The 288358-nt window shown below is 44.8% G+C and overlaps 1 protein-coding gene across 25 annotated transcripts; it reads left to right on the top strand.

The window, feature by feature from the left end:
- The first annotated feature begins 76278 nt into the window (after nucleotides 1-76278).
- On the top strand, nucleotides 76279-288086 carry CADPS (calcium dependent secretion activator). 25 transcript variants are annotated; one of them, XM_027722960.2, is made up of 33 exons: nucleotides 76279-76748; nucleotides 117393-117506; nucleotides 121983-122315; nucleotides 151549-151629; nucleotides 155868-156104; nucleotides 158372-158493; nucleotides 174370-174481; nucleotides 178561-178700; nucleotides 180705-180771; nucleotides 188778-188886; nucleotides 189979-190191; nucleotides 194309-194320; nucleotides 201398-201534; nucleotides 206726-206913; nucleotides 216980-217081; nucleotides 217917-217980; nucleotides 218748-218871; nucleotides 221263-221331; nucleotides 222196-222213; nucleotides 231270-231376; nucleotides 232610-232618; nucleotides 236777-236933; nucleotides 237927-238068; nucleotides 244698-244844; nucleotides 247946-248101; nucleotides 250975-251122; nucleotides 255481-255495; nucleotides 256827-256901; nucleotides 257975-258058; nucleotides 263096-263128; nucleotides 266192-266299; nucleotides 284923-285027; nucleotides 286764-288086. In XM_027722960.2, exons 1-33 carry the CDS (start codon nucleotides 76365-76367, stop codon nucleotides 286941-286943), a joined length of 4092 nt encoding a protein of 1363 aa, XP_027578761.1. In that variant the 5' UTR covers nucleotides 76279-76364; the 3' UTR covers nucleotides 286944-288086. The 25 variants fall into 25 exon arrangements, with proteins under 25 accessions (XP_027578761.1, XP_027578783.1, XP_027578767.1 ...); XM_027722982.2 differs by lacking the exon at nucleotides 255481-255495 and adding an exon at nucleotides 207963-208127; XM_027722966.2 differs by lacking the exon at nucleotides 221263-221331.
- The last annotated feature ends 272 nt before the right edge of the window (nucleotides 288087-288358 follow it).

Below are 288358 nucleotides of genomic sequence, written 5' to 3'. Positions count from 1 at the left end.
TGTCCTTGCCCTGAGCCTGGCAGGCAGCCTGTCTCCCAGACGAGATGCCCATCTGATGAACCACACGTCTCTCTGTCTATTCAAGGCAAAACAGTGAGTCTCACAACGGGCAAAGCTGAGCAGATGGGGAATCTTACATCATTTGAATTCCAGGAGAAATATAAGGTTAGCTCTGCCTTATAACATGCAAACTTCATTCTCTTTAATGTCCTAGACAGTACTTGTGAGCAAGGGATGCTTTGGCAGCACCCTGGATTCAAAATCTCTTTGTTCGCACAGTTAGCTTTGTTAAACAGTTGGCCCTAGTTTCTGATCAGATGTACAGTTTGCAAACTATTTTATCAGTAGTTGCATTTATTTTGCCAGAACTCCTGTTGCAATTTTCAAACCACTTGTAAAAATTGTGAACCAGAGCTCTGCACTCCAAAGATGTGACCCACCCTTTTATTAGGTGCTTCTTCTTCTGAATCATCAAGTCTGCCAGCTTTTGGAAGTCTCTTTGTATTTTACTTTATGGATTCCAGGACTTCCTAGTTACAGTATCTGATCTCATATTTCAAGCTCTACTACACACACAGCTCTTAATGCAACAGTTGACATCTGGACCCACCTTAATGCTGCTCTGATGGTTTCCTGTCTCTTCCTGCCCTGCTTTGAAAACAGCAAGACTACAGATAACAAGGGTACTTTCCTAATTGACAGTTGACATCTCCCTTCTCTGTTTCTTTGCCTTGGATCAATTTGTTTGCTGGTCTTATCTGTACTGCTAATTGTCTAATGGGCTCTTATGACAATCAAGATCCCCATTTTGATGGTACTTTTTGGCGATTCTTAGGATTAGGACACAAGTGCAAGTGCTGATTGTGGGTGAAGCCCATCCTCTTGTATCTTTGCCACTTCTGTCCCCACTGCAGCTGCCAACGCTGGCCTTGGTTCAGCAGGAGCTGGTACACACAGGTTGGATAGGGCTTTGAGCAACTCAGTCTAGTCGAAGGTGTCCCAGCCCATGCCAGAGGGGTTGGAATAGATGGTCTGAAAGGTCCCTTCCAACACAAGCCATTCTATGATTCTGTGATCCACCTAAAGCAGAATCAAGTGTGCCATATCTAAACATGCTTCATGTCATTTTCTTGGGATAGAAAATATAAAAGGTCTTCAGGACAGATGGATTTTAAAGAGAAAGAAAAAGCCACCATTGCAGAAGATGCTAATATAGCTGAAGAGTATAACCTCCTTCAAAAATTACAGGGTTTTTTGATTGATCTTTAGTTTTAAAATATATTTGAGGAGGAGGGACCATCTATTTTGGAAAGGGCCAGAACTTCCATCCCAAAAAACCATGTACATCAAAGAATATCCAGAAGGCATGGGAAGATAAATAATGCACCAAAACACCTCATATTTTTTTAAATATCTGCATTTAGACACTACACTTCTGTAAATGACTTGCCTTTCAATTTTCATTTCCATAACCTATGCACAACACATATTACAAAAAAAGGGAAATATTAGAGACTTTAGATAAAGGATCTTTGCACTTTTTTTCCACACAGATGAAAACACTCTGACCTGGACCTGCTCATTCAATATAACAAGTCCACAAGGGAGGAGACTCCTGCCCCTGTAGGGATGAGCAGCTGCTTGGAGGCAGAGCCAGGCAGCTCCACAGTGGTGCTGGTGGGCTGAGGTGTGTAGGCAGCAGTGCTCAGCCCTGCCTGAAGTGCAGATCACACCTCTCTTCTCCCACCACATGTCAGAGCCAGGGCTTTGCAGATATTTCAGTGTTTCTGAGGACCGTACAAAATATTTCCAGGCCTTGTCCAGCCCTTAGTCCAGATCATAAAATTACAAGCACTTGTTTCACAAACTTTTTAAAGAAGTTTCTTAAAATCTGTCTGCAGCATCCCGTCATTAGATATAATTAATGAGAATGCTGGGCACAGGGGTAACTGCTCAGATCAAAGCTGCAGCAATTTATTTTTTCTGTTGCAAACAGCAGCCATCTCCAGAGCTCCCTCGAGTCGCTTCATCTTTATTAAATAGGCAGAGCCTTGGTTGCTGAGATTTGATAAATCGAGGGCCAAGTTGTGGGCCGAGGTGTAAGCGTGTATCTCCAAACATGCAGTCAACCACTAATATAATGAAAGGAGGGTTGATAATTATAGAAACCCAGTACATTAACTGGCAGAACATTAATGGCCAAGAACAACACACAAGCTTATATTCCCTCTGGCTGAGAAGGTAAATTGCATTTTCAAGTTATGACAAACTTGACATTTGTTATTATCTATTATTATATTATTTATCTCCTTTAAAGTATCATTTAGAGATCTCAGCTGTGGCCAGAGTCTAACCATGCTCTGAAAAGGTTATATTTTAAGACCCTGACATTAAGGATAATATTTCCTGCAATCTTGGTTCTGTCAAGACAGAAGTTAAGCTAAGTGGGAAAACGTCCATCTGAGTGTATGGAGGAGTGTGAAATGCAAATGTGAAGATTCCAGGTATATGTTAGGCAGCATCCTTCCTAATATGCATCTCAAGTACTTGCAGAAGGCCTCCCTGTGAGGTCTCCAGGGTGTGCTGGGCAGCAGGGTTCTCCCCACACCATGGTGAGCAGTAGGGGCACAGCTGGGTGCTGGATGTGTGTCTGCTCTGACCACCTGTGTACAGCCTGGCACATGGAACAGCCTGGCCAAGGACTGGAGCAAAACTGGGTCCCACCTGTACATTGTGTACCACTCTTGTACCCTCAAAGCCAGGTAGGTGGAGACAAAGCAGCCCCCCCACACTGACTGTGAGTTGGGGCTGCACATCCCTGCTTTGTCTGTGCACCAGACCCTGGAGGAAAGGCGACCCTTCCCCTGCCTCTGCCAGGCCTTCCCTCTGTGTTTCAGCATCTCTCTGCCTGCAAGTGCCTTTCTGCATGCTGGACCAGCCATCTCCAACCCATTAGTCCTCATCAGCATGTGCCACCATAATTAACAAATGTGATTAAGAAGTGCAGATGTGCTGGTGTTGCACCTTGTCACTATGGCAGCACTTTCTTTTCTCACTTGGTATTATGAGTTAATAATTAAAGCTTTATATTTTTAGCAGCTTCATGTAATTTAGATCCAATTTGTCATGGCATTCCCTGATGTTCTCTTCGTCCTCATGGTACCAAACACAGGCTGCTGCCACACCAATCAGTAGTGATTTTGTTCTTAATTACTGCGTCTTAAAATAACAATTAGGTTTTAAATTATATTGTATAAAAACAAACTTACGTTGAATATACTTTCCTGGCTAATAGGAGTGAATGAACAAGAAATTTATCCCCCTGATTTCTGGTTTTACAAGGGTTTTGTAAGTTCTTTTCATAGAACCACAGAACAACCCAGGTGAGGGCATCTTTATAGATCATCTGGTTCAACCATTATAAAAATAAATTGCTTCCAACCTGTTACAATATTTTGCTTTGCAGACAGTACACGGATATAGGGAAAAAATTATTTAAGTAAATAAGCTGAGGTCCTACTTGGCTGGATAACTGTACATTAGAACAGGAAATTATGAGAGTTTCGGGGTTCTAATTTAAGACACGTCTTTAGGGACAGTGAACTGAAGTGAATAAAACAAACTGGGTAGCAAGGAGCTCTAGAATGCTGCTTCACCTGAACTTAAAAATACAGCGATTATTGCACTGGCCAGGAAACACTGGGCTGCAGAAAATGCGTAGCTCACTGCCAGCAGAAAAGTCAGGTGCAGTATAATATTTCAGCCTAATTTATTTACGGGTAGGTACATTCATGAACAAGTATTAGTGTATTAGAAGGCCAAAGTGAATTAGGTAAGGAAGCCTTCCAAGCTTCAGAAATCAACTTTTGCTGCAGCAATAACCATTTCTGAGGAAAAAAGCCAGCAGCCCTGATGGCACAAGGGGCTGCTGCGGATCAGTCACTTAGCACAAGCCTGCACTCTGTCTTTTTGTCAGATATGAGTCCCCTCTCCCCTCAGGTTGCACTCCAGACAAAGCGGTTTATTATCTCCTGCAGACTGATTAAAACAGATGACAGAGCACTGCACAGGACCTTGTGGTCCTTAACCTGAACTTAATTATGGATGGCCCCAGAGTACAGCTCAGCCTCTCTTGTGGCAAATATTTGCAATCAAATACCAAAATCAGCCCCTTTCCAGCCAGGTCTGCACATTGCAGCCATATTTTTATACTATCTATCAGCTCAACCAGCACCAGCCTTCATCTCCAGCTCCCCTGGTCTAGTACAATTTAATTACAGCCTAAGCCCAGGTTGCCCATGAGGTATCAGGTAGCTTCATGAATGAAGAATTAGGGGAAAAGGTCCCTTCTCCTGCAAGTGTATCCTTTTGAAAACCCAGGATGAACCGAAATGCTTGTACTTTTACCAGTTTTAAATCATACCATCAACATCTGGCTTGTTTTGTGGAAGTGCAGTGTCTCGTTTCACCATGTGGATTAGTGAAAGACTCCATTTATTATCATTACATCAGTAATGTACCTCATCCATGCTCTCTGCTAATAGCTCCAGCAATTATCCCAGGATGAGCTGCTTGCTCGGGACAGAAGGAGTTTTGTGGGTGTACAAACCATTTGGGACCTTGAGACACCTCGGGGACCCACAGCATGTGGGGTGGGGATTGAAGCTTCATCAGCAAAGGTAATTGTGGCTCTTTGACATAAAAAATAACTTCTGTATTAGCACATACCCTGCAATCTCATGTAAAATCCAGTATAAGCTCATGGATAAGCATAGTTGCAATTTAGTGTAAACTTATCTAGTAAAGTGTACCAGGGTCATTTTGCTGTGGTTGTTTTTTAACCCTGGGTGCACATTTCTGGCTTATTTTGTCATCAAGGGGAGTTTAGTTTATGAGCTGGTTTTGTCATTCCTCATGGCCATGATGATTCTGGACTCACATCAAGAGTCTGTACCTCACTGCTGCTCACCCTCCACCGCTGACCAAGTCTCCCCCATTCAAGAAAGACATGTAGACAAAAGGAGAACATCCTGTGTGGCTTAGCTCTGTACCCACACAGTGCTTTTAATGCACTGGATTTTAGAAACAACCAAGCTGGCTTAACCTTCATCCCCATTTGTCAGGATTCCAAATCTTCAATATGTAAAAGTGATGATACAGGGGTCAGGTGAGGTGCCTGGGCTATGTGGCTCCGGGGCCAGGAGCTGGTGCCTGAAAACCCATGGAGTCACTAGGCTTGGGACACCTACACTCCTAATTCCAGAGATCAGTAACAGCAGTCTTTAGGAAGCATCTGAGCAGCTGCCCAATCCACCTTGCACAGGGGAAGGGAGAAAATCCAGGCTCTATCTGGCTCTGGTGGTACTGCCCTCTGTGACAGCACCATGACTAAGGATTCAATCTTACATAAAATTTTTGAAGTGCAACTAAACGCCTTTCCCCACTCCTTTTTGTATAGAAACCACACAGTGCATCAGCTTGGGCTTCACAGCTTTTGTCCCCTCCCCAGAAGAGCACAGAGCGAAAAAGGCAGTGAGATCCACCATGGCCTTTGGGACGTGCTCAATTATGGTGAGTTTTGGAGGGGCAATTGGGACTGGGAGGGGAGATAAGACAGGGCAGGGCTCTGATGGGTGCAGGACTGGGCTCATGACTGCACTGGGTTGTGGTAGCTGCTGCAAAGGCTCCATTAAAAGGCACTGCCTAGTTCTTGGTCTACCCCTTTCATTTGAGGCTGTTATTCCTTTGTTCTCAGCTAACATTGTTCTAAATACTGTGTTTTGCAGGGGCTTTTTATGAAACTCCTTCAGAACCTACTTTGAGTTTTAAATAACCTTATTAGTAACACATTAATGATAGTTAGCCTTCCTACATATGATTTGTCTTCAAGGCCTTGCTCCAACTTTAGGTAATCTTCACAGTGGTTGTGAGAGGCGGATGCTCAGTGCAGTATTTTGAGAAAATTCTGTTAAAGATGGAGATGATGCAACAAAAATTGGTTGATTCTTAGGCCTGGCATTTGCTCAGTCTTTACTTGCACCAGCACTATTCTCTTCATTTCAGCCTATCAGAAGGTCTTTCGAGTAATATGACATAATGAAGCAGGCAAGAACAAGATAAAAGTTCAGGAGAGCATTTCCAAGATCCCACAGGCTCCAAAATATTTGAGAATGTGACTAAGCCCTGAACAGGTGAAAAAACTGAGCATTTCCTTTGGCTATTTGTTCTTTCAAAGGTCCCTTGCTAAGTCCTAGACTAAAGCACATTCCTTGTTTGTGGGATGTACTCAGACGTATTGCACATAAATCTTCCCTGGCCACCTCTGAGCTGAACACCAGGTCTTGCCAGACTCTGTGCTCTTTTGGAAAGATGTTAGAAAACATCCAGAGGAAAAGAACTGCTATATTTTGCTCTTGTGCCATCACTGCAGTTAGGTCTGAGTAATTCCCTGAGCAGTCAAAAATCCCTTTGCTGTTGGGTTTTTGGAAAGTGGTAAAGCATTTGATATGTTACTGTAAGTTTTAGCCTAGAGACAAGATTGAATGACAAGCCGAAAAGGATTCTATATGTAATTAATTATTGATATAACTAGACATCATATCAGCACATTTTACACAGCTGTAGGACCTGAGCCTCACAAAGGAGTACTTGAATGGGAAAGAAGTGAGAGGAAGAGCTCCCCTGAGCTTGGTGCTGGTTGATTGGGCTCTCCAGTTTGAAACATCAGGTTATCTATTAACCAAAAAAAGGACTTTTTTATGTTTCTATTGCAAAGAAAGAAACCTCAGGTTTGTGTATTTTCTGTATACCCTGCCTCAGGGCATGGGCTGAGCTTAGGAAAGATTTAAATCTGGGGGAGCTCATCTTTCCAAATTGGTGTTAAGGTATTGACATCCACCCACAGCAGTGAGCCGGCTTTCCTCCGCGCCTGTATTTCATTTGAATTCCCTCGAGGTGAAACTTAGATAAGAAATAATAAGCTTCATGATTCATTGCTGCTTGTGTGTGGAGGAGAAAATACCAATGCAATGGCACCATGTAGCCTACCAAAAGCAGTGAAGACCTGGGGCTCCTGGGAGCATCTGCCTGAACCAGCTGCAATGGGAAGGACAGACCAACCTTCCTGTTGCTCATCCAAGACTTTGTGATGACTCTTACTAACAAAAAATCCTTACTGCATCTTTAAATGCTTCTCTCAGGGAGGTGGGCACAACACAGGAGCAGCCAGTACTTGCTACAAATGCAGAAGCATTTGGGATTTTCCTACCTTTTACTTGATCAATTCACATCCATTTTAATTCTTCTAATCTCCTCCTGGTACTTTGCCACCCTCTGCTGTGGGAGTTGGACCTCAGTATGACTCAGCCTGTACTTTCAGGGCAGGAAATCAGGGGACGAAGTGATTCCCATTGTGAAGAGCCAGGAAGTTGTTCTCCATCCCCTGCATTTTCCAAGTTTTTATCCAAATGAAAATGTTTTTGGCTTGTCAAGCTGAAAGCAGAAGTCAGCTCAGGGCAAGAGAGTTAATACATTTTCACTAAAAATAAATCCTTCTGAAAAGATCTTTTCATGGAGAAGACTGAGGTGATATATTACATGGACTTGAAGGATGAAAGTTGTTTCAAAATGAAAATCAAGGTTGCACTTTGTTCAAACACAGTATTGCAGCATCTACAAACCTATCTTGCCATTATTTTTGCTGGATAAGCTTTTTACTGCGGGTTTCAATTTGGCTGAATCAGTTGAAGAAAATCCTAAGATGATTTAGGCAGTCTTTGTCTCCGTAAGTTTAACAAGAGATTGAGTTAGTGGACAAATTGGGAGGGGACATATGTGAGGGTGCCTTGTCTGGGCCTCTGGGAGCTTGGCCCACTCACACTTCTAAAGCTGACCGTTCCACTCTGTGGCATTTGCCATGAATTGAAGAGTTAATTCAAAAGAAGGGAACCTGATGCTTTGCAATTCAGCTACTTGAAGACATTTGTGCCTGCAGGATTCACACTCATGTCCATCGAGGCTAGCATTGCCCCTAACATGGACATGGGATGTACCCCATCCCTTGGCATGGCAGTTGCTCTCCCAGACTGCTCAGTGCCTGGAAGGCAGGAGGCTGTGCAAGCCAAAGGTGACCACCCTGCTAATTTATGGGTTGATTTCTGCAGGCAGGTCTGTGATATACCTTCAGAAAGGCTTATGCTCGATGCGTCACTGTGCTTAAAAGCAGAATATGGCACCATGACTCATTCCATAAAAACCCGTCAGTCCTAAACACAAAGACGTGCTTAAAATTGTTTGCTGGAAAGTTTATTTCCCTGCTCACAGAGCTGAGCAAATGTCACTGCACTGCATAACCCTTCCACTGTTTTGTGCATTCAGTTTTTCCTCACTTTGGTCTGCTGGTAAATTCAAATGGAAAATACCTGCAGGAGATGCAGCAATTTTAGTTGTGCCATGGAGTGTCGAGTGCATTGGAAGGCTGACCTCTGAGACTTCCAGTAATATCAATGAATTGGCCCTCTTTGAAAGCCCTATTAGCTCTGCATTCTCACCCTTGAGGAGCCGTTTGAGTGGTTTCTGCAAAATGACAATTACAGCCCCCCATAGGGCTTGATGCAAACAGGCAGATACCTTGTGAGACTGCTTTTGTTGTAGTCAAACAACTCAATGTCTGTTTACAAAGATGGGTTAACACCGAGGATTTCTAGGAATTGGAAAAAAGTGGCATTTGTTTGTTTAACAAAGGAGAGCAAAGATACAACCATTCACCTTGAGGTATTAACTCACAGCTTCTACCCAAATGAGTCAGGACCTGTCTGTCCCACCACCACTCTGGGGGGCACCTGAGAACCTTTGGGAAACAAGAAGAGTTGCCGTCCTCTCAGAGCATGACATGGACATGCTGGGAAGGAGTGTGTACCTCTCTGGTGCTCAGCAGAGTTAAGTGTGTCCAAGATCCATGTCAAAACCTCCCTCTCTGTGCACAGTGAAAGCCAAGCACCTGATGTTCTGACTCTCCAGAATCAGCAAGGAGAGGGATGGAGGTAGATGTCCATCACCTCTGCACACTTCTGCTGAAAGCATCGCCCAAGGACCTCATGTCCCACCAGAAGCTGCAGAGCCACTGTCAGCCTGCTCGAGGCAGAAAACCCAGGGAGACTCTGTGGGAGAGAGATTGCTTTGAGACAGGCATAGAGGAAACAACATTAATTCAAACAGAAAATGAAATTAAACAGAAAATTTGAAATGCGGGAGATTGTTGGCTGTCTCACCAGGAAATTACTGTCCCTTAATGCAGTTAAGTAGCCAGACCCCAGGGCAGCTGGGCAGATCGCCCAGAGCACAGCACAGTTTGCAAAGAGGGATGCTCTGGATGAGTCCAAGCACTGAAAGGGGCAACATGGGTGAGCACAGTTGGACAGTGACTTGTTGAATGCTTAGAGGTGGCAGACACCTCCACAGCATCAGATCTGTCTCCTTCCATTCATTTGGTGTGAGGGGGCTAATGGTCAGCACAGCAGGTGACAGTCTCTGCACAGCCCCGGGAGGGCCTGACACATGTGGTCCATTCTATCCTGAGGCATCTCCCTGCAATCCTCCTTGAGCCTGGATGCAGTCAGGGTTGTCTCTGAACAAGCTTCAGACACAAAATCAGGATGGCTCCCCCTCTGCACACACATCTCAGCAGTGCCCATCCTCACCTTCTTTGCTATCAGATGCCTTCCCTGTTTCTTGCTCCAACTGGCACTTTCAGGACCATTGACTGGTGATCATCATGTGTTTTCTCCTGTGCCATCTTTCCAGGGAAGGGGCTGCAAATGAGCTTTTCTTAACCCAAGGAGCTGTCACAAGGCAGCACTCTTCACTAAGCCTTGCCAGTTCATCCTCCTCCATCTCCCCACAGGCAGAAGGCACCATCTAACCCAAACCTTGTCCTGACCCTCTTGAAGGTCTGTCAGTCCAACCCTTCGGCACTCCACCAGTTTTAGCTTTGAAATCACGCAATGAGGAACAGCTGCTGAAAGAGAAGGGCTTTCCTTATTCTTCCCTTGTAAGGTCGAAAATGTTGCAGGCAATGGAAAGAGGGCATGAAAAGGCCTCTGAGTGAAAGTAAACAATAAAGAGAAATAAATGGATATAAAAAAGAGTTAACTTTGTTCATTCCAATTTACAGCAGAGTCCAAGCTCAGAAAATCCCCGAGAACAGAGTGGATTAGTGATAGCCCTCAGGAACACAGAATAAAGCATATAATTGAGAAAGGTGTCATCTTCTTCACAGTTAGAGAACAGAATAGAGTTAACTCAGCTGGTAAAAAATGTCAGCTGAAATATCTCCTCCTTTTCATCTGTTGGTTGTTTTTGATGCATATTTCCTATTAGAAACAGCAGGTAAAGTTGGTAAAGGTCTTCCGGCAGGTTCCAAGCTTTCTGTAATGCTTGAACATATCTCGCCAGTTTAGAGCTATGTTCATATTTCTGCTAATAATCCCTCTTCAATACTAATTTAAACACAAATTCCAGAAACTGAAACTGATTCAATATTTCTGTAGATGAGTGCTGAAGACCTGAGAACTTGCATAGCGTATATTGTAGTATGAGAAATAGCAGCAACCTGGTAATACTAACTGCTTACTAAACATAATGGAAATGAGCAGAGAGCACTGAATACTTAACACAGCTCCTCTGGAAGAGTTAAAGACTGTCTTAAAACTGTGGGTAAGGATGTAAGGGCTTGGCAGCTTCTTTTAAATGAGGTAAAGCAAAAGATGTTAAATTTTGCATTTCAAGACCCAGAGAAGTCAGATGAAAACATCATCAAAAGAAAGCCCTAAGTGTCAAGATTCCCTGTTTTCTGTCTTTTGCCTGTTCACAGGCAAAATATATCTTCCTCCCAGCCTTATGTTTGGTGGAAATTTGGATTTATCATACCTTTTGCTGAGTTCATGTTGAAAGGCAATTAGTGAAAGAGCTTGAGCAGAGGCCATCAATATTGCGATGCTTGATTAAAAAAACCATATGGAGCTGGCAGTGAACTAGTCTGCTATTGGCAGGGGTTATTTAGTGCATCCCTGTTTCTCTGTGAAACTCTCCATTTCCTCCATTATCACAGGGTGAGATCTCCCTGAGCAGAAACTTGGGAGATGATTTAAAAAGTGAATATGAAATTATGTGAGACCGTGACACTGGTCAAACAAATCAGTCCTAGAGGCTGCTGGCTCCCTGGACTTTTGCACAACAGATCCAACTGAGGGCCTCCAGGATCCACTGAGGTATAGCTGCTTATCATGAGAGTCCCTTGATTCCTGTGTTGTAACCCCAGAAGTGTAATTATGTAAACAGGACAAGACCTCTAAGGAGAGGTAACATCTTGGTCAACATCATTTCTAAGAGCTGGGAAAAGAGACAACACGAGCTCTTTTTCAGCTCTGAAATCTTACCACTGTAGGGCTGTGTGGGCTGAGCACTGCAAAGAGAATAAAAGTAGAAACAAAATCTATCTTAAATGAGCCTTTATTCCCACATTATTCTTCTACTGAGTCCAGTTTTACTTTGGAGCTATATCTTGAGCTCAGAAAGGGTTGCAGCTCTGAAAGCATGGCTCCTTGTTCCAGCTGGACCACCTGCTCCTGTTAAGAGACTGCCTCTGCTTACTGCCTTCCTCCTTATCACAGTTTTGCATGTATGGAGAAATCTAAAATCCCTTGCCCCATTCCTCTTGATGGGAATTTCGTACCTGGTGAAAGGGAAGTTAAGTCATGCATTAGGCACATGAGAACACACCACTTGTGGTTAGAGAATAGAGGCACAGGCTGGCCAGGAGTTCTGCCCAGCGTTATTCACAACGGCCAAGGGCAAAGATGGGAATTTAGTGTATTTTTCCAAAGTCTGCCATTTGGATTTTTGTATGCCATCCTCACATGGATTGTAGCTCTCACTAGTAATTCAGGATGTTGCATGCTCATTCTCTCTGGTCCTTCTTTTTCCTGTTGTAGGTGTGGGAGAAAAGCCACGGTGAAACTTCCCTGACTGCAACTTGAAGCACCAGTTTAATAACATTACATAGGGCTAGGAGATCACTTGATCTCTATGTTTCCCAGCCAAAACAATAGTGTAGGGGGGTGTTGGTCAGCAATTTAAAAGGTCAGACAAGAGCAAAAGCTCTGTTTGCCCTGGCAGGGAGTTATTAGTGACTGAGTAGTTCTACGACTGAGGAGGAAGAGGAGAAAAGGGGGAAAATAAGGTGAATAAAATAAGTTAGACACAGCGGGTGCAGTCTCATTGGTACTGGTTTTAGATGCGTTTCCCATTTTCATTCAAAACAATGGATTCCAAAGAAAGCTACTCCCAAGAGTGAAGCCCTTCAAAGCTGAAATGTGCTATCTTGGGTGAATCACTGAGTCATTAACAAAGGAAACCAGCTTGATTGCTTATTTTTAAACCTGCTTTTCTCAGACTCCTCTGGAAGTGGAATTTCACAGCTCCCACAGCCTAGGCTTTGCTTGCTGTCCATAACTGCCTGCCTAGCAGAGTTGTGGGGCATCACCTGGATCACCTTCCTGTGCTCAGGCACTCAGAAGGGGCCACATTACCATTCAGAGCTGTATATGGGCTATTTTGTATCAGTGCTAGGGCATTATTATGTCCTTTCCAGCTCAAGCTGGTACACTTCCTTTCAAGGTTCAGAACAAGAAGATAGAGGACTGTGGAAAAAAACCCCCTCCTTCAATCATTGCTGGGACAAAACACTTGGATTTGTTCCAATACTTGGACACAGATTTAGCTCCAGCATAACAGGGCATGGCTACAGTTCAAGTCACTCAGCTTGGATGCAGGATGCCATCATTCCTAGAGACTTCAGGATTGACTCTGCTTCTTTGGCCTTTGGGCTGGGACTGAAAGGCCAGGTGCGTGTCCTGTGTGTTATTAGTTGCTGTAGTGCTTCCCTATATTGGATATAAATGTCATTTTAATGAGCAGAATTTTACTATGTGTAATATGTTACTGTAGAGTTTAGACTGTCCTGTAAACCTGTCTGAAACTGCAAGAGCTAAGGGAGTGTGCTGGAAATTAAAAAGACATTATTTTCTTCCCAGGGCATCTAACTGACCGTGAGCTAGTTCCTGCTCACTTTCAATGTCCCTTGGCCATTTTAAGCCCAAATATCTTCATAAAGACTTGGGATTTCAGGGGATTCCAGTGCAGAGCAGAAGTGAGAGTCCTGGCACAAATGATGGCCCCCATGCCCAGTGCCAGGATAATTTTTCTTTCCAGCTATTGCTGGCTTGTGATATTGTGTTGTGCCATTACAGGAATGCTCTTTTCAAATGCAGGATTTTAGTTGGTTTTGTCTCTCAATCAATAGCACATGGAGCCATAAGGGGTCATGCTGTATCTTGGAGCTTGTGCCCAGAGGAAGAGTATCACTGTCATCATTCTGTTATCACCCTTCTCCTTCACGTTAGCTTTCACTAAATGCAGATAAAGAGAAGAGAATCCCAGTGTCACAGAACAACCAACTTTACAGAGCACCTTGATCTCATAAAGAAGAAGGAGGAGCAGATGTAGAGCCTGATATACGGTGACTGCACCTCCATGCTCCTGCATTTCTGTGCTGGTTTGGATTGGACCTTTAGCTGTGCTGGGAGAAAAATCAAATGTTTCCACCTTGGGAACCCATCAGAGGTGAGATGGTTCAGCCAGACACACCAGCATGGGAATCAAATCCTGATCCCATGAGACCATCTCCCGAGGAAGGGACTGGAGCACACACACTACAAGGGCTGTTTAATAATAGATCTGAGACGACAGCACAGGACGTCATGTGGGGGGAACTTCTGCACTGAAAAATGATGGAAAGAGAACTGGCTAAACCTATTCCTCACCATCTGTTATTAAAGCATCTCTGTTTTGCCAAGATCCTTCAGTTATCTGCAGAAGACTCCCCACAATGCTGTTTTTCTCTCCTTGAGAGTTCTGAAGATCCTGTAGGGCTTAAAATCTGTCTGGACCGCTTCTGCTTTTGCTCAAGTAATTAAAAAAACATTGTAGTAGGAGCTCTGTACCAAGCCAGGGAGTTGGTCCTGATGCCCAAGGATGCTGAAATGTGGCATTTTTTGTGCCACAGGTGAGGGCACTAATATGTTGAAGGAATGCAAAATGTGATTTAAAATAAATAGATTTAACATTTTAACTGGAAAATGAATATTTGTTTTCACCTTTAATCAATTTTAAAATCACTCTTAGGCCATTGGGTCCTGTACATCCCATATTGGTTTCTGAACTCAGGTGTCAAAACATTTCCTATGCTCCCTTCAGCTTCTACTTTCAGTTTTCTTTAGTTTTCATTTGCTGTCCTCATGTTTTTCATTAGTAACAGGTGGCCCTGTTTGCAACCTTCAGAGATCCCATGAGAGTTTGTTAACAGAGGCTGAGGTACAAACAAGCAGAAATTCAGTACATGGAAGGTGCATCATGAAACCTCTCTGAATCAGACTCTCCCCAGCAGTTTGGGTGAGTGATGCCACCCCCCATCAGACACACCAATGACCCTGCATAACTTTTTTTCCTCATAAGAAAATACATATAAATAACACTGCAATAGGGTGAAGTTGAACAGGACAATAGACAAAAAAGCAGAAATTATTGAAATGCAACTGGACAGGTTGCCAGGATGATATTACAGAGCTGGCAATGGAAACATCTTATGATCGAAATCAGTTGCAAAGTATTGGTCACACTGGATTTTCATTAGTCTAATGGCCATGACTAAAATGCAGTCAGATTTATCAATCAGAAATCCCTTTAGCTGCCCTTATTTTGTGAAGCACTAATGCTAAAGACTATTTCAAAACAAAAAAGACATTACTCATAAAGTGTATATCATTTAAATATAGAAATTCCTTCAGATCTTTACACAGAAATTAGCTAGTTAATTTCAGAAGTATTATTTGAACAATTTATTTTAATTAAAATATTTTTTTAAAGATCAACAAGCTACTTCAGCCATATTGCATTTGCAGCAATGAGGGCATAATTTTGAAAACCCCTGGGATTACTCCTAGTACTATTTGAGAGAGCATGGATCTGCCGTTTCCTTTTTGGGGTCAATGACTGTCTAAATTTCTTGATTTGCTTATTTTATAAGGCACATTTCCTCCCTCTACCTCTGCCAATGTTTATTATTTTAAAATTATTGGGGTATCTATCCATACTACCCATACTGGTAACACAATTTTTTCTTCCCTATTGCAAAAAGGTTTCTCTCTACCAGCTTACCTTTTTGCTCGTATTGCATGTCAATCACACAGTCAGGGAGCTGTGAGTATCACAAATTAACAAAGAGCCCTGGGTGAAAGCCCCCAAAAGCCACCTTAAGAGTCGAGTCTTGCTCTGAGTCTTGGCAAGATGCTCTGGGTTTGAAAACTTGATCTAACAGCTTCGCAGCTGAACCACTGAATGTGGCAATCACTAGGGATACTGATGAGGTTTTCAGCTCTGAAGAAAATCCTGAGGCTTGTTTTCATTCTAAATGGGAAAAAAAAAAAAACACAAAACCACAACCAGCAATTTTCCTGTAAACATGGGTTTTGGTTTTATTTGGTTTGGGAACAAGGGACCATTTCTTTTCATTAATACTGGATCATGTAGTTCTGATACAGCACTGATTTCTGTTCCAATAACATGAAAACAGCTGTAGTCTAGTACTTATCCTATTATCACAGCTAATATTCTACTATATCAAAGTCCAGGTGAAACAGCTCCGAGCCATTATGAAATAAAATATTTTGACACAATAGAGAAATGTCTAAGTCAAAATTATTCACTTCAGACTTCGAAACTTCATCCAAAGCCACTCTCCTTTGAAAGAGCATTTCTAATCAGAAACCAGCTACTTTGGAATCGCGTTTGCTTGTTATTTATTACTATAAAATCCCAGCCTTTTTGGCAACCGCAGCCCAGAGGAAGGAAGCCGCATTCCCAAACTCTTTCTTCTCCCACATCTGCTGTGGAGAAAACAAGCCCTGAGCTGAGGAAGTGGATAAATCGTGGTTAGTGGTTCAGTAGCTGCAGCTCCTGCACAGTGATGGGGCTGCTGGCCCAAGGGCCTGAGCCAGCGCCAGGTCTGCTTCAGGACTACAGACACCATCCCACAGAATTCAGCTGTGTAATGGAGGTGAGAGAGCTTGGAAAATAATAATGAGGTTCAATCTAATTGAAAAGATTTTCTTTACCTTTGGAAAGGTTCGCGTCCCAGCTCAGCCCATGACCTTCAAGATCTGCGGTGGAAAGTCCAACGGCTCTGACGATCATTACATAAATTATCCTCCCTGAATGCAGAATAATCACCACAGTTAATACAGTTCACTAGTTAAATTTACCTTATTGTATTTTACACAGCCCTATTTACACTTTAAGACCCAATTTGTTCCTGTCTATTAGAATACATATTGATTTTTTCAGTTTTAGCACTCTGCAGAGCCTCTTGCAGGACTATTTACAACGAAGAGAAAGCCCAGCTGTCCTGGAATATGCTCTGTGAAGTTGAACCTGAAGTACTGAATTTTATAATAGTTATTAAAAGCCAGAATAACATAGAAAATGGCATGCAAAGAGCCAGCAGCCAGTCTATACGCTGATGGTTCATTTTCTAAGAATTCATGTAAGGGATTTATTAAATATTTCAATGTCCTGCACAAGGATAAGGGGTGATTCCCTGTCTTTGAACCCCCAAAAGTGATGCAGCAGTGTGACCAGGGGTGCATTGAAAGAAAGTGACTTTCAAGCTGTAATTTGAGGCAGTGCTTTCACATGCTGTGCTTGCTCACTGCCATTAATTATTAATTTGCCTTCAAACGGGAGATTTGGAACTGAAACATGCTAAAAAATTCAAGGTTTTTTAACCCAAACATCAGTTTAAAACAGAATTAATGTTTTTAGAAATTAATAAGCAAACTTCACCACAGTCTTACCCAAATTCTTGAAGCAAAGACTACACTTTCTCCAACAAACAACATCTAACTTGCTTTTATCCTCATTTTGTTCCCAGTCAAACTGATAATTAAATGCTTGGAAATAACAGTGTGATTATTAAGGAGAAGTATCCACCTATTGTCATGCTTCCTTCTGGGATTTTCTAGTGTTTTAGTCTTTTGCATGCAGCAAAAATTACCTTTTGGATAGTAACCTTACTCATAATTAAAATCTCAGCACAAGGTGTATGTCAAAGGGGAAATTCCAGCTGAAAAGAACAGGGAGGGGGAGAAGAATAAAATAGGGGAAAATATGACATTTTGTCAATTTTAAAAATACAAAGTTTTTGGACGCTTAGAGCATTTTGTCTTAACACTTTCAAACCTCTATCAGGTGCTTCATTTGAAAGAATAGCTTTTATTTTCTTCTAAAATCTGACCTATGCCCCCTTCCTTGAAGGTCCTTTAGTCTGGATCCTGGTGTCCAGCCAGCCCATGCCATGGGTACTCACTGAGTCATGTTGTGTAGACTTTGTCAGGCACCATTCAAAGCCAGAAATAGCAGTTAAAATGCAGATATTGGGATATATGTTACTGACTGAGATTTCTGTATCAGCATATGGCACCAAATTCTTCTTTAGAATACAGTAACAGCCCCATTTGACTATATTAGAAGATATATTTGCATACTTAAGGGCAGTATTCAGCACACATTATGGTTTCTATGGAAATACATGTTTTTATTTGCTTAGTATGTGAAATATAATGGCAGACATTGCAAAATCCACACCACAGCCTTGTACTATACATGGCACAGTGACTGTGTAATCCCATGCCCCATGGAAAGCTTTGTTATGTGATATAAGGACTCCATGGTGTTCACCATTTAATTTGACTCCAAGGAAGCACAGAGGCCTAATGAGCCCCTGGACAGCTGAATGCTTAGAGTTTCTATTACGCAGCTATTCCTTTCCCTAAATAGTAAAGATTTGCATATGTACATTCTATTCAGAAATGGCTTGCAATTTTCCTAATAAAACATGATGATCCTTGCCTCAACCTGTTTACAGTTTTAACATAACATCAGATATGGAAAATAAACATAAAAACAAGAAAGATGACCAGAAGGAAAAGATGATGTTTTATCTGACAAATGAATTTCATAGGCCAGCAATCCATGGATATTACACCTCAGAAAAAAACACACATTGTTGCATGCAATTCAAATCTCTCTGTAGGCTGACATTGGCAATGACCAAGGCAAAATTCCTATTGAAATTCACAATATTGATACAGATTTAAAATAATTCTGTTGCAAACTACAGAAGATGATGGCGATTCATGTCCATAATCAGTACGGAAACTCAGCTTTCTAGAGGGTATAAAAATGCCTGAGTAGGGACAACCCACAGAACCTACTTTGCTAAATGAAAGTGGAATTGGGAAAAAAGAGAAATATTCTGAAGGATCCTGCCTGTAAAAATAAATCCCATGTAGGAAGCTGCACTGACAGAAAAAACAAAATTGTCACAGATGACTCTTCCACACTGTCAACACTAAAAAGTACTTGGAAAAAGGAAACCTCAGTTCAGCTCCTAACCCTTCTCTGGAAATAGCAGTCACAGTAAATTTTAATCTCTGTGCCGATTGCATGGGAGAAAGCAAAAGCAAGAACCTTTTCCAAAGCTGTTACAAAGCTTGAAAAAGCAACAAGGTTTCCTCATCAGTTTTAAACTTTCTGTTTCTGTCATCATGCAGGTCAAACCCTTGCAGGTGCTGCTTCTGCTGAGCTGCCTGTTCCTAGGGATAAACCAATAAACAGTGGCAAGGACAACACCGTGGTGTGCCTCAAGCAGGACTGAGCCCTGCATGTCCCGTCTGAGCCGGAGGAGTGAACTTTACATTGCAAAATCGTCCAGTTTTTATTCATAGACATTGTGAGCAAAAATAATAGGAGATTTAGGTCCTCAAAATTATCAGTCCATTTTTTTTTTACTGTTTTTTGGGGAGGGGATTGATCATTTTGCACAAATTCCCTGATGCTACCAGCAGACTCAGTGCCTTCTTCAAAACACCATTGGTTATGGGGTGGCAAGTTGTCCCAGGGGCTTGCCATGGCCTCCTTCACAAAGAAGGAAGTATCACAAATATGATGCCAAAAAATTTTTAGACTTTCCCTTGCTATCACCCGCAGTCACATCAGACCATGGGGTGTTACATGCCCAAGCAGGAGTGGCCCATGAGTCCCCTTCTGTCCCACCCACAGTGCCCTGCAGCACTGCCTTAAATATAGCAATGAGCTGCAAAAAACATTCTGAAGATCAAGTAACTATGACAAAAATCCCTTCCCAGACCATTTCAGATGAAAAAGAAAAAAGAGGGGAGTTTTGGATAACCTCAGAGTGTGGGGTGCTGGCTTTCTCACACCCATCACTGTGATGGAAACTGTTCCTATATCGGTTTTTATCATGCAAATTTCTGCTAGTTCTGGGGATGAACTAATCACATGATTGAGAACTTGAGAAAGACTTAAAAATAAATCCCTGTGTACATTTGCTGATAAGACTTTAAAATGTCCCCGAAGTTTTATCTGGAGAAAGTCCGAGCAAGCCATCATGTGGAGACAAGGTAATGACCGCTCCGGTCTTCATTCCTGCATCCTTAGTCTGCGTGCCCAGCCGTGTCCAGAATACAGCAGCACACATCAAGCCTCAGCACAACAAAGCTTCTGAGAACATTTCACTCTAAGTAGGCATTTAAATCTTACATTAGTATCAGTGGGACATAGGCAGCTGCTTAAACACTTCATTGAATGGGAACAGACTTAAGCAGGCACTTACACGCTTTGCTCCATCAAGACATAAACTAGTTGTGAAGCAAATCAATGAATTTTTCCTTTCTATATGCACATGCATAAAACATAGACCCGGGCTGAGCACTAAATCAGAGCGTACTTTCTTCCCCAGTCTAAGTAAATTCTTGTTTGCTCCGCACTCGGTTCCTGCCAGATATTTTTCATTTCTGCTCTACTAACAGGCACATCAGGCTCAGTTTTGGTATTTTTAATCGAGTTACTCTGAGGGGTATGATGGAGCACATTCTGCATGTGGCGCATAGAGAAATAGGTGCACGGGGCCCATTAACAACAACACCAGTTTGCCATAGCAGGTCTAATGAAATAACACAGGTGGAGAAATTAGAATCATTAATCTATCTCTAGATCCAAACTTTTATCAGTCTGAAAAGGAAGGTCGCTGAATTACGAAGCTTTCAGAAGTGCATCCAGCTAATAACAATAAATTAGCTCTCCCTCATCTGTTTCCCAGCCTGCCTGTTTGGTGGGTACACACAGAAGCACCTACTAGCTTTGCTGTGGCTGAGGCTTTGTCAGCATTACCATTATTAAATCCTGTTTTCAGAGTTTTTATAACTTGCCTGTGAAAATTTACTCTAGGTTCAGAGTTGACATTTAAAGTGTCAGCTAAGAAGAGATTAATTCTTGAAGTGTATTTTTGAATGTGTAGAGCTAGGGTTTTTTAAAGTTGCACGAAAATAAAAGGAATTGGAAGTTGACACATTGCAATGCTTTTCGTAGTAACAAATATTTTCAACCCTCCAGGGAACCTTCTAGTTTTGTTCTTATTTAAGGCATAGACTTTGATCTTGCTCCTCAAGGGCTTGGCCAAAACCAGCTCATTCACTTCAGATGAGCCATTCTTGGGAGGCAGAAACTGGTCTGACATGACAGATTTCAAGAGGGAACACTCCACGTGGACTGTAGCTCAATCTTCTTATGCAGCAAAACCCACGCAGAAGATGCTCCATGCAACTAGCAGGGTTCAGAAGGCTCCAGTACACACTGCCCAGCTCTGTCCATGGCAGGAGGGAGATGGGAGCCCTGTGGGCATCAGACTGCAGGTAAAAGCCTTCAAGAGGTTGATGTCAGGGATCTGTGCTTTCACAAGGATCCAGGAGCAAAGAGCAGCTACAAACCAGTCTCCTTGTGCTAGCAGTATGTGTTGTCTCTGCTCTTAAGCTGAGATCTAACCCTATGAAGCATCTGTGTTAACATTTCTTACTATGGATCTCTGGTCCCCACACGCACTTTTACTCAGTATAAAATCAGGGATCTCAAATAAAATTTCTTCTGAGACACCAGCAGTTAATATTTCTGACTAAGGCAGGCAGGTCCTTCAAGCATTCAGTTGATACTATATGCTCTAAGTATTCCTTTTCCTGTACATCATTACCAAAGCCTGGGTGGTCAGACACTGCTCCTGCTCCCACAAATGGTTTGTACACTGGTGGCCTTAAATCAAGGAGAAGGTTCCTCTGCAAACTGTGCAGCTTCATAAGACCCTTCTGCTCACGCAGCACCTCAGAGAGACACTGTGACCCTGCTCCTGGTGCCTGCAGGAAGACCCTTGTTCACTGACACCATCCCCTGTCTTTCACTGTCCTTGTGATGCATCCTGGACTCTCATGACATGCTTGCTGGGTATGTATCTGCTTTCCAACATTATCTTCCTGCCCCAAATTCTTCTCTAATGGTTCTCCCTGATGTGAATGTAAATCCACCCTGTACCTGCTCTTTATGAGAAGCCCCCATGCCTCCCACACTAGTGTACTCATTTTGTGTCATACAGTTGCTCAGGAATGAACTAATTTAGCCAAGGCCAATTTGAATGACAAACTAAGTTTTTCTCTAGTGGGCATTTAAACTTTAAAAAAAAGCAGAGTGATTGTAAAGACAGTTTAGAGCCAAGTGTCTGGCAGGCATTGCATTTGTCACTAGGGAGACAAGGGCCATCAATCTAACCAAATTGCTGTGTCTATATGAAATTCTTGGCAATAATCAGGCAGTGGAAAAAAACAGAAAACAAGCACAAATTGTAGGCTTTGCACCCTTAGCCTTGCAGGAGGGAAAATGGGAAATTTCTTGTTGTGCCTTTCCCTCTGCCATTTTGGGCTGCGCGCTGCTGGCACTGATGGACATGTGCCACCCACCCAGGCAGCACAGAGGCAGGAACATTGTTTCTGGCCAACTGGCTGCAAGAGAGCCAGGAGGAACCTTTCCAGAAGCCGTCAGGGATGGTATTGCTTGGTAGCAGGGCAGCAGCCACAAGGGCCAGGAGTCCATTTGCAAAACTGTGACGCACTCCCCCAGAAAGGTATAGTCCCACTCCAGAGAGCTTCCTGCCCTAACAGAGTGGGAAGGCAAGGCAGGAGGCAGGACAGAGGAGCTGATCCAGGTTTCTTGAGCTGCAGCTACGAATAACTGCGTGTCTTACAGGTCCTAGGAAATGTGCAGCTCTCTGCCTTCCTCTTCCAAGTGATCTTTCTTGGTAAGGCATTGTGGTCCCAACTGCCAGCTGTTTCCAGCCAAAACAACTCCAGTGATTCTTCCCCACTGCCTGCCCGGGCAGAGGCTCAGGAAAGCTTGTCCATGATGGTGAGCATAGCGTGCTCACCTCAGTGCACCAGAACTAGTGTGTGCAAGTTGCACAATGATTATGAGGGTTAGGTGTTTATATCCCTCTGCCTGATAACAAAAACATCCCTCTTCCCCAAACAGTGCTATCAGGACCCTGACTAAATCCCATGGTCTTACATTTGCCCAATACTTCCCTCTGCTGTGATGGACTTTGTCAGTGGACCAGCTCATGGCAGAGGTTTTTTTGCAAAATGCCCCTGTCACTGGGAATATGCAACCAGGTCACCCAGGCACTCTCCACACCAGAGACAGTCAGATACTTTGGCAAAGCCTGTTTGTAACAAGGTTTCCATACATACTTTTCAGTAACCCAGTGCTAGATTACTTTGCAATAGCAATGTACTGACTCTGTCCATATTTACTGGGCAGGCTGCTCCCAGAGGGGTCAGAGCAGTCCTGTCGCTGATGCAGAGTGGCTGCAGAGTCCTGTGGGAGTGTGCAATGCTGAGTTGCTCTCCAAATTAGATTTTATGGATGGCTCGTGGAGTATGGTTCCTGACTGCTTCTGCCTCCTATTCCCTTGCCTTGTTGAATATTGGAATGCAATTTCATTTTAGTCAGGCCCGTTCAGCTTCTACGCATTTTCTTTCTCTTTTCTCCTTGTCCCAAGTCCTCAAGGAGATTAGATCAGGGTTACTTTGAACATTATTCGGAGAGATCCAGCCTTTGTCCAGCCTTCTGCTTCTGCTTTGTGTCCCATCCCCATCCTCTCCCTCAAACTGCCAATCTGATTTGTAAGTGATATCAATAGTTTCCCTATACTTACTTTGTAAATCATACTCCCTTTGTGGCACACTGTCAAACGCTTCCCTGAAATCATGATAGATGATGTCCTCTATTACATACTTATCTAGTAATGCACCAATGTACTCAGAGAATTCAAACACATTTGTCAGGCAGATGCCTTCCTGCATGAATGCAGCAGTCACTCAGAAAGTCCTGGTGATATCTTCTCCAAGCTTGGAGGGCATCAATCCTGCTGCAGATTTACTCTGATTCTGGTGTCTGTTACGCATAATTTCATGAGGCTCCACTTTTTAGATGATGAGAAAACAAACAAGGAGAGGTACTTGGAAGGACAGAATTCTTTAAAAAGAAAACAAGGACAAATGCCCAGGTGCCAAATGCTGATTTTCCTATTCCCAGCAGAGATGAATTACCACTCCTGTCACCGAAACTGGCCTTTTCATCCAGAAAATCTGTACATGATCATCTTCCCAGCACTAGTGACAATGTGTTTCCCAAAAAGTGTGCAACACCTGCAAGCATGAAATGTCAGCAATGTGGTGTTAAAAGCCCCTGCAGTGCTCTGGGCTGGACCTCAGGCCCCCAGGAGATCCTGGTGCCAAGGAGCCCCATCAGCCACCAGCAGGCAAGTGGTTAAGAAAAGCATCTCCAAGATGACAAATAGCAGAGCTGGAAAACCTCAAAAGCCCTGCAATATGTAGGCTGGCATATGCTGGCTTCTCATATGGTTGGTTGGGTTACACTGTGAGTGATGATGCATTCACATGTAGAAGTCACTGTAGACATTAGAAGTGCCATCTGCATCCTTGTGTGACAACTGTCCCTTGTCAGAGCCTATCCCACATGTACTTCCTGAAACTACCCATGTCACTTACGTAGTCATTGCTCCCTGGAAACACTTGCCCTAACTGTTTTGGAAATTTAAGCAGAAATTTAGTCCTGCCATGTTTTTCTTCTTTTCCCTAGTAGTGGAAGCAGACTTGACCCACTTGCGGATATCATAATTTGGATCCAATATTTTGCAAATCCTGAAGTATATTAAAAAACAACTTCCAGTGTCCCATTTCTCATCTGCCAGGCCCACTTTCATTTAATCAGCTGGTTGGCTTAGCTGATTAGGTAGAAAGAGGTCAAAGAAAATCAAAGCAGTGTATTCAGTGTAGCTTCCTTGGAGACCTTCGTTGATGCTTAGCAGGAGGAAGGATTGCATCTTGTCTTCCAGAGAGGGGAATTGCAGCCACCTCCCTCCCAGCTGCGGGAGAAGGGCACAGTGGAGATGTCTCAACACAGGGATGTGTCCTCCAGGATGGCTTTTGGTGGTGAACAGCAGCACCTCTCAGTGCATGTTGTGCCTGCAGATACATTGAGCTCCTGGATATGCCAAATGATGGAGGGATTTGTGCTTCACCTGCCTGATGAGTCTTGCTGCCTACTGAAAGCACAAGGCAGAAGAGACATATGGTAGTGCAGACCACACCAACTGCCTGTCACACCCTGCATTACTTTTATTTGAAGCAAATAGACACATACCAGGGCTCTCCAACCTGCTGGGAAAGGTGTGCTGCTTACATTCACGGTGCTTACAGAAACTTTCTGAAACAACTCTTAGCATGCAGCTCAGCATGCTTGAAAGAGTATCAGCCAAATCAACCAGGTACATGTGGGACATGCCCAGCCTGCAAGCAAAAAAGGAAAATGCTCTCTCAGAATGCTCCTCTGTGAACCCCTAAGGCTCCTGTGGGGTCCAGCCCAAGGACAGCATCCCACTGGTGGGAGGTGGATGGATGCTCTGGCTGTCCCAGGAAAGCAGCTGAACTCCCACAGCTCAGACACTGCTGCTTGCTGGCTGCCCCCAATGTTCTGCCTTCTCCATATGCTTTGCAGACACCAAAGGTGGGAGCAAATTAATGTATGGAAAGGGTAGTTTCACATAGCTTCTGGGAGCAGTTGGTTTGGGAACAAAAGAGTATTTTAATGACAGATTACAAATTGAATTTTAATGGCAAGCAAATGGTAAGCATTGTCTCTGCATCAGCAGTCTCACAAACAGGCTTTTGACCCTGTAGATAAATGGGGGTTGATTCTCTGCATTAAACCAGCTAATCACCAGGGACCAACTCTGTGTTTTATACCTCCTCCCCACAGGGGAGTACCATCTCCATTGTCCAGATGGATGTCACACTCCTCTGATGGGCAGGGTATCCTTAGATAAGTGTACATATTATATTAACTCTCATCAAGTGACAGAAACAATAAGAGCAATTAAACAAAGAGGTCTAACGGGAATTTTCATTTTCTCTCTTCTAAATGATGATGGATGTCAGTGAAGGATATGTGGAAGAGAATACTTGAGTGAGCTCCCTATGCTGTGTCTATTGTTATGAACAGCCTTGAGTTCACAGAAAGTTTATCTGATATAAAGCACAGAACTTAGTGGGACCAACCAACGAGACCAAACATGTCTTCAACTTTTCACTACTTGCAGTGAGAACATTCCGTCTTCCCATCTTTCTGCATCCGATTGATTTCCTGTCCTCAGGCATCTGTCTCTATTATTTACAACCCAAGGGGAAGCAATATTAAGAAGCAGTTTCATTACCTGTGTCCAGTGCAATACTGAGCCTGGATTTTCAGAAGCAGGGCTTTTGGCTCAGGAGTGTGTGGGGGTGTTTACTGAAATAATTTCACTGTAGGGTTTTAAAACTGAGTGTTGAACTTTCTTTGCAAAAAGTTGTCTCCTCCTTGCCAAAAGAAATTCACTTCCACAAATTCGTTAAAGCTTACAACATATCTATTTATTTTAACTTGGTAATTTTTAGCATACAAATGTATATTATCTCACCGGTGGATCAAGGGCCTGAATAGATATTTTGGTGACATCTCAGTTATTGTCATCTCATTCTAGTGACCTTGCAAAAATCAAATGCAATACTCCATTTCCTCCAAGAAAAATCCAAGCTGGTGATTCTCTGATGGCCGAGTAACAACTGAGGAGAGCTGTGACAAGGAGGGCACTGAAGATATTGTTGTGGCAGAAGGACTGAGCTAAGCAAGGCATTGGAGTAAAGATAACAGTCAGGTACAAAATTGATGGCAAAGTTAATTAGTTACAGAGGAGATGTGTGCAGGAACTTATAAGCAATGAAAATGAATTCAGAATGTGAAATGTAGACAGTCTATTTCCAAACTGGCATGAAAAGATTACCTTCACTATGAGTAAAAGCAACACATTCCTACATCCAGGCAGAAACCTCAATGGTAGAAATGGCTCAAGTTCAGAGAAAAGCAAAGATGAGAACAGAAAACATGGACTCTAAAAGAAGACAACAATGTGAAGTGCCAGATGAAGTGTTCAACAGAACTGCAATACATACCAGAAAGCTTGTTACATGAGGGATTAGCCCACTTAAAGTCAATCAGATTGAAGAATTCCAAATTGCTAGGGCTGAGTGTGGGGTAGAGTAGTTAAATGAGCCTGTGAGGCTGAATATCACCATAACAATTGTATATGTTTCACAGAAATCTCAGAGAATTGGTGAGGAGAGCTAAGATGTGCATAACTTAGCAATGCCCTGATCTTACCCACAGAAGATCTTCACTTCAATGATTCATCAAAACCCCTCTAGACAGCTACAAAATATGAAACTTTAAACAATTTTCACCATCACTGCTGCCATTAGCATAGAAAATTTAAAGCAAAGGTTAGTCATTCGTTCAGACGTGGGCAAGAGCCTGCCTGGTACGTGGTGCAGTGCAGGGACCACCATATGCTGAGGTTCCTTGAGACAAGGTATTTCCACTGAGATCTTTTCATTTTCAGAAGAACCCAACAAAACCTGACATGCACAGGATTTGGGAGAGCAAGGATAAGTCTGTCTATCCAAGCTTAGGTGCTTAAAATACCTTTCACGTGGTGGGTTGTGGCCTGGGATGCTGGAGTGGGATTTAGCATGCATGAAAGAGCCATCTATTCCAAGTGAAAAACATGAGGCAATAATGCTAAAAAATCTCATAAATCCTAGATGAAGTGAACATTTTGGAAATAGGAGATTTTACTCAGTAATGGCAATCTCCTCTTTCATTCTTCTTCTGCTTGGAACAATTGCCATTCAACACTGAGCAAAGCCATTGCCCTTATCTCCCAGGCAAAGGCTTCCAGATGTTAATCTCAGCACACTGCTCTGTCCCTCTTGTCACGTGGCTCCAAGCCATCAACAAGCTTTCAAACAACTTCAGTAGTTTTCCATCACTTTTTTTCAATGCTTGTTTAACTGCAAAACCTTCCTTCCCTACACCTTTCTAAGTTTTTGTTCTGGGAAGCAAGTACTTCTGGTGTGACTCACTCTGCAAATAACTTACCTGCTTTCTGCTGTCCTGACTCAGCCAGGCCACTGCAGCATGGCAATCACCAGGCAGTGATGGAGGGGCTCATCCACCATCCCTGGCTCTTCACTTGCAACATGCAGGGTCCTGCAGAGAGCCCAGGGAGCTCATCCCTCTTGCACATCACCAGGCTCTATTCTTCCTCAAGTACTCTCTCCCTGTGACATATTATGACAATTCTGTGCTGAATAGTAAGTGCACCAAGTTTAATAACCATTGAACAGCTCATAAAATTTTAAACAAAGTCATGAGCTGGCAGCGGGGCAGCTTTGGCTGGATTTAATACCTCAACCCAAGAAAGCTAATTTGCAATTATCTGTCTAAAACACCCCTATGGCTGGGTTTGCTACAGCCACTGAGCGTGCTGCTACTTCTGATGACTGTTCAGAGCACCTCTGCACTCTGGTTTTGGGCTGACATACCTTTTTTATTCAAGCTTCTCCCAGTCCAGCCTGCTGATGTCAAGAAAACCTCCTTGAGCCAATTCAAATCACTGACTGAGACTAATGGGAAGCCAGTGCTGCCAGCAGAGAGCTGCAGGGATATGCTGCCTGGTGGCAGTGCCGTTTCTGTACCTCACTGTGCTCAGGAGCAGGAAGCTGGGACATATCCGGGATGGCAGGCAACAGCAGCCAAGGGGGTAGCTGGGGCTGTGGCATGTGCAGAGATTGCCCCCAAGCCACAGCCCTTCTGCAGGTCCCTGAGGCCAATGAATATCTTGTCACTCATCCACTCTCCAACAGAGACCAGTTCCAGTCCCTTAGGAAAGGGGACTCACACCCAGTCAAGGCTCTCGCTGCTGTTATGGAAGTGACACCCAGCCTCAGAGGCTGCAGGGCAGAAAAACATCCCCTAAATCCATTCAGCAAGTAATACTGTTTGTATAAAAGGGTATATTTTTAAACTTTCTTGGATTTTCACGCTGTAGATATGTGCTTGATGTGCTATAGGTATGTGCATTGTGTGCTACAGGTGTGTGCATTTTCATCTTCTTTCAGACCATCTCCTCATAATCCCCTGGTAACTCTTGGTGGCAAGAGAAGCCTGCTCTCAAGAAAGGTTTTCCTTGAGGTGCAGACCTGTAGAACAGGCAGTGTTGATTTTGCTGGCTCTGCAAATGTTTGTGTTAATTGGGCACTGCGCCCAGGGGATTGGAAAGGTAGAGAGGCACACAGATCAGCTAAAAACATCTCTCATCTGACAAGTCTGAGATGTACTATTAATGCGATATAACAAGAGGAGGAAGGTGTTGAGGGCTGAAGGGGAAGGCGAGTTGGCCAGAGAAAATATCATCTCCTTCCCTTCCTTCTTGAGCTCGAGCAGCTCCCCCGCCCTTTTGGCCCCCTCGTTTGTACTGTGGGGATGACAATTATTCATTACTGTTACCTTTAGCACAAGGGGGAAGGTGAATGGAAGATGTCCTAAAAGCCCTATCTGGATTCTTGCAACTGGAAGGAAATGGTGGGGTTCTTGCAGAGATTTAAGAAGGAAGAAGTTGAGAGTCTGAAGAGGAACTCTACTCAGCTTCCAGGGCTTCATCTGCAAACTATGAGGAGGTGAGCCTTGGAGGACTCTAATGCAGTGCTCTTTCTTTCTTTTTCATCTCTCAGTTGCCCATGAGAAACACTCCAAGGTCATACCTAAAATCTCAAGCAATACAGCCAAAAAATAGGTTTTGTGGCAGAGTTATGGACTGATCTTTAAGGTCTTAGTGACAGTAATGGTTTCAACAGTAATATTTATAAAAACCTTTAATTCCCCCTTTATCTTGTGACATAAATCATAAGCACCTTTATGGTAGGTCCTATTTCTTTTGTGTTTGGAAAGCACTGAAGAAATTTTAATAGGGACATGACTAATCATTTGCTAATCACTTATCTCTTGACAAATTCCTAGTGACACAGCAAGAGTTATAAACATCTGTGCCCCATGAATACCCTTACTAAATAAGTTTTATAAAAGATTATATTCAATTTTTCTCAATACATTATATAAGATTTCCATAGGGAAATAAAACCATATTCCGAACAGTCCATGAAGCAAGGCAGCTCACTTGCAAATGTGCTGCATGAAAGATGATGCAGGAGGATGAGCAAAAGAAGAAAGGAATTGCTTGAGGAGTGTGTTTTGCCTACTTACATCTTCACAAGCCTCAGAGTAGTGTAATAGCCTGACCCAGACAGCAATATATCTAAAGGAATTTGTGTGCTTAAACAGCATGGATTTCAGGGGGATTTGAGCAGCTAAAGGCACAGGAGCCCATGTTCCAAAGTGCACAAAGACCCCCTTGTACATCTGCATGCCCATGTGGTGCCCCAGCCCTGTGCTGGGTGTGCTCAGTGCCTGGACCAGGTCTGGCAGTGCCCCCCAAGCCCCCAGGCAGATGTCCCTCGTTACTTGTGGGGCTCATGGGCTGCACAGCCACAAAAGCAATGTGTGGGTGCCACGGGGAGATGCACAAGGAGCCATCACAGACTGTCCACTTCTTCACATGTAAAAGTTGCAATCATAAAAGGTCATTTGTCTCATTTACCGAATAAAGTTCATAGAAAATCATCTTTGCCTGAGGAGGGCAAGGATGGATAACAATGATTCTTTTCATTTTGATGTTGGGAGACCACTGGTTCTCTTAGGGTAACTCACAGCAGGAACCCAGACCAAAAAGGAGAGAGGTCCAGTTGTTGATTCAGTAGTTTTTGTGTTATTTTTTTTCTATGTTAAACAGAATGTTTTCTTTGGAAGCTCTACTCTTTTTATACTGAATAACAGCTTAGCAGCACTGCACTCCTCCAAGAAAAGCAATATTGACAGCTCTATTTTTAAGTCTCAGACCAACAGGCTGGTAGGAGCCTATGAGCAAGGTAAACCTTTGTGGGGAAGTCAAACCACTGAAATTTACATCACACTACTTGAACATGTCATCTGTGAGCAGAAAAGCCCAAGATTTTGGGAGGATATTAGCTAGATAGTTTACAAAATTATTTACCTTTCACAAAAAGTACTATTTCACTCTAACTTTGCAAGTGTGATGTCATATGCACGATATTATGACAGGAAAAATGGAAGAGGGAAAAAAAATTATTTTTTATTTCTAACTACTCAAAACTAGATGAGAAACTCTGAGAATCCTGTATGCAGATGGCACGAGCTGCCCTGTTTACAAGCTGACGGGACACACCTGGGGCCTTGGGACAAAAGGGGGTTGCCCATGGGAGAAGGACCCTTCCATACAGTTTCTGGACAATTCCACGTGTATTTACAAAGATTCTATAAATGCTCAGTTTTATTTCTAAAGGCAGTGTTTGCATCTTGTATTCCAAGCTCCTTTAAAACTGACTGCAGAAATGAATACTTGCTGTGTGTAATGACTTCGACTGTTTCCCCCATCAAGCAAGGGTATCAGGAGCACTATTAAACAAAACTGTTTCCAGAATTGCTTGTTTAAATTTGTGATAAACTATCAGAGCTGAAAAGATGTAGAAGAAAAGCACACACCTGGACTTTGCCAAGTCAGGTAATGAAATGAAAATTTTAAGAAAGGCCATATTCCCAAAGAGGGGTAGAAAACAGTTCAGGCCTTGAATATAGCTTAGGAAAACAGGAAGGATGGAGGTGATGTTTCTCTACCGTTACACTGGAGAATACACCACTGGGGTATAAAAACCCTTTCAATGGAGCACTAAAAAGATGGTCTGTAAAGCTTCACGAAGAGCAGGGTGATGGCAGTGGCAGAGGCTGGAGGTAGTGTTGGAAGAAGTCGGAAATCCCTCAAGCCCTGAGGTTTGCAGCTGCCCTCGCTCTGCATTGCTGGGATTTAATCTCCTACAGTCCCCACCTCTGCACCACCCACCGACCAAACAGCCCATCGTGGCCATCAACCATCTCGTCTCATGGTGTTTATGCCTTTTCCAAATGAAACTGCAGTAGACATTTTGTCCCTGGGAATATTATGTCAGCTGAGTCATTCCCCAAGTAACTGCAGGAAAGGTCAGCCATGCACCAGCTCTCCCCTGGCACGATCACAGGAGCTCTTGATCAAGTGCAGTGTACTGCACACCATATACAGTGGCCAGTCACTTTGGGGATATTTGCTGCCAAATGACCATGGTCTTGCAACTCAATTTAAAATAAGTTAAAAATTAATGTGTCCACAGATGCTAAGTGAGACAAACTGTACAGACTTGACATGCCTGCAGTTCCTGGCAGGGGCCTTGTGCTGTCAGATAGTGCCTGTGGTGTCTCTGGTCAAAAACCTTTTCACGCTTGCAAAAATCTGGGCAACAAACTCCCTGCCTCCAACTAGCTAAAGTCCAGAGACCTGATGTTTAAACAGCAAGGATAAATGGGAGGTAAGCACATTTTGTTAATTTTTAGTATATCCAAATTTTTATTTATCTTGCTTCTGGTGTTATCTTTCGTTAGCCAGCATGTCACAAGTGAAGAAATGGTACAGAACAAAGCAGCTTTAATGGGATGTGTGTGCTGCTGGCTGAAATACTGCTGTTCATATGGGCAGTCTGGACTTGTACTGCTCTTAAAACCAGCCACACTTGAACACCCTTGGAACTGGGGAGAGAACAGGCAGAGATGGGGGTGGCTCTGATTTCTCCAATGTTTGGGTTTGGTTCAATTCAATTTCTCTGATGTCCGGTTTCAAACTTTTTCCAACAAGCATTTAATTTCCCTATCAGTTTCTCCAATGAGCCCTTTGGTCCTCTCCTCCCATTTTTCCAAAAATTTCACCCTCCCATTTTTGTGTGGAAGTGGATATTCTGTACATTGGTGCATTACTATTAACAGGCAGCACTTGAACCTCACAGGTCCCATTCATGCCACACCCAAGGATCGGGCCAGTGCAAGCTCAGGCCCTCTCCCACTTCAGGGACCCCTCCTGCAGCTTGGCTTGAGGTCCAGAATATCCAGTTGGTTTGGCAAAGAAATTCTCTCCATTTCCAACCTAACTCTGATTGATTTTGAGTTTCTTTTGTCTCTGGTGGATAATATGAATCCAAAAATGCCTGGTCTTGGAAAGTAGTAAGACAAGTTTGTAATGCCTAGAGAAATGAGCATCTGTTTAAGTAACTACAGACAAATTTCTCCTAAAACTAAGTCTTATAAGTCCTTGTTGGAGCTCACCACAGCCATTCCTGGTCATGACAACTCCCTCTGCTGTTGGGGAAGTTCTCTTTGTTGGTTTGAACAGATTCTGGATGAGCACCAGACACTAACATTGCCACTGTTTCCATACTCACACACAGTGATACAAGTATTGTCCAAGGAACAGAAAGGACAAGACCACTCTGAGCAACACAGCAAAGGTGAGTGGGGTTTCCACTTTTCCATTTTCTGTTCTGGGGGAGGCAGTGCCACGGCCAGGCTGACAAGTTGCTTAGAGTAATTTGATTAAAAAAAAACCAGTTTCAAGCAAGTCCTCTGTAGCTTTGCATCCCAAGTTAGTAAGAAGGGACACTGGCAAACCATTCACTTACTCTCCTTTTGGTTATAAAAAAGTAGGGACAGAGAATTTGATCTTGGGAACGGTAAGTATTGCCAAGTCACATTTTCAGGCTTGTCCTGTGCAGAGCCAGGAGCTGAACTCAATGCTCCTTGTGGAGCATTTATGAAACATATTATGATTCTGCTGTCTCTAGATCTCTCCTCCCCTTGCACACAGTACTTTACTGAGGGGGAATCATAGGGTAAATCTATGAGATAATTCAAATTGTTATTGAAGGGCATATCAAGAGCAGTTGATGGCCAAAGTGAAACAAGTGCTGTCATACAAAGGAGCATCTAAAGGCATTATGATAAGGGCAGTTATCCCTGACCTATTTAAATGTTTCTGGCCTCAGGCAGCAAAGCTTCAGAAGAAATGAAATGCATAACAATACCCGAATGAGATTCACCTCTGCAATGTGCTTCAGAGTGGGAATTATATGTAATTCTAGTATAATCACATTATCTCAAGCATATGGTATATTGAAAAGAAATCCAACAACTTTATTATGCACACCAGCAATCAATGCTAGGATAAAAAACTACGTATATGTAGATAGAGTTATTCCTGATATTTCTCTCAATTTTATCTTTTCTATCTTATTCTTGAGACACAGCAGCTTGTGAATATGTTGTTTTTCATGGATAAACCCTGATGTTTAACATCCCACTTCAGATGAAAGGGAAAAATAAATAAAAGGATAGTCTGAAATTAAACCCAACAGTGTGAATGCTCTAGGTCTGAAAGACCACAAGTGGGGCTTCTGCCTCTCCCAGCAGCTGTGGCATCTTCAGAACTGGTGATACAGTGAGCAGCAGAGGGACCCTTCCATGCAAAGAGTCAGAGGGATATTTTTGAAAATTGGTATCTAAATTTTAGATCCTAAACTGATGTCAAGGCTTCTGAATATTAAAATACCATAAGGGATGCAAGTAGCAACAAGAAGAGCAGATTTTTGCCAGCTGACTGATCACTGCCCCAAGGATCTGTGCATGTAGATACCATATATTCACTGCTGCAGGTATTTCAGTGTGTGGCTATGTGATTATTGGTGGTTTGTGGGTCCAGACTAAATGTGAAACAGTTATGGAGCGTTCCCATGTCATCCACAATCCATGAGTCCAGGCCTTTAACGTGAAGATGCTTAAAATATACATTCAATATATATTAAAGGGTGAGTTTGTGTGCATCTTAGGTTGTATTATTCCCCCTGACACCTCACCCCTTGTCCCTCAGCTCCTGAGGTGCAGTAACTGCCAGTGTGCTCTTAGCTCAAAGAAAATATGAGATGAAAAGACATTATTGTAACCTCGGTGCAAGAGGTCTAACACTGACTCACCAAAATTGTATTTTAAACTGCACAGTTTTGGAAGTCTTGTCATGCTTCAGTCAAGTGGCCCAAAACAGAGCAGGCACTTACTCAGAACTGGATAAACCTCAATATTGAATAATGGCTGAGATTTAGGGAAAACATCTCCCCAAGGGAATACTGTACTCATCCCCTGGATGAAGAAGAGCTTACAGCTACAGAAATGACTTCTGCTCCCAGCACTGGATCTCCAATCTGGCCGTGTGCCTCTGTAGGGCAGGGGTGAGTCACCCCCTGTGCCACTAAAGGAACAGGCATTTCTGTACACACAGATGATGTTTACTCATTTCTTCATTCCTGGCTTAGGATGGGGCTTGAGAAACACAGTGAGAAAAGTTTTTCTTTTGTAGATGTCCTGCTGGCAAGGAGAAATCTTGTATGAGCTTTTGTACCTGATTTTTCACATTTCAGATTAAAGTTAGAGCTGAGCACGAAGTATGTGTTTTGATTATACATAATCATAATTATACATATATTTCCTGGAGTAAATATGCATAAATTCCCTGGAAATAAGTCTTCCCAAATGAAACTGTTCCTGGGAATGGACCAGTTTTGCTGGATTCCTTAGCTCAAAATAGAGGAAAAAGTCTCTGAAACAATCCAAATGTTCGGGTGCTGATGTTTATCATGCAGTACAAAATCCTGCACTTCAACTTTCAAGCTTCAACTGTAAAGTTGGTTATAGAAATAAAAATTTGAATAATGGTTGATACTGAAATGGAGTGCTTTCAATAATCTAAATTAATAACCCAAACAGTTTGCCTAGTTTCACCAATAATTATGTCCAGGTTTTGGCATTTAGTCCCAAGGTTTGCAATTACATTTATTTAATGTATATATATATAAAAAATTACAGATACATAAATATATGTATAAATATACATAAATATATATGTATATATATTTATATGTATATATATGTGTGTTTGTGTGCATGCATCTGTGTGTAAATATGCATCTACATATACATATAAAAGTGCTCCTTGAGCAGATGCAGTCTCCTGAAGAAACACTTGGATGCAAATCTGGATCCTGATGCCATGCCCACATCTCACAGGGTGCAGCTGTGAAGACAAGGTGACAATTCCACTGCTGATCCCCACGGAGATGCTCCTGTTCCGAGTAAGGGAACACGGGCTCCAGGCTGGGATTGATATACAAGAGCTCCCAGACATTTAACTCTGAGCCCACAGTGACTGGGGTATGTTCAGGAAATGAAATGGTACAGAAACAATGCATCTGGGTTAAATAAAAATGCTTACACTTAATGAGCCTCATCTTTTTCTGTGAGATAGGAGAGGAGGAACACAAGCAGTGTGTTTATCATGCTGAAGGCATTGCAGGCTTTGACAGGAATGGAAATGAGAGGAAGAGAGGAAAAAAGGATGGAGGTAGGGAAACAATACCCAGAATAGGGAACAGCTTGCCAGTTTCCTCTGAGGGTAACAGGAGAAGAGAGAGATTTTCATTAATGAATAACTGGCATTCCTCTACTTTTCAATTTTAACAAACCTTCTAATGATAATTGCAGACTTTCTGTATTTATAGAGACCCAGTGTGTCTGTAGACAATAGCCTCATCTACCCAGTCCTTTCTTCTGCCGCTACACAAATTCAGCCATTATCTTTCCTGACCTTCATTAAAATATGAAAGGAGATAAGCAATATATAGTGATGTTGTTTCCCAGTAGTAGGAGGGGGGGATCAGAATTAACTCAGACTAAGGAGAGCCAAAAGAAAGTCTGAAGAAAGCATTAGAAAGCAAGGTAGGCAGAGCTCTGCTCACACAAATTCCTGCTGTCAGCACTGGCTTATGCTTACAGGAATGATCAAAGCTGGAAAAAAATGAGAAAGGACTATAACCCACAAGGTTAATGCTCCAGGAAAGGAGACACACCACCCTCAGGGATCCCGTCTGCAATGGTCATGCCCAGCCAGGCAGGATTCCCGTATAATCCTTTTCTTCGGTCTTCAACAAACACCTTGGTAAGATAAAAGGTTGAACATTCTAAACCTCCTGTGCTCAGCAGAATTAAAGTGCCTCCTGCTTAGATTTATGGAGTAAGAAAGGGTACAAATTCCAGATTTCAGCCCAGAGGACCATAGCAGATGCCCATCACAGCACACGCAGCTGATGCACGAGCCAAATCATGCTTTGGAGAAGGTGCACATTCCTGGTTGTATTAAACTCTTTCCGAAATTTCATTAAAAGAGATTTAAAAAACCCACGTTTTCCCTCCATTCTTAGGTAATTTCCTTTAGTGTCTTGAAATTGGTGAGTTCAAAAAAAGGTTAAGAAAATTTATTTTAAGGAATTTCTCACAACAACTGGTATCCTCACGTGCTTTCAGATGCCACAGACTCACAAAATTATTAGGATCCATAGAGCAAAAAGTCTTATACCCAAATTGTCTGTCAGTCTTGTATGTCCACTGGCACACCATAAAATTTTCCGTGGATCCTGGATATACTCTCCAAAGCTCAGGCTCCTGGCTGTCTCAAGATTGTAAACCAGAGCAGCCATCATTAAAAGGCACTTTAATCTTGGTTGCAATTTTTATACTGCAAAAAGCATTTAGACAGTCAATTTGCATTAAAATAACTCATCCAAAATATGGCACTTACAGCCTTGGAGCCGTAAGGGAAATTTACTGCAGCTGATGAGCACTGGGAGAAACATATCTAGGGACATCATCTCTATATACAGCTACCTTAAGGATCCACTGCTTTTTTTTTTGTTTGGTTGTTGTTGTTGTTGTGATTTTATTTTTTTACTGTTCTGTGATAAAGCCAAAACCACGTCCTGGCTCCAGCCAGACATCTCCAAATCTTCCCCTTTCTGTTTACCTAAAGCAGCCTCCCTGCCTTCTAAAGCATAAATCATGGTTCTGGAGAGAAGGCACCCAAAAACATCACCGTAACATTTGAAACATCAAATACTTCGCTTACGTTGTAAAATCTGTGAAAATAAAGGGAAAGAGTTTACCATCAACTTTCTATGTGCTTACAGAATAACTATAGTATTTTTCAGTAGCAGGGAAGGCTCAGAGGCAGTTTCTCTCTCTATGAAGCAGTAACATGAATAATTTCCTACAGGTCATGTCCTATAGCATAGAAACTGCTTTTCTAGCTCAGACGTGTAAATATTTTCATGTTCCCTGGGTGATCCTACCCATATATCGCTGTTCCTTTTGGAGTGCTGAGTATTTACTGCTGATACCTTGGGAAAAATGTGCAGTGAATGATGAGGAGAACCCGTTTGGTGGAGGGGAATGGGAGGCAGGGGGGAAAACTGCCCTGTTTTGCTGAAGAGCCTCTGGATTCTGACAGCGTCACATGCACTGCAGCAGAGATGAGGCAGAGCCTCACATCCTCCAAAAGAGCTGTAGAGTTTGCTTTGCAGTCAGTCATCGTGTGCCACGCTCCAGTGACGTCGTCCATCACCTGCCCTTCAACAAGGTTATCTAATGATAGTGCTTTTATTGATATCCCTAATGGTCACGGGAGAGGATGTTTGGTGGCAATTCTTCAAGAATTGGTTAAAAATAGCAACGGAGCTACAAGCTAGGCAGGAAGGCTGTAAGAGATCTTACAGGGAATTGCTAATCCACATCTGCAGTTTCATTTCTCAGCCTTTGGTGTCTGAAGTGTTGTTCCTTTCCCATGAGTTTATAAACAACTGCACAGTGAAAGATTTGATGTTCAAGCTAAGGAAGTCATGGGACAAGGAGAAAACTAAACTGCAAAAATTACCATGTATTTTCAACTTTCTGCAAATCACAAGAATTTCCAGAATTATTTTTTGTGTTCAATTTTGCCTTTTCAGAAGTTGTGAGTGCTTCCAAGCTAGTTGGCATTTCCATTTTTATTTAGCATTTGTCCACTTCGCCATTTTTCATGTCTTCTTTGCATTTTAATAATGTTACCAGAGGAAGCTCTTTAAAATGAAAAGTAACGCATGTTCTTTCTTCATTAAGACAAAAGGAACCCAAGCACAGAAACTGAATGCGTTATTAAGGGATGACATTTCTGAGCAGAGAATAATGATCCTTGTGGCTGTGGCTTGCTCTCATCAGAGGAAAGCTGTTCACTGTTGCCAGTTCACTACAGCTATAATCCAAAAATTTCTGACCCCATGGATCTCTCAGCAAGCACATATTGCTGTTCACTGTCTTGTCCTTAGGGGGAAGGGGTTCCTTTTCTTCCTCCTTGGCTTCCTACACCCCTCCAAAGGTACCCGTGGTGGGTACAGAGAGAGCACTGGGGGAGGGTGGACACCAGATATGAAAGCAGGTACACCTGTTTGAATGCTCAGTTCATATTACAGTTGTTGGTTGGTGACTTTGTTTTATATGAATTTAAATGTGTGAAAAGCTGTTTTTCTTGCAGTGGTTTTGTACAGTGATGTGCTGAGGTACCCTGGGCTGAGAGCAAATGTCCAGATAACAGGGCGAATGCAAGTGCTTATGTCATCTGAAAAGAGCAGAATGTTTTCAAAGAGTATGAGTGTGCCACAGTGCAGCACTGCTCTTTAGCCTGCCAGGGGCAAGGTGGAGGCAACAGCAGTTGTTTCCCTGCCTGTACTGCTGGTCTGAATCCAAAAAACCTCAGGCAGAAGATTTCAGCCTTTGCTTTCTGCTTCCTCCACGCTGCCCACAAGTGCCCGTGGGCATTAGGCTGGGTGCTGTGGCTCTGAGCAAGCCCTGCCAGCTTGCCAGCAGCACTGTGTCTCTCATCCGGTGGGGCTGGGAGGCTCAAGCCCCCCCACATTATCCCCTGTTTGGCTGCCTGAGCCCTGCTAAAAATAACATTTTGGCTCAGAAAAGCAGCAACGAGCAACTTCCCGCTGCAAGATGAAAAACACCCTTCCATCCTCTCTATCTGCTGCACCATTATTTTTTAATTGCTAAGTGATTTTCTTTCTGTATATTTTCCTTCCTTTGCTGCTTCGTGCCAGGCTTCTGGATTGTAATGTTACACAACCACCGCCAGCCGTCTGCCTCAGGGCGGCTCACCGCAACCCAGATGTGTCACATGAAAGGAGAAGTTGGGCTTATGACACTCGGAAATGCTTTTGCCTACTTCTTAAAAAAAAAAAAAAAAGCCTTCCCAGCTTCATCCTAAGAGTAGAGCTCAGAGTAATCCCTGCACAGGGCTCTGAGCTGCTGAATGAAAATTATTCTTGTTGCTGTTTCATGTTGCTTTTCTAAGATTTAAGTAATTGGGGAGTAAGTTGAAAACTACAGCACTCGTAAGACTGAGGCATCACTGCAGCCCACCCCAACCCCAGTGCCAGTCACCAGGACTTGATCAGTTATAAATTGCTTGGAGTCATTGATCTAAACAGATCTCTGTCAAAGTCCCTATCAAAACATTTGCAGGGCTTGATCCATCTTTTCTCATACAAGACAGAGCTCTAATTATGGCACTGAGTATGGCAACCCATTCCCGTGCCCAAAGGAAACTAGAATTAATACTGAGAAAATACCAGTCGTTCTGGCATGTGTATCCCAAGGCATTCGGCAATTCAGGCACTAGATATATAGTGCAATGAATAATCCAGGAAAAAATAACCCCTGATGTTAATGCAAGAGCAAAAGAAATGTCAGCATACACTGCTACAAGAGCCAATAAAATGATGTCAGGCCCAAACTTATTTGAAATCAATGAGTCTTTCCATAGATACAGTGAATAGTCTTTGAATCAGACCACAAATGAATCTCTGTGGTAATCCTGAGAGATGTCAGAAATATCTTTGCTAAGGAGAACATTAGAAGAAAAATACATCCAGTTTCAAAATACCTTCCCATGATTAGCTCTTCATGTCACTTTACAATGCAAACAAGTAGTTTTTCTCTTCAGTAAGTATTCGGCCTAGTTAAAGTTACAAATTACTTTAAAGGAAATTATGTCATCACAAGCTCCAGCTCTGCATCTCACTGTAAGTGATTTCTCATCCTAAATAATGACTTCTGATCCTGTTAGCCCGTGAGTGTAACAGGCAGACCATACCCTTAGGGCAGACCTCCTTAAAACATAAATAAAATCCGAAGAAGGTCCATCTTTATTATGTGGTAGGGGAATCTCTGCATGCACAGCAAAAATTACTGGTTTAAATGACTATGGATGGTACTACAATTCAGGTCATATTCAGATCTGTTCACTGGTGACATTTGCAGTGCAGATAAGAATGACTGGCAATTATTTCTTTCATGTAATTGGATTATCAGCAAATATATTCTTTCAGCTTCTTATTTTCTGATATATTAATCAGTGGTGTCATCGCGAATTTGCGTGCACAGAAACACTTTTCTATTCTGTTCAGTTTCTTGAAGAGAAAAAAACTCCTTGAGCCTCTCAAGCTGCCAGTAAGCAGAAGATCTCTAATCATGGCCTCTGATTTATTGCCCTGCAAAATGTAACTCCCAGTCTTATTGCTCCATCCATTTCCTGAGGATCAAGGCAAGGCGACTACAGTGACAGGCAGAGAGAAAAGCTCTGAAGCCACCAGGCACAAAGGTGACACACAGATTGTGCCTGTGGTCTGACATCCATCTTTCAGTCCATTATGAAATTCTTCTGCTTCACTTTGCTCTCAGGACCAGGGGACACAGAGCACATGACAAAAATGGAACAGAACTTAATTTCTACCAGGGTATGGGATACCAGGGCAACCCTACAGGCTTGTGATTTTAAAAAATACTTTGGACAGAAGAAATAACCCTCCTTCGAGCACTTTTAGCCTCTGACTTAGTGCTTGGCTACTCCAACAACAGAATGGAAAAATAACCAGTGTATGAAATGTGTCTATCAGTATCATTTATGTTTCTGGAAAAATTTGTGAATAAATTGGCTTGAATAATCTTAAATTCTGTAGTCCTGGCACACATTATGACATGTCATGGCTGACCTTACCCAGAAGTATGCAAGCCTCTTCAGAGCTCTGCCATTAATTTCAGGATGAGAATGATAAGAAGAGTAGGATGAGTCCCACTCCCTCCCCACAGCCCTGACTCATGCACTTGGTTCCCTCAGCCAGAATGGAGAGGTGCTACCCAAAGAGCATGGCTTTTTAAGTGGAGCTTAGTCCTTTATTTAGCTACAGGCAAGAGATGCTTTGACCTTCCTGGCTCTTTCAGTGGAACATGGTGGGGGGTGTTCAGCGTGAGGCTCTGGTGCGTGGTCAGGTCAGCTGTGCTCCGCAAGGTACAGCACATCAGCCTTCCCCACACATAGGTTTCACTGGAGGTAATTTACTTCCCATTTTCAGAGAGCTGAGGGGGTCTGTGTGAACAGTGATGGGGACCCAGCCAATCTGCCTCTGGCAGCAGAAGGCTGGTGCTGGCAATCCCAGCGGGACCAAAACTGGGAGAGATAACGCATGGGCATGGCAGGATGCCTGTCAGCACTGCCATGGCAAGGGGCTCTCCAGCCACTGCACTACGTCTAGGACTCAGTCCAAGAGCTCCAGGAATCAGAAAATCAGCCAGACGTGATTGTGAAACGTTTTCTGACACTCCCTGGCAATAATTCAGTGGTGTCCCCTTCACTCTGCACCATCGGCTCTCAAGGGCTCTCTTCTTACTCCTTGAAGAGCTAGAAAAATGTGTTGCATCATGTCACTGGGGAGTTCAGGGAAAGATGGAGTATTAATTAGACTGCCCTGCAGTTTAACCAATCACTACTCCAGGCTTGGGATGGAAATACAGCAATTAATCTTTTCTCCCTTGTTTTTTTTTCTTCCCATCCAAAGATAACCATTTGAGTATCCCTTGTTAGCAGAAGAATAATCTTGCAATTACCACCTTACCATTATCTGCAGGTTTACAATGTACCTACCCATCAGTGACTGTAGAGTCTGTATTACAAAACCAGCCCTGTGATTAGGCCAGCTAAGGAAGGGCTGGGATTAAAAAACTGTGTGAGAGAAGGGAGAAGACAGTGCCATTCGACTTTAAACCTGAGACAATTCATGACTCAGTGAAATCTCATTGACTTTACTTATTGGTGTTTAAATCAGAGCAGTGTTAAAGAAAATCTTAGTCCCAAGATTCATCCAAAATGAGAGAAGAGCCCAAGCCATACAGTGACATACTGGCTAACACATCTACTTAATCACCATTCCTGCAGCTTTAGTCCTTCAGGAAGCCCTTTACATCTGTGTGGATTTCATGGGAGTTTTTGCATTCTTCATTCCCATTTTCTCTGGGGAGCCGTGGTTAGACAATCTTCTCCACATCAGCCATAAGGACTGCTGGCACTGAAGGGCTCTGGGAAGAACTCATGACTATGCCAGAGGCTTACAAGTGTCCTTAATTTATGGAGAAGACAGGTGCTCAGCTGGCCCCACGCCAGCACTGCTGTACTCCAGGGCCATGATGGATCTGCAGTCACATACAAAGTTCAGTAGCCAGTTTATTTGTGCTGCCATGCTAATGTGTTGTCTTGACACCACCACAATATGTTTATGATTACTTCTATGGAAAAAGCAGAGTGACTGATAATTCAAAGGAAGAATTATTTTAGGTTTGGCACCTTCCGCCCATGCAATTTCCAGCTGCTCAGCAGATTAATATTTTGCATTTTATCCTTTACATCCATCTACAGATACCATTGTATCCAGGGGTAAATGCTTTGAAAGTCCTTGCAGACCTAAGCTGACTGAAAGACTTTAAATAATGTAAAACCCTTAAAGAACAAAGAGTTCATTATGTAGTTTCAAAACTGTTCATTTATTTGTAACCAGGCCCTTAAAGAAAAATCTGTCACAGTACACTCAAATATATCACTGCCTGAGCAGCCCTTACAGGGGAGGGATTTTGTTTCCCTTTCAATATCGCATCAGGAAAACAATCCTGAGCAACCCATAAATGCAACAAGATTCCTAAGTGCTCTCAACAGATTGAAATTCAGAAATGGAAACCGATGCTGAAAAAATGAGAAATATAATTATTGTAATGCATAATTCACATTTGATTTTACTTTTTGAGGCATTGTTTGTGTCTGGGATAAACAGCATACTTCAGCTATTTATTTACAATGTAAACATTTACAAACTCAAAACACACAAATCAGGCTGTTGTTATTGCCTTGTCTTTAACATCTGATTACTTCAGGGGGTGTTTTGCTCCATGTATGAAGCAAAGCTGATGTCTATTCTAGCTTGCCTGTTCACCTTCCTAGTCCCAGCTTTTGCTGTAACACCCATTCCTTTAACAGAAAAAGACCCAACTCACCCTACAGCTCTGAAAAATTGCTATGATGTATTTCCCTGGGTCCTGTGTGCCTTTGTCCACATCAGCCTTGTGAGTTAGAGGTGTGCAGGGATTACCTTCTAACACATTTATTCAGTTTAATACAATTTTGTGTCAAACACACAAAAAAAATGGGTCAGAATCTGCTTACTGCCATGAATTTCTGAAAGCATCTGGTACGGTAAAATGTCAGAACTTGGATACAGGCAACAGATGCTGAGCTGAGAATGGTCAATAAACATGGAGATCCTGCCACAGCGTTCAGGATTTGGGACACACCTGCGGCTGAGGTAGCTCAGGCAGTTGCCTTGATGGCCCCACACTCCCCAAGGAGCACAAGTCCAAAAGTTCCCAGCTCTAGAGAAGCACAGATTGGGCTCTAATAGTTTATAATTTATTTGTAATTTTCTTACTCCAAGAAGCCATTAGTAGTTCATTAGGTTACCCAATTTCTTTGGAATTCTGTCATCTATTAGGCACTTCTCTGGATTAATATTTATCATTATTGTTGTGTTTATTATCCTTCTAATGGTTATTGATATTGTTGTGCTTATTTTCTGTGTGATGAACTTCAGTTTATTAGCTTTTTGGGTAGGACTAGGCAAGATCTAGAAAGAAATGACTGTGAGCTGCAGATTATTCAAATGTTGTCCACCTTATGCTGTGCCTTTGAGGGTCTCAGTGTGGGGCTGAGAAAGTCATGCCCTAAGATCAGGGGTGACATAAACTCTGCCCATGGTGTAGAGGGCAAAGTATCCCACTTTGCACAGACGATGAGAACCAAGGTCACTAAAGGGCATTCTCAGATCATCCCTGGGACCAGGCTCCTTTGAAAGATTTCACCAGCATTTAGCCAGTTCAGCAGCTGAAATGCAGCATGGAGATGCCCATCCACACCTGCCTTTTGACAGCTATTCCCACCTGCTCTTTAACAGCTGAACTACAGCACATCGCACCCAGGCTGCTGATCAATTAACTCTCCATAACTGATTCTTGGCTCTTCCCCTCAATGCTGTTTCAGCCAAACCTGCCACAGAGCCCAGGATGCTGAACTAAATGAAGTCTGGCTGCTGACATGGCACCGTGTAGCAGCTTGGCCAGCACAGCTGGGAACTGACACCACTGAATGGGACTTCTACATCTTTTTATTTTTACTTACTCAGCAAGAGGAATGGTTATCAGTCTCACCTCATCTGTGCATTCCTCTACGTCTGCAGCCACAGCTCAGAGCAGTTTCCAAGCATCCCAGCTGATGGCAACTTCCAGCTCAAGCAGGTTCTGTGCCTGAGACAGAACCAGGGACCAGGGACCACCTTATGATGGGGGTGAGCAGTCATGGGTGCCTCACCCAGGGTGCACCCTGTGTCTGGACCCAACTCACAGGATGACCAACAAGGGTGTTGGAGATCAGGTTTAGGAAACAGAGCATGATGGTTTATGTCTCAGCCTACAAGGTCCCTCACTTGCAAGTGTTTTTTTCTATAGCTAGAGTTAGTTTCAATTATGGGATCTTGTTCTGAGCTCAACATTTGCCTGGTTTTCCCTATGAAAAGAAACATTACCTAGGAATCCTCCACTGTGGATCCCAGATTAATTGCAATGGCTAGTGGTATGAGCTAACTAATAGCATATTAAACTGGGAGCCCATCAGGCCACTATCTCACTTTTTTTTAGTCTTGTCTAAGGCTTACCTTCACTGGTTTGGAGCATTTTTTGGAATACAAAACATATCAACAATAGGAAAGACATGGGGGAAAAAAAGAGAGGAAGACAATTCATCCAGGAGATAGTAAGTTCATAACAGCAACTTTCCTTCTTAACTGTTCCCTATTGTGAAAGACTTGTATCTTTTGATATATCCTGATGTCAAATATCAAGGCAACACGCTAAAGACTATTCATTATTACCTCATGTATCTGTGTCTTATGAAAATTTAGAAATATCTGTATTCTTAATTGGTCTACAGGAAGATATTTTCTTAAATGCTGAGTCCTCATTACAACCCATTGATACCAAGGGAAGTCCTCCTTGCAAGAGGGGAGGATAAAATCACCCCGTGGTCTCAAATTACAAAAAATGCCTTTGATTTTCTGGTCTTCACTGCCATAAATCATCTTGACAGTGTCACTCAAACTCATTGAAAGATAGGTCAAGCAAAACATATTAACCAGCAAATTAAATTTCATTATGAGGTGATTGACAGAACTGAGCTCTGCCATTTGTCCTCCTTTTGCCCTCTTTACCATCTTTACCAGATGGCCAGAGCTTGTTTTTGTGCTCTTTGCTGGATTATTTGAATGGCCATGGTATATCACACAAGGGAAGAATTCACTGAACATTTTGGTGGGCTTTTCTTTTTTATTTTTTCCTACCATGATGTGTAAGGAAAAGGGATGCTTAAAAAATTTCAGGTCAGAACATGAGGTGTGAGTCCTCAACTTTCTAGAACAGTCAAAATGTTCTGTTTTTCCTGGCTTTCTGCTCTGGGCTGCTGCTTTCAGCCCACTGCAGACTCAGGTGCTAGCCAGGTTGGTTATCCATAGCTTGTGCTCAGACACGTGTGTGCCATTTGTACTCTATTTGTATCTTCTCCATCATCAATACATGGAAGAATAAATAGATCTGTCAGTTAATTTCAGAGTAGAAAACATTTTGTTCTAGCACCTCTCCTTCCTTAAGGCAATTAGAACAGGTATATTATTTTTATTCAGTGCTCGAGGTTACAAGACAAATTAAAATAACAGCACGTTCCAAATGAGATTGCAATATGTGAACTGGGTTTGTTTAATTTTATTTCTGTGACTGGGATATTAAATTGAATTGACTAGTCACATATTTCACAGGGCAGTGAATTATTCACAGGAAAGTTTGAATTGCAATTAATTTAGCCTTCTGCAAACCCCCAAACTGTTGTTTTCATGGATCATGATTCAGAGTCTGGAGAGCTGCCCAGAGAACCAGCTTTGGGTCTCCTGGGCTGGATGTCTGCAACGTTCAGCGCTTGAGGGTCCAGGGCTCATGTAAGTATGACCACCTGATGCAAAGCTGAGGTGGGGTATTCCCAAAGGTATTCCCAAAGCCTGTGTCACGCAGTTACTGGGGCTGGTTAGAGTTTGGCTGAATAAAAACTCCCAAATAGTATCCTGTGTACCAACATGTTCTCAGTGCTTTCAGCAGTAATGAGAACTGGAGTTAAAAGTAGCAGATGCTCAGCTCTGCTGAAAATTAAAGAGATTTTATCCTCCACCCAGACAGTCCAGTACAAAACAACTCCTTGCTGTAACAGAGACAGATTTCAGTCTTTTTAGAGAAGGCCAAACCCCTCCTGCTCCGTGCTTGTTACATCCCACTCCAGCTTTCCCCTGCACCGTCAGCGTTGCTAGACCCTCCGGTTCTGGTGTGTACATAGGAAAGCAAAAAATAAAGCAGTCAATTTCTGCAGCTCCAATTTTAGCAGTATTTTCACAGTTACTATTGTGCCAGAGCTCCACATGACACAAAGAAATCTAGTAGGTCAGCAGCTTGAAAATAAAGTCTAATTTTATATTTAGGCAAGTTATATAAGCATTTGCTAATTAAGAAAAGTGTTTGCCTATCTTTCTCCCAGAAGAGAAAAACACACACAGTACTTGAAAGGTCCCTTAAAGTTAAAACCAGAATTGCTCAGAATTGCCCTTTCTATAGAAGATCTCTAAGAAATTTTCACAGGCCACATCAATATTTAAAAATAAAATCAAGTGTTATGTTTGAAAACATAGTGAGAAATGTGTTGGGTTTTAAGTAGCACAAGATGATAATGTTAGCACCTCCGCTAACAAAATCTCTGAAGCACTTGAAAGGACCCAATTAAATTAACAGGGACTTTTTGTTTTCTGCATTTCGTGCTGTAAAAGCAATTTGACTGTCCTTGGCTGGTGATTTCAATGAAGCCGAACCAGTAACCAATTTGCCAGCTAGAAAGGGGCAGTAAACACTTTAAAAGGCCTGCGGTTTTAACTCTACATGAATAATTAGTGGAATTGCTTTTGGAAAATATGCTAAATTCTGTGATGCATCTTCAGTCAATGGGGGAAAATACTGCTCATGACAGCGAGATATCTGCTCCCCAGCTGGAGGCTGGAGTGCCAGACTTCACATTACTCAGCATGGCAGGATTGGAAAGGTGCAAGACAGAAATCTCCTTTTTGTTTGTGAGGGATCAACCCAGGCAGAGAGAGGGGGACGATCATGGGGTGGCTGAGCAGAGTAAGCAGGGGGCTGCATTTTTGTACTCAGTGGTTGTGCGGATGCCGTGTCATTGCATTTAATAGTAAAGCTGAATTTATAGATTATAAAGAACCAACTGTTAGTTTATGAGTGATTAACCTATCAATTTTACATCAGAGTTTAACAACTCAAAACCTTTTTTAAAATCCTAGTTAACAGTTACCTATATTGCAGACTATTGATGGGCTTTAATAACCATCAATACCACGCGCTTGCTGCCTGGCTGTGCTTTCAGCTACAGGATTTAGCTTCGAGCTACAGGGTGAGTAACATGCCCAGTGAGCCCGCTTTCATCTGATATCAGTATCTCCCTTAACTGGAGATCTTCATTAGCTGTCTGCTCATTGCAAAACATTGGCAGAGGTTGCTGAAAGTTTCCTTCTGCAAAGGCCCTGTGAAGCAGGACAGGCTGTCTTTCTAGTTCAGTAGTTTTGTTGCTTGCAGGCTTGGCTGAGTGAAAACATCACTCTCCTCCTCCCTTTGTACCCCTGCTATCATTAGGGACTTTCAAACACTTGCACCACTCCTGACAAATCTGTCTGCCTTCACTAGTGTTACAGATTTCTGTCTTTCCTCGAGGTTTCTGGGTTCATTTAATTAATCGTCTTTGTTCCAGTTTTGTTCTGCTTGATAATTAAGTCAGTTTATTCTAACCAGCTTTCTTCAAACACGGAGAATTCATGTGTATGGAGAGCTCTCAGTAGTGAGGAAAGGAAGTTGCTGAGTGCTTTGGCCATGTTGCCAGCAGTGAAAAATGTAGTTTCTGACTGACTTGCAGGTACCCTTTAGGAGTGATCAGCTAAGGAAAAACTGTTAAAACAGTTCTTCCCAGACCTTTATTTCGACTAACTCAGATTTTCTATTTACGTGACTTTACTGGAAGTAACTGACATTATTATTATACCTTCACCTTCTTCAGAAAGAAAAACTACTTTTTCCAGAAAATCTGGAATTTTCTCATCCCTCCAGTCTGCTTGGCCTTTTCTTCTCCAAGAGATCCTCAGTCTCTGCCACCTTATATCTGTGGAGCTGATTTCCCCTCCCAGAGCTCAGCAATCGTGAACTTATCTTCCTTCATCTGAAAATGAAATTTTCACAACAAACAACTCACAATAAACAGACCTCAGTATCTGAAAGAATATTACTGATAACTCTCTCCTGTTGCTGTGTTACCGCTATCAGAGTCCAACAACAATTTTATGGGGATCCTTCATTAATGCAAACCTTTTCTATATTTTGCTGGCTGAAGTGAGGTTTAAAATGAGTCTGAACTATAGCTAATCTTTTCCTGAGGTCCCCAGACCTACTGCAGCACTCCTCATTGGAATGCACTCTGCGTCCATCACTTAATTTCCTAACCAGATGAAGCACGATGGTTTCTGGCCTGCCTGGCTCTGGAGCTCTCATTGCAATAGCAGCCTGGGTATTAAAAAAAGACAAATACCTCTGAGATCCTTGTCAGTCTAATACATTCTTACTAGAACTAATAAAACATACATAGTTTAATAGATGAAGACTTACTCATTCTCTGAAAAATATCTTGGTGGGAGTGATGATAAAACCATTCATATTCTCCTGTTTTGTGCTTAGCATTATTTGTGTAGCTGTGAATCACCTCCAGTGCCAAATAGGGGACAGGAAAAAGCTGGTATGGCTCTTGCAGGCAAAAGCTTTAGCTGAATTTGTAAAGGTTCTCTGTGGTTTATGGTTTTCTGGGAAGTATTGTATCACTGTCGTTTTTACCGATGCTGAGTACATGGAAAACATGAGCAATAACAGGCATCACATCGGGTCTGTTAAAATGAATTTCAATCCATGGTTCCCACAGATGACAAAGAGAATTTGTGATGAAGACCTCTGATTTATAGTGAGAAATTCTGTCCTTAGGAAAGTGGAGAATTAATAATATTCAGAGAAACTCCACAGATTTAAACCCATGGTGATATAAATCACTGGACAGGGTTGCAGATCCTGAAGATGCCATGTCTGTTCTGACTGCTGCAGCTGGGAGGGGGAGACCTGAAGGGAAGAAGCAGGTCAGAGAGCTTCAAGCTAGCAGGCACAGCTAAATCTATCAGGGTTTGTGAATCAGAGCAGGGTTCATGACCTAAACCCTAAAGGAATATCACCAACAGCTGGGATGTGGCAAGTGAGTCTGCATTCCTTTTCCTTGCCATGGGCAGCCTGGCAGATTAGTCTACAATTAGAACTGAAGATGTGACACCAGCCCATGATGAGGAAATGAAGCAGCCTAGGAAGTAACTTGAATATTCTCTTGTGCAAATCATATTTTTTAAAAAAAGTTTTATATTTAATTATTTACATTATACCTTCTTTCTCCCTCCCCTTCTTACTTTTTCTATTCTTAAAGTTGTTCTTCATTAAATAGACATAAAATCCTGCTCTTCATAAAAACCTTAACACCTGTTCATACAAATTGTAATGTTTTTCAACCCTGAAGATGGAAAGTTCATATTCCATGCTTTGTAGTGCTTTATAATGCCAAGGTGGCTTGATGAATCTCTGTGCCATGGAGTAAAACTGAAGTCAAACCAGACTGCAGTCAGGAAATTACACCCAGCGAAAAGGTAGTTGTTCGGCAGGAGTTAAGTAAATTACCACCACAGTTTGTGTTTCTTTCTGTAAAGGAGGTAAGCTACCAGGATCCCCATGCACAGACACACCAGCAGCGTGGCACCAGCCTAACGACACAGCAGGGATGTGTTTGTACTGGGTGTTAATTAGGGAGAAGAGTCCAGTCCTGCTGTGCTGAGTGGGTGGGGACACAGGACACACTGCGCTGGATGCTGCTGTGCTGGTGCTCATTACAGAGATGATGTGGGTAGAGGAACAAGTGCTTTCCTCCCACCCAGCTGTGCACAGCTGGAGGAAGGTGGTCTGTACTCCCAGCTGGGCTCAGCCCAGCTCGCAGCACTCCATGAACCTCGTGGATGATCCATCACCCACTCAGGTTTGACCCTTCAGACTTTAGGAGCATGGTTCTCAGGTCATTACTGGCAGTAAGATGCAGAGTGTGTTCAGACACAGTGAGGATGGCTGTCCCATGTTGGGCATCAGGCACCTGCCCAGTGGGAGCATGTGGGAAGTGGGATGGAACAGGGAAAATGACATCTGCAGCCCCTTTACTCTTCCTGGTAAATTCTGGGATCCATCACTGCCATCCTCACTCCATTGGAGCTCCTCCACCCGAGCAAGGCTGGGAAAACCCCAAAAAGCTACAGTCACTGGAGATTGGAAAATAATTATTTTTTTTTTAAGAAGATTCATTGCCATAGTCCAGATTGTGGTAGAAGATGGTGGCAGCATTTCTGGATGATTAACATGACTTCTTGCATGTTTCTGACGAGCAGAAAGCCCAAGTCTGTCATGCAAGAACTGCTTTAAATCCACAAAGTCAAAAAATTGTTTGATGTTTGTATTTGGAGAGGCAGAGTACTAAGTACTTTATTTCAATGGGGAAACTAAGTTTACATTCAGGTATTTCAATGATAAAAATATTTTATTATACAATATGATTAAATTTTTATTTATGAAGCTCTTGCTTCACCATTTCATCACTTCTTTTACCTCTTTCATAATTCAAGCTCTCTTCTCAGAGTCCTCTGGGAAATTTGGGGGTTTTAAAAAAAAAAAGCAAACAGGGAAAACTCTTTAAAAAGCATTCTGCCTCCACTTCTTTGACTCTTCCCTGTAACTGATATAAACAGAGATATAATTAGACATTAAAAAGTCAACACATTAAGCTTCTTAATTACTTATGATTTGCCTATTGAGTTAATGTCCTCGTAAGTTATTCTGCAGGAGACGTGATTGCTTTTTCCAGACATAATTGCATTGTCTATCCTATGGAGGCTTTCCATAGAGTTCTGTAAAGCTGAAGGTACTTGTTAATCTTGTTAATTGCAATAACAACCCATGCACAAAGTAGGCATTTGCATTGTCCTTTCTTGCTCGCAACTTCTGTATTTGTAGGCAACTTACAAAATCTCACAAACTGCCCATTTGCATCTCAGGCACTTTTTTTTTTCTAAAAAAACCATTGGCTCTAAATGTCTTAAAATCAGGTACGTAGACTTATGTATCATACTCCATAACAGATACCATTTGTATCTCACATTTTTAGGTGCAGTATCTTGGCTCTGACGTTTTCATAAATCAGGGCATAAGTTAGAGAAGTTATATCACAGTTACCTGTAGCTGTCTGAAAGCAGCACTACTGGATTTTAAGCTATTTCCCAATGCCACAGGAAATAACTGGGCTTTATTATCATCTTTTAGAGGACAGCAATATTCCCTGGGAGCATACACACAGCATCCATCAATGAAGACTACAAATTAACAGGGTACATATTGCTGCTACCTGATATTGCACAGGGTTTTGCAATGAGTGATTAACTTTAAATAGCTTGATAATCAAGAGCAAATGATGAGGGAGTGGGGTTGTGATGTTGGATCAGGTAACCTTCCTTTTCAGGGCACTAGAGGTAAGTGCCCCAACAGTCTTCTCTTGACCATGCTGTGCTCACAGAAGGCTGGGCGAAGGAGCAGAGTAAGGAGACAGCACTCAGTTAGGCGTGGGGGAACCGTCCCTTAAGGCTCCTCTTTTGGTGTTCTCCATCTCCTCGTGCTGGGCTGCAGAAGCTGCACCTCAATCATGGCTCATATAAAAGGAGGCTCCTTTGCCAAGTTTCCAAGATACTCATCCTTTCAACTTTTGAGCAGTGGATTTATGTTGTTCCTGAAAACCAGCAACTGTCAGGTATGTGCCCCACCAGGGTCTGGAACCATGCAGGGCCTGATGGCAGGGCTCCTGCCATCAGGCAGTTCAGCGGGAAGATCTGCTCCAACCCAGCTGCTATTTCCACATGGGAGTTCACATACAGTCCGATTGTACTTGCTACTTAACAGGGAATTCATTGGCTTAATCCAGCTGTCTGGATGTCTTTGTACGGTGGGTCTTTGAATACCTCACAGGGAAGGAAATTCCCACTTGTGCCTTGCTGAATTGGGTGGTGCAGGCAAATTCAAGTGACTGCTTTCCCATAATCAAGGCTTCATCTCCCAGACAAAGCACAACTGTAGCCCATGGCATTGTTATATAGGAATATCTGTTACCATTTGAAGTTCCCTCTGTGTTCTCTACTATGCTTTTTGTTTCTCTTTCCTTCTTTTCAGAATACATAGTTTAGAGATGAGAAACTTTAGAAAATTTCTCATTGAAATTCTCTTTATTTCACCTTTCCCCCTCCTCACTTCCAAGATCGTGTAGGTTTGCTGAACCCTTTGCTTCTTCCAGCTGATCCCTTCTACCTCCAACAGTGCTATCTTAGCAGGAAAATCCTCCTCCTCACATCCTCCTCCTCTTTCCTTGCAATGTTCAGAAACCACAGTCGTGGGCAGGACTCATTGTGCTGAGGTTTGTGGGCACTTTCTGTGGTCTGAGTTATTTCTGAAACTAATTAACTTGTCAGCTCTTTTTGACAGGATTTGTTAGTTGCCTGCTTACAGAAAACAAACAGAAAAAGCTTTGAACCTCTAAAGAGAACTTGAACTGGGGCTCAAGCCCAGGTAACTCCCCTACTGCAGTTTGGAACCTCCCCACCTTCCCCCCACACTGTGGATCATCAGCTGTTCTTTGGCACCTGCTTTCTCTCAAATTGCTGTGCAAGACGTGCAAATGTTATTTTCCTTTCTACTGCCAGTTCTTTTCTCCACATCATTTACTACTTCAAATAGCGCTTTGAAAAAGGAACTCTGATGTCTGCTTTCAGATGAGAAATGACAATCCCTGGGTAACCTGTTCAAGCACATTGATGGGGAAGCTGTAATTTCAGGATGGCATCTTTCCCTCTACAGTCATGAGATTTATTGCAGATGAATGGAACAACTGAGAAGTAATTTCTTAGACACAAGTTTCAATAGATACGCAAGGAAATGCCCTTCTAGTCCATTGAGGAGGCATATTAGATGTAATTTGTGCAAGTGCTGCCATAGCAGTGTATCTGCCTTCATCCTAGCATGAAAAGATACCTTCACAAGTGTATTTTTCCAGGAAATCTCAAAGGGTTATTTTATTTGGTTTTGGTTTTGTAAGATCTTGTATTTCACTTCTTTAAGTTAAACTAGTATGTTCAAAATCACTCTTTTTTAGGCTATGTGTATCTACATGCCTTTAGATATGATTATAGACACCCCTCTGCAAAGGAAGGAATGCCATTCCTGCTGTCTTCCTGCAGCAAGGTATTCAGGGGAAACCAGACAACTGGAAACAAAGCCTAAAGGAGTAATTATGCCAGAAGAGGTGGAAAGCTGTTGTGAGCGTGTGGGCACCCACGAGGGCTGTTGTGCAGCACGTCCAACCAGCAGCATATGCGGCGCCAGCTTTCAATTCAACCTTTCCCTAACTTTTCACCTGGGTCTAAGTCCTTTCAAATATGCCAAAAGAAGCTCTCAACAAAGAAATTGTGCCCAAAGAGCATGCAGGTTACTTTGCTGTTTAAAAATACAGATTGTCTCTTAAGAGGCCATGATCAGCCAGTTGATTTTGTTGAAGAGCTGATTGTCACGGAGATAAAGCTCTGTGGCACACAGGATGCAATGGAAGTGCTGGCAGCCCGTGAACATAGTGCCATTTATGCCAGAGTTACGATAAACACTGAAAAACACTTCCAGTTATTTTAATTTACTTTTTCTCTGCATCCCTGAACTCTGATCACTTGCAAATTGAAGTGCTCTTAAAAACTTTAAGTACTCCATTAATTTTAAATTGCTCTAAACTCTGCAAGCCCAGAAACCCAAAAAGCACTCTTGAAAATCTGAAGTGCTACAATTACTTTGAATCACTCCAAATATGTGGGTTCAAAATCCATTTTATGTGTTTATTTTTTTCACGTTTATATTTTCCCTTGCAGTGCAACAAACAGAGCAGAGATGTAACATCTTCAGCCCACTAGGAAAAAATCACATCCCTCTAAGAACAAGTCTTGGTCCATGTTGTTAAAATAAAAGAAGGAGCAACTTTGAGAAAAGCCTCCACACACTCCTATCCACTTCAAATCTTAGATGCATGCAGACATACACCGTGTTCTCTGTTACTGATGACTGTAGTGAATTCTGAAAGAGGTCAGTGCTGCTTCCTTGTGCCAGACAGTTGGCACCCTGGGCTGTTCCACTGCTGCAGTATCCTACAGCAGCTCCCCAGTCCCAACCAGATCCATGCTCCAGCACTCCAGTGTCTTTCTTGTAATGAGGGGCCCAAAACTGAACCCAGGATTCAAGGTGTGGCCTCACCAGGGGGGTGAGTGTCCTCTGAGTACAGGGGACAGTCATTGACCTGGTCTTGGTGGCCACACTATTTCTGATACAAGCTGGGATGCCCTTGCCCTTCTTGGCCACCTGGGCACACACTGGCTCATGTTCAGTCACTGTCAAACCAGAACCCCCAGGTCCTTCACCCCAGGGCAGCTTTCCAGCCACTTTGCCCCAAGCCTGTAGTGTTGCCCAGGGTGGTTGTTCTGCACAGATATGCATTTTTCCACACCTTCTGCTCAGGACAAAGACAGAGTGTGTGGTACTGATGATCTCTGAGTGTCTTCAGTGGCCACTAGGCATGACAGGTAGATTTCAGACTCAGTGAGGATAATGTCACCCCATTTAATTGCAAGGTTGCTATGAACGAGACACTTAACTGTAAATGAGCTCCAAAGAACATTTGTGACAGGTTCCTGGCATATGCTGGAAGTGTCTTCCTTGAAGTAGGAGAGTAGGAGAGGAAATGTACTGGCTGGATGAGGAGATGGCTGCAGCACCATTCCACTTGGCTTCGTGTCCATGTCTGCACTGCATAAAAGTTGGGGCAGGGACTTGCTTTTTCCAAGGCCACAAAATGAAAAGGAAGGGCAGAACACAAAACCAGGCTTTCACCCCCCAGCAAACCCAGTGCTGCCTCTGAACCTTGGTACCAGATATTTGAGAGGAGTTTCTCCTGCAAAGTATATTCCCCATCTCCATGTCCAGGACACTTGGGCATGGGGTAGAAAAGAGTAGAGATGTCTCTAGACCTGCTTAGGGGTATAATGGCTTTGGTTTGTTTCTTTTGGGCAGGAGGAGGAGTGGAAGGTGCTCAGCGGAGGAGCTGAGCTCAAAGTGACACCTTGCATTCCTGCATGTCCAGCTCATGCTGTCTTCACCACCTGCTCAGCAGCAGAAAGCAGCAACACTGCCCTGCCTATGGGACATGGCATCTCAGGAGGACACTGGGTCCTGCTCTCCTCTTAGGCCTGGAGCTGAGACTCCTCGCCTCACTTGGCTTCCAGATTATGGAAGCTGAAGTGACTCTTGTTCATGTACAAGCAGCAGAAAGCTTTCCATGAGAAAGAGCAGCACTGAAAGCAGAAGTTAGTTTGAGATGAGCACCTCAAGTGATTGCCCAGAGCATTGGGCTGGCTGCTGGGCTGGCTGGGAACTATATGTATTCCTTACCACTTATGTATCAGACCACCCCTTCTTTAGAGCTGGGACTCCACCCAAGACTCTCTGCCGTGCACGTCAGGCCCCTGGGCTGGTCTGGCAGAGCACAGCCCTGTGCTCTCCTCCACCCCCGGGGAGCTGTGTGCTCCCCGGCAAACTCCTGCTCCCTTAGCACAGCAAGGGCGGCGGTCGGGAGGATCCTGCAGATAAGCTGCTTTCAGCTAATGCCTAATCAAAAGGAAATACCCTTTTGGCAAGGCGTGGGAGGAGCAGCACGGCGCTGCCTTCGCTGGGGACAAGTCACACTGTGATCTTCAGCTGCTGGAGGAGACTTAGGGATGACTAATATGTAATAAAGCAGCACAACAGGTTTGGCCCCCTGGTAAAGCCTTTGATTTCACTGGCAGATGCTGACAGATGAAACTAAGAAATGCTTCACATGCTCAGGTATAGCTGTCTGAAAACCATCACAAATAGAAACTTTAAACAGACTTTTCCTTGGAAATAGGATGTGAAACAATAGCTATGGTAGAAAGCTTTTGGGGATCTCTGTTAAATCGTTTGTTTCACATTTGTTTTCCCAGAGTTTTTTAAAGTAATGTTTATCACCAAATAAATAATTCAGCATATTTAAAAAATATAAATAAAATATCTGATCATTACTTCCACAAAACAGTATCAAATATTTAGGTTTTTCTGCTTTCTGAAGTCGGTATTTCTATCACAGGATTGTGGCCTCCCATGTGGCTGAACAATGCAACACTTTCATCTTCAGTCAAAATAACCATCATACTTCTGCAACCTTCCCTGTCATGGGTAAATCTGCTGATTAAAGGCTCTCTACTTTTAGGCTCTGATCTCTCTGTTATGTTCAGCTGAGGGGGAAAAGAAATTAAAAATAATCGAAAGATAATTTTTCATCTCTCTGGAAAGATTTTCACTTTGGGAGCTCAACATCCTTGGTTGCCTTTGGCATAGACCTAATTCCATGAATACATGACTTTGAGCCTGCGTGGGCTGCAGTGTCCCCATGACTGTGACCAGGAAGGATGTGCTATCAGAGGACTCTCTGGGGCACCCTGCATGGAATGGCAGGAACCTACCGAAATGCCTTGTAAACAGCGGGTTTGTTTGCCAGGACTAGTGGCAGTCCCAGCTGGCTCTGGGGTATGGAGGCTCACTGTATTCCATGGGGACACTGTCCTGGCTCCCCATCCCCACCAGTGCCTTGCTGTGCAGGTAGCACAGCACATCCCCAGCGAGGTAAGAGCATAGGCAGCTGGGTCAGTGCAATGTTTTTCATCACTGCTCCCTCCATATTAATTCTGTATTATCAGAAAGCCCACAAGTGATTAATAATGGCTCTAATTGCCTTTATTCTCCTCCACCCTCCCCCTGACAGATGCACCTGCTGAGATCTGCCTCTGCTGATAACCACGTGTTTGTTCCAAGACAGTGAACATGTCACCTCTGCACGGATCTCGTCCCCTCACTGCCCAGCTCTGTGCTGGCACCTGGCATGAGACCTGCTTGGAGGAAAATATATCCTAAAGATCTTCAGCCGTCGTCACCTACTAGAAAGAAAAATAATTGAATATCCATCATTACTGTATGGAAGCCAAATGACTGAAAATTTTTTACATGTGCCAGCTATTAAGTGATGTGTGATGAGGTGTTTCAGCAGTTCATGGAGGAGATGAAACTACTCTATGAAACAGGGGGGGAAGGGGAAAGAGAGAAGAATCTGCGTACACCAAACTGAGCCCTCTCCATGAGATGAGACACTGGTTTTGTTGCACTGAAGTAACTGCTAAAAAAGAAAACCATTGGACTTAATGTTGGAATAAAATAGAGGCCTTGGTTCAATAGATAGAACCCTGATAGTAGTGGCTGCAGTCTCCAGCTGTGCCATTGCTCTAACAAAAGATCCTGTTTTCCGGTGCAAAGCCTGATGAAAACATTTCCACCACGAGCGGATCCACCTCAGCACTCAGGAGCATGCTGCTGTGGCCAGCAGGCTCCCACTGCGCAGTGTTTCAGAAATAATTGTCTCAGGCTTCCCTGTATTAGCCCTTTAGACATTTCATACCTAATTACCCATCCTCAGACCCAGACCTCTCTCTCAGAAGCTGATCTCCTGGGTACAGCTCCACCACATCCTCATTCTTGCCAAGCACAAGTGCCACAATCTCTTTCAGCACTGACCTTACCTATAACTAAAAGAAAATGTGTGCGGTTTCATCATGTTCTTCTAAGCAGGACACCTGCCCTTGCATCAGGGACCTTTACTTTCCACTGCTCACTGCTTGCCCCAGCACTGGTCAGTGGTCAGCCAGATCTGATGCGATTTTATGTAGTTTTTCCCAGGTAATCAGTAGAACATTGCCTGCCTAGAGATCAAGGAGTGATTTCTGCGGAGATTCCACTTGAAACATACTCACATTGACTGGTCTGGGAGAGGTAATTCTTGAGCTCATATTTCATTCACTTTGTGTGCTGTGTTGATTTTGTACTGAACTGGGTTCTTGAACGTTACATTGTGGAATATCAAGTCAAATATTTTACAGAAGCTTAAATCAACACTATTTCCTTTATTAAGCAAAATTTTAATCTCATTATAAAAAAAAAAATCCAGTTAGTTTTAGAAGATCTATTCCTGTTGATGGGCATTAATGATATTATTCCTTCTTATTTTTTAATTTCTGTAGTTTTTTCTCATTTTATGGGATCCATTATCTCTCCAGGATCAAAGATCAGCAGGATCAATATTCAAACATTCAACTGTCCCTTAAATAGCAGCTTTTCTTCTCCTGTTGTAATTTTGCCGGTACTACATGATCTCTGCAAAACCAGCATTAGCCAGAAAAAACAGTAAGTTCTCTTCAAAACACCTCTGTGCAAATTATTTACACTGCTGATTCAAGGATGCTGAGCTGTTGTAACTATTGCTTGCTACCCCCTGAACTTCTGCTGTTATGCAAATTGTTGTATCATCATCATCTGGCGGGAATGCATCATTTGTGGTGGTTTTTCTCCCTAGGTTCAGAATAGAGATATTTATTCATTAAAAACATTTGCCTTTCTGCATAATTATTGTTATTTCTATAATTTCAATTTGGAAATAGTCCAAAGACACTGTTTGATTTCTCTTCATCCCTAATATATTTCAAAGACTTTTCCTTACTGCTTTTTTTCTCTGTAGCTGCAGCCTGTCTCTTGTATTCTTTTCCTTCCCTCATCTAATTTACCCAATTTCTAATTTCCAAATTACACTAATTGCAACATTCCCTTTTTCTGTTTGTTTTCCATTTGGATGCAAACATTGCTCCTTTCATTGTTTCTCTGAGACACGTTCAATTTCTGTAACCATCTCAGAGATCCTTTGTCAGCAGAGAGATTGGGGCTTTCAGAGGCTTTCTCCGCAGTAGCCTACAAAGGTATTTGTGTATTTTCTGAGTTCTGTTTCACAGTTTGCCCTGGTGCACAATTGTTTTGCATTGAGAAACTGATTTTTCCAACATACCAAGTGAATGTGTGACTAACAGGGTTTTTTCTACCTTTCCATGAGTTATGATCAGTAGTTGATCTTTGGCCAATGGAGGAATGGCTACATTTCTGCCCTGGAGTTAATTCCTCTTTACTGAGAGCAAATAATGTCTCATTGGATCCCACTTGTTTTTGTATTAGAAATAAACTCTACAGCTCCACAGGTGCTGACAAGTGAACAGAAAGGCCTGAGCTCGGCCAGCCCTCCCTAGGCACTTTCTCACTTCCACCCCATCAGAGGAGCACCCTGAGCTACACGTTTGCTGGGCTGGGTGGATAAGTGCATTCACATGAGCAGCAGCTTATTACTCAAAAGGAGATGCCTCAAAATTGCAAGCAGTTTCTCATTACTGGGGTAATCAGGTCAGGGTTTTCTGATTTTGCTTTTTCTGCATGGGGTTAATTGTTAATTGATGAGCATTTTCTGTTGGACAGGCAGCACGTTTTCTCAATTATTTCTGTTTCAGTCTTTAGGTAACAGAACTAGATTATCAGTGGCCGTCCTAGAGCCATTTTTAAGGATATGAGTCTGGTCAAGCTGCTACTGTCACAGCAATGCAATGTCCTCAGTTGCAGGATTTTGAAAGAGGAAAAAATGTTGACATGAAACTCTTGATGCAAGTGATGATGTGGTGGTGTGTTGTTTTCCTTCAAGAAGTGTTCACCTCCTTGGTGGCTCTACCAAAAAATTACTGAGTTGATTAAGGAAAGCTGGCAGCCCATATGGTGCTTGGATGGGTGTCCTGGAGCTGCTGCCTTCCCTGGGTTATCTAGGGTTGCAGATCTGTGCTAGGAATTTGCATTTCAAATGAGATAGAAAGTAGTGCCACACAAACAAACACAGGATCATGGTTGGCCTAATCTATCCACTTATCCATCAGATCAGGTTGATATCAGACAAAATACAATTACTGCACGAGTGTCAACTCTGCTCACATCAAAATTATTATAGAAAGTCACTTATTTACCTAAGAAAAAAAACCACAACAGAATCTGTTTCAAGTTCACTTTAATGTTAAACACACACAAAAAAATTCTGTTAGGGCAAAACCTTGCTACCATCTTCCTTATTTTGTACACCAGTCCATGCATTTCCCAACCACTGAGCTTCTTGGGAATGCTGCTTTTCTCTACTTACTCCAAGCTGACCACAGCTTGCTCTAAGTCAGCAGTGTTGAGTGAGCTGAGCTCTCTGCAGTGACCCACTGCCAGGTGACAGGATGCTCATGGTACCCCGGGGCACCGAAGAAGCCACATTTCCAAAGCACATGGCACTGCAGTATCAAGGTTCCTTCCCAACAGGCTCTTATAGGAAGACATTTGCTGGACATTTGCATTGTCAAGATGATATCAGGATCTAAAATTTTCTTCTCTACTGAGAAGAAGTAATTGAACAGCATCTCCAGGAGCCCACTCACAAGGATGACCTCTATATACACAGCAAAATTGATCAAATGCACACTGACTTCCCTGCAGTTTCAGCAAGGCCAGTAGGTCAATCACATTAATATCAGATACTCTGTTTTATTGGAGATTTCTTGCAGAAATAAATGTCAGCATGGATGCAGTCCAGAAATGTAAAGATTCACTGGAGAAGTCAAACATAAGTGGTCTTACCTTGAATTTGACAAATTTTATTCCAGTGATATCTCTCCCTAGGTACCTCCAGCTATGGATACAGTATAGGACATGCTCTATGGTTAGGAGAAATGTTAGGATAGAGTGTCTTATCATGACAGAGAAGCACTGAAATTCAGTCCTTTTTGGGTGCAATACATCTCTCCTGACATTGGAGATTTTATTATGAACATCTCCATCTCCATTAGTGGCATGGGCTCCTTTCAGAGCTAAAGAGACAAATCAAGACTGCTAAGGCAGGAACTATCCCTCACATTGAAGGTACCTATCATAAAAGGAGATTGACCGTAGCCTGAAAAAACTTGTTGTGCTGCCATCTCTGCAGAAGATGGTCCTTGTTTGTAAGGAACATCACCTTGGTTTTGGTGATAGATGGCTTGAAGAATACTTGAAGCAGAGCTCACAGAAAGGACATGGCCTTCCACTCCTTTTCCTTTTGCAGTCTCCTGTCTGCAGCTCAGTTCTCCTACTTCCTCCATCACTTCCCTGCCCTGAAACAGTACCTGTGCCATGACTGGTTTCACTACAGCTTTACCATTGTGGCCACATGGGCTGGAGCCCTGGAAGAAGAAGAGCTTGGGGGTTTCTTCTGCTCTGTTTTATTGCCCCAAAACAGCCCATAGCCTTGCCTTCCATACTGCCTGCAAATCCCAAAACCTCCAGATTTTTAAGTTTGCGGTGCAGTATATTAACAACACATAACACATTCAAATGCATAACCTCAAATATCAGAGTGGTGGAAATATCAGAATAAGGTGGAAATCGAAGGGAAAGAAAAGGTGAGTGCTTCAGTGGTTCTGTCTTCTTCTGCCCCAGCACTGCACAGGCAGTGGGACACCGAGTCTGTGCAACCCATCAAAAAGCTCAAGGACCTGTTGAAGCTGGTGAAACAACCAAGACACCAATCTACGAGCACAGGGATGTTTGTATGACTGGCAACTGCTTGCTAAATTTCATGTTTTGTTTACTCATATTCACCCTTGTTAGATTAAATTAGGTCTCAAAACATTTTGAAAATGTTGGACAAATGCCATATATGATTAAGGAAAGATTCATTATCTGTGTAGCATTATTAAACTTGTATCTTATGCCCTTTTTAGTACCATTTTTTCCTAAGTTAATTACCCAAAGCTTTTCGGCACCAAGAACACTAATAGAACCTCTAATGGGCTGCAATCAAGGAATCCGTTGTTAAAATAGAAAAGGGCTTGGATTTATGTTTAAAGGCAAAAAATTGAAGAGTAATGCCAGATCTTTGAAGAGTATATATTGTATTTGCATTTTCAGAGGCTGGCTCATTCCCTGATTGTGGTGTCTCCTGCTTACTCTTACAGAAGGGGCAAACGTCTGTCCAAAGAGAGAGGTTTGCCCAAGTCCCTGCGGTACCTGTAAATCGCAGGCTACAGCAATTGCTTTTTTTTCCTGCCTGTGAGTCTCAGAAAGGTTTGTGGTCTCAGCTGTTTCCATGTCTGTTCAAGTGCCAAGTTGCCATTTCGAACATCGTCCTGTGTCCAGCCCTGGGCAGCTGAGCCACCTGGCGAGGCACGGCCAGGCGAGGCATGGCCGGCTGTGTACGAGGGATTTGCGGGCACGAAGAGAACATATAAAAAGCACATTTCCTCAAAAAACATTCTCCCTATGGCAGTGATTTTGGGAAGGATTTTCCAGGAAGTCTGCTACTACCTGCCCTCCTTGGTGCAGGGACAATGCTCTGTTGATGGGAACAGGAGCAGCAGCTCCTCAGCCATGAATTACCATGGGAAATTAGGCAGCAAGAGGCAATCCAGTAATGGATGCTGTGACATATGCCCTCAGGAGGGTTTGATCAACTGCAGCAATATTTACCTAGTCATCCACTTTCTGTTTCAGAGGAAAAAAAGGGCAGCAAACATTAGGGAAAGTGGCCCTGTGAGAGCTTTCTCTCTCTCCCATCTACAACTGTAAGATTTTTAACAGATGAAGGACAGTAAGAAGGCTAGAAATAAACATGACACCTTTATTGGTTTGGATATTTTTAGATAGAGAAACACACTATCTCATATGTAGGAAATATTAAAGAAAGGTGGTTTTGCACTGCTGTAGAGCTTTCCATAAAACAGTGCAAGGAAGCCAGGAAAGCGTTTGATGAACAACCCTGAGCTTAGCATCTCTGGTACTCTGGTCTAATTTATTGCCACTTAAGAAGTGTCTTGACCAGATTCCACACAAGCTGATGCAGGGGAAGTATATGATGCTGTCACCTAGCAGAAAATGGCACAATGAAATGGGAGCCAAACCCAGACAAAAGGCTAAAAAGATGGCACAAAATGTTTAATAAAGACAATACTTAGTCAGCTGTGTAGATACACCAGCTTTTCCCTCACTGCAGCTTTGCAAAGGGACTGGGGATCCTGAAGTAAGGTACTGCTGAAGTACAGGCATGTTCAATCAGGAATCACTGGATGAGATTCAGGTTTGGAGGCTGCAGTCAGCCTCAAAAATCTATTCTCATCACTTGTGGCTAAAAAACATTAGTTGTGTCCTTTGATTTCAGCTTGGGCAGTGTCATTGCAGGGCAGGGCAGGTTGGGCATCTTCCTCCCTGTCTGCAGGGAGGTGTTCCTGCCTACCTGCCCCTGGTGGAGCAGCCCTCTGGGGTTTGTCCTTATTGTCTGTGGCAACAGACACCTCCATGCAGTCACAGGACTGCACAGAATCCTGGGATCCTGCAGGGAAAGGCACAGCACAAAGCCTGCCCAGAGACAGCTTGCCCGGGTGACACAAGTGCTGGTTCCTGCGATGACTGGGGAATCAGCAGGCAGTTTTTTGTAGTCATAGCTATTCCCAGTGAAGAGTTCCTTACCTCCCACTGTGCTCCAAGCTACAGGATTTAATGGATATTAGCCTTTTTCCAGCTGTTTGAAATCTAGTGAGCAATGTTGCTTTGCTTCTCCCCTCTGCCACTGCTTGCCTCCCTAGGGGGAATATTTTGGCTGTTTTCCCATCTGAAGATGTGTTTGGAGGTTTGGATTAGTCCAGGGACCAAATTGTCTCTTTCATTCTCATTGCAAACAGCACTAGAGTTATTTGGCTTCATAGTTATTTCCATTTCCACATATTTGTTGCAAAACACCACCTTGCCCTTTGCAGTGGTTCTAACCCTCCTGTGGCCGATCCTCCTCAGCATGAGCTGTTGCTTGTGGTTTTCACATTGTGTTTTTGCCAGCCATGCTTCCACAAGTAATCACAGATGCTAGCTGGCCCTCCGTGTGCTGGCTGGGCACCGAACAGAGGCTGGAGCTGTTTTATGTTATCCAAAAACCTGCCAGGGAGGCACACAGACTTTGTCCCTCTGCCCTACACACAGTAAAACGGCTGCAGTAAATCAGCTTGCCAGAGATTATGCCAGCGAGGCCAATAAACCAACAAGTGTTCAAACAGAGTTTCAGCCCTGCACTTCAAAACCTGCTGTTTAGAAGAAATAGGGTCTGTCTTGATCAGCACAATCCTGTCAGAGAAATAAAGCCTGGATCTACAAAACTGCTGAAGTTTAGGACTTGTCCTAAAGGCGTGTGATTGATTGATACGCAGAGGGTAAAGAGGCTCCAGGGCAGAGGAGCTCCCACCAAGGCTGACAGGGAGCTGGTGGGTGTTCTGGAAACCCAGCAACTCTGTGGCTGCAAGCTGGGATGCCCTTGTACGCAGAGCATGTGCAGCCCTTGAGGCAGTGCCAGGTGGGGAGAGATGCATTAGCCCTATTTGATACCAGGGCTTTGCAGGTATCACAGACCAGCTGCTGCAAAACACCTGCTGAAACAGAATTTTTCTGCAGGACAAGCCATGCCTTAGCTGAGGGTGGTGGTAGAAGCAGCTCAGCAAGTCCACAGTCTGAAAAATTACATCCTGTGACACTGACTACCTGATATGCTGATAAACAGGACCTTTTCTGTTCTGTGTAATATCTCTGCAAATGATGTTCAGTTCAGAGCATCACCCAAGACCAAGGCAGTAAGATGTTCCTGTGAATCACAGAAACCATGATACAGAAGAAATATATTTATTAAGTGATCTGACCATTTTTATAATTTATTTAAAAGTAATAGTGTCCTAGGATCATTACAAAAAGCATAATCTTTTTTAGTAATGGGCGCTAAGGCAGTTCTATAGCAATTTCACTGTTATTATTATCATCTTAACCAACACATATGTGTAGAAATATTCATTTGTGTGTGAATATATATATACAGTGCTTTATATCATTCCAGAATCAAGTTTCTTAGTGAAGGAGAACGTTTTGAATCTAACCTGAAAGATACTGATTGCCACAAAAATACTTGTGGAGTAATGGGAAATGCAAATGCTGCACAAATGCTTGGAAGAGATCCAAACTGACGCTTTTAAAACCTACATCAAACCTTCCTGTTCTGTGGTTGCTGCTGTGTGATATCATGTACAGAGATGTCAAATTACTTGGAGGACTGAAATCTGTGCAACTCAGCACCTTTCCTATCAGTAAATTAGAGAATCAAAGTGCAATCAAACTTTAGAGGAGGTTCCCATGGTGTAAAGAGGCATATTTCCACTGCATTAATATGCTTCTAAGGGACAAATTCACCCAGCAGTTGCTTTACCAGCTTGTAAAATATGCAGCACAAGCAGAGCCCCAGACTTCTCACTCCTGAGGAAAATCGCTTTCTTGGTGCAAACTTTGGGAGCTTTATCAGTCTGCAATTTTAGGGCTGTATTTCTCCATGAGACTGGGTCAGCTGTGTCTCATTTGGGTGAGAATACCCCCTACCAGAGCAGGTGGTTGCAAAGGGGTGTTTAAAAGACAGAGCTTTCTGGTTTGTCTTGCCTGAGAAGACAGAGCCTGTAGTGGGAAGGGTGAGGTAGCAGCAGGACTGTGCCATCAGTCAGACTCCTGTCTCAGCCCCTCGTCCAAGCTGGCTGCCTGCAGCAAATGAAGAGGAAAAAGTCAAGCACTGCTCTTCATTGACTTTCCAAAGCCATCCCAGGTGTCCTGAACGCAGCAGCCCCCACAGTGAAACTGCAGCCACAGGCTTCTCCAGGTTTATGTTGCAGTGCTCTGGTGCTGCACCTCTAATTCATCCATTACAATGTGTGTGCAGCTGAAAAATTGAAATATTGGGGATTCCAAGCAAAAGGCATAAAGCTTTTCTTTTTTTTTTTAATTTGTTTTGTCCAGATTAAGCCTTTTTGTCTTTTCAACAAACTTGGCAAGGGATTGGTTAAAAGCAACTTTCAACCCTTCTGGATTTGTGGGAGCCTAAAACTTTCCCAGGGGATCTCTTCAGGAATTTCATGGTGAACCTGACAGTGATATTGTCCATCTGAGGAATTAAAACATATTCCTTTGGAGTGACCAGAGAAAAGTCAACCAAAAATAAAAGTCAACTTTTTTTGAGAAAAGTCAACCAAATCCATCAGTTCCTGAGGAGCTCAGCAGAGGATCCAAGAGACCTTTTCCCAGTGAGTCTCAGAGCATCAAGATGATCACCAACATTTCCAAAATAACCATAGGAGAAACAGCCCCTTTCTAGGTGTGTGGGTTTTCAGTTTGAGTAAATCCCCCAATCCTTACCTCTGCGAACTCTTTTGCTCCTGCCAGCCCTGGCCAAGCTTCTGTATGGGAATGTTATTTCATCCTATCTGATGGCAACAGCAAACTCCTTATAAGCAGCATCAAGTCAGCTTTCCAAGAGTGGGCCAGTCCTTTGCTGAACTAATAGCAGAAGAGTTTCAAAGTGTGAGCCATGACCATGCCACCAGTAAGGACGCTCTGCTACCCCTGAGCAGGATCACTGGGAAGCGCACAAACAACCGGCTGGTATTTGTTTCAAATTGTTGATATGTAAGCAGGGAGCATGCTGTGCTTTTAAATCACTTTCACACTAAATTTGGAACAGAAATCATTAAATATTTATTCTGTGCCTAAAATACTGCTCAAGCGTCCTACTTACTGATATTACATATTAATTCACATAGATTTTGCAGTACTGATAATGCATTTATTTTAAAATGGTGACTCTGAGGCTTTCATCATGATTGGGTTGTTTAATAAAAAGAGAGATTCATGGCCCCAGAGGAATCCCATCTAGACACTTCTGTAAACCTGGGGAAATGGCTCGTGCAAAGGGAAACTCAAGGGTTCATAATTACCAGGAAAAAAGCACTAGCTGGAAGTTTTTAGTGATGTGTTGAAGACCAGTAACATCAGCTCTTCCAGAATAAAAACACTTCAAAGCCTAGAAGAAATTAGGAGTTATTTCCTTAGCAGTGGGAGTACTGTACATTCAGAGAAGCAATCACACAGCTAGAGCATAATTGCTACAAATCGATTGCTACCTTCTCCAGGTGCTTCCCTGAAATATGAGGACCAGTTTAAAACCAACCACAAGAAACTTAAAAATAGGCAAATAGATGCACCTTGGCTTGCAGTGACCCCAGGGATGGCAGTCAGGCACTGAATGGCAGGAGCAATCCAGCCCAGGTTTTGTAGGAGCCCTGTGTGCGCTGGAATAGATCAGCTGCAATTATTTCCAGGCTCTGAGTGAGCAGAGTAGGGTGCATTTGATAAATTGCTCGTGGTCCTCCTATCTGCAATAAGCTTCAGTCATTTTTAATTATAGACACCTCAAATCTGGGAGCCAGTGCTGATTAGGCAGCAAAATATTGCTACAATCCTCTCAGTAGTGTTTGGAAAAGGATTTATGTGCTGAACCTGACATGGATGTGATGCTGACAGTCTGGCCAGAAAGTGGAGATAAACAGCTTGCTTCTGGATTTTGCTGAGTAGCTGCAGACATCGAGTCTAGTGTCTTTCAGGGCCTGCTGGGTCAGGATAATTTGGTGTTATTTATTTTCACACCTGGGTGTAATAAACCCAAGGAAGAGGCTGGAAAGACCAGAACCAGCGTCAGGACCAAGTGAATCCTCAGTGGTGAGCAGGCTCTGCCCAAGCCCATGGAGGAGAGCAGGGGGCACGTATCATGTTTCCCACCACTCCTGCCTTGTGTCACCAAAGAAGGCCATTCAACCACTCCCCCTCTTCCTCTACCCTGATGTGCCTCTCACAGTGTAGCCCCACTTCTTTCCCTGCAGCGTTTGCTCTCCCAGTGCCTCGGAGCAGCAGGCGCACATCATGAGCATCAGCCTCAAGGCACAGGAGGCACCAAAGCCTATGTGCTGGCTGTCTTCTTCCCAAAGAAGGACTGCGGGAGGCAGAGGGTTGGAAAGCAGCAGCATTGCCTGGGCTGCTTCAAACCCAGCCACCAGCACCCCACACACAGCCGCAGCACGTCTAAATGCAGTTACAGGGTGGAATAAGCACTCCTACCTCAGCACACAGGGCTATTTCTGTCTCCAGAACCTGGATGCTGTGGGAGCTCTCATTTCCCTGCAGATGCTAATCAGGTCTGGAGAGCGGCACCCAGCACCTGCAAACAAGGGAGAGGGAAAACGATGGCTCAACTGACTTTTTCAAGGGACTGAAAAGCCTTCCCAAAGCACTTTCAAATACAGTATCCAGAAATAGATTAGGAGGTGACCTCATTGCGAGCCCCAGTTTCCCAGTGGTGCAGGTGGAGTAGGGAACTCCATCTCTGCTGCCAGGAAGGCTCTGCCAGCAGGCATCTACGACTGAACAGGACACAGATAACCAGTCCCATCGTGGAGGAAAGTGACTCTCAACTGGCTGAAGCTGCCCTTTGAGGTGGCCGTTTGGTGATGGAAGGAAATTTGGTTGCCCAGGTGGTATTTCAGAGAGCCCCGTGCTGTAAATATTAGGTGTCCAGGGCAGGGAGGAGGCTGAGCACTGGTAAGAGTGCTCAGCACTCTGGCAGTGAGGAGCAAACCAATGCATCCGTGTGGAGATTGACACTTGATCATTTGCTTCCAGCCAATTACTATTTAATGAAACACACATGGGTGATTGCAGAGTACGTTTTCAATATCATTATTGAATAGTTAACGTTAAGATGACTCACAGAACAATCTCAGCATGGGGAAACAAAGGTAACGAGGACTTTCAATAACACAATGCCTGCTTGGGGCATAATGACAATGGACTGGTTTTGCTCCCGTGATCAGCACTTAACCAGTACTCCTCATCCACCAGGAACTCTCAAACACGCTTCCCTGGGAAATTCTGATTGTCAAGGGGTTCACTGACATGTATGCTGACATTATTTAGCACTTCATAGTTAGGAAATTAAAACCATACTAACAGCCCAATTAACAGTAGGGAGTTCAAAGTCCTGTTGGAGAAATAGATTTACAGAATTGTTAATCCAAGAAAAAATGCAGTGCATGCTTAACCTTGTTGCCAGATATTAATTGCGATCTCAGTTTTCCCTTTAATTTCCATCTCTTTTTAGGTTGCCAAGATATTTACCTTTATGGCAAGAAAGTAGCTCCCATGAAGTCCACCCACTGTCCTTCACAACTACGTCCTTTTCATTCCATTAGCCAAACTTCTGACAGCATCCACATACAGAGTTCAAAAAGTGAACCCAAAAAGTGAATATAATGTCAGGTTTGATATATTTAAAAAGAAAAGCTGCATCTCTTTTTAAGCCAGTTGACAGTAAACACCCACAATATAAACCCAGAAGCACAGCTAAATGCATGAAACTGATACAGTAACATAGCTGCTTCACACCCATCTGAGATGGACACCGGTGTCTGATGCATGCTGCTATACTGCATTTACTCCTCGTATGCTTGTACAGTTACGAGGGTTATGGCTGATTTTTTGGAAGAAATCCTGATCCTTCGTGTTTGTTACAATAAATAAAACACTGTTCTGGTGTCACCTTGGGGGGTTCACACCCTGCGGTGCCTCTGTCGGGGTGTCCCAGGGCCGCTTTGGGGGGTGGGGGAAAACCCGCACTGGATTTCTGCCAGACTACGGAATGGAGGAAAACCGGGACTGGATTTTTCTGTTGGAGTACAGAATGGGAGAAAACCTGGACTGGATTTTTCTGGAGTACGGAATGGGGGAAAACCCAGACTGGATTTTTCCAGAGTACGGAATGGGGGAAAACCCAGACTGCATTTCGGCTGGAGTACGGAATGGGGAAAACCCGGACTGGATTTAAAAAAAAAAATTAAAAAAAATGAAGGATTGGACTCAATGATCTCAGAGGTCCTTTCCAACCCGGCTGATTCTATGATAAGAGAAATGCTGAGCTACAGCAGTGGCACCCCGGCTCTTGCACCATCCACAGCCACAGTGGCTGGGTGTCCTGTGGTGCTTCCCTTCCCCATCCCACACTTCCCTGATGTCGAGGGGTTAAGTGAGGCCAGCAGTTCTGGCTGGCCCCTGCTTTGCTCCTGGCACAGCCCTGATGCAGCCAGGATCCCAATGTAAATATTAGCTGAGTGTGCGTGAACAGGTGAAAGGAGCACCAGTTTAAGCCACTCCACTTGGGAGACACAGCAATCTATATAATGCTGTTACCAAGAAACAAGGATTGTTTTCTGTGCTATTTAAGAAACAGGGAAACAAATGGAGCCTAGGACACACCAGGTTTTCTATTTCCAATCTGTAATTGAGTGTTATTACCAAGTTGTAGTGTTTTCCAGTGTCACTCTGCAGCCGGACTCTATTCATGGCTGAATCAAAGGACGTGTCACTCAAACCTGCCCACTCACACACTCTCGTTATCCAGTTCTTTAATCTGCCCTGCTGCAAACTGCAAACTGTCCAGCCCCTCACAGCATGTACCCAAGGACATGGCAGCAAGTCCTCAGGAGAAGGTACCATTTACTTGGCACTACCTGTTGCACAGCCTAAGCCAGGCTGGCCCTCAGCAGCTTCCCTGCTTCCTCTTTCAGTTGCTGCTGAAATTTCTCATCTGCATGAACTGTAATACATTTTTAAGTAGACTCTTTGCGTCTTACTTAGCCTCTTTTTCCCCTTCCATTGTCACCTGATGCTGCACAAAATTGAGACTTGTATTGCAAATCTGCTTTTCCAAAACAAGAGGTACAGCCGAGCAAACACTTATTTCCCATTTTGATGGCACACTGCCAAAGGGCGGGGTTTGTGGTAGGCAACGGCCAGAAGAACAAATGATCACAGATGCTGGACTCTTACACACACTAAGATCAGGAGACAGCAGTGTGATTTCTGGGTGACTGGCACTGGGTGACACCATGCCCATCTCTACATCACCTGAAATCAGGAGCTGCTCTGCAGTCAGTCTCAAATTGAGGGTCAATCCTAGCTGGGATCTCTCCACACCCCTCCAGTGTTTTCTGCCATTGGTGCACATAGATTTTATAAAGGCGCTAATTGCTTCCAGCTTTCATAAATATTCTATTTTAGGCCTTTAACCAGGACTTATAAAATAGAGGGAAGGTTTGTTTTTCATGCAAATGTGACCCTCCCTGAAGGAGATATTCAGTTCAACTCTCCTAAATGGCTGCTTTAAGTGGAATTTACTCTTTCTGAGGGTTTCTTCCAAACCTTGGGTCCTGCCTGCACAGACAGTGCCACAGCACCCTGTGCCACATACACAGGCACTCCTTCCCCAAAGCCAGGGCCTCTGCTTCAGCTCTGCTTTTCTTTACAGTCATTTCCACAAATCATTATCTACGCTGATTTTCCCTGCCTAATGGGAATAAATGGAGAGGGATACAAATGCTACAGCAGTGATTTTTTCTAATATTGACAGGTTCTTCCCTCTGACACTGTGCAAAATGGAAACAAATTTGAAACATTTCACAAAATACTTTTACTATTCTTCAGCCGACTCTGCTTCCAATACCTGAGGCCACCTGGTATCTCCTTTACGCAGCTGCAGTGGCTCCAGGCAGGAGAGGTGAGAAGTGTTTCGCCCTCTGCAGGGATGGGTGTGTGTGTGTTTGCTCCTTCTTGTTTGTTGTGAACAGGAGCAGGCACGGAGGTGGAGTATTCCCATATGGTGTGTATTGCCTCTTATTGGAACCTGCAAGAGAGCTGGCAATGCAGGTACTTCGGATCTCATATAGTAATTATTCTTGGAAGTGTTCTAGGAGATGCAATTAATTCGCAATGCTGGGAACAAATATGTAGGGGCAGATTTTTAAAACCTCCCGGAGCCTGTTCCAAAGTGATAAGCTAGAAAGGACCATGGATTTTGCAGCTATGTTGCATCTTGAAAATGAACTACCCAACATTAGGCATCCTTTTGACCCAAAGAGCCTTTGTTTTAATATCCTGAGCAAACAGCAATATACACCGATACAACATCAAAAATTACTTAGCTAATACTCTTATTTGTCTACATTTACCCACTCATGATGGGTAATTACACAATTACGCACCATGAAATATTACCACTGGAAGTTAGGCACACATAATTTTCATGATCGCTCCACTAGCGCTGCTTCCCTTCCTGCAGGATGCTGGACAGGCTGCTTTGCAAAAAGATGCAAACAACTGTAAGTGAGAGATGTTTTAGAGGGATCTGGATACATCTCTCAGGACAGAAATGGCATTTGGAAACAGAAAGCAAGAGGCCTGAGAACTTTTTACCTTATTCTTTCTTTTACTCAGCAAAAAGCATGAATGTTTCAACTGTACATTCAGATGTAACCACTGGGAACACATGGCTGTGTGAATTAAGGAAGGAAAATGTTGATCACATTGAGGGCAATGTGTCCCTGCTTCTCTGGACCAGCAGAACTTCCAGATGAACCTTGACTAATCCTTGCCAGGATATTCAGTCAGGCCCTTTCAAACATAACCAAGTTCAAAGTTCTCCAGTGAGCCAAATCTCACCCACTAAAGGATAAATATAATTCTGAAAGCTCCTAAAGAAGAACATGTGGAGTTTTGGTGGTTGTATTTATTTCGCATCAATTAATTTAAGGAATCTTTTCTGACAATCTGTCAGAAAACTCAATCTGTCTCTATAGATAGATACACGATGTCTGTGATGTTCCTACCAGCAAAAGCTGCTTCTGTCATCCCCAGTAGCTTTCCTCTAGCAAATCCACTTCTGCAGAGTTACCTAAACAGCTCAGAGCAATCACCACAGAAAGAAAACCTCTCATAAAAAATGGTCCAATTTTCCTCTGATCATCTTAGAAAGTTTTGTTGCTGCATTGTCTGGGAGAGGGAAGACAGAGAACTGCAGCTTCTGAACATCTGCCTCCTCAACTGTGAGGGAGAGCATCTGCAGCCTCATGTCACAGAAAGAATTTTTTCCATTCTTCAGTACAATAAATGGCATTTCTTTCTTGAAACCCCAAAGACCTTTGTCTTCTCTGTTGTGTGATCACCTATAGGTAATATCATTCTAGACACTGATGTAATTGATTCACATTTTTTCTGCCTTAACAGGTGGCACAACCGGACTCAGGACAATGAGTTTTTCTGATGTATAAAATGAAAATGGCATCAATTAAAAAAAATTCCTGAAAAAAAATAAGAGAACTTTGCTGAGAAAGAGACCTTTGAGATATCCCATCACCCCTGTGGTAGTCATCCTTGTATTAGCCATCTTAGGGGCCATGTCTCAGGCAAAATGGAACTAGCAGGTGCTGTACAACCCGTCCCCATAGCAAGGTACTGGCACCACAACTACACAACTTGGGTGAGGAGGGTTATTTGCCTCACAGCAATGGTATCATGGTGCTTCTATTTGTTGGTCTGGGGAGACAATAAATAAGGAGGCATGAAGTGAAATCATACTAAGTAAGGATGAGAGGGGCCAAAAACCCTTTTCCTAACCTCAGTTTGGACTAGCTTCTGTATCTCAGCACCCCACCCTGTGTCCTTTCCTTTCCCTGGCTCATGGGAAGATGCAGATGTAGGAAAACGCCCTGTGCTGCCAGCTGTCCTCACATCCTGCCCTGTAGCCAGCACTGCCACTCGCACAGCAAGCTGCCTGCCAGCACCAGCACCATGTGCTCAGTTCATGCTGGAGTGGTTTCTGCCGGCTTCCATCAGCCCCTGAGTTGGATTGTCCATTCTGGCAGCAGCACTTGAGAAACTGGGCAATAAAGCACTGCCTCTGGAAGTGGTCTCAGAGGAAAGCAGTTGCTGGGCAGAGCAAGCTGTGGCTGTTCCAGCTTTAGACCCGAGTGTTCCCCTGCGGTGCTAAGGGGTGCAAGGTTCCAAAGCCCAGCCTTGACAAGGAGGCTTCCCTATGGGAAGCACATGGAAAACTTTGTTTGCAGGAACTTGACAATTTTGCTCTTCCACACAGAGAGTTCAGCATCCTCAGAACTTCCCACATTGCTGGAAGGACACACCGTGACATAGTGATGTGCAGAAGGGCAGAGCTCTAGCAGGTAAGACTAATGGAATTGGAGAAAGCCATTTTTCCCTCTTTACACAATTTTTTTAGCCACTTCTCATGGCTTTCAGAAATGCAGGCCCCTGAAGTTTTTCCAGACTCATCTGCTACACTGAGCTTTTAATTAGAAGTAGGAAAGGAGCTCAGAAAGCCCAGTTGATGTGAAAATGCTGGAACACATCGTCTGAAGCAGCACCCATCTCCTCTCCTGCAAGCTATTCTCACAGCCCCATTACCAGGCATTGATGTTTACTTATCTTCCCCAAACATTTATTAACATGAATTAACAGGTGACAGGTATTTTGACATTTACAAAAGAAGCACTGCTAATTGAGTAGAAAAAACCCAAACCTTGAAAACACCCACCCACCACAAATACACACATACACACAAATGAAGCCTCATTCAGATCTGAAAATCACCAAAAACTAAACCATTGAGCACACACGATATCTTCACTGATTCATCCCTCAGGGTGGCTCCTGAAGTCCTCAGTTTGCTCCAGGTAATCTTCAAAGCAGAACACCACGATATCATTACATGTGTAATAGTGACTTGGTGAAATATTTATCAGCAGTATTGCTTTTTGATTAAGAGTTTCAGCTACACTGAGGTGCAAGAAGAGCTGCTGAGAAAATGCTGAGAGTGTCAGGTCTGCAGGATATGTGTGGCTCAGGCAGCTGTGGGGACACAGCAATATCTGTGTGGGGCCGTGGGGACACCACGGGCATAGCAGTGCCTGTGTGGGGACATTGAGAGCACAGCAGTGTCTGTGCGGGGCTGTGGAGACGCTCAGGGACAGCGGTGTCCGTGGGGACATTGAGGACACAGTGGTGCCTGTGTGGGGTTGCGGGGACATCATGAGCACAGCAGTGCCTATGTGGGACTGTGCGGACACCACGGGCACAGCAGTATCTCTGCGGGGCTCTGGGGACACTGAGGGGCACTGGTGTCCGTGGGGACACTGAGGACACGGCGGTGCCCGTGTGTGGCTGTGGGGACGCCACGGGAGCAGCAGTGTCTGTACGGGGCTCTGGGGACACTGAGAGCACAGCAGTGTGTCTGCGGGGCTGTGGAGACACAGAGGGACATTGGTATCTGTGGGTACACCGAGGGACAGTGGTGTCAGCAGGACACCGAGGGCACGGTGGTGCCCGTGCGCGGCCGCGGGGACACCGCGCTCACGCCATGCCGGGGGCGCGGCCCCCACCGGGCATGCGCGGGGGCCGCCCGGCGCTCGCTCCCCTCGCCCCGCGCGTGCAGCACCGCGGTCAGCGCCCGCGCGCACGGGGCGGGGCGGCGCGGGGGCGCGCGCGGGCGCGGCGGCGCGCGCGGAGCCGGAGCCGGGCGCGGGCAGAGCCGCGGCGAGCGGAGCCAGCGCAGCCCAGAGCCCGCCCGGCCCCGGCCGAGCCCAGCCGCCGCCGCGATGCTGGACCCGTCGTCCAGCGAGGAGGAGTCGGAGGAGCTGGTGGAGGAGGAGAGCGGCAAGGAGCCGCTGGCGCCCGCCGCGGCGCGGCTCTCGCCCAGCCGCCCCGGCGAGGGCCCGGGTGGCGGCGGCGGTGGCGGCGGTGCCGGCGGCGGTGGGAGCGCCGGGGGGCTGCAGCCCGGCGGGCGCGGCAGCGGCGCGGCGCGGCCCGCCAGCCCCAGCCCCTCGGTGGCCAGCGAGAAGGAGAAGGACGAGCTGGAGCGGCTGCAGCGGGAGGAGGAGGAGAGGAAAAAGAAGCTGCAGCTCTACGTCTTCGTCATGCGCTGCATCGCCTACCCCTTCAACGCCAAGCAGCCCACCGACATGGCCCGCCGGCAGCAGAAGGTACCAGCCCTGCCCTGCCCTTCCCTGCCCGGCGCTGACCTCCCGGCCAGGCCGGGCCTCCTGTCCCCATCACCCACCCCTGGCTGCTGCCTGCCTGCCCCTGCCTGCCTACCCTCGCCACCCACCCACCTACTTGCATGCCCACAACTTACCTATTGCGCTGCCCGCTCCCCTAAATACCCCTGCCTGCATTCTCTGCCTGTCCTCCTGCTCCCCAGGCCTGCAGCCGCCCGGGCACCCCAAGGGCACTCCCGGCACAGGGCACCTTGGGCCCGCGTGTTGGGGTTTGCTGGCAGCAGCCCTGTCCCGGGGCTCAGGGGAGCCCCACGACCCTTTGCCACCCTCCGTGCTGCTCCCTGACGTGGCCTCCAGCACGGAGCCTGCACGGTGACATAGGGCATTGCTCTTAGTTACGCAACGTTGGGATTTGGGAAGTTTGAGATGTTGGTCGTCTAAAGGTTGTTGAAAGGAGAGAGGTGTGTTAGATTGCTGGAAAACACCAGGTGCGTGTCATTGCCTCCTGCAAAGGGACTCCACAACTCCATGCTTACTGCAAAGTTTGCTTAACTGGGAGTGCCGGCACTGACTTGGGGAGTTGCCGAGTCTCATTTAAACTTCTTGCAAGTGTTTGTGTGCAGCGAGCTCCCTGACACCGGCCTGTCAGCAAAATGGGGCAGCAGAGGTTTGCCATGAAGTCTCTGCCACAATCCTGACTCTTCCTCCCCAAGTGCGTCACCGCGGCAGGGCCGTGTGCTGCTCCAGGCGAGGCTGGGTAGGAACACTTCACCTGGGCTCCCCATCCCAAGGAGCTGCCTCGGAGCTTGTTTCTCCTCTAAGGCACAAACTCATGGGCCAGGACAGAAATTTAAGTTTCTCTGAGATGTGAACACGGGCGTCTTCCAGTCAAATGCAGCCAACTTTTTCCCTGTGGCAGCCAGAGCTGGGTCTGTGATGGGATGTAGCAATCTGGAACAGCTGGCTGGTTTTTTTTCACCATTTTCAGTTGAGTTTCTTAGACTGCAGTTTTAGCCTTGATACTGTTCTGTGTTCACAAATGACCTTTACAATTCAGGCAGACTCCTGGTTGTATTGATGCAAACGACATTCAGTTCTGCTACACCACAGGACTATTATTAGTCATTGCAACATACGGAGGTAGGAAAGTGTATCCGTACTGTCTCATGTAGTTTAAAGGCAATATAGGACAATCTGGTGTTGCTGGAAGGCTGAATGATCTTCTTTTGTTTGCTGAGCAAAGGGCATAGCTGAAATTATAGCTAGGTTTCGAGATGCTTTTATTTATTTATCTTTGCCTTTTCAATATTGTGAATTTCCAAAGTCGTTTTGGCTTTTGTTTCCTGTGTAACTTCTTTGTGTTAGAGAAAGACACTGAAATGTAAGTAATTGTTAGTTTTGCAGAAATAAAAACAAACAAACAAGCCCTGCAACTCACATGAAATTGAACCAAAATTGACAAGTAGTTTATCCAAAGGAGCAGGCAGATCTTGTGGTCCAGAGAAGAGTGGCTGGGAAGGACAGTTCATAGTCCCTGAAATCAAAAAAGTGCATTGTGAAGGGACAGAAAGAGGGGAGGAAAAGGGCGTGAATAAAGTGCAAGTGAAACAAAAAAATGAGGAGTAATGACAACTGGCAGCAATACTCAAGGACACGGAGAAGTTATGCACGATCTCCGGAGGAAATAATCCATCCTCTGTGAAATGAAGAATGTAGGGAAACATGTCTGGCTTATTTATACAGATAGCTGAAATAGGTGTGTCTTGGGGGCTGACCGTCTCCCCTCAAACTTAGCAGTGAGATGGAACTGGGAAAGTTAAATTTGACGTGACAACACATGTCAAATTGAATTCACCCTTTTAAAGGTGAAATCATTCTGGTTTTTTGTCTTCTGTATATCCTTATATTCAGTTGTCACGCTGGGAATAAATCCTTGCCCTTATTCCTTAGCCAAGGCTCCTACTGAAGTCAATTAAAGGACTGCCAGAGCCCGCAGTTTGTTGCTGGACTTATGTCCTCTGTTTTCTGTACGCATCCCTCTGGGAAAGACCATCCTTCCTTCTCTGGCTGCAGGGTGACCAGAGAGTGAACGTATGGGACTCCTTCTCTCTTGGCTACTGAACTTCAGCTTCAGTGTTTTGGTTGGGCTTTTAGTAATGATGGAAATACCAGGCGCTCAAGACTCATCAGAGTCATGCAAATGCATTTTGCTCCTTAGGGAAAAGGTGAGAGAAAACTGGGTTTTGGTCCTGCCCTAATGGGAGCTGCTGTCTCAGTTTTTGCTCATCAGCAGAGGAGGAATAAACTGCTTCCTTTTCCATTTGTCTCTCCATCCTCACAGTCTGCTGTTTGCCAGGGAAGTGTTTCATCCTGGGAGAAATGGGGAGCAGAAGACCCCCAGTCCCCAGGCTGGTGTGCCAGGACCGTGCTCCCTCCTCTCTTGATGGTGCTGGATGGAGAGGCTGTGGAGGGAGCTGCTGGATCCACGTGTGGGCACTCTGGAGATGCGAGGGCCTGACCCTGCAGATCTGCCCACTGGAGTCGCTGCAGGACATCTGGGAAGCCCCACTGAGGCTCTGACAAGGCAAGGGGACCAGCCAGGCTTCACAGTGGGCTGCTCAGACCCCACACCCGCGTCAGGGAGGTGCCACACAGCCACCTCAGAGGTGTTTGGGCAGATCTGTGTGGTGGTGAGGGCTGGTGACCTGTCCCCAGCCATGCTCAGCAGGTCCTGACCAGTGCTGGAAGGAGGAGGATGAGGTCTGGCTTCACCTGGCTCACAGCTCTTCCCTGTAGCACGGGAGATGCTGCCACCCCCAAGCACAGCTCAGACAGGGGACTGTGGCCTTGCAGGTGAGGCAGTGAGGCTGTTGCCCCGCAGAGTGGTTTCCTGGCTGGCTTACCTGATAAGAGCCAGCCCATACCTGCAGGAGGACCACAGCTGAGATGGGCTGTGTTGCAGGCAGCCCCTGCCCAGGCTCCCAGAGCCCAGGGCTGCTTCTGTAGCTTCATCTTCTTTGCAATTTTCTCAGATAAGAAAACAATTGATTTTATTGCGGTCACAGCACTGAAGTTCTTGCCTGGGCTGAGGATCCCTGCGGTGCCTCCCCTGAGGTGTGTAATCCTCCCTCCTTGATCCTGCAGCACTGCTGTCTCAGAACTGGCTGGTACCTGGAGCCCCAGGGAGCTGCATGTTACCGTGGTGCAAATGCACCGGCACCGCGGGTACTGGTTATGTGTCTGCACGCCTGTGTGCAGTGCTGGGGAGCTGGAAAATGCAGCCTGGTGTTCTGCAGCACTCAGAAACCACCTTGGAATAAGGGGAAGTGTGTAGTTAAGGTAGTGTTGCAACAGAAAGGTTTGACATGCCATTTGATAAATGATAATGTATGAGGGTGAAGCGAACAGTGGAAAAGTTTGAATGGATGGCGTAGCTGCGTATATACAGCACGTGGGCATGACAGCATTGTTTGTTTACACCAGCAACAAACTCAGTTTTGGATTTCCAGATAAATTTAGCAGCCACTCAGAGCTGGTATTTTTCCAATCTTGACACCCCAGAAATTTCAGCAACAGAGTAAAAATTGTTTTCTAGATCAGTGTGTTCAATTCTACACCTCTGCTTCAGGTTTATCTTCACTTGAGTAACTACACATCTGTGATGTCTACCTGTAAGTTCTTTTATTTGCATCTCACTACCACTGTTTCCCAAGGGAAAAGAAAAAAGGCTTATTAGATACCTTCCTGTGCTGTCTTACTTACTTAGGGTCCTTTTTTAAGCCACCGCTGAATTCCAGGCACATTTGACAGGTGGATAGTGGTCTGCAAGACACTTGTCCCTGAAAAGCTAGGTGAGAATAGGGAGATCCATTTTTATCTCCTACCCCAGGTGGGAGGAAGGTAGCAGTGTGTGGGCAGCCCTTACTAGACACTGGGGAATCTGAACAAGAGACTTAATGAATGTGGAAAAAATGTGGAAAAATGTGGAAAAAAACTTCCCATAAGACCTTACAGTATTGCTGGACATGGAAGGCTCCAGCCTTGCAATGCAGCTCAGGAAGAAAGTGGCTTTGCCAGCTCTGTTGCTCTCAGAACAAAGTGTTTTATTACCGCAGATGGCACTTAGCTTGGTAATTGCTTGCCCAGGATGTATTTAGTCTTTTCTCTAGCTCATGCTGACTTGTTGGAAGTAGAGTTGAGACAACCAGCCGTGCTCGGTGCCTCTTCCCACTTGATCCCAACTGTCTGAAGCCTTTGGGAGGAGAGCTCAGCCGGCAGCCTGGGGATGTCAGATGAGATGTGTGTCTGTAGTGGTGCAGACCAAGCATCCTTGGATGTGGGTTGTACCTCTTGCTAAATACCTCCAAAGCACAGCAGCCAAAAGGCACAGCGCAACCTAGGAATAGCGTAAATGGAGAGATCGTCTCCAGATTATTGCCAGCCCCATGGAAACACTCGTTGGGAAAGGGGCAGCAGGAAGAACTTCTTAGGAGATAAAATGTGGAGAGCACATTAGGTTAGACATCACTGCAGTCGTGATTGCCATTGCCTGTTTTCCTCCCTCCTTGCAGAACAAGGGTGCAGGCAGGCGGGAGAGTAAATCAGTTCCCAGTGGGATAAATGTGGGATGAAAAAAGTTCCAGCTTAGTTGCAGATTACCAGAGCTACTCCTGGGAGAAGTGGCTTGTGATTTGGGTCCCTGTGTAAGCCTGTGGGATGACGTCTGGTGCATTAGTAAAATTCTCAGTCAAATTCAGCGAAGTGCTTAAGCTTGTGCTTTGCTGAATGGTGATTGATTTAAGCACAGTGCTTAATGCAGAACAGGTGTGAGGGGTCAGACTGTTAAATTGGTTACAATGCACCTTAAATTATCAAATTTCTGCCATTTCAGCATGCACACAGATGCTACAACAGTTAGGAACGTAGTAAAGCTAGTGCAGCCTTCCAAATAATTGCATACTTCTTCCCTGTCACAGGCTGGGTTGTTAGTTTCATGCCATATTTACACAAGTTCTCTCTTAAAATCACCAACACATTGCTCTTCTGGGACAGACATTGACTCAGGTGGTGTTGGGACGTGTTTTAGCAGCTTTCTGCTGGAGGAACTTGATTTTATGGTCAGATTCTGCTCTGCTGGCCTCGAGAAATGCTTGGAGGTGTGGTTTTCTCAGCTCTGCAGGGGAGGAGAGGTAAAAACAGTCCTCTGCGTGTTTTCTCTCTGTTCCTCTGTTGCTCTCTAGTGCTGTTTAAGGGGGAGATGCAGGTCTCAAGCGTGAGCTGGACCTCATGGACAGCTCTGTAGTTGCAGCGAAGCTTGCAAGATAATTACTAGTGTTATGCCTATAAAAACCTGAAAGAGTAGTTAGGGGATGACTTTGCCATGTAGGTGGCTCAGTGTGGGCATAGGCCACTGTGACTATCAAATGAGAGCTGTGTGTGTGGCTGGGCTCTCAGCTGGGGCTGTCCTTGGGTCAACTTTGTGCCAGCCCCAAAGCGAAGACAAGCCTGTTTTCAGAGCATCATTGTGGGGAGGAAGGTCTGGCACATCTGAGATGCTGTGCTCCTTAGCAGTGTGGAGTGCAGAATGTGATTATTGTGCTCAAATCGCCTGGATTCTGCAGAAAATGGTTATTTTCAGTCAAAACACTTATAATTTATTTTGCCAGTGCCTTATCTTAATTTAATTCTGGAGATATTAAATATTTGTCATACTTTGGCTATTTATATACTTGCAGCTTATTGGATTGTGAAGCAGGTAATTAAATAGGCTGTGAGCTTGGTCTTTGGCTGTTGTGAAACTTTGCAGTTCTTGATCCATAGCCTGACATTTCAGTTATTCTGGGTGGCACCTCTTGGGCTAGAGATATTGTGAACTAAGAGTGGAGAAGACTTATCTGATTGTGCAGCTCCAACCCCTACTAAAGCCCGTCATTTCCAAAAGGTATTATTTATGGCCTTGCTTTGCATAGTCTAGACACTCTCCCCGAAGCACTTTGCCTTTTGCACAACTTGTAATTCCTTCTGCTGAGTGGTGAGTCACTTGTTCTCGTTCACCTAAGTGGGAATTGGTCGACAAGTCATTTCCCTATGCAATTTTTTGTTAGCTGGAGAAGTATTTACTTAGTTTGTAGTGTGGTTTAGCAGTAGGAGCCCAGCCATCACAACTCTGCTAGGAGCACTGTGTGCATACAAACCCCTTAGAGCTACTGCCAGTGCTTTAGTCCAGGGTGGTACAAAGTAAACATCCTATTTCTATTTAAGTATGTCAACTTGATCAGTATGTTAAGACCAGTCAATATAGTATGATCAGTAAAGCTGCTGCTTGGATGGTGTTGATGTGAATCCAGCTAAAGACTTCAGCAGTGCCAGGGTTTCACCCACGGAGTGATCTCTAGGAATCACATATATTTTAGTGTGTCTTTGAAAGTTAAGACTAGTTAAAACAGTAGAGTTCCCTTAAAACAGCAGACAAGAGGCCATTCCCTGGTGGTGAGCAGCTCATCCAGGAGAACAGCCGGCTCCTCAGAGGAGGGGTTTGATAGGTGGCCCCTCAAAGGTTTTCTCTTTCTGGAAATAGAGCAGGGTGAGGTCCAAGGGAAGGTGGCACCTTGCTCCCTAGCTCTTTTGGAGCGTGGTGCAGCCATAGCAGAACAGGCAGAGTTGTCTCCTTACCTTTGGCTGCTCCTCACGCAGGTGGTACCACCAGCTCCCAGTGGGTCAGAATTGGGTTACCCTTCTCATAGGGTGATCCTTGTGGTTCAGCGGCAGGTCCAGCTGCATCTTCGTGAGGTGGGAGAGGGGAAATGCAAGAGATGGCAGGTTCCTGGGGAGTTCTCCTGTGTCATTACCTTGTAGGTACTGACAAAAGTACACAGAGCGTCTTAACCTGGTGCCTGCTTAGGAAGGAGTTATTTGTGGGTACAGGATATTTGGGATATTTCACCTGGGTTTTCCTCTGAATCGGGTGGGCTTCATTCTTAAAACCAGACATAAGAACAGTTGCTGAGTGTTGGATGTTAACCTTTCGAAATTGTTGTTTGAAAAGGTGCTTTTAGTGATAATATTTGGTATTGTTTGTCTGTGATTCAGGCTGATAAAGTCAGACGTTTTCTAGAATTTAAACACCTGAGTCAAAATGTCATGCAAATATTTATTCAGCTTGAGGGAAGCAATGCCGTGTTTGTAGTTGTCATAGTTCAAAACCTGCCTGTCTACTTCACAGCAAGGCTGAGAGCTTGGACTTTTATTGGTGTCAGGTATATAGTGACCCTTGTCGGTGTCTCCCCGTACCCAAATGTTAATATTTGATGAAGAAATTAATGAAATCTAGATTTAATAATGGTTTTTCCTAGCCCAAAGAATGGGGATTTTTTTGATGATGGTGCTGCAGTGTTTATCCTTGGGGACTGGAGATGCAATGTACAGATCTCAAAGGAACCCCACTGACTTTGGTAGGACTTTGGGCTGATGCCACAATGAATTTGTACAAATACCCTGGCAAACAGGGCTGGCCACTGATGGTCCCACAGTGGCCTTTTGTGATCTTATGTGCTAAATTAGGGTAACATTCACACAAGGGAAGAGTGCTCTTTGACTTCCTAAAATTATGAGTCTTCAAGTCTGGCTTTGTCTGTAAACCTCCTGCAGACTACCTCCTTGGGGTGGGATTTAGATCCACACTTGATTTAGTATGAGCACCACATATGAACTCGATCTGATCCTGCAGAAGCATGGAGCAGAGTGACCCTGTCCCTGCAAATCCATCACTCACTGTCTTCAGATAGGGGAAGAATCTTGGGGGGAAAAAATTCAATAAAGGTTTTGGCAGTGGAAAAGAAGTACTTGTTTTGGATGTTGTTGTTGCCTAATGTACTTCTGCAGGAGAAAGGAGCCCTGTATCCAGAGCAGCTGCAGCACCGTGGTGTGTGCAGACACAGTTCAGTCCCTTGGAACAAGGCTAAAAGGGGGTGGTTTGGCTCCCAGTCGCCTGTCTGGTACAGGGGAGGAAGGTAGTAGGGAGGAAAGGCTGTTTTCCAGGCTCACACCATGAGGAAGTACTGATAGAAGAAGCTATTTGTTAGGAAATGTCTTATTGAAACCATCTCACACGTTGGCTTGTGAAGAGCATCAGTGATGTCTGCACTAGCTTTTGAGTTTGATCCCGAGCACCCACTGAGCTGGAGAGGATGGCACAGGGAGTTTGCAGATTCTGTAAGTTTGTAGCAACCACTGGTGTCTGTTAGTTGCAAGGTGTGTTTGCAATCCATAAGGTGTGCGGGGCGTGCTGACTCTTGCAGGATGTGATTCTCCCTTTCCTAGGGAATTAATTTTGTTATCAGGCCAGATGATGCTACGTTGGCATTGCCCTGAGGTACAGAAGCCTGTGTGGTGGAGTGCAGGATTTTACCATCTTAGGCACCCCAACATGTAGCCACAGCCCACGGTGCTTCCCCACCTCCATAGCACAGGGGAGTAGCCCCTTGCTTTCCTTGGAGCCTTTCAAAGAGAGGTGGCAATTTCCTTTGTTGGCAGGGATGCAGGTGTGTGTGCACGAGGGTTGTTTTGAAGCCTGGGTATCGCAGCTGACGTACAGACTCCAGCTGGGACAGGAGGGTACAAGCTGCCTGGCTGGTGGCACCCCGGTGAGATAAAGAGACTTGGGTTTGATATTTGGCTATCAGAGAGAAGATAAACTGATGCTTCTAAACACAGCACCATGCTCATAGGACTGAGATGAGGTGGGTGCCTTCTCGTTGAAGTAACATCACATTTCCAGCTGGTGCTTTGCTTGGAAACAGACTCTTATCCCCAAGAAGAGATTTGGGGGACCCCTGTCCAGTCCGTTGGCCAAGTAAACTTAAATACTGCAAAGACACTTTGGGAAGAGGTTTCTGAGCACACAGGCCAGCCTTGACATGTGGCTGGTGCAGGTGGCTGTGCAAGGGAGAAGCTCCTCCAGGAGCAGCCAACCAGATGCAGCCTGTCTCCCCTCAGGTGTCCCTGTTTGATGGGTGAGGGCTGGGAAGGAAGGGGCATTCAGGAGTTATACTGAGTGATTTGGGAGCAATTAGGTGAAGCCATGCAGAAGTTTCTGTTGGACTGCTGCTGATGCTGTCAGGGGCTGTAGCTTTTGCAAGGAGGGGGTTTCACTTTGCCTAGTGTGCTGTTGAGGTCAGCTGGTCCCACACCTCAGCAGCAGAGGATTTATGCAGCTGGAAGGTGATACGGGTGTCCCACAAGCAGAACATCAAACGAAGGCAGTTTTCCTCTAAGATGCCAAACACCCTTTCCTAATTCAGGAAGAGGGCACAAATGCTTTGCATATTTCACGTGCCCAAGTTTGCTTTTCTTGCCTCCACCCCTAGATTTCCCTCCCTCCCAGCAAACTGCTCCCATTCTTCTTGCAACCAGAGATGACAGACTCATTGCTGCCTCAGAAGGAAGCTAATGGGGTGACGCAGCAGGAGCCAGCTGCTTTGCTACCTGCATGGTGACAGTGCAAGGATGAAGGAAGGACACAGCCAGCCCTTCTTCAGCCATGGGTGACACTGTGTGACCTGACAGCGGTGCCTGCTGCAAAAATCAGCTCCGTGCCTCCCACCCGTGGCTCTGCAGACCACCCTCTGCCAGCGAGACCTCCAGGCAGGAGCCATCTGCTGCTGTTATCTGGGGACGTGCAGCTGTCTGAGCTGCACGGGGTTGGGTTTTGGTGCATAGCCAAGAGCTAGTTGGAGTTAGAACTGCAGAGACTTTGTGTGTGCTCAGTCATTCGCGAGGGCAGAGCAGCTCTTGAGCGTGAATCGATGCCGATGCTCTGCGACGGGAAGGAACAGGGATTTGGGAAGGGCACCAGGCCTGTCTGAGGGAGTTTGGAGTTGGGAACTGGCAGCTTTGCTCCCTCCCTTTATCAGCTCCCTTTATCAGTTTGGTGCTTCAGTCTGCAAACTTTCCTCCTCTGGAAAGGTATCTGTGAAGGAGCTGGGGCAGTGAGGAGGGATTGCTGACAGATTCCAGGTGTGGCTGTGTTTTCCTCTTCCATCTCCCACTTGCTCTGTGGCAGGTATGACCCACAGCCATGCAGGGATGGTGGAGAATAATACTTTCCTAGCCTCTAGCTATCTCAGGAGAGAACTGGTGTCCTCAAAAGACTCAAGTTGATCATGCAATGGTGGTTTACTTTGGCCAAGGCTCTGCCTGCTTGTTGGTGGGCTCCTGGATTTCAGTAGTACCTTCTGCTCTTAAAGATGTTGGCCAGAATGCTGCAAAGACCCTTCCCCTGCCTTCAGCTGGGGTCTTGTGATGTTTTTCTGCTCTGAGGGCTATTTCTTCCCCAGAATCTCTCAGAAAACATTCCCCCACAGCCGTGTGCCCAGCAGGAAGAGCGGCAGCCGGTGCACTTGTTCTAGCCTAACTGGCAAAGGGAGGGAAGGAAGGGCAGGGAATGGCATCAGAGAGCCTGTTCTTTAAACAGGGAGCTGGCTGCTTGCACCAGCTACCATGAGCCTACATGGCTGAGACAGGGGCATCCCCTCAAGGGTTCCACCAGCCTGGGGAGGAGGGAAAGTGTCTGCAGAGCAGAGCAAGCACGTCTGAGGCACAGGTAGGGAACAGAAGGAGCATGCTGGTGGCATGATGGAGGATGGGAGAAGTGAGTTTGGCATTTGAATTCCACTTTTAAACCTCTGATTTTGCTTGTCGTTAAGTACTGTTACAAGTGCATGTGCTTGTACAAGGGTCATGAGCTAAGCAGGATGTGATCTTCGTGGGTGTTGTTAGAAGGTTTCTCCATCAATAGTGGCAGCCACTGAAGTGCCCAGATTCCAGTGCCATATAAATTGCTGGCTGGTATAAAATGGATGTTTCTTCCTAAGGCTGTGTTGCATCTCTGCTGCTTAACTTTTATTTGGAGTTCCTCAAACACCAGCCTCTAAAGCCTCTGTGACAAAGCTCCTGCTTGGTGCATATCTCATGCAGCAGGATGTGAGTGATAGAAATGCTTCCTGTAATTTCATCTCTCTGTAAACTCCCTTCTCTCAGCTTCTGTCACACACCAGAATATTCCTTTCTATGCAGAAGTCACCCCAGAAGTGAATCAGATCCTGCTGAGCAGGACAGTCTTCCCACCACCTATTTATAGTGCGTGCAATTACCCTCCATGCATCTTGGAACTCTAATTGCCTTTTTATTGCTGTTTAGCAGTGTGTTAAAGGTTTTTGAATGCTCATGCCTTGTTTTCTCATTAGCTCTATTTATTCCTCCTTTGGCTCCCTTTCTCAACCTCATCAAATTTAGCATCTTCTTGCCTTCAGGGCCTTGGGCAGCTCTACTACTTCTGACTTCTCCCATGTCCTGTCTTGCGTTGCTGCTCCAGGTGCTTCGTGTTCCCCAGTCTCGCTCTGACGTGCTATTGGGGCCCATCTCCTGGAAGGGGCTCTGTGCCTGCTGTGATGCCCTGCCAGTGATCCCTTTGCTGGGCAGGGTGGCTCAGAGAAGGTGCCTCGGTGTCTCTAAGGCAACTGCCTTGCATCAGGCAGGGCTGGTTAGCATAGTGATGCTGCCCAGGCAATTAGGGGCAAGTACATGATTTCAAAATGGGAAGCAATGGTCAGGAGTCTGGGAAGCAGCTGGTAATAGGGACTGGGAGTTGATAAGCCAGGTAGGAGGCAGGTGTTGTGTCTTGGGATCCCCTGCATGGGTTTGTTTTGCCAGGGTGGTCCAGGAGCTGCTGTATCACCAGTGGTACCCGTGTGATATGGCCCCTCTCTAAAGCCACAGTCTGTTGGGCTGGGGGCATGTACAACTGGTATCACTGGGATGGCTTTTTTTAGTGTTTTATGTGTATCCTGTACCTATTTTCACCTGATGGCCATGACAGCATGGGGTTGGACAGCACCTGGTACTCTGGGTGGGTCACTGGGAGCAAGCAATAGCCTGAATTTGCCTCATATAGTCTCTGAGTGCAAAGTCCTGTTCAGTGTTATTTTCTTTATGTTTTCACCTTGTTGTGTGGCATTTCCATAGCTCAAATTAATTTAATTATCCCTCGAGGTGTTTGCTTGCTCACAGTTGTCCTAGACTTTATTGCCCTCCTCTTGTGTATTGAGGAGCCCACACAAATCTTAATCATCAGTAAATGTAATCACAGTGCTTGATGTTTGTTCTTCCAAGTCCATGCTGTATACAATGAATGAAACTGGTCTTAATACCCATCTGTGCCTCCCTTTCAGCACCTGTTATGTTCCAACATGCTTCCTTGCTGCGTATGGCCCTGCCATTCAGTCCTAACAGCATTTGTATTGACCAGAGAAATTAATGTTTTATGTAAAATTCTATCAAAAGCTTTCTCACCTTATAGGTAATTTATGGCCAGAGCAACCTCAGTTGCAACCTCAGCACATCTGCTAAATGTGCTATCTGCTCAGGGAGGACTTTGGGACCAGGCTGAGTTCAGTAGCCTGCGGCGTCTGCAGGTTGTGGGCTGAGGACAGGCGAGTGCTTTGTGCTGCCAGCCAGCATCCCTGCCTGCAGCCCGTGTCTGCCTGTGACACGGTGGCACTTGTGACACATGGGCTGTGCAGTGCTGCTCTAGGCTGGCATCCTCACCAACCTCACTCTGCCTGAGTGTGGGGGTTCATTAGTCAACAAGAAAATTACTGAAGTGAAACAGGACCTGGAGCTCTCTGGTCTCAGAGGGAGTTTGCTGTTTCAGATTCCTTGTGAAAGGTGAAAGCAGAGGCAGAGCTTGGCAGTTTGGGCACTGGCTGGAGGCTTGGGTCTGCGCCAGGTTACAGGCTCCCTGTTTGCTCCTTCACAAGCTCTCACAATTATCCAGATCTTTCTCAAGCTACCATCAATGAGAAGGTGATGAAAATACTTCTCCTTCCTCTGTGGAGCACTGGAGGACGGTGAGAGCTTCTGAGATGCTGAGTTAATTGCTTAGTGCAGGATGCAGGTCCCTGGGACTGCTGAGGCTGGACCTGGTGAGAGTATCCGTGCTGTAGCTCAGACACACACAGACACTGAGCGCCCAGGGGCTGTCCCTTCCGTGACTTGCTGAGTCCTCCAAGCAGCTTCTACAGCTGCTCCCTCTTAAAATAAGACAGTTAATAGTCTTGCATAATTCATGCTTATGAGTTGTACACATTTGATGTTTAATTTACACACATGGGGCTTCTTATAGTTCTTACCAACTTTGTGCACAATAGCCATGCACCCTTTCCTCCTGTTTGCATTTGGGCAGGTGGACAGCAGGCTGCCTGGTGTTTCCACAGGCAGGGCAGTGCATGGCTTGTTGGCAGCTCTCTCCTCTGTCATCTCCTGAGCTTGTCACGGGTGCTGCCATCCTTCAGGACAGCACAGCAGGGAGAATTGCTCTGTAATGCAGAAGCAGGGCAGGAAAATCTCCATCCTTATTGCACCACTTTTCTCTTTCCTTTGAATGCTCTCAAAACCCAACTGCTGTATGAAAGGAAGGCAGCCTGGAGTGCTGAGCCTGGCTTTGCATTGCTGGGAGTCTGCAAAGCAAGGCTCTGCTCCAGACGGGCTCTCTCAGGATGCATATGCATGTGCTCCATATGCATGTGCTCCATATGCATGTGCTCCATATGCATGTGCTCCATATGCATGTGCTCCATATGCATGTGCTCCGGCTGCCCTTGCTTAGGGCGCTCTTGATGCAAACCGTGGCCTCCAGATATTTGTGCTGTGGTGATGCTTAAGGCTCGCAGGGACAATCAAAATGAGACTAACAGGAGATGGGCATTTAAACTAGTGTAGCAGTTCAGCTGCCCCCTGTTAAAGCCCACGTGAGCAGGAATAGAGTAAGGCCTCTGATTCTTTCGTATCAGCCAAAGGCATAAGATCCGATGGCCAGCCAGAAGCATCTGGCTTGCTGTTTAGTTGCTGCAGGTCTGGGAGGGAGTTACAGATGCTCCAGTAGTGTGGCAAATCATCTCCATTTATCTTGTGCTGTTATGCCTTGATGATGTCAGGTGGTCTCTTTACATATATTCAGGCTAAGCAAATCACAGTAGTTTTCCTATTAAAATTTAATGATGAAAGATCACACTTATAAGCTATTTCTTTTTTTCTCTAACCAGTTGTTTCATTTGCTGTATAACCCTCATGCTAATGGTAATAATCTTTCCTTGCTGTGACTCAGGAGAACAGATGTGCCTTTTGAACTCATTTTTTTTACCTAGACAGAATCTTTGTGGTTTGGGTTTTTTTACAGCTCTGATTACTTGCTTTGCAATGCTGTGACCTATATTCAAGGTGAAACTTGTGATAAATACTTGCTTTGGGAGAGGAACAACTATGTTTTTGAGAAGATTAAGGCCTGTCAGGCAGCAAGCCTCATTTCAATTAGACGTCAAAATGCAAATCCTCCAGACTTCAGAGTATGTCAAGGTGAGAGTAGAAAGGACTTTAATCCATTCTGAGATTGAGTTGAAGTCCTCAAGCACTTTAATTGTTCTTGGTTAGTTACACTGGCTAGGAATGCTGTGGGAGTAAGTCACAATTGTGTAAGGAAACCCTTCAATAATATTTTTTTGTCAAATGTTAAAAGGCTTGCTGGCTATGTGTAGCTCATAGGACTATCATCCTTCAAATCATAGAAATATGACTGAAAGTTGCAGCTGTAATGACAACTCCCCTGATTTTAATGTCCCAATTATTATTGGGCTTTGGGGTAAATCTGCTTTTTCTGTGGGAGAATCTTATAAACCAGATACATTCTCAAAGTAAATAAAAATAATCCAGCAAAGGCAGGTGCACTATGGGTGCTATGGCTGGACCTCCCCAGATGACCTGTGGGACCAGCCAACCCTGTGTCACCGACCCCGGTTTCTGTCCTGGCCAAGAGCCAGGATTGCTGTGGGACCTCATAGCAGGATGGGAGGGGACGGGAGCAGCACCCAGGGCTGGTGGCAGCTCCACTGGATGTCTGGTGGCTCAGATGGGGCACTAATGCTGAGCAGAGCCACAGCCCTGAGCTGAGCTTTAGCATCACTAGATAGGAGGGCTGGGGGTTTTCCCCATGACAGTGGTGCTTTTGGAAGAGATGGCACCTGGAGCTGAGAGCACAGCTTGCCAAAGCAGAAAGGAGCATGCCAGCCCCAGGACTTCAGGGACTGGAGGAGGGAATTGCTCACATGGATGCTTAGTATAGAGTGGGTAAGTGCTTGGGAGGCTTTTCTTCCTGTTGCTGGCTTTGAAAGGGTGAATGAGAGATCTTGGGTATTGGAAGGACTGAAATATTTTTTTACTTTCTGCTTGAAGAGATAGACTCTGTTCTACAAAATGTAAATGAAGTTTCTACTCTTAATTCTCATTTACTTGTATCTGCTTCTCCTTCTGGCTTCTTAGCAAACAGTAACAAAAAAATTGGGGGTGAGAACCAGCAAAAAAACAACTTGTCCCTGTTGAAACCATGTGTACAAGGTCATAGCTGTTTATGTAGCAAATCTCACAGGACTCAAAAAATGTCCTTGATGTCGTCTTGTGCGATTTATCAGAGGTGTTTATGGAGTCACAGCACTACTTTGCACCAGAGATTGCAGCCATACATTGTGGTTGTACATTGTGCATCTCTTTGTACCCAGCTTGGATGACTACAATTTGTAGATATAAGGTACAGAAGCTTAATAAAAAAATTACAAAAATGCAAATGATACAGCTATTTTGTTTAGAAAACATTTAATTATGGTAATGTGTAGACTTTGCAGTAGAAAAACTTCTGTAGACAGAGAAATTCTATAAAATGTCCATGTTCTTGGGAGCTGGAGAGCGTTCACAGCCACCTCACATCACCCCATTCCCGAGGGAGCCAAGCAGCCAGTGAGTCCCCCATGGCTGGCAGATCTCCCTGTGGGGCTGGGGCTGTTTTTGCAAGGCCGATCTGGGCATTGCTCTTGGGAGTTGCTGGGTGTTGGTGACCCAGCTGAGGTGGGAAGGGCTACAGGGCGGCAGAGGCAAGGAAACAATCTCAGCATCATGCGGGCTGCTGCTGAATCACTGTTTACGCTGTTTCTGTACCTGCTGACTCGATGCATGGAAATAGGCTATCTCTATTTTTAGTTCTTACCTTGTGCATTCATGCACATGCACGCTGAAATTAGACTTTTTGTGATGGGAACAGTTTCTTGCCTAGACAGGGAAGTATTTCAGAGTTGTGGCACAGTAACGATTCCTGATTTCTTTCCTCTCTAAAATCATCTGCACAAGGAGAGTGTGGGGAAGAGCTGCTTGCTTTGTATGGTAGTAAAGTAGCAGTAGAGAGCTGCCTCTCCAATCGATGGCATCCAGCCGTGGTCCTGTCCTGCTGCCTTTCTGGCACCAGAGTTGCAGCTGCCAAATTTTATTCCATATCCTGCTGCCTTCCTTTATCCTGTCCTTTAGAGCTCATTTGCTACCTAAATATGATTTATCAACTGTTGCAGCAGGACCAGGGTGTTTTGGTTTGTCACTGTCAGCTTTTACTCATCTGTGATTTATTTTGCCCATGTTGATGCTAATGGAGCAATATTGAGCTCTATCAGCAGAGTAGGTCCCAAGATGAACCCAGCACATTTGTGTTGGCAGGAGTTGTGTGTTGGCTGTTACCTGCTGCTGCATTAATTGTGCTGTGAAAACAGGCACCACTTTTGCATACGAGCTGGGACGTTGAGGTGAGATATAGCAGTGACTCGTCGGCACCAAAAAATCATGTTGTTCTCATTGGGGCCAAGATCTGGTTTATTTTGTTAACACTGCACGGAGCCAGAGTGCAAAGGTGGTTGCTGGTGGAACATTCCAGTGAAAACAAGGCTTTCTCATCCTAGTGTGTTAGGATTGACAATGGCATTTTGGGAAGAGAAGTGCTCTGCTTTTACATGGCTCTGTCATCCATGTGGCAGCAACTTTGTGATGCTGTTTGTCCTCACCTGCTGCAACTTCAGAACCTGGCTGGGATTCCCCATAGCTGATGAGATTATTTGACTCAGTGATAGTATTCAGAAGATGTGTTTCCTCCCCAGTGCCCTCCTGGTGCACAGGGCACTGATCCCTGCCACCAGAAAGCCTGGGATTGGGTGCTGCTGCTCAAATGAATGAAATGGCATGTACGGTGACAGCAAACTGGTCTGAATCCCCTTCATGTACAGGGAGCGTGACAAAAGGCTCATTCAGGATTCCTGCCTCACAGTCACGTGTCCTAAACCTTAATGCCATACTTGCACCCATGGGGTTCTTCCAATTGCTCTCTTGGGTTCGCTGTCAGGAGAAGGTGGCAGGGGAGATGCTGCTGCTCCTGAATGCTGGGTGAGGTTTGGCATTGGCTGGTGGGAATTGTGGCTTTGACCCCAAGGTCTCTGTATCTTCGGTTTCTGCAAAGTCTGGTTGCTAAACTGCCTTCTCCCAGCAGGTCTCATGTCCTACACCACTTGCAGCAGACCCTACGGCAGCCTTGCTTTCCTTACCCAGCTTGTTCAGAGTCTCAACAAGTGTTGAGACTAGCATTGCCTCCAAATCCAGATCCATTTCTTAAATAACCACTAAATGTGCTGTGAGAGTTAGATCTGGCCAGTGAGAATGACTTAGGCATTCTCATATTCACTCTGGTCCAGTGATGCCTGATGTCTTTTGGCTCCTTTCATGCCCTTCATCATTACAGGGCCTTGGCACCTGCACCCAGGGGAGTGTGGTGTCCTTGAGAAACCCTCGCTGGGCCAGTTTCTCTCTTTGTTTCGGGTATATCAGGAATGAAGCAGTCACCTTCTTCGCTGCAGAATAACTTTCTGACTCTGGAGCCACACGTGGAGCTGCTGCACATTCACACACATTCACGGTGTGAAAAACCTGCTGAATTGTTTTGAAGCGTCACAGCAGGAAAGAGCTTTATTTCTCATGCTCCATCATTTATGTCAGCCCAACTTGTGAGCTGTTTGCCAGACATACCTATGCAGGTGTAAATACATTGGCTTCCCACGGGTGTGTTTTCTGCCTGTTTGTGGCTGCCCTGTGGAGGGGCATCACCAGTCCGTGCTGGAAAACTCCTGTGGCAAAAGAGGGGAGAAAGGGTGGAGAAGAGCCGAGCAGAGGTGGGAGGAAGGTGCTTGTCTTGAAGTACAGTGTTTGCTTCTGCCTCAGCTCCCTACGGAGGGCCTTTGGACTGTACCTGGACACTTCCCCCAGGAGGTGGGAATAAGGTAGAGCAAGGGCTACTGAAGAGTAGCTGTTTAGAACAGATCCACAGTACCTCTGTGTTTTGGGGGAGAAACACTGAAGGTGTCAGCACTTAATGTCCTTTTTTTCTGGACCTCAAATTGAAATGCAAATCTTTTCTCTGCAAAGATGTTTAAAGCTAAGCCTTATGAGGCTGAAACAGTGTGCAAGGAGCTCCAGCTGTCCCCACGGCTTCAATTTTCAGGATTATTCAGAGAATTGCAAATTAGAAGGGTGCTGAAACCAGTTGCCTTGAGCTTTGGTGGAAACGTATTTGATGATATGTGGTATCTTGCAGATAAATTCCCAGGCCTTATCCCTCATCGGTGGTACTTTTCCATCACTGATGCTATCAGTTGCCAGAGCTCTCTGCTTGGCTTATAGCCACTCCTGCTTAAGGCTCAAGGGGTAGAGAGGCTGAGCACAACCTGTGCAGAGAAGGTACTCCCAAATCAGTGCTGGGCTCTGGCTCTTTCCCCACCGTGCCCAATGGCAGTGACTGTGCTGGGGATGCTCTGGTGCTCGGCACAGCGTACGTGATGCCTCCTCAGACAACTGTGCAGAGGGCTCGAGGGTCAGTACCTCGTTATAGCAAAGCCATGTGTCTGCCTTGCCTTTTTGCTCTCTAATTGCCACCTCTCTGCTTCCTATCTGCATCCAGTAAGCAAGCTGCTGGGATAGTTAATTACTCTTCTGGGCTGAGTGCTGTATTATAGTCCGTTCTGTCAATACTAATTGTTTTATAGAAATATGAAGTATCTCTTTCCCTTCCCTCCAAGGACTTTGAGGTGCAGTGTGGGCTTTAATGATATCATTTGCTCTTCTGTCCAGTGTGAGCGGGAAAATATCATCTCCCATTTGCAATGGGCGCTTAGGGTTATCTGTTGGAGAGCTGCAAGGACTCTGCTTTTGGGGTCTGTTCCTGTGCCTTTCCAAAAAAGATTTTTCCATGCCCTGATACCTTTGCTGCTGTGTATTTATAGCTAATCAATTGCAGCCCAAGAGCAGAGCAATGATTATCATTTGTCCTGGTGAATCCAGGCAATCCTTCCTTGCACTGTTCCCTTCCTGGGTAGGAGTTCCTTGTTTTTGCTTTTCAACTTTTAGTTTAATAAATAGGTTGTGCAAAAGAATAAGTAACTAAGCAGAGGTTGTAGGTGGGCATCTCCTGAGAGTGCACACAGTAGCATGTAAGGATAGCACATAAGGAAAATGCCCCTTTTCTGGCATGAAAATTGTCAGACCTTGCTGTTCAGTTGTATCTCCACTTGCTTGCACTGGCTCAGGTGGTCAAGGTGTGCATCCACTGGTGATGGCTCTTTGCAAGGGGATTTATCATTTTGTATGTGTTTTTATTGCTCTGGAGTAAACACCAGATAAACCCACATTCATTCATAATTAAAGAAAAGTATATTTAAATGTGCCCCATGTGTGCTGAGCTTCAGGTGATGCAGTGTTTGTAGTGACTAATGTTTTGGGGCTGTACTTTGGTTCTCTTTGCCTCACTGGAGGTTTCACTGTTAGCTTTTGTCGTCAGCAGTATTGCACAGAGCAGGATGAACTCCCAGGTGAGCACCTGGGATCTGTTCTAGCTGTCACACAGAGATGAAATACAGAGCAAGCAAGAGCTCAGTCCCTGGCTGTGGGAAAGGCCCAGCCACCGGGATGCTCCAGACCTCATCCCAATTGCTTTGTGTATGTACAACTTCCTGCAGAAGCCTCAAAAATGAGAAACGGATGTGCCTGAGGTGCTGGTGTGATTTTAACAGAGATGGGGAGGGTTTGTTGGCAGAAGAATGGTTGTCAAACTCACATTCCCAGGTGGGGCGGGGAGGATGAGAAGTGTTTTAGCCCTTTCGTGTGTGGCACCTTCTGCTTGGCCCGTTGCTCAGCACAGCTGCAGGTGCACACCTTGGCACTTAGATCAGGGCTTCATCTGCTCTCAGCTGGTTACACTGGGCAAAAGGCAGATAGCTGGATGCAAGGGTTAATAGTATTCTGCTGTCTTCCCAGGGGATTCATGGAGCAGAACCATACTTAATTAGACTTGCTTTCATACTTAATTAGAGTTGCTTTCAGAAAACACTGCAACTTCTGGTGCTATGAATGCTTTTCAATGGCAAACATAGGAGGGCAAGCAGCATAGAGGTATTGCAGACCCACAGGGCCAGAAATACTCAGTCTGAGAACTGGGAGGCAGGAGTGCTGACCCGTGAGTTGAGTGGTGCAGAACGACTGCTGGTTTGTCCCACAGGCATGGCACAGTGCTGGGCTGCTGGACATCCTCAGTGCATCCCTGTCAGGCTGAGGAATCCGTGTTGAAAGTCTGAAACTGCTGTACACAGGGTGAGATTACATGGCTGTCAGTGCAAGCTGTGAACTGGGACATGACACAGCTTTGTCTCTGGAGGAGCATTTTTTTGCATATCATGTGGGATTTATAAACAAAACTTACTCCAATTTTGGCTGAGCATTTCCTTTATTCTATTAAAATATGGTGGGGGTGGGCAGAAATGAGCTTTTCAGACTTGGCCTCTGTCTTCTTTATCTTTGTTGAGCTCTGGGTGTTTTTGTAACCAGTTCTGTGACTTTAAAATGTATCTGAGCTTCAAACCTGCTTCATCAGGGTCTCGAGAAAGCCTGTGCTGGTGTGGTGTCCTTGCTGTTGTATCACCCAGGCTTGTGGAAGGCTGCATGTAAGTCTTCTGAAGGCAGTTTTCTGATTCTCAGCCACAAATGTGATTCTGGTTACATTAGGGAATGGAAGCATGAGAAGCCGGGTTGTTGCATTAAAGGTCAAGATCAGTTGATTTTTAATCCTTTGACAGCAGCAGCCTCCTGTCTGGTACACCTGCAACTTCATGTGTGTCTGCCAAGGCATAGGCAGTAGCTTAGAGATCAGGCACCATGCTTTGCTTCTGGGACTTCTCTGGGGATAAAAGGCAGGAATGTCTTGGCTCTCAGTTTAAGACAAGAGCCTGGAGCTGCTGTTGCTCAGTGGGACCCAACTCTGCTGCTTTGTGTCTGCTGTCAGTGGGAACTGGGGAGCCCCAGCACTCCCCAGTTCCCCAGTGTGTGCAGCTGGATTCTGGGTGGGAGCGGTGGCACCTCACTGTTTGGACCACAGGCTTCAGCAGGAGGGGGCTAGTTTTCAGGCCTGGTTGGGCCCTGTGGCATGAGGACATGTGTGTGGGGAGGGTGTGGATCCTGGGTTCAAAGGTGAGTGAGCTCCCATGCACATACTCAGGGATGTGCAGCGACTCAGGATGCCACCAACGATGCCATTGGCTTAATATTCATCTCCTGTGTTTACAAGTCTTGGCATGAGCTGCAGATTCTTCTGTTAGTATTTTGGGACGATTTCCTTCAATTCCTGATTAAAATGCATGTGTTTTTCCTCGTTTAAAAATATCATCTGTATCAAAAAGCTAATGATCACAATACCTGGCTTCCTTTTCCCCAACAAAGATGACAGCAGTGATATAAATCATTATGTTGCTGATTGTAAAATTGCTACCTTCAGGCACATCTTTATTTTAGGGTTGGATTTTTTGGCTGCCACAATCTACAAGAGAAAGACAGTTGGAGATTTTCTCCTTTAATATGTAGTTTTCACAACTCTCGAGTCTTTTTTATCAAGTCAAGCTACTTTGGCTGCCAGGCTGGAAAGAGCAGAAGATTAAAGTGCCTTTTTTGGGTTTTTTTCAGGCGTGCAGCTGTGCATATAAGTATATTGTGGTTTTCCTGACGTAAGATAATGTCATAAAGATTTCCTGGTGGGCTTTTGCATTGCTCTGCTATTGTGGTCCTTGCTGCAGTAGACAGTGAATATCCTTTCCTTGGGACTTTTTGCTTGTCTGTTTTAAGCCTCAGTTACCTTCCTCCAGTTCCTGGTGTGGTTGTTGTAGGACCACAGACCTTCCCAGCACTGAAATGCAGCAGCTCCAACAGGGCTGGCATGTGCAGGGTCCTGCTGAGAATTTGGATTTTAGTTGTTAGTTTTTGAAGTGAAATCTCCATGGGATTTTAATGCAGCATGATATGAAAACGCTAAGGATTGTTTGTTTTGTTGAGGTTTTTTCCCCCCTTTTTTTTTTTCCCTTCCACCTGTGTGGGGAGACATAAATGCCTGTCTAAGAGAATCAGGAGCTGCAGAGAGTATCAGAAATGCCACCACCATCTGACCACCTCCCAAACGGCCGAGCTTTGTGCTCAGTGAATGACGACAGCAAGCCCTATCAAGGGTACAGCTTGTATTTAATTCTGCATTACAATCCCTTTAATCTAGGATTATATCCAGTTGTTTTCTTCATGCAGGGTGTATGCTGTCAGATAAAAGCAATAGCAGCTGGGAGAAGAAAAATTGCTTCAAACAGGGGCAGAAAACCTTGAGTATCTGCAGATGCTTTTATCAGAGGCATGAACCTGTCTCACAAAAACTGTCCAGGCAGGTGCAAGGGCTGACAGGACCCTCCAGCTCTGATAGATGAAGACCCTGGGAAGACAACTGGTTGCAAATGAAACAGTAATTGCTTTCCCCTCACTGAATGAAATCTTCTCTGAGGCGATTACACAGATTAAAGCTTCCCACTGCAATGTACCAGAATAAATATAGCCTGTGCCTCTTGCGGGGGCTGCTGCAGAGCAGCACCGGCAGCGGGATGCCTCCTGCGAGGGATGGCAGGGCAGCTGGAGTCAAGAGTAGAAATCCTGTAAAAATAGGGCTGGAAGGACCTCAGGCTGTCTGAACGTCTTCCTCCCTTGAAGCTGGATTGAGCATGCCCAGGTCATCCTTGGTGGCATTTATCCAGCTGGTCCCAGTGGGGATGTGGGGATATGAGTTCCTGGGCCACCTCCTCCTGTGCATCTGCATCCCTACTGGGACAGGACTTTTTCTCCAGTATCCCTGGCTTCTTTGCTGTAAAGCATACCTTTAATTTCTTGTCATGGACACAAGGAACAAATTATTTTCTTTTTTTCAGTAGATTTTTCCATACTTTGAGGAGTCTTGTCCTCAAGGCCTCTTCCACCCCAAAGAAGCTCTGCGGTTTCCACAGCCCTGCCCCAGGCTCACATTTCTTCTCAGGGGCTTCCTGGGTGGTCAGTGCCACCAGGGTGCCCCTTCCCTGCACTGGGCAAGTGCCTTAGTGCAGTCCCAGCCATTCACTTTACGTGTTAAGTCATTACCCAAAACAACAGGTGCGTTTTACCAACTTGATAATTGGTAGTAGATGCTACTTTGACCAAGGGGCCGTGCCTACGCAAAATTGTTTTCCTTGCTTATCACAGCGTGATTTAACTACCTGGCACTGTTAGTGTTGTTTGATTAGGTTGTGTGCTATATAATTTCAAGTACAGTGTGTGTATGGTAGTTGCATAACACAAATTAAAAGTCTCTGAAATACAGGAGCCATACATGTGAGAGTCATAGAGATCCTTTTCCACTCTAATTAGCTCCTTTCTAGAAGAAAAGAAAAAAGCATCAAAAAATGCAGCTCACTTCAGTGTGTAGTAGAAGGTAATGCCTTGTGTGGGCTTGGGCAGTGCCACATGGCAGAATATCATGCTGAGTGGTACAAAGCTGTGTCTTTTCCCTGCAGCAGTGTGCTCATGTGAAGAATCTGGCTTTTCCTAAGGTGTTTGGCAAACCTGACATGGGCAAGCACAAGCACAGTGGGAGGGGGGTGCCATCTCCTTCCCCTGCACCCAACTTGTCCAGATCCTATTGGCATGAGCTTGGGCTCCCCTTCCAGAGCTCAGCATCAGTCCCTGCCCAAGGGAAACAGACTTGTGTCCTTGGCACAGCCCTGTGAAGGGGACTGCTCCTGGCTCTCATGGCTTATCATGTGAAATTATTCGAGTTACGAGTACCTTGGGGCTAGGGCTGCTGGGGTTTTTTCCTATTTTCATTCTGCACCAAATGGTACAGAGAAGCTACGAAATTCTGGTTATCAGCAGCAAAAATAAACCCTGGAGCTGACCTGGGTGCAAATAGGATAAGGCAGGTGCCTGGGAAGCACAGGCTGCTGCAGAGGCATTTGTAACCAAAGGGATTTGAGTGAGCTGTGGGCGAGTACTCAGTAGTGCTTTGAATTGTGACAGTGATCTCAGCACCATCACCTCCTATCAAATGAATCAGCAGGAAAAAAGTCTTTCTCTGGCCCAGGGCTAGTTAGTTTAATTAAAGGTCTGTTGCTCTTGCCAGCAGTTCAGGCAGAATTTGATGTAGTCAGCGAAGTTGGTTGTTTAAATGATGTAATGTTGTTATGCCTATTTTTCCTCGAGTCTAAATTTCTGTGGCGTAAGTAACAGGATGAAATGATCTGTTGTCTGCAGAGAGCTGATGAGAAATGAGTGGTGGAGGTGGTGGGTAGGCACTTCAAACTGCAGGGGATCTGCTGTGAGACCTGATGGTTTTGCTGCAAATTGCAAGGACCAGGGCTGTGCCAGTGACTTGCCTCATGTGGCATGTTCGATGAACAGCCACCACCAGCTCAGCATTGAAGAAAATAACCTTGACATCTAGTTTATCCACTCTCAAAGGACCGTGATTTGTATCTGTCTTTTTCTCTAAAGAATAAAAGTCTATATTTATGTCTTGGGGATGAATTTTCTCTAGGCTTTTGCTTATCCAAAAAAGTCTCAATGACTTGAAGAGATGGTTGTAATGATGGACTTTTGCCTCTGAACTGCTGGACTCTAATGGGGAATGCAAATTAGTACATTTAAAGTGGGATTTGTTTCTGTAAAGGTGCAATGATTGTATAACTGCTATCTGCTAAAAAGCAGTGAAAATAAAACCAACTATCTTTCCCTTGGTGTAATTTGCAAGGAAAAACAATACCGAATTATCACTCTGAATCAGAGATAGGCATAGCTGAACCCTAGGCTTTTCATGTGGTGCTGTGCTTGAGCAAGCTTTTTTAACTTTTTTGATTAAAATCTTTGCTTTGGAGATCCTGAGATTCAAGGGGTCTGAAAACCACAGGGATGGCTGTGGGAAGCAGGAACCTGAGTGAGTAGATTGCATACAAAGGAGTTTTCAGGCTACTCCCAAGAAGATGTTTGCATACATTTAGCTAGGAAGCACTAATACTTCTTTCTGGTTGCTTGTTTCAGAGTCGTGCAAGTGAAGCTATAGCTATAGCCAAAAAAAAACCCAAAACAACAGCTCCTGGTTTTAAGCCTCTTCCATACATGTAGTTTCATCTTTTGTTTCTTCTTATATCATCTTCTGATCCCAAGCCCTTCTTTTTCCAAGCCTATACTTTCTCATGAACTGTCTTGTTACCACTGGGGTTAGAAATGGTGCTCTGTGCCCCATCCCAAGGGCCTTGTTGGTTGTTGGCAGTAGCTGCTCCTGGAGTAGCTGCAAGAAGTGCTGCAGTGGCCACCTGGTTCCTTCAAGTTCGCTCCCGAGGGTTGTAACCAAGTGCCACATGGACAATGGACTGGGGGTTGGCTTGTGCCATTGCTGGCCCTTGGCACTGCTCTGGCTCAAGTGCCCCAGGCCTTCTTGGGAGCCTGTTGAGCCTGAGCCCTAGATGTTTTCTCATGCTTACAGCCATGATCATTTGCCTGGTACAGCTGCTGGGACTGACTTAATGCAGTTCTGTACTCATCAAAGGCGGTCATCGAGATTAGAGGCTTTTTGGCTTCTTGGCTGCTGCTTCTGTCAGTAGTTCCTATTAACACTAATGGAAATCACACTCTAGCATCAGCAGCACAGCACTCTCTACGCTGTGCTCTGACAGGAACGGGATTGTGGAGGTAATTCCTTCTGCATCACACAGAGATTTTGCTGCAAGGGGTCTTGCTGTCACTTCATACATACTGTGCCAGCTTAATGTTCTGTTATTCTCTTCCTTGGGAAGAGGCCGTAAAGCTGAAGAGTGCGGTGGGGGTTAATGCTGGTTCTGCAGGCACCAAGAATAAGGGAATAAAAGTCTTCTTTTGAATTCTGGCCTTTGACACAGTGCTTCAGAGGGTTTCCCTGTGGCCCTCCGTAGCTACAGAGAATGTTGCTCTCTCTTCAGCAGCAGCCCCCGAGCAGAGAATGCAGCATGTGTCACCCACCCAAATGTCAGCCTGTAGGCAAAGAGGATTTGTACACAGCTTAGCAGAGAGCTCAGCTGCCAGACCCATTCAGAAGTCTCCCTGGTCTCCCAAACAGGCTGGTGGGTGCCTTGCTCTTACTGACTCATGTTGGGCAGGCACTGGGTTGCTCAAGATAAGCATCTTTATTCTATCATGCTCTTGCTGCATAAGTCTGTTTGCTGTTAGCCTGCAATGTAGCAAAGGCATCTGTCTTTCTGTGTTGTTTTTTTTCTGATGCTATCTTCAGTTTCTTTTCTTCTCTATTGTATCTGGATGAATTGGGATTTGTTTTGCTTGTTTAAATTGCATTTCTGTAAAAAATATCTAAGGAATTAATCACAACACTCAAAAACAGAATGTGGTTTGAAAAGAAGTGGTCACAGTTTGAAAGATTAAAGGAAATAAAACATTTTATTTGCCCCCTGAATTTAAGGGGACCTTTAGTGTAACCTGGAGACAGCATGGAGAGAGAAATGAGATTGCAAAGACAGACATGCATCAGCCAGCAAGAGTGACTTGTGCCCAGCAGTTCTGCATTTGGGCTTGGGGAGCTTTGCTCCTACCAAAGACTTGGACTTTCATGTCAGTGACAGGGAGAGTATCTTCTCCAGGACTGGAACTGTCCCTTTGGTTCCCGATGGGCAGGGATGCTAAAGTTCTCGAGTGACTTCTGTTGCCAGCTTCTCTGTTATTTCTTTCCAAGATTTCCTCTGGGGGGGAATTTGGTGCTGATTTTGTTTGCCACAGCATGCATAATCTCCGGCTTTCCGAACCCTCAGTCGGGATTTCAGCTGGAACCTGGCAGCTCTCTCTGCTGCGTGGGTCAAGCCAAGTGCTGAAGCCTGGCTGAGAATGAGTTGGAGGTGGAACAAAGTTTCCCACCAGTTTGTCCTTCTCCTGTCAGTGTGGGCAGGATACTTGAACACTCAAGAAACCATTGTGAGTAGGTCCCTGAAGTTTGGAAACTGCAGACGAGGAGAGGCTGAATGGCAAAGTAACGTTGGCATCCCTGGAGAAAGCCCTGCCAGTGGAACCAAGGGGGACGGGCTTGTTTGTGCTGCTTTCTGGCACTTCCACTTCATGCGCGCCCCAGCGTGCATGAAGCTTTTGGGACAAAACCTGCTTGGTGACAGTTCAGCCTGGTCCCCTCTTCTTCCTTTTGAGGCCAGAGGAGTTGCACGAGCACGCGAAGCTGGTGCTGTGGGTTCTGGCATCGCCTTCCTTCACCAGCGTGCCCCAAGGGCTCCCTGCCCATGTCACAGCGTGCCTTCTTCCTTGTCCAACGAAGCTCACTGCTCACTTGTCCAGGGAAGCTCACTGCCGATATATGGGATGGGAAGGCATTTGTCTCCGAGACAACCATCAATCAGGGCCACCCCCTCCCAAGCAGGCTGTGTGGGTCCCTTCTGCAATGTGTGTTGGTGCCATGTGCTCAGGGAGAGACCATCGCTGACTGGGCTGGTTCTAGCCCAGCAATCAGCACCAGGAGCAAAATTCCAAGCTCTTCTTACTCAAATATCTTGGGGCATTTTCAGGTGAAAGATTGGATTCCCACGACCCCAGTTCTGCAGCTTTTATTTAAGCAATATTTAAGATTAGTGTTTTTCTTTCCAATTTCTGCAGGTACCAGTTATCTCTGTACTTCAGCGTAGGCTGAGGCTTCTAATAGGAATGTTTGAGTTTAAAAAAAAAGAAAAAAAGGCAATCCATGCTGTAGGCTGAGGTGAGCTGGAGTCGCTGGGACTGTCTGTGCATATACAGCATAGCATGGGATCTGTTTTGTGGGATCAGAGGACACAGAGCTCGTGGTCCAGCTGCCACCGAGCTCCTGGATCTGCCACCTGCACAGACCTGCTCTCAGGACATAGCCTGTTCCTCGTGCTTGTTTGTAGGAGGAAAATGAGAGTAATGATTCAATGCATTGTGCTCATTTTGGGAGACTATGTTCCCCCTTTTTGCAATTTTTCACTCTTAGGGTTTCAGTGAGTTCTTCCAGGGCTCCTAGGAGCAGAAGGGACGTGCCAGGATAGAGGACTCTGTGGGCAAATGCTAGCTCAGCTGCCTTTTATGAAGAATAATTTGATTTTGTCTTTTCCTCTTTCTGTATGCCCACATGTTTTTCTGCTCCTTCAAACACTCCTCTGAAATTACATGCTTCAGTTCTGCAGTAGCTGTGCTGCTTTTTGTGGGGGTTTCAATTTGTACTCTCACTCTGCAGACAAACTCATTACCAGATGTAGCAACAGACAGTTCTTCCCTCCTGCCCTTTAGGACTATGTTCTGCCATCTCTGTGCACAACCTCATCTCCCTCCTCCTGGGCTTTTTCAGCCAGAGTAAGGTAGCATAAGAGACATAGGAAATCTGGATTTTGGGCTTGAACAACATATTCTGGGGGTGTGTTGAAAAGGATATGTGCTCCATGTGTTACATCCCCTTCTACTGCAGGTCACTTTTCTTGTAGCATCAGCTTGCATTTCTTCTGCACAACCCACAGCAAGTGAGGAATAGAGATGTCTCATCTGATGGGAAGGGGATTAGCAGCAGGCTCTGACCCTCCCAGCAGAAATGCACAGAACTCATAACTCACTCAAAGCCTTTAAAATTATCCTGCCTCAAGCCCAAAGAAGAAAAATTACTCTTTCTTCTTTTTGAGACAGCCTGCCATATACTTCATTTCACAGGAATCCTTAAAACAGCTTTCCTAGCCTTAAATGAGAGTTTTTACTGTGTAGGCATGTGTTTTGGGAAAGGATCTTTATGTAGGGCCATATACAACTGCTGTGCTGAACACTGCCAACATGTAACTTTAGATAGTTAATGTATAATATTGGCACCAAACTTGCTCTTTCTGGGTTTGTTAGAAAAGCTGGATGTTTTGAACCTTGGACCAAGAAAGGCACCACAAACCATCAGAGGCACAAAAAAGTGCTTTATTTAGCTGTTTGTTTGGGGTTTTTTTCCATCCAGGTTAACAGTACTGTCTGTACCTCCAGGCTGATGGGGAGGCGAGTTGGACCACACCAGATGTGGCTGCATTTGCACCCTGTGCCAGGGAGCCAGCAGGAGAGATTTGTGCAGTTGGGTGGGGCTGAGTGGCTAGTGCTGGGTCACAGAAAGCAGCTTTGGGGGATATTATTTAGCGCTAATTAAACTTGGCAGGAGGTGAAAGGCAAAAGACAGCCAGCATGCCAGCTGGGAGCACCAAAAGCAGCGGGCTGGTCCCTCAGGGAGCTGGGATGTCCCTCTTGCCCCTGCCAGATGCCCCCTGGGATGATTCAAGCACACACTGGTTATGGCATTGCTTCCTCCACTCCACTGTGGGGTTTGCTGTGGGGAAGGTCCCAGTGCCAAACTCTGCACAGCCTGGACACCTCACCCTGGAGATCCCTGTCCTTCCACTGGTTCCCCAGTAGATCTCGCTGGGCTGCAAGGCTTGGACTGATTAGTGGAGACTCCAGAGCCCAGGAAGATGGCCTTTCCCTTATCCTGAAAACCATTATTGAACTTCACGCCTAATTTCATGCAAGCAGCTAATTGTCCTCTTTGCTTATGCCAGTGTGGGACCTGCCCACACTGCACACAGGCTGCGTGTGCACCGTGATTTCCCTAGCTGGGTTTCATTTATGTTTACAGCCCAAAGCTGAGAAAAGGTCACTGCTTCCTCCAGCCTGCCCTGCCAAGTGAATGTGCTCCAAGCCTGGAAATCTGTGGACTTGCTTGAGCAAATATACTCCTGAGGGAATGTCCCCATCGGAGTCTCGTCCACTCTGGGTGATGCCTCAGGTCATTTGCAAGTTTTGCCCCTCTTTTTCAGCCTCCTGACATAAACTATGTCTGAAGACTAGGGCTGTGGGAAAAAAATTGGATAGTTTTAACAGTGCCTTTCCTTAAAATAAGTAATAGTAAATCCCCCCCAATGGAATGATGTTATTGCAGGTGATGTTCCCTGATGTCTTTGAAGGAGCAGGCAGATGTTCTCGGCTGTTCCAGGTACATACCAGCCACCCTGCGAATGTGTATTCCCGTGTTGCTGCCTGGCAGTCGGCATGGAAAGTTGAAATGCTCTGTTTTCTTGCAGTAGTTTGTTGCCTCAGAACAAACTACCTTTTACCAAACTTTTTCTTCCAGCTCCAAACAACATGCCCTTGTAAAATCTGAGATTACTCACTTTAGCAGGAAATGTGAGGAGGAGGAGGAGGTGCACTACACTTTCACACCTTTTCTCATTTTTCTATCTAGAAACAAACTCTGTTCTGGCTTGACTGATTGATTGAACCTTTTTCAAGTGCTATCTGAAAGAGACAGCTTCTCTTTTACTGGATCAGAGATGCGTTTGGCTCTTAAACAGATTTTCTTAAAATTTGGAGTGTTTTCTTTCTTTTTGTTTGTTTCCTGGAAATCATGGCGTATGCACAGAATAAGGGAAAATTTCAAACACGACAGGTTGTACTTAGTCAGAGCCCTGGTGTGTAATAGGTCATGTCTCTTGACGGGCTACTTTGAAAGTGTGCTTTCTTTGGAAAAGAAATACTGCTCAGACCTGTATCTGCTTCCCCTTCCGCTCCACCAACCCAGTTTCACGTTGATTTAGACAGCAGCCCTCTGGTTTGGGGGCTGGTGGTGTCCCCAGCTCTTGGGGAGTGGCAGCGGATGTGTGCGGGGTGCCCATGGCAGGGCTCACCGTTTCAACCTGGTCTGCCTGGAAGCTTCCCTCCACTTCTTGCTATCTTGTTCGTTTCCATCAAAGATATTCCCTCCCCTGCTGGCTTTGCCAGGCTGAAACTAGTGCTTTCACAGAGGCTGGGACACACCAGGAGTCCTTGAGCCTCCATTCGTCTGCCACTTTAGCTCAGTAAGAACTGTTTTTAAAATAGCTTGTGACATGGAGGAGAGGCAGAGTTTGATAATGAAAATGGTGCAAAAATAACTCCAGTGATGGTGCATGTGCTGCTTTAAAAAAAAAAAAAAAAAGTAGAGACAAGACTGGGTTTCTTGTTTGGACATCTGAAGTGTTGGTAGGAGATCTTTAGCTCTCGTCGTTCAATGTTTTCAAGTCAGCATGAGCCGCTGTATGCATTAACCAGGAAGGATGGTTAGCTTCTGTACTATGTAATGTCTGCCTGGAGTAGGAACACAGAAATGGAAATAGTTCAAATAGTTATTTAAAAGTGCCTCTCTAAAAGTAACTTGCTTTTCTTCTTGAATACCCACCATCTGAGTCTGTGAGGTGCTCTCAGTCCTCTCAATCTTTTCATCTGTGTAGCCACTTCTGGAGAGAAGTGAAGTGCTGTTATTGTCCCTCACAAGCAGGAGATGCAGCACAAAGGAATCAGATGACTGGGCTGTTGGAGAGCGAGGACTTGCCTGGGTCCTGGGACACTGCCTCCTCTGTGGGGGACCCACCAGCATAGACCACTTTGTGTTCCCACCCTGTCCCTCACTCACATTTGTGGATCAGTTAGTTTATGGATATTTAGCTGACTTTAGGCTGTGCCTGGGATCTCCAAACATAGGATATATCAGGCCTTTCCCAGCCTCTAAATTAGTCCAAGAATGGAGACTCTCGGGTAGTATCAGCAGCAATATGGGTTACTTATCTTCAGAGTGCTAAACTGTCCAAATAACACTGGCCTGGATGGTGGGAAGAGGTCCTATGCTGTTAATTGCTCCTCAGGAGGGGCTGGCAGGGTGTCCCTCATCAAGGGGACTCTCACTATATTGATGAGCAGTGTAAAACCATTGACTTATATACAGTTCTTTCTTTTGGGTACCTGGGCATTGTTTGGGAATGCTCCTTTGTAGCACTTGTAGGAAACTTTGCACAAAATGTTTTTATTATTAAATAAATACAGTATCAACTATCTATTGCAGATGATTGAATGAGAGATTTTACATGCCTGTCTTGGTGACAGAGCAGAAGACTTTGGGCTTTGCAGCCACTAGGCAATAAATGTGCAGCATCCATACTCCAAACTGACTTTTTTACTTTCCTTGTCCATAAGGCTGTGAACATCCAAGTTCTGGAAGTTGTCCTCAGAATATTCTGAAATAAATATGAATTCTAGTAGGTTCGTAGCCCAGCCTGTTCCTAACTTTTCCAAAGGATACCACATGGGTGTGTCAAGGAAAAGGACCTGTGATGTTCTCCAGCTCCCCACCATTCCCTTCCACTGCAGCACACTGTGGTCTTGCGGCATGACAGCGTGCAAGGTAGTGTCTCAGTAGCTGCGTCACATCAACACTCACAGGCTTGAACAGACCACGTGTTGTTTTCCATCCAAGAGAAAAAGAGAAGGAGTGAAAATGTTATTTTCCAAGACTGCCTGTATGGCCCCAGAGGAAAAGGAGAATCTTCCTTTGATCCTCTTTCCTGGGTTAAGTGTTTTCTGAGGTCTCAGAGCAGCAATGGACTGTACGTACCACAGGTACTGCACTGTTGGAATAAAAGGGCAAGCCAAGCAATTTCTGTTGCATTTACAAAAGAGTTCCTATGCCAGTCATAGCAAACGTGTCTCAACCTGCCCTTCTGGCCAGGCCCTTGCTAGCAGGGTTTGCTGGAGGATGCTGTGTAAGGGATTGTGCTAGTGGCCCTCAAGACTTGAGGTTAATTAGACAAGGGCTGGCACTGGGAGGGAGAAAGGAAGGGCTGGAGAGAGGAGGAGGAGAGAATCCAGCTGCAGAGTCCAGCCTGGAGGAGACCTCAGGGGAGTAAAGAGATTTGTTTCCTGCCTTTAGGGCACCCAGAGGGGCACCCAGTGTTGGAAAGCTTTACTTGTCACTCCTGCCCATCCTAGACAGCCTACATTCTATCTGTCTCCTGGTTTTATTTCCTAGTTGTATTTCTGCTGGTATTTTTATGGGTTTGTTTTTTCTGTTTTATTAACAGAGCAGCTGCACTTTTACCACAGGCAGAATGACACTGGGCTTTCTGCTAAAGCTGCCACATCACAATGATTACCCAGTGTTTTACCCAGCAGAGCTCACCAGGTGAGGTTTCTTAGAGCAGGAATCACCCCTCAGCCCATCCTCAGTCACTGGCCTAGTATTTCATCATTGCTATTTCTTGCTTCTGTTTTGTGCTGGCTTCTCTATTCTTCTGAGACCAAAGTCATATTTTTATTAATCAGGGAAAAAAATAGGGGTCTGTATCTGTTTGGTCATACACAGAAAGATACCCAGCAGGGCTGGCTTAGTCTGTTGGATCTGTTGAAAAACTCACTTTGCTAATGGCTTGCTTAGGTAAAATAAGATCAAAGTTGGGAGAAGTTCCAGGTTTTCTGTGCTCTTGTCAGGTGGCTCCATCTTGGGGTTACTCACTTGCACATCAGCTGCAGAGGAGGGATCAGCCGGGAGGAGAGACACACACAGCACAAGGAAACTTGTAGACAGAAACAGAAGTTCCTGATTGGAACCACAGCAGAGCAACCTGGTCTACTGGAAGGTATCCCTGCCCATAGCAGAGGGGTTGGAACTAGATGATCTTTAAGGTCCCTTCCAATCCAAACCATTCTGTGATTTTATGATACTAATGGAAAAGAGGACCCTTTGCAGCAGGGAGAAGCCGGGTTGGCATGTGAGCGTTAGATGGACACACCTGGTACAAACAGAGGTATCAAGTGAAGCAGGCAATGGCAAGGTGTCTTTTGATATGTCTACATCTAGGCTTGCCCTGTGGTGGCAGGTTGCAAGAGGAATGTGTAGCTTGGAAAGCACAAGGGGAAAGTCGTCATGGCAAGGCCCAGTCCCAAATCCTGGCTTTGCTTTCCTTTTTTAGCATGGTGCATCACAGCATTTCAGAAAGTAGGAGCAGCCTTAATAATGTTTTAGGTCTTTCATGTAGGTCAAAGAAGTGTGCCTAGCTGGCAGAGTGAATCATAGAAAAGAAATATACTCAGCGTTTCAGAGGATAAAAAAGCACATTCACGTATTTCAGAGAGAGCGACTTGGAGCCTGTGCTTTGTCTCTTCGATAAATCTGCTACTGGATGTAGTCTGGGACAGTGGGAAGAGCAGATCTGCTCTGCTTGATCTAGAGCCTCTGTGCTTGCCGCTGGCTTAACCAAAGGGATTGATGTTTTACCTTCCCATTACTTACCCAGCAATACTTGAGCCTCTTTAAAGAAGAAATGTTCCAGCAAGTGCCAAAATCATTTAACACTCACTGGTCATGCTGAAAGCTGCTGGAATTTGCTTATAATAACAGAAGTAGTGAGAGGTCCTGGCAGAGATTGGAGCTGGTGCTGGGGTGGAGCACAGCTGGGTGGTAGCTCTGTGGCTGGGCTGAGGAAGGGCCTGCCTTCCTCTGCAGGCAGCTCTGGTGGTTTTTCTCACCCCTTTGATCATGTTGCTGATGCAAATGTTTGCCCTTAGGTCAGGAAACATTATTCTTGTATTCTCGGGCTGCCTGAGTGAAAGGTCGGTTCAGTCTCTGACCTCCAAATCAGTGCTAGGCTGGTGAGTAGGGACCCAGGAACTGTCTGCATTATTTGTGCCCAAATCCAGCCTTATCTCTGAGCACAGGGCAGGTGGCTCTGTAGGAGTGTTGCTCCTGAAGGATCCTCATTGCTCTGACCCATCCCCAACACTGCAGTTGGGCTGAGCAGGCAGGACATGAGCTGCTGCAGACAGAAGGGGTTGTGTGTGCCCTTGGCTGCCTCGTGAGTGTAAACCCAGGCACGATGATGGCACAGTCATTTTCTCTGCAACAAATCAACTAGGCATCTCTTCTGAGAGAGGAGAGAGTGTTACTGGGCTGGTGGCCGGAGCTGTGACTTTTTCTTTGGTGTCTGGGGAGAGTTGCCCAGGACTGGCAGTTAATGCTGGTTGGGGATGTGAGCACTGAAAAGCCGGCAGCGTTCAGCTGTTTGCAGAGCAGCCACGTCTGCCCAGGAGAGTTTGTAGTTAAAAGCTGGGGGGGTGAGTCACCCCTGCTGTGGTCCTCTCTGTTGCAGGGGGGAAAGCAACATCGTCACAGGGAAAACCTGATGCATTTTCCCAGTGCAAAATAACCTGACTGGGATTTTTCTAGCCTCATGCCTGTTGCTGGGGTCTCTGGCCTCTCTCCCAAGGCCAGTGCTCAGCTGCTCTGGCCCCTCCACACCTCCACATCGTTCCTTCCACATCGTCCCTGTCGTGTGTGGCTTTCTGACTGTGCAAGCAGCGATGATGAGGGATGCTCATTCGGTTGGTTTAGCTTTTTCCTAAATCACCTGATGCTGAGGAGTAATAAAATATTTATTAGATGTTACGAAACCAAACCCAGAGCAACAGCACAGTGACTAGTTAAATATTCCTTCTTTCCTTCCTGCAGTGGTCCCTGAGCAGCAGGTGCCCCAAAGAGAAAGCTCAGTGCTGCTCTTGGTTGTCTGCTCCTGGGCTCTCTGGATGAAAGGCAGAGGTGCTTCCCCTGGGAAGTAGGTGACCTATAGTCACCTGCTGAAGTGATTCCTTCAAGACATGGGTGATGCTGATGGGCTGAGCCATCAGGGACCAGCGTGTAGTGTTGCAGTAGATCCTCACAGGACAGACCCTTCTGTGGGATGCACAGGGTGCAAGGGCACCGAGAGGCATCAGTGCATTGAAACTCACAGTCCTCGATCAGAGGTGTTCAAGTGTGGCTGTACAGGGGGTCACCTCTCTACTGCAGGGGTGCCTTTCACTTGACCTCCTTCTATAGCATCCGGATCTGCAATTCCAGCAGTTGTCACAATGATGGGCATGCCTTTATTAGCTGATCTGAGTACCCGTACAGCTGTGGATGGGTTATTCTACAGCCTACCACTGACAAATTCAGCAATCTACAATCTAGGATGGTTTCTCCTTCCAAATCTGTTGGATATGGTACTGCTGTAGCATAATGCAAGGGACTTCTGGAGGTCTCTGGCTCAATTTCCTTGCTCAAATCAGGGCTCCCTCCCAAACCAGATAATTTTCATGCAGTCAGGTTGTGGAAATTTGCAAGACTGGAGATGCCACAGCCTCTGGGGCCCATCTCAGTGCTGTATTTATTCCTACATGTTCAGACTCAGCAAAGCATTCTGGAGAGAGGGTGGATTAGTAAGTGTATAACTTCTTTCAGGGAGCTTTTCTGTGGCAAACATCTCCTCTTTGCAATGCTTGTGCTTCTCCCAGTATAGGTGAAGGAGGCTGGAGACAATGCGTAGAGATGTGCCAGCTGTTCACTGGCTGGGACAACTCTGGAGAAGGTGGCGTGTTTCCATGCATTCAGATTTGGGTTTGGCTCCGAGTCAGGTTGAGTGTGTGTAAAAATAACATGGAGTAAGAAAGCTGCTGGCTCATTTGTGCTGAGGAGGCTGGTGTGCCGTTTGCTGAGATCTGCATCAAGCAAATTCAGTCAGTTGCCTCTGTGACTTGGTTGTGACCAGTGGTTCTCCAGTCAGTTTCTGAGTCACTAGATTGTGCTGGGCATACGTTTTCTCTTAAAAAAAAGTTAGAGCAAGAAGGCAGGAATCATTTGAGTGCACAGACCTAGTCACTGGTGAGCTCTTCCCTGCACTTTAGTCCGTAATGAAGAAGACATCTGCCAAACTTCTTATAAAAAGCCATGCAGTCCACTGGGGATGCCAGCCCAAAGCTCCATGCCTGATGTGTGCCAGGAGTTCATCAGTACTGCCTCAATTGATTACATTTGTTAATATACACGTGTATATCTGACAACTAAATACTGCCATGCTTTAGACAGGTAAAGGCTGGGAAACACTTTGCTGCATAAGCACACCGCAGCATTACCTTGGGAGTTCACTTGGGTCCAGAGTCACTGTGTTCTGTGGTCCCTATTGAATGCAGAAATGACTGTTAGTTCTTTAATGGCTGTCACACGTGGAAAGTAGTTGTGGGGAAGTCAGAGAGGTTTGGAAAAGTGACGGAAGGTGAATTGAATAAACCTCTTCCATCCACCACAGTGTTCCGGCTTACTCCCAGCTCTCCTCTCCTGTGCGGTGGCATCTGGATTTGTGTTTGCATGAGGGGCAGCGAGGCTCTGCCCCCACCATCCTCACACCTGCTGGGCTTGCAGCCTAACAAGGTTTCACCTCCTGCCACAGCTGGTGCAGTGGCTGTGATGTTGTACTGATGTGCTCCCAAGGGGAAGTAATTCTGTTGTTTTCTGCTATTTGTGAGCACACTACAGCAGGTAACTGAGAAGTGGTTTGTATTGACCCCTTGTATTGGCCTTACTGTATCTGCAGAAGCTGTTGGCTTGCTTTATATGGATTTCTAGCTGATCATTGCTGCCTCTAATAGCGAGAGATAAAATAACACCCCTGCGTTTAAAGCACTTAAGCTTCCAGTTGAGTGTTCAGGGCACGTGGTTTTTTTAAGCCTGTGGCTGGATCAGTGGCATCGCTTGGCCCTCCCTCAAGGCTCTGGAGTGTGATGCTGGGGCTGAGGCTGCTCCCCTGTCCTGCTTCAGCCTCTGCTGGGAGATGCTATCTCCTGGCTGCCCCAGGAGTGTTGCTGGGATTCGGCAGCAATGCCTGTGGTGCCTGACAGGGAAGGGAGGAGGCATAAAATGGGAGGTGGAGCACGTTGGGGCACATTTCACTGATCTGCAGATCTGGTCTCCTCCCTTCTGGTGCTGCCTTTCTGCACCTGGCATGTGCTGCTGTGCTGCAGAAGCTAAATTTGATATGAATGCAGTTTGATTTTGGCTCAGATTGATTGACTGCCTCCCTGGTAATATCCATATCAATGACACAGACACAGATCAATACACCAGTGCTGTTTCATGGTCCGATGGGATGGGAGACTGAAGGTCCCATTAGCTGAGGACTGGACTGTGCTGCAGCCTGATGTGATCAGAGAGGATCTCCTTTTCCCTGGATAGGGAAAATACTGGCATAGAGCTTGGCTGAGGAGGAGGCAACTGCCACTCCAGTAGAGACAAATCTGATGATTCATTTCCACAACCCCCAGGGGCTTGCGTGTGAGCTGCGTATTGGGAATTTCTAGGAATTTCAAGGAGCATCATTTGTTTTGAAGGTAGCCCATTCAGTACTGAGGAAGGAGCATAAAATACTGCTGCTAGATAGCACTATAATAATTGAACAAGCAAGGACTTCTGGAGGTTGTCCTAAGAAAAAACCTGGGCACAAAAAAAAAAAGTAAATATGCCATGCACGTTGTTAAAATCCCAAATGAAAAGCCTCTTGGCTGAGAGTATCTGTGCTCTTAGTATGTCTTTCCTTGCGCCTCAGCACCCTGATTTCAAGGTCACCTGTAGTTTTCCTCTTTCTTTCCTTGGTTTCTTATGGCCTCTGTTGCCCTGTCATTTCTGCCTGACATTCACGATGTTTGCTAATACAAAATCATCAATACATTTAATTAACATCTTGCTTTTCTCTTCTTCCAGATAATTAAATGCTTAATAAAAACAGACCTAGCGCCTTCCCACAGGTGTCTCCCACTTGATCACTGCATTGTCTCTGGCTCCTCTTATTGCTGACCCAGTTTTCTTTTCAATTCCATCAGCTCAGATAGGTTTGGAGCCTGCTTTATGTCTCATATTGTGCCTGTTGCCGAAGGGCTCGGGATATCTAGGGTGCTGTTGGCAAACACCACAAAGGGGCTTAGGTGCCTGACATGGCAGATAGACTCTTAGGGCCAAACATTAGATCCCGCCAGCCTAAAAACCATGAGCTTTTGGCAGTGCTTTTCCACTGGGCATATTGCCAAAGGCTTAGCTGGATCAGGTTAGGGGACAGTCCTTACTCCAGCCCTGTGATGCTGAGCCTTGTTGCAGACCTTGTCAGACCCTCTGAAGTCTGGGCTGTGGTTTTGGGGGTGGGAATGACTCGTCTTTCCGGCACCCACAGGGGTGGTGAAGGCTGTTCCATGTTTTCTGAAGCAGAGCATATTGAGTCTCACTTTATGTCACTTTGATGAACACCTCTCCATAAGCACCAGGATAAACTAATCCCAGATTATCACATCAAATTGCTATTGCTCACTAACCCCTCTCAGCATGGTGTTCCAGAATTAATTACCAGTATTCATGATGTTCGTTACCACAGTCCCGCATAGCACATTGTGTAGATGTAGTGATATTTATCATTGCATTTTCCAAGTGGTCCCGCTCCTGCTTTTTATCACTAGCTGTGTTTACCAGGCTTCATTATGCCCTAGTTGTTTGAATCTCTGCAGTTTTTAATACTTTATTCAAAGCCATTTAGACACTTAGAGCCATTAATTTTATCTTTCTCTTCCATTCTAATGGGCTGGTTTCTTCTGCTTGCATACGAGTGAGGAAAAGGCACTCTTCTCTAGACCTTTTGGTCTCTAGTCCTAATTCTTACTGCCCTCTTTTTCCTTTAAGTTTGTAGTTGCCGTATATACATCTTGTTTGCTTCCTTCTGCCTAATCCTCAAACTTGAAGTAGCCCCATGGTAAACCAGGCACAGCTACATTTAAATCCCTGCAGCTCTTCAGCATGAGTGTTATCTGCATTTTAAGATGTTAGGCTGGCATTTTTGGTACATGACTTATGCACCTGCTGTGACTTTGCTCTGTAAGCTGCAGAGGTGGGGGTTTAGCTATGCCTGTTTTTAAACTGACAGATAAATTGGGAAAGTAATGGCATGTTTTCTTATAAGGCTGGAATAAACCCATGTAAACTTCCTATTGATGTCATTGTGACAAAACTAGAACTGTCTTGTAAGTTATACCAGCTGTATGATGGACAGAAACTGTTTTGAGCAGCAAAGAGACAGCAAAGTCCTTGCTAGGATAAGGACAACAGGTTTACCCTCCTCACATGATTTTTTTTACATTAAATTCTTTCACCACTGCTCCTGACTGGTGTTTTATATGTGACAAGCCAAAAGAAATAAATAAGCAAGGACAAAAAAAAAACAAGCAAGGAAGAACCAAGGCCCCAGGGTGCTGATGAGTGCCACCTTCAGCAGCCAGCTCACAAGGCTTCCTGTTCTGAATGAAACCTCAGCTTCTGAAGGGCAGGGGAAGCTGAGTAGGGAAGGGGCTGCCCGAAACAGGCTCTTCCAAGCACACACACAGCAGTTTGCTTGTGAATTGGGTATGCCTGAAGTTGTGAAAGTCTTGTGTGCATTTTGTGGTGGCAGAGTCGTTTAGAAATGATGTTCAGGGTGACTTCAGGTGCTCGTGATGCCTAAATGAACTTACCAGGGTGCAAAATGCATGTGTGTTTGTATCCGCGTGTGGCTGCTGTCCTCAAAGGAGAGCGGAAATATTCATCATAAGCACCCCAATAAGATCCTGCAGAACAATTAGTGGTTTTTTTCCTCATACATAAACCTTTTTTGACTAATTTTATCCTTTTGGCATGTTTTACAGATAAGCAAGCAGCAGCTCCAGACGATCAAAGATCGTTTCCAGGCCTTTCTCAATGGAGAAACCCAGATTGTGGCAGATGAAGCATTTATAAATGCTGTCCAGAGCTACTATGAGGTAAGGAGAGACAACATAATATTCGTACAGAACCCTGTTCTTATCCCTATTCACAGATGTGGTTGAATTCTGATTTAATAGATTGTCCATTTTCAAGCAGCACAAAGCTAAGACAAGTGCAAGGTATCTTCTGTCTGATGTCTGGTACATCACAAGATTTGGGAGGTTCAGAGTTTGAGCATAAACCACAGAGCAACCGTGGCAAACCCTACATCATGGTGTATCCTGTAGCTTTGATTATAGGGAAGACCACCCTTCCTTTAAGCTGAAAAATATCCTCCTGATACTTTTAAACAGTGTACTCTAAAGCAGTGAATATGGCACAATATAAAATCGATGTCACATGCTCCCTATGAAAAATACCAGGAGAAATCTGGGCAGCACATTCAGTTCTTGCGGAAGCTCTTGCAATTGTGTTCCAGTTGACTTTGGGATTTTCAGCAAGAGTCGTGTCTTTTCTCTTTGGCATGACAAGTGCTGTAAAGCAAAGGGGGAGGGAGGAGGATGTGCATCTACAAAACTAGATGATACCAAAGAACGTGAAGCATCATTCATAATTGTGCAAAAGAATAATTATGCATGTCTGTCTTTTTACACCTCTTTGTATGCAGCCCATAATGCTGCCTTTTATATCTCTTCTCAGAAGGAAAGAGCTTCTGTTTTTGAAGGAAATCGGTGCTTGTGATTTGTATGAGGAGTGTCGCTTGTGTTTTTTTTTTTGCTAGCCTTTCTGCAAACCATTTCTCTTTCTCCCTAGAGCTGTTCTGTCATAACAGGTGAAGATTTTGAATTGCCTACATAAAATATTTCTTGGGAAGTGGGATCTAAGAGGGGACCAAAATCTGATACTAGAACTGAAGAGAATTTTTACTCTATAAGAAATGACAGCAACTGCTTCTGTGTAAGGAAAGCAAAAATTACTGTGGATTAACTCTGTTAAACCAACCTAATAGTTACTGCTCCATCGTTTTCAGTACAGGAAGGAAGCTGAGAGTCATTTACATCTTTTATCAGAAAAGAAATTGCCAAGGGATCGTCACAGCTTCAGTGAACAGATGCTCTCAAAAAAAGTTTTCAAGATGGCGTGGGCTGTGTTTTAGGATGCAAGAGCAGCATAATCTGTTCAGATAAGACTATTGGGCAGGAAAGGGAAACTGCTTAAAAACAGGCAAAGTCCGTCTCTGTTTCATTGGTGTGTCTGGCTGAAAGTGTGTCCTGATGAGCTCCAGAAGTTCTGTGCTATATAATTGCCCCAAGTGATCAAACTTTAAAAGAGCAGTTGACCAGCACTAGATGTGTGCAAACCCGTGTATGCAATTTAACCGAACCCTGCACTGGCTGTCTTGCGTAAAACAGGCCACATGAAGTGTAATGCATCCCTCTGTGTTCTTTAGCACAACTACTTTTTTCTTCTTTTTAGCTGTTGGTCTCCTTTAACTTTCGGCCGTGTGCTTTCAGCTTGTATGCAGCTGGAGCTTGGCTGTGTGGCTGTTCCTCAGCAGCAGCTGCAGTGGTACAAGGCAAAGTCTCACTGCTGAAAACCTCTGCCCCTCTCAGTGCCTGAGCAGTGTTCCCTGCTGAGTGTTCTCCCTCCCTTCTCTGCAGAGAGGTGCTCCCCTTGGTTGATCCAAGGCACAATCGCAGCAGATCCTGCTGATCTCAGCTCCTGCAGATCTCAGTTTTGTGCAATTAACTGTCTCTTGCATAGGCACTATCTCAAAATCAGCCTTTAGGTTCTGACTTATAAAGCTGCATGATGGCTTGGAAAATATTTACACTTCTTTGTTCTTTCTCGGCTGAAACTGGCCATCTCTGTGCAGGACATGGATGGTGTTTCTAAGGGGTCCACTTACCAACAGTGCAGAATAAGTTCATTACCTAGGAAATGATTGGAGTTTTTTTCTGGAGAAAGACATAAAGGTGACATTGCAAGTCAGAAATTCATTTCCTGTTGGCCTGAGTATATTTGCATGACCTCATTCTGCTGTTAATTCTGCTGTCAGGGCTTAAGTGTGTGCTGCCAGTCTTAGACTAGTTCACAGGCTACTATCAAATTAAAAAATTGAGTGATCTGCTGCTTCTCTGCAAAGCACCGCTGTGCCTGCAGGAATGCTGCAGATTGTGTGTGTGTGTGAGACAGGCCCAGCACACTCCAACACACTCCAGGGGAGCTTTTCTCAGGTCCTTTTACTTCTAACGAGTAAAGCTTTGTCTATCAACCAGCACGTTCTGGAGCAGTTGCTTCTGTGGGTATTATGGAAATGCTTCATTAGACCGATTTCCACTCTGCTGTGGGCAGACAGAGACAGAGCCACACATGACGTGGGGGGCTATTCTATGGACATGGCAGGAATTGCCTGACCCAGCTCCCAGAGGTCAGTTCTCTTCTGCACGTGTTGGTGTGTGCACCCACACTAGGATTTTGTTCCAGCTATTCTTGACTCCTGGAAGCCCTACTGGGTAGTCCTACAGCCAGGCGATTCACCTGGTATTTTCTAAAGAGAGCAGCTTGCTCTGCAGGATGAAACACATTTTTTATCTTTTTTTATCTTCCTATTTCATGGTCTTTTTCTTCTGCTTTGTATCTGACTGGCGCTCCCCCCGTGCCTGTCTCCTCTGTGCCAGCTGCAGCCATCCTTTCATCTGCTGGCTGCTGCTCCACACCCAGGGAGGATAAATCAGGGCTGAGGGGATACAGGGAGCCAGATCCTACTGCTTGCAGTGCCATCGTCCCTCTGGTATGGGTGAGGACCATGGGATAACAACAGCCACTGGTGCTGGCAGGTGTGGGAAGTCATTAGCACTGTCACACAGGGTGAGGCCCAGGCTCCTGGAGCGGATGAGGGGACATGGGAGCCCAGGATACTGCAGTGGGGCTGTTCACTGTGACCTCCCACCATTTTCTCCAGTCAGTGTGCTGCTGATTTCCTCAGCTGCAACAGGAGCTTGGCTCTTGATAGATCTCACCTATTACTTGAAAGCACCTGCACACACACCTGGGATGTCATCACTCCTATTTAAGCTCTGCAAGGAAACAAAGTGCATGCTGGGTGTCATTTCAGCATGCACTGAAGAGTCTGTTGGTGGCATCCTGCCTGTCTGGTCTGCAGGGAGTGCTCCCCAGCATGGTGATATTGGAAGGAAACAGCCTGGCTCTTCCTCATCAGCATTTTTGGGCTGGTCCTTGAGCAAAACCCACTACTACTGCTGACAGATGCCTGTGCTATAAAGCATCTGGGAACTTGGAGTGCCATGTTGCTGAGTGGTATAAAAAAAATAAATCTATTGTGTCCTTAGGTCATCCACAAGCTCTTTAATTATTTAGAGCTGACAGATACACCCCTGTGCTGGTACAGTTTCTTTGCCGGCTGCTGCATTCATCAGTTCTCAGCATTATTAATAAAACAAAAGTTTTCTTACTGGCCATCGATTGCTTTCCTGTGTTCAGGCCTTGGGAGAGAAGAACCAACACAATTTCTCCTACCCCTCTCACCCTTCAGCTCTGCGTTGCTCCCAGGACATCTCCTGGTCTGTGGGAGTCTGTTACATTTTGACCCTTCTGCTGCTTTTTCAATGGGAAGAACATTTTTATCAAATGCCTTCTCCCTCTCTCCCTCCCTCCTGCTTTCAGTGCCCTCCACCTCTGCAAAGCCTTCCCAGGCAGCCTCAAGCTGTGCTGAACTGTCCTGTGCTTCCACAGAGGTGGAGCAGGAAAAGATTTGGGCTTGTCCACTATGGCCATGACACCTTTTAGTGATCTGAGCTGCCTTGGTGTTTTCCCCTTGGTTTGTAAAGATCAGTGCATTTGTCCTTGTCCTTTTCTGGGGTGTTTTAACTCTTGCTATACTGGTTGCCCAGGTTGGAAAAGGGAGAAGTGAGGGGACACGTTATTTACCTGAAGGCAACATTAAATTAGTTATTACAGTGCCATTCCTGTGACAGCAGGACAGTCTGCAAAGATCTCCTCTGGTGTAGCAGAATTAAGATGTAAGCCTGGTCCTTACACGGTCAGAGGTTTCCCAGGGACCTGGCTACCAGGGTAAATGCAGTGCAGGGCTGTTGGCTTGAGTAGGATGACTCTGTTCCCTCTAACAGGGCAGAACTTGTTTAGGTAAATGTAGTTGTGCAAGAACTTCTTTATTAAAACATTTAAGAGAAAAAATATAATCCTGCTTTCCCAAAGGGCATTTATGTATCTGGCGAGTTGCGACCACAACATCACATCAAGTCCTAATTGCATCAAAATGTTTCATTTTAGTGGATGCAAAGCAGAAGCTTTACCTGATTTCATTACTCTTCCCAAAGTGCAGCTGAAACCTCGGTTGATCTGGCAACATGTGGTGGTTGAGTGAGGAGTTGGAAAGTACCCTGGCAGCCAATAAGCAGCTTCTCAGCAGTGAAACCACATTTTATGGTACTTAAAGGGGATTTTTTTTTTTTTTTAACTGACGCAATCTGGTCACCCTTTTTTTGCAGGTATTCCTGAAAAGTGACCGCGTTGCCAGGATGGTGCAGAGTGGAGGGTGCTCAGCAAATGACTCCCGGGAGGTCTTCAAGAAGCACATCGAGAAGAGAGTGCGCAGCCTGCCAGAAATTGATGGCCTGAGCAAGGAGACGGTCCTGAGCTCTTGGATGGCAAAGTTTGATGCTATTTACCGTGGGGAAGAGGATCCTCGGAAGCAGCAGGCCAGGATGACGGCGAGCGCTGCCTCGGAGCTCATCCTCAGCAAGGAGCAGCTCTACGAGATGTTCCAGAACATTCTGGGGATCAAGAAATTTGAGCATCAGCTCCTGTATAATGCATGTCAGGTAAGGTGGGAATGGAAAGGAGTTTCTTGGGGGAAGGCTTACCAATGGGAAATACTGGCGTTATCGAACTGGAAACTTTGGGGCTGACCAGACTGATTTTGAGAGAACTTCCACCAGGGAAAGGGGTTTTGGTTCATGGTGGGATTTCTGCACTGCTAATTTTGTTCTGGGTGTCCAAGTGGGCCTCTCTCTCTTGCTTGTTTTCCCATGAAATTCCATGGGATTGCTGAGATGGGAAAATTTTATTCCTCAGCTCTGTGTCTGGGTGGGCAGGTCTTTGATGGTGCCTAAGTGGCCCGTTTGGCTGTGACTTGTTTGCCTTTCCTCTGTCATATCACCAGTCTGAATGACAGAGGTACTTTCTTGCAGCCTGCAATAATTTATCAGTACTTAGAGCCAGGAGCCCCTGGGGTGGGTGGCTTATGCAAACTTGCTCATTGAGGTTGTACGTGAAATAGAGGGAGCTCCGTGATCCCTGTAGTCCTGTGCTGGAAGGAAAGAGCATCCCAAACACCCATGGCCTCACAGTGGCTCTGCTTGCACTTGAAAACCTTTCCCATTCCTCTCTTTCTCCCCCAGTAAGAGCCAGTTCTCCAGAGTTGCAGAGCTGAGACTCTGCAGTGCTTGCTTGTGTTTCCAGCAGCTTTTGCTGAGGCTGTTGGTGTCTGTCCAGGCTGTTGGTGACCCAGATTACAGTCCCCTGCTATGGGATATAAATATCACAGGCGGGATAGAGGATGTCAGAGTCACAGAGAGAGAGTAAGGTAATGCTGTGGAAAGTTTTCGGAGGAGGAGCAGACCTCAGTCTCTTCCCTGTAATACGGGGCTTCAACTTCTTATTGAAATTAATACATTTGAGACCAATTCTGTCTGTCTTCTGTCTAGACATTTCCAATTCTTTTTAAGACACAGAGAATTATGTTTGATCTGTTTTTTCTCCTGTAAAGAGCTTAGTTATCTTGCATTTTGTTCTTCTTCATCTCAGAACCTTAATGGCAGAATAGGGAGAGGATAATAAATGTCGCTGAGTAATGTGTCTTCATAGCAAAAAGCCAACAGCAATAACTGCATTGGACCTCATAAATTGTGTTTACAAACCAGATTTCGTGCCTCTGTCCTCTGTTGGAGGGCTTCTTTAAAATCAAAACCATGTTTTCAGTGATATATTGAGAGCTGAGTCAGTTCTGCAGTGTTTTGGGTTTTTCTAACTTAAACCAGGTCCAGCCCTGTGTCTCTCATCCTCCCTTGACCTGTGCTCAGCTAAGGACTAGGGTGGCTTTGCGTGAGCATGTGTGTGATCCTAACCTCTTGCTTTGTGGTTTCCACTGATGCAGAAAACACTATTTGAACATAGCTGCCCTGCTTTGTGGATGATCTCTGCTTGTGAGAGCCTTTCTGGCTGACACTGTGAACCCAGAGGCTGCTTCCTACGAATTGCCCTGTTGCATCAAGCAACCTTTTTTCCTGCAGTAGGTCCTAGTTTTACTCTGAAAGTGAAGGATTTAATTCTGGGTCTCTTCTAATACTTGGAGGCAGTAAACCTGTAATTTAAGCTTTTACAGAAAGACATAATTTCTATTGAAAGCGAGTATTAGCATGGGAGTTACTCTGTTTTTAATACCTGGATAGCGAGGATTAGCTATGCAGAAAGGAAAGCCCTTTGTAAAAGAAAGCTCAGAAAGCTGCAAGGCCAGCAGTCATCCAGATGTTTGGTGTTTTCCTGGGATACAGTGTGAGTGATTACAGTGCTGTGGTGCCAGCACAGTGGGGTGGGACCCTGCCCCACATGGAACAGGTCACTGCTGCTCCTTCTCCCTTTCCCATTACGTGCTGCAGGGAAGGCAGCAGAGAGCACATGGGAAAGCTGCAGGCTTTGCTGTGAGGACCCTTAATTTGGTGCTACCTGTGGTCATGTGATCTGGGCTATACCAGAGGGGTCTCTGGACCTCTCTGACCACCAACAGCCCTTGGGGGAGCAGCAGCAGCCACTTCGTACTTCTGTCTTGCCATGAAGCACCGAAATTGCAGTTGACCTCTCCTCCTTCCTGCATGGTCTCAGTCATTGCTTGCAGCCAGTCTGTTGTAGGGTATAAGGAAAACCTATCAACCTGTAAATGTTTGTGTTTGCTTAGCTTGTATGGGGAGTTCCTGGCAGAAGCCAAAGGTGCATGCCACTTGGCCAGCATGTTTTCTGCAGCAGAGCTGCAGGGGAGAGCAGAGAATCATGAGCAGTGAGCAATGATTCGAGTGTTAGCTCCTTTTCCCTTTGCATCTTTCCATGAAAGCTTTCTCCTGTCTCTCATGATGAAGTATTGGCAACTGGGTGGGAGAGGACCTAGGCCACATGGAGGGGAGGAATGGCTCCCAGCTTTGCATGTACAGGTGTACTGTGGCCGTGGCAGGACTGGGATGTGCTTCTGCAGGACTTCTTCCAGCTGCTCGCTCCCCTCCACCTCACTTTGCATTTTCGTAAGTTTTCACTTGCCACATCTGTCTCCCTGTGTTTGACAAGCTGTCCTCTTCTGTACCACCTCTGTCCTGACATCAGCAGTGAGCTCCCTCCCCAGCAGGGCTCTGCAGACACCTCCCAGCCTGCGCCTGCAGCTGTACTTGCATCACAGAGCACACCCACTGGGCTCTGGGGCACTGGTCCCATAACCCCTAAAAATGGTCAGTTATTTCCAACGTGCTGTTGTGTTTCAGACTGGATTGTGTCTGGGTCAGAGTCAGCCTAAGCAGGGCTCGTTTGCCTCCCCATGAAGACATACTGACTGTTGGTCAGAGTTAATTCGAACTTCAATTTAAACCTTTTTCTTAATAATTCAATTAAAGCTTCTGTCACCTGTTTTGTAATAACAAAAATATTTTACATATTCTGTTTGTGAATAAGGAAAACTATCTGGATTTTCCTGGGTGAGCTGAAATTGTAGTATTCCCAGAAATGCCATGCAGGCACAAGTTGTGCACACGCGGGTGATTGATGCATTTGCTTTCCTCTCTCGGGCAGCTCCTGCCAGAGCCCACCACGGACCCTGGCTCGGCAGCCTGTCATGGTGCTGGCCACAGGCTGTACACTGGCACTGAGCAAACCTCCCAAACAAACCTGGGGGCAAGCATGAGCTTCCCAGCAGTGGTTTGGCATGGTAAAAACTACACTTATTTTTGACCCATGGCTTGTCTACCATGCATGGAATTGGGAAGCAAAGCCTTTTCCCTGGCAGGCTGTCTGAATGCCATCACTCCTTCCAGAGTGGCAGCGCTGTGCTGTTCATGCAGTTTATCAATCAGTCACCTGTGCTTAGAAAAGCAAAATGTCCATTGTCTCCTCTGGTTGCTCCTGCAGAGCAGAGGGGCTGGCTGGCCTGATATGCTCTTCCTTGCCTTGGTGTGCAGGGTGAAACTGCCCTGTAGGCTGTGCTAGGAGGGAGGGGGTGAGAAGGCTTTGCCTGGTTATTTTCCTCCGAAAGCATGACCAGGAATGGTGCTGAAAGCCCCAAACACTCCTTGAATTTCTCCTGTGTTCTGGAAGCAGATGCTTTTCTCTATTTGACCTTCTGTTACATCACACTAATTGCATAATGGTTGCATCACTGGGACGGCATTTCCATTCACCTCTGAGATAATATTTTGTTTGTGCAGAAGGAGGATGATTTCTAAAGAGATTTTTATTTTTAATACAATATCCCCAGGTGGTGTGAGATAAGTGTATTCTTAATGCAATAGCAGTGATATAGCAGGAGCTGAGATTGCAACAGAGCAAAAGGGATTGATGCAGTTGGAAATGCTTTTAGGAAACAAAGATGGGAAGTGGTGTTGTAGCAGAATGGTTGTGAAGATAACAGTGTTGTTAAGCACAGTCTCTGACTAGAACATTTTAAATAATACACAGAGTCTTGTGCTTTTTGCATAACACACGCCACGTGGCTTGGTGTTTCTGCTCCACTGGAGTCAGCGTGGGAATTGAGTATCTCTGGCTCCAGCATGGAGCTCTTCTGATGTGCGAGAGGTGTTGTGGAGGGACAAATATGTTCCAGTCTTGACTTCCTGGTCCCAAACCTGTTGGCAAGGCTTGAGTTTAGCTCTTCTGCTTGGTAATTAGCTTGTGGTTGGGGAAGTCATAGAGGAACTACTTTTTGTAAGTGATGTACAATTCCAAACTTGGGTCTTTGCTGCAGTTGGCTTTTCCTTGGGCACAAGCCCTGTATTTCCCACTGACCTTCGTGACAGCTGAATTGCTGCAGCATCTCTGAAAATCAGGCTGTGGTGTTCTCCCTGTCTTGTTCTTTCCCAGCCGTAGGGCAGTGATTTACTTTTCTATCTCAAGCTGTGTTTGAAAGTCATTTTTAGCTACAGTGAGAAGAGCAGGAGCCAGTACAGTGCTGTTCAGTTAATCCAACAGCAGGAGCAGATGTCCAGACCATGTCTGTGATGAGCTGCACACTTCCATCCTCCCCCTCTGGAGGAAGCGCGGAATTCTGGGCTCTCCCTGCAGAACTGTCTGATCTCTCAGGCTTCACAATCAGACTTTCTCTTCTTTCCTGAGCCTGAAGTGCCTCATACACTGTAGAATGCCTGTTAAATGTGCAAAATACCTGTGCTAAGCATAATTCCCTTAGATTTTAGATTTGAAAGCAAGTAACTAAATATATGCATCTCAAACCTGCTGAGTGATACTAATAAATGCTCATGGTTTTTCAGCATCTATTCCTGTCCCTCCATATAGAAAGGAAAACATCAGAGAAGTGGCATGTGTGAGTGGGCTGCAACCCACACCAGGTCCTATCGCTGTCTGGCGGCTATTTCATGTTAAGGCATAAAAGCCACTCACCAGTGTAGTTGGAATTGTTTTGCAAGTATTGGGGGCCTGTGATTTTAGCTAGGAAACATTTCAACCCAAATTTTGTCAACCAGAGCTGGCTTAAAACTAGAATTCACTGTTTTGACATTTATTTTTGCAGCTGAATTAGGACACTGCGTCCAAAGGCTGACACTTCTCACAAAGCAGAAAGTTCCCCTGCCAAAAAAAATTCGGTTTCAGAAGTGTTAGCAGAAAAGATATTTAGGATTTCTGTCCTGACTCGACTGCTTGATTTTAGCTCCAGTCAGTATTGGGGATGATTTGCTGAGGTGATGTCTCGCCTTCTGCCCCTCTCTCATCTCTGCAGTTCACGTGGTTCTACCAAACTTCATTTCTCCACTCGCTGTGTTCTGTTGAGCCCCCTCAAACGCCTGACATGCGACAGTCATGTGCCTGCCCCACGTTGATCTCACACCCTACATGTGCCAATCACATGGCATGAGCTGACTTTGCTGACTTAGCTGAAAGTTGCAGTCATCTCCACAAATACCCCTCATAAACCCTCTCCCACTGCAGAGTTGCTGCGGTGGTACTTGGAAGCTGCAGCCCAGGTTTGGGGCAGGAAGTCCTGTGAGGCACTGTGACAGTTCTAATGGTGAGATGAAGGTTAAGGTCACCTCAGGATAAATGTTTGGTAAAAAAGTGTGTATCCTCCCCAAATCAAGTATTTCATTTAGTTTGTTGTGATGAAGAATTCGCAGCCATGCCTTGCAATGAGCATTAAGCCCAGGATCGTGCACAGCGTGGAGTTACCTGTGCACATCTCTGTCCCTTCAATTCAGAGACTCAGGGGTTTGGTATCAGATCCCTCCCATCTGCTCCCTTTTCATCATCTTTAAAGAACACAAAGCAATTCCTTTTTATTCTAGCTGCTTCTTGAAGCTCAGTGCCTGTGAAACGTTCATCTGCGGTTCTGGGCACTTGAGCACTAATGCTGGTTGTAGTGACCCCTCTGCAAGGGCAGGAGGTTTGCTTAGATCCTGGAGCCCCTGCAAATGGCCCATCACAGGGACTGTGGTGTTGATCTGGGGCTGCTGCGAGGCAGCAGACAAGGACCAAGAAGCCTCCACAAGCTCCTCTCTCCAGGGCTGGATACCTGTGGTAAGGACAACCAGCAGCTTTGGCCAGCACTGCTGTCCCCCTTGCAAATCCCCAGGGCATCAGCCAGACCCCTTAGCTTTTTTTCCCCTCTTTCACTATTTTAGTTGCTCCACCTATTTCCACACTCTGAGCGTCATCCTCCCCCACCCCCTTAAAACAAAACCACCACCAATAAAAATGGGTGAAAGTGGTTTCAAGATGATCAAAAGCCTCAAAAGCCATAAAGCATCATGCTCTGTTTTCAGTAATTCAGTGTTTATTTCCATGGAAACAGCAATGGCAGCCCGGAGCCTTCTGCAGGGTTGTAATTACTCCTGTAGCAGCCAGCGGCAGCCACAGAATCTCCCAGAGACAGCCGTGATGTAGCGCCCGATGGGAAACTGAGAAAGGAAAAAACGTTGGGAAGTGAATGAAATTTTCCCTCTCATAATAACACAACATAGATACACATGTTCCTTTGGGGAGGAGGAGGAATTGCTCAGGGTGCAATGTTTGAACAAAGATGTTGGCACGGGAGGGAGGTGAAACTGAGGGGGTGGCACAGTGTCAGGGATGGGGCGAATGTGATGTCTGGCTCTGGTGGACCCTCCACTGCCAGCCACGTCCTTTGGGAGAGGTTTGCTGATGGAGGTCACTCAGGAGGTACAGAGTGGTCCCCCAATTGTCCCCATTGGTCCTGTGTGGTGCAGAAATGCTGACCCTGCATTGTTTAGTGTCTCTATAATTAGGAGCAGGAGAGGTGGTTGAGATGGGACATATGTCAGCTCCAGCATCCAGTGAGAGCTGCAGGGAAGAGCTCAACCAACTGGGGGGACACAAGGCGCTGAGCAGGGTGGCCCTGCCAGCAGTGTACCACAGTGCTGCTGCCTTCTGGGGAGGACAGTGCAGTGATCACTCTCTGCCAGGGCGGGACCTTCGTCCCCGAGCCATCATCACCCAGTGTCTGATTTGCACAGATACGTATGGACCTATGTGTGCATCCATTAGCTGTAGGATCAGCTTATGTTCTGTGCTGTTATGGACTTAGAGAGCAATCCTGGCCCCTGTAATTAAATTTAAAGCAAATTAGCTCTTCTATTAAACAAAATAAATCTGATGTAGCCTAATGCTGTATTCTCTAGCTATGGCTGATCAATCGCTCCTGCAAAGAGCAGGCAAATGCTGCTGAGCAGATGGTCTTGGCTGAGGCATGGTCAATTAAACTAATTAAAGATGCTTTCATTTAATCAGAGGGTGTTTTAACCCTGTTAGCTGCCAGTTGGGGATGTATGTTTTCGTGCACTAGGAACTTACAGTTCTGGCCCTACTGTGGACTTCTTCTGGTTTTTAGTCCCTTTACAGAAACCAGGCCAGAGTGTACATCCAAAGAGTAGAGAAATTATAATGTCATGCAACAACAGTGAAGAATTGCAGAGGAAAAGTCAGTTGTTTTCTTCTAACACTAACCAGAGATGTTTATTAGCCTGAAGAACTCTTCTGCACTGAATCCTTCCCACGCTACCTCCTGCCAGACTTCCCTCTGGGATTAGGGGTGTGGATGCCTCTCTGCAGCCTAGCCAAATGTCACTTGTTCCACCAAAACAAGCAGTGGCTTGTCATGGTATATTATTCAAGGGATAGAAAATGGTTTCAGCATCCAGACAGGTTCTCTAGTGGAGGAACAGCCTCTTATTTCAGCACTCTGCTGCCATGCAAAACGTTTTGGCTGATGGGAGCCCCTCTTCCTAGGGGTTCTGGAGATGAATTTAATTCATTATTTGCTGCAGGAATACATGGGGACTCCTCGGAGCTGAAGCCCTATTTTAGCATTCTGTGCTTTGTCACAACTGGGCACCCATCCCTTGCTTCCAATCTGCTGTGCTGCTCCCCTGCCCCCACTGTAAGGGGTGACACCACTTGCCAGCGAGGTAGGAGTGACCAAGAGAGCTCATTAATTAGTCTCATGGAAGAGCATGTCAAATGATCTCAAGAAGCAGCAGTAGAGCAAACCAGAGCATCCAGACCATTATTTACCCCCTGGCTTGCCTGCACCGAGGGACTGCAGCACACCAGGACCCCTGTCCTCTGCGTTTTCAGCAGCTTAAACAAATTAAAGTAGAAACAGTTGTGCTTTATCCAGAGGCCACAGCACAACATCATGCCTGAGGCCAGATCTATCCTGCTCCAGCAATATGGATCACTGCAGATACATTAGGCCTAAAGTCAGGATGATTTTCAAGATGTTCATCCTTTGTGAAATGTAAAAACCAGTTTTTACCCTTGTCTAATTACCAAGGGGGTTTTGTGGTGCAGTATCAGCTGAACGCTACTTGTTGTCTGTATGGACTGAATAATTTCTGCAGTCTAAGGTTTAAATTACCATCAGGATGTCTCCTCAGCTTTATTTTTGTTTCAATTGGCCCATGAATACTTTTCATCATCTGCGTTCATGCTGCAAAGGAATGCATAAAAAATAACCATGGTTACCTTATAAAATATAATATCAGTGACTTGACATTTCCAATCTACCTTAACCCCTTTATTTAAGGACTGGTAATTCTCTTCTTTCATGGAAAATATAGTTGTAGGCATGACTTTTCCACTGCTTAGCCAGATGTTTGGGTTTTTTTCCACTGAATCAGAAGCCACTGTATGTAAAAATCAGTTTCTCAGCATGGACTGTGTCTTATTAGGAAAGGAAAATGTCACTCCTCCTGTTTGTCTTTCCCTCAACCAGAGATGATGAGCAGAAGACATGACAAAGAAATGACCCCACTGGCCCCCTTTGGAGAAAGTAGTCTTGTTTTTTCTCTGAGCAGCATTTGTTCCCTTCAGTACATGTTCCTGTCAATCAGCCCAGGAGGCCTTGGGAGACAGAAGGGGTGTTATCCAGACCTCTCTCTCTCTTTAAGCAAGGAACTGCTAGCTGCAAAAGAACCCATATGTGATGCTTATCTTAAGGAAGGCTGGAATACTTAATAAGACATAACTGGTGCATGACCCTGCACTATGTTAATGCCTCTCTTTCTCTTCCTTTTAACTGGAAACACAATGCAGCCGCTAGAATTTGATTTTATGTGTAGGTCTTTAAATCTAATTTGAATTCCACACGAAAATCTCAATGCTTTGCAGCACTTCAACCCTCACTCTTGTATTTTATCACTGAAATCCTGTTGCTTTCCTGGGGAACTTTTTGAGCAATATGGAAAGATACAGTTGTAGTTGCACACAGTAGGGGTTATACATGGTCATGCTGGATTGTGCCAGAGCTCCAGGGTCTTCATTTCAACACACAGTGTCTTGTCAGAGAAGTTGGACTGGTTTCCACTGAGCTTTGCTAGCCTAAGGTTACACACCATTCTTTCAGTTTTCTTTTTATCATGTTAAATAGAGAGATCATTCTTCAGACATACATCATCCACTAAGGGAATATTTTGGAAGTTCTATATTAATATTTTACTAGGTTTTCTCTAATCTTATTTCTGAAAGATGTGGTTTCCTCAAGGCTGCTTCTACCCCTTTGCAATCCATACTGTGTTCAGATTTCCAGAGAAGAGAATTATTTTAAAAAAAAAAAAGTTATTTACCAGTCTTTTCCTCCATTCCTTACATTTTTTTCAGACTACCAGTGTTCTATGTAACTTGACAAATGCTTTATGCCACAGTTTGGGATGCAATAGACAGTGTCATTTTAATTCAGAAGAAACTTCATGAGTCGGATCGATCAGGCCATAGAAAGTACTTCGTGAATATAAAATACAGCTGGGTTAATCTTCCAAATTTTATCCAGAAAGTACTGGATTAATAAGAGAATAGGTATATTTCTTGAAAGAAATGAGGTGACAAGAATTGTCTTCAAAAGGATATCAAAGTAGGCACATACTTGTTGCTACTGAGCTGACTATAAATTGGCAAATGATCAACAAAGTAGATTTCATGCATTTCAAAGGCTCAACCTCAATATCCCTAACTTATGTAAGCTGCTCCTTACCTCTATTTCAGTGCTGAGTTTTCATATTCAATATACTACATTTTTTCTGGAACATCTGATTCTACTCATGTTTTGTGAGAAATTAGAGTGCAAGTTCAATAGGGAATTGGATGCAAGATAACTTCAAATACAGCCTCTCATGTATTTAAAAGGCAGCTATAGTAGCTTAAATTTATGTAAAAACCATGCTGGTCTCCACAGCACAGACTTTGTTGTATAATGCAGGGCACAGTGATGTTTCCTAACAAGAGTGATCTGTGCACATCTGTGCATGTGTTTTTCAAGTGCTGTATCCAGCCTTTGGTCCAGTTCTTTTGTCTCTAACATAGAGAACAGTAAGATGGGGAGGTGATGGCACAATATTATTTGTCATGACTTTGCCATGAAGCCTTTGTAGAAACGTCATTGTAATGAAAGCGAGAAAACGATTGCAGCCCCTGTTTAATGAAGTGTAACAGCCAGAGTGCCTTGAGATTAAGGGCAGTACTGAGATGAAATTCCCCACTGAATATGGAAAGACTTAGAAGGTATGGGAGAGAGGCATAAACCTCTTCATCAGCCAGCTCATGTCAGATGTGAGGGACATGGGTGTTTTCCTGTAGATTTGGAGACCACAGATGTTAAACATTGATAGCTATGACAGGGCAGTGAGCAGAATTTCCCAACAGGTCTGGATGTGAGCCCTGAGTGCTGGTGGCCCAGGATAGCATGGTGTGAGATGGAGGTTGGAATCTGAACCTTGTTGTGCCCCAACCACAGCCAGGTTCCAGCGCCTTGTAGGCTCCTGGGCATTGGTGGAACCAGGCTGCCTGCTTGTGTGTTCATGCTTGAGCCTTAAGCATTCCTTAGATGTGCAGAGGAGGGGACAGCTAAAATTATAGGCATTTACCACAATAAATGAGAACAAAGAGCAGATGCATAATTTTGCTGTCCTCTTCTAAATGTGCTGCCCGGGGAATGATGTTTGCAGTGAAAGAAAAGTGCTGGGAGGAAGCAGGCACAGTGACAGACAGTGACCACAGGGAAGCCTCCCAGACTTCACCCAGCACCCTGCTGAGTTTTGGTTAAAATACCTACTCATTCTTGCAGGTTCTGGGATGTGTCCTAAGCTTGTTTCTGCATCTTGACTGATTGCTCTTTCTGTGTCTTGACTGATTGCTGCCTGTGCTTACAGCACCAATATCACAGATGTCCAGTCGTCATTAGTCCACAGGAAGGGAAACTGGGCAAAGTCTATATTGAAGGTATTTTGCTCCAGGTATCAACATAAAAATGTAAAACGTAGGACACAGCAAAATATTGGGTCACCAACAAAGCTGGGAGATCTTGGAAACTAATACAGATTGCAGTACAATGCTGGAGGGAGGCATCGAGTGCAAGGCTTTACTCCTTGGCTGTTCTTCAGCAGAAGGAGCATCAGTTGAGAGTTCCCTTGTTCCCAGGCTGAGGACCATGAGCTGTTGGCTTTTGTGGAGGGGTTTCCTAAACGTAGCTATCTTCTTTTGTGACCTAGTTAAGCCTAGAGTTGACTGGGAGAAAGTCTTTTGGGTAGTTTAAATTATAAAATTCTAATAGTCGAGTAATTAAAAGGTCTCTTATTTCTTCTCGACACCAGTCATTTATCCTGCTGATATTTCTGCCAGTTTGTTGGAGAGCTCATGTTGTGCAACACTGGTGAAATGAGCTGCAGGCATGTGTTTGGCTGCTATTACCAGGAGTCTTGTTGTGTGCCCTTGTGTGGAACTGTGACCAGGACTGACAAAATAGCTGCGAAACAGGGATGTGGTTTCATAGAGAAATAATTGACACAATAATTTTATCAAATCATGTGATGCCTGTTAGGTTATGATAAGGATGTCATTTGCCAAGCACAGCACTTTATTTTGTATTTTAAAAGCACATTAAAAAACAGTGCTCTCTATTTCTGATACAGAACAGTCTATCAGCAACAGTTCCTCATCACTGTACCCACAATCTCCTTGTGGCTTGAAGTCATTCCCTACCCATGAATATCTAAACTCTCACTATTTACACAGGCAGACAGTCATAAGACAAGGGGGGGGCAATTTTAAACTAAAAGAGAAGGGATTCAGATTAGATACTAGAAAGAAATTCTTCATAGTGAGGGTGGTGAACCACTGGCACAGAGAAGCTATGGATGACAGGTTGGATGTTCAAGGTCAGATTGGATGGCACCTAGAGCAACCTGGTCTAGTGGAAGGTGTCCCTGCCCATGGCAGGGGGGCTGGAATGAGATGATCTTTAAGGTCCCTTCCAACTGACACCATTCTATGATTCTGTCTTTCTATGAAAAATGTAAAATATCAAGCAGCCTGTTCATCCACCTTCTAACTTGACTATTCATTGACCTTTCTGCTTGTGGATTTTCTCTTTATTTACTCTTTTTTTCCCTAATAGTGGATTTGGGGTCAGAACAGTTGTGTTCAGATGGTTAAGTATCCACTGAATGTAAGTAAGCTGAAGGAGCTGTGGCTGCCACTGTCAAAATGATTCCAAAATAACTCTGTGGAGGAGAGCGACTGTCAGGTCAGACGAGAGCAGTGTGGTTTGGGTCTGCTTGCTTGGGGTAAACAGAGTTAGAGAGGATAATACCAGTTAGATTAATAGAAGAGCAATGCACGCTTAAGAACTGTCTTATATGCTGTCAGAGATCCATCATAAAAGTTACAGTGACCCCTCATGAGTGCGCAGCAGCAGTACTTGGGAAAGGGTCTGTTCCCGACTGTGTTTCTTGTGAACATCTGCAGTATTTGGGATGAGGAACGCGTGGTTTCTTTGTGGCTGGTACAACAGCTTTCTTCTGGGAAGTCCCTGCTGAGAGCACAGTCCTTAGCAAAGTGAGAGGAGAGAACTGGACATGGGTTTTGCTGCTGGTTTGGCTAATTGATGAGGTGCTCTTCTCCCCAGGGGCACCATCTGCAGCCCTGCTGCTCCCGCAGCACTCCCTGGTCAGTGCCAGGAGGTGACTCTGTGCCTTTCACGTGCAGTTTTTTGCCCAGCTGTGTAACTCCTGATCTCCTTTATTACCACTTAACATAGGCAAACATTCGGGGTCACTACTTGGCCAATTTGTTCCGCCTTTATGTATAGAGATTACAAAACAGCTGAGGATGTCTGGCAGCCAGTAGAAGTTTTATTTCTGTGCATGAAAATAGCCAAAGATACATTCAATGAGATAATTGGGATCATTAAACTTTCCTATAGTAATGCCAGTTGCAATTTCATCCCTGTATGGCTAAAAACATAAGCACCATTAATGAACAAAAAAATAATAATATCTATTTCTATCCTAAATATAGCAGAAGGAGCACTGGCATTGTAACATCAAAATATGAGCCTGATCTGGGCTTTGTCATTAGTGATCTTATGAAGACCTGGTGTGCTTCAAAATAAGAGTGATTTTTCTGGATGACAACAATCAGAATAAGTTTTGTTTAGGCCAGATCAGTGGTTATCACCATCACATGAAGCACCATGTGAAGCACTGCAAGTCAGGAACTCCCCCTGGTATCTCTTACATTTTGTCTGATCTGCAGTCAGGGTAGCAACAGAGCATGGGATGATGGAGGGAAGGGCAGTGCAGTGTGCAAGGACAGGAGAGCAGGCACATCTGTCTCCCTAAGGCTTCATGCCATACCAGCAGGCCACAGCAGAAGGGAATCTCTCTCTCTCTCTCTCCACTGTTGCGTGAAATTACTCGATGCCAGATATCAGTCAAAAGTACATCTCTCCTGTTCAAAGACAGAGAGTTTGTAGGAATCATTAATAACAAAACTCCCTCTGTGCAGAGGCTGCTGGGGAAGGGTGTGCCAGAGCGCTGGGGAGCAGAGGAAAAGAAAAATAGGTCAAATAAAGTCCTGCTGAAAAAGGAGTAAATGCTCATTGATAGCATGAAATCGGATGTAACTGAAATCAACAGGGACGAACTCTGTTGGACATGAATTGGCCTGTGCCATGCGATCCTCACAGAAGGGAAGAGCAGGGCTGGTACAGCAACTGACAGAGAGTAACAGCAAGGGATGGGCTCAGAAAAATTCACTAAGCAAAACAGAGTTCAGCATGGAATGGGAATGTCATTAGCTGTCTGCTGCAAGGCTGTCTACAGGCTGCAATGATTCCTGCCTTAATGTTGAGCAAACCCCATCTCTCTGGTCTGACGGTAGTGATTTGTGTGGAGAGCTTTTCCAATTGCCTTGGGATGTGCTGGAAAACCCTCCTGGCTGCCTCTCCTGAGGAGGACTTGTGGACAGGGCTGAAATGGATATGGGGCCACTTTGCTACAGTGGTTTGCCTGCTCTGTTTTCCAGCATCTGAAATAACTGTGCTACCCCTGCTTTTCTCAGGATGCAAGCCTGTAACCTCCAAGAGAACCTCTAGCAAACTTGAGAGGAAGATCAGCTCCTTTTTTTATCCTTGCCCCCCTTTTCTTCTTCCTTTTTTTCTGCTTCAGAAGAGGCTCTGGAGAGGATTTACAGGGAAAACAAGCAAGGAGGAAGTATGAGCTGTCATAAATAATGTTAAAACAAGAGTTAGACTTGGCAGTAAAGTAACAAGGCACCTGGGAAAGTGGTGACAGAGTTGTGAAAGTTTTCAAAGTGCTTGTGTCTGATTGATGCCTTGAGGGCATCAGCTGAGGGTTCTCAGGGCATGTGTATAAGCAAGGAGAACAGGATACAGCCACAGCCTCAGTGGGCGTGCTGAGGTCTCCAGCCCTGGTGCCAAGACATGTGAAGGTTTGGCTCTTGTAGGAAATCATGAAAGAAGAGCTGAACTTTGGGCTTTGTTTGCATGGAACTTAGGGCCACAGATAGAATGAAGACTGAAAGACTGAGCAATGCAGTGGAAGCACATGTATCTCTAAAGACAGAGTGAAGGGGAAGAGTGGTGAAGAAGGGGTAGAGATGAAGAGGACGTTTTGGGATCTGATGAGAGTAAATTAGGGACTTGTGATGCTGAGCAGACCAGAGAGGATGTGACATTTAGAGAAGCCTCTGAAAAGACAATGAGGACAGTTGTGCATAAGTCTGGACTCAGGGACAGAACTGTAGCTGCAACATCTACTCAGGTCTTGGCTAAATAAGCAGAGGAACCCCAGGAAACACTGTGGGAAACCGTTGTCCTTCTATAGGGCAGCAAAAAACCTCTCCCTGTTATCCAGATCTGGGATCTGCACTATAAAAATGCGTTGGAAAGGTCTTGGGAGTCATGTGGCAGGATTAGGAAGGTCTAACAGTTTGGTTTACCTGGGAACACGGCCCAAGTAATTTGTCTGTTTGCAGATGTACTGGAGTGATGTTTAACCGTGCATGTACAGGAGCAGTAAAACTGGGATCAAAGCAGTTGCTGTTGGCTGCTTCTGACAGTCAGGGCTGGGAGAGCTGGGCAAAGGTCGTGGCAGCTTTTCTGTTTCCTGAAGGATACACTGGATGGTTTTCTATCAGATAATCTTTAGTTTGAATGGAGGGTCTGGCCTTAACATAAAAACTGTAGGCTGAATTTTACTAGGGGTGTACAGGACATTGCACAGGAAGGGGCTAATGGTTCATTTGGGGCTGGGAGCCCATCAGCCTCCCATGGCTGGGCAGATTTTGGACACCGTGAAAGTGTTATTGCTGAATATAGAATCAAAATAGATCAATTATTTAACTGAACTTTGTCTAGGCTGGTTATTTCATTTTAGTCTGCAGTGGAAGTTGTGATGGGTTCTAAAAAGAGCCCTGGAGCCAGACGGATTGGAACTGTTTCCTGGCCACCTGCAGCCAGAAGCCTTTGCTATGGAAATGCCTGGGTTAGGAAGCAGGGCTGGGATGCACAGAGCGCTCGGTGCTGCTCGGCAGTGAGGATGAGGTGATGGCAGATGAGGGGACACTGCTTTGCCAGATGAAGTTTGTTACAAATTTCCATCTGCTCAGAAACAGAAGCTATAAGGTTTGTGTTGAACAAGTAATTATTTGTTATACATTTTAAAATATGAAATCTAGTCCAAACGGCAAATATTTTTAGCGTGTGTCATTGTGCAGTTAAGAAAGCTGCCAGCAGCATAAACCAGAATAATGTTGTGTGGTGATTGAGCTGGGATGGGATTTTCTGCTTTGCCCATTTTCCCCTCCCCACACCTGGGTGCTCGTTCTTTCAGCTGGGCTCCTGCTCACAGGAGGCAGCATCTTGCAGAGCCGGCTGCTTTGCCACCCCCTCCATTCATCTTACCTGTAATGGAAAGCACACATCTGGCACAGGTGGGAGGTGTTTGGCTGGGTGTGAAAATGGCCCTGGAAAAATGGAACAGGATTGCCGGTTTTTCTCCCAATGATATATGGAAGAGGCAATCTCACATCTCTTGGCTTTCAGCAAATGCATCCTGCGGGATGAACGTGCATGTGGTTTATAATGTAGGAAGATTTGGGATGAATGAAGCATTTTTCAGATTTTTGAGGAACTGATTGAATTGTTTCAGCAATGTTTTATCCTCTACTCTAAATCTCCCTAAAAAGTAGTGAAAGAATGGATTTAAGGTGCATCTGAGCATTTTAGAAACAGAACAGCTTATGTTTTTAAGATTGTGGAAAATGTAGTTAGGAAACCTGTATGAAAATGAGTGCTTTTTGAGGGGTAGGATCTGTTGTGGATTTTACTCAGTCTGTAAGCCAAATGATTCAGTTATTCCCTGAGCTTTCATGTAAGGTGACAGTGTGATCCTCAGTCAATTCCCTTGCACCTGCAAAGCAGCACAGGCAGATATCCAGAGTGTTTCCCAGCTGTTCCAATTCCCAGCAAGAGTTTCCTCAGTTTCCTCCACCTTTCTTAAGACCTCTCACAGCATTTGAGCCATCAGTCCTGTCAGAGTCTGCTTTACCCTCTTGTCTTTCCCTATAACTCCAGCCGGAGGGGGAGAGGGATGCACAGGGTCGCAGCTGGGGCAACAATCCAACCCCATGGGTGGTGGTACACATACATGATTTTTTTCCAGTGCCCTGAGCACTACTCTCCTTCCCTTAATTTCCATAGATCTGTTCAATTAATCGTAAGTAACAGAGGGGAAGGGTTTCAGCTGTAGGTTCCATAGGTGTATATTCCCGTGGGATTATAGCTGGTAGCATCTGGTGGTACCTTCATTTGCAGTAAGAGGGTGACTCTAACAGCACCATTTTGACCCGATTACAGAGCAGAATGCAAAAAAAAAAAAAGCTAAATTCTGTGTGAGTGCTTCTAGAGTGGCTTTTCTCTTTAATCTCTTCGTTGGTGTTCTTCCCTAATTTCTGAAAAGAACCGCAGTAGTTGTCTGAGAGGAGCAGGTACTGATGCTGCAGACCCACAGTCATGGTTGCACTCTGGCTCACATCTGGATTCCAGATGTATATTCTGCACTACTCTCTTGCAGGTCTTTTGTACATATGAAGTGTATTGCCATCAATGAAAGCTCAAAGGAGGGGCTGAGGGCAGATGCAGATGAAATGGGATCAGAGAGCAGGTTATCACCTTATTTTTGCAGCACATTCTGCCATTCCAAAAGCACCAAGGGACCTCAACAATAGCAGTGAATGCAAAACCATACTCTCTGAGTGTCCAGTATATTTTCCCTAACTCTGTAAGCGAAAGCCTCCTGCCCTGGTAACAATTTCAAAGGAAAGAGGTCATGCCTTGATGAATGTAGTTTGAAATACCACATTTCCTCAAAAAGCGGGAGATGACGGTGCTTCTTGCAGAGGAGCTGTCTGGCAGATACACTGTGAAGCCTGACCCACCACCCAGTCCATGTCCCATCCTTAAATACATCATCTTTTGTTCATGGGACTCTGCTGCAGAGGACTGGGCCATCTCTCCTGGCATCCCAACCCTCTCCTTCAGGCTGCCCTTCCAGGGTTCATGGGTGGTGGGTGCTGCTCCCTTTTCTCCAGCTGTGTTGCATCCTGGCACATGCCAAAGCTGAGGTAGTCCAGGATTGGGATGAAGGTGTTGGGAAACTAGTGTTGTATTTTGATTTAAATACAAAGAATGATTAGTAAAACAGTGTGAAAAAGAGCTCTCCACCCTGTGAAGATGGAAGAGCTCTGGCTGGAGGCTCCATCCCTGCTGAGCTCTAGGAAGAGATAAATAAGAGGCAGTGGGCGAAGCTTGGAGGGGGACTGGGGGAAAGCTGGTGTTCATGCTGTCATGAGCACAGTGCGAGACCCTCAGAGTGACAGTGATCTCTTTCTGCCCTGGTGCCCCCATACACAGGATGCTGGGGTCCATGTCACACACAGCCTCTGCAGAGAGCCTGGGAGGGAGCTGCGTGGGGCTGCAGGCAGTGCAAAATGCTCCACAGTGAGCTGACTCCATTCGCCATCTCGTGGTGAGGGCTGGCTGGGGCTGAGGTGTGCTGGGACAGCCTCAGCCGGGGGTGGGGGGCAGGTGGACACCTGGGGGGTGGGGGACAGACAGTCACCTCATCCTTCCTCTCTGGCTGGAACAGGCTGTGGGCAAAGAGCTCTCCTGCACCTACTGGGACGGACAACAGAGCAGGTTGAAAGACTCACACGATAATATTCCACACGGAGAAGGCTGTTAATGACAGGGGATGTGATTGACTGCCTTTTTCTGTTGCTGCTGTATTAGCTCTATTTAAATCAGCTCACATTAACTGCAGTTATATTTAACATTGTCTGTCTACATGGCTGAATTTTTAGATTGTTAATTTTCAATTGCAAATCGCTTAATTATGTCTGAACTTTTTATAAATATTTGTAACATGAGTTAATATTTTCTATTACATGCAATACACGGCCTGGAAAAAACTAATTGCTCTTAGTGCTGCACACTGGGTCTGGCAGGAGCCCCCGAAGCCTTGATGCTCTCTTATCAGAAGGCTGTTGCCTTCACAGCTGATGTGTCAGAAACTGAGGTCTGTAGCCGGTGCTGTATGTGTGTTATGGTCAGGAAAGCCATTAGGATTCATTTGGCTCCCTGACAAGAAGAAAAGGAAATGTTTATTGCCTGCAGCATGGTAACATGGTGAAGACTGGCGGCTCATGACTCTACACGTGTGTATTAGTGCTGCACTCCTGCAGCCTGCCCTGGACATCAGTATAAAAGGTGGAAGGTGGTGGCTCTAAGACTAGGAGAAATTTTAAACTGTAGTACTTTTAGGGTCTTTGAACCCCAGGGCCCCAAAAGCTCATCCCTGTTCACATAGGGGAATACCCACTGTCCATCCTCCCCTACCCAGGCAGGGCTGCATGCAGTCTGGGCTCAGCAGATACAGATATTTGCCTTGATGAATCTCCTGCAGGGTTTATCTGAAGGGTGGGAGACTGAACATCTCAGCTTTGTATCTGCCTGGCTCATGGCTGCAGCTCTTCTGCTCACGGATGTGCTGAGTGAGAGTCCCCAGCGCAGGGAGGTGGAGTGGCCTCCCTGGCAGCTCTGAGGGCTGATCCCCAGCCATGTCTGCCATGAACCTGTTCTGCAGAGCAGCTTCCAGTTGGGGTGGCAGCTTCCAAAATCAGGAGGGGAGGGAAGCGCAAAGCACCCTGTAAACCTTGGTGGGTGGTTGCTGTTGGGATGTATTTCCCCAGGGAGCAGCGCCCTGTCCTCGGGGTGCACCCGCAGCCTGTGCTGGCACAGGTCTAGCTGGAGTCTGTGAGCATGGCCATGGCTCGCCCAGGCAGTGGGAGGGGTGTCAGGGGTCAGTCAGGACCGGGCCCAAATGCAGGGCGGGATGGTGCAATCCCAGCCTGTAACCCAGCTTCACAGCAGCCATGATTTGAGCTGGTTAGAGCAAAGCCAGGGCAGGCCCGGGAGCAGCAGTGCTGTGCTCTGTGTAGAGGGAACTGGGCTGTCCAGCCATGTTGCAGGAGCTGCTGCTGCCAGGCTGAAGTGCCTTCTGTAATTGTTATAGTATCTGTACACATAAATTATTTATTATATATTGAATGTGGACACATAACAGCATTTTCCATATTGCATAGATGGCTTGCTGAGCAGACTGTCCTCACCAGTAAGGGGACAAGGGTGGTGTACCCCATGGGAGGACTTGCCCCATCTGCTAAGCTCTCCCCCCACATGGTACCTTGTGCTGTATTCCTCCTTCTCATCTTAGGGACTCAGCGCTCCTAAAAGCGTCACGTTTTTGCTCCCTGTGTTTGTTTCTTCATAGCCTTTTGATGCTTTTCTGTGTCTGCTTCAGTTCTTCTCACATCGTTGATCCTTAATGCAGGTGCCAGAGCATCTCGCAAGGGTTTTGTGCGGGGTTAGATCCCACATGACAGCTCACAGCTCCACGTGGCCCTTCTCAGAGATGCCATACATCCATTTTGTGGCACTGGTTCTTCAGGAGCAGAATAGGTCCTGTTGGTGGGGATCAGGCATTAAAAGAGGTGGTGGATGTTCCCAATCAGCAAAACTAAAATTCTAATCCATATTCCTTGTGGGGTTTTTTCCTGTTATTGGATGTTAATTATTTAAAAAAGAAGTGACTTTTCTGAAATGCATTGATATATTAGACAGGATTGGTATGACTAAGGGTATTGCTTCTGTTCAAAACCAGGAGATTCCCCTGAGGTAAACTTCTCTGAAACCTTTGAATGACTCAGAGCCCAGCTGTCTGGGCACTGCTCTAAGAAAAGCAAGGAAGTGACCTTTTAATTAGCATAATATAGTAATTTAGCATAATAATAGTGATTACTTATTAATCATTAATAGTTGTTCTTATGTATTGATCAAAAGGCCTTACAGATGTGATGTTTCTGCTCTGGATTTTGATAAATTGATGCTAATTAGTGAAGGTACAAGCCAGAGGGACTGAAATAACTGGATCTGCCATGGAAGGCAGTTCCCTTCCAGTTCTCCATTGCTGTAGGAAAGGGGTCTGATGGTGACCTACACAGTCACTGCTGGAGAAGTGTGGTCCTAGTCACGGGTGAGATCAGCAGCTTTAGCTCCCTTAGGACACTGTCTACTGGGAACATGTAGTGACTTCTTTGCATGCTGAGGATTTACTGCCTAGAGGCTTAGTTCTCCTAACTGTTTTCTCCCTGACCTCACAGGAAAGTTTGCTGCGTCAAACCAGTGTGAAAGGCATCATCCTGTTTAGGAGATCGATCTCTTTAAGTCTCTGGCTGTGATAAATCTAAACTTCACAAATATCAAAATGCACTGCAATGAGCAGCACTGCAATTTTTGCTATTTTAGTCCTTGAAAAAGTGGGAGCCATAACCTTCCCTCTACATTCCCTTTCCCCATTTTCTGCTGGTAGCCTGTTGTTTGGCATATAAGGGAACCAAAACCTTGCTGTTCATGGCCTGTCTCTGCTTTGTCAGTTCTTTGCTTAGAGCTTTCTGCAGAAAAACTATTATTGCGTAGACACCATTGGAGATGTTCCCACATCTTCTTCCATCACTTTTAATCCTGCGGAGTGTCAAGAAAGTGCGGCTTTGCTGGACTAGGTCCTCATGCAACTTGCTTTAGCTCCAAAAACCAAAGCCCATTTTGAATTATATGGTGAGTATGTCTACCAATAAGCTTTTAATCAAAGATGAGGATTTAAGGATGTGTAGACCATTCTTCCGTAATGACTAGGATGAATTAATTGAGAGTAATTCTAGCTGTAAAACTTACTTGGAACTCAATAGTAGTTTATTGCCCTGTTTAGGAAATTCAGGTGATTCTTTTCCCATTAACTCATGTGAAATTCAGCATATGATAAGCTGTAAGGAAACACAGGCAAGCTAAATGTAGTGGTCTACCTCGGGCAGCATCAGCCAGCCAGTGCTCCAGTTTCTTTGGTGGTGCCACAGCTCAGCATATGCTGCCCGCACGCCTTCAAACATCCTTATGCAATGCCATAAGAAGAGGGTATTAAGGCATGCTCAGAGGTCAGAGCCTCTGGACAGCTTTAGTTTTCAATCCCTTTCAGTGTCGTACACCTCTCACGGATGATCTTGCAGAGGGATTTGCAGGGTTCAAAAGTTCTCTGGCCACAGATGGGAAGGACGTGTCTTTCAAGTGGATGTGCTTTGCCATCCCTTTTCTTAACAGCTTGCAAAACGTTTGCAAAGGCAGGCAGCGCTTTTCCTTCCCCTTCCTGTTTTGCTGAATCTGCTTTTTCATTTTCTTTGATTTATCATTGCACATAAATCTGGAGGTATCTTTGCACAACCTCCTAGAAAGCTGCATGCTGGGTTTGCTTGTCTCAGCTTTCCTCAGCCCTGCAACGCAGCCTTGCAAACCTGCAGAGGGGGTGTGGTGGTAGGCAGGTGATGGCACAGGGAGATGTCCTCTTTTCCTGCACAGGATCCATGCCTAGCACCTGTCTGCTCTTGCCACAACACCAGCAGCTGCTGATTGATCCATCAGTGCTCTACAGATGAGCTGTAGCACCCAGTACCCACGGGTGCTGCTGTCTGCAAGGAGGGCATGAGAAACCTCTGCCCGCACAAGCCACCAGTCCCGCTCTGAAATATGCTGGGAATCACTCAGTTTGTGGGATAAACAGATATCCAAAAGGATCGTAGTGAATTTGAGGGTGGATCTCTTGACCTTGCCTAGTGAAGCAGACACAGTCCCAGTGTCTGCAGGCAGACGTGATGGGTGGGAACCTGCACAGCCCAGGCAACTGCCGAGGCACAGAGATTTATTGCAGCATTCTAAGATTCACACTGGGGCAAGGAAAGGCTGCTCTACATCCCAGGGAATATTTTCACTGACAAATCTACCGAAACCCAAAAGTTTGTGGACCATGAAATGAGATTTCTCTTTAAGAGAGAAGGGAAGCATCAGCCCTTACTGAATTATCCAAGTCCTTTCTACTGTTTTAAATCACCCTCCCAGGACCCCCTGAGTGCTCTCTCACAGTAGCAGTGTTCATTAGATAATCCAGGAGTTTGCCAGGATAGTGGGAGCAGGTACACATCCTCAGCAAACAGCTGACTGTGCAACTGCAAATGGAAGTAACTGAATTCCTGCAGTATGGCCCATTTCACCTATACATGAGCAAAATGGTGTGAGCTTCTCTCCAGGGGAGGGGGTTTGTCACTTTTTGGCGTGCTGGAGCCCTGGAGCTGTGTGAGGAGCTGACAGGGGCTCACAGGAGGAAAACCAAAAAGTTTGGTGAGGTAATATGTGCAGATTGTAATTCCTTGAATTAAGGAGAATTGTGCTAGAAAAATTCTGCATGACTCTGAACCTAAAGGGCTGATTTGGAGAGGTCTGACTGGCCAGAGGAGAGGTGGCCTTAAACATCTCTGTTGTGCAGTGGGAGATCAGTCCCTGAAATGTGCAGGGATCATACAGCATTGCAGTCCTGAGAGCTGGTGGAGAGATGTTCTGCTGGTCCCTCCAGGTCTTCCAAAATCCTGTCTTGAACTGCATGAGTGATAGTTGCTGAATCCGTGGTTGGGCTGTGCTGATGATGCTGGTTTTGCTGATGTGGGGAGATGCCTGACATAGTGAAGCTGTCCTTGCTCTCATTTCAGATCCCAAGGCAACCAGTGGTCTGGGGCTTGCACTTTGCTGCTTGGAGGGTTAGCAAGTTGCCCAGGACATTAGTGACTTACCCTTCTGAGGCAGCTTAGCACTGGTCACATTCCCAATTTAAAGGGAGATCAGAATCCCACCTATGGTTGAAGAACATCTGAATGTTCAGATCCTTCTGAAGCTTCCTGCTTCAGACTCCTGGGAAGAGGTTGGGGCCTTGAGTGCCAGACTACCACCTTCCCACTACCCTTTGCCACTCATGGAGAGGAATATTTACTGTTGGTGGGAAAATGATGCTACAGAGCAGTCCGTGACATTGGCATGGAGTGTGGCTCAGGAAGCTGTGTGCCACATGGTGCCACTCTGTCCTGTTTCATGGCACTTTATCTCCTAAAACAGCAGTTATGTGCTAAGAAATTGCTTCCCTGCAATGAGTCACTTTGTGGGCCACATGTTTTTCAGTTGGAGCACTCCATGATGCCGATGCCACAAGTTGTGAGTACTCCTGGAGTGACAGATTAATTATTAATTGATGTGGCTTATGAATTTTTCAGTGTTTTCTCACACTGTGCATCACAAAGGGAAACCACCTTTTACAAGACAAAGATCTCTCTTAAAGCCCTACATCAAAGCTGCAAAATTGTCACCCATATTGTGATCTTGTTCAGCCTTCACATGAACATGTTTACTTTGAAATACTTAATCAACCATTTGCTGAGCTACAGAGCTCCCAAAATGTCAAAGGATGAGCTGCCTTGAAACTTTCTCTTTGAGGCTTTTGGCACCTATAACCATGTATGACACATGCTGCACTAATTATTTTGGGAGGACATAAACCAGGCTTAGGAAGGACATGAGCGTGTCACAGCATTTGTCTTTGTCCTCCAGGGACTTATTTTCCTCCCAGGGAAAATCATTCACAAAGTGGGTGCATGGTGGTGTGCTGGACACAGGGATAGAGAAGATTAGTGCTGAGAGTATCCCCAGCCAGAACAGTTCCTGCTCAGCAGCAGCCCACCTGCACCTGCCTCCAGCTGTGTGACCGTTCCCTGGTGCCGATGCTGCCGTGGAGGAAAACCAGCACAGGCAGTGGCTGAGGATTTCTTGGACACCTGGACTAAATGCTTTCCTTTCCAGAAGGTGAAGAGCCAGATGTGTTTCTGTTCCCAATGCAACGCAAAACAGGTTGCTGCTGCTCAGTGTTTGCGCTGCCAGAGCATTTAAGATGTGGTTTTCCAGAATCCTGCTGCAAATGGCTGGTCCTCTGTAGAAGCACATGACACAGATGGGTGACTGGGTTCACCACCATGTTGTAACCCTTGTCAAGAGAGGGGAAATGCTTCCAGAGCAGCCCTAGTTATGCATCAGGAATGGGGATGTCGTGACACTTGCTGTCTTTGCTGGGAAACAGGGATCAGCATTAGCAGTGACTGACAGGGAGGGATTACATTGTTAAATGGTCCCAGTGGTTTCTGGCTGGGGCTGATGGCAATTATACCAACAATATCTGTCACATACACCGCATAAATGCCAGGCATTGAAGGTTGTATCTGTATGTTGCATCCTGTCACTGTAAACCCTAACAATGTTATTTCCAGCAGTGCTGAGCTCAGAGCGTGGGTGTAGCTCCCATGTCGTGTTTCACTCACTTGTGTCTGTTGGGATCATGTCCCATCAATCCATGTTTGGTGGCATGGCCAGATCCACTCTGCTCTTACTGACTGACCAAGTGCTGTGTACAGTGTGTCACTTGTGCCACCAGCACGGTCCCCAGGCTGGATGGGTTGGCCCCAGCTGCAGCCCTCTGACGGCATGAGAGCTGTGCTCTGCTCAGTCCCCAGGCAGGTGGGTGGATCTGAGGTGTGAATCTGAGCAGAACTACCTTGGCCATAACAAAGAAGGAAAGAGGAGGGCAGCCTGCACTGCTCCAACATCACTTTTGGGACCAGGGCTGCAATTGTAAACGATTAGGCTTTCAACTGTGTTAAACTGAAGTTGGAGCTTTAAATATATAACACTTGAATTCCAAAAACATAGGGGTTTAAAGTAACACTGTAACCCTGTTCATGTCCTTGTACTGCCTTTGGCATTTCCTGGGACGAATGGAAGTGAGCCTGGCCTCTAGACTTTTAAAAACTACGAGGCTCAGGCTGGCTTATGTGTGGCAGGTCTCTGACCCAGCAGTCAAACAGTTTAGGTGTGGGTTTGGTGGGTGCCTATGCATCTTGCTGTAGATATTATGACCTTATTAGGTTGATTGGTTTGAATCTGCTTCTGCCTTTCAGAGGTGTAGGGGGATTATCTCCTATTCCTCTGGGATAACATGAAGAAAATTCTCTCAGTGAGTTTTGTTTCGGGGGGGGTGAAAGCAGAGGGTTGCTGCTGCAGGCCAGCATCTGGTTCTTAATGGCAATGAAAATTGTCAAACTCACATGATGAACATTTTAAACCCGTTTCTTTCATTTACTCATGCCCACTAAAAATTATTCCTTATTAACAGTTTGTATGTAAAAAAACCTTCTTCTGCAAGGCCTTCTTCGTGTAGTTGAACCCTCACTGGAGGTTAAAGTAGACACCTACCCTGCAGCACCTGCAGTGATGGGCCGGCTGTGATGCCAGTCAGTTTTGGGTTCCATTCAGAACTTCATCATTTTTTATTTTTTTTTTTTTGCTTTAGCAACTGTTACACCAACATCGATAATCTCTGCAGGGCAGGCAGAGAGAAATAATGTCATATGCGGGTAGACATATGAAAACATCTAATTTACCAGCAGGCAGTTGGGTAATGATCAGTTGAGAATTGCAAATTATGTACGTCGTGTATTTGTGGCACACTGCTGAAAAAAAGCCCAGTGCATATGACTAATCATATATATACTGAAATTTATAATACTTTTCACATTTAATTGACTGGGGCAACCTTATTATTTATGTCTTTGCTTTATTCATAGCACACCCATAACATAGTCATAATGCAGAACGAAACTTAATTCAGTTTCTCTTTGACTTTGTAAATCATTTATGTATTTGGCTGTCAAGTATTTGAATATAAAGTGGGCACGCATGTGGCAGATAATAAATAGCTGATTCTCTAGTTAAGAAATTGGGAGTTTAATGGTATTATGGTCTGTGTTGCCTTACTTGGATGTTTGGTCTTGCTTAGATGGCATGCCTCACATTTGCCCCTTGCCTTATTTCACAAGCAAAGTATATTTTATGGGCACCAGCATTATTCTCTTAATGGCCCTGTATAGTGTTACGACTGTGTAAAATGTACTCGACTTGCTTTGGTGGCAGGAGGAGCCTTTCCCAGGCACAGGAGGAGACAGTGGCTGAACTGTTGGGCTGCTGCTCTCAGTCACCAAGAGATCTGCTGGAAGGTGCCAGGAGGACAGGCAGGGGCTGCCTCATTAGTACTGTTCTGTAGACAACAAGAAGAAAATGTTATTTTGGCTACTACAGGCTGTGACTGCTTCCCCAAAGATCAGTTTTTGCCATGGAGCCATCATGCCGAGTCAAAAATACGGCCTGGAAAGATTTTTTGTTTCTTTTAAATACTGGATTACTTGGCTTGGCATCACTACTTAATCTTGGGAAGCGCAGCCCTGGAAAGCAATACCTTACCCACTCAACCACAGCCACAGAGGCTGCCTGGGGTGCTTGTTGCCTCCTAAGAAAAATAATCTGCAATCAGATCTTTCATTGACACCTGTAGCATCACTGGAAAACATCTGCAAAATCAAGATAGTGCAGAAAGCATGAGGCAGTTTGCTGGCTCCTTATCATACCACAGAACCAGCCCTCCTCCACAGCAGCATCCTCGATTTCTAAATTTAGCGCCTGAGTTATTTTGGGTAGTGTGTGATTAACCTCAATTACTGTAGCTCAGATGGAATTCAAATAATGCCCCTTCTTTCAGAGTTGCAAAGAAGTGGAAATCTGGGACTGTACATTTCCTACCCTTAATGAAGCAGCTCTTACAGCTGCTTGCACACTGATGCAGGATAGTTGCGAGGTGCACTTGTTCACAGAGAAATTAATGAAGGCAGCTTGTCCCAAAAAGTGGTGGTGCTCCATGTCTCTGTGCTAGCTTTGGGATCAGGAATATAAAGATGAAAGGTTATGTGGTACAGCTGGTGTGAATGAAACCACTGAAGCTTCAGTGGATTTGTATCATAGTCAGGACACTTTGTAGTTTTCCTGAATTAAAACAGTAGTGAAGACATTCAAAAGCTAATCAGAAATACACTTTCCTTCAATCTCAGCTAAAGTCAATGTTGTCTCTCTGGAAAATCATAAGAGGTGAAGCAGTGTGCAAATAAACACCTGCACATGTGCAGGTCTGCACGAACGTGTGTGGGAGAGGGGAGGTGCAGGATGCACAGGCAGAAGACCAAGGAGGTGCCGTGGAAAGTGGTGGGCTGGGGGAAAAGTGTTGTGTTTCAGCCCATCCAGGGGCCACCAACGGCCGAGCCCATTGTTCATCAGGCTGATAATCAGAACTTGCTGTAGCTGTAACTTTCCAGACTGCACTGCACCAGCTGAGCCTTTCTTGTGTCAAGCAGTTTGTCTCCAGAGAAGGATGAAGCCCAGGGAGGTGATTATTACAACCCCAAGCCAGCAAACAAAGCTCATTTGCACGTAGCAGTCGATGGGAGAGCTGACCCACAGCAGCTTGTGGCAATTGCTTTTGCTGGGAGCCAGAAGGAGCTGATAGTTTGAAAACTAAGGCAGCATTTGGGGGGGGTAGCCAGCCCTCCCGCCTGAAGTCACATTGGCTCAAGGAGATGAACTAAACCAGTAAGGTTTTGCATCAGGCTGAGCTTGGGTTTGTGCCTCGTGGGTAGAGCACTGCCATGACCACCCCGCTGACCACATGTCTAGCCTTGTGCCGTGGCCAAAATGACCCCAAAGGAGTCTAAAGAGCAGTGAGAATCTGGAAAACAGCTATAAAATTGCCACCTCATTATAGCAGTTGTCAGATTGATTTTGTGCGTTTTTGCTGTTCTGTGATTTCATGCTTGTGTATTCCCACTAAAAATAACAGACCTGCTCCAAGTCCTACCAATAGGAAACTGTTTGCAGCAGTCACTGTGCCTCTTCCACCTGTGCTGTAATCACTTACTTAACTGGCAGAAACAACATTTTACCCTCAGAAGACATTTCAGAGCTGGGCAGATGCCGAACACTGAACCACAGGGCTATGGGCAGTGCATTGCAAAAAACACCCCAAAAATACCCCCATAAAATCTCTGCTGAAGTCTGCAGGAAAACTGATGGCATGAATTAGGTGGTAGCACAGGGATGAAGCAATAAGGAGGAAAAGAGAAAGAAAATAAGCAAATGCTATTGCTGTGCATTTCTGCCGAGCTGCCTTATGTTTTTTCTGGGTGGCAAGCAGGGCCAGAGGTGTTTGGCTTGGTGGTCTGGAGCTGCCGAGTGTCCTGCCCCAGCACAGGGTGCTGTGGCTTCTCAAGCACCAGTGAAGTGATACCTCTGGAGGGCACCCCACTTTCCAGGGTTTCTGGTAGTCACCATCAGAGTTTGCTGCAAGGCTGGATCACAGGGCAAAGTGGGTGTAAGATCTCAGGGTGAGGATGCTCAGCCCCAGGAGGCAGCTGGGCAGGTACCAAAACTGTCTGTCTTGGTGCTCACTGATGGTGAGCATTGTGGGTGTCCTTTGGGGGGGCTTCTGTTCCGGAAGGTGGCCCATCACCACTCCCTCTACACTATACTTCACTGGTAATGTAGTGCAGGTGGTCAGCTGGAAGAACTGAACTGCTCATAAAGGTGCTGCATTGTTTAATTTTTCGCTTTTTGTTTTTATACAGCTGGACAACCCAGATGAGCAAGCAGCACAGATCAGGCGTGAGTTGGATGGACGTCTCCAAATGGCAGAGCAAATTGCCAAGGTAAAAAAAATTCTGCTGTTATTAATAAGCTTTTCATATATAAGTAGTTTGATGCAGCCTCCAGGTTCTGTCATTCTCTTATGGGTTTTTTCTCGCAGTAATCACCATATAAAAATTACCAGGTTTTTAACTATAAACAAAACAACAAGTACAGCTGAAGCTGTTGTGATGTGCGTTCCTTGGAATGTCCTGATGAGCTGGGACAGGTTGGGTTCCTGCAAAATCCCTTACAAATCCTCACCAGTGACAAAGATATTGTCAGACTGTCAAATTTCTGCGTTGGGCAATAAGGTGTGTGATGGCGTGTACAAAGGAGACAGAAATTGCCCTGAAGGGTTTTGTGCCTTTTGCTGGGCTGCTGGGAGCCACAGTTTCCTCCCTGTAGGTAGATGCTGCCTCAGTAAAGGTACTTCATATGTGTTGTCCCAAACAAGTTCACACTATGCATGAGAGCAGTCAGGCCAGCACTGCACCCTGCAGGCACTGCTGCTGTTTGGAGCAGCAGGCACAGGACCTCCAAAGAGTTTTGGTAACCAAGCACCTGGCTAAGCTCCCTAGAGACCCTTCTGTAAGGAACTGTCTCCCTAGGAGCAAATCACACCCTCACACAGTGCAGATTTGTGTGGCCTCTGATGGACCATAGATGGAGAGGGTTCTGTTGACATCAGTAAAGCCAAGATTTTATCCTTGCCTCTAATTAGATGCTCTGATAAAGCCCTAAAGGGGCTGAAGTCATTGGGAATGATCTATCTGGCCATTCTTGATAATCAAGAAACCATTACTAGAAGGAAAAGAAAAAGGTCTAATCAGAGAGGCAAGCTCAGTCTAGGGGCCTGCCTTTCAGCAGCAGCTCTCCCAGCGCTGACCTGTGCCCAAATCGGGATTTTTCATAAGAAAGGTAATATCAGAGCTGTTTGCAGCCACACTGATATCCCTGGGTATGAAAAGCAGAGCACATTCATTTATGATTAGGCATTAGCAAGAGTGCTGTTGGTGCCTGCACAGCTCCTCCTCATTAACACTTCTGTTAAACAGCTGCTGCTGTTGCGTCTTCAGGGACATAGGCTCTGGTTTTCCCCACTTCACTGATAAAATTACTGAGGTGGCCAAGGACGACGTGGCCAAATGGTGGTGCAGCAAAACAGCAAACCGACTGCAGCTCTTTTGTTCAGCATTTGGCCCTTTGCCATTTTATTCCTGTCAAGAAAACCTACAGTACTCGTTTGCAGTGAAATGTAGGCCCCTGTGCAGAGCACGGCTGCTCTGATTCCGAGATGGGTAGCCAGGCCCTGAGTGCCAGAATGAGATTGCCTGGTTTTGTTGTTTCATTTTCTCTTTATGGCATGTGGGACAACAATATGCATGATTCAGTAGCAGCCAGCAGAAGCTGCAGCTTCATGAATTATTTTTTGCAAAAGAGAATTTGCCATTTCCATTCTTCCCCTAAGGATGCTGAAAACAAACTATGACACTGCTGGCCCTACGAGAGACAGTCAGGGGAAACTCCTCAACATAACCTGACATATCCCTGTGCAGAATTCAACCTTCAAAATACAACTGTGCAGCTTGGAGGGTGGTTTCGAGTAAAAGGAACTTACCTGTGATCCAGTTGGCAGCTACTGATATTAAATCTCCTTCATGGTACTGCTGCAGGCCTTCTCTCCAGAATGTCAGGTCCCACCAGCATCTGCCTGTGAGAAACCTTGTTCTTTCAGACCCATGAATACCGTCTTTTGGAGGCATCCAAATGACCTTTTGAATCCTTCTGTGTATCCTCCTTTCTGGGCAAGGCTGCTTTCCCTCTAGCAGAGGGCAGGTTCACAATTCAGCTCAGTGAAAGGATAGCATTTCCAATTTTATCTCCAATTTGCAGCTTTCAATACAGATTTGCTGCACAGGGAGGCTTACAGTGCTCGTGAAACCAGCCCTGAGGTGGCTGTCTTGGAGATTCCATGCTCAAGGCAAATTAATGCCTCGCTAATAAATTAAGAAATTCACACTAGGACATTTGCATTTCAGAGGCATCAAAGGCTGTGGAGTCTAACGGGACTTTAGCATTGCATTGTTGCAGAACCAGTGGCTCTGCATGCCCTCGTCTGACTGTTGTGTGACCTTGAACGGTGACTGTGCACGCCAGCCTTCCTGCCTCTGGATACCAGGGCACAGCTCTGGGTCTTTTTGCCTTCCCGTGTGCCCAGGAGAGTGCAGCTCAGCACAGCACCAGGGCAGCGTTAGGCAGGGTCCCCCACTGAGCCTGACTCCATCAAAGCACATAAGCCCAGCCTTGGAGGCAGGCGGCTTGAGGATCACACTCAAAGTCAAGCAGATGTTTTAAAGCTGAATCTGGACAGGCTTTTCATTCTGAGTGTTGTACTTTTCCAGCAGCCAAATAGAGCAGCATTACAGCTGAGAGCTTAGTGATGCCAAGGCAGACATGTATTTCTCTGGAGCAGCAAGTGCTCTGCTGTCCTGGGGTGCCTTTTCCCCCACCCAGTCACCTGGCCTCAAGGACAAGGAGGAGCGCGTGTAGGGGCAACTAAATGAGACCTTGTGATGAGACCAGAGTGATATATCTGTCTGGGGCTGGGCCACTCTGCTCCAGCTTGTTGGACTGGTCATTTCTTGCAGTCTCTTAACTCTGCTTCTCTCTATGCTTGTCTCCATTCCTGATCCTCTCTGCTCAAAGTACACATGGAGGTGACTAACACCCAATCTTGCTGTTATCTGCATCTCTTATAGTGCCTTACTCGAGACTTTCCCCAGCTTTATCTCCAATCCAGTGGGTAACTAGAGACTACACCTGCATCTCTGCATTTCCATCATCAGTCAAATAGTCTCAGTTAAACTGTTTTCTGTCACTTTAGACATTTTTAGCCTTAATATGAGATGTTGCTGGTGGCACACAGTGAAATGTCTCAGTCTTGCTGCGCTTCTGAAGAGGTTTGTGGAGGGAGTGCCAATATTGAAGTCCCTGGAGAGATGGATGGCAGCAGGGTAAAAAAGCAATAATGTCTGAACATCATTGCTTCAGCAGTAGTTCTCAAAATCCACAAAACAGTTACTTTTTTTTTTTTCCTAAGGGTGACTTGCAACTTATACAATGCATAGACAATAAAGCAGACTGATTAGGTAGTTTATCTTGCACCAGGTCTAATTTACATGGGGGAATTGCTTCCCAAGATTGAGACTGGAAACAGATGACTATATTTTAACTCCTTGGTGCTAGTGCTGCTGTGAGCTGTGCTTGTAAGGAGGACTGATGCAAAAACTAGTGCAGTGGAGTACTTTTTCAGCAGCTTGGTGACAGTCTTCTAGAAGAAACATGACCTTGTTTTCTTTTCTAGCATACATTTTACAAACAGCTTTTTACAATATTATGAATTGCTACCAAGATACTTTGCACGTCAGCTTCACATTCCCTGGCTGCAGATGCTGCCTCGCTGTCACACACCATGCACAGTCTCTCGTAACCCACTGAGAGACGCTCGAATCCTGAGCAGATTCAGGGCATGGGAAGAGTTGTCAGAAGACAGGGTTCAGATCAGTGATGGGCAGAAGTTCAAAGCTGAGAACATGCATTGGGGAACATCATGTTTTTTCTCTCACCGTCAGCTTTGGTTTTAATCTTTAAAGTTCCTGTTGACAACAAGCAGCACTGTAATGAAAGGTTGTTGTCTTGGAGGGAGATTCAGGCCCTGGCAAGTAGTGGGAAGGGTGTTTTACCCCTTCTTCCAGTTGGGACCATGTTACTGCCTACACATTGCTGGTTTTCCCTCTTTGGGCTCCTTTCATACCTAGAAAACTGATGGAGCGACTGCTCAGAAGTGTTTTAAAAAGAACTGGTGCATTTGGGAGACTGGAAGACAAGTCCCTTACTGTCAAAATCCTTTGAATCCTTAGTAAATTGCTGTCAGTCACAAAGTTCAGCTGAGAGTTGGCCTGGAGTGTTTGTAATTGTGAATACGTACATATGAAAAAATCCATTTGCTGATAGAAAAATCAATGAAATGCAAGTCCATGCAACAAACAGGAAAGTTGGACAAGTACCAAGTAGTAATTCTACGGAAGCTAATAATGTTTCTACATTACCCAGGGAGAAGCTGTAATTTGTCATCTGGTTTGTGGGAGTTCCCTGCTAGCAAACCTCTGCAGATCCTCCTGGGGGATTCTTCCAGTGCAACAAGTGGTTGCTGATTGTCACAGCCATTCTTTCTGTTGTGTTTGTTTCCAAATCCAAGGAACGCAAGTTTCCCAAGTTTGTGTCCAAAGAAATGGAGAACATGTACATTGAGGAGCTGAAGTCCTCTGTCAATCTCCTGATGGCAAACCTGGAGAGCATGCCTGTGTCTAAAGGAGGCTCCGAGTTCAAACTACAGAAGCTGAAACGTAGCCACAACACCTCAATAATTGACATGGGAGAAGAAAATGAGAACCAACTTTCCAAGTCAGACGTCGTGTTGTCGTTCTCCCTGGAGGTAAGTTTCACACACACCACAGGGTGCAGAGTTTGTGGGAGTAAAAATCACAGCAGCCAAGTTCTGCTCCCTTCAAACTTCAGTTAGTTGAAGCAAGGTGAGTAGAAATCACTTTCTGATCTCCATGAGGAACAGCTTCTCCCTGGTTACTGGAAGCTTTGCCTGTGATCAAATGTTGTGTCCTTTCGGGTGTCTCACCGTCTTGTTGGAACAAACTATGTGATATACGCTGTCTGGCATTTGCTGCTGAGGTATATCAAATGGCTCAGAAATCTGCATCATTAACTGACCTCCTCATGCAGTTTGTTACTGAGTGTACCCCAGTAAACCTGAGCCTGTACTGTCCCCCAAAACCAATACAATAATGCAACACCGTAAATGTCAGTGTGTTTAATTATTGCCAGTTAGAGGGGTCGCTGTATTTCGCTGCAAGAATTGCTTCCTCTTTGAAGAATTGTTGAAAATTGCTGGGGTTTGAATGCACCCAACAGATTGGCTTGCAGTTTGTGTGGAAATACTGTGCTGTGCTGACTTGCTCTTTGCTCTGTGTTGAACACTGACTTTCTGCTCTGTCGAGCAGTTTGTCTGTGCAGCCCAGGGGAAGGCAGGATGCTGTGGGACCTCCGTTACCTCTGACACAGGCTGCCTCAGTCCTGGAACAGTGTTGCTCAGGAGCTGTTTTCAGCCAACTCAGTTGTTTTGTGCAAACATATTTGTGGTCTATTTGCAGGCATATTTACTTCAAGGAGTCATCAGCTCACCCATACAGAGTTGTGGTTGTCTGTCAATGAGTGGGTTTATGTTACATTGTCAAAACAACTACTAGGATAGAGTCAAAAATGTAGGATGCAGAAAAATCAGAAAATTCTATTTTTGTGTAGTTTCTTGTTTATTTTGCTTCCTAAAAGGGTCTCTTTTTATACATATCATGCCAATGCAAAACTTAATGACACTGCTTGTCCAGTCTCAGAGTTTAACTCACTAGATGTCTGAAACTTTCTTTATAGTATTCAGTTCAGTCTTATTTAGAAATAGGGCTGTGAACCCAGAGATCGTGCCTTCAGGAGCAGCATTAAACAAAGCCTGACTTCCAAGCATTCCTGTTGGAGGAGCAGGGAACTATCACAAAGCAATAAACCTCCCTGTTGCAGAAACCTGTGCATTGTGTACAGCCGTGTGTGAAGGGACTTACCCTTACAACAGAGAGTCTACAATGCTTTGCTCCAGCTGAACCCCGTCTGGTGGGAAGCCAAAGCTCAGTGAAGCACTGACTTCAGGAGCTGGCAGGTCTGGGCACTGCTCTGTGCTGAAAACTCTTGCTGCAAGAGAGCTTTTACTGAAAATGTGCACTCATTAGAGGGTTTGTGGAGCTCTGTGTGCCAGCGAGGGGATCTTCAGCTCAAGCCAGATCAGAAGACCTGAGGAGAACAATTTTAAACCCCTGTGTATATACTTCATAGATATCTGTGTTAAAACACGAACAGAAACTCCCCTGGTGCTTCTTGTAGAAAAGTTTAAGGTATGTAGTTAATGGGATTAATCACCTTTAAAAAAAGAAAAAAGGGTAATTACCTGCAAGAAACTAAGATGATGATTTCTTAATAAGAAAGGTTTCTTATAAGAAAGATGGAGAAAGATTTTTTTTTTTTACCAAGACTGTAGAGTGACAGGACAAGGAGCAACAGTTTTAAACTGAAAAAGGATAGATCTGGATTGAATATAAGAAAATGTGAGGGTGGTGAGACACAGGAACAGGGAACAACTAGGGCAAAGATGCTTTTTCCTTGGAAATGTTCAAGGTCAGGTTGGATGGGGCTCTGAGCAACCGGATCTACTGAAAGATGTCCCTGCCACAATGTGGGAATTGGACTAGATGATCTTCAGAGGTCAACCCCAAACTGTTGTGTGATTACTCTTATTGTTGTCTTGGCACAAGCTGAGTAGTTGTTTGCTTTTTTTTCTGGATTACACATCTTTAGGCACTTCTAGGTGGGGCAGGACCATGTCTGTGAAGTCCATCTCCTGAAGCTTGGTACAGCCCTGGGCACCCAAAGGTTTCAACAAGCCCATGTGCAGGCAGAGGGAGTCCTGATCTCCACACAGACCTCGCTGGCTGCAACTCAGCCTGGGCAGTGCCACTGTCCCAGCCCACCTGCCACCATGAACAGCCAGCAGCACATGAAGGCCCCCAGCACTGGCTGGGTCAAGAGCCACAGCAAGGTCTGAAGGAGGCTGCTTCTCTTACATTTCTCTTTCTCTCCCGGCAGGTTGTCATCATGGAGGTGCAAGGTCTGAAGTCGCTGGCCCCCAACCGTATCGTGTACTGCACCATGGAAGTGGAAGGTGGGGAGAAACTGCAGACTGACCAGGCTGAAGCCTCAAAGCCAACGTAAGTCTTGCTTTGCTTTTTTCTCTCTCCACCATGCTCTCCTCTGCCCCATCTCTATGCTGCTGAGTCGCTGCAGATAGCTCTGCCTCCTGCATGGTGAGGCCAGAGGGGACTGAGAAGCAGAGGAGAAATGTGGGCTTCCACGTATGCAGAGCGTCGTCCTGCAGCTAAGAATGGCACATAAGCCCTGATTGAGAAAAAGAGGTGTTAATGAGAGGCTTACGTCTCATGTAGCCACAGAGAGATAAATTTGGGCCTGTACGTAAAGACTTTGCTAAATAGGGATGGAGTTAAGCATGTGCTTAGATAAATACTTATCTGAGTGTCCATCTGAACTGGTGCCATCAGGTGTAGGTACATTATCTCATCCTCACTGTCTGGGTTTTGGTAATCCTACAGGAAAGGAAACAGCTGGCAGGGACACACTCTGGCAGCTACAGCCAGAGGTGAGAGAGAGGAGCTGGGAAAAGCTTCAAGTCACTCAGTTAAAGCTTTATCAGAGGCCTCTCTGACCCAATCCCATTCAAGGGCAGGGTCTTGTTCTGTCCTCTTTGATCTGGTCCCCAAATCCCCACTTTTGTCTTGCCCAGATGTTGTGAAACGCCTGCAAATAGTGATTGATCTTGGTTAATTTGGAAGGAGAAAATGATGAATGGCTTATTTCCATTCCAATTTGTAGGATTAGTTAGCTTGAAACATTATGGATTTGAGGCAGTTTTTCTCTGGATCACCGCAGAGATTCCACCCTTAAATTTAATTCTCGATGCACGTCCTCACAGTGGAGAATTGCCAAGGTGGTATGAAGCCTCCTCCAGGAGTAGGGAGCAGTGCAGGACGGGATTGCTTTTGGGATATTCCCCCTCTGTTTCCATATCCCATGGCCAGTTCTTAGTGGTTTTCCAGGAGCTTCCCAAGCTGGTGGAAGGAAAGCTGGAACTGCCTGGCTGCATTACATGGGAATGCACAAGCACTGCGGGCAGACACTCGGGAGAGAGCAGAGCTGAGGGCAGACTGCCCTCCCTCCATTGCTGTCCTCTCATAGAGGCACAGAAACTGCTGATGCCTTGTGCCCTGCACTGCACCAGAGCAGCAGGAATCTGCACTAAGTGGTTTAAAAACAATATTCCCAATCAGGGAAAGTGCTGCAGCCTGGCTTGCTTTTCAAAATGCTTCAAAAAATCTCCTTCAGAGAAGGAAGGAAGAGAGCTGTGCTTGGAACAAAATTTCCATAAGAACCTACAATTTCACTATTTTAGGTATTTTTATTGCTTCAGCAGAGAAAGTTAGGCTCTATCTAGGGGAAATTACTACTATCAATACTGAAAAGCACACTTCTGGGTTACATGTACTTATTTAGATTGGTCTGTTCATCCCACTTTTGCTCAAAGGGTCTGTCCTTCCTTGCACAAGCCTTCTTGCTGCCAGATGTAGGACCATTTCTGCAAGAATTGTTTTTAAAATAAGGGCTGCAGGAGTCAGCTCTTCAATTGAGTGGGTCTTTTTATCATCATGAAATGTACAATGTCTGGGCATGAAGCCATCAGCCTTCAGGAAAATGCAGCCAACACTGAATGCTGCAGTGTGATACGAGTTATGCAAGTCCATCACACTCATCCTCTCCCTGCTCTGGCTTCCTGTAGCGGTGTGAGCCAGGTGTGATGTCTTCTGGATGGCTCCAGCACTTGGTCTAATACCTATGGAAATGCCTTAGGAAGGGAGTGGGTTTGACAGTTGTGTTGCTTGAGGGTCCTGGGACTTTCTAATTCCAAAACCAAAGACCAGCCAAGCAGAGGCTCTAGGATAACGTTCACAGAAACCAGAGGCCACCACAGAAAGCTTGTCCTTTTTTCCTCTCTGCATTAGAGGTGTTTCTTTCACCTTGCTTCCTCTTGCAGACACAGCACCACAGACACAGGAAACCAAAGTCCAATGAAAGCAATTTACTGCACTTAATTCTCCTCTTGAGAAGAGCAGGAAAGAGAGAATGACCCAGATGTGACATGTTTGTCATGTTGTTTAATACAAGACTTGAAGGCCCTCAGGTACTCCGGTGATGAGGGCAGTGATAGAAACATCCCAGAGAAGTTCTTGGTGCATTTTTGAGCAGTGCTGCCTTAGAGACAGATAATGTATGGCCAGGCAAAACAGCCTTCTGGGGTGTCGGTTTAGATGCTCATTGAGGTCATTCACACCATGTTTGTTTGTGTACTTTTTATAATAAACAAACCACTCCTTGATAAAGGAAACAGCTCAGCAAAGGCATGGGGTACTGCTCACTGCCCAGCATCCCAGGATTTGCTTGCTTTGGCAGGGAATGCTGCCTGGCCTGGGGGTGAGTAGCTTATATTTGAACAGTAAGATTCACTGGAAGACTTCCCTTTTCTATGACAGCCTTGTCATAGGGTGTCCTGGGGTGGAGGGTGATACGGGGCCACTCGAGCCGGTAGGACATCTTTTCACCTAACTTGTGGAGTTGGTCACTATATTCTCAAGTGTCCTTGAAATGCCAGCCCTCAGCTAAAACACCCAAGTCACAGCAGTGGCAGTGGCTGCTCTTCAGCTCAGTGCCATGCCAGGGGTGCTAACCTTGGCTCCACATCACTAATGGGGAAAGGTGATTCCCTGACCAGGAGCGGATTTCCAAAAGCACTGGTCTAGGTCTGTGAGAGATTCTCCTTTCATCTTCCCTGGTGGAAAACCAGCAGTTTTTGACAAAAAGATGTTTGAAGGCATCTTAGTGACTTTGGAGCTGTTTGCAGATCTTGAGAGTAGCAGAGTTAGCAGCCAAGTGATCAGATGAGTCATGTGCGAAGAGTGTGGCTCTTGGGACAGCAATAAATACTGGCCTTCTATTTCTTCTCAGGCTCTGTGCTGGATTGCTGACATTTTAAGCCCAATCCCTTCATGTGAGGATTATCTGCCTCAGTGCGATGGCACAGTTCTAGAGAAAGCCAGACCTGAAATGGTAAGGTTTATTTCAGGTCAGGTTTGCAGTGTATTATTGGTAGTGCTTTTAATAAATTGTGTAAGAAAAAGCCTTTGTGTATTATGTCCTAACCTGCAGATGCCTCTGAAAAATATCCCAAATCCCAACGTGAGCAGGATTTTACTGCTTTTCACACTGGAACTGTATTCTTACAGATGGTTGAGGGGTTTATACCCCCCTTTCCCTGCATGCTGGCCTGAGGTCTGCTGTCTGCATGTCTCCAAAATGCCCTTCCAGGAGCTGTGGTAGTAGTGCTGCCATTTGCACGACCTGAAAACAGGGTTGCTGAGGGGTTTGGGAATAGCACAAAAGATGCAGCCACAACACCCCTGTTCTACAGCCTCTAAAGAGGCTGATGAATATATTTAAAGAGTAACCCATGATTGTAGCAGTGCTCATCAGCTGTACCAGTGTTTCAGCATCTTCTATTACCTTTCTCTGATGTAAGCAGAACAAAAGAAAACAAAGAGACCCAAACAACAGCAAGGTCCTACGTGCCTTGTAAATAAATGCTGTGTATTCACCTGGACCTATTTTGTCACACAGATAAGTCTCATTCTCCCTTGATGCACAGTAGTGAAAATCATGTGTCCCTGCATTGACCTCAGCTGAACCATTTGGGGTAAAAGCAGTAAATAACTGGTGGGGGAAGAATCTGACCATCCTGTCTGTGCATTTTAGCACAGCCAAGAAGGGACAGAGGTGTGGGCTGTCTTTATTTTGGAAGTGTCTTTATTTTGAGGTTGAGCACCTTCAACCCTAGTGCAGGGGTTGTGCAGTGGCTCAGAGAATAGGTGGGAATGAAGATTGTTGTTTTTGAAGGAGAAGAGACAAATCATCATTGCTTGGGGTTTTTTCCATGTAATTTTCTTCAGCATGTACTGTATGGCAGTGCTGGAGAGAGGGCACTCAATGAGTCTCATCTGACTCTATATCACATCTTATGTTGTTTGTCATGACCAAGGGCTTGGGCCTTTCCAGAAATTCACTCTGATGATAAAGTAATGTCTTTGGTAAACTTCTAAACCTCTCCCATCTCCTTTCTCTTACCCACTGCCCTAGGAGACAGGAGTGCCTTGTTTTATCTCTGTGCTTGTTCTGATCCTGCTCCCTGATTCATTTCAAGGTGCTGTGACAGCTCAGCTGCTTATCTCTGCTTCGACAGGCTGCACCAGATCTCCATCCTTATCCTTCAGCCAGGGGTTTTGTTTCAGATTGGTGTGCCATGTCCATCAGAGCCCGCTGTCTGACTTAAAAGAGGGACTGGAAGTGCACAGCATCCTTCCTCAGTGCCGTTCGGTCACCCTCTTCTTCTGGGAGATGGGCACTGAGCAGCAAAGGGAGAAGCCCTGCAGGAAGGGAGGCTGGCAAACAGGGATTTCTTCTCTGTCTGCAGAAGGGGAAAATCTGGTCTTTTCATTCAGGAATCCCCCGTCTCAGGCCCTGGAGTGTGAAGTGCTGCCCGTTGGCTTTGCACAGATAGGAGCATGATAAGAGCGTTTTGTTGCAGTCAGTGTTTTGCTGCCAAAATTAGTTGGGGATGCCCTGCACACTCCCCTGTGGTCAAATGAGAAAAGTCCTTCCGAGATGTATAAATTGCAAATAAATATTCCGTGTGCTGTAGAACTAATTTAACTCCACTGAACTAAAGGGGTTTAAACTGATGTGAGTGAGAGCAGAGTTTAGCCCATAATTCATGTTATGTATCTCCCAGTACAGCTGTTGGTGCTGTGCCTGGCAGGGCTGTTCCAGATAAGGCAAAGCTTAGGCACAAGAACTGAGTGGCTGCAGGTTTTAAGCAGGCATTCATATTTAGGTTTACAAGCTTAGCTAAGCCCTGTGTAAGCAAAATTCACGATGCTGGGTGAAAAACAAAGCAAAAGGAAATTTTAGGAAGTAGCTGCTTTTTTTTCCTTTTTTTCCCCTTTCCTCCCTCTTCTAATTGGCTTCAGCATTAAATATAAGCTGTGTTAATTACCCATACCAATTGACTTGCCTTTCCAGTTGCATGATTTCATTTCACAGCTGTGCAGATGTTTGCAGCTCTTTCTCCTTAGGAAACCTCCAGGAGACTTAGGAATGTGTTAAGGCCAGTGACTGAGCCCTGGGTACAGGTAACATCAGACACCATCACTTCTGAGGTGCAGTCCTCATCCCTGGAGTGAGTCTCTGAGCACAGGGTCAGTCTGCCCTAGGGCATCTGTTGGAGAAAGGTCTTCCAGGAGAGATTTTCAGCTTTGCTCTCTGTGAGTTAAGTGATGCTGCTGACAGTAACAGGGACAGGAACAGGAACTTCAGGGCGGTTGTTTTTAGCCCCTCTGTCTGAGGCTGAAAGGTACAAAGTGGTGTCCAAATCCCTGATAAACGATTTCTTCACTGACAGCTATTTAGCATGCCCAGGAGACAGTTTTCCAATGAGACTGTGCCTGACTTTGCACCTGGAGGGTTCTGCTGTTAGCTCGGTCTGACCTGCTCTTCAAATCCCCTTTTGTGTGTGTGACAGTATTTCCATAATGCTCCTGAGATTTATGCTGTGACGTTCCCTTTTCTGAAAATGGAGGCTGTGGACAAGTCATTAAGCACTGCAAAAACTGCACTAAAAAGTTATTACCCAGATGCAAGCGTGTGATCTATTATGGGAAGTCTTCATGCAAGTGATTTAATACCTTTTTTAATTAGGAATTCAGAACCTCTTCTGATGCTTACTCATAGCTGCTCTGCAGGAATGGTTCTTACCTTGTGGGGACAAAAATTTTGCTTTAGATTAAGTGGCTAAGTTTTTCCCCAGAGTAAAGGTAGACCCCACAGGATTCCCTTACTCTGACTGTTACCCAGACAGCCACACTGCTCTGAGCAGCCTCATGGACAGTTGTGGAATACTCTGCTGGGACTGTGGATGGTGATCCTGCTCCCGAAGGTCTCATGTGCAGTCCCTCCTCTCCTGTATTTTACACTAGAAGCTGTGTTGAAGAATAATGAAGGCTTGTTTCTGTGGACTTACCTCTTGTAGTTGGTTTTGCTGGTATCAAGTAAGTGCAAGCCCTGGCTGTGTTTTCCCTGACCTTTAGAGCCCACACAGCACTGCTTTCACATGGATTCTCTGGTGTCTGGTAAGGGTTGAGCTCATGCACCTTCTCTTTCACAGATGAATGTCTCTCTTTTCTCGCCAGCTGTCTAATTTCTTGAGTGTTCCTATGCACTTGGGAATTATGTATTCCTGTGATAGCACATACATTCAAATTTAAGTATTCCAGAAGGTGTGATGATGCCCAAGGCAATTTTCATCGACACCCGTCTGCTTCATCACTCCTATTCATGCAACCTTAAGATGGGATAGTAGAGACCAAAAGGACATTGAAATGAGATTGAGATTCAGTGAGCTGAAACAGTGCTAAATTAAGAGAAGGACTGCAAAATGCAAGTCCCAGGATACATTTAGTCATCTTGTTTATTGCTCATGGTTGGTGTTTTTTAAAAATAATTAAGCCATGCCTTAGTGCAGATTCTGCACGTCATTTGCCAAGGGAAAGGCAAGGAGCGAGACTTGTGAAAGGGCCCAGTTGTTGGTTTATTTATTAAGTGCTGTGTACAAGTAATGCACATTATCATTTAATGAGAGGTGCTGCTATTGCTGGTTGCAAAGCAGCGTAGGGAGATAGAGAACATGCTTTAAAGGATTGGTACTGCGCCTGCTCCTGTCTGGACAGTGATTTCTCAACGTTTTAGGTGTTCTTTCTGTGAAATGAAGGTAGAGAGGCCTGTTGGCTTTGTGAATGTGCTAAACCTCCCAACAAACCACAGCACTAAGTCTGAAAGTACTTAAAGGGAGCAATGTCCTCTTGTCACTGCATGCTGATGGAGAGAGGAACTGGATGGGCATCACCTGCTGGAATTGTCCACTCATCCCCACTGAACCAGGAGATTCTAGGATGCCTTTGCTTCTAGCTGTCAGAAGTTAGGCAAGGCAAATGTTATCCCAAGTATCTGGCTGGATTTGGGCTTTCTGTCTTGGATTCTGTCTTAGAAAAATATAGGACAGGAAAAATGTAAGTGGTGATGCAACAACAAGAGATGGTCTCGAACATCGTGTTCGTCTCTTTAGCTGATTTTGGAAAGGAACCTGGTGCTGTTTTCTGCTCTGTTTACATTTAGGAAATATTTCATTGCTCTCCTCTCCTGAATTTTATAAAGGAAGGTGTAGACTATGTTGGCACAAACCAGTAACCTGAATTTTCAGGCAGAGGATTTCTTTCTCCTTTTTCATGGTCTCTGCTTGTGAGATACTGAGTTTCTGTGAAGCTGGCAGGGCTTGGCCTTACTAAGTCCAAACCATGACCAGGCCTTAACCAGCGGCAGTCCTCTGCAGTTTGGTTTTCTTTCAGGGTGACAAGACTTGAGAGAAGTGATTAACCACTGAATTTAATTGTTCTGTGAAATGAACAGCTCTGGGGCTGGTTCAGTGGAGCATCTTTGACCAAAAGAAACTTTAATTAGCCTGTGGATGTCATTGCAAGACATTGCATTATGCAAGAAGTGTCACAGCCACAGACGGTAAATGCACACAGATGCATTTTGTGACTTAAACTCTTAACTTGTGCTGTATCCAAAGCAGATACACTGATGGAGCACATATAGTAGGCAGCCCTTGTAAAACCAATTATTCCTTCAGTTCAGACCTCCCAGTGAAACGATGCTGGGCTTTCGTTTCCGTTTCCTCCTGCTGAGCTTTTCTTCTCTAATTGTGAAAGTATTAGGGAAGAGCACAGAGCATTTGAAAAGCAGTCATCAAATCATGGAAAGTAATCACACTACTTGTTTTCCCTGTTAATACCCCAAAGATTTTGGTGAATGGCATTGCCAGAATTTCTCACCCAAACCGGCCGTGGGATTTGTGCAGTAGAACCCAGCCAGGGCTGCAGCAGTCCAGGAGGGGTATGTGGTCCTGGGCACGGGAGGTGAGTTGGGCTGGGTGCAGGCATGGCACAGGGACATCTCTGGGGCAGGAATGCCATCTCGTGGCCGTAAATAGCTATAATGTGATTAAATCCACCTCCCCTCCCTACTTCCTTCATGACACTTCCCCACTGTATCAGTCATTCTCAGGAAACGCAAATCAAGCTCCATATTTTCTGTATAGCAGAGATCATCCTTTTTTGGGTTCCTAAAGCTGTGCTGTCGGCCTCAGCAGCTCCTCTTGGCTGCAGTGCCCTGTGCTGGCACTGGAACGGGGTCTGTGGGGACTGTGTGTGAGCCACAAGCAGATCAAGTGCAGACCTTTGCAGGCTTTGCTTTGCTGCAGTCTCTGTCAGCTTTACCCTATTCCTTCTGCACTTTGCACACTCAGGCACAGATGTGATGCTCTCCAAGACATATTTCTCTCTCAGCCGGCAGTGTAGTGCTGCCGGAGCCAGTTTGAGGATGTGGGAGTTGCAGCTTTTGGAGGGAGAGGTGGTGCCTTTTATCAGCTGTCTGGTACTGCTGGCTGCATGATGTTAAGCAGAATGGTGTCTGTGTGGGTGACATACATTGTGTCTCAGAGCCGTGAGAACAGAAAATGGGCAGTCGATGAAATGCTGGACATTGGAACTCAGCTGCTGTAGGAGAAACCCAGTCCTTAGGGAATGTGCTGTCTCTGCTCACCTTTTGGATAACACCATAGTGCTTTCTGCAGTGGTGTTTTGGGGTAAATAAACACCCTTTTTGTAAGCAAAATATTTACCAATGGTGCTCTTTTCTTAGAAGAGTGGATGCTATATGCTCAGCAGGAATTAGGATGTCATGGGAAATGATGGATTCGCTCAGAGCGCCCTTGGGTTATCCCATCAGAGCAGGCATCAGTGCTCCATGCAGAGACATGGCCCTGCTCAGCATTCCATAGCTCCAGGGAAGGCAGGTACAGCTGCCTCTGCTGGCCAGTGCCAGGGAGATGCTGACTTGTCACTCACCTGCATGGGAGCAGCATCAGTGAAAGCAGAGTTTGAATTGTTACGAAGTCTGTGCAGCAAAGTCTAGGAGGAATCAAATCTGTTTGTGCTGTCACTCCCACTTCAGCTCAGCTTGTTCCGAGGGGATGGGACTGAAAGGCTGTTCTGGCAGCAGAAAGGGAGGAGAGGAAACAAATGTAAACAGAAATAGACTGCGTTGTCAATCTGCGTCTGATGTCTTTGGTTATCCTGTTTTGAAGGTGAGTAAACACATCAAACTTTTACTGTGGGAGGAATCCCAGAGGAGGCTCAGCAGCTCTTGGGAATCAAGACGTATTATGGATGCAAACCGTTCTTAATCCATTTCTAGAGGCACAACGGAAAGGTGCCTTTCTTAGCACCTGAATTGTATTTCCTAGCCCAGGTCATCTTTGCATGAGCAGAAACATAGAAAGTTCTCTGCATCTGTATGTATTCTTTGAGATTTTAATTGCACCCGCAGCAGTTACCTCCAACACCCCTCTTTAGAAGTGAAGACAGGGGCCCTTTTAGGTCAGGCATCATTTCATCTGCTTGCTAAATTGGGATAAGGCAAATTAAGGCCTAACTCTACTGACTATTAAATAGATCTCTCCTTATTGTAATAGCAGGAGCCCAAAGCAGGTGACTTGGGCACTTGTACATGATAGTACAGTCCCCTAAATTTGTGATTTTCCACAGTTGTGATTGGTCTCTTTTTTCAGTATCTTCTGATAGCTGAAGATCAAATCCTTTCCTCAGAGCCATAGATCCATTTGAGGCTCTCTACAGCATGTGAAATCCAAACTCAGTCCCAAAAAACCCACCAAATGGATTAAATAGCTTGGTATTTTGCCAATGGATGGCTGTGGTTGGTGGGAGGAACCAACACCTCCTTTGCTTCATCTGCAGCAAGTGCTTCCTGCTTTGTTTGGTGTCTTTACTCACCACCTTGTTTTGTTTCTGACTAAATAACCTTTTTATCTTTCAATATTGATGCTGTATTGCCCACTGGGTTATGTTTCTAGAAGAATTCAGCTGACCTCAATTGAGGTTTGTAGTTCTACTGCAGTAAGCTGCGAACGAGTTTGTAGCTATCCCCAATCCAGCATCCCCAAACTAGCAGTGATTTATTGCATTCTCCCACTGAAACAGAGTTGTGTGTGGAGCTGCACTCCACAGGTCTCTAGCTGTGTGACCCCAGCCTGTGGGTTTTCTTGCAGAGCCTAAAATTTTGAATTCTTCTATGCTTTTGGGTTTTTTCAAATCCCAAAGACACAAACAGAAAACATATTATCCATTGCCATTACCCGTGAGAGTTGCAAAGAGTACATATTTTCCCAGAGGCCTTGGGATGCCCTACTTCTGTTTCTTATGGCTTTGTGACCCAGCTGGTGCAGGTGTGAGCACCTGCCTCTGCCACGTGTCATGGACACATCCGTGCTGCCGCGTCCCTGCCAGTTTGGTGCCTCACCAGCACTGCTCCCAAAAAGGAGCGAGCTGTCTGCTCTCCCAGCACCTGCTTGTGAAAGGTCAGCACATGGGCTGTCTAGTTTATGGTGTTCCTGGAAGTTCCCAACTGCTCTTTTCATTTTTAAAAATGGATGTTTTCATCCCGGTGGGATTAATGCCGTCCCTGCATCAGGTTTTGCTGTTGACCTGTGTGCACTCAATTATAATGAACTGCAGCCTCAGAGTATGGGCAAGGGAAGTTCAAAGAGATCACTGGTAATGGTGGTGATCAGCCTCTAATTCATGTTTTTGAATGGCTGGTATATGTAAAGCGTTAGAGAATATAGCAAAAAGCTTTCCTGTGTGCTTCTTCATGTACTGTTAAACATGTTTTAAGACCATTTATTTTCCTCCTTGCTTGTGTCTCTAGAAACATGTAAAAAAGAAATACACCTTACCATTACATTAGAGGAAAAGGTGCACTACTCCATCAGCTGCATGAAGGTAGGTTAGCTCAGTGCCTGGCATGCTTCTGCTCTAACTCTGTTTTTCCCAGTGCTCAAGCTGTGGGCATACATGATTTATGGCCTAAGATTTAAGGATGTTTCCTGCAAAGATCTCTTCTGGGAGGAAAGGAGTGTGCTAAAGAAATAAAGCCATCATTTGCTAGACAGGATTTCTGGAAGAACTAAGTTGAGACTGTGTGTAGGATTTCAGTCTCCCAGCAATGAAGCGGGATGGGAACACTCCATCGTCAGAGCAGGATCCAGTTCCAGCAGGCACCGTGGCCAGGCACTGCAGTAAGCTGAAAAACCAAGGCTGGGTTAAAAGCATTGCACCACACCACGTGAAGCAGTCACTAAGCAAAAGGTGACTTTGCTGACCTGTATTTCCTCAAAGCACAGGCAGTGTCTGTCAGGCTGATGTCTGTGCCACCCTTGCGATGAGCTTCCCTTTACCAGCTGGCTCGGTTTGGGGACCAAACCATAAATACACCAGGAGGGACACAGACATGCTGGTGTGAGTGCCAGGAGGGACAAGATGAGGAATGTGGATGAAGAGAAGTGCGTGACTCTCCTGCCAGTACCAGCAGTGCACAGGGAGGGAGGCAGCCAGACCAGCTGGTCTTGTTCTCATGGGATCCCACTCTGACAGCAGAGAAGAGCGAGTAAGGTTAAGCTGGCCTTGCAAATATTGTCCAAGACATGGTCACATTTATTAAAGGCCTTTCAGCTGGACCTACATGCCCCTGCACACAGCCAGCTGGCTGTGCAGGAGGGTGGGGGATGCTGCTGCAGGTTTCAGTGGCTGTGCCCCTGCAGGGACGGAAGCAGCTGCTTGCTGTGTTCTGCCTTCCCAAGGACATGTTCCTGGCCTGGGAGGGGACAGGCACTGCTGCTGAGTCGATTAGACTGGAAAAACTATACCAAGCAGGTGCAAATCTGACCAACATTTAGGAATGTTATTCTGCAAGACTTTTTTACTTAAGTGGTGAATTTGTGGGAACAAGGCAGAAGGGCATCATCTTCAGCAGAGACCATCTGTCCCAGGAGACTGCTGTGTGCATTGACTGTAGTGCACACCTGGAGTGAACCCACTGAGGGAAGAGTGTAGCTCTCCTTTAGTAAACATTTTTACTTTCATTTTCTGATTTTTTCACTTTTGTTTCATGCAAGCTGGCAACCAAACCCATTTCAATAAATATATCTGGAGAGGGATAAAAGGTATCCTCTGGCAGTTTTGAAGCCCACGAGAACCGGTCATGGATCATGTTTAAATGTCAACCCTGTGGAAAGCACATGGCTTTCCAGCTGCTCTTGTGTTAGCCCACTGACAGGCTGAGCTGGTTAGCAGGGCTGATTCATGGCCCAGCAATATAACCCAGTTGTATTTGTTCTTTATTTATAGAAATCACAGGCCTCAGTGTTCTGGCTACATCAAGTTACAAGAGCAATGATGGAAGAAGAGTGATGTTTCAAATTAGGCAAGAGTTAAGCAGACTTGCTGGAGACCACAGTATACAAATGAAGAAAATTTAATGCATTTTCCTGGGTATTAAATGTGTATGTTCACTTTTAGGAAGGTCATGGGTGCTAAAATTTCCTGTGGAGGAACTTACATGCTAAAGTTGAACAGAAATTACTAAGTCAGTGTCTCTAAAGGACAGCTAAGAAAGTTAAGGATTAGGCCACATAAGTGGGATATCATGGAGAAAAGCAGCTGGAGTCAGAGAACCTCCTGCCTGCTTTCATGTGATACATGAGTGCAGTCAGGACTCAAGCAGGGATGCTTACAGGATTTTGCTCAAGCCTTATTCATATCCCAAGTAGTATGATAATCAAACATTGTAACATAGCAGCCCCATGGTGTTTTAATGTTTTTGTCTTTTTAGCTATGTGGTAATTTAACTTTGTAATTGCTGTGTCTGCATTTTGGTAGCCCTTAGAGGCCACAGCCAAAGATCAGCATGTAAAGCACTGCAGTTCCATAGGATGAAGACAGTTGTTTCTGCAGTGATCTTACATCAGGAAAGGGTAAGAGCTTGCTGTGGCATCAGCAGGAGACTAGTTGGTCTTACCAATTTTGGCCAGAAGTTCAGAAGGGCTGAGTAGCATCAAGCTGAAGGTTTGCCCGATCAGCAGCATGTCACTTGAGACAGCTGACAGCAGCTTGGTCAGAGCAGTCTGGCACCTGCATTGGCAATGGCATCACTGTCCCTCATGTGGCAGGGAGGACAGTGCTTGTGAGAGCTCCCAAATGTTCCTGAAATCAGACAGGTGAGCCCATCCTTCAGGTGCTTCGTGTTAAATGAGCCCATTGAGGTAATGGGAAACAAGAGCTGACCTTTGTTCCTTGTTATCCACTCCTATCCTCTGGATATGTGTCATTTTATGTTTCATTCAGGAAAAATTCTCAGCGCTTTGGGCTCTTTGGTCAATAACTGTGATGGCACCTCTAGGTGAATCTGTAGACACAAAGGCCACAGATATGATCTTATTTTGCTTGTAAAAGGGCCAAATTAGTACCTCTTTGCAGCCAGAAGAGTTTAACTGCTCATCCTAAGTTTGATACCTAAGCAGAAACCCTGGAGACACAAGCAGATCCTAGTGATACCACTGGAACAGCAGAGATGCCATAAATAGGGCGGTGATTCTAGTAAAGTCCCTGTGCACAGCAGCATTTCTTGATCAGTTCCAGGCTTTGGAATGCACTGGGCAGTAAGAAATGCTGGGCTGAGGGGTTCAGGTGGGATTCAGGTAGTTGATATGGTCTTGACTGAAAAAGTACTCTCAGGATTTTTCTGCTTGTGTGCTTCTTTTTTTGTGACATGTGTATACACACACACACACACATATATATATATATATACATGTAAATCTCCTTTTGGCCAGAATGACATTTATTTGTCCTCATTTGCAAAAGTTTTATTGCTTTGGAGCATCAGCACAAACTCTGTGATAGGATACGAGATAGCATGGCTACTTTGTGAGATTTGTCCAGAATGAGTCCCAAGACACTTTCCCAACAAATGAACTCCTGCAGTGATAACCTGCTTAGCGATTAAATATGGAAATTAAACCACTACACTGTTAGTCCCTCAGAAGATCCTAATACCTAGCTACCATCCAGAGCTAATTTTCTCAACAATAACTTAATACGCAGCCCAGATAAACTGGGTACTTAGATTGAATACAAATGATATTTCAGTGACATGAATTATGGCCTTATGCTGAACATCACTATGGCAACTAATGACATCACCACAGGCTCCAACCAGCACAAAACCCAACTTCTGATGGTCTCCATTTGCTGGTGCAGATCTTTTCAGGGCTTTTGGGGGTATGAATATGTAAGCGCCACAGTGTTGTCAAGGGTTTGCTATGTATGTTTACTGTCATTTGAAACATTTATTCCCTTTGTGGTTAATGTTGTTCTCATGAAGGAAACCTAATGAAAATTACTGTTTGTATTTGGTTAGTAACATTTGTTGATAACATATGGTCTGGGAATGCTTCAGCAAATAAGAGCTTTTTAATAGTAAACAGCGATATGAGTTCTATAAAGCAGATGCTGTCAAAGTACACAGCGTAAGGTTGGATATTTTCTTACTTTTGCCTCTTACCCAAAGCAAGATTATCTCCCTACTTTCCCTCCTGGTGATGATGCAGTTTTTTAAGAGAGAAAACATAACCTGTGACCTGAAACCGTGATTAGAAAATAAAGTTGTTTCTTGGTTCTTATGCTTGAAACAGTTACTATGTAGCTGATGGCTCACACATGAAAAAGATATATTATAGAGGACTTGACTGGACCTGTGGTGCTGTAGGTAATTTATGCCAAAGCTCTGCTCTCTGGCACTGGTAGGCAGTTTGATGCATCATCATAAAAGATGAAACATGTGGATCAGTGGCACCAGGAGAGAAAACTTTAGAGCAGAGCTGATAAAGAAGCTGAGTTTGTTAATCAGCTCTTCACTGAACATGCTCATCTGCTGAGCTCAGTTGGACGAGATTTGCTCAATGGAGAGCAAAGCATAAATTGATACTTCTGGAGCACAGAATGTGTCATTAATAGAGTGAGGGCAAATAGAAGTTGTTAGTGAGGTATGGCATAATCTCTCATCTGACTTGCAGCACTCTGGGTTGCAGTGTGTGTTCCACCACATCACTCACAGGTGTTGCTCATAACACCGTCCTGGCAGGGTCCCACATGGAATGCGTTCATGTTCTTTGTACACTTGGACAACTTGTGACTGCAGAAGCTTGGAGGTTTCCTTTAGAGACATGCATGTCTAGAGGGCATTTTCGCACACCGTGGGTCATTCTGCCTCCATAACACTCCTTTCCAAGCCATGGAATGACTCATGGAGTACAAATAGTAGGCAGTGGTCTCAGTTCATTGTGTGGTTGTAGAGGTTTCATCTTCCTGGCCACTGCCATCACATCCACAAGGAGCTGGTGTCCTGCTCCGCAGCTCCAGCAAACTAGGATTACTCCAGACATAACAGCTTGAATTTAAACTGGGCCTGGGCTGAGACTTGGAAGAGGACCTAGGTTAAATTTCAGTTTCTTCAAAAAAAAAACAAACCTCGCTATCAGTCTGGAAAGTAGAGGTTAATTGGCCACGAGAAGAACAGAGGCCTGAATGATTACAGACATCCTGGGTGCAGATGTCTTCAGTCCTCAACTTCTCTTGTGACTGCACAGGCTGGCGCTGCAGGAGACACATTGTTCTTTCTAATAAGAAAGTTCTCTTAAATTTGTTTTCATGCTGCTTCCAAATGCTCTTTTTTCCCCCCCCAAGAATCATCATGGGTTTTCCAAACATCTGTCCCACATTTCCCAAGGAAGATAATTAATGCCTTTGTCACTCACACAATCCAACCACTTCAGCTTGTGTCAGACAGGACATTTTGGATTAACCATTGCACACCCAAGCAGTGTTAGTGCTGACCTGCAGCTGAGCTGAACATCTCTCTTGTCTTTCTTTTCACAGCTGGGGCACCCAGGGAGACTTCACGACAACCCACGCGCTTCCTGCAGTGAAGGTGAAGCTGTTCACAGAGAGCACAGGAGTGCTGGCTCTGGAGGACAAAGAGCTTGGGAGGGTAAGGCGATTTTGAGTTTAATAATGTTTCCTTCTGGCCCCACTTTTCTAGAGAAATCTCTCCTGTACGGAAATATCTTTGGAGCACAACATGCTCTGCTTTTTTGCCAAGCTTCAGGAGGGGGGAAGAAAGCAAGCTCTGCACTGCTGGAAAGGAGTGCATCTCGCATGCTGTCTTTGTTGTGAGTTTTTAATGGCAGCATTTCAGTTGGCTGTGCCTGCTCTGAGCAAAGGCAGAGGATCTTGTGTGTGATATTGGCAGTCCGGAAAGCCTTAGAAGTTGCTTACGGAAATGGACATTCCTGAGGCAGAAAAGGGGATTATGCTGAAGCAAAAAGAGGGGATTTAAGTTTGGCAAGGGAGTGTTAAGCTGCTCTCCTATCTGCTGAGCAGCCGGTGCACAGTCTGAGCTTTTGAAAGCACTGACTGCAGTACTCACTGCAAAAGGTTTGGAACCCTGGGTTCCCTGGGGATGGTGGCCAAACTGGTGGCTTCTGTGGGGCTGGACTGGGGAATGAAACATGGGGTTTCATTGCTCCCCTCAATAGTGTTATAGCAAAGAGCTCAGATTCACAGGTTACTGGCCACAGAGCAAACCTTCCCACCCCATCTCTGCCCCTCGCCTGTGGCCCCTAAACCAGTGCCCTGGGACTGGTGGCCCTTCGTCGCTACAGCCCACAGCTCCAGAATATCTGTGGCTTTGGGACATTTCAGTTGTCTCCATGGATTTTTTCCAGCTGTATAATTTGTGTTGGCCTCAGGCATAAGTGACAGCAAACTCCCTGTTATGCCTTCCTCAGCTTCTCAGGCCGAGAGATCAGAATGGTAAAGACCCCATGAAAATCAGTTCAGGGTAAGAGGGCTCAACACGACCCAAGCAATCTCCAGGAACAGCCTGGGCACTGTCTGCCCATCTCTGCAGCACACCTTGCTCACCACTCTGTCTACATGGCTATGTCCAAGAAATCCATGGCCAGGAAAGCCACCGATCCTGTGGCAAGCCCAAGTGCAATATTTCCAATTATGGATTAACCTGTTGGGATGTTTCTTGCTACCTCCATGGCTACTTGTGTCTTGACACAAGAGAGTCTGTCTATACAACAACATTTTGCCTAATTAACATGGGTTTATATTAATTCTGTTCATAAAAATGCCAAACATTCTTCCAGGTCCTAGTGAGCTGTTGATTTAATTTATAACTTTATAGCACAGAGCAGTGCATGCAATCTTGTCTCATATAATCCATGTTCCCTTCAACTGTTTGTGTTTTCACATTTCTGTAGCATCCTTTGTTCTTCTCTTTTAAGAGTGTCACAGCCCCTTCAGGCTTTCCTCATCCACACCTTGACCCTTCCCGTTATCCTGTCCTCCTCTTTTTTTTGACAAGGAGGATGACCCCAGTAGGCTGCAATACTCCAGCTGAAGACCTACAATTGTTTTTGCTGCACAGCCTCATAATATTTTCAGGATTATTTTCAAAACCTACTTCAAACAGCCTGGCACCCTGCCTTTATCCGCTGTGGCATGCTGAGCAGAGCTTTTCACCCAGCCAACCACGATGCCATTCAGGGATTTTCCCCTGAGTGGTTACACCCGGTGCAGACCCACTTGCTTTGTAAGTCTTGTTTCCACTGGCAGCCATGAACATTGCTGACTTTGCTGGTCTCGGGAAGCAATTAACTGTGCATGTTGTTCTGAGAAAGATGTCAGGCCCCAAAGCAACCCCCCTTGCCCTGAAATGCTGATGAGCAAGCCCTACCAATACGCTTTCATTCCTGGTCCAGCAGGAAAACATCCCTCAGCTCTGAGTTTCTGTGGACCAGAGGACATGGGCCAGCAGTGGCAAGTGTGGGGAGCTGGCAGTGACTCCCCCTGGCCCGTGGCCACCAGTGCTTTCAGTCGACCAAACTTCAAAGGGATGCTCAGTGTGCCCGGAGCGGCCGAGAGATGACGCGTGTCTGCTCAGGCTGCATCAAGATTTCTTTTTTAATGTAACAATGAAACCGGGAACGTGTTAAGCCCCTGGTTTAGCTGTTGGAGTGGGCAGGAACCTGTCTGCATGGAGAGAGGAGGGAAGCAGGTTTTATACACAAAACACCCCTGCTCAGGCGCCCTTTGAGCAGTGGCTTTGTGCTCTGCCAGGCGGGTACAATGCCCACTTTCTATTGCGAGCGTTAAATTGGCAACCGGCCGCCAATCCTCAGCTCACCACTTTTATCCAAAGGAGCTGAAAAATGCTCCCAAGCCTTACAGCCTGCTGGATGGGCAGCTAAAGGCATGGGAATACATCCTGGCCCTATTGAAGCCAGTGGCAGGGCTCCCATGGATTTCAGCCATGCCAATACTTCATCTACTGAGAGGAAGGAGGGGAAGAGCTGTGAATTACAACACCACTGAGGAAAGTTTATGTGCCTTTTGATGAAAAAGAGTTAGAAATCAAAGTGGAGAGCATTCCAAACACCTTGAGTGGCTGCTGCCTCGCTAAGAGGTGCGGTTTAGCTCAAGTGTATGTGCTTGCATGACCTGCCTTGAAGTGGGATTCCTTGGATACTGCTCAGTTTGGGTCCATAATGTTTCCAACATCCCCCACCCCGTATGGAGAACTCACTTCTCATCTTCAGGATTTGCTTAAATGTATTTTTTTCCAAGAGTGATGCAGTACAGAGTGGTTATACTCAGTTATCTATGTGACTAATATCAGCTTCAGATTCCTGCCAGAGAAAGCAATTCAATAGAAGAAGTGATAAATAACATTAATGAATAAGGGTGAACTTGAGAATCTACTGATATTTACCTCAGGCTTTAGAGGAGGCAATAAAGTAAGGTTTAGAGTTATTCATCAGAGGGTAATAGTGTCAAGGATATTTTAGTGGAAAACAGCCCCTAGGTTGTTGCATCAGCAGTAAAGTTGAAGAGCAGAGGAATACAAGATTATAGTCTGGGCAGAAGCTTGGCGGGAACTTGGACAAAGCATGAGCAAGGAATGAGTGATGGCAGCACATCATTTAACGAGGATGAACACTGCCATTTGTAAAACGATTTGCATGCATAATGGTTGATGGATTTAAAGGAGATTCATCTCACTACATAGGAGTGGAAACTTGAATGAATTTGTGCCAGGCAAAGTCACCTCTGAGAGTGAAAGACCTCTGAGAGTGAAAGCATCAGAAGGACAATAGGTGGAGGAGGAAGAAGGTTAGATCACCTAAAAGGACACATATGGAAACACCAGAAGATGGTCGGTGTGGTTTAGTTCTGGGAGAATACTCTGTACCTTACTCTCTGAGAGAGCTGCTCAGCTTAGTAGTGGTGATGAATGAGTGAGAAAAGCACAGCTATGATCAGGAAAGATTATTCGCCTCTTGCAGCCTTTCAGTTACTTTGAGCCAAGCACTTGCACTGGTATTCATCTGCAGTGTGTTGCACTGATGTGCCCCTGCTGGAGACCCTCCCATAATTTCCTCACTGCAGATTTGATTTGCTGTCATAGCACAGTCAGACACAGCAGCCTATCTGTTGCCTACTTTATCCAGTCATCACAGTAAATAATCAAGCCAGCTTTCTCACAACTTGATAATAGCAGTAGATGAACCATTGTAGGTAGAGGTTTTTGAGCCCTGAAAACAGCACACCTCACGTGGGAGGTATCAGGGAGGCTGGAGGTTGTCCAGGTTGTACTAGTCTGAAAGTGGGCGATTGCAGTGGGCAATCTCAACAAAAAAACTTGTTGCTGCTTTGCTAATCACGTCAGTCCACCATCATGTCTAGACTGATTTACCTGGACAGTTGCAAATTAGTTTACCACAATCTTTCCATAAATGACAGGAGCTGATAATGAGGTTCTGTCTGCACAACTCCATGAGCTGATAGAGGAACCAAAGAATACATGACCTAATTCCAAAATAATAAGATGTACTTTAAGAAAGCAGTAAAAAGCTGTCCATCCTCACTGATGTGAATAGACATATCCAGACTGACTTTTAGGTCAAAAATAGCTCATCTGATGTGTTTCTGTTCCCCATTAAACCCCATTTTGTGAATAATTTTTCTCTTTAACATTGTTGGTTTTAATTCTTACAGGTTGTTCTCCATCCTACTCCTAATAGCCCAAAGCAGTCAGAGTGGCACAAAATGACTGTTTCCAAAAACTGCCCAGATCAAGACCTGAAGATCAAGCTTGCCGTGCGAATGGATAAGCCTCAGAACATGAAGCACTCTGGGTAAACATTTGTCTCCCTCTGAACTCATTTTGTTTTGACTGTGCATTAGGAAATTTCTCTTTTTTTAAGATTCTGAAAGAGAAACTCTTTTTCTCAAGTTCACAGGAGGTGAAAGAGAAAGATAAATATAAAAATGGCATTAGTTCAGTCCTTTTTAGTGCACTTTCCATATTCTTAGCATAGTCTTTTTTAATCCGAATGAGCTAAACAGTTTAAATTTTAAACAGTATTCATCAGGAAATTGCTAGTTATGCTTTTCCCTGTGAAGAAATAATAGGTGAACTGCCCAACTCTCTTGCTGAGAATAATATAATTTTCTAAGTTATTCTTTGTTTTCTTGTATTGGCTGCTCAGAACCACAAGTGCAGTGCACGTTCTGCTTGAAATAAACCCCAGTGTGGTCGCCATTATTTATACTGAGATATACAACATAATTAAATAGCAGTTGCCTGGAGCAGGACTAATGATCTGGAAGGTTAAAAGAGAAACCTCTTCCCTCCAGGAATCAGTGTGAGAGTCTCTGGGGCCAGAGAGGTCCCTGACTGCTTCTGCCTTTGTACAGTTACAAAGATCATCCTTGGGAAGGTCTAGCTAAGGCCATTGGCAAGGCTTCCCTCTCTTTGTTCTTCAGAGCTCAGGATGTGATAAAAAATTGAAAATGTTCAGGAAAGTCATTGTTTGGATTAACTCTTTCTCCAGTATGTTTTTGGTGCTATGAAAATGATGTCATTTCATTTTTATTTTCATAGCATTTTGTTAGATTCAATCCATTATTTGTGGTTTAGATCCCTCACCCTCTTTAATTCTTCTTTCTCCTGTCTTCTCTGCTGATGAGATCAGAACCAATAGCCACGTGTGAAGCTTAATTTTTCCACCATGATCACAGGCACCAAAAGCCAGAGAAGACAGATTCCCTGTCCTGCTTGTTTCCTTGACTGCACATGACAGCAGGGCCATTCTCAAGCTTTCTTCAACTAACATTTGATTTTTTATAATGCTGCTTAAAACTCTGAGGTTTATAACATCAGCTTGCTGCCAAAACTGAGGTTGTCTTTCTGTTGATATTAGCAGCCATAACAAAAAGGACAATTATTACCCTATTCTTGGACTAGCCAAGGACTCTGTGCCCACATCAGCATCACTTGGAATTTTGTGGCTTAAACGTTCATCAAGAGTATGCTGGATCTCTTCTGGTATAAGGAACCCCTACCATAACCAAAATGAAGTGTTTTTCTATTTCTTGAGCCAGAAAAAAAGTAATTTAATGATACATAAAACATATTAATGCTGAATAATATCCTTGTGTTTATTATTAGCGTGGTGCTGCCACTAGTTTTGCCATTGTCTGTGTCACAGTGGCCACTTCATCATAGAGATTAAATGCTTATTTTGACATTAATTTTAAAAGTTAATTCTTCCTTTCTAGAAAACAGTAAATTCACTCCTGCTGAGAAATTATTCAGTTTGCTTGAATAATCTGTAGCAAATCAATTTCTAGGAATTCAGCTGTTCAATAAAGTGTCCTGTTTAGTCAGTCCAGTGGATACTGGGACCCTGAGCAGTGGGTTTGATGTAGAAAGTATCCCTCTGTTTGGCAGCTCCCCTCAGCCAAATGGTTTTGTGAAGTCTTAAATTAACATTAGGGATTTCTCTCCCTTAATTCTTCCGTTACAAATGTAGTCTTTGCCCATCTCACCATGTTGTATCTATTCCCTGGCATCAAAGTGCTTCAAATTCTGACCAAGTTGAGAAAGACAAAGGGAAAGAGAGAATTAATACTGTGTAATGTCGAGTCTTTAGAAGCTTTTTGTGTCACTTTCTTTACAGGATATTTGTTCAGGCTAGAAATAAACACATTTGTGAATGCTGTTGGACTTGAGAGTCTTGTAATTACTCCTGCTCATGCAATAACTTCATTTTCTAGGTGTAAAGAAAATACACTGAAAAACAAGAGAACAACAGATAGTTACTTCTGTAATGAATTCACCTGTTCTTTTCTCCTAGGTATTTATGGGCCATTGGTAAAAATGTTTGGAAGAGATGGAAGAAACGATTCTTTGTCCTGGTCCAGGTAACAGATGTAACTAGAAGTGATCTTAAATCACAACATGAAATATTTAAGTCTTTCCTCTGGTGATTTTTGGTGCCTTGTGATTGATGCTGAGCTGTGGTTCTCTGTAGGGTGTCTGTTAAGTCATGGATTTTTTCTAAGCATATACACGTTCTCAAGGATATCCCAGCTGTGAGTTTCCAGATGCTCCTGAATGCTTGATGAAATGGTGAATCAATTTTAGTGAGGAATTAATGAGGTGAGGAGGAAGCTCAGTCTGTCTTGGCTGGAGGTTCTTGGGTGTAGATGCTCTTTTCTGAGCCTCCAGGTTAAATTTGGAGCCCACTCAAATCTACAGAAGTTTCATCACTGGCTACATCAGTCAGCATATTGTTCTTGGTGTTTATCTTGCCTTTACATTCATTATTGCTTCTCATTGTCTACAGCTCTCATTGATCGTTTTGCAGTGTCTTCCTTTTCCCCTTTTTTCTTTCTTTCACTTTCTGCCCCCCCAGTTTCAGTAGACCTGTGTATTTGACCATGATTAGGAATTTCAAGGAAACAGATAGATGTCCTTTGTGACCTAAAAAGATCTGATCAATACTTTGTGTGTTAGATCTTCCCTCACCTTCCAGTGGCAGCTGAAACCACTGCATGTGGCCCCAGTGTGAGCGATCCATCTCACACCAACCTGAGAAAACCACAGAGTCCTCTTGGGTCCATCTCTCCATTCTCTCTAGACTCCCAGGCTATGTTGTCTCCAACTGTGAGATATAAAAGCTTTGTGCAGAGTCCTGTATGAAAGCAACACAGAAATGCTCTGATGAAATAACATGGGATCCAACTGAGATCTTGTGCCAGCACAGACCTAAAGTGATCAAGTCAAAGGGTGAAATCCTGCTGCTACTGAAGCAGATGGCAGGTCTGCTGCAGAGGAGCAGGGATTTCACCTCTATGTAAGAACAGAGATGGTGTAAACCAGGTGCACCCAGCTCCACAGGTGGCATGGAGCATGCTTGTGTGCTGGCTGTCCTGTGCTGGTAAGGGCAGGAGTCCAGGCAGTCCATCTTCACCTTACACAGCTCGCTTCTCTGGTCATAAATCACCTACTGTAAACTGGCTAGTTTGGTTTGTGTTAATTATTGCTCCAAGTTCAGCTGTCTCAGTAGGAAACTTAATTGCATTCATTCCCCATTTGTCCATCACTGCTGGCTTCCTAAGTACTAAATTGTGGGGCAGATAAGAAAACCCATCCTTGGGAAGTAAAGGGGATTTATGATGTGCATGACCCAAATAAGTAGGAGGCTATTTGGAGAGACCTGTTGAGTACCTAGTCCAATAAACAAATGTGATCAGCAGGGACAGGTTAAGTGCTCGTTTTGGACTCCACATGGGGTCAAAATGGCCACAGAGATGGGCAAGTTAGTGTAGAGCAGCCACAGGAGATGCCTTCATCCCTCTTTTCTTTTGGGAACATTATGCACTGACTCTGTTCTTTGGCAGAGATTGAAGGATTGCTTTTCTCTGTGTGTTTCCTTTATTATGTTCTGAAATGAAGTTAGAAGTGCTGTGGCAGTCTGTGATTACCTGTAGAGCAACCGGTATTGCTTTTCCCTGAAAGACAATTCAGTCCTTTTAGATCAAGTTCTCAATTTTTTTTTTCCTGTGAACAAGGATTCTCCAAAGCAGAGAATCATCTTTCCTGACACGGTTTCTCCCATAAGTAAATCTGTTGATATTCTTTTGTGCAAGGGTTTGCAGGTTTGGATGTGGATTCCCTTGTCTCTCTTAAGGAGCCTTTCTTCTGGCCATTCAGTGTGGTTGCATTTGCTTCTCTAGTTTTCAGCTGCTATATATTCTTCGGCTTGCTGTGAAATCGAAGCTCTCAGAGTTATTCCATGTTTTCTCATGTTACTAGGTCTGTATTCGTCAGTTGGCATATCAGAGTAGAATTTGGCCAGAAAAGCAATTCATTTGAATAAGATGAGCAGACTTTTGCCCCCAGAGAGTCTCTCTAGCCCACCTCAGAAATTCCAGCTGCCACTGCAGCTTCTCTGTTATGTTACCGTTTGCTCAACATTTGGTGCAATGTAAAGTGTTCTGCCGTACATCAAATATAAACAAGAAACACTCTCTATGCAGTCCCTCAGATGTAGTTTGAGCATATTGAACATGTCAGCAGGCAATAAAGATGGAATAAAAATACTTTGCTGTCCGTATGTTTGTCATTTGCTTTTCATGCAATGCAAAGGATGGGTGCTGATACGAGCAGGGATTGGCAGTAAAGGTGTTGATGTCCAGGATGCTCTGAACTCTGCTAAACCACAGACAGAAAATAACCCCACAGGAAGGTGAGCTGGCTCTGTTATGTAGAGAATGGACAAGGAGCAGCCCCTCTTTCAGGAGCTCGCTCATCCACACCAGGCTCCTGCCTGCAGCAGAGCTGAGACATGGAGTCCAAAGCATAAAGTCCCTTTGGGATATAATGGTCTGGTCAGTCCATGACAGTGCCAGGAGGTCAAGGCTGTACATTTGGATGAATAACTGAATATTTTATTTCTGATCCCTTGTCTCTGTCGTTTACCTGTAGCATCTTCTATTGCAGCCCTGTCTCCTCTCTGCTTGCTTTGCAGAATAACCTCCTCCTCCTCCTGATCTTGTGCCCTCTCCTTCCCCTCTCTCCCCATTTCAAATGGGCACAGCCTCGATACCTTCAGTGCTATTGGGTGGTACCACTCTGCCTTTTGGTACCAGCAGTTAGGAAATTCGTGGTAATAAATACTTAAACTCTTCATAACCATTTAAACAAGGCACAAAGGTGCCAAACTGCATGGGCGGCACCAGGGAGGAAGGTGTTGATGGCAGTTTGTCTCTTTTGTGTCAGCGATGCCTCGCCGGCATGAACGGAGGCTTTGCGCGCGTATGGAGGAAAAGGAGCTCTGCTGGGAGCGCTTCCACTGCTACTTGGCTTGTGTAAGCCCTGGGGAGAAGGGGAAAGGAGCAATAAGTGCCTTGTAATTTGGGTGGAATAATCCCTCGCACCTTCTGTGTCTGTGTAACTGCAAGGGTTATACAGGAGTGGAGTGATTTGTTTGGGTATAGTGGGTGTGAGCAGTTCCTTTGTGCCATTTCTAGACCTGAGCCTCACCTCTCCAGCACCTGCCTTGCTGGGTGGACTTGGCTCAACCCCTCGGGGAAGGTTTACAGCATGACATGGTTGGCAGAGCTGGTGTGTGTGCTCCTCCAGCACGAATCCATGCATTAAGAGGGGTTAGTTTTCTCTTCCAAATGAATCGCAGTCCTCTCTGCATGCTGCCCACCCTTCTCGTAGACACCCTTCGAGATGAGCAGCAGAAGAGCAGAATACTGATTAGATGTAAATTACATGGCAGAGACTCGTTACTTGCCTAATTTTAAATCCTGAGATATGCAGTGTGAAAGTGATGGCAGAATATGGCCCTGAGCTTGGATGGAAATGGTCGGCAGCATCACAAGTGAGGAAAATGCTTCGTAAAGGCAACCGTAATGCCAGTGGCAGTGGTAAGCAAAAGCAATGGAGCTATTTAGGGCAAAGTTCTCCATGACTGGTTAGGAAAGAAAATGTACATCCACTGCGGATGTTTTAAGTGTTCCCTAAGTTGCTGTATCAACTGCCTGAGCACAGCATACAAATTTCAGCCAGTTTGCCAGTTAGACCCTTGATCATGCAAAGGCTGGGATTTTTGATAGCTGACAGAGCTTATATTAATTCTTTGCAAGGTCTAACGTGCTGTACTGGCAACAACACCATGGCTGGTTCTGGTGGGTTTGCTGGCTTTGCGATAGAAATTTCTTATAATGATTCTTAAGGGCAAGTGAATTAATTACACTGAGATTTCAGACTGAATCTGTTCTTCTCTTGTCATAACCCCATTTCTGTGCTCTGGCAGCATATGGGAAGTAACACTCCATGGTACCTGGATGACATGTCTGCTGTGTAGCTTGAAGCAGTTTTCAGCTGATTGTGTCTGATGGTGTTTGCAGAATGTTGTTGGAACCAGATCAACTCTCTGCAGATTAAAACCAGTTGCAGTGTCTACGCCTGGATCTATTGTTCTAGTGACAGACTCCCTAAACTCAGTATAATTTAGACTAACAGTGACAGTTCATGCTTTTAGCAAAACTCAGCTGACTCGGGATAAATTGAAATGAAGTAAGTGTTCGGTAACTCTGAATAACCACCAGAATTTGAAAATAATTCAGCAGAATTGCAGTGTTGCACACCAGCAGTCCTAGACTGTGGTCCTCAAACCAAGGTAAATGACCCGTTGGCTGGTCCCCATAATCATATTAAATCATGTTTTCTGTTAGACCCTTGCTGAAAACTAGGCATAGGTGGTGATTCTTGAGAAATCTTGAGTAAGATGATACATACAAAATGTCTGGAAACTGCTGGTTAAACAGATGCCACAGCCTGTTACATCTGCACATCCCATCCATGCTCACATGGGACACCTTCCCACCACGCAGCCCTACCCCGGGAGAGCACACACACCTCCTGCTTGAAGAAAGAAGTTGAGACAACTGCTATGTGCAATTTTTTAGAGCTGAATGGATGTGCTGAGATGTGAAATCTATGTTGTTTTCACTTTTTTTTTCTTTAAGCTGGATCATTTCCTCTGCTCATTTGTGTCAGGAAAGGGCTCGGGAGGCAACATACAGCTGCAACCAGAGGACAAGAGTCTGCCATCAAAGTGTAAAACTGTATTACAGCTGGCAGTATCTTCGCACGGTTTCTCTCCCTTGGGACAAAATGCATGCTGTTAATCTAGGAAAGGTCCATTTAAGAATTTAACCCAAATAGGGCGGCGTTGTGTCAACAGTGAGAAAGGGGGAGGCGAATGACTGAGCTCAGAGTGTGAGGCATGACAATTAACAGGTTTGAGCAGGATCCTGGGGAAAGCAATGCTCACTAGAGCAGGAGTCTCTGCTGGAGAAACAAGGACGAAGTCAGGACTGGTTAATGCATATCTACTGTATTTATTAATCAGTTGGATTATATAGCTGGTGACAGAATATGGTCAAGTGCCAAGAAAGTCAGATTTAATTTAGCAGCCTGGGAATACTGAACTTTGGCATTTGTCTCCCACTGTCTTCTTCCCCTTTCCTGAATTTCTTTGTCTTTTTCTCTTTTCCCCCACTTCCTTTTCCTTATGTTCTTTTGTCTCAAATTATTTCTCAAAGCATTTTCCCTCTTTTGTAATGAACCAGCCAGGACTGCCTTGGATTAGTTCCCTTCTTTTAGTTTCTCTCAGTTCAGCTTCCTTAGATGCTCCTTTTCTGGCCCTCATCAAGTCCCTGGATGAAATCCCAGCTGCTTTGAGAGTTTGTCCCTCACTGGGCAGAGATTTTTCCTCTGTCTTCCTTCAGTTTCCTCTCTGTATCTGTGTTTTTTCCAATTACTCAAACCATTCATCTTGCCCGTCCCATCTGCTCGCTCGCTCTCATACTCAGCTATGGTTCAGTGTGAACTCAGCAGGCTGTAAGATTAATTTGTGCTATTAACTGTTTCACTTGTCTGGCCACTTCTGAGCTTCTACATAAAGGAGACTCTGTAAAGCACAACATTTTAGAGGACTGATGAAAGGCAACTGCAATCTCCACTTGACCCTACAGTGCTGTTCAGCAGTGAAGCATAACCATGACATACCGAGTCTTCTAGAATCTCATTTTCTTGGGTTTTGCTTTACCACTGTTTGTAAATGGAAGGAGCCACGTTGCACCAGTAGCCATGGCACCAGCTTCTCTCTGACCCCAAGCAATAAATGCTTTGGGCAGCAGGATAGGGCACACAGGCTGGTTAGCCAGTCCTTGAAGTCAGTATCTTGAGTTGTTGAGGTGCAGGCACTCTGCTTGGCACAGTTGGCACCTCTTCCAGAGGCCATCAATAGCCGTGTCCTCCTTCCAGCCTGATCCTAACCTGCTCGTGCCAGCAGGCTCTGCAGCATTCCTGAGCTTGGGCTTTGCCCTTGAGCTGTGTGAGTAGAGAAAGAAATATGAGGTGAACCCAGGTGAGCCCTGGCTTACCACACGTTACAGACCAACTTGAAGGTTTGTCTTAGAGATCTCTTCTACTAACAGTGTAGGGCATCTTCAAAGGAAATCATGTGCATGCTAACAGGAGAGACCTCTGTCCCAGGATGGCTCCACCAGAGCCTACAGTCTACATCTGCCTTTTATGACCTTTAACATGAGAAGTACAAGCTCTGAGCATTACTGCTCTGTTGGTATGGTTGGCTATTTGATAGGGATGAAGAGTATTTTCTGGGTCCAAATAGGAGCAGAATTACTTTTATATGAAGAAGAACCTGAAGTTCAGACCTTGTGTTCAGGGTCAGAGAAGTGGCAGCTGAACTAGTGAATGAATTTTACCTGTTGCTGTAGAGCGTAGAAGAGAAGCAAAAAAAATCATTAGTGGTATTAATGTTTTCAATCAACATCAGCGTAATTAGCACTTATTTCAGGAATTGAATTATCATGAAGTTCTGGCTGTCTAACGCAGGGAAATCAAATCCTTACCTCTCAGATGAGATCTCCAGGAGTTTCTCATTAATCAAGTACGTTCCAAAGTTTCTCCAGGAGATGGCAGCAGTATACTGCAAGTACAACTGAATGAACACTGCAGGAGTCTGAATGTTGTGCTGTGGGGCACTGGGTTATTTTTAGATTTCTTCTTGTTAATCTTTTTAATTTTTGTGTTGCCGGTACGATGGTAGGCATGCAAAGTTCAGAGCATGGAATATGCACTGGTGTGCTCCTGCTATTGGTCTGTTACTTGTCAATCTTTCGTCAGTGCTGGTAGTTTTAAGGAGGATGCAAGATGCTTAAAGCATCACTTTTAGTCTTACTCCCACAAATGTGTTAATGATAGGGTTTATTCTTAGGTGGCTCTTGGAGCTGTTCCTGGAGGAAGGCACGGTGCAGGCAGGGCTGCTGGAGCAGGCTGGCAGTGAGCAGAAACCCATAGAGGGCAGCAATAAACCGAGCGGCGGCTGGGAGACTCTGTGCCAGTAGATGGGTCTCCCGACTTAGATAAATTACATTTTATTAGTGATAGATGTCACCAAAATAAGGGCTGCATGTGTCTTTGTAGCTGAGAGATTTGGCTGGAGTTAGAGGGCAAAACCCTCAGCCCAGCCATGCTCCCACCTTTCAGGATGTCTCCCAACTTCCAAAAAATGACGAGCACGACTCTTTGCCACCCACTAGAGTTTAAAAGTTTCCTCCAGAGGTCAAGAAAATGTCCAGACGAATAAAATTACGTCAGGCATCCAGGATGTGACACAACCTTAACAAAGTCATTTGAAATCATTTGACAGTAAATTTCCCCGTGAGTTCCTAGCCTGGGGCACGGAGAATCCTCTCCTCTCCTCCTCCCTGGACGAGCCTCTCGCCGACCATCCAGATCGCAGCACGCCGAGTACACGCGGGGTCTTGATGCGGCCTGATGGGCTCCTAAAGGCGATTCGGGAGCCTGGCAGAGCCCCCGCAGCTGAGTCGGCTTCCGTCAAGAGCCTGACATTGAATGTATCGTGTCATGCAGATGGTACCTCAGAGGAGTGAGAGCTGCCATTTACAGCACTGATGACAACAACTGCCGAGATCAGTGGGATCTTAAGATTGCTTTAATATGACTGGCACCTAGCAATTTAGCTCACATTGTTTGTGACAGGGTGTCACTCTTGCACTTGTCTGGGGATGAATGATAGAGGGTTATAAACCGTGGAGCTTCCTCTTTTGGAGGAAATTAAACCGCTGTATGTACTGATGTGGAGAATTAGATGCCTGCCGCAGCAGGATGTGTAAAGAGAGGTATTTGCAGAAGCCTGGTAAAAAGTTTAGTCTGTCTCATATGGGCAATGACCGTCAAAATTACCCCACCACCCCCAGCCCCTGCAAACGTGCTGTCAGCGCGCAGCGTTTGTAAGCGCTTTGGATTGCCTTGTGCTGACCACACGGTGCCATCTTAGCTTTGTGATTTCCTTCAGGTTAGCCAATATACATTTGCTATGTGCAGCTACCGGGAGAAAAAAGCTGAACCTCAAGAGCTGCTGCAGCTCGACGGATACACTGTGGACTACACGGACCCACAGCCAGGTACGGGGCTGACGGGTCCCTCTGCGCCCGTGGGTGCTTGACTCACCACACGTGCAACTCCCCAACAGGAGTCTTCTCTCTCTCTCTCTCTCCCTGCCTGCAGCTGAACTGTGATCAGCATTATTCTAAATATGTTTGTGTTTATACTGATCATTAGCTATGCATGACTTTACTATAAATAGATCCAAGAAACTGTGCTAAGAGTTGCACCAGAGGAGAGAAAGACTCGTCTCTTCTGGGGAGCCTAAGTGAATTAAACGTGTAAATCCCAATGAAATTTGATTGTGAACTGAATGCTCAAACTGAGTAGTGATTCTAACCTGTGCCTTCAGTTTATATTCCCTAAATTAAAGATTAACAGCTGTGCCTGTCTTTATTGTAGAAAATATTTATGGGACCAAGCAGCCGTTTTGCTTGCCCCATTCTCTGTCTGATGGATATCAGCATGTGGAAGGGGCAGGGACAAAAAGGGCTGGTACTTGGAGGTACCTGTTGAATGGTGAGACCCTTCTCCAAGTGGAAGAGGGTCCAAGTAGACTTTTATTTCAGCGGGGCAACACACTGAGTGTGGTGATCCTCCCCATGCCCTGGATAAGGGTATCCCCAGAGGAGACGAAGAAAGGCACGGTAGGTTGGTTGTCAAGACCTTTATTCCAGGTTAACGGTCATGTTATGGAGATGGGAAGATGTGTGCCAAATCAGGGAAAAGGCAGAAATAAGGGCATCATCCAAGCACCTTTTGTGCACTGTAAGCACTGATGCATTCGGTCTAATGGGGAACCTCCCACCACATCCCTTCAAAACCCATTTTTAATTGGGCTCCAGTGCTGCAACTCACATGGGACCTGCACAGATGGGGCTGTAGGTGAGAGAAGCAATTAATCCAAGAGTGTCAGGGCATGTTTTAGTAATCGGAGTGCAGGATGGTGGGCTGTCTTTCAGGTGAGTTTGATGCAGGGGAGGGGACTGAACTGGGAGCAGCATGGAGCTGGCTGAGGTGACACCCAAGAAGTGGTGGGGTGGGCAGCTGGGGAGATCCCCTAGCTGGCCTCAAAGTCTGTGAAACTGCATTGTCACTTCCTTTCCTGCCAGGTTTGGATGGCGGCAGAACGTTCTTCAACGCTGTGAAGGAAGGAGACACAGTGATTTTTGCAAGTGACGATGAACAGGACCGTATCCTGTGGGTCCAAGCCATGTACCGAGCCACCGGCCAGTCTCACAAACCTGTACCGCCTACCCAAGTGCAAAAGCTAAATGCTAAAGGAGGAAATGTACCCCAGATAGATGCCCCAATCTCTCAATTTTGTAAGTAAATAAGTTCTCCTAGAAAGCAGAAGTCTTTGATGGAAAGATTTTCTGCACTGATCAATATTCGCGCACATGTTTCTGATTTCAAAATGAAACGTTTTTTCATTATCATTAAGCTGCTTTTTACATCAGTAGATCCAGAAGCAGTTAACCTGTGTGTTTAGCACAACCAAACCCAAGAAACAATATTCCTTGGGGAACTTGTCAATGGGTATTTTAAAGTGCAATACTTGATGGAGGAGAGAGACTGGGATCTGAGAGCCTGAGACCCAGCTTGCTTTTCACAGACACGCGTCTTACCCCCACACAATAAACTGCACACCCAGATCAGAGTGATTCATTAGTGCCATTAGCTGTCTATCAAATGCATCACGTGCCCAGAACTACAGGTGCAAATCTTGCAAGTATGAAATGCACACACAAAAAGAGGTCTCCTGTTGAATATTCAACTGTAGGAAAACATATGGTATTTTTAACAGGTTGCTTTGCAGGCCAGTTAGATGTGAATTTAGAGCAATCATCTTTTAAGTCGTAGCTATGCTGCATGTCCTGTGCAGTTATACCCAGTTTGCTTCATTTGAAATTTAGAGCAATTTCTTTTGTCTTGCAAATGTAATTTGATTATAAACCACACAAATGCCTCCTCACTCATTTTTCTTGAAGGTCTCAATCACACGTCTGCAGCCCCTTTGTTTTGTAACATACAGCAGTTCTTGTTAGCTTCAGCAAAAATTAAGAATTATATCATTAAATATAAGAAGGAAAAGTGGTAAATCTTAAAGAATTCTCCTAATTAAAGCAGATTTTAACATTTTAAAATAGTCTTTCTAAAGCAGTTATGGAGTATATTGTTACGAGGAACTCAGAAAATCTGCCCTTTGCTTGTCAATAGCATTTATATTTGTCTTTTATATTTGTTTGACTTTTTCATGTTGGTGTTTATAGAAAACAATAGTGCAAGGCATACAGCTATACAACCAATGTTACAGCAGAAAACCTCTGCTTGATGCTTTTTAATTTTTTGTACTCTCCACATGCCTGCATATTTTGGCCTCCCTTCTGTCTTGCGTTGCTGCTGCTGTGAGTGAGATGTAGTGTGATGCAGTGCGGTAAACCTGCAGTGAGTGTTTCAATTTCGGTGGCCCTCATCCTCCTCATCCCAGTCAGGTCACTGACTTTGGGAGTGCAAGGTGTAAAGAACCGGGGTTGGGAAGGAAGGGTGCCTCTCAGAAAGTCAAAATGGGAGGTAGGAATTGGCCTCTTGTAAGTGGGACATTTACTGGCTATAATTAGCCTCTAGCCTGGTTGAGTTGTGCTGACCTGAGACTGCATCCCAGAGATTTTATGTCCCTCTGCCCAGAGTGTTTAATCAAAGAATTCTTGGACATAGCAGGCATGGGTCCTTCTACTGCTGCTTTTTTACATGCTGAAAGCCTTCAAAGCCTAGCAAAGGAGAGCAGCAGAGGGATGCTGCTTGTGGCTCCCTTTCCTAACAAGTGATGCTGAAGGATGCTCATAGCTGTGGGGTTGGTGCACAGAGGATACACTCCTGCTTATTCCAGCATGATTCCTGTGGAGTAAGATGAGAACAGAGAACATCAAACTAGGGAAGCACCTTTCCCTTCAGTTGTTTCCCATCCCTGCAGACATCAGGCCTGGAGAATTTTTTCTGCTGGGTAGATTCCTGATGTTTACAGAGTTTTCACTTTGTCGCACCAATATGTTGGTGGGCAAAGGTAAGGCTTGCGTTCCCAAACACATTGTAGTAGCTGTAGCAAAATCTGCCAGGAATTTGAGGAGGAAAAGGGAATGCCCAGGGCTGTGGACATTTGAGTGTGATGTCTCCATGCACAACCAAGCGCTGTGTGCATGGGAGAGCTGAACCCCTCTGCTTAAGAGTACCTGGGGTGGAGAAGGGGCATCTTGCTTGTCCTAGCCCTTGACAGGAAGCAGGGAGGTCAGTAGCTGAGCCCAGGAGTCCTCTCTGCAGCCCACAGCCCACAGCCCAGCACATCCATCAGAGCCTTGTGCTACTCATAGTCCTGCAGACTCTATCAGCCTGACTGTGCTCAGAGCTAGAGAAATGCCACAGGTTTGACCTTGTTTTTCCATCTCACTCGCCTGCCAGGAGGCAGGGATCCCTCATCCTTGCTTCTGGTGAAAACAGCCAAGATTTCACTCCCTGGTTCCTCCAGGGCATCCTAGGGGTCAGGATCTGACCTCAGTTTCTCTCACTTGTTCTCATGCTAATGCCAGCTCCAAATCTGGATCATTTTGCTTTTTATAACACCACCACCCTCTTTCCACCCACAATGTATTTTTTGAGAAGCTGGGCGGCTTCAGGCTCCCCTTTTTGCTGCAAGCACTGGGAAACCCTCTTGGTTGTGTTGTGCCAAAGCCTGGAAGAGAGAAATTGGTCTGCTCATCAGTCCATCAATTTGATGATGACTTGCTACCTCAGCATCCTCTGGGCTAGTGTGTTTTGACCTTCGTCTTCCTTCCTCCTTCTCCTCCTTTGAATCTAGATTCCTCTGACAGGTTTTTGTGCACATCCTTCAAGAGGAGTAGGGCAACATACCATAGTACACCTTCATCTCAACAGCAAAGGCTGTTCATTTTTCATATTTCAATGTCTGTACGTGGCAATGCTCATTGCAAAAGTCATTGGGTGCAGCAGTTAAATAATCCGAAGCAGGAGTGAGCCATGCATGCTATGATGGCTTGTCGGGACTCTTAAATGCACAAATACATATCTCAGCTCCTTCAGTCTTGAAATTCAAACATATCAAGTATTGCATTTTTAAAAGGGTCTTGGTTTGTTATTGGGTTTTTTTGGCTTGGGTGTTTTGGTTTGGGGTTTGTTTTTCTTTTTTTTTTTTTTTTTTTTTTTTTTACCTGCAGAAAGGTAAGGACTTTTGCAAAACATTTTATTCTTGTACATTTATCTTTATACCTGTCATTTTTTTTTGTGCTTATTAGAGGCTATGGTGAATGAGGATGTGCAAAGAAGTAAATGTTAAGCCATTTGACGAGTAACTGTTGTTACAGCTTTCATGTCGTAGCAGTCCAAGACGGCTCATGCGCATGCATGCACACGCAGAGAAAATCCAGCCCTCCACGCCTGGCATGGAGCTGTCTGTCACACAGAAACTTGGGAAGGACATATCTTGCTCTTTGGGAAACTTGGGAGAAATAGTGAATTCACTTGGTTCCCCTCTCTTTTGACTTAGTAGATACAAAGATAGAGCAGCACTCAAATTCTCATCCACAGTTTGATGGCAGCACTTGAGTTGGAAGCAATCAGACAGCTCCGAACCAGGGTGGAGTTTATTTTATTTGCTATTTAAGTACTGAAAAAAAAAATAGATCCTGCTATTCATTAATTTTTGTATGACTCTACAATTCCTTTTATGTGGGTGAACAATACCTGTTAGAGTGAAAAGTTTTGCTTTTTTTTTGTTTTGCTACAATTTCAAAGAAAAACTCCATTCACGCAAAGCTGTGCTTTTCTCCAGTGTTCGCATTATAAAAGAAAAAAACCCAAACTGTTCTTGTTTACTGTTGAAACCATGCACAGTATTATAGTCAATAATGCTGCCAATACATATTACACCTTTTGGCAATATTTAAGCTTCATAAAAGTGGTCACTTGTCTGAAAGCGGCAGTCTTTGTTTGTTCTGTGTTAGTGATGCATCAAACAAAATTCCCAAACATGCTCAATGTTCTTTTTTTTCCGAAACCCTTTTCTTTTTAACATGAAAGATTGGTCCGTACTTGTTTTATGTATCACTTGTGGTTATATTTAATTTTTTAATGTCTGTTTATATTTAATAACTGTTAATCACACCATATACAAAGAGTTGGTTGTTTTGAGAATTTGTGATGATTTGTTCCCCCATAATAAGTAGCGAGGTTTATTGAGCTGCTTAAGAAATTTTCAGCTATAAGTGGTTTTCTTTTTGGTTGTTTTGATTTTCTTTAAGTTTATTTTTCATTCTTTGCTTGAACCCAAATATTTAGCTGCTAGGTTAGGGCTCCTGTCTGCTTTCCTGAGCCTTGTTGCTAGTCTTTATGTTATTCTGGTTTGTTCCTTCTTACCCTGCTAACTTCTAGCTGGACTCAAGGGTAAGTGCTTCCCTGTAGCTAGCACAGCTCAGATAATCAGGCTAGATTATCTGACGTATGCAATGTGCTTTTTTTTTTTCTCTTAAATCTTTCTCATGTTTAGATTTTGTAGTACAAACTTTCCATGTTATTTTCCTGAATTGAGGTTTGAAATGTAAGTTTCCATACTGAAATTGGGATGCATGTGATGTTTGCATAATTGCCTTCTCTCCCTGGCTTTCACATTGGCATCAAGTGATCCTCTTAGTAAAGCCAATCATTAACATTTCTATTTTTCATTCCAAGATGTAAATATTAATTAACATCACAATAAAACTGTAAATAATACCTTCTTTTGTTTCATGGAATTTACATCTAGTTGACTGCTTCCTGCCTGAAAACAGATCATTTTGCACTCTGACAATATCCTTTCTCTCCGTGCCGATGATTAGCTTGGTGCAGCGCACCAGAGTGCGGGGCTAACCATGGACACCTCAGGGTGTAGCAAGGTAGGGCAGGAGACCCCAAGAGACCTAGACAAGGTGCAGGACTCCAGAGGAGACCCCCAAAAATCCCTCCACGCATGCCCTGTGAAAACAAGCCTGAGTCATCGAGGTTTGATAGTTCCCTCTCCCATGAACTCATTAGGGGATGATTTCAGCAGCAACTGGCAGCTCTCTGGGTCACCCCAGATTTGGAGATGCTGGCCCACTCAGACCTAAATGCATTTGTCATGGAGGGGTGCTGCTGTTCCCCCAAATTATCATAAATTAATCTTTTAGCATGGGTCTCAGTCACCAATCAAAGCCATGCTTGTCAAAGCACAGGCCAGGGGTATTGCTATTTTACCTTTTCCCACTGGAATACCTACTCTGAAAAATATAAAAGCCCAAACTTGTGCTGTAAGACAGCTTCTCCTCAGTCTTTGTTCAGTCCTAAGTACACCCAGTACAAATCCTTTATTGGTGTTAAAAGCTTCTTCTCTAATATCTGGTGAGTGCCTGCTTTCCTTAGGAGGGAATAGCATCAGTGGGTCATGAGAGCTGGCAAATATGTATCCGGAGTATCTGAATGCAATTATGAGAAGGAACAGGCGGTGTCATCCCTCCTGGCCATCAAACAAGACTCCTTTTTTCCTTCTTGCTCCTTTTGTTTCTTCTTTCTTCTTTTTTTCCTATGTGTGAGTATGTGCGTGTGTGTACAAATATCCCCCTGGGTATAGCAGGCAGAATTCCTTCTCAGCAGACACTTTCTTTTTTCTTTCTTTATTTTGTTTTCTAAATGTTTGGATTTCCAAAGAGGATTCTTATCAGACTTTACCTCAAAAAAATGCACAAAAGTTTAATTTGAATGAAATACAGATTTTTGCCACTTTGAAAGAAAGAAAGAAAGAGTGAATGAATGAATGAACTTGATTTTGGCAACATTACATGTATTTGCACTACTATGCATTGCTATCCTATTAGATTATTAGTTTTGTGCTTTAATTGCTTTATTTTTTTTTTAGATAGTTAGAGATATCATAAGAACGCTGCTGTGTCTTCTGTATTGTCAACTTGCAGATGCTTCATTGCAGGAATGCAGAATTAAAATGTTAATTCAGTTCTCACGTAATTTGCATGAATTTAAAACTAGCCTGTAAATCACTTCTACGTGCTTTAAGAAGCCTGGGACTCTAACTTATGAAATACAAATTCACGGGTTTCTGCAGTCATCCAATTCAAAATATTTTTAAATAGTTATAAAAATGCTGTGAAACAATGTTTTGTACTCTAAATAGTTGTTCTAAAACTGTGTTTTTGACTTGCCACACAAGGAATTATGTAAGTTCATACTACAAATTCTTATTCATTTAATGACCAAGCATTAGATAACTTAGATTGCAGTTCAGTGCCTGGTGTGTCTGGTGATTTACAGGAACATTCATAATAATTTATTAAAATTGTAACTCAAGCAGAAAAGAATTTGTTTACAGCAGGGGAAAAAGCCATAAACCACAGAAATAAACAGGCAATTAAATTTAAAACTATCTTCTAACACGGAATGATATGAAAGGGAAAAGAAAGAGCTCTTTGCTCTGCAGCTGAGAGGCGAGTTGAGGTTGCTGCAGCGGCCGCAGCTCCGCGCAGGGAGGAGGTTTGGGGAGGAGGTTTGCAGAGCCCTGTGCACACACACACACACACACACACACACATATCACTTCTCAGAGGTGGCAATGTCGCAGTGCGTGGTGAGGAGGGGACTTGCTAAGTCACCAGCCAGCACTGCCAGCAGCTCACTCACAATCCACCTGGCAATTTCCTGGTGCAGGGGTTTAGTTTCTCCCCCCCAGAACACTGGTGTTCGCTGGTGAAGCCTCTTGCTCCACACAGCCGGACAAAATGAGGCTCTCAGGCACTTCCCTGGGTGTTTCTGTAGCGAGTCACAGTCCAGGTATGTCCGTGAGCTCTCATATAGTGGTGAGAACACGAGGGGACCCCGCTGCCCCTGGGAGTGGGCGGTGGGCACACAGTCACTCACCACCGCGGTGCATTCCGGCACCGCACAGCCTGGAAAACTTCTCCTGCTTTGCCCAGCCAGGCCAGTGAGGAGTTTTCTAGAAATATCTGTAAATGAATAGCTGCCATCAATCATTGTCATTCCTTTATTTCATGTCTCCTGATGAGGTTGACTAGTGTCATTGTTTGTTACTGTCCAAACCACATCTTCATTCTTGTAATGTCAAGCAGATATGACAAGCACACATTTTCCAGATGAGTAAGATACAAAGTCACCTTTTAATTTACAGTTGTTTGATTTTTTGTTTGTTTGTTGGAATTGTATTGGTTATTTTTATAAGCAAAAGCGTTGTAAAATTTACTGGATGTTCAGTTGCCTTTGATACTAAAACAAAGTCACTCATTATCGAAAAGAAATAAATCTGGAGTAAGAAATTCTTACAATAAAATGGCTATCTAAAGCCTTTTATAACAAGAATTCTTTTATGGAGCTTGTCCCCCACTATTAACTTCACAGCTCTCAAAGCAAAATCTGCCAAAATTATTGCTGGAGCAAAAGAAATGCAGAGGGCAGGGAAATACATTTTAAAAAAAGAATGAAAGATTTGACAATTTTGTCTCTTCCTTTTTAAATAACAGTTAGATATAGAGAAATACAGCCCTCAGAGAACCAAACAGTGGGACAGTCCTTTGGTTTTCATTATTCTTGTTGTTGTTGAAATCTTTGTGTTCCTGACACTGGTAGATTTTTAAGACTGACTTCAAACACTTGTAGGAAGGGGTTGTGTGACAGGGGGTTAGTTAATGAAGTCAGTGTAAAATGCAAACTGGATAAAAACGAACAAAATAAACCTGGCAGTATTAAAAGAAGGCAGTAATGTAGAGACCAAGTGTGATACAAAAGGCCAAAGTCTGCAGTTTTCCAGAAGAAAGGTTCGTGGAGCCTGTGCTGCCCGTGTCCCTCCTCTGGCAGCCTCCCTCCCGAGACCACCATCAAACACCTTTCAGCTGCAGTTGTGTGGAGCTTGTCTAAATATGTAAGATAACTTTTGTGGGCCTGCAGCAGCATTTCGGCTGGAGCCCCGAACAAAGAAGCACTAGCGAGCTTGGCACGGCACCTTGGGAAGGGATTGCAAATTACTGGAGCATCATATAACTTTCTTTCTTTGGTTTCTCCTTCCTTTTTAGCTAGAATAACAGAGCAGGGTCAAAAAAGCAGCCGTATTTGACTGAAACAATTAATTTAAAGTACTTACAAATTGGCTGTACAGTTTGGGTGTGAATATTAGCCATTCTCGTTTTGTACTTTGTTTAAGATCACATGCAAACTGTACAGACCATTTTGAAAGAAGGTAAATTAGACGTAAACTTATTTCAAATGCAGATGTTGGCATTATTTTAAATTGCAGATATGTGTCTGAAGTGGGGTAATAATATGTTTAGATCTGTTCTTTTTTTCTTTGTGTATTGCCTAGGAAGTTTAATGTTTTGGGAAAATTCGATTCCTGAATTTCATTTTTAAAAGTGAGTCCATTGGAAAAATCAAAATTCAAAAAGAAACTGTAAGGTTTCCGTAAGGGGTGCTTATTTAGAATAATTAAGGGAAGATGAATTTAGTGTAGGATTGACCTCTTTAACCTGCTCCTAGTTATTTTTAAGAATTTTGGCCCAGAGCAGCATCTGGCCCAGAGCTGATATTCCATTTGAAAGAAATACACATTTGTATTACCATTCTTCACAGGCATCTCTAGTTCACATCACACCAGCTGTATCCCCTGGGTGGGCAACATGCACCCACCCAGCCCTGCATCTCTACTGATGCAAAATGGTTTGGCCGTGCAAGAGCTGCGGCGCTGGGCTTTGCAGGAAGAGCTGCAGCTGCTCATCCTCCTTCCCATGGCAGAAATCCACATTTTAAACCACTGACTGAGCATAAGTCATGTGGATCATGCTTTTCTGGTCACTTGAGCTCACGCAGTGCCATGTCTGATGTCTCTCTTTTCATGTGGTTGTTCCGAGGTGGAGAGCTTTAGGGGAAATGGGCTTTCGAGCAGGCACCCAACGGGATGCTCAGTAAGGTGTGGCTTCAAAGTGATTAATGAAAGTAAAATTGTCCCTGATTATGGACAGTTGTGAAGGACATTTAATCACTGTGTCTGTTCTCACACTTGGCAGGGAACTGTCTGTGCCCCTGCCTTGGGCAGGGAGATTGTAAAAAGCCCAACCAGACCCTCAGCTCGGTGGAAGCCAGCGGCGCTTCGGTCAGTTCCCACCAACCAAAGGTCTGCTCTGTGTCCACCTTGATCAGAGAACGTAACGTGGGGAAAAGCTTATTAGTCTGGAGTAAAAAATATTCATTTCAAACATGCTTTCTAGCACATATGCTCAAAAAAGTTCACCAGCTAAAGGGCTAGAGGACTCTTCAAATTTCCAGCTGATTTACTCGGCTCTCGGAGCCTCGTTGGCTGAGCAGGAGGATTGACAGTGTATCAGGGCTTCTAATTGAAAAGTAATAAAATCTCTGAGCAAAGCTGGCAAATGAAGGCCTCCAGCCAATTTGTCAGCTTGCAGTCAACTCCGAGGAGCCGGGCAGAGCAGCAAGCCATTAAAAATAGTCTGATAATAGCTGTTAAAACATTTTGCGGGCACTAGGGATGGAATCGAAACAGCACAGCCGAACTCTTTGGGACTGAATGCAATCAAATCCATCTTGGCCGGAAGGGACAGAGAGGAGAGGGCAGAAAGCTGTCAAAACAGACAGGAGCCAACCCATGCCACAAGCCCCAGGGCTGGGTGGGCTTCACATCCCATACCCAAGGGTGCTGGATAGGTGCCCTGGAGGTGATGCGCTCCTCAGGGAAGTTGTCCCCGTCCCCCGAACCAGCCCTTGTGCTGCCACCTCACTCGGCACCATCAGGAGCTTCTTCTGTCCCTGTGCTGAATGCACAGAGCTGCTGGCAGAGACAGAGGGGGGAATTTGGGACCAGGGAGGGAGGTGACATGGGGGGCAGCAGGGCCCAGCACATAGAGTGGAACAGGGGAGCAGACCCTCAAAAATTAACCAGCTGTAGGAAAAACGTCAGTGTTTATTCAGCAGGGTTTTAGTGAGGAAAGTTGCCAGCTACAGCTGAATTAAGTATTCCTAGCAGCTAGTTGAAATGTTACATGTTTTAATTTGTCTGATTTCTTTCCAGTGGGTGATGTTATTTATATAGTTTGTATATAGATAATGACAGACTATACAGAAAATGTAAAGATTGCTTCCAATGATCAGTAATGATCATTGAGAGCACTGACATGAGCGAGGTATTTAGAAAGACATGCCATCCTTCACAGCTAAATATTGAATAGTAAAACATATATAAAAGAACATTCGCACTCTCATTTAAAGCTCTTTTGATTTACTTGAATTTTTTTAATTAAGGATTTTTGTGGGTTTTTTTCTGGTAAAGAGGGATTTTGTTTTAAAACAAATACAGTTACCATATACTCCTATCGCGGAAAACTGCATTTTTGTGTCCTTTCAGCCACATTGTTTCAAGGCCACCCAGTTCCCGTAGGAGGCTATAAACAGGGGAAGGATTTAAATCCTATTTTCTTTGTCAAGGATTTGGCAAGAACCCATATAGTAGGAAGCTGAGCACAGACAAAACCGAGTGAAAGGTGTCCTTTAATTCCCCAGCCGCTGGAAGAACAAAACCTGCTCCCAGCAGGGTCCCGGCTGGCCGCACCCAGGCCGGTTTGGCGGCTTCATTTCGACTGCTGAATTCGGTGTATTTTTAGTTAACCATGTTGAGATTAATTAATTAGCCCCTAGGAGTTAGTGCCCGTAAACGTCACCCAAAGCAGAGAAGTGTGAATACGTTGAGGCTGTTAATTCACCCAAAAATGGCAGCTCGTAATCCAGGCAGAGGAAATTCAGTCTCTCCGTCGGGATGACTGGCAGCTCCGGCGCCCTGTCGGGTTACTGCCTCTGTGACAACAAACTACATATCAATTTAACTTCTTAGCAATGCTTAAAAGAGCATCTTTTTATTTCAGTGAGGTAGCATTTAAAGTTGCCATTAGGAAAAAAAATTGCCGTGGGGAAGACAAACATTGGCATTTGGATAAAGAACAACGTAACTGGTCTGATACCTAGAGAACATAGCAAATGTAGAGAAAAATGCTACAGCTGTAACTTCATTAGAATGGCAGAATCTATTACAATTAACCACAGCTATCTAAATAGGAGCTAATTTACTTATGTGAGCCAAAATTCTGTTAACTCATAGCCTGTTGTAAGATACAGAGTGAATTCTTGGGTTTGTGTTCTGGTTTTAAATACAGAATAAATGCACTATAATGAGCAGTTGACAAGATGTTAATTCTAAAATCTTTTGCCTAAATGCAATAATATAGTCTATAACTGATGCAAGTTGACAATGGGAGGTGAAGTGTACTATGTAGCCTGCAAAGAGAAAACTTAATGGCAATGAAGGGAAGAGGAGATATTTAGCTTTCATGCTTCATACTGTATATTTTTCTCTGTTGTATTTGTCAACTAAAATGTCTTATATCTCTCTAAATGGTGTCTTTCTCTATATGTATAAATGAACAGATGCAGATAGAGCTCAAAAGCATGGCATGGATGAATTTATCTCTTCCAATCCCTGTAACTTTGACCACGCTTCACTCTTTGAGATGGTTCAGCGCCTCACTTTGGACCACAGACTTAATGATTCCTATTCTTGTCTGGCAAGTATATTCTTTGGTCTCTAGTGATATAAACATCAAGCAGCAAAGTCAAAGCTAGTGTGAGTGGGGGCTAATCCCCCTGTTGCTGGAAGATTGACTTCTGTTTACACCAGGTTTGAATTTGGCCCAGAGGTATTTTCTTTTGAGAGGCTGCCTGCAGTGAATTGACTGCTGTTCTTCTCCAGTCGCACTGTCTTTATCGTTTCTGTTTGCAATGCTTAAAATGTTTCTTCCTGCAAAGACGAACTCCAGTGTGGGGATGTGAAGTAGAGAGCAGTGTTTTGCAGCCTCCTGCACTGCCTTCCAGAGTCTTCTGGATGAAAGAACAGGGGAGAGATGACAGTCTGATACCACCTCCCATGTCAGTGGAGTCCCACCAGGAATAACTGTGGCCCACCTTTATGTCTCTTTATGAGCAGGGATCCCAAGCAGGTAACAGGTGGTACTATGTGGATAACTGCAGTGATGCTGCAGTCTGTCCACGCTCCCTTAGTCGCATGCCCATCCTGAGCACTCCCATGAGCAGCAGTTGCAGCTCTCAGCCCACTGTAGGACAGTGGCAGGAGATGCTCCAGGACAGCTTGTAGCCTTTGGCTGGAGTGCAGTGCTTGGGGGCTCTTGGCTACTGTAAGGGTTTAAATTACAAATAACTGATAACAACACAACTTGAGCAATTAATTTTTAGGAGTTTCAGTGAGGAGGATGAAAAGGCTCTTAATTTTGAGAAAACAATAGGATGAATCCTTTCTAGGGGGGTCTGAAATGGAGAACCTGTCCTGAACATGGCATGGGACAGATTCTGACCTGCTGCCCTCCTAGAGTTGCACAGAACCCTCCATTCTGGGGTGTCATGGTGGGCTCCTTCACCAGAAGGACCACCCCGTGCCAAGAGCCTTCATCTTTACCAGCTGTGCAGTCTTGGAGCTGGGACTCTCAAGTGTCTTGCTGTTACAAGAGCAACCTGGGAGCACAGCTGAGCAGCTGGCAATGAGGCTGTTGGTCTCAAATCCTGTCCTCCACGTCCCCCCCCCCACCATGGTGCTTCTCTCACTACCCCACACCTTGCACCGCACGCGAGGACCAATCTCCTCTGAGAGGCTCAGAGTCAGTAAATGCCATTAGTGGTAGTGAGTTGTCACCTCCCTGAGGAGAGGAAGGGCTAGGAGGAACTGTTGTGGACGTCCCCTGAGGTAAGGATGGGGTGGGAGAAGGCTGCACTTTACCCGCAGATACCCAAGTGGTACAAGTAGGCTTGGTGGGAGCATTGTCAGACCTGCAGCAGGTTCCTCACCGGTTCCATCGAGGTCTTTGCTCTGGCAGGCAGTGACATTGGCATGCAGCTTCTGCTCCCCACGCATGGCTGACCCTAGGAAGACCATCCCCATCCATGCATGTCTGAGAGGTTGGCTTGCTGCTGGTTTGTCTCTGTGCAATCTCGGGCCTGGTGAGAGAGCTGTGGCTGTTGAATTAAACCCGTGGAGAGGTGCGAGGCCATCACTGAAAACAATTAACACTGTTTTTCTTCAAGAAACCCACCAACCGCACTTCTGCTCGTTATGGAGATGTTTAGGCCTTTGATAGAAGCTGCTGGAGCAGTGGAGCTCCCCTCAGCACCAAGTCATGCCTCTTGGGAGCGGAGCATCACCAATTAACCAATTAACTTGATCTTCTTTCAAATCACCCATTGCAGTGTTGTAAGGAAGAGAATAATGGCCTGTGTTCACCTACGCTTGGATTTCACATGCTTCTTTACTTGCTTTACCGTGGTTTTGTGTAAAAAAAAACCAGGCTGACCTCAAAATTTGAGTTTAACTGCAAAGAACTCCCAGTGTTCTTACTGTGCCATTGGGATGTTGGTGATAGCACTGCGTTGACTTGGCTGGAGGAGCTGTGAGCCCATGGTAAGCCTGCTCTGTCCACTCTGTGTGCTGCTGGGCAGTTCTTATTCTCCCTACAGGACATTCCATGCAAGGTCCCACGGAGTTTTGCCTCATCACACCTCTTCTTGTTTTCAAACGTGGACCTGGAGGTGCCAGGGAAGACTTACCCAGACACAGAGGATAACTCAGCATCACTTCCTTTCTGTGGAACCAGGTTAAACAACGCAATTGTGAGCCCACTCATGGGCTGAGCCAGGCATCCCTAGGAAAACAAACAGCCTGGCTGACTCAGCCACAGCAGAAGTGATGTTTACTGGCAGAGAGCTCGGTGCTGGGAAAGGGGAAGAGCACTTTCTGCAGAGCTTGCTGAGGGCTCCTGCCTGTCATCCACAAACTGGTAGCGGAGTCACGCTCAGGGCTCTTCCTGGACTATTGGGATGAGCATTCAGCTGTTCCAGCATGGTACGGACCCCACACATGCGTGGGTCTTCACTCCTTTCACTTGGACATGTATGCTGTTTCTGAGACTGCCCTTCAACTCTTCCCAAGACTTCCCAACCCACTGCCAGCATCCAGCTCATACAGCTGGGTCCGTGCTGGAGCTGTACTGACCATGATGTGTCAGCATTCATGGAATTCCCATTATATGGCACAGCATGTACTGATGGAAAGTCTTCAGAGTGCCCAGCCTAGCCAAGATATGTGAAGGAGTCAGATTAAGAGGTCCATGAAGCAGGCCACCAAGATTAAATTCTCTTGGACTTCCTGTGGTAAAAGGCAAAATTTTAAAAAGCTAATGAAATGTGAAAATTTTCCCTCAAAAATTCTGTTTTTCTCAAAATTTGCATTTGCCTTTAGAAAGCTGGTCCATGTTTCACCAGCCCTGACCAATCCTTGCTTTTCCCAGCTCCAAAACTCCCATGGCACTCCCTGCTGGTGCCTTAGACACATTTTCCTGTATTGGAGTAGTTCAGCTTGTTGAAAACAGTCAGTGGAGCTCCCTGTGCTCTGCGCCCTTTCTCCATTGTCCCCTCCAGGTTTCCTAATTCCATTGGAGACATCTGTGAGGCCACATTGCGCTGTACCTCTCTGCACTGAGGACAGACACCCCGTGTGTCATCACTGTCAGCTGCGTTTGCCAGGCTGGCTGGGTGTCAGCTGGTTGGGCCAGGCAAATCTTCATCAAGAGCCAGGATCTGCCTGAAGATTTGGGAGATCTGTCTGAACACCACCTTTCATCAAACCTTAGGAGTTTTTCTGGGGCTGTGGTGAGCAGCATTTACTGCTCCCTTGGAGCCCCATTCAGCAGCAGGTGTTTTATTTCCTACCTCTTCCTGCAAATGAAGACTGCTTGGTTCTGTTGGGCTCTGGGTCTCTCCACCCACATTCTGCTGCCTGTGGTCTAATGAGGTCTGAAGCTCACCACTGAACCTCTGAGCTTTCGCTCACACTTCCCCTCCTTGCACCATGGCAGCAACCCTGAGTGTTTGCCCCTATCCCTTGTCTCTTCCTGAGGACCAGCATCCAGTTCAGGGGAGCAGTGTGGGTTGCTCTGGATCACTGGATCCAGTCTCTGCTTCCTTCACTTTAAACTCTGGGCTTAATACTTGACTCCAGTGAAATCAGTGCCAGCCTTCCCGTCAGTGTCAGTAGGGCCAAGATTTCACCCTGTAGGGAGAAATGAGTCCTTTGTATGCATTAGGTGAATATAACAGTTTCAGCTGCACTTCTATCCCCATAACCAAACACAGACATCTTTCTATTGCAGAGCAATCACGACATTTCTATATTTTTACCGTGCCTGATAGCCAAAGACTTTCGTGAGAGAGACAAGGTGAAGAGATCATCCAAGGATGTAACAAACAGGCAACATAAAGAACTCCAGAATCAAGCATAATGCCACCAACCAAAAAGCAGACAAAATGCCATTAAGACTGGTGAAGGCAAATATACCCCTCCCAAAAAATAGCCTTCCAGAGGGCTGTCCCATCTGCATTGTTCTGTGTCTTCATTTTGAAATGTGCACTTCCAGTGATCCCAGCACTGTAGCTACTCCCTATATCTATCATTTTCCCCTCATTATTTTAATTCTTTTCTCAATCTGTTTTGGAGTTGGCCCAATAAGGATGAGCAAATCCTTCTCTATGTCTTTGAGCTCTTAATTGATATTTCTTCAACTCTTTTCAAAGCAGCTATTTTGGCATCTAGAAAAGATTTGGTGTCATCTGAGTGGTAGAAAATATATTTTAATCTTTCACAGCAGTGTTGTTTCTAAGATGTAGCATTTGGGGTAACAGATGGGGTGGCAAAGAAGTTGCCTATAGGGGCAGTGCTCTGCCTCAACTACTCTCCCGCCCGCTGCAGGAACTTTTCAATTAAACGATGAAAGATTTTGCAGCTTGATGCATTCCAGAGCTGCGTCTTAGCAATTGTTTAGCACCCAAATTTCCATGTAAATATTGACGGTTTTGCAGCATTTTGAAAAGCAATCTACGAGATTATTCTTGTTCTCATTAGCGCCGTTCCCAAAGGCAGAGGCACGTTCCGCTTCGGCTGTCCCAGGATGTTCACTGGAGCCATCCCCTCGCAGGGAAGGGCGTCCTCCTTGGGAGTCCGGACACTGCACTGCACTGCAAGCCGTATGTCAGCAGGCCCTCAGGACTGACAGACAGAAATAGTCTGAGGTTTCTGGATGTGTAAAGAGACCCTGCTCTTGAGCAGAGCTCCCCTTGCTTCAGTGCCGAGGAGGTGGGCAATGTCAGAGCATGTCGCCAGTGGCACAAAATAAGGATCACGGGAAACATCCCTTTCTGATACTGCAGAGCTGCCTTTCTCTGTCTGCAGGACGTTCCTACCTGCCAGATGCAAGAGTCATTGTTCAGTGTAATCCTCCATACTCTTCCCCCACATCAGTCTTCTTGCTCCTGGCCCAATGTACAATCCCATCCCCAAAACTGTTTCACACTGTTTAAATAACCAAACCTTTGTCATCTTTTAAAGGTGTCTTTTTTTTTTTCCCTCTTCTTTTTGCTAGGCACTGTCATGAACTGGCCTAACTTTTCAGCATTTAAGTGACATTTCCCTTTAATGGTAGCATAATATGTTTTTGTTAACAGTTGCACTGAGTATATGCTGTGTTTGAGTGATGATGTTCAGACTGTATTGTTTGAGTGACCTCTCTCCTTTTTCCTTAACATAGCCTTAGGTTTGTATTCCTTTTATTAGAACAGTTGACCACTACACCTCCAAATCTGATAGCCTTTGTATTTAATAACTTATATTTAAAATCAAGTCTCTTTATTTCTAAACAGGGCTGGTTTAGTCCTGGCCAGGTCTTTGTGCTAGATGAGTATTGTGCACGTAATGGAGTGAGAGGCTGTCACAGACATCTCTGCTACCTCAGAGATTTGCTAGAGCGCGCAGAAAACGGAGCTATGATTGACCCCACCTTACTTCACTACAGCTTTGCCTTTTGTGCATCACATGTTCATGGCAACAGGTAAGGAATTCTTCTTAGCTAGCAGCATCCTGCCAGCAAGGGATGACTTTGTCAAATATAGGTTTCCTTGGATAATGCACAACAGTCCCCAATTTGTTTTCACAGTGGATGTTTGGCAGCAGCACTTCTAGTGGCATAGTCGGTTTGTTTGTTTGTTTCGTTGCTTGTTTAATGTAAGCAGTAAAAATGCACACAGAGGATCCAGAAATGAAGGGTTTTAACTTTCTTGCCCAGGCACCTGCTAGATGCAATTCTGGACAAGATAAAGTTGAAGTACATGTGACTGTTGCAGGTTGAATAAATACAAGTAAATGATACACTGTGCTGATTTAATTGTTGTGAGAGAGGATCTGACAAATTGCAGCAGTGAAATTTTCAGCACTATCAAACTTCAGTGTTCAAAAGGGCTTTAAGCCCTTGGGCACCCATGTCTCATTTAAAGTCCACATGACATCAGTGCAGAAATTGCTTAGACATAACTGAAAATTTTATCTTGCACTGTTTCAAAGCAGTTTCAGTTTCAGAAGAAGCCAGTTCCTTTCTCTCAAATGTGGAAAACCTTTGATGGGAGGAACTGGAGCTGTGCTTTTTCCCTCTGTTTATTTTGCTGACAGCTGTAGTATCTATTGCAACTTCTTTTTCTGCTTTTTTTTCTGTTAAGTTGTATTATATACTTTGAGATATCACTGTGTATCCTGCATATGCTGCTGGTATAAAATAATTAGGTGTTTTCATAAATGCTCTGGTAAATACCACCCCGAATTACGACATGCGCTGCCCAGGTTTCACATTGCAAGGCTGCCACTTGCTTTTGCAGTTACTTTCATACATCTTGTCATGGAAACCAAGTTTTTGATTCCTTAGTTTCTTTTTTAGTTCTGACTTTCCTTTGCTCATCCGTTCTTTCTTTGCCAATTGTGATATGATTTCAGTTGTTTCCTTTCAGCTTAATTTCCTTTTGTTTTATTTTGAGTTTTTTCATGCTTTGTTCTTGTTTCTTTCACTTTTGCTGCTGGTCTTGCCCCCCACATTTCAATCACTCCCCCAAGAGAACTCATGGCAGAATTACTTGGTGGGTCACAGCCAAGTGCAGACGGTGAGGGGGGCAAAGCATCTCAGGCCCCTGCTGCTGAGACGGAGACAAAAAAGGATTCCAAAAAGGAGTCCAAAAAAAAGAAAGAGCCCAAATCCCAGCCGAATCCAGAGCCAAAAAGGTAAGCAAAAACATTCAGTGCACAGGAGTGTGTTGCAGAGGGCACTGGGGGCTCCTTGGTCACTGAGCACACTCGGCAGTTTGCATCCCCACAGCTCAGGGAGGCCCACTGTGGCTCTGGCATTTGGGTCATACACTCTCCTGGGAGCTGGATGGAGTTTGGGCACCCAAGTCCCATAGGGGGTCAGGACCTTGAACTTTTAGGCATGTGTAAACATGTGAGATAGCTCACATGACATGTAGGGGATGGGACCAGGCAGTGAAACTGGCTGCCCCATTGCCCTTTGTCGTCTCAGCTGGTGTGGGAACAGGACCTGGCTCAAAGCCCATTTAGCCCATAACAGAGAGAAGGTAGATGCCAGTCACAGGTCCCCCATGTACCTTTGCACAGGGTCCAGCACAGCCAGAGCTGAAACCTCCTTTTCATCAGGGTTGGTGGTGGGAGGTATCTGACAGTATTGGCCAAGGTGACAACCTGCCATTCCCTCCCCGTGGGGCTGGAGAGTTGTGGGCTCAGGAAACGTGATGCTTTAAAACTCATGTGGTATGTAGACCCCAGTCTCATGCTGTAAAGCTGTACAGGGCTGTGTGTGGCTGCTGCACTATGCTGGGAGCTGCTGGGCACGGCCAGAGGGGAAGCTCGGCCATGGACGGGCTATTCCAGTCACTGAAGTAGTCACATTCCATTTAAAATATTCCAAGAAAGAAGTGAGGTGTCTTGCTATGACTTAGCTGTCTTTAGCTGATGCTTGACTTCACATCAGAAGGTTGAAGGTTCGTATTCCTTCTTGGTCACTGCTGTCTCTCTGTTGCCTGGGGATTTCAGGAGGCTCTGTGCGGGAACTGCAAGGCTGCGGCATTGCGCGTTGCCACCAAGGGCAGGCTCTGGGTAGCACCCAGCAGTTTGGTGCAGAGACCGCGGGGTGCAGCGTCTGGCTTTTGCTATCAGAAGGTCACAGAAAGGGACCACAGGGGGTCTGAGAGAACACATGACTCCATATCTTTTGTGTCTTCTATAAGAAATGTGAATATCTGAGCGGAAGAGTCACGATTTCTTTTCAGAGAGCTGTTGAGGCCACATGCGTGGTGCGTTTGCGAGCTGGCTGGCAGAGAGCGATCGAAAGCCGGTATTTACCCGTGCAGTCCTTCCTGGCAGTTGCGACGTGTGTAAAGCCGCGTTCGCTTCAGCTACGTCCCTTCCTCCCACCTGCTGTGTCCATACATTGCTTGTTGCCTTATGGCTGGCCCTGCTCTCCCCAGGAAACCTATAGCTCGTGGCAGAGCTGAAAACTTTCCATGTAAAATTTGTCAAGGTGGCACACCTGCCCCAAGACCCAGCACGGCATTCAGCAGAACATCTTGGAGCGGCCATGCATTGCATTGTTGTTGGGATGCACAGTTGTCTGGGAAAGATTGAGTTGCGAGACCTTCTTCTGTTTAACAGAGGCTTCTTTTTCTGTCGAAACGGAAAAAGTGTTGATTTTCTTTACAAAAAAAAAGTTCCTTCACTTTTAGACAGTAAAAACCCCAAACGGGTGGTTTAGCTTTCCCCAGGACGAGGTTGGCTGTCAGTCAGAATATGCCACCCAGTAATGAAGGTCGAGAAGGGAGATAATTTCATGTGGCTATCAATCTCCTGTATTAGCAGCAGACAGTGATGGAGCTGAGGTGGGCTGTCTGTTTGTATCGTGTTTACATAAGGTCAGGCAGTGAGACAACAGTCGCTCGCAGTCAGCGGGGAAGTGCAGGCGGGCTGCGGTGCGGGCGCTGAGGACAGCCTGGAGGTCAAGGCTGACAGGATGACAGGCGTCAGCGTGGGCACGATGCCTCCTCGCCCGTCCGGCCCCCGCCTCGGCAGCACAGCCGCTGCACCACAGCCGGGATAGGGGCAGGACGGCTGCTGGTGGAAAAGCACCTCCAGCTTGGAGCTGACCCTGCGGCCGCAGCAGGTGAAATGGTCAAAATGGGATTTTGGGGACATTTTGTAGCCCTGTTGCTTTATATGTCAGAGTTTGGTCTCCCTCTCCTTTGGGCTCATGTTGCTTATTCAGAGCCCTGACATGATCTCTCTGTACCAAGGCTGTAAATCACTGCTGTTTGCGTGACAGTCCCCTTAATTTTTTGTTTTAATTTCATCTTTTTTCCAAGTAAAAATCGGGTTAAATGTAAATTACTTGTCCTAAGTTTCACCTCTTGCAGACACCTGACTATGTGAGGTCAGGTTGTCAGGAAGGCAGGGATCAACAAGAGAAATATCCACATGGTTTGCTGTTCCCCAGGTACTTGCTCTTCACTAAGACTGAGGAACTCGATGCTTTTTAACTGTTGTGGTCACTAGTGAGTTGGTAACGGAGTCTTCTCCACTGGGTATCACTGGATGCCTTTTGTAAAGTCCTACCATTATGAAAGATGATGTGATTTCTGATATATGTACTTAGGTGACAGGTGAGAAAGGCACAGTGTTATCCAGTCATCTGACAACATACATTGTGTCTTTGTTGATGTCTCTGCATTTGGTATCACCAGTGTAATACTGAGGTTGTTGCTTTCCTTTATCAGTAGTTCTTAAAAACTAGCAAAGACAAGAGCAGGAATGGTTTTGAGAAGACATTGTGATTTGGGGTAAAATTGTGGAAGGTTTTACATGGCCACTGAGGTCTTTCCCTGCCTTCTCTTTCCATGTTTTCACTGTCCTCATGTCGGAGAGCTATGACTACTGCCAGCATTGTTTGACACACAGAGAAGGGATGTGTCAGAGGAGCTTTGCTGCTTCCCTGTCTGTACATGGGAGAGCCATTGCAGAGCAGAAAGTTGAGCTCAGCTTTTCCAGGTCAAAAGCTAGTGCCTAAACCTTGAGCAGTGGTTCCTGCCCCTTGCAGTCACTTTCAGGAGTGGCCTTGTTTTTCTTGTGCATTTTTTTGATTTAGGCGTATAATAATATTGTTTTTCAGCTTTAAAGTTGGCACCGTAAAAGACTCTTTTTGTGCTTGTTAATCTCAAACTTTTAAAAATAAGACTTAAAATATTGATCATGTGCATGCTTAGTATTAGCAGACATGGAGCTTATCAAAATCAGGGTGCTGGACTGAATCCTCTCCAGTCTAGTAACAACTGAACACCATAATTTTCTGCAAGTTGCAAGTTCAATGACGATTTACCCAAGGTCCAAGTAGCTCTGTTAATTGATTTGGTATATTAGTGACTTCCCTTTCTTCTGTAAACTGTATTTTATGGCCTCGAGCTTGTTTTCAAGAAGTTGCTCTTTCATTAGCTAATGGTAACATTTCATTAGTGTTTTTACAGCAGAAATAATGAGAGTGTCATAAACCTTGAGGAATTGAAAACTGCATGACATACCTCTAATTTTTTCCATTGTATTCTAATTGCATATCTGGCTGTTTCACATAAAGGCAAGGTTTCTACACAGCCAGTTGAAACAAAAGAAATCCAGGATTGTTTTGGTCCCTTCAGTAGTAAATATGTGAACATTTTATCATGATACTTTCGTGTGCTTCCCTAGGACTTAGTGTTGAGTTTCCAGGTCTCATTCAGATGCACTGCCCTGGCTGCAGGGAGGCAGGTTGGATCTGGCAGGGTGTGATGCCGTACCCTTTCTTTGGGTGCCAGCTCCATGTCCCATCCAGCCCCGTGATGAGTCCATGGTGACACAGCACACGCTACGACTGTCTGTCGGGTGGGATCCGGCGCCTGTGCTGAAGGGCAGTGGGTTGCCAGCCACCAACAGATCACCAGCTCCACGGCTGACGTGATTCATTACAATGGGTGTAGGATGGCAGGGCTCAGAAACCATCCGGTGCAGCCGCGGTGCGTCAGGGGTGCAGATCGCACATGAGAAGCGATGAGCCGTGACTTGGCTCAGTGCTGCGGTGGTGGAGGAGAGCCCGAACGAAATGAAGGCAGGAGTTGGGAGATGAAATGGCTCCCATGCTCGGCAGCATCTCACTGGGGAAGCACCCAGGAGCTCTGGGATGAACAAAGGGCTCCGGACCGGCATTTCCTGCGCCGTGTGAATCCCCAGAAGGAAAAGGGAGCCGGGGAAAATTGATGTTTGCTGAATACACTTTTTTCCTGGGGGTCTAGACAGGTGGGCTCTTTCAGGTCCAATTTGCTGGGGGAGATGTGGGAGGCAGCAGGCAGGCAGCTGTGATCCTGCCCACATCCCCAGAGCTCTGCCCCGTGCAACCGGTGGGACTTTGCGCAGGCAAGTCTTCCTGCGAGGGATCCTGAGAAAGCCTATCCTGACACATGCCGTCCAAGGCACTAATCATTGATGTTTACTGTATAGCTCATATGTGCTGCACCTGGCAACCAGCAAGGGAGCTGAAGGCAGCACGTGTTTTATATTTGAGTTGTTACTTAAAAAATCAAATTATTTGCATCAGTTTTTGACATTGTTTTTTTTCCCTTGGCTCTGCATGCCAGGGCTCACAGTGCGTGCAAAGATCTGTTTGCTACGTGTAAGCAATATTTTCCCCAGTAAAAAAAAAGTGTAGACAAGTTAAACATAAAAGGTGTAAAAGATGATATGTCTTTTCATTTAGAAGCCGCCATGGTATTTCATAGAGGCTTATGTCAAAGAGATGAACGTGCTGGAGCTATACTGTATATTTATAATTGCATACAAATGCATGCTATTGCTTCATATATTAGTCTTTGTTAAAAAATCATTTTGATATATTTGTTTTAGCAGCATAACTAGCCCTGGGGGCACTGGGTATAATTAGAAAAGGGCATGGGGGGAGGCGGGACTTGTAGAATAAAGCAGTGGCCTTAGGATCACAGGTCCTAATTATAATTTATAATTAACGCTGGAATTTGCACAAACCATCTAAGCTAAACAAGGACTATCATTTTTGCTGTTTAAATTGCAACCCTTTTTTTTTAATATCACCACCTGCTTTGTTGATGTTGTTGTTTTTGTGGCTTAAAACTTAAAAACATGGAGGGATTAGGAAAGTGGCATTTAAAACTTTTCATATGAAATATTTACAGTGGGAATTTACTAGTTTAGAGCCAACACAGTGAATCTGCAGCAGAAGGAGTGATCTGAAACTTGTTTACTTATAATTAAAAATCTCGTTAGTTATTTTTCTTGCCTTTTTTGCCCTTCTGCTTCCCTCTCTGCCCACAACTTCTGCCGTACACCTCAAGTATCCATGAGCAGGAGCTATAGAGAATTGGATGGAATTGTGTCTCCACACAGATGGAGACATTAATGTTGTTTGTCAACCTGAATTCATAGACCCAAACCCGTTTTGCCCCTCATGTGTTTGTATATACCATGTACATCAAAAACTTTTTTTTCCCACCCCTTTGCTCTCCTCTTACTTCTCATCACTGCTTCAGTGCAGTAGTGATGTGTTTGTGGACTGTGTGTGAGAACACAAGTTCCTGCAGCTGTGTTTTAGGTGTCCTTGCTGCAGAGATGCTGTTTGCTGGAGGAGTCAGTGCTTCTGTCCATGAGATCAAATAGCAAGTATCAAAGTTGAGCTGGAGACCTTTGCTGAAAACAAAATTGCCAGTAAGCATCAGAATGAGCTGGTGCGACTTGAGCTTCTCTTGGGGATTTTTTTTCAGCCCCATCAACCATGTACTGGAATTGTCTCTAGCACAGAAGCGAATCTTAAATTATAGCAATGCTAAGCTATATTCCCTTTGTGTTCTTGCAAAAAGGAAAATAAATATGTTCCCTCAGAAAGATTACATTTTCAAAGTATATTTGACTTGAATATTTAATTAGGTTTCAAAATTATCGAGCTAATAAATTAAGTGCAAGGCTTTGGGTAGTGTTTTTCCAGTTCTATCTATATCCTGCATTTGTCACTAATTAGTGAGTTCCTAATGCTTCAGCTTCTGGGAAGATGAGCAACAAAGATTAACATAACTAGTAAATCTGAAGATGTGCAGCTGGGTTATAGTATTTGAAATTTGACAAAAACATCGGAAGTATTATTATTTGTGACATGGCTCAAGATGGGGGATTGTGAGGAAAGCAAAGATGACAGAACTGGTGCTAACCACTGTGACAACAACTTGAAAAGCAGCCGACATGACATCTTTCCTATCATGCTGCCGAAAATGTCAACTTTGTGAAGGACAGTGAGAAAATGGTTTGCCGAAAATTTGAAAGGTAGACTCAAGAGATGCTCATCATGTCAGATGCAATATAGTCCACAGCTGGGTGAGAAAGGGAGTCCTTGCCACGGTGATGGCTCTCACTTGGCAGGCCCTTCCAGACATCCACACTGCTCCAAAAATGGCTACAGCTGACCTGTAGATTGTCTCAAGTTTGCATGATACACGAGAGCAGCATGTGTTTACACTGCACAGCACACCCTGCATGGAGGGAGCAGTGGCTGGAGTTGCTGGGTTTGTGTCCTCCCGGCTCACACGGATCCCAAGGACAGCAAAGACAAGGGGTTAAGCCTCCATGGTCTACACGCAGCTTGGTGGTTTGTTTGCCATCCCTTGGAGGGTTGTGACTTGAGCAAGAGATGTGTTGGCCAGGGGCTTTGTCACCAGAGCCCACCCCTCATCTTCATGTGGGTCGGTGATGCTTCCAGAGCCACCACTGCCCAGCCGGGGCACGGCTGATGCTGCCACGTCGGCCCATCCCCGGTGTCCACCACGAGTCGTTACAAGGCGAGCGCTTCAAATACAGTGAGAAGCTGAGACTCCTGTGAAAGGGCTGCGACCCAACCCGAGCTGTCAGATCCGACCATTAAGTCTCACCAGTTGAGGTTATTGACCCAGCAAAGGGTAACACAATTTTCCAGTCCCTCAGCAAATCACTGCCAGGGCAGGCGGCTTTCCCTCCCTCGTTTGTCAGTGCTGAGACAATTAACCCAGTGACACTCTGAGCTGTTGTGGGTACAGGGGGAGGGCCGAATGCCAAAAGTCAAACAACTCTGCCCCTTAATGTACAGCATTTATTGTAGTCTGCCTTGAATTATCTCTCTCTGCTTGGGAGCAAACCAGGCGCTGTGCGGTGCACAGCATCACAAAAGGCATGGACATCTCTATCTGAATATTAAATATTTTATGGAACTTTGGAATAAATTATATTAAGCATGTTAAGACATTAATTTTTGCTCGTAATCTAATTTGGTTTTTTTGTGGCTTGCTCATTTCTTCAAAATAACTAGTACTAATTAGGTACTAATGAGACCAGATCCATACTTCCAAAATTGTTTATGAAATGTGTTCCCCAGCTGAGACATTTTATCCAAGTTTCAACCTAAATCTTTTCTCCTATTTTTTTCCTTAATACACAAATGAATTTGGCAAATAATCAAAGATTCTGATTAAATGCTGTTTAACTTTAAATACATGCCCTGGTATTCAAGTCTTTTTCTGTGTCCATGTTGCAAGTTTTATTTAATGTATATTTAGCTATAAAATTTTGCAGTAAATATCATGTACGGTTTGCAAGTTCCTCTTCCCAAATGTTTTAATGGTTTATTCACCTGTGTTGGAATATCAGAGTTCATATTTATGATACTAAGAGCTTACGAAATGCAGGGTCAGGGAGAAGTGATGGCACAGATTTTATAGCTTTTAAATTTTTATAGCTTTTTTTTTTTTTTTTTTAAGTTTAGGGCCTTTGATTCTTTAAGAGGAAAATAAAGCCAACCAATTAACCCCTGACAGGAGGTTCATTAGAAGCTTTGTAATCCCTTGCCAAGTCTTTTGTAAAGCCAAACCAGTCTAGTACTGCGGATTTATGCAGCTTAAGCTGAACACTGGAGGAGGCCTTTAAGTAAGAACATTGTTCAATTTTAAGACGTCTTACATTACCTAAAGAGTGCCTGTGCCAGCAGAGTTGCCCAGGAATACACAAATCCATAGACTTTGCTCTCTGCAATGGGAAGCAGTGCCGATGATTGTCTGTCTGGCAATGGATGGATTACACTTGCTCTTGCCTGGGATGCTGCTGCGCCGCGGATTTTGCCGTGTGGGTGTGGGGGAGAAGGAGGGGATTGCTGCTCTCTGCTCTCGGGTGGGTTGGCATCAGCAGAGGTACAGGGTGGAAGAGCACAGGGACCACCACATCATCCAGCCCCAGGAGAGCCTCGGCAGGGACTGCCTGCACACTGTGCTCTGTGAAACATGCGAAACACCCCAAGGCAGCAGGACCTGGGTGTCTCTCTACACACTCCTGTGCACTCCTCAAATACAGGAGCATCAAATAGTCTGAGAAAATCTGTGATAAATTGTATAATGTGCTTGTTTTTGTAAATTAAAATTAAATTACCAAAAAGGCACTGCATTTTCAATGCAAAATGCGTGTCATTCTCCGGGCACATTTCGGCAGAATATATTGAAGATGGTTCACTTCAAGAAATTACTATAATGGGGTGATTCAGCGGTTAAGAAGAAGTGCAGAATCTTCTATTCTGTTTATATATATGTCTTGTTGTTGATATTCTTTTATACTGTGAATTGTGTTAAATTAGTAGCTGAATTTTTCTGCAGAAATTCAGTCTCTGTTTTGCCGGCAATGGGCCCAATCCTGCAGCGAGAGCTGGCATTGCACTCCGTACATATACCTGTATTTACGGGGAAATCTGCTTTTCCCAACTTATTTTATAAGGAAAATAAAGGGGAAGGAGGGTCTTCCACATCTAGATTATCACTCTGAGAGAGGATATTTGTTTATCTTTGATACCTTGGCAGCAGTTCTGCTGCAACCACCCATGTCTCGGCATGGCACATCCCCTGTCCAGAGTCTCGCAGTTGATGAAGTCCCTTTTGGAAAAGGCAGTGTGCTGTGGGGATGAGGTACCAGGGTGCTGAGTTGGAACCCAAATCACTGTGACATTTCTCTTCCAGGCCTGACGGGATAGGAACTGTGACCGTGGACGAGAAAGAGCGCTTTGAAGAGATCAAGGAGCGGCTTCGTGTGCTTCTGGAGAACCAGATCACGCATTTCAGGTAAAGGCAGAGAGCCCTGGCTGCATGTGAGAGGACTGATTTCCTCCCAGCTCCCTCCCATAAGCAGCAAAGCCAAAAGGCAGGTTTTGAATGCATACAGGAATTTTGCATAAGTGACACAGACCTACACAGGGCAGTGCAGCATGTTTATAGCTGGAGTGTGATTTTAAATATATATCCTTTAAAGGATATCTCAAACCATCTTGCTCTCATAGGCATGGTAAAGCTGTGGATTTTTTCTAAAATATAACAACAAAAAAATCCCTTATCCTCTTATATCTCTGTTCCTCTCAGTTATTACCCACTTACTTTCCCTTCTCCCTGGTATTGACAGGCAGGGCTTTCTGCAAGGATGTCACAGTATGGGGAGGATGGATGGTCCCCCACAAAAAGGGATGAATGGCTCCCACTACACCGGTCAGGTCAGGCAGCTTGTGCACGTTCACACACAGATCAGCAATGTGAGTTACCTACAGCCTGGTGCATCTCCAGGTCTCCAGCTGGAAGTTAATGTCCTTTCCAGAGAAGCTTTTTCCCCCCATTTTTACAAGAAGATGCTATTTATCTCTTTCCTAGGAGATATAAAAACTCTCCAGGTGACACCCAGATTTAAGAAACTGCTGCAACTATCAGCTTACAACTAAGCTATATTCTGTTTTGCTGCCTTAGTGTCCCCAGCAAACCCTTTCAGAAAGTTACTCTGTAGAAAGACTGCTCGTTCCAGGCAGATGGACTAGGGAATTTCTTGGGCATATTTAGGAAAGCATCTTTATAGCTCAGGAAAGGCTTGTTCACATGCACCTGGTCTGGTATTGACATGATGTGTTTTTTCTAGGTACTGCTTTCCATTTGGCCGTCCCGAGGGTGCACTGAAAGCCACTCTGTCGCTGCTGGAAAGGGTAAGCATAAAACCAGCAGAGAGTCATTCAAATTACCTTTATTCATGTACCTTTCCATCTAGAAGAGCTTGAGGAGCTGTTGGCTTTGCATAGGACATACAATTAATAATAGTTAACATTGAAGTGTGGGTATTTAGGTGTCTCTCCTGCTTCTGCTTGAAGGCAGGTGTGTAGCCTGGCCACTAAGGGCTGCACAGCCTGTGTCTGTGTTGATATGTGAGAGTGAAGGATCTCCCTGGAAAGGAACCACACCACAGATCCTTGTCAGCGATGCCTGGCTGCTGCCCAGTGAAATTCCCATCTTCAGACAGACTTGTTCCCCCTGGATCTATGAAACCTGCTCACCATCATGCTCCCCATCCCTATTCCAGCCTTCCCGCTGCTCTGACATCCTTCTCACCACTGCTAACCTGCCGTATGGCCAAGCTCAGACCCAAACCCAAGTCAGTGAGCAGAGCCTGGGAAGAGTAAAATATTGCCTGGCACTGGGCAAGCTGTTATGGATCTTAATGTCATGCCCTAAAAAATCATCAGCACAGATGTCAGGGCGTGCCATAGGGTGTAGATACAGAAGGGAAATAATACAGGAGGGGTAGGTCCCACGTCTTAGGCTGGCCAAGGTGACCTTTTAGCAGGTCCTGCCTATTGTACACATGCCTCGAGAGCCACACAGCACTAGCATAGGGATATGGATGGATATGCTGGGCTTGGAGAAAAGCAGTTCCGTGTGCCCGATGCCACAACAAATCAGATTTTCTTGTGTCAAGGTTCTGATGAAAGACATAGTTACTCCGGTCCCTCAAGAGGAGGTAAAAACAGTCATCCGTAAATGCTTGGAGCAAGCAGCTCTAGTCAATTATACTCGACTATCAGAGTATGCCAAAATTGAAGGTAAGGCTCTTTCTTTGCGAAATTACAATTTTTCTTATGTTTCTAGGTGGCAACTGTGGCTGGGAGCTATTTAAAAGAAGCTCATTTGCTATTTATTCTCTTGTCAATAAAACTGTTGTGATTCAGAATAATTTTTGTGGTGTTGGCTTCAGAAGCAGTTAAGAATGGAAGCTATGCAAAACGTTTCTTTTTCTGGAAAAGAGAGAGGAAACAGTTAACAAGAACTGCAGCTTTTTTTCTGTGATCGTTAGTGCATTTGGCCAGTGGTGTAGTATTCAGACTCACAGTCGTGGTTTTAAAAAACAAATTGAGAAATACTTGGGATGTCATCTTTGCAGCTGAAGGTATAGTGCAGCTAATTGCTTGTGACAGCTCAGGAAACGAATGAAAAATAAAAAGCTGAAAAACTGTTTAAATGTATGTTTAATTGTTTGTAGCCAATTTAAAATGTCTTTTTTTCTGGGAGTGTTTCATTGTCTTTGCAGTTTGCTTAACAGTCATTGATCAGCGATCCCATACTTGCATCAGATTTCTTTCTTGTCACTCTAAATCTGGCATAGCTGATATTATTGACCTTTTAAGTTATGGGAGAATAATAACCAGTGACCAGAGACACATGTAGCCATCAAAAAGACATTTTAAAGTTTGCTGGAGGATATGTGTTACTGAAGCTCTGCAATACAGTCGTTCTTTACATGTTTTCAGTTTATGTTGGTACCCTGTTGGCTGCTGTTCCCAAGTTGAAACTCCCACCCAACTTTTTCCAAGTTCCCAATTGCTTAAACCTGTGTGTTCCAGATGAATGGTATGTTCTGCTCTACACTCTGGGTTTCTGTCATGTGTGATGTGAAGCTTTCCCACAGCCAAGATTATTGTTGTATGCCTATAGGACAATATTGAGAGGAGGAAAAAAAACCCCTAAAACTCCCTCTGATTTGTTCTTAGTTCTTGTTTACATGAAAAATTGGGTTGTTATTATATGGCAAATTGTCCAGGTTCTGTACATGACATGTCCTCTCTTTTTCCATTTTTTTTTTCTGTCTAATGATGCAAATTGTGTACCAGTGGTAATGAATTCATTGTTATGCATCCAGTGAGAAACACTTAAGAATTGGGCACTAAAAGGATGTTTATCAACTCTTGACTTGGTAATGAGTGACAAAAATAGAGAAGGAACGAAGGTTTCATAAGCACTGTATTATCAGGCAATTTATCAAAGTACTCAACTTCACAGGATATTTTAATTGGTGTATTCTGTAAAATGCAATGTTTAAATATACTTGACAAGGATGGAGGACTGAGAATCAAAAGCAGCTTTTCTGTTGATGGATGCTTTCTACCCAGGGCTGGCTCCCTTAGGTTCTCTGTGTAAATATCACTAACTCGTTGGTAAGATTTGCTCTCTTCTTTCAGATAAATCTATGCAAAAACAAACTTTATGATCTGTAAGTAAAAATGCATTCATTTCCAAAGTAGAACAGTTAGTGTGTACTTTTCCTTTTGTGCCTCAATTCTTCTTGGTTGTGTTAATTATCTGCCCTCTTTTTTGCACTGTGACTTTTAGGTCTGGGAATACTTTGAAGCAACAAACCTATTTTTTTTCCAGCTGCCTTTTCAGGGAAATAGTTCATTCCACACTATCTGCTCTCTTCTGCTTTTCTCCTCCTTTATCTGTGATTGGCCACAGCCACTTTTTGATGCTATTTCTACAAAAGTGGTTGTAACACCAATTTCCAAGCATGCTGGGATTGTTAATTCGAACAACCCAACATCCGCCAGCTGCATGCATCAGGTTTTCTCTCATGAGCATAGTCCACTAGATGTTCTAATGCTTCCTTAGAAGAGCAAATGCCACGTTTCTCTTGGTGAGACACGTTCCTGCACGCCGTACATGGCTTTGAAATCTTGCTTTTGAAAGCTGACATTTGAATAGCCACATGCTGAAGGGACTTTTGTCAGAGATGAAGAACCAAATCAGTGGCAGCAATGCTTGAGGCTATGCTTATGAAGAAATACCTGTGAAAGCCTTAGATACTGAAGGCTGAAATCCTTAGTATCTTGGAGCCTTAAACCAATGAAATTCTATTTCCCTCTATTCATGATGTTTTGATCATTATATTCTGCAAACAGTTCAGAGCAAACCTTTAGAGTCATGGTCACAGCCTCTCTTGTGACTCATGGGCATGCTGAATGGTTAATCCAGTAGATCTCAAATTTTAACCCTCCTTTTTTTTTCTTTTTTTTTTTTTCTTCTTTTTATCCTGTATGTTTCCCAAAATACTCTATGGCTACTTTCCTTTTAACCTGATATGAAGTTTTCCTCTGACCTATAGCCTATAACCTCTTTACTTCTGACCTAAGCCTCTTGCATGCCCAAATCCTCTTTTATAGGGAAAAAGAGAGAAATGTATGAGCATCCTGTCTTCTGCTTGGCCTCTCAAGTGATGGATTTAACCATTCGTGAGTACCTACCACCCTCCTCTCCATGCTGTCCTCGCTCTCTCTGTTCTCATTACCTCAAGAAAGTCCAGATCCAAACCAACTCACTCTCCTTGCTTCAAGTCTTTTAGCATTGGCTTGTCTGTTGCTTCTGTCTGTGAAACCCAGTGTGAGAAGTCCAGTCACTTTTTATCAGCCTAAACCAGGTTAGACAATTAACCCATCTGTTTGTGACAAACTCAGACCGTCTGTAAGTTTTTTCAGTTCTTCTTTATGTCCGTGACCTGAATGCATTTTTACTTTGCTTCTGTGTAACCCCAATTTGTAAAGTGCTTGTCACTGGTACACAATCAAAAGGTAGCAGCTACATCGGGGAGAAGTGAGCTAGAGGTCAGATAAAGGACACTTGGAAAAAGCCATCCCTTTGCCTGCGTATAAGATCTTCACCCAATCCTGTGTTTAAGATCGTTTAAGGCTGTCCTTTCTCTGTACATCAGATCTTAATGTCTCCTGTCTGTTAGCTCTCGAGCGGAAGGATGCACTTTACTTGCTCTCCTCCTCGATTTTTTTACTTACTCCTTTGCACCGAGCTCTGGAGGGGACATCCCGACCCCGCTGTCACTCGGAGATCCCCTCTGTGTCCTCAGAGCTCGCCCTCTCTGGTTTTCTATTTGTGCAGCGTTTTCTCTCACCTCCGTGAAAGGAGCTTCCTTTGGTAACCCCACGCTTGGGGGGTGGGGGGCGAGACGGGGCGACTTCTCTTCTTTTCAAATGTCATATATCACGCATAACTGGGGGGCTGTGCGGTCCACTTGCTCATTAATCCTGCATATCTGTTCTTGTTTCTCTCTTTTCTCTCCTTGTTGCTTTCTCTCTTTCATATAGAGAATCAAAAGGATGCAGGTGAACAATTGTATATGCATTATAAATTGTTAGGACTGTTGAGTTATATTTATTTTGTTTTCTATTTTCATAGCTCCTTAAGATATGTACTCCTTCAGGCTGAAAATGGAGATGCATTGATACTTAAGGAGTTAATTTGTGCTGTCTACATAATCTCCTTTTCCTCCTTCCATAGACTAGAGCGTAGATTAGAAGTACCCTGTAGAGATGTAGTATCTTCTTAGGAGACAGTTGTAGAGGAGAATCTAGTCTTTGTAAAGAGAAAGTTTCTTGTTTTCCAAAAGAACTGCAGCTCATTTTGGGTGAAAAAATGTTGGTGATTTGGCCATTAATTTTCCACACCTAACAAACACATTTATAACTAAACTAACGTTCATTTTTGGTTTCCATACCTTCTGTTTTATGCCCTTATGAGAGGACTGGGTTTTTCTTTATTTCTTTTTTTTGTTAGTGTGTAACAAACAATCCAGTGGGACAGAAGTTGTGTTTGTCTCTCGTTTATAACCTGTGGTGACATGTAACAAGGCAAAGGCTCAGCTCAAGTGCCCGTCTCTGCAGAAGGGATGGTGGAGCTCTGCAGCCCCTGGTCTCGTTTCTGTTGTATCCCAGAGTCCTAGTTCCAAAGTCCTTGAAAGCTGAACTGTTCATTATTTTTGTGAGTAGATTGTTCTGTTTTGTGGAAAAAAAAAAAAAAGGATCAGGTTGATTTCAGCTCTGTTTGCAAAGGGAAATTGCTTCAGAAGAGCAGTACAAGAAGCTGGGCCAGGTTCTGGCTTCCCCAGACCTTCTCATCTCAAATTTGGCCCATAATCTATTGCATGACATTAAAATTAATTGTGAATAAAAATCAATATTTAGAAAATGGAAAATAATTTTTCCTCGCAGCTATAAAAGGTGCAAATAAACAACGAGCAAATAGAACAATCCCAATTATTACCATTAACTGCAGCGGTTAAAGTGAGCACAGGTTGTTGTGCATTAAGCACACTAAATGCACTAAGCATAATTCTTGCTGCAATGGTCCATTGCATGCCTACAGTTTAGAAATTCAGAAGGATATTCCTACAACCCACTTCATTTAAAAATAAACTTGCTTCTTCTCTATGCTTGGAGCGAGTGACAGGGCACAGGGAGTTGTGACTCTGCTGCTTTGTGCCCACAAATCTCCCTTTGTCTTACATGAAAAATTTTCAGGCAAGGTCAGCAGGACTCAACTTGAAACCAGTTCCTCAGCTTAAGTGGAGTCAAAAGTGACTGGGGTTTGGCCTGACTTTTTATTTATTTTGCCAGAAGCAAGAATAAAAATAAGATACTGAAAACAACTTCTTCTTAAACACACAAATGTCACCCTTTGATGTCCTTTCTCCTCAGTAGTGTGTAGTCTCTTGCCATGCTTTAAAATTTTGAAATAGAACATTAAACAGAAAACTATGTTAAAAGAATTAAAATTAATTGCTTGCTTTAATTATTGATTAGACAAAACTACTAACAGATTAATAAGTGTAACCTTTTAATAAGTGTTTGTCTGTTTATATAAGTTGGGAATCCACAATTCCTTTGGAAGATAATAACTTCTCCATCCCTTGTGCACGTTTGTGAAATATGCTGGAGTGCTGTGGCACCAAAGGATCCCATGAACACGAGTGCAACCTTGCACTGGTGGAGTTGGGTACAGGCAGCTCTAGAGATGGTGCCAGCCAAGGCAATAGTTGTAAGCTTGACAATTGATTGGTTTGATGTAAGACTGTTTTGGTTTTTTTTTTTTAGTTTTCAGACCAAATATTTCTCATCTTGCAATTTGGGTTTGGTCTCTGTAAAGAGAGGCTTCTCGTGGTAGTGCTGAGTTGGTGCACACAGATGAGAAACAAAGATAGGTCTTGCCTCAGTGCTTAGTGCCGGGGTGGCAGAGCAGTGGGATGTCTCCTGGAAAGCAGAGGGACCCACTGAACTCCTATTGCACTGTCACCAAGGGAAATCATCTACTCTATCCAGACATGTCAGGTTTTTGCTTCTCTGGCAGCCACTCCATCCCCTTGCAAGGAATCAGGGCTCCCAAGGCACCACATCTCACCACACTGGTGAGCACTGTCCTCCCAGGACAGACTGACGGGGAAACCAGACTTCCCCTGAAAACACACCCGGTGGTGATGCCGGGGTGGGTGTGAGGCTGAAACCCAGTCAGGGTGGGGGGCAGTGCTGCCCACGGAGCAGCGAGGGGCAGCTGCAGTGGCTGTGCAGAAGCAGGCATCTCCCAGGTGTCTGCGCCAGGCTGGGGACCCGGGCACACCCCCAGGAGAGGGACTGAGCACAGTCTTGGGCTGCATCAGCCCCAGCTGGCACCAGCCATGGAGCATCTTGCACGTACAGTCGCTCCAGCAGGCGTGGAAGGCGTCCTCCGCTGAGGAAGCAGGAGCAGGAGAGGTTGGTTTTAGACTAGAGCGATACAGCAGGTTGTTAAGAAGCAGTGGTATTTTTCAAGGCGCTCGTACTGGCCCTTGTCACAGTCCCATGCTCACTTTACGTCACTCGCCTTCCCTATTTCTGGATCCCAGCCTGGGAAGCTCTGTGCTCACATTCGTAACTCTCAGCTGAGGAGCTGAGCTGCCTGACGATTAATCAGGTCCGAGACAAGGAGAGGTCCTGTATGATTTGTCAACCCGGCCCCTGCTGGGCAATCCCTCCAGCATTTGTGGTAAACCCCAAAGCTTAAAAAGAACATAAAATTATATTCCTCACGTAAATACAGATGCAAAATGTATGAAAACATCCATCTTTTTATGTGAGGGTATAGGCTGAAGTCATTAATAAATCCTACACTTTTCACTCAGACATGACAACCTGTATCCATGTGCTGCCGAAATGCTGCTTTATTTGTTTCATTCCTTGAAGTGGCATTCAGTTGTGTTTAATGAAGAATCGTTATGTAGCTTCTGAGATTTCCTCTTGCCCTTTCAAAGGCAGTGTTTAGAGCAGTACAAAGTTATTACACGAGGTTCAGAAATCCGAATATCTACATTCTGACATTATGTTTCTACAAGTCTCTCACCAGCTGTGGAGGAACTTGCTGCCTGGGGCATGACACACAATTCAGATAGGCACAAATTCTTCACTAGATTCAGTAATGATCAGAAAATCAGGAGATCAGTTCACTTTGCAGTATGTTGAGGTTTTGAGGTGAACTGGAGTCTCTTGCTGAGTTGAAAAAAAAACATTTTTTTCATTATTTTTTTTCTTGCCTTTAAGATAACACATCTAATTTTGAAAGAAAGAATATTGTTGCTGAAATCCCTTTCAGATATATGCAAATTCATTTTATGAATGTAATGAAAGGCTGTTTTGCCTTGTCCATTATGGCTGAGTCCGTTATTCTTTACAATTGTCTTGATAACAGCAGCTTTTTGTATCATTTTGATGATTGGCTTGCAAATGAATGCATACATAACAGATACTAAGGCCGTTAGCAAGGGTCATATAGTTTTAATTATTCCAAGGAAATCCTTAAATCAGTGGCTACAAAAATACAAATTATAAAAAATACAAAAAGTCAATAGTACTCTTCTATTGCAAGTGTGATTCTTACTGTTGTTGATGTAAGCCATGTAGCAGAAGTCATGGTGCTGAGTGAGAAACATGTAGTTTGAAAATCTTTCAGTCTGTAAATTCACACACAATGAATTGTGTGCAATAACACACCCAAAGTAGCACAGATTTAACGATGTACCTGTTATACTCATTGCAGGCTGAAGCTTATTGCAAGCACAAATCCAGAATTTGCCAAGTAATTTGAGCTTCTGCAAGTATTTTATTCGCCAGTATCAGAGAAGCATAAAAACCTTTGGCAGAAATTTGTCCAGGAAAGCACTTTGTCAGGTTGTTGGTAAGGAAGAAGCTGCTCCTGCCTCTGATTTCAGTGATGAAGGTGTTTAAATCCTACCCATCTGACACACATGAGGAGCAAATACAAGAGCATTTCTGATACTAAACTGGCTGTGGTGAGGGATTAGAGAGGAAAAGGACAGGGAAAAAAGAAAAGCCAAAGTGAAACAAAACCTGCCACACACACTGCAGCTCTTCACTAGCAAGTGCCATAAAACCCATCCAGCCTTACATGTCTCCCTCTCTCCGAGCAGGAGCTGAGCCACCCCTGAAAGGTGGAGTCCCTCAAAGGGACCTCACGTGCCATCTTGAGGACCTGGACCCAGAGAAGCACATAAACTCCAGTGCCTCATAGGGCATGGCAGTCACAGCCCCATTTCTGTCTAAATTCACAGAGGAAATTAATCTTTTTCCTTAGCCAGACCTTAATCTTTTAAATTTTCTTGCCATAAAGAGACAACAAAGAAAAGCATGGGTTGGGACTCACAGGGTGTTCAGTGCCCCCAGGAACAGAGAGAACTTTTCTCCTTTCGCTCCAGGTGGTTTTGCAGCCGTAGTGCAAGAGCCTTGAATTTGGGTCTGAAAAATTGGAATTAAACAAAAGAGCTGAATATTTGTGCAGATTGGGCCAGATCAGAATTATATCAAGAGTTTGTTGCTTATCCTGCTGCAATGCCTTGTGGAAGCTTGTTTCCAAGAGCGGGTGGTGGCAGGGTGATGCCAGGAGCAGGGGAAGGTGCTTGGGGGGGTCTCACAGAAGTGAGAGCCACCCCGGGGCACTGTGCTGACAACTGCACAGCGGGAGCCTCCTCCAAGCTGTTCTGTACGCTCTGCACTAGCGACTCGTGAAGATGCTGCTGCATCTCTTGCTTTTTCCTCCTCCTCCTTCTCTGTTAATGACTTTTCCCTAGGACAGAAAACACTTGCACTAGTCAGGCCCATTCAACACTCTGGAGTCTGCATGTCCATGAAGTCTGAGACCTATTTTTTGATGGGTAGCTGTTGGGGGTGCAGGGGCTGGACTCACATTTAAGGATGCTTGAGGGTTGCAATGCTGAGGTGTGCAATGTGTTGCAATTCTGGGATGGGGGCAGTATTAAGAGAAGCTCTCTTTGGCACCCCCAACTTTGGCACCCAACAGACTCCCCTGGGTGGTGAGGGTTTCCCAGCCCACTATTGTCACATGCAGATGGGAGGAGATGTGCAATCCCCTCTCCCCACCACCGTCCCTTCCCATCCAGGGACCTTGGCACAAACTACTCTCCATAGTGAAGGGCAGTAAAATATTCTTTCTACATCTACATGTCAAGCTCAGGAGTCATTAGTGAGTAGCCAAATTGAATTCTTGCTTATGTTTTAAATTAGAGTGAAAGTCATTAGGCCAATGCCCAAAAAGCAGTTATTTTTGTCACTTGAGGCTGAGAGGTTTAATTCTGGGGACAAAGCCACTCTTGGTAAACACTGAACAAAGATCAGGATTACTCTAGAGATGGATGAATAGATTTGCTTTTCCTGTTACAAGAAAACAAGGAAAAATAAAAAAACCAGAAACCAGTAGCTTAAATCTGAGAGTCTGAATTAATCATTACACAGCTTCAAAGGCTAAAAATATGTATGTGTGTGTGTGCGCGCACGTGTGCACTGTATGTGTGTTTATGTGTGTGTGTGTATATCCACCTGTACTGAGAGGGGCACCAACCTAACTCACGCTCCTTAATGGTTTACTCGAATATTCTTTATTATACTTTGATAAGTGTTATAATTCTGTGAGAATTAAAAGCAATCAGAAATCTCCTTTGCACAAGCCAACCGATTCTTTTTCCCCCTGCTGGAAAATGCAAGCGAAATGGCAAGGACTTTTGGCAATAGAATGTCCAGATAAATATGCCAGATTCCTTGCAAATGGCATGATTAAAAATAGTCACAATGCTGCTAAAAACTGTTATTAAAAGGAATAGAAACTATTGTGTTAATATATTCACAGTATATAATTTATTCTCTGGGTGTATGTAAAAGGAAAGGCTATTTTCTTTGAATTTTTCCTATGCTGATATTGTAAACTATATGACAGATGGGTCAAGTCCTGATTGCAGTATTCTAACATTTGGAATAGCAAGTAACATATTTGATAGAGCTGGCAAGTTTTTATATATGATTCAACCCAGAATATAAAAGCCACTAGAATTCCAAGTTGAAAATAATTAAATGAGCTGGAAACGATCAGGAACCACACATTTTTAAGTGACAGATTTTTTTACATGTTTAAATTGCACAAGAATATTTTATAGCTCCCTTTAACCAACAGTGACGTTTAAATCTAAAATGTGTAATTGATATTTGCAAAGCAATTAATTCCTGTGGCTCATTATTCTATTGCTAAATGTACCTAAGCATTGGGGCGCTGACTTCAAGTCATCTTTTTTAGTTCACCTTTTCTGAATTCCAGAGTTTTAACTGAATTAACCCATTTCAGTTTCCTCGTGGGACTGCATGAAGTGCAGTTTCATACTTGCATTGAATTTTTAGCTTTCTGATTGCACGGTACCGCAGGATGTTCGAATCTGCCGATTTCTAGAGTACGTGTTGTTAAATGGTGTCATTACCGTGCAATACTTCAAATACCAATGAGCAAAAAACCCAGCAGCTTATTCCATTTGTATTTGATCATTTCTGCTTATGTTCCTTTCGAAGTTTCCATCTTTTTGTCACTGTTTATGAAGTCATTTGTCTCTTTACTTTTGGCGTCTCTCTCCGTCATGCACAACAGCCCGTCCGCCCAAGCCTAAGCCACCGGCTGGGCCACCACCATCATCTCCTCAAACGCAGACTAACATGATAGATCATATGCTCAAAGGCATGGCCAAACAGCCGCCAAGTACTGTAATAGTCTTCCTTTCTTTTATTCAGTGGTTTTCTAGTCTAGCAGCCGCTTCTGTAGCAGTAGAAAGCTAGTTCTCATGTGCAGCTTTACACAAAATACCTAGCGCGATGTGGTAGGTTTTAGAGATTTAGAGGCAGCATTTATTTCAAAATGTCCACATTTTTTTGTCTAGCAATGTCTGACATATGCAACATTTTCAAATATCAACGTCAGCACAAAATAACATTGTTGTTGCATAACATTTTGCATGAAAACTATAAATATGTATGAGCTTTACATGATGTTGGATGAAATGTTTGATAAGTATATCGTATACGTTTCATGTAACTGTCAGTGCTCCAGCTATCTTAGCAGAATATTCTGATGTATAGTAACTTAACCAGGGAAATATTTAAAATAAGAAGGAAAAAAATTAAGATTGACATCTGCTGGCTGCCAAAGTTGTATAAGCATCAATATTTTCTTTAAAGACAGCATCTCTGAGCAGTTGTTCTTATTAACACTTTTGTCTTTTAGTTATATTTGAGAGCAGATCAGTGTTGCAAATGAGAATGGGTCTGATGCTGCTCTGATCAATGGAAAACCTTCCCCTTGGCTTCAGAGGTGCAGAAACAATCGGATCTTACTAAGGGACCTGTCTTTGAGCTCCTTTTGCAAAAGAAAGCAGTTTCTACTTGTAGCTGGTGAAGTGCTGGATTGAATAGGACAAAGACTAAGGAGTTAATCAGGAGCTCTGCAATTTCAGTATTTGCCCAATACATAATATTAAGGGGAGCCTGGATTTTTTTTTTTTCCAGTGATACAAGAAACAAAAGGAAAACTGGATAAGAAACTCCCAGGGCCCCTATCTGTGACATACACCAGCAAAAGTGTAGAGTTCATTTGCATGGTGAACTAGCAAAAATACTTCCAGCTTGTGTGGAAGGCTGGAGAGAGATGCCTAGCCAACACCTGGCCTGTTGGCAGGACCCAGGCTTCCAGCTTAGCTGGGATCCTTTGGAAATCCCAGGGTGATTCCCAGTAGTGGCACTTCCGTACCTGCAGTGCTAGCAGTTCGCTGTGCCGGGGTCATGCAGTCTGCTCTATACTGCTCATTACAGATTGAATTGGTCATTTGGGGTTTTGGTGTTTCACTCATTTATGAGTTCTGTGGGTTTGATATCATGGAGAGGCCAAAATTCATGTTGGTGCAGAGGTGTGAACTGGCTGTGTAGTGCAAGGCTTCTCTTCGCCCTCACTGCATTAGAGAGCCAGCACTGGGACCTGGCTGTTAACTGGAGACACATGCCTATGGTCTGTGTGATGACCTGGATCCCCAGGGAGCAGGTCTCCCACTCCAATTCTCCTCCAGGCAACCATCCCAAGGAGACTTTCCACACCCCAGGGCAGTGAGCTGCAGGATCAGCTCACAGAAACCTTCTTGGCTGCGCTCAACCAGCTCTGCAGAAGCTGTTGTTTAAGGAAAATGTGATTATTTTCTTTTTGTCTACATTATTTCTAGTGAAATACTCTTAAGTGTTCCATATTGTTAGCACCTCAGATTTTTAATGTGTTATTAATAATATAAATCACCTGGAAGAATATAGTTTAATTATTTTTTAGAGTTTTCAGAAAACGCTGCAAAATAACTCAGCATAGCTAAACACCAAGCTCCAGGATTTAAACTCTTTGGTTTGTTTTCCGGGGTTTTTGTTGTAAAGTTGCATCCCTTTTCCCATATAAATCTTACCTATGAACATGGGATTTACCACTTTCCACTCCCTCCAGCATGCATATCTCCTGACCCTTGTGGAGTTAAATCCTGGAGCAGGGCAGACCTGCAAGTTTTGCTTTCAGTAGCAGGTGACATTTAAATTGCTTGAGAGACAATTTATTACAAGTACAGACAGATTTGTTTGAATTGATCTTCTTAAAAGAATTTTAAAATAATACAGACACGATTCCTATAATAGCATCATCTACGTCGAAGGATACGTGTTTTTCATATATTAGTGGCCAGATGCTGTCTTTGGAGAATGTGATGTTCTTATTTGAGCTAATAAAGTGCCACCATAAAGCAAAACAACTCTGACAGTATTGTGAAATTTGGAGCTGGAGCACTGTATTTTCATAGTATAATAACGAATGTGGCTTTCTGGTTTGCTCAGTACTAATTATATAAGCATTTAACATATGCATGTAAAGATCTTTAAAGCTGTAGAATATTATGGGATTTTATTTTTTTTAACCTCTAAAATAACTTACTGTTTGTCTAGCTTTTCACCCTGCTTCCCTTTTAACTTGAGTTCTTGTACTACAGAGAATGTAGGCCGGTTAGTCACACCAGCTAAAAAGTTAGAAGATACAATACGTCTGGCAGAGTTGGTAATTGAAGTCCTACAGCAAAATGAAGAGCACCACGCAGAGGTGAGCAGCGGCGCCCGGCGAGGTCGTGTCCCCCAGGTCTTCAGCAAGCTCTGGTGGGAGCCTTGTATATTTGGGTGATGTCTTCCCAAGTGGTGCTGGGTTCTCTTCTTTAAAAGCCAAAAGTATTCTTAACTAACGGTGCTCGAGTACAATGAAGGCAAAGTACAGTTCAGGAGGAGTGTGTTTTCAGAGGGGAGGGAGGGCTAAAGGAGGAATTAATTAAGTTGTACTCTCCTCAATGTCAGTCTGCAGCCTTTCCGACAGCACTGGAGCTGAATCTGGCCAAATAATTCACCACCAACTACATACAAGAGCAAGCCTGTCCACTTTCCAGAAAGGTTGTATTTCCAAATAATAACCTGTGTGTGTGCCTCCAGCCAGCATGAGCAGAGTCCCTGCAGCAGCTCCTGCTGTCCGGAGGGAAGCAAGGAAAACGACAACAAAACAGGACAATTCTCCCTTCTGTCCCTTTCTGAGCATTCAGGTTTCCCTGGGCCCCTACAGTACATGATTAACTCACCTGGTTTCCTGTTGGCCTCTTCTGTCTTGGCTTATTGGGAATACTTCAATTACTAGTCATGGAGGTTAGGATGAATTGTGTGTGCTCAGTTACTCATTATTTGGGTTATCTAAGGCCTAATGCCACTCTTAACTTTTCAAAGCACTTTGACAGGAAAACTTCATGTTTTAAAACCACTGAAACCATGTCATAGTCATATATAGAACAGAAAATCGTGAGGCTTGATCCTGGAAACAGTTGATCTCACAGGCAGCTGGCATGGCTGGCTGTAGTCCTGCTCTCAGCACGTCAGGACATTTCTGCCCAAGCAGGTGATGTTGCATATCCATGTAAGTATTTGCAGGACTGAGCCCTGAGTTCTCTGTAAATCTGGTGCTCTTGAATGCGTATTGCGAAGGGAATAATTTTAAAATTCAGAGGGAACGGTTAATTGTTTATGATTGTAGTTATTGTAACACTCATTCACTATTTTCTCTTTTCCTTCCCGTCAATATATATATATCTATATATACTCACTATATTTTGCATTGAGAGCATTTGATAAATAATTTCACAATCACCTAGAAATCATTCCGGTGTGTATTAAATTTGCAGTATAATTTTACTTATTGATAATACACAACAATCCACAAAACCCAACTAATGCCTGACTGCATATTTAAATTTCCTCCCTGTTTTTCTACTGTTCATTCAATCTTGGATGATCCTGGCAGGGGAAAGAGGTATGTGACTAAACTGAATGAAACGAGTCACTCCTGTCATATTCCGTGCATGCCCTCTCAGTGCCATGTTTCCTACTGGGATTTTACCCGGGTTGCCCTCGCTTCTGTAACTTTGACCGAGGAATGTAACAGCAACTTCGAGTCGGCTGCTTGCAGGGCTGGTAGCCTGACACAGGAGGGTAAATGTGGCATAGCAGTCCAGTCCATGCATGCAGCAGTGGGTATATTTTACGAGCGCTGCAGTTACATCCCAACACAACCCTACCTGCCTGGACTCGCTCCTCAGCCTGTTGTTACCTGTCGTTTGCATTCACCTGACCTCTAGTACACTGTGGTGGAGATGAACTAAGTACTACACGAGTGCCTAGAATGGTAGTGGTCTTCTTCTGGTTTTGTCTGTATGTGCCTTGTACTGGATATACAGTATTTATATGTAGAGAGAGAATATATGGAGTGAAGAGTGAAATAAAACTCATTTTTACAAAAGCAAGGGGTGCTCAAGAGCACTGCACTTGTGCACAAACTGTTTTATTCCACTCCTCACCAGCACAGGCTGGATGTACAACCGGCTGGGAAGAAGCTGTTTCTTAAAACACAGGTTATTTTAAAAAGAGTAGAGTTCTGAAGGAAGTGGTTACAGGACCGGTCGTGCTCAGCCAGCCCCACTGCCGAGATCACCAGGAGGAAGGCTCAGAACTGTTCTCCAGCATCTTTTGTGTCACAAGGTTTTGATTAGAGACAGAAGGTTAATGCCAACATGGATAGGAGGCATATCCCGGTCCCTTGTTCTGAACAGTGACCTGGAAGGGTGAAATCCATCTCTCTCCAGAGCCCGGCACACTGTCGGTGCGTTATTGAATCCCTGTCCTGAGGGTGGCTGTGGCATTTCAGCAGTGCACAGGCAGTTGGCCAGCTCTCTGCACACTTTGCACCCAAGGAAGAGAGAGAAGAGGCTGGGTGGTTTATCACTGATTTTTATTATGCGTTGTAGCCGTGTTATGCTGTCACAGTGCAATGAGAATTGCTGAGGCATTGCACTTCTTTTTTTTTTTTCTCCCAAACAATTCCAGGTGACTTTTTTTTTGACATGTGGAGAACGTTTGACCTACTAGGTGCAACTCTTTGGTCTACTTCGGATATTTAGCAGAAAATTAAGTTGCACTGCTTACTGAAGAAATGCCTTATTTTACTGAAAAACAGCAGTTTTGCACTTAAAACATGCCCCATTTTCCCTACGTGGACATCCAGGCAGATTCCTTAATGAGAACGCAGAAGATAATACTCTGAGCATGGAAAATGTTCAAAAATCATTACAAGAGGAGTACTGTGTCTAGTCAGTTGGGTTTGCCTTACTCATGAGAAGGAAGCAACCCAGCACAGGCAGAAATGCAGCAGAACCCGTGTGCCTACGTCTGTAATCTGGGAGCGGGAGGTCTCTGTCATTGTGTCATCTCTCCCATCAGATGTCTCCTAGCTCCTTTTCCCTTCCTCTAGATGACTGATGACAAATGCCAGAGACAATGCCATTCACCTATTTTTGAACTTGTGTTTTCTCTCTCTATGTATACATATGTGTATATGTATATATGTATCTTAACTCCTTGAGGTCATACATATATACATGTGTATCCATGTGTAAAATATACAATAATAGGTGTGTTTGGCTAGAAAGCACACTTTTTTTTTCCCTCCTTTACATTGTGATTTAAGCAAAACAGGTAAGTAGATGGTAAATAAATGAAATGTTACCATCTTGAAAGAGATTTTCTAAGTATGTCGTTATCTCTCCCACCGCAGGAAGGTCCTGCTCACTGAAACTAGGGAGGAGGTTGAGGATTCTGACATAAGTTAGAGACTTACAGAACTGAAATTTGACTTTTCCAGCAAAAGGAGAAACTGTTACTGGTTTGGGCATTTTTTTTTCCCCCAATGATCACATGCTTTTCTTCGTAATTTCTTTTTTAAAATAACTCCCCCCCCCCCATTTTTGTGGAAGCAGGTTTTTATTGCAGGACTCTGAAGTGTCTATGTTGGTATTTGTTACAGAAGATATTCTTTGGCCTCCTCTCTTTTCCTTCCCCCCAAAATCCCGGTTGCCGTTGGTCCTTCGTACCGATCGCTCAGTGCCCACAGACCTGTGGGCAGTGTCTGGTGGGTGACACCATAGCAGGCTCTGGGTAGGCAGAGGCACAGCCAGAGGAACCACATCAGAGCGAGAACAGCCCCAGCATCCTCCTTGAAAACCACAGCCAAGCTTTGCCAACTTAAGAGGACCCTCCCATTGCTAAGCACAGCTCCTTTCCCACCTGCTTTGGGGAGAAGGTTGGAGCGGGCATCGGGACCAGACTTGTGTCATGACGTTTTTGTTTCCTGTGTGGTCTCACAGTGGTTTGATGCCTCCTGATGTGGCACTTGCAGGAATTCAGCCCTGAGCTTGGTTGGACACCAGCACCAAATGCAGGAGAAGAGCTGAAGAGCACCGCCCTCAGTGCTTAGCCCTGTGGACTCACTGCATCAACTCTGCAGATGCCCAAGGCCACCACCACTGCTACCACTGAGCCTGCTGAGCACCCCCTCAACAGTGCTGAGCAGCTTCATCTACAGGCCTGGGGCTGGGGACAGTTTGCAGACAAAGGAGTCTGCTGTAGCCGCCTTGTCCCCATGCCATGACCACAGGGACACTCACCTCCTGGTGTTGCCGCTCTGGGCACGGGCAAGCACTGAAGCTGTGCCTTCATGGTACAGCCCACCTCGTCCACATCATCACCCCCATGATTGGGCAGGCCCAATCTAAGATTAGATTGGGATTTAGGTGGTTGCTGTGGTTATTTTACATCTGAGAAGTCTGGACAAAACAGGAAAAATTAAAGGGGTCCATGGCAGTAACCTGGTTTAGGGGTGCTGCCCCCTCCCCATGGCCAAGTGAACCAGCAGCTGGAGTTGTGTTTTGCACATCAGTGCAGTTCTTCATCAGCGAATCAAAACTGAACCCTGAGAGAGTGAAAGCCCATTCTGCTTATTCATGTCTGCTAAAATCTGCAAAAAATGCCCCTGCCTGGCTGGCAGTTCCTCTTCAAACTGGTTCCTCGGTTCCCAATCTCTTCCGTTTCATCTCCACTCTTGTGCCTATGCTAGAAATTTCTTTTTCTCACAGAGTGCCACAAAGTTATTCCTTAGATCCTTCAAGTCACTGAGTAATTTCCCGTCACTTCAAAATGACAGCACATGGTCCTATCTACAGCACTTCTCATATTGCATGTTCCCAGCCAGAAGTGGCTTCTGGACACGCATGCATGCGTCTGCAGCATTCACATCTGAGCCATGTATGATGTGAATGTCACCTCAGAGAGCCCGTACAGCCAATTCTAAGGACCCATGTGCATGAGAATGAGTTACTTCACTGATATTTTTTGGTTTTCAAGTTTAGACAATTTTCTCCTGCCTCTGTGAAAATATAGGCTTGCCGTAGATATTTTTGGTTTTTCACCTTGGCATGTTGATAGTAGAGCTTTGTAATGAGTTCCTAATCAGTAGCATCATGAAGGTGGTAGTGTGTTTCTATGGGCGTGTATAGCTAACCATGTAAAATGAACAGTGCTGTAATAACTTTTACTGGTCACGTTTGAAATATCTTTAAAGGAGAGTGTGAGTGATTTAGGACAGATTTTAATGTCTCAGGCTTGTAGTTTTTTCAAGACAAATGGAAGTAGCAAATCCAAGTAAAATTTAAACTGTTGAAAAACACAGCAGAAAACCCACAAGCACAGTGAAGAAACTCCCAAATTCCTATACTTTAGAATAAGAATTAGTTGATTTTTTTTCTGATAATTAGCGTCATTAAAGATGAATGAAGTCATTTATTGTAAATTGAACAGATGAAACCTTCTTTGCCATGTTATAGCTGCGTGCCTTTACAGTGGAGCTCTGAACAGATCCTCTGCAAGAAACCTTTATCTTAGAATAGCAGTGCCTAATTCTGGGATTAGCGTGGCCCATGCAGGCTAGCACTCCAAAGCACTGTTCTCTTTACAATAAAGGTAGTTTCCATGGGATGCACTTTTTAAAATTTTTTTTGGAGATAACGTGGCCTAACATCTTTCTCTGTGTTTTCTTAGAACTAACACACTTCTTTATTATCTTTTTCTACCAACTCTGAAGGCCTTTGCTTGGTGGTCAGACCTAATGGTTGAGCATGCGGAGACCTTCCTGTCACTGTTTGCAGTGGATATGGATGCTGCGTTAGAGGTGCAACCCCCAGACACCTGGGACAGCTTTCCGCTCTTTCAGCTCATAAACGATTCCCTCCGTAGTGACTGTATGTATTGTATTTTGATCATTTCCTTTTCAGTGGGCGGCTCAGGTTACTTGATAGTACTTTCAGCCTCTCCGTACTGCAAAGAGAACTGAGATGAGTAGAGATTTACAGTACATACTCTTTTAGCATCAGCTCGATTTTGTTCCATTGCCACTAGAAAAAAAAACACACAGACACCCCTTAAATGAAATGCCTCACTCGAAGGTGAGAAGCTGAACTTTTATTTTGCTTCTTCTTCTCAAATCTCTTGGTAATGGCTGCCTGATAAGCAGGAAATTAGGTACTCTATCTTGTTGTTGTTAAATGTCTGTATTGTTTTATATATGTGTACTGCATTTATTTAGCATGAAGTAAACCAGTCCCTGCTTTAACATTCTATTGAAGGGAGGAAAATATTAAAGTAAATGGAAGCAGGAGTAATTCAGAAGAAGAGTACTTTGTGAAATAAGACTCTTCTCTAAAGCACGTGGGCCTATGCCTTAAAAACCTGTGTGAGGATTTGGTGCTTGCCTGGGTGCTCCGACCGCTCCCCAGGGAGCTGGTGGCAGAATTGGCATTGCCTTCAGCCAGGTCCCAGATCAGGGCCCCGTTTAGTTTTCTAAGACCACATGAAAAAATCCAGGGACCAATCCTCAGAGAGCAAGTTCCAGCATCATGGTAGCAAGTAAAGAAATGATTTTCCCACCTGCTAAAGCCATAATGTTTGCCATGCTGTATTTCTTACACCTGTTCTATTCACAGGAAGTAATAATGTATTTGTAAACTTGACATTAATGGAAAAGAAGATTCATTGTCTGTTTGTTTGTTTGGAGTAAGAAGTCATTCCTGCTGTCTGTGTTGTGAACATTGGTGCCTGATGCCAGCTCCTGTTGTGTTCTTGAAGTTTTCCTGTTCGCTGACGAATTTGTTGTGTGATGAAGTGCCACACTGTGGTTTGTTACAGAGGTTTTAGTAACTGTAGTGTCTTACTATACTTTTATTTATCTATTCTAGATAATTTGTGCAATGGAAAATTCCACAAACACCTCCAAGACCTGTTTGCTCCACTTGTTGTTAGATATGTCGATCTGATGGAGTCCTCAATTGCACAGTCAATTCACAGGGGCTTTGAGCGGGAGTCATGGGAACCAGTAAAGTAAGGAAACCTCCTTTGATACAATTGGAATTTGGGTGCAAATGGATGGAGATTCATACAGAGATGAATTAGCAAACATTAGACTGGACGCGCAGAAAGCGCTTTAGATTTTCTAGTGTAATGCTAAAAATAGAAGGCCTGATCTCTTCAGCATTTTCAGGCTAATGAGGGAAATGTTATTGGTTTTTTGAAATGCGTTGCTGCCTCAGTTTGAACTGTGTGCCTTTGGACAGGGAAGCATGAAAATGGGAAAACCTTCTTAGCTGGCATGGCTTTTTGGATCCCATTCTAAAAGGCCTTTTCCAGTGCTGCTTTTGAACTCGAGTAGCTCCTTTTCAGAACAAAAAAAACCTCGCTTCACTGTGTTCAGTCCAACCCTATAACCTGTGTGAGTCATTGCTGTACTTATTCTTCCCAATACTCATTTTTTCCACCCACCCCATGGGGGGATAGTGCAGCGTGTGCCTCTCGTATCAGCCCCATGGCTGGTGGCTGCACTTGTCCCATGTCCAGGGCAGCTTTGCCTGTCCCAGCTGCCTTGCCTGTAGAATTCGACGTGCAGAAACCAAAGTGAGTCAAGCAGACTCATTTCTTACATTTGGAAAGCTAGGAGTTCACCAGCAAGAAACTGGGAGCCTGAGAAAAACCCAAATTGAACTCAAGAGCTGGCGAATGATAAAAATGTGACATGTGCTTTGGATTACTGTTGTTATTTCACAGGTTTTGAAGCATTGCTGAACCCTGTCATGCTTGCTCTATAAAGCCAAGTCAGATCCTACAAAGGAAAATAACTGACTTTTCCTTCTAATAAAGGTATTAAAATAGAAAGATTGACCCTTTGCAAGCAACATGAGTCTGGCAGTGCCTCAAACCAGGAACTGGGACCAAGTGACCTCTGGAGAGACTCTTTTCCTTGCTTTTTTTGTGATTCTCTAGGCAAAGTGAAGTGGCACTGCACTCTCAAAGGTTGCTGTATAAAAGAACGTGTGGTCTTTCAGGGCTTTTCACACCAAATATGTTCCGTTTACAAGGAAAAGAGATTTTGTTCAGCAGCCAGCCTCCCATATGCAACCTGGAGTCTGAGTACCCAGGTTTTTTCCTTTCTTTCTTGTGCATCCTCAGCATCCGTAAGGATTCTGCCTGCCAAATCCCAGACTTTTTCTTGACACCTGATCATCCCCTCTGTTTTGAGTGGGGTTAGGTGGCTGGCATTCAGGAGCCTCTCTCACTTTCCATTTGCTGTCTTTGGTCTGCAGGCTAACAGGATTAAAAATCCTAAAAAATCTTGTTTCAAATAAGCAGATGTGACCCAGAAAACATACAAGAAATAGATCTTTCGAGTAGGAGAATGCCATTTTTACAGCCACTCCTTCAAGCAGAATTGCACTCCGAAGTTAGCATTAACTTCAGTTTGAGAGCTCTGCTTTGGTAATGAATGTGTTTGTATTTCCTTGTCTGTTATGAAACAGAGGCAGTTAATCCTGTGTGCTTGTCTACCTGGGTCAAGCACTCAATAAACAATTAATTTTGCTTTTTTCTTTTATCAGAAGCTGTCATCATTTTGGTCTTTAATTACTTTAGGGGCTTACCTATAGATGCCCATATGTACTTCGATGTGATGCTTGCCTGTGAAAATGCTTTGTCCCTGGGTATGCCATCACCTCTCATTTCAAAGTTATCTTTGATAGTTATAAAAGATCTTTTCTTAGTTCTCTTGTGATGGTTCTTTCCTTCTGGAGTTCCAGTTAGAGTACTTTGAACATTGCATTTCCAAGCAAAAGCCCAGGATTGACTCTTTCTCTTACAGGCTTGGGTATTTAAAAGATTTCTTCCATCAGGAAAGTGGGTGCTTTCCACAAGAAGCTTCTGTCCATCTGGTGAAAAGATGCACTGTGGTTTTTTTTTTCACTAGTTCATATTTTGTTCTTGTGTCTCGCACACAAAAGTGCGAGTTGCAAATGCTGGCTCAATGTGATGTGACCCGGTGAAGGAAGGCACCAGTGAGTGCCAGAGGGTGGCACATACAGTGCAAAAGAAAAGAGGAGTGTCATTCCTAGGATCTTATGACACTTTTGATGTTCTGTTCAGAACTAAATGTTAAGGCATCTTCATCTTTTGCCTCCTGGGCAGACCACCTGCTCCTCTTTGTCTGATCGACAGGGAACTTGCAGAGAAACTCAGGTTAGAGACTTAGTTTGTTTGATTTGCCCTCCTGTATCTACTGTCTTCTTCTCCTTCCACATGTCCATACTGCAGCACAGTTGAATTTTTGGCCATAGATTGTCAAATACTTTGGACCAGCCAATTCCCATCCAAATTGTGACCTTCTATTGCCACCTCTTCAGAAAAGCTTTTTGGAAATCGGGAACACTGTAGTATGTTCTCCCAGAGCTTTCCTCTGCTTTGAAGAAAGACCTTCAGGTTGGCCAGCAAAGGCAAACCATCATGGCTGTCTGTTCCACCAAGCTTCTTGTCCTGCTTAGGATCTCTACAGTGCACTGTGAGAAGGAAATCTCATTATCTCCTGTTAACCAAGAAATTATTCCACAGCACAGAGTCTTTTGAAAGGGTTTCTCTATGCTCATGCTTGCAATCAAGGCTGAAATATGTAGCCCTCCATAACCTGACCAGATGGCAGTTTGCAAGCATGTATTTCTTCTATTTTCATTGCCGAATATTCTGCACCTTATGCTCTGAGGAGTTAGGTACAGAAATCACTAACAGCGAGAGAGATACTGTTAAGTATTGAAAAAGTGGGGGGAAAAAAGCATGGATGTAATGTGCCTATGAGGGCTATGTAATCTGCCTCTGCAGAGCTGCTGAGTTTGCAGGGGGTCCGTGCCCTATAGCTAGAGCAGCTGGTGTGCTCGTATGAATCCACGGAGAGAAATGTGGAACGCTTGTCCTTCACACAGTCATCCAAGTTTGCAGGATACAGAGTAGGTCTGTTCTCTGGTGAGTTGAGAGGTCTTGGAAAAGTAGGGTTTGCAATGGGGTTTTTTTTTCATTCTAGCTTCTAAGAGAACACTGATTTATATCGCAGCCAACAGACACGTATGTGTGTGTGTGTGTCTCTGTGTGTGTGTCTGTGTTGAAAGATCTTTTTGAGCAAATGCTAAAGCTGGTGCAATGACAACCAGTTTCAATGGCTTGACTAAGATGTTACTCATTGACCCAGGGCTGTCTCTAACGCACTGTAGTCCTGGCTTTAGCATCTTTTAATTGCTCACTAACCCTTTGCAAACTACTTATAAATGTATCAATAATATAAATGTCAGAATTCGAACAATAGGATTATATTAATCACTTTATAAGGTTGTACAACTACAAAATGCCAGTGGAAAATGTTTCCCCTTAAAAGAAGCACCGTTGTAGTGAAAGTGAGTATTTTTGTTACTATTCTGGGTGTCAGTCACAGGAAGAGCACAGATTTGACTGCCTACTTCACTACCAAGCTCTTTGCTTCACATCAAGGCTTTTGTGAAAAGATTTGCTCTTGAGCATTTGCTCAGCCTCAGCAGTGAGGTTTTAAGTGTTTATAGGGATGGAAGAGACAGGCGTTTGCATCTTCCCTCACTAAATCGTTTCAGGCATCCCGTAGGAACTGAGCATTTAAGTATGGCCAAGAGTCTCATTTAGCTCTATTCTGAACCCAGGAGACAGCTCAGTAAAAATACTGTGATTTTTTCTGCCCTCCTTTCATTACTAGGGCAGCTCTACAGGAGCAGCCCCGGTGCCTTTGGACGTGTTCCGTGTGATCGGTGCTGCAGTACCGTGTGAGCGTTGGGATGTTGTCCAGGGGGACGTTGCCAGTCTGTTTGCACTGAGAATTTCCCAGCAGACAGTACAGGTGAAAGCCATTTTCACAGCTAACAGACACAAACGGGGCTGAAGCAGAAGAAGCCAAGAAAACAAGCAGTACAGCTCCAGAGCGTGCGTCTTTTATCAAACATATCAGGATCCAGTCCTGAAGCTGAGTCGTCTTAAATCAGACAGCCCTCATCTTGTTGATGCAAATGCCCACATTCCCTGCCTGATGGCTGAGGTTATATTTAGCCATCTATATTAAATAGGCATGGCTGGCTTCTAGAAACGGTTTCTCATCTTGGACCTGTAGTTTTATGGTCTGAGCAACTGTAGGCTTTATGGAACATTTGTTGGTAATATTAATCATTTTTTACAGGTCTCACTGCAACTGTTAGTCAGATAATTAGATCGGTTGAACCTGCAAAACTGTGCATGTCAATTCAGGAGAATATTTTTTAAATTAGCAACTGTATCTTAACATAATATACTCCATTATTTTGCTGTTTTGTTTTGTTTTAAGAATACTAACTTATTCTTGCAACATATTCTTGCATCAGCAAAATAATGTGTTGTATAAAAGAAATATGTTTCCGTGTGAATATAGTATACTGTTTACTCTAGAAGTCATATTTTATTAATACAGTGTTTTTATTAATATAACACTGTCACTTCTTGAATTTTAATATTAAAACCAAAGGTCCTCTGATTTATGTATTTACCATCTGGCTAAGTTATTTAAGTTGCTTTTCCTTATACATTTATATGTTGTCCACCTCTTGCTATTTCTTTATTCATTCCGTATCAGTATCTAACCACATGCACTGCCAGTTCTGAAGATTTAACACTCTCTCAATCACTATGGAGTCTGTGTCTCATTCAATAGTCATATCATCTTATCAGCAGATATAGTATGAATGGAAACAATGGGCATCTTTGTGATGGTAGTGAATTCTCCTGTCTGCTTATTGCCTGACAAAGACGACAAACAAGATAGCAGGAAATCAAATCTTCTAAGAAGTATATAAGGAAAAAAAAATAAGAACATAGTTGTGTTTTTTTCACTAGACGAATACTTTGATTTGTGATTTTTCTCCCCAACAAGGGATTTTATTCACAAAGGGAGAATAAGAATGAAGTGTATTCCCTAGTATTTGCCACCAATGACAGGCTGAGCTCTTGCAGAGGTGTGGTTCACATCGTCTGCTGCATTAGGAAACATTTATTCAGTGCAGCCAGCTCAGTTTCCATTACTTTGGGGTTTGATCCATAAAACTTGCAGTAAGAAATGAAGTTCAAAATGTGGCTCAGGAAGATTGCTAAGATTTGAATATGCCTTGAAAGACATAGTGTATAATTTGATAGTTTCCTAACAGTCCATATTATGCTGCCTGTACAGTAACTAATTTAATCCAGGGGAATGGGAGAGGCCTCCAGAGGTGGCATATCCTGATGCAGTGACTGAGACAGGGAAGTTTGGATGCTGAAGCAGTGTACATCAATAGAAAAGCTTTCAGTAGCTTCAGCAGTGCAGAGTGAAGCTGAAATCCTGAAGCCCTGATTCCATTTTCACTGAGCCCAGGTAACGATCCAGTGAAAACAGTGTCAAAATATCTGGTTTTGTTCCTCTTATGGGACTGTAAAACCACCTATGGGTTGTGTACCACTGGGCCATACAGCATTACTGGGTGAAGGCAGAAACAAGACATTCCTTGGAAACTGGCCCCTCTTCTGTGAGCCAGGAGACATGGGAGTTGGGTAATTGAGTTCTATCTTTTGCTGATTCCCAAATACCATTATGTTTTTATTTTGCACGTAAAACATGAGCTGTGATGAGATACCCATTAAAACAGATTTAGACCAATTAATAACATTTAGAGACCTAGCACACTGAAATATGTCAGGGTGGACTCCAGACTTTGGGCATGAGGTGCTGTTACACACAGGTTGTCTTAGGGGAGAATGTTACATTAAATCAAGACACTCACCCACTTTTGCATAACAGTTGCACATCTGAAAATACTGATTGAAGTCATGATGCCCAAGTACACATGCTTCATAAATTAACCTTTGAATGTCTTAATCACCTCATGGCCCATTTCCAGCCAAGAAACAGTTACATACCAGTCCTGGATTTATTTATGAAGTGCAGTTTATTCACAGTGCACATATGAGGGCTGGGCAACCTGCAGGACCCATTTTTTTCACACCCAGGAATGCAAGGGAGGATCAGGGCACAGTCTTCACTGAGGAAGAACCTTGTAGTTCACTGTTTCATCACTCCAGATTAGCCCTTCTTTGTTATTTATAGGGCCTAAGACAAAGAGAGGTTCTGCAGAGAAAGCCTGACTCCTCTGAATTCAGTGGCAAGATCTATTCGTTATTTCAATTCCTAATTCTTTAGCAGATCTCTTAGTTTAGCTCTTTCATCCAACCTAAGTGTGTAAGAACTGAAACTTTTACTTACAAGAGAGATTTTTTGGAAGAAAGGCTGCTCTCAGCACTTTGAAATGGTATCAGGACTTGAAGGTGGAGTTATTTTCATGGATGTTTGAGTACTTTTTTAATTTGCTACTTTGTGATTCTTCTTTCCATTCTGGTTTGTTTTGGGGGTTTTTTTAGGAACTTGATTTTTATTGCAGACTGCAAACCTAGTACACTTAAGCTTCCATACTCATGCTTCTTTCTGAAATGTTTTGCTTTAGTTTTTTAACTGTCCTTGTGCTGTGAACTTTGCAGATTTGTTTCTGAGTGTCATGTGCTTCTGCTACATCGGCATTGTCACTGTTATGGTATTTTTTTCTTTCTGTCTGTTTCTTCCACAGGAGTTTAACAAGTAATCTGCCCAATGTGAATCTACCAAATGTGAATCTCCCTAAAGTACCAAATCTACCAGTTAACATCCCACTAGGCATCCCACAAATGCCTAGCTTTTCTGCACCGTCATGGATGGCTGCTATTTATGATTCTGAGTGTGTATTCAGTTCAAATTAGATCTCATTTAAATTTAAAGTAATCTTGGCATGGATATGTATTGTTTGTTTCTGTGCATTACATAAAACTTTAAAGAGTGATACAGTTAATTAGACGTTTTCTGAATGAGACACTAGTGAATTTCTGGCATGTGTATTTTGAGGGTTTTTTTGTATAAATCTTGAAAATTTGTCTCAACTCCCACTGAGAGTTTGAGCAAGTATCTTGCTGTACAAAATAGCTGTCAACAGTGGGCCATGGTTTGAACAACATACAAACCACCGAACTTACAATGTGACATTATGTGTCTCAGCAAAGAGTTTTGTCCAAAAGAGATGAACCAATTTCAGTGCCAGTCAAACAATTTCTGTGGACCAGATGTAGATCTAAAAGTGAATTTTGTTTAATACAAGCTCTGCATTTCCCAGATTATTTTTGTCTTGATTTTGATGAAGCAATCTAAGAAAGAGCAGTACCCTGCAACAGTTTTTATTCGTGTTGGGGAAGGCCCCAGAGAGTTATTAAAGCTCCATAGCCATCATTGCTGCCTAAATAATGCCATGACAAACTAAAGAAAGATATTTCAATGTGAGCTTCAGATCATGGCTTAGAAAATCAGGCACAGTGCCAAAGCAGTCAGTCTGTAGGAGCCTTTTGTTCTGTGCTCTCACCTCCCCGTCCAAGTGTCCCAGGGTGCGTGTGTGGAGCTCAGAGGGAACATACCACAAAACCTCAGCACAGATTAGGCAAGTTCTCTTCTTATAGGAGATTTCCCTTAAAAGTCCCATCACTGAGCAGTGTGGAGGGTGGTACACAGTGGGCTCAACCCAAATCTTGTCATTTGAGGTGAACATCCCAACATGGACACACGTCTTGTCAATCCTCCTCCTAAATTCCTAGAGCGTTGTTTAGGGTTGGCATAGGGTGTTCTCAGCCAGCACTGTGGTGCTTTTCCTCTACCCTCTCACTTAAGAGGTAAAACTGAAGAACCCCCCAAAACTCCCCCCTTCAGTGTTACTGAAGCACCTGCAATTACATCTACACCTGGAGTCCACCAGAACATTTCTGTCATTAACCTGGCGGGATTGCAGAGCACCGGTAACAAATCAAAGTAAACCAAACACTGATGGGAGATTTTTTTTTAATACATTTTAAAAGCTTTTAAAACATTAGCATGGTTGTTTACGTTTCAAAGCCATACAACTCATATTCATGCTAAGATAGCTATATTAAAGGCTAGCTTAGGCAGTTGTCTGTAAAGAGTACATGAAAGTTTTAATCTTTCTCTGTGCATGCTTTGTGGTATTGCCCTTGAAAAGATAAGAATCATGTAATGACAGAAAATTGGATAATTCCTCTGAAAACGCTTGAGAATCAATGGTATACTGCAAGCTGCCTGCGTGATTAGAGTAATTGTGGTGCTTACAAGCAAAATAAGAACAGTGCATTTTGGAAATTAATATACTATATTGTTTACTTGGATGGAGCCCTAATCAAAAGTGAGAAAAAGACTGAGAATAATACTTTTAAAATTTTGAAACCAAATGGATGTCAGAATATTGCTGTTGTAGTAAATACCAATTACTATATTTGTACACATTAAATCACTTAAAATGTAAATTTATGCAGTTCAAAAACTGGGTTTAGACTGTTAAAGCTGATTTACACCTAAGCACAGGTTTGAACCAGGCACAACTGAAAACTGGTGGTAGATGAACATGTAAGACTGTTGTACAAACCTGTCCCCTGGCTAAAGGAAATGCCTGATTCTTTATCTTTTCATCTCTCTGGTTTCCTTTTACTCACCCTTCCCCTCCATCAAGGACATGTTACCTGTTGCTTAGTGTCAGATACGTTTCTCCTACAACCGAGACGATTCTTTATCTCGTTGACTGTAAGCCCAGGACCCCACAGGACCCCTTTGGCATGTTGGGACTACAGTTCTCACCTGGCAGTAGCCCTGTTTGCATTAGCTCCGAGCTCCTCTAGCATTAACTCAATGCAGCTGGCATCTGTCACAATAGAAACACCCTCCCTCATCTGTTTCTATAGATGATGTCAGCACAAGTGGTAATGCATGGTGTGTTAAATATCTTATAAATTACTGTGTTAGCATTAGTGGTATGCGAGGAGGGGGTTGAAACTCTTGAAGCTCCCTTGGTAATTGTTCTGGAGAAGAGAAAAAAAAAAAAAGTGAGGGAGAAGGAGAGAGGGAGAGAAAAGGGTTATGGATGCATAAATTTCTCTGCACAAACAGAGCGCAATCCAGTTCTGTATTTTTATTCTCTAAGTGGAGGTTTGAGATATAATTATACTGTGAAAAGAGCTGGTGTATCTACACACTCTGCAGGACCAAAGACTTCCATCTGGGCAGGACTATGGGTACAAGAATATGTGCTTGGAAGAGAAATTAAGAGTTTTGTGGCTGACCAAAGTTGTTGCAAAATAAATTTTAAAAGAATGGAAATTCATTGTCCTGTAACTGCCTTTGCAAGAAAAGGGTGCAGCAGTCAATCCTGCCAAAACTCCTGGATATGAGCTGCCTAGTGCCCTTAGCTCAATTTACTTACCCCAGGTTTTTTTCAGCTGTTCAAGAGATAAAGTGTGTCCTCGCTCACCACTTGTTAGCACTGTCCCTTACCTGGAAACAGGGCCTCAGTGGGGGGACAAGGCAAACTCAAGACATAATTCGGAGGGAGGAGAATTGCATGAAACCCTAAATCTTAATAACTGCATACAGCCTAGTATGACAGTTATTATCGATCAAGGATTTTCTCCCACAATTTCTGGCCTTAATTCTTAATAATCACATATGTTAATGTGGTTATTAACTAAGGCTGATTTTTACCATACTTCCCGTTAATATGTGTAACTCAATGTTGTCTTACTCATCTGGTCTGGAAAGTTTTGTGGGTGATGACAGCAAGGTAGATTAGGCAACTGTATGGTAAAACTCAAAATCCTGATGGTGGAGATGGCCAGCATTGTCCTGTGTATGAAAATACTGTCTGCCCTACATTTGTTGCAGGAATGGTCTCCACATCAGGTTGCAAAGAGCCTGATGCCACTTCTGACTTTTGTTCTCGTTTTGCCCTGCCAGCAACGGATCAGGCACCTCGGAAGATATGTTCTGGAAACTTGATGCCCTACAGACCTTCATTCGGGATTTGCACTGGCCTGAGGAGGAGTTTGGGAAACACTTAGAGCAGCGCTTGAAGCTTATGGCGAGTGACATGATTGAGTCCTGTGTGAAAAGGTGCGTGCCCATGAGCGAGCCAGTCGTGTTTCTCACAGCAGCTCACAGGATGCAATGGGTTTTTATGTCTTATTGTCAAGGAAATTTCATTTCAGCCACCATTTATTAGTGACCCCAGCCCAGCTCGGCCCAGCAGAGATGCGTTGGAAAGCCTGTTCCACCCTAAAAAGTGGAATTCACCCCATTGCCTGTGAATTATGGATTCTCCTAAGCAAGCACTTCTCTGTTGAGACTTTAGAGAGTGCCTTTTCACAGTAAGACAATAAATCACCCATTTTTTCAAGCTTTTTACATAGTTCTCATTTGCAGTGCTACACATGCAGTCAAACCTTTGTAAATGCAGTTTGGTGTGATGATCTTGAGTGCTGAAGGCATAACCCCGAGAAAGATCCCAGCACTCACCTAAAAAACACAGATCCATGACAAAAAAACAAGAAAAAAATTATCAGAAAAAGTGGATAGTATCTTGGCACACAGGTTTCACATCTGCTGCTGATTGAGAAAAGCTATTGTATTATCAGCCACATTATAGGATAGTCACCTGCAGGTCTTCCAAAACAGAGATTTCTTTAAAAAACCTTCTAGACATACTGGCAGCTGTCATTTTGAAAGCAAAATATTGAGGTTAAATTTCCAACCTCTCCACAACAATTTATATCCATTGGTATCAGAGGTGATGAGGCAAGAAGAAGAAATGAACTATGTATTTCATTGTGCAGAAATGCATAGACAAAGAGATGAACCAGAGGAAAAATGCATGTCAAGTACAGCTGGTACATGCTAGTATTAGCTGCAGTGTGTGATGTGGCTGTTCTATACCACAGTTTCCTGGCCCCTCTGTCAGTGTGAGTGTGACATTTATTATCTGTTCTCACAGCTTGGATGTGCAGTATCACCATAGAGGAAGGCACATTCAGTCCTTGGGATGCAGGCAGGAAGACAGGCAATGAGACTTGCTCTCTCACCATCCTGGAATAAACCCCAGTGCATTTAAAGTGCAGTGAGATGATGTCTTTGACATTGAGCAAGTCTCCCTCTATTGCAGCAGCCCATCCTTGGTCACTGAGCTTCAGTTCTCCTCCAGTTGTCAGACTGTCCTTTAGGAGCAAACTCAGTGCTGGAACTCTGCTCTCTGCTCTGCCGCAGCACCACAAGCAAAACTCTTACTTTCTTTTTTGGTTTTGGGGGGTTTTTTGTTTGGTTGGTTTTTGTTTGGTTTTTTTTTACTTTTGGTTTATTTTTTCTTTAATTGGAACCAAAGCCCCTTGGTTCCAGTTATAGCTGCAATGGTTTGTAGAAATCAAACCAGGTTAGCTCAGCTGAGGTAACTGGGAAAAATAAGCAAATTTCTTGGTACATCTGAAGAAGGGTTTGAGTGCTTGGAAGCCAGGGTTGGTTTTTTTTTCCAATTGCCTCAACCTTTCTACAAATGTGTTGCCCCCCTGTAAAAACCTGGCCCAGCTTGTACTGGTATGACTATAAATAATGGTTCTGAGCATAAGTAAGTAGGAACATGCTCCTTTCTGCAAGGAGATGGAAAATCCCAAGTCTCCTTAGGTCCTTTCAGTAATTACCAAGATTCTAGTCCCCGAGTCCAGGCTAAATCTGGCACTGGTAATTAAATCAGTTCAAATGCCACTGCTGATGTAAACCAATATGCTGCCTTCCCTATTTATATCACCTGCAAACAGGGCCTGGCTAAGGTTTCTTTAGCAATTTCAGTTTGACACAACATTTTTCTTCGCGTCTGTCTCTGAACTGTTGAATCCATGGAGGAGCCACCCCGCTTTCCGCACTTGGTTGTATTTCGGGGCTGTCAGGAAAGCAGACCTTGCAAGGAAGGCCTATTAACTAATAAATCCAGGCAAGAAGGACCTATGTACAAACTCAGATCTGATCCCGAGAACGGGAGCTTCACATTTGTAAATGAGTTTTCATTTGCATAACCCTTGGGGGATCATCCAAGTTCAGAGTTATGCCTGGGCTGCAGCTGATATTATTTGTTATTTCTAAATTGAAGCTCCTATGTTAATTTGTTGGCAGATTCTGTCTGATGTGATAATTGTTCTGTGTTAGGTTAGATTACTGAACTACCTCTGGAATATGCAGAGGGGCTCCAAAGAAAGGCAAGACAATGCCCACCACACTGCAGAGCATTCCCATGTTAGAGTCACAAATGCCTTGGTATTCAAAATATGACACGGGATCAGATTCTGTAGTCTTTGGCCCAACAAAGCTCTTGGTGTATCACTGTATCAGTTTGTAACTGCCAGAGATGTCAAATTTGTGCTCAGTGAGACCTCAGGAGAGCAGTGAGGTGTGGGCTTGTGCGATGCATGTGCGTGTGCTCCTACTGAAAAGACAATTAGGAATCTATGAACTTATAAGACAGTTAGGAACTTAGCAAGCAAATACCATCATGGAGACCTAAAAATGCAATGGTCTGGCAATGTCCTTTCAGTCAAGTGATGAAGGAGTTTCTGTTATTTGTAGCTGATATCAGGAAGCAATAGGAGCTTCCTCTAGTGTGGCAGGCTGTGGTTATAAACCAGCTAATGCAACCAAATTATAGATGTATGTTGACACTGCTGTTTGTAACATCATCACACTGTTTATCAAGCATGAGAAAGTCATAGTTTCCCTGAAACCATTGCACACTTTATAAATAGAGTGTATTCTGGAAAGTGGGTTTCTTTTTAAACTGGAAAATAATTTCTAGTAAAAGCACATTTGTAGCAATTGCACTATGGTACTCCCAGCAGCATTCGACTTTCTGGCTTCTCAGACTCTTCTCAGAATTGTTTCACGTTATTATTATTGGCTTCAGAATGTTTAAAAGCTACTGACACATCTTCTTCTACTTTCCTTCACAGAACAAGGATTGCATTTGAAGTAAAACTGCAGAAAACCAGCCGATCAACAGATTTCCGAGTCCCTCAGTCAATATGCACCATGTTTAATGTCATGGTGGATGCCAAAGCTCAGTCAACAAAGCTTTGCAGTATGGAAATGGGCCAAGAGGTAAAAATGAAGGTTCTTCCTTTCACAGCTTTTAAAAGCAATGTCATGAAATTTCCTATCTCCTGTTGTGCTCGTTTCAGAGACGTTGTATCGGTTGTGGATTTAGTCTTCCATAGAGAGTGTGCAGATGAATGTACAGGGGGTTGCTCTCAAATCTAATGAATAGAAACATTCGGAATCCCTGTCACTTAGGAGTGGCTTTTTGCAAGGACTGTGGTATGCATACGGTATCTCTCAAGCTTGGTTGATGCATGATGACCATATATATTGAGTCATTAACTGCACCTTGGAGCCAGGTGTCGGCAACACACTTTCTGTGTATGAGTGTGTTCTGTAGACAAACATAAGGAAAACAGAAGTGCCAAGTTGTTGCTGTGACGCTTGTAAGGAAAAACAAAACCCCACCAAAATAAAGAAATAACTTCCAAAAGTAGATTGAAATTCCAACTGCTTTGACTTCCTTTTGAGTACTGGCTATAATCAGCACATCACTGATCATTCTGGATTTCCAGGTTCTTAATGACTCAAGTTTCCAAACAACAAATCTGTTTTAATGAATTGCTGATTTTTATTTTCTACTGAAGCCATAGTTGCAGGTTGAAGTTTCTGTGAATTGATCTATGAACTAGAAAGAAATGGTAAATTGAAGTAGATTTAATGCATCATAATGATCATTTTGCTCCAGTGGCTTCAAGCCAAATTAAATATTCATATACCAGTCTAGAATAAATTCACAAACACTCTTTGGCTCTCCTATCCTGCTGCTTGTCAGCATTTCCTAGATAAGCCTTTTCACTACAGCTTTCCACGGTCAGATTTTGCAGTGAATCATTGCAAGTTGTTCCTGTGGTTTTTTTAGTTGTTCACTTCACTTCGTTCCTCCGAAAGAATTTCCTCCAAAGGCCACTGGATGCAGCAGGGCTCCTTGCCCTGATGTCAGTGGTGTTTGGATCAGATCCAGCTGTTCTTTTTATTTTTCTCATACATATTTCAGTTTTGACATTTTATTTGTGACAGTCACCTTGCAAGAGATTTCATACTGCCCGTCATCAGGTTCTTCCCTTGTCCTCCAGGTCAGCTGGGGCAGATCTTGAGTGGGTTTTTGTTGTCCGAGCCTGGACATGAACTTCTCTACCATTTTCTGTACCATATTCATACCCATTTATCTCCCTAAATCCCTCAGTCTGCAGGTGCTGCAGCATCTACCTTGGCAGTGCCCCGTCAGCTGGGATGGTCCATGTTTGTGATGCTCCCCACTGCAAACCAGCATCAAACCCTTATATTAGCACAGTCCCTGAGAACAGGGAGATTTTGGAGATCAAGCAGGCTGATATCATGACAGAGGAAGCTCATTGCATTTATAAAACTGTCAGGTTAAGTATTCAGATGTCACAAGACCTGTAACAAGAGCTGTGCCAGGCTATTGTGTGTCCGGGCACTCGCTGCTTCTTTCCATAACTACTTGTGATGCTCTCTGCTTGCCACAATTTCCTCCAAATTCTGAGCATCAGTCACAGTGTACACTGAGCCTGACTCGGGCTGCAGGTGAGAGGGGAGCAGGCGGTTGTTTCTTGGCTGTTCTGGGCTGCAGTGGAGATTCAGCTGCAAATCTGCCTGTGCTGCTTCCAGAAGGTGTTTGGTACAGCAGCTCAGAGACAGACGAACTCCTGTGGCAAGCAGCAGTTGCTGGGGCACAAGGTTTTTAGCAGATAGCTGAACTGATAGACCTGTAAAGCAGATGTAAATTATCGGTGCGTAAGTTACCATTTAGGGCTTCAGTATTTTATACACCTTCCCTTTTTCTTTTCTTTCTTTTAATGAGTGTTACTACCTCCCCCTCCATTCGCTCGTACCACTCCGTTTTTTGGCTACCTCCATCTCCTCTTCTTGAAGCTGTCTAAACCTGTGTGCTGAGATGGGCAGGCTGAGGAGCGAAAAAGTTTGGATCCTGGGCCATTACAGCCCAGGAGGGGAGGACAAAAGGCCACCCTGCCTATTCCAGTCCCCAGTGGAAATGATGAGGCAGTCAGATAGGTAGCAGAGAGACGGGCACCCAGGTTTCCAGCTTGCATCTTCCTCTGTAATTTGGAGAGCTGGGTCTGTGCCTCACTGAGTCCCTCTGTCCCACTGTCTCTGGTGTGTGGCAGTCACACAGCTCAGCAAGGGCTGCTGGCAACTCCACCAGGGAGGGAGAGAAGGGAGGGAGGGTCAGAAAAACTCGCTGACAGAACCATCCATTGGTGCTGCAGCCATCATGTGGCTCCTCCAGTCCATGGTCCCTGTGCAGATAGTTCAACAGGAGCAAAAAGGGCTCACATTGCCCACGACAATGTTCAGGCAGGGCTGTTTGCCCAGATCTAACTGGAGAAGACATTTTTATTAGAAACAAACCACTGATTTTTCTGACAGTTCTAGATGTACGTGGGCAGAGACTCTCTCAATACCTTACTTGACCTCACTCTGCAGCTTCCCTCCCACCCCAAAGGCCTTCCCTTCCACACTACCTTCAGCCACACTCACTTTAGCAGATACTTGAGTGCATTTTGCGAGCATTACCCTGTGAAACAAACACCCATCATTTCATTCCATTTCCTTGTCTCTAAAGGCAGCTGTTAAAACATTTGGTAAACATACTTTACCATCTTAAATATTTATTTTTCCTCTGAATTTTTAATACATCTAAGGGGATAAATGTATGTATTAAATGTTTCTCAGTTGGTCTAGTATGTTTCTATTTAATATCTAAGGTCAGATGGTCCTTAGAGAAATACAACGTACACACAATCTGTTACATGACAAGGCAAGATACTCATCACATAAAGTCAAGTTGAATCATTGTAGTGCACTGATTATGGATTGTAATAATTGAGCTAATAGAAAGCTGTGATGAAGTCGATCCAGAGCGGGGGCTACGCTGGGGAAAGCAAACCAGCTCTGCGATCTTTAACCTTGAGCATTTTCACGAGGAATGTAGAAGGAGCTGTTTAGAATTGCTGGTTTACGAGCCAGGCGTCTGTAAGCAGCACCAGGCGCTCGCTTTCCAAACCGCCGCCTTCTCCGACCCCGTCCTGGCCAAGGCTCGCCTTCCTGAGGTGGAACTGGGGCTGCAGCACAGGGAGCACAGGGTGCACATGGCTGTGGCTGCCCGGGGCAGGACCCTGAGCCTCACAGGCCCTGTCCTGCATGGTCACTGACCCTGGCACCGGGGCTGACTCCACCCTGGGAGTTGTGGCTGCGATGGGAATGAGCGCTCAGAGTCCTGCAACACCGCCTTGGTGCATGCCCAGGCTCCTTTCCTGCTCTCAGAGCAGCAGTTTTATTCCATCAGGGCTTTTATTTGCTTTATAAACAAGCTTTTGATTGAACATGCATCAGTCGGTGCATTTCACAGTGGATTGCTTTGCACACAGCTAGCCATGTTTGAGTTCAAGCTCATGACTTACTTGATGAAAGCCATTAGCTAAACGCTTGGTTGCAAGGTCTTACATACACAGAAAATGCAGTTGCAGAAGGAAGCTGTCGTGGGGCAGACACCCCAATATACACAGAGCCCCTCCTCCATCTCTCCTAGGAAGTCCTGACTGTGTCTGCCAAGGACATCAGCATCTTCTCCCTGTACCCAGCTCTTACAGGTCCCTGTCACCTCACAGCTGCATTGCAGCTGTGCTGGGAGCAGCCAGGTCAATCTGGGAGCTGATAAGGGCTAGCTCTGCATTAAACAGATTAATCATAACTATGATCCCATAAGGGACTGGTATATGTCTTGACCTGCAAAGCAGGACATGGGAATGGGAAGTGCCAATGCAAAAATCACCTGCTTGTTCGTGTATGTTTTCCCTGTACGTGGGCCCAGCAGATCGCAGCCTGTGGCGTGGTGGTGCCAGCTTGTCCTCCTGCCCAGGTGAGGCTCTGAGTGCCCCCAGCCAGGCCTTGGGCTGGGACGTGCTGTGCCACGTCCCCCTGCCCTGCCCCTGCCGCAGGGATCCCCCCAGCACAACCATCCCGGTGAGGGGTGTGCGGCTGCCCCGATGCCAAACCCTGCCTGTCAACAGCCGGGTCCCTTCCGCTTGGGAGCAAAATAAAACCATAACAGAGTGCCAGCAGTCAGCTACAATCCGGCCCCTTCCCACTGTTTTACTGCCTGCAAATCCTACAGGTAGCGATCTCTGGTATTTCAGCGAAAGGAGGTTTTGATCACATTTCATTTCCCATTGCTTATTGTTTCTGTGCATGATGCTGCTGTTCTCATACGTCTCTTTTTTTAAAAGATTTTGGTTTATTTATTGTTTATCTTCATATGTTCTTTTTCCTGTCTTTTGCACTTTCCTCTTTATTTCTGTCCCCAATCACCTGAAAAGTTTGCAAAAGAGTGGGTAAGTGTGTCCTACTTTTATTTTCTTTCTCCCGAATTCCTGTATTAATGTTACTGCCATAGAAAAAAATCCCCAAACCGCAGAGCAGTTCAGAGAGAACCCGTCAGACACTGAGACCAGCAGCTAGCATTTGTAAAGCCCTCGCAGTCTTCCTTCCCAAAGTCTGATTAGTATTTAAAGCAGATTTGTCTCTTTCAATGTGATTTGATGTTAACATTTTAAAACAATATTAATGCCAAGTGGTAATGAATATAGTGACTAGCACCAGTGCTTGAAATGTTTGACTGAAAAATCAAATGTTTTGTGTTGGAAAGCAGTCATAATCAGTATTTTCTCAGTCCATTGAAAATAAGAATATACTGTATGTTTTCACTAATTAAATCTTGTATTGGAAACAGGTCTTTTCTAAATTAGTAGAAGACTGTATTTTAGTACCTATTCTAGCCATATTGCAGCTGATTGCATCAGAGCTCCCAAGCTAAGCAAGGTTTGGCATGTGCAGAAATTGGGTTGAAGACTCAGAAGCGCTGATGCTGCAGGCACAGGCGTTGGTCAGCCAGTGCTGAGCTACTGCCACGGGATCTGCCAGCACCCAGGGCTTGGGGATACACTGCCTGCTGGCTTTTGCATGGGACAAAAAAGCTCGTTGTGGTTTGTTGGGTGGTTTTTAACTCTGTCTTACAGTCACTGAGCAAAGCATTTAAACAAGTGCTTAATTTGAGCCGTGTGCCTGCTGAACGCAGTGTAACACGGGTTCAGCTGCTTTGCTGCAGTGGGTGGGAAGGGTGCAACACCGGGGGAGTGGTTGAGGCCACTGCAAGCTCCCCTGGAGCAGCAGGTCCTCCCCACTCCCCTGCCGAGGGCTGGGTGGTTTGTGGTGCCCTGGGAAAGGGCTGCCTGTTCCCCTCCAGCAGCAGGTATATCTCATTGTCCGGTGCAGTCCATGTGCCAGATGGACAGGACAATGCCCACGAAAGTGGAGAAAAGGGACTTGGGGGTCTCTAGGAGCACTAGGTGCTGGTGCTCACAGGGATGGCAGAGCCTCCCCTCCGACACCCCCGTGTGGCTCCCGGAGCTGTGGGCACACAGAAGAAGGCAGGGTTTGCCCATGCTTCACAAACAGTTATAGGATTCTCCTGAATTCAAGGTCTCTCCTACAAGTGTCAGTGGTCACTGGTCAGTGCAGTGGGGCCCAGAGTAATAAGCTGCATAATTCTTCAGTTTAATACTGCGTGTTGTGGCTTACCAAGGGAAGAGACTGACAAGGGTAGAGCTGTTGGCTGTGATCAATGCTAATATTTTCCTCCCCCTCTCCTTTTATTTTTCTTTAGCACCAGTACCATTCAAAAATAGATGAACTAATTGAGGAAACCGTCAAAGAAATGATAACACTCCTAGTGGCAAAGGTAACCTTCGGCTTCAGGTGAAGTGATTCACTGTTAACATTGCATTTTTAATATGTGCGTTTCCATTAAAATGTGACACATTAAGATGTTGAATTGGCTTCTTGTTTCTCACAGGCAAGATCATACATCTCCCAGTCCTTTCATGGTGACTCTTTGATGATTAGGAACTGCGTGAGATGTAATACACTGCTGGCAGGGTTGCCATACTGGGCCAGAAGTGGTTTTAAGGAATGGGTGTTATGTTAATGGGGTAGCACCCCATGGTCAGCATCACCCCACAGCACTGGGGGTAGCTGTAGTCAGGGGGTGGCACTGCTAAATGCTGCTGCAGAGCCGTTGGGGTGGCACGAAGAGGTGGCCACCACTCCTACGCATGAGGTTGTGCGGACAAAATAGCTCATCTTGTGCAAGATCACCATATGCTCTCCTAAGAAATTAATTTAGAGGTGACAGTAGTGGGAAATACATTCCAAAATGTCAGGTTTAATTGTTTGGAAATTGTTTTTCGTCAGAGTCAGCTCCTCTAGCTCAGCTGCCAGCATTCCCCTTGGGTGGTTGTGTAGGTCTGGTGTGCTGTGCTAACACGGAGGGGAATTGGTATGTAGGGAGAAAGATGGTGGGGTGTGTTTTCCTTTAGTTTCAAACTTTCTGAGAACAAGTCATCCCTATTATACAGTGGAGACCTTTAAACATAATCCACCAACATATGCCAGTTTGATTCTTCTGCAAGAATACCCAGCTAGCTGCGTGTTTGACACGGCATACTGGGAGCAAGAACCACCGCCTTCCCCATCCAGACAGGCTCTGCTGGCTTCCCCACACACTGCACCCACGTCCTGTCCCCAGCATCACCCAGGACACAGAAGGGTGATTCCCACCCAGCAAGAGGTGCACCACTAGCGTACAAAAAGCAGCGCTCCTTTTTCCCCACTCCCCAGCCTGCTGTGCTCGGGGACGGGTGGTCTGTTGCTTTGTCAATGCTGAGAGCTCCACTGGCTTCTTTGAAGCTGATGATGACTTTTACACCTTTGTTCAATTATTAAAAATAATTGCAGTATTTTTTGTCTTCATAGTTTGTCACCATTTTGGAAGGAGTCTTGGCCAAACTGTCTAGATACGATGAAGGAACTTTGTTTTCTTCTTTCCTGTCATTTACTGTAAGTACAGACTATCGTTTCCTTTCTTTTTCTTTCTTTTTCTTTTTTTTGTGAGTTGTAGTCTGCCCTCCCAGGACTAGATGAGCTACATAATAATTCTGCCATTCTGTGATGTTTGATCACTGTAACCCCCATATGAATATACGAACAACCTGTATGCAGACATACAGTACATAAACACCCAAGATGCACAGAGTAAAGCCATTTCCAGTCATCATTCAGCTTGGTGGAGTTTATTCTGCAGAGGATAGGTATGAAGATGAAAAATATCATCACACTGTACATGCAATTTTCCTATCTAAAGAATTTGCTTCATTGCCATTTTGCATGACAAGTGTGTTTCTCTCAGTCTTCTGGACATAACAGTGACCATCTTAAGTAGTAAATAGCAAAGGAAATCTAGGGATTGTTTTTATGTTTCTAAAAGAGAACAAGGTAGAGGAAATGCCATGAGGTCATGCAGCAAAAGGTGCTTCTAATGACACATTTAATTTCTCCCTAACATTGCAGAACCAGTCCACAGCTCACCACATATTTCCTAGCAAGGTACAGGACCAGACCAATACCTGTGCAAAACTAGCCTGAGTATCCAGCAAGGATTTAACAATCTTAGCTGTATTCCAGAAAAGTGTTGTGATAGCTTCTTAGGACAAACACATGGCAGCTGATTTCCAAAGGTCTTCTAAAAATGCATGCCAGAAAGTTTACAAGAGAGTCTCTGTGCAAGCATGGCTTCACTCCTCTCAGCTCACAGACAGGTGTGCCCCCAAACACCTGTGTCTGGGGTGGTTGGAAAGTTGGGTTCACATTTCATTCTCCGGACCTGCTGCCCCCACGTGCAGGCAGAGACTGGGCAGGAGGCAGAAGGCACTGCTCTGAAAACTGGCAAGGCTTTCCAAAATCTTATTTTGGAGTTGTCTTAGTTGCTTGAAATTGTCTGTTGTTTGCTGCTCATGGGCCCTTTTGCTGAGTTTGAGGCAGTTTGGAATTGGGGTGGATGTAGGAAGACTTAACCAGCAGAGGCAAGAAACTCTGCTGGTGGGCAGCTGTGTGCACACAGTCTGGCAGCTTATCTGAACCACCCTATGGTTCAAACTAAGCATTCTGCCTTTTCAGGTGTGCTGGAGGCACTTTGTTCTTCCGAGAAGGGAGGAAGGGAGGGTATCCCAGTCACTGCCCCACAGTGCAGCTCTTTTCCCTGGATAACCCCTGTGTGATTACAGTCACAAGGCTGTGCACATTCCTGCTTGAGCAGATGCAGAGGGTGGCTTGGGGTGAATACCTGGATACCTTCCCTCGTTCCAGTGCTGTGGAGGGTTAGGAAATTCTTGTGTGCCAGCAGCAGAGGATGTGGAGGCGGCAGCTTTCCAGGCATCGGAAGTACCAGCATCAGCCCGCATAGACAGTGTAATGTGCAGCCCTTCCTTATCCATGAATCCAAGCTGTTCCTCGGTTGATGCTGCACTGCTCCCACCACATCCTACTGTTTACGCTGCCGAGTGCTGCTCCCTTTGATTGCTGAGCAAACCCTCTGGCTGCACCTGGGCTCTGGGCTCCAGTCAGGAGCCAGCACATCAGAGCATGGGGTTCAAACATCCTCAGACAGTCACTGACAGTTAACTGCCCCAGCAGCAGCAAAACTGCGGCTGTCCCACTCCGATGGCCCCACAGCCTTTGAGTGCAGTCCCAAAACCTCGATTTTCTGAGTTTCCAGCCAGAAAGGGGTGTATATTCAAATAGTTGCTGTGCATGGTGTGTGCATGCCTCCAGGAAAGTGCTGAGCCCTCGCCCACATCCAAGAGGCTGGGCGCACTGCGGAGGAGCAGGATTGCTCCTTCCTGGGAAAGGGATGTCTCTCGCTTTGGCCTGAGTGTTTGCTGGGATTCACTGGGAGAGGAGGCTGAGGAACAGCCCTGACCCCTTTGGCACTGGGCTTAGCAAGTCTCCTCTCCCTGCAGTAGTAATGTGACTTGCTGTGTTTAGTCTTTGCAATGGTAAATACAGAATCTCTCTCTTGTTACAGCATGCTTGCACCACCTCCCACGTTTTCCCTGTCTGAACAAATACAACAAAGTGTGATGGTCCAAGCCGCTGAGCTCCAGAAAGCATTAGTCTCCCACCCCCTTCCACCGACTTCTTTCATCGCGTGTTTTCCAGGCGCTCTGCAAGTGACATGTACTCGGGGGTCTTGTGACAGACAGTTTTATCACCTAGTAGGATATCCTCATTTCCAATTCTTGCCTCGAAATTCAAGATAAAATTAATGCATCTGTTGTCCTAATAAATTCTCACTAGCCACTTCTCCTTGCAGAGCACTTTGAGAGGAAAACACCCTTCTAAATTTGGCCAGACTTTTTTTTTTTTTCTGTTTGTTGATACATTTAAGTGCATCTTGGTGGCAGCAGCCCAGGCCCTGGCTGGGCGTCTGCATGTGCAGATCCACTGTGTCACAGGAATGCCAGCTGCTAAAATTCCCTGTAATCTGGATGGCCTCTGTAGGCAGAGCATTGCACCTATGGTAATTATAACCAAAGATTCCATGTTACCCGAGGGAGACAGAAGTAAAAGATCTTATTTTTGTTCTGCACAAAATTTGTATGGTAAACTGAGACGTTTCATGGCAAAGTCACATACTTTGCGAAAAACGGCAGCCTAGCAAAAATCACACAACATCCGGCAGTTTGGAAATTTCACTAAATGTAGCCAAATCTGAGTTTAAAGAAAAACAAGTAATTATTCTGATTAAAGGGGAGTGGGCAGGAGAAGCAGCTCAGTTTTTTTGTGGGTGGAGGGAGGAGATCGCAGGAAGCTGAGTTATTCTTGTCGCCTCTTGGCTTTGGAGAAGGTAGTTTAAAACAGTGGCGCTAAGCTGGACCCAAGAGTGCTAAATCTGCACTCAGATGGCAGGTTTGCCACTGCCTCACTTCATGCACTGCGTGGTATTTGAAGGTACAGGTGCATGGCACAGTGCAGCCTTGAGCGTGGACCCCAGCTTGAATTCTGCGGGCTTTCAGGCCACATCATTTTCCAAGCTTTCCTCCTGTCATTTGGCTTCTCTGCTTGGAAAAACTGCTGGTTTGGTGCTCACATGGGCAGCCCTGCCTGTGGCTGCTCCACACCAGTGCAGGTGTGCCATGACTGCCTGCTCCTCTGGAGATGCAGCCATTGGATGGGCTCCAGCTGCCTTCACTCACGGAGGCTGGGGCTCCTCAGCTCCCACTCCGCAGGAGCAAGCGATAGCGCTTCACTACCTCCCGAGAAAGTTGTGGGGATGAGTGTAGTGAAAGGGTGAGGTGTTCAGGCAGCTGGCTGGAAACAGGAATACCTGGAGACAAGTCTTCGCTGAGAGCAAGGGCTTGGTGCTGATTTTGTTACCTCCTTCATAAACTCCGTGCTGGGACGTGCCCCGTCCCCCTCCGGCAGCAGACCCTGGGTCTCACCACGGCAGCAGGCGCTCGGTGCCCTCCTCCTGCCCTTCCCTCTGTTCTTGCCCCCCGGCTCGGCAGCCCGGGCGCTGCCAATACTTGCAGCGTTCACCTCGGCAATTACCACCAGTCTGGTCTTTTGTATCGCCTCATTGTGCTTAATTATGCACCCCCCACACACACCATATGAGTGCTTCCACCCACTCTCACATTCTGTCTCACACATACATTCATTCTCTCATTCGGGACACATAATTTATTCATCCCAAGATGCAACTGTGTGCGTGTTATATTTAGGCTGTTTTAATGGTAGCTTTAGAAATATTTAAAAGCAGGTGAGCTTTTACACCCAAACAAAGATGGCCGGCAACGCTTACCCTAATTAAAAGCAGAAGTGTTGTGGAAAATCCCAGCCATACTCTTTCTAGACACGGTGCCTTATGCTACAGTGGGAAAAAGGTCTCTGTGGCCAGCTGGGCACTGCTCAGTTGGAAGAGTTGGCCCTGACGTCGAGGTCACCCCGCCTCCCATGCCTGCACCCTGCTGCATGGCAAACCACAGACAAAGTACATCTGGGGTCTTACAGCTCCCACCAACTTGTGAGGACACCACAGACTGCAGTGTCCACCTCTGATACCCCCCATTGAATAGTGTCTTTTAAAAGGGGGGGGAAATCATGGAAAAAATTATTTAGTTGTTCAGGGTCTGGGAAGCAGAAGAGCTTTGGGGCACTTCAGTGTAGCGTGGAGTGAGCACAGTGCCCCAACATGGTCTGTGAGCTCCTGTCAGCATCAGAGCCAGCAAAAAGGGAAAAAATAATCATTTTTTGTTTGAATTGATGTGAGGGAAGAACTGCAAGACCTCTCCGAAAATTCTCAGCCTAACAGAGCATCACAGTTTGGGTTGGAAGAGACCTCAAAAATCATCTAGTTGAAACCCTCCTGCCGTGGGCAGGGACACCTTCCACTAGACCAGGTTGCTCCAAGCCCCATCCAACCTTGCCCTGACAATGTCCCTGGCTGCAGCCTGCACAGCTGGGGGAAGCACACTATGAGCAGGACAATGGGAAGGGGGTAAAATCAGGGTCCTTCAGATGCTTTCTTGTGTCTTGGTGCAGGCCCCTGCCAGCCTCACTATACCATAATGCTCCCAGTGCCAGGGGAGTTCCCAAAATCCCCAGGATACAGCTCCCAACAGGAGAAACATGCACTGCCTTGGGAGACACGTGGCACCAGGTGGAGAGCGAGGCCTCCAAAGAAAATAACGATGTCTACTTATGAACCCCGTCTTCCCCCGCTCACTGAAGTAGAAGAGGGAGAAGCACAACTCCCACACTATCATCTGTTGCTATTAGAGCTTTAGCAGCAGTAAAGTTACCCTCCCAAAAAAAAAAAAAAAAAAAAAAAAAAAAAAAAAAAAAAAACCAAAAAACCCACAACAGAAATACCACCCTTTTAGACAGGAAAGTTAGTTTTATCACTCTTTTCAACCTTCTCAGAATTACATTGTCCCAAGTCTTGGCTGGGCAAAGTCTAAGAGATATTTAAAGAAAAAAAAGAAAAGACCTGAGAAGTTACTAATGGTGTAAACTGTCTTCTTGTTCCTTTTACAGGTGAAGGCTGCTTCCAAATACGTGGATGTACCCGTAAGCACAATTTAAACAACTTCTGTCATAGTAATTTGCATCGTGCTTTGGTTTATGGCATGTGTAACAACCCACATTATGCATTAGCAGCCAAGACTGAACCATGGGCTTTCACATTTCTAACATTTGAACTGGAAACAATATCTCCATGAAGTTAATAATGAGCAGTTACCCTCTTATGGAGACCTATGAGGCTGTTTAGGCAATAATTTGCAGATGGTGTCAAAAAGGTACCATATTTATGCAATTGGCTTGAATCACATTTAAAAAAAAATGGGAGCAGTACATTCTGTTAATTCTTCATCTGGACTTGTACAAATACAGTATAATTTCCAAACAAAAAGGTCCAGACATGTTAGAACTGAGCCAACACACATCTAACACATTAGCTAATCTATTTTATTTTTGTTCTTCTAATTGTTGGTTTATTTTACTCTTTCAGAAAATGACTTTTTTATTACTTTGGGGAAATGGTGATGAGCTAGCAACATGTGTTTGGGAAATTGTTAATGAAAATAATTTTTTCCATTTTTCTGTAATTGGTATAGGAAAACTGTACATGATCTCCTCTAATTAGACCTTGATTCATAAGGAAAAGAGCCCTTAATGTTCTTAGACAGAGCACTTAAGTTGCCAGAAATTTACATTTAAATTAAGTTGAAGTGGAATGTATGAATGTTGGCTGGAATAAGGGGTTACTGTAACATTTACAGGCAGAGAGATCCTGAGCAATTGCAAATTAAAAAAGATAAGATCTTAATATACCACACCAGTTCCTGCATCCAGTTAGACTGGACAGTGGAAATCTAGAATAACTCAGTTGAGTTTCATGACCTGCATGTATAATGTATGTATATTTAATGTGGATGGACTGCTCTACATGCTCTCATATGACAACATGATAAATTTATCAGACAACTTGGACCACATCATCTGCATTTGTGTTTCCATCCCTTTAGTCCAAGATAAACCTTGCCTACAAAATTATCATATTTTGAGCCCAGCATGGAAAAAACAAACTCTTGAACAGTAAGAGGTGTCACCTGGTTTAAAATACCTCAGATGCAGAGACTGGCATCCTGGAGTAATAGAAACAAGATATTTACAGCACTGAGAAGAAAAACTAAGAATTTATTTCTTGCCTTAAAAAATGTGGAGATCCTTCAGTTGAAATTCCTAGTTGTTTGAGTGCATCTTTAAATGCTTAGTCATCAGAAATTTGAGCACAGAACAGTAAGTAACTTCTAGAGCAAAGCATGGTCTTCTCTGAGGCCTCTGTGTTCCTGGGAAGTAAAGCGTCTTCAAGGAAGTGGTCTCAGTAAAACACTGTGTAACCCTTTCAAGCTTTTCCAAAAGCATTGTACCTGGGACACCTTTGTGAAGTCGGCAGCAGGAGGAGGGGAGTCTGCTCCCATCCTCAGAGCCAGAGAGATGCTCCAGTTCGTTGTGTAAAACAGAGCAGAAATCATTCATCTGAGCAATTTTTTGGCTGTTTCCCCACCTCCCCCTGGAAACGAAGCCACATTACAATGGCTTCCTTGAGGCTTCCTTGACAGCCTCAGTCTTTTTAATGAAATCAACCACCAGCCCCACACAGCATCCAAACCTGTGTGGAGGTCACCCCATGGTTCACAAGCCACTGCCTTTCCAGGGCGAGGAGAAAGAAAAACCTGTTTGAGTAGAGGACAGAGGGGAAATCCTCATATCAAATAGAAAACCATTACTTAAATCTCATTCCACAAATGTTGTTGCAATTGTCTGGGTACAAACCAATCCATCTACTGCCCTCTTGGAATGGGCACAATTGGCAGACTGAAAATTGCTTGAAAGTGTAACACTTGACTACTGCCACATTTGTGTTGTCCTCATTGTTTTTCAAATTAATACCTTGTCATTGTTGCAGTAGGTGTTAAGAAATGTCACTGCCTTCCCAAGGGCCAAGCACTGGCCCTTTGCTTGATAATTGTTTGCTTTGTATTAAAAAACTTCCTTCCTACTGTTTTCCAAACTGTCCTCATTTTCACCCTGGAAATTACACAGATGTGTTAACTAACTTCAATTTACAGTGGCTGACAATTGTATCTTGCAGAGAAATGATACTCTGTGATCTGAGGTAAATCACAGTAATGGAAACTAATGACACTAGTTATTAACAAACTTACAATGTGCCATGGAAATTTAATATTTTGTGGCAGCTCTTGTAATGACTCGTGTTACCGTATTTTAATGGGTTTCCTTTGAGGTAAGTTTGAATCCAATGTATCAAGGAATGTGAACTCAGAGAGGATTTTTTTGAAAGTATTTTCACATCCACCTGCTTCAGTTCTCATTTTCTTTAAAGGACTGCTGTTATCCCCAAAACCTTGGGTGCTTGTAGGTTACTCTTTAAAATCAGTTGAATTCTACAGAGAGCTGTAGAGATGCGCCAGCACAGGTGTCCTACACTTTAGCAGCAGCTTAAACATTCCTATAGACATACACTCTCTGACTTACCATTTACCCAATTTAATCTTAAAAGCAGCACTAAGTTTGAGGTAAAGTCAGGGTTATAAACACCAAAAGAAAGGTGATTTTGGAACGCCTCCTGCAACACCAGCTGCTTGCTGCACACATCCTCACATCGTAGAAGAAGCAGCAAGACCTCAGCTCTGGCTGTTTGCTCTCTGCTTTAAGAAACCATAGGGCTTTTGCAGAGAAGATGACACAAGAAAACAACAAATCTCCAGCCCATCTTGCAGGTTCACTCAGTAGGTTGACAGCACCAAAGGTAATAAGAAACTTCTCAGCATCAGTATGTTTAGGAAGAGCTTTATTCCTCTGACCGCCTGCACCCTAGGCAAGAGAAATGTCTGTGCATGATCCTGTGCTGCACATGGTATTTTGCTGGGCACAGGGCACAAAGCAGCAGGACTCAGTGTCCATCAGGTAAGGAAAGGGCAAACTGCAGGAGGGCAGCAGGAGATGGAGGAGAAGGAAAAGCAGCGACGAGGCTACACAGAGGAGCTGCCCCCTGCATCGCTATTCATGTTTTTCTCTCTCTCTCTTCTTCTCTCCTCCATGCAGAAGCCAGGAATGGATGTTGCTGATGCCTATGTGACATTTGTCCGCCACTCTCAGGATGTCCTGCGTGATAAGGTCAATGAGGAGATGTATATAGAAAGGTTATTTGATGTAAGTAAATGCCTTCTCCTCCTTGGACACCAAGCAGGAGAGACCCAAAATGTGACAAAATAAGACAGGAGGATAAGTCACATTTTGAGAAAATTTATTGGTTATAGCTTTAAAAAATAAATAAATCTTTCCTTTCTTTCTGACTAAGGCTCGTATCTGCTCTCTGCCTGCTTTAAATCTCTGCTCTAGTCTACTGTGTCTTAGTCTGTCTGTGTGTGGATTTTAAGGGAACAGCATCTTCTAAGAGAGCTCTTTACTATGTTTAAGCTTGTGGAAAATCTCTCTGTAGCAGAACATCTCAGTCATTGTTCTCCCTGCTAAAATTTGAGCCTTTTTTTGGCAGTAGCATTTGCTAAGGGCCATCTCTTCTGCACATTTTGCATTGTTTCATTGACAAGCACTCCAAACTGACAGCAAATTAAGCATACTAAATTTTAATTTTAAAAGCTAATCAAAACAGAGCTAATTAGGAATGGACTTTGGTATTGCAGGAGGATCATAATGTATCTGACACCAAAGGTAAATTTGAGACATGGTCTCCTTAATGAAGATGGCGTGGTAGGAACTGACCCATATGATCACAGCTAATTTTCTGTTGAATAAGATAAATTCATTGGACTGTGAGAGAACAGTGATCTGTGATGCCCATTTGTTTTGGGTTTGAATGCTTGTTAACAGTATCTCTGTTTCTGTTGCTCTTGTTGCGTTTACAGCCTTTCTGTCCTTGAAGGTTTTCTGTTGACTGCCAGCCTGTAGCATTAGTGTTTCAGTCTCTCGAGGGTATTTGTCCATATCTCAATTTCTGTTTGAAGCAGCTTCTGTCCCTACTGTCCTTCCTTCCATTTCTCAGCAATGCCATTTCTCAGTCTTCCGACTCTGGAACTCTTAACAACCTTCCTTGCTTTCCTTACTCGCTCTTTTGCTTCCTCAGTGTTCAGGAAGAGCTGCTTTTTCCCCAGCCAACCTCCTCCTTCACTCGATACCTCTCTTTCTGCGCATTACCTGTCCCTTAGAAACCTCTTCCTCCTTTACAATTCCCACTCTTTCTTTCCCCCATAACTTGCTGGATTAAAATGGAACTTATCTCTCATGTCAAATGTTTTATCACATTATATCAAGTGGCATGAATTAGAGTCAAATAATCTTACTGTGTACATCTACTAGCATGACCCATATCCACTGAGAATGCCTCATTCATGCACGGAGCACAGCAGTGCTCGCTCCGGGGAGAGTTTGCAGCGCAAGCACCAGACGCAAATCACCCATCAAGCAGGCATGGGGAGAAAAAACAAAACATAAAACAAAAGACTGTCGCTTCCATCTGCAGCGGGCCTGCGAGTGCATTGCTCGTTTGTGTTGAAATTTATTCCACGAGCAGCTAAATTTCCAGAGCTCATCTGGACTGTTCTTTTCAATGCCCACACTGCCTTTTCCCTCATCCTTTCCCTATGATTCACAGTTGGTGTGTTTGTACCCTTTGGGCCATTATTTCCAATTTTCAAAAGGCTGTAATTAACACAAATATTGATTTCAGTTTGATCCACTCGTATTTGGTTTTACGAAGCCGTATTTTTGTTTTAAACAAATTAACAGTTGACATGAAAAAAAAAAAAAGAGCAGCTCTCTTGGTGGAAAGCAAAAAGCGCAAAACCTTTCTTTCCCTTCCTGCTCTCCTCAAGTCTCCCTGGTCCATGTGGAATTAAATAATCAAGGGTAGTGTTTTTACATTGCTCTGCCTGTTTTGACCCACACTGGCTGAAGGCGGGACTTGCAGCATGTGGGAGCTGTTCCCATTCCTTTTCCCATTCATGTTCCCATCCCTGTTGCCATCCGTGTTCCCCACACCAGTGGGGTGGCGTTGGGACCCGATGCCATTGGCATGTTCGCATGTGTCTCGCGTCCGTGTGCGCCCGCGGGCGGGACGAGCTGCGGGGCTGCTGCTTCATGAGGAGGGAGTGGGATGTGCCAAGCCCTGGTCACCCGAAAATTGGAACTGTGTGTGGAGTGGCTGTGTATCGTCTTTGACAGGTTGCATCTGAAGGAGCTGGTTGCTCCTGTGGTCAGCTCCCATCATGGCTGAGGTGCTCCTGGTGGGTCAGTAGAAGCAGGTTTATGAGTACATGGGGGTCACCAGAGCCCAGACCCCATTTAAATTGGTGCTGTGTTCACCCATGTTTGGGTAAGGACAGGAGCAAATGCTTAACTCTCTTGTCCTGAGCTCAGACACAGCCCTGCAGCCCTTTGCCCTTCTCACCTAACCCAGCAAAGCACCACAACCGTGGGGTCTTTAAGATCCTTTGGTTATATTTTCCAAGGACATTTCAGGTACTAACAACCTTTTTAATATGAAAGAGAAGGGGAATAATCAAAAATGGTATTTATGATGTCGAGTTGGACCTGATTTTGTTCCCTCTTCCCCCAGTGTGGCAGGGGAGCAATCCTCTTAGCTGCAGAATTTTTTCAGGCAATGAGATTATTAACGCTTTCGAGACTGGCTTAGTGCAGCAGTGCTGGCTTACCCCAACCAAAGCTCAGTCCAGTTTAGGGTGTTGTATAATGATAGATGCAGCAGTGGCAGTAAACAGCTTAAACCTTCCTGCAGGCAGGTCTTCTGTGCCCAGTGGGGTCACATTGGAGACACTCGTAGGCTGGGGCTACATCCCCTTTCTGCGCAGTCCTGGGCAGTGCAGGAGCAGAGGTGCACAGGACAAGGTTGTCTGTCATATGTTCTGTGGGGTTTGAGCTCTAACAGGATATTTCTGATCCCCACACTTCTGTGCAATCCTGCCCTGTGCTTCCATTTATTCCCCCTTTGTTTCCTTCCCAGAGTAGAGGCTGCAGAGTGTGTTATGTCCCCACAGAAGCTGGGTTAATATGTCTTTTCTTGGCATTTGCCATGATTTCTTAGCTCAGAAACCATTTCTCTTCCCCTCCACCACCTGCCCTGCTCACACCTGCAGAACAGGGCTCTGCTCTTTGGGAGATACTGGTGTTTGTGGAAGATTATTGTCATATTTCTGTGTGGCCTATGTGTTACTCCTCTTAATTCTGCAAATTAGTCAGGGTGGGGTTCCACCCCCTGCCCTGAAATAGAGTCATCTTAATTTTAAAAATCTGTATTCTTGGGATCATTGAATGAACAGATTGATTGTGGAGTTCTGCTGGTAATCAAAACCTAACTAGCTTTTTGGCAGTGCTGTTTACTGCAGAGTAACATGACTTATTTACTTGGCCTGGCTCACTAATTTGATAACATTTAAAGCTAAAACACTGTAATAGGGCCCGTTGGTAGAGAGCAATGGTAACAGAAGAGTTTCAGAATAGCATCATAGCATCCCCTCCCCGCGTTCCTGTGCTTCAGGATTTAAACCCTGTGATACTTTGTACACAATGCAGAAGGATCACAAACTCTGTGTAGTGCCTGATAGAAAGTAAAATTTTAACACTTTCTCCCCAGAAAGAGGGCAGAGTTGATGTGCAGAATGGCACTGTTTATAGGAACAACGAGGCAGAAGCAGGTGGGTGTATCTTAAACATGGAAAAAATATCTTCAGAGTGATCTTGAGTCTTCTGACCAGTCCTGCAAAATTCAGGCCCCCTTTGTCTCAGGTCACTCATAGGAATTTCATAGGATCAGAGTTTATACATCTGAAGGCGGTGGGAGTTTTACTTGTAAGGGTTGTGCCCTTTGGTGGGAGTTATTTATAGGTCTGTGTATTTGTATATATCTTTACACACACCCTTAGATACTCACAGTAGAGGTTTCAACCCATCAGAACATATGTGATCCAGAAAGTCTGATTGACTACTAGGTTGTGTGAATGCCAACCCTTTCTTCCTCATAAATTAGTAAACACTAATGTAAAACATAGGGAGACTGTTTCCTCCCCAGCCACACCGAGTAACACGTACACAAAAGGCTACTGAACGCTGAGTGAGCTCCCCGAGATCTGCAAATTCCAGCATCCTGATGCAGTCCCTAAATAGCGCAGATGGCATTTTTGTCTCTGATGATTAATTCAATATCTTACTGAAAAAAACAAAAACATGCTTTTGATATGAGAGATCAAAACACCAAGAGAAGCTCCTAAGATTGCGAGGACCTAAAAAAAAAAAATTAATTTATTTTTTTCCTCCTTGTACTTCTTGAAGACACCAGCCTGAGTAGAAGATAAGGATTAAAACAGATGTGCTTAGTGCTAGTTCATCTGCTTAAATCTAGCAGTCTCTGAGATCAGTGATTAAAAAGCCATCTCTAACTTTGATGAAATCCACTGCAATGGTAATTCTGTGTCTCTGATCGCTGTCTTATGGGCCTCATGTCTGCCTAAACCGGACATAGAAAACATTTCACTGGAGATGATACATGGATTATATGGGTCAATTATACACTTAATCTGCCTTCTGGGGATTAAGTGTGCATAGATTGACCCCGCGTATTTGGCTTGTCCTTGGCAGTTATCAGATCAGGAAGGTTGCCTTTACCAAAAAGTCTGGTAAGAACTTAATCACGCAGTGATACAGCCCACCGAGGTGGCAGCAGTCACCGTGCTTTTTGCAGAAGGCTGTTCTACCACTTCACTGTCACTGTGAGTGTTCAGCTCCCTCGGGCTGTGTCACAGCCGCGATACCAGACGGAGTATTTTCTCCTGAAATGAGAAGCGAGCCCGTTCTCCCCTGCAAGACGGAGATGGCTTTTAGTCTTGGTGGCAGGGTGGAACCAGCAGGGTCCAGGGAGCGCAGTGGGGAGACCAGGGTTTGCTCTGCCCTGTGCTGTCCTCGGTGCAGTGGAACAGTCACCCCAGGTCCACTTCCACCAGCAAAGGAGAATCCATGGCTCATCAGCTAGAGGAGCCAACATCTCCTTCCCACCACCTTCGGGGAGGCACAAGCCCTTGGCTGAGACTCCAACACCAAGTTCCATCCTTCAGGATCAGCTCAGTTGGGTTTTTAGGAAGCCCCAGTGATATCCCAAGGCTGATGTTGCATCTGGTGGATTTTGATGGATTTCCTTCCCTCAGCCAGGAGCCCAGCAGGAGTGCAGGGCCTGAAGATACAGTGCAGAACTGTCCTCATGTTTTCAAAACCCTTGCTGGTGACTGACTTCTCAATATCATAATGAGTAATAACACTGTGTGAGTCTCAGACTTCAGCAAAATCCTTATGCAAATTTCCAGGAGCCTGAGTGAGTACTTGTCACTGGTTTACTGCAGGATCCACAGGCAGCTCAGCATATGTTTCAGTACCTACAAATTTGGAGCCTGATATCACACCTGAGTATATTGAAAAAATACAAAACGCAGCTAGATCGGTTCACTCAGCAAGACCTCTGAGACACTGAAGCATTAGCTTAGTCTTAAAATCAAAGCTTTTGCCCTCAGCGGGGTTACCCACTTGAATTTTGGCAGCTCCTTCAAGGCATGCTTGCAGGATCATGGCATTTCTTGCTGGAGCACAAGCCTTGCGTGGCACAATCAAATGCCAGAAGAGAGCCCTTCTCACCCTCCCTTCTCCTCCTCGAACTCAAAAGCCTGGTCGTGAGTCAGTGGAGCTACTCACTGTGAGTTAGAATTACTCACAGGAGGACGGGTTGCAGGATCAGGGGAAGAACGGATATCAGGCTGTGCGCCGGGCTAGCCGCACTCACCGCTCTCTCTTAGACAGACAACAACCTGTTTCCCTCCTACGCAGCAAGACTGCTCATTAGGGCACTAACTCTCTCCCACTCCCATCCTGATATGGCCTCCACGGAGCTATTTCTTCTGCGTTGTTTTTTGCTTTTCTTTTTTTTTCCCTCTCCCCCCTCCCGAGTGAGTTGTGAAATGAAGACAATTAGGCAGATTGATCTTGAGGAAGTGCAGCTTGCTTTTCCCTCCCTGTGCATCTTTGGAGGAGCCGGAGCCATGCAGCTTTCGCTGCCCTTGGCTGGCTCAGCAGGGATCGGACCCAGACCTGGAACTGATGCAGCAGCAGGGACCTTTGCTGGTAAAAAAAATAAAATTGTGATGGCAATTATTAGTATATCTTCTAGGGGGCAAATTATCCTTGTTCTGAGGGGGCATAGAGTGCACTGTCCTTCTGCAGCCTCTTTTTCTCCCCATGTGCCCTCTTGGAGCCACACAGGAGCAGAGAAAGAAGCTTAGCATGGACACTGTTCCTCATCCTGTTATACTCCCATCCATGAACTTCACACGGCTCCAAGCATGCACTGGCATGTGGCCTCCCTCCTCCCTGGCTTCCCCTCAGCAAGGCTTCTTTTCTGAAGTGCTCATCTAAGTAGGCTCCATTTAATTTATTTTAGGGAGAGTCTTAATAAAATAAGTCCTAGATCTGTCACTGGATTTTACATGCTTGTAAGGGGGTTTTTTCCCTCCTAAATGTCTTTATCAGAACAGCTTTTCATGTTCCAGTAGACATTTGGTTGAAGACAGTTAATTTGATTTCTTTTCCAGAGGAGATTTTCCATTAATCATTCTAAGAAGGCAGACTGATTGCTCTGTTACGTTAAGGTCAGCATAGGCTTGCTAACATCATCCGCACCGTGCTTTTGAGCGTCAGAGATTTGTGTTTTGGGGCCAGCCCTGAGTGAAAGATCATTTTATTTCCTGGTAGACGTGAGTGGCCAAGGAGGTTTTGGGGAAGAGGGAGCATGACATCCTCCATCCAGAGAGAGCCTTTTTCTGAGCAGCCTCTCTTCTCCCTGACCAGGCGCTCTCTGCACATTTATAACTGTGTAAGAGTTACACGGTGCCCTCCGAGCTGGAGCTGCCTTCCAGCTTCCTTTAAGAAGCTGTAGCTAACTGGAGCTCCAGTCCTGTGGGTCATCGGGGAGGAGAGCTTGGAGGAGCGGGTGTTGCTCGTGAACCCCAGCCCACGCGGGTCCCAGCTGCGTCCGGGGGTGCGCGGGGCGTGGGAAGGGCCGGGATTTGGGATGCGCGCAGGTGTGCGGGGCTGACCCCGCAGCCCGCGGGGCACGGCTGCGGCGGGGCCGAGCCCCCGCTGCCGGCGGCTTTGCTCCCTCCCTCGGGGCTCTGCAAAGGGCCTTTGCCCAAAGAAACTCGCGGTGCGCACAGGGGTGAGCCAACGGCCCCTGCGCGGACAATGACGAATTGTCTGATTTCCAGCAGCGCCTTCAATCCCTCTTTTCCTTTTCTCCCCCTGCAGCCCAGCCCCACACAATTGCTGCCGCTGCCTGCGCCAGCCAGCGGTGCGTGCCGGATTAGCCGTCCCAGGTCACTTCGTTTCTCTTGATCTGCAGCTCTTTCCTTTCCCAGTGCTCCCTTAAACCTCGCCCTGGATGTATGATATCAGCATTCAAAAATGCTTAGCAGGACTCAGGCAGGGAGCGCGCTGCATCCGGTGTGTAACCCCAGGAATGATACCAGGGGAGCTGCTCCCTCCTGCACTCAGGACTGAGGTATCCAGGCAGCCCATAGCTACTCTGTTTTTGAATTTGAAGGCTATGAAAGAGGCTGAAGTTTATCGAGTCCCACTTTGTGACAGCTTCCAGTTCAAGCTGATAACAGGTGGAATGGAAGTATTCCCTAGCAGGCATTGCTGTATTGCATCTTACTGAGCAGCTCTGCAGCCAGTTCTGCCATTGCTGCCTCGCACTAACAGGGCCCTGGAATCGGGACAGAAAAATAGCAGCACTTTGTGTGGATATTGTATTTTACTAGGCTGCTTTATATAGAAACTCAGATTTTAACACGACAGCTTCATTTCTTTTTTGAAAAATGGAAATAAGCAGAGAATATTTTATAGGTTTAAAAAAGTATTTCAGAACAAACATCCATACAGGAGTGGTTCTGTGTGTGCGCGCCTTCAGAGGTTTTTATGCAGAGGCTCTTTCATTTAGGAAAAGCGAGGTCTGCAAAATCTGCAAAGCAGTAGGGCTTTTTGGGTTTAGTTTGGCAGTTCCCAGTGAGTGCTGTGCACTTTGCTGAGCTGTATCTGCAGTGAAGGAGAGAGGACCCAGCACCCAGAGCCCACCTGAGCTGTACCCAGGTGCTAAGGACTCAGCCCTGTGTGTGCGGGGACATGGGATGCTCCATGCCAGCACAGCCTGGAAAGGCAGAGTCTTCCAGCTCAGGGGTGCACGTAGCCAGGACAGGCTTTACCTGTTACCCGAAAGGCAACATTTTCTGGAGATGTATAACTTGGTATGTAAACAGGATTGGGGCTGTCCAGTCTCAGAGGGGAAAGGAAGCACCCGCTGAGGTGCTCAGCCTGCAAACCTAGCAGGTTTAAATATGGGATGTCCCTGGTTTGAGGACATTGTGGATGAGAGAGAAGCTGGAGGTGCTGCCAGAACCAGTGGCAGTGGGCTTCCTTCCCAGATCACCGTGAGCACTGGCTCCTACATCCCTCCTGCACCCTGCCACGGATCAGTAGCTGTTTGCACATGGGTCTCCCTCACAGGTTTCTCTGCCTGCTGCCCTCTGTCCAGCCCTGACCAGCGTGTGGCTCAGGGCTCAGAGTGAGTGTAGCAGCACGTGGCTGGTTTGGATTCAGAGATGGTCTGTCCATGATCTGGCACCGGTGTTTGCTCACAGCAAACCTGGCTGAGACCAGGGCATCCGCAGCTGTAGGAGGCAGTAACTGTTTCCATGAGATCCTTTCCTGGGGATAAGGCTCAGGGAGTCATTGGTACATCCACCCATCACCTCTGCCAGGGGTGTGAGTGTGTGGCTCTTGGCTAGGCAGAGACTGGTGTCTGTACACCCTGACGTACAGCTCAGGAGCACCTGAATAAGTACAAGACATATCCCCAGCAGATTTGTTCCTCCCCCAGTGAAGGAGTAGTACCATTGCAGGTCCGTCTCTGGCTGTGTCCCTGCCATAGGAAGCCTTTGCTGCTGTGATGAGAGCACATGGATCACTTGCAAAACCACTGAGGGGTGGTGTAAACAAACCTGCACCCACCACAGCAGGTGGAGTTGCAGCTGCACAGAACACGTGTAGGTGTTACAGGTTTGTGCAGCACCGAGAGTGGGGGGTGTTAGGGATGAGCTTCCTGGGCGTGTGTGTTTGCTGGGGACTTTGGCCCCACTGACACAAAAGATGCTGATCCTCCTTGTCCTCTCCGAGAAGGAATAAAATCATTCTGGGTTAAGAGCAGAGAGAGATCTGCAGCAAGGAGCGTGCAGGATGGGCTGTACCCCTTTGGAGGGCAGGGAATTTGTGTGTTTCCACCAGCACACAATGTACCCACTGGGACCCCTGTGCCTCCCTCCCATTAACACCTGTGGCACCGACCTGCCGAGCCCCGCTGGGTCCAACTTCCAGCCAATTAAGGGTGACACAGCAGCCTGAGCACACCCTGATGCCGAGATCCCCAAACAGTGGGTGATCTCAGGTGCCATATGTACTGCAAAAAGCGTGCAGCACCTCCACACGCCGGGGTCTGCGCTGCTGCCTTCGCTCTGGATGCTCTTCCCTGCTGGAAGGCAGAGCTCTTACGCGATTCAAAGTTGTTTTGGGGTTTATTTTTAGGAAGAGGGGAAAAAAAATAATGTTATTCGGTGATGCCATTTGCATCCTAGACAGGTGATGAGTCGCTCTGGCTAGCAGCTTAACCCTATTAGGCAACTTTGGGACTGTGACTTTATTAAATAATAATACAAATTATTTTAATATCAAGACTCCGACTTTGTAACCTCCTTGTATTGTCAACGAGAGTGAAATTTCGTGGTTAAGGAATATAAAATAGAGTAAAAGGCATCCAGAAATCACAGCTCTGGGGTGGATGTGTAAGAACACACTGTGTGTACTTGCAGTGATAGCATTATAGTGGTAAAAAAAAAATCCCAGGAAAAAAACCTGCAGCCATTTACCTCAGTAATAGCTCAGTGCAAGTGTGACCTGGGAGAATCGAAACAGTTTCACGAGGCTTTGATAGAATAAAATCATAACTTTTATTAAAAAAAAAAAAAAAAAAGACCCTGAGGTTTCAGGAAATTTTTATCAAATTGCTAGCACTTTGCCAGATCTCTAGAATTTAATGTGGACTTTCCTAGAGAGGTTTAATTCAGAATATGAAGGTCATGTTGCCTGCTGTGAGGACAGCTCACCCAGAGCCCTGCCGAGCACGGCCGGCGGAGGGTTCGCTTGTACGGGCGAGGGGAAGCCGTGGAGTCCAGTTTGGCAAAGGGGTCACGGATCCCAAACACTGCGGGTTTGGGCGCACTGTTCCTGGACACACCAACCCAAAGACCCTGCAGAGAAGTTAAATTAGCACGCCGCAATCTGTTACCATAACTTAGGTTTATTTTCTGAAAGATACTTTCCCAAGGGTGTGAATCTGGGGGGGAATTACTTTTCTAACAGCAAACTGAGGGCTGCCTGAAGCCCTCCCGGTGCTCTGCCCTTGTGTGCTCTGTAGAGCTACACCAACAGACCTGCTTTTGATGTTGGCTTTTGCATACCTAACTTAAAGAATTATGTGCAATAGAAAAGCTGCTTAATGACCGGACAGCGTTATTATCTGGCGTGCGGCGGCGTAGCAGGACAATAACTATTTATTTACTCTTTGCGGATAATGTTCTGTTATTTTCTAGTCTTTGGCAATAGCAAGAGAGCATCTGATATATACAATATTGGTGTGTATCCAATTGTTTGTGAACATCCCAAGTTTTGAAACATGGTTGTGAGAGAGGAATATAAGCTTAAGCTTGAAAGGCTAAAAAGCAGAAAGCCCCACACGCAAATGCTATTATGCACTTAATGAGGCAGGGTTTAAAAAAAAAAAAAATCAGCCACACAAGTTGGTTTTATCAAAGAAAATGTATAAATAACAACCAGTGATTCAAAGTGCCTCACAAAGGGAAAAGCAGGGACGGGAAGCTAGCACTTCACTTGTGGCATTCAGATAATAGTATTTACTACACTAATCTTTTGGGCTTAGCAATTGACAATCAATATATTATTATCAACAAGCGTTAACGCAAACAAAAAGCTTCTATTTCTTTTTTAACCGTGTTTCCCTAAGTCCCTTAAATTTAATTAAAACCGGACAGCTCTCCTTCTAGTACAAATTAGAGTTAAAATCATATTAAATATTTGTTCTACGGGAAAACAAAAGTGTCAGCTTGTGCTACCAGGTTTGGCTGCTTCTTTTTTCCTTTTTTTTTTTTTTTTTTTTTTTTACACACAGAGGGGAAAAAAAAAATACCAGCTACTCGAAGTTAAAATAAAGTCTCTCTCCCTCCCTCCCCGTCTCCCAAGACTACTGTCTATAACATGTTGTTCCTTATAGAAAGTGGGATATGGTGGCATTTGCTTGATTAACTTGCTCGACAAAAGTGACAGCTGCTGTGGGTGCATGTAGCTAAGCTGCACAGCGCAGTTCCGCCTTTGTACATCTGTCAGCAAAAAAGGAGGAATAAAGAGTGAAAAGAGACAAATTGGTCCCAAAAGGCAATCCATTCAACTCAGGAGGTTTGCTCTATTCAAGCACTCGCTGGGAATCTCAAGTGCTAGGTAGCTTATTCAATTTCATTCATTCTTTAGAATGAGCCCACAAGTGTTTAATTTCTTATTCTGTTGAATAAAAGGGGGAGCTGCTTTTTTTTTTTTATTGGAAGCATTAATTGTAAGACTAGCTGATCAATGCCTGCGATATTAACTCATTGCTTATTTTATGGTTAGCTGTGTGCTCCAAGAGCCTCAGCCACTAAACTTCATTTCTCTAACGTGGGCAATATCACACTGATTTCTCTGCTTCTGGAAGACCCAGGCACTCAACAGTGCACTTGATCCCCTCAGCCTTGGCCCCTGCCTGGCTTGGGGGAATGGTCCAAATCCTTGACAGGTGTAAATCCAGAGTTGCTGGGTCATTATTGATGCCACCCATGGCTGCGGCCAGGACACAACCGAGCCAGATGCTCTTTGCCTGGGGGTTCAGCCCTGAGCCCACTGCAGGTTTGGCCCTCTGTGCTGGAGGAGGGCTTGTAGCTCCAAATGCTGAACTGCGTTTGGGTGGCTCTTTGGTCCCTAGGGAAGGGTAGAGGAGGGGGAGTCCATCAGCAGGGCTCTGAGGAGTAATACCCGGTGCAGTGGATGGATTTTGTTGAGTAGTGGGAAGAAAAGATGATGAATGTGTGGGATGTGGTTTGCTGCATGGGTAGTTGTCTGCCTGCCATCCAGAAAACTTATGCTTTCATGGGAGAGATGCCTCTTTCTTCTTCATCGTGTGGCAGAAGGTCCATCCCTGTCTCCTCATTGACACTGGGGACCAGAATGATGTGATGATGTGTGTGCCTGAGGGCCAGTGGCTCTTTGCCCACCACAGCTCTGCCATGTCCTGCTCCAGGGCCACCACCACGTATCTTAAGCTTTTCAGATACATTTGTGTCACCAAGGCTCTGTCCCTGCTCTTCCCCCCCTCTCCTGGCTGTGGGTCAGCCTGGGGCACAGCACATCTTTTGCAGCAAGACAAAACCCGGGTTTCCAGAACAGCCTGAGAAATAGCTGGGGCTCAGCTCTGGCAGCCTGGTGGAGACTTCAGTAGCACTGGCTGGGAGCAGAGCAAGAGGCACACTCCATCCCACCAGTGCTTATCCACATCCAGCACCCTGTCAGAACTGGCCTTTTTAGGAGGCTCTCAAACTGGGATCTCAGATGCTGCCATGTACGTTCGGACTTCTGAGAACATCTCTTTATTTTTGGTAAACAAGAATAGGAATTGCACTGGTCTCTATGCTTCATGTTACCCGTTTTTACTAAGTTTTTGGAACTGCCTGCGATCAACAGCGAAAGAAACATTGGGGGAAGGTGGAGAGGAGCACTTTGGTGGCCACAGAAGACTGAAGGGACAAGAGTGATCCTTCCATGACTGCCACGGAGCGGCCTGGCCTTTGGGCTGCAGCAAATTCTGGTGTACAAAGCTGGCTGTGCTTACAGGGCACTCCGGGGGCGAAGGCAGGAGTGCAGGCAGCACCCAGGCTCTGCTCCTCTTCTCCAAGCAAGTCTTCCCACAACGCTGGCAGCTGTGTGCATAAGGCTGGTTCCCGGACAACACATCCCTGTGCTGCTGTGGCTGCATCCGTACCTTCCCTGTGGAGAGGACACCTGCCAAGGGGAGTGGCTGCCGTGAATGCATGTGACAACACCAAAGACCCGGTTTGATCTCAGAGGCACCCTGGATGGGGATGGACACGGCTCTGTGGCCTGTCACCTACTGTCAGCAGTTGTAAATCAGCACAGCCCCACTGTGCCTTCCACCAGCTGAGCTTCTGGCCCGTTGGATGGGGGCACAAATGCCAGAAACAGACTTGGTAAATTTTTTAATTTTTTTTTTTTTCTGGCTGATCAAGTCACTTTGAGTGAGGGCTGTTGCCTGAGAGCAGGTTCAGTTTTCCGTTGGTAAATAAGACTCACGTTCAGCCCTTTCCTCTCTTCCTTCCTGCCTCTGTGGTCCCCTCACTCCACGCTGGCCCGACTCAGGGATGCTGCGGAGGCGGCCGCCCAGCATCCAGTCCCTCATCTTTGAAACACCTTGAATTCAAGGGTTCATTTCAAAGCTGCCTTTCAGCATTTCAAAACAAGCCCATGTCCCGGACAAAGAGAGGGAGCCAGCCGGCGTTCGGAGCCTCCTTGTGCAGTGTGTGTCACAGTTTTAAATAGATTTGCCCTACTTGGATTGGTTCTGGTTGGAAAGCGAGTACTGAAATGAGAGGTCATAGGGGAGAGTTACTATGGTAATTGAGTAGTATCACCAGTAGTTTTGCTCTTATGAGCATTAAAGCACATAATAATAGACAAACAACAGTGGTTAAAGCAAGCAGGTAGGATTACTATGTTCTTTTGTCAGAAGTATATAATGTCTTGTAGTCAGTTTTAAAGACTTCTCAACCCCCAAATCCACCCAGCAGTCACCTGCTGAGTAATTTTGTATGCCTAATCTCTAGCCCTTAACTACAAGCTTTCTGCTAATTTGAGGCAAATGGGTATTTTTGACACTAAATAGGGCAGTAAAGAATCCCTGACCTAGAAAAACTCCATTCCAAGGCACTGAGAGCAGAAAAATATTCTTTCAGCATCCTTGTGAGACCTTTGGAATGACATAAAATAGCTTTGACTAAACTGTGCTGCAGCCTTCGATTAATGGTTTGCAGAAACTTGCTGAACATCCCTACTACAACTTCCCCCATAAAACTTGTCACTTCAGATTGCCATCAGCCACCACAACAATAATCATTTCATGCCTATTGCTAATTGCAAGCACAGCTGAGGCTCAGCGGGGTGCTCTTGCACAGTCCCAGGCCTTTATACCAGCCTCAATCTGTTGTATGGCACTTGTTCACACACAAAAAAACTACCAGTAAAGGCAGAAAGAGGCAGAGTCACAGGTTCCTTGTAATCCCTCTGCTACCCTGCTGACAACCCAGCCCTATAAGCATTCCTGGTTTTGTCCCACTCTTTACAAAAGCTGAAGTGACCTTAAGCTACTAGTATGTAAGCTTTTGAATGAAGAATACAGCTCCTTCAGGTGCCTTAAGAAGCAGTGTTGCATCTGGCTTACGAGATTCTGTTTGCAGCACCCCTGGAGTGAGCTGTGGCTTCCTGTAACATGTAAAATATGAGTGTGAACTCAAGGTTCATGGCAAGGAACAGGAGGTCATGCTTCCATTCAGCTCACACCAAAGAAGACGGGGGTTTGCAGATGTTCCTGGGTATGTGTAATGACACCACCTCCCAGAAAGCGCAGGAGCCCAGCATAGGGCTGATTTTTGATAAAATGTGCCACACTCAGTGTGTTAGTTGCAGATTAATTCATATCAATTTCTGAAATTTATGTATTCAGAGACAAACTTGCTATTTCAGCAACTTATTGATCATGCTTTTGCATTCAAAAAAAAAGACAGGGGAACAAGGAAGCTTAATGCTTGAGCTGGCTGGGGTGTTGGATGGACAGTCATGGAAGTCCACCCCTTGGCATGCTCCAGCTCCTCTAATGCCCATCCCAGCTGGGAGCATCCCAGCCAGCCCATGGCCTACCTGATCTACCCAGGCTAGCACCCAACAATGAGGGTCACTGTGACATAGAGGAGAACTGGAAAACTAACTTGAAAGAGGGACTGAATTCCTGGCCATGCAGTTACATCTGTTTGCTGTGCCTGGGCTCTGAGAGCACCCAACGAGCATCTGCATTTCCTCTGCTGTGAGCTGGGTCATGGTGTGCAGCAGCAGGCTTGTCTCTGCCAGAGACCTGCTCCCTTCCCTGCTGACATCCAAGTGGATGTGTGGTATCCACCATGCATCCACCAGGATGCAGCCTCCACAGCCTTTCCTCATGCTGTGCCCCCAGACTGAGTGTGTTTTCCTCCAGGTGACACACAGGGATGCCAATTTGCACTGGTAATGTGTGTGTGCCACGGTGGGTTATCCGTGGGGTTTGGTCCATAACCATCAATGAGGTCTACTCGTTCTTTACAACCAGGTGTGAGGAGTTCTCAGAAAATACATTTACAGAATTTACTTTGGTGTGCCCATGCCACAGCTGTGCTGGGGCTTCAGAAATGTACCTGAAATGTGTTGCAGCCCCATGGCAAGGCCCTAAGTTCAGTATTTGGGCTGTGACCTCTGCATCTTATCTATGGGAACAAGCCATAAGGCTGGAGCTAGATCCCCAAGGAACCCTGTGCCCCTGGCATGTACCCCACTGCCCTGGAGGGAATGGCAGACCCCCCCAGGGAGAGCAAGGTGGCCCCTGTCCCCACAGGACCACTCTGTGCTCTTTTGTTTGAGATGATCACATTTCTGTTTAGGAGCATTTGGCTTTGTTTTTGTTTTTTTAATAATATAATCATATGCAAATGTTATCTTCTTTGGTAGGTTAGTCATGAATCAGAGGGCTTGTGCGTCTTATAGCACATCAACACTAGTGATAGCTAAAGGGAACATTTAATTTATGGGCTAACTTATTTTTATGAATATGCAGGGCTTAAATTCAGCAGTTGGTGTGTGCTCTATGAAGTGACGTGACGGTTTTGTGTATCAAGATCAATGAATTAGACTTTGTCTTTTTCTCATAAAGCAGAAAGTCTTTGGAGTAACTTGGCTTTGAGAAAAGAGAGCTCCTTTCATGCAGCCGAGCAATGTGCCTGGCTGAGCCCTTGTCAGCCAGTGCTCAAGAGGAGAAGGGTGTGATTCAGATTTGGCTCTGAGGAGTTTGCATCTCCCCAGAATCCAGCATGTTGAAGTGCCTACCAGAAACACAGAGAAATGTTTTGCTTGCTCTGAAGGTCTCATAGCAGCAAAGCCACCTTGCCGTAACCCCAGGGCAGAGGTTATAATTTCTGTTTGGGATCTGCACAGCTGTGTAGGCGTGTGTGGCGTGGGACAGACAGAAACAGCGGGACCTGCCCCTGCTGGGGACGTCTCATCTCATGAGGAGGTGACATAAACACCCGGCAGATCGTTGTGTGGAAGACGGGAGGCGGCCGTGGAAGGGCGACGGCGTGCACGTGTAACATACGGTCGCTCCGTTCCCCGTGGGTTTTGATTTAAAGAGGTGGCAGAAGGAGGCGTTTGGGTGACCTGGGCATCCGTGTGCCAGCACAGCCCCAGATCACAACTAGCGTCACCCAAGAGCATGGCTCAGTTAAGCACACTGATGGCAGAAAAGCAGCGTTATGAACGTTAATGATTCCTCTGTTTTGCCCACGTGGACCTGCAGCATTTCAAGGCACCTCAGGCAGATCCCCCAGTGGCAGCAGTCGCTCTGTGCCACCACCAGTTGACTGCTGGCTGTCCTGGGTTGAAGCACTGAGGGGTCTCTGGGGATACTGAGAGATGCTCTGACCCCCCAGACTAGTCTGAGTAATTGAAAGGTATGAAGCCCCACCAGATCTTCATGTCTCCTGTGCTGTTCAGGCCCACACCATTTAACCAAGGTGCTTCACTCACAGTTCACTCACCCATCTGACATCAGGACCTCAAGTGACAGCTGACAGTGCCTGAGCTTGACTTCGGTTGTGGCAAGAGCTCCTGCTTGCCAGTCTCCATTAGTTTCATCCAAGCTCTTGCCAGCTTTCCATCGTGGAGATGAAGGGTCAACAGAATCACTGCCAGAAGTTGCACAAGGTGTAAGCATTGAGCAAGAGGTTACCATGTGCCATTTCTTTGGTGGCTTTTCTGCCTCTTTATTTCCTCCTGGTGTAGAAATAGAAGTATGGGAACATCTTTGTTGAAGTCAGGGGGAAAACTCTTCCCTGTGCAGCATGTCTAACCTCTGCTCTCTATTCCTGGTGAAGGGTGGCAGCTCCCATGTGTGTTACCATACAGTTCAGTGATGTGCTTTGAGCCCACATTTCTGTAATGCTGGGCTGGTTTAGCTTAGACTCATTTGTTTGCTTTGGTGAGCCTTGTGCCAGCTTGTGGGTGCCAATGTTGAAGGGTGGAGGGCAACAAATCACAATTACAGCATGTTCACTTGTCTCCATTCACCTGCTGAACCAGCAGCTTCTACAACCAGTGGAATGAGAGCATGTTTCTGTGTCAGAGACCCCCACCCAAAGGTGCAGTGAGGGAGGTAGTAATACCTGCATTGAACTGATGTGAGGTTTCAGGCTCATTAGGAAGGAGCTGCATCCCACACTAACCTGGATGGTGCTCGATCAGGATTTTCATAAACTGGTCTGGTGGGGTTTCTTGAGTATTTTTAACTGTTTCTAGATTAATTGCAGCTGGTCTGCAGTAAAGGTTTTGATCTCTGTGTGTAAGAGAGATCACAAGAAGGGTGCGACTGCGCATACAGAGGCGTGATGAGTTTCTGTCTGCAGCCCGCTTTGTAACCAACCCTTGTGCTGAGAGCCATGGGGAGGTTTCTGTGATTCCCCCCCTCCCAGCCCCTGCTTTTCCTTCTCTCAAGGGCTCACTGCTCGTCTGTGTGGCGTCAGACGTGCCATGTCAGCCCTGCGTGAGCAGGGCGCTGATCCACAGCCCACCGGAGACTTCCTGCGCTGCGGGAACGGCAGGCTGCTGCCACACTGCTGCAAGCCTTTTTCACAGACAAGCAGCAAAATTTTCAGCCCCTGGAGGGGCCCTGTGAGTTCAGCAGCTTGAAACAAGCTCATTTCTTTGCTGCTTTCCCATTTTTCATAATTGTGAGGGTGAAACCAAAGCATTTCCCACACAGCCTGGACAGGCACCCGTAGGTGCTTACACCAGCATTCTGCCCCCCAGCCAAACCTTGCCCCACACAAGCCTCCCCTCTGCTCACCCTCGGGGAACCTGACTCGCCCTGTGGCTGTTTGTGGTTGAATTTGAAGATGGTAAGTAGCTTGAGTGTGGGACTGACACACTTAAAGGCAGGGTTGTGCTCTCACTGTGGGGGGGAAACAGGTTAAAACATGGCTTGAGCCAAATGCACACCACCGCTGGTAAGTCCCATCAATGGCAAAATCAGATTACAAAATCTTGCAGCATTACTGGTGGTCTCCTATTAAGCTTGCTGTTAATATTATAAAAATTTAAAAGCTCATGCATGGAAATTCTGTGTAAAAGCAGATGCCTGTCTCCCCTCTAAGTGTGTGGCTGGCTGGTGGGGAGGGTCGGTGTCATGGGGTGTTGGGGGCAGCCCTGACGTGGTTGCTGGAGAAGTCCTGTCTCTCTTGCAGCAATGGTACACCAGCTCGATGAATGTCGTCTGCACCTGGCTGACAGACCGCATGGACCTGCAGCTCCACATCTACCAACTGAAAACTCTCATTAGGATAGTAAAGGTAATCACCCCGTGTGTTTCCCCCTTGCTGCTGGGAGGAGCGTGTGTGTGTCTGCATGTGTGGCATGTTGTCTTAGGCAGACTGTCACCCGCAAATAAATTAAGCCTTTAATTAAAATTCTTTTAAAAAATTCAGATAGTTGTGTCTAGGGCAGGTAGCATGCAAAATTGAAATGCATAGCGATGCAAAATACAGGTGTGCAGGTAAGAACAAAGTAACTCCTTTCATTAAAAAGAAACTCTTGTTATTTGACCCTACCTGTAAAGTGCGTGCACTGAAATTAGCCTTTTTGGGGACAAACCTGCTGATCACACTGATGAACTCCAGTGTTAAAATGGGTTAAATCAATGCAAAAGTTTTTAACACTAGTTTTACTAGAAACATTTAAGCCCAACTATGGCTTGTGACTATTGTCAGAATTCAAATGAGATTGTTCTCATAGTTAGTTGAAGTTGTTTCTTTTACAATGACTGTATATAATCAACTCTAAGAGATCATAAAGGTGAGATAACATACCCTGAAAGTAGCATTTTTTTTTTCCTTAAGGGCACGTGTATGTGTATATGTGTGTGTGCATGCCTTGGACTAATGATAATTATTTCAGTGTGAAATCACAGTGGTTTACATGAAATAATAAGATCACAGAAGGGGGTAAATATATTTTTGATCATTTTAGGTTCTATCTAAGGCTTTTTGGTCTAGTATTTTATAATGTTTATGGTCTTGTGTGCAGTGAACACATTGAAGGCATGAATAAATTAAAACTGAGATGTATTAAATGTGTTTTTCATAACTGAAAACAACAGGCACAGACAAATTATTTCTACTTGTCAGCTAGCTGAGGAAAGCTTTTTTCCTTGTGCTTTATTTATACCAATATTACATTCAGAAGCAGCTACAACAAACCCAAGGACTTTCTGAAATAGCAGAACAGTAAATAGTTTCCACACAGAGCAGAATTAAATGAACAACGAGACCAGAGTTTTATCTCACAGAGTCGAAAAGTTTATAAACATAAATTCAAATGAGAGATGTTAATTGTAATAACAAGGGAAATAAGGGAACCATGGAACTGCAACTCCAATTTGAGGTGAAAAAAGAGAGATTTAAGAAACACGTGCCGTGTGCTTATATTTATACTTCAATAATTTCCTCCAGTATCCTGGACTTAGTTCATTTAATCCCTGTACTGTAGGTAGGATTGTTTAATACAGAGCATTCCGGGAACGTGTAATCACATCGGCGGTTATGGGCGATCAGCGCTCTGCTGCATGAGGGAAAATAACTGACTTTACAGGCAGGATGAACGCAGCCAGGAGGAAGGGAAGTTAGCTGGAGCAGAGCCCTTATCTCTTGTTTTGACGTCTTTTTAGACCCCAGTCTCCCTGATGCAAAGCTGCCCTGAGCAGTCCCGCACGTCCCTGCTTTGAAGCCACCCAGCCCGGCCACCCCGCAAGCCCACAAAGGCAGGGCTGGAGTCGCAGAGCTGTAAATTTTTTTGCCCAAGGCACCATAAAGGAACCTCTGCCATGGCAAAGTGGTGGCCAGTGCATTGTCTGGGGCGATGCAAAATGTCCCTGGGGCTGGGATTTCTCTGGCATCACAGCCTCTTCCATTAGCAGCCCCAAGCCCCCGGCGCAGGGGCACAGGCTGGCCCCTGAGGCAAAGCAGGGGAGCTGGTGTGGGCCCTGACCTCTCCCTGTTGTCTCCTTCCTCTGTGCCTCTCCCTGCTTTAGAAAACATACCGGGATTTCCGATTGCAAGGCGTGCTGGACTCCACCTTGAACAGCAAAACCTACGAGACGATCCGGAACCGGCTGACGGTAGAGGAGGCCACGGCGTCGGTCAGCGAAGGCGGAGGGCTCCAGGGGATCACCATGAAGGACAGCGATGAGGAAGATGAAGAGGACGACTAGGGAGGCTGGGGGTCGCCTGGTATCCGTGCATGTACCTCGTCTGTAACTCAGTTAGCCACATTAGGAATTTTTATGTCAGCTCTCAATGCCCATGAGAAGTTTACCAATACAAATGCCATGTTAGCTGTGTGGTAATAAGATTAGCACCTCTCTTTGATTCATCAGTTTCCTAATTTCATATCTCTATGTTCATAAGCAATATGGAGCACCATTGTTTAATACTGTTAATGGAAAAACTACATAGAAAACATGCTAGGTGTGTCCCTGTTATTAAAGTTTAAACAATGCTTCATTAATGTACTGTATATACATTGATGGTAAATTGTTGTGAAGATGAGTGACTCGAGTCCTTTCATTTCTTTGTTTCTCTTCTGTGGATGCCAACTGCTTAAAATTAATAAAAAAACAGCTTTGTTTTTAAAAGAAGAACCAGGCAATTACAAATGATTTTTTGTTCTCTCTGTTCATTTGAAAACCAGAAAACAAACAAACCCAGACAGCCGTTTGAATCATTCTGCATCCTTGTTAATGTACCAGGCTCTTCCCTCCAATATGCAGTTAACTCCATAGAGGCTACATCCCAGAGGATTAGTCATTCTAATTGCCACACCAGATTAATCCTATCATTATGGATATATCATGCCACATTACAACTCCAAAGCAGTTGTTTTATGTTGACATTTGCTCCTCTAAATGTTACATTTTTGTTTAAATTTCAAATAACTGTGTATGTACAAAGACAACTTTAATTACAATCTTAGACTATACAAATGTGTTTATAATAATATATTGAATATTTATTTCAGTAGATTGTTACCATAATTTACAATTCCTCTGTTTCACAATGGTTTTTATATATGTCATGTACATTGCATTTTGACCAGTGACTGCATGTCCATCAGTCCCTCCTCCAGAGCTTTTACTTTCTGTGTAAAATAGTGATCCATTTTGCTTTTTTTGCCTTATACAAGCCGACAGTTGTAAAAGTGTGAGAACTGTGGCTTCTCAATAAATAACTATTCAGATGTCCTAATAATAAATTATGGAGTCTTTTTATGTCTGCCTTAGAAAAAAAAAAAAAAAAACAAAACAAGCTGAGATGTAAGAGCCCCCACCTCAGAATAAAGGAATTTTCTTTTCTCATGGGTGTTTTTTAGTTTATTAATTAAGAAGATGGTTTCCTGATTTGCTCCCCAAGGTCAGGGTGGGACTACACTGCCTGCTCCCCAGGTACAAGGGCATTTCTGCAATCACCTCCACAGTCGTGTCCATTGTTATCTGCACTCTACATCCTGTGATTTGTCCCTGGACATCTAATTGATGATCTGCTCTTGTTCAGCCCCTGTTTTTACATGGCCATCAGCCTTGCCCAACACTTACCTTCCTCCAAAAGGCCTCATTTTATATTTTAATTT

The sequence above is a fragment of the Pipra filicauda genome, unplaced genomic scaffold (assembly GCF_003945595.2).
Source record: "Pipra filicauda isolate LSUMZ 115617 unplaced genomic scaffold, ASM394559v2 scaffold148_size1903560_pilon, whole genome shotgun sequence".
Lineage (NCBI taxonomy): Eukaryota > Metazoa > Chordata > Aves > Passeriformes > Pipridae > Pipra > Pipra filicauda.
This window is presented reverse-complemented; position numbering and strand designations above follow the sequence as displayed.

Bases quoted from the DNA above. Each gene is read 5' to 3' on its own strand.
- CADPS (XM_027722982.2), top strand. From the start codon at position 76,365: ATGCTGGACCCGTCGTCCAGCGAGGAGGAGTCGGAGGAGCTGGTGGAG. The intron at 180,772-188,777 runs GTAACAGATGTA...GATTTCCTTCAG, and splicing joins GATTCTTTGTCCTGGTCCAG to GTTAGCCAATATACATTTGC. The intron at 258,059-263,095 runs GTAAGTACAGAC...TTCCTTTTACAG, and splicing joins CTTCTTTCCTGTCATTTACT to GTGAAGGCTGCTTCCAAATA.